Here is a 265,464-nt window from a genome sequence, read left to right on the forward strand (position 1 = left end):
TCCTGGTTTGCTTGTCATAGTTGCTTGGAGCAGTTTCAGCTGCATTGCCTGATAGTGGGAATAGAATGCTCAGAGAAGTGTAAATTACTGCACTTCTGACCCCTATGCAGACACTACTAGCAAAAACTAGCTCGAGAATATGGCCCTGGACCTGAGCGCTATTATAAATAAATAGCTTGCTACAAAGTGATTATTTTCTGTTGCTCTGAAGGAGGTGTTATAGTTGAAAGCATTCATGGGATCTTGGAAAATTGTTCATTTCAAGCATGCAGTTATTGGCCAAATTAACGAGAGGTTGCTTACCATTCATAGAATCATAGAGTTGGCAGGGACCCCGAGGGTTATCTAGTCCAACCCTCTGCAATGCGGGAATCCTAACTAAATCATCCATGACAGATGACCATCTAACCTCTGTTTATGAGTTGTATTTCTTAGCTCAATTCCCATTAGGCTGAAGTCACAGCGTGTTTCCTGAACTCAGTAGGCAAACCAGAAACTATACCTCAGTAGTTTTTGAGCTCTAAGCAGCTTTAAACAATATTCATCATAACAAACCTAGTGCAAATTTATTAAAGCACACCAGGATTCACTTTTGAGCTACGCAGTAGAGGAAGGGATTTGCAGAAAATTGTAACTCTTTTTCTACTGGAATATAGAGCTGGACAGAAACAGGTAAGCCACACGGAGTTTAAGTGATAGGTGCTGTAAAGCGGACAAGAATTTAGTGGAAAACTTTATTTTTTTAAAAAAAAAACATGTTTAAAAACACAGTGTCATTTGTAAAGTCATAATCAATACAAAAATAAGACACAATGCTGCTTTCAACAGCCAAAGTGCAGTAGTGTAAGTTGCATGATAACATACAAAATTACTTTATTTAAAATTACAAGCACCTCCATTTCCTACAAAATAGTCTGTGTACAACAACAAAAAAGAACCCGTCATTCAATAATTTAGTTGTGAATTCATCGCGTACTGAAAACAGTAGCTCTTTAAACTACTATTCCGCCAAACCCACACCAATGAGCTGAATGGTAAGAGTGCCACTTTTGTCTGTCTCTACCATCAATAAGCCTTTGAAAGTGCCTGCTGATACTGGCTTGAACTGTACTGGTAAGTTGCAGTAGTGGTGACATCTGCAAGAGACAAGTTTACAACAGTTAGACAATTCCTTAACAGGCTGCTTCAGTTTGAGATTTCTAGAGAAAAGTCTGTCAAGTACTGTAGCTCTTTACCATCTTTTTGGGAGCTCTGTAGGTCTGCAAGAGCCAGCAGAAAGTTCACTTGCTAACTGGCCAGAATACTGCAGTCAGTGGCATAATATTGTGTGTGGAGTTCAAACTGGTTTATCAATCATTATGGATTATTAACTGTTATCAGTAATTACATTTCTATCCCACTTACCTCCCAAAGGAGGCCAAGGCAGCAAATAACAAAGCAGCAAAACAATACAACTAAAATAAAAAAAATATTTAAGTATTTACAAACTTTTTGAATATGTAAGAACATTTAAAAGTCTCTTTGTGTCTTTGATCTTTGACTACAGCATAACCAAGAAACTTAAGCCATTCTAGAAAATGTGTGTACAGGACATAACACAGGCATTTACTTTGAGTGTCTCCAGTGCCACAACCACATGGGCTATGCAGCGGTATCAAGACAAATGTTCTAGAGCAGCCTTTCTCAACCTGTGGGTCCCCAGATGTTGTTGAACTACAACTCCCATCACCCCTAGCTAGCAAGGCCAGAGCTCAGGGATGATGAGAGTTGTAGTCCAACAACATCTGGGGACCCATATTCATCATAACAAACCTAGTGCAAATTTATTAAAGCACACCAGGAGAACCACTGTCCTAGAGACAGTCAACATGGTGCTCCCCAGATGTTGTTTAATGACAACTCCCATTCACACCAGCACGGCCAATACTCATCCTCCTAATCCAGGTAAAAGTTGAAGCTTCAGAACATTTCAGTTCACTTACCTCAAAGTATAATGGGAATGTTTGATGTAAAAAGGCTCTCTGGGACATCTGAACTTCAGCTGCAATTTAACAAGAAATGGTTAAGACAATTCAGGTTGCTATATTCATTAAAAACTAAGCACATAGTTCCCCAGAGTTCAGCAATAAGATAAACCTGCATCCCAGTATATCTTTTAACAAAAAGGTCTGCATCCAAAACAGTTAAGCTTGCTTAAGCCCACTCCCAACTTTGTTGGATTTAGACCAGAAAAGGGTTGTAGTGTTTAAGCTATTAATATTTGGTCAACAATCAATCCACAGCACAGGTTCCAAGATTGGGATTTACATTCAATATAGTGTACAATTTTAAAATGAAAGGTAATTGGTGTTCAGCTGAAAATGAGATGAATGCTGGGAAGTGAATGACCAGAAAACAAACATTGGTAGAAAGAAATTTAGCCCGAAATCTACTATCAGGAATTAGATGCTAAGGAGTAAGAGTTATTATATAAACACATCTTGAAACAATACTATTAATTCTATATATACCTTGTTTGAAAAGGAAGAATAATTCCTCACAGTAATTTTCAGTGTACTGGATTCACCAATTCTAGTTGGAGGAAATTTATAAATGTCTTCCTGGGCATGTACCCCCTTCCTGTTTTTGAAAGAGAAAGGTAAAAGTACAGTCGAACAATCCTGTATATTATTATATCTGTGTTAGTAATATTCTTATAATGTATTTCTTTGAAAGCAAAGAATCAACATTTGGCACATTGTTGGAACCACAACTGGATTGTATCTTTCATAGAGAGTCCCACCAAACCCACTTTACTGTTTAGTTTTAGGAATCCTACGAAAATGCATTTTGCAAACATTCTGTAATATTGTTGGGTGCGGGTTCTCTGATAACCCATTGTTGCTATAATTTTTTGTCTGAAGCTATTAACTGTAAAAATAAGCGAACCATCTGCTAGTCATCTAAGCCAGCTGGAGTTCCTTGGAAGAGGGTGGGATAAAAAGGAAATAAAATGGATTACACTTCAGCATAGGAAAGAATATCACTCTCAGTTCCTCCTTTGAAGCTGAATCACCTTATGTCACGTAAGCAACAATGATCAAGTTTTACTTTGTTGATGATGAAAGAGTAGACATATGGCTTATAAAAAAAAATCATTTTCACGTACCACATTTTGTGTTCAGAGCTATTAGGGTAATCTCTTCTTAGGGTCACATCTCGAACACTGACTTTTACTAAAGCAGCTGTGGAATCTTCATTTTTAAAATCTTCATTTCCTAAGATACCCTGATGCAAGAAACATCTGAAGTTATACATTAATATTAGCTCCCTGAACTACGCTGAACATCTTTACATGGATGTGAAAAATTAAATCCATTACTTTGAGAGGGACTACTTTTGTTGTCAAAAACAATTCCAGTGTTGAGGCAGATACACTACTAAGTGAAGATTTCACTTACTACATATGTCACTTGTAGGCTGACAATATTACAAAACTCTTCAGGCCATTGTACTGAGTAGGAAAAATGTACCACTGAAGAATCACGAGTGCAGAAGCAGGTTCAAAGTAGCACAGTTCAGCACTTATTATTGTTATTTTGTTGTTTTTCCTTCTCTGTCTGACTTGTAAGGGAGGACTTGCTCAAACAGAATGGAAGTAGCAGAATAAAGAACAGGAACCTGTGACCATTCGCTAACTAGGCAGAAGCAAGACTTACTTTTAGGAGGTATTTTCTAACTCAACATCTAGCTGAATTATCTAATGCAGAGGGGGAGAAAGCTGACATCCTCCAGATGTTACATTTCAACTATCATCAACTACTGGATGGGGATGAGGTAATCCAACAACATTTGAAGGACCACAGATTCTCCAATCCTGTTCTTGGACCTGCCCATAAAAAGCAAGTCTAGAGTGAGAGACTAGGGTGTTGTCCACTGTTTCAAGGAACTCTTCTCGTGAGACTTTTGCGGGTGTACTGAGAGTTTGTTTAGACCCTGAGTGAGAATCCAGAAGCTAAAGGGAGGGTGTGTCAGAAGGAAAATGTGCATAAATAGATAGACAGATAAAACTTTATATTAATGTAACATTTTAATATGTAACTGTATTTTTGTAATATTTGCTTAAGATGTCTGTTGTTACTTCTTTTTTGTCTACCGCTTAGATATATATTTAATATATTAAGTGATCCAGAAATTAAATAATCAATCTAATCTAACCTAGTGGCTGGAGACAAAAGCACCTAGTGCTCTGAGACCTTTTTGCTATGTGTATATCTCCTCAGAGATACCTTGTCTGGAAACAGGTACAAAGTATCTAGCATAAAGCTACAAAAGTTGTTTAAATCCTGTATGCTTTAAGTATTTAGATTAGACAAGAATATTATTATTATTATGAGGGTTCTTTTGTATGGAGGAGGCTAGCCAAATGATGAGACTACACAAATGATGAAATGACAATGTTTCACATTACATCTCAACAGGGAATGAAACCTTGTTGAGTTTTAATCTCTAATAAATAAAATAATGATCTCATTCATATACTCACCATTCCACAAAACTGAAGTCTGTGTTTGTCTTTCAAGTGAGATTCGTGAAGTGGGTGACACTCGAGATCCCAGAACTGAGAATAGTGTCCTCTGTCTCTAGGTAAAAAGGTGACTACAACCTATGAAGAAAGTAAATTAGAGAATATATTCTTTTCCAAATTTGACTGAATCGATAGCCATTTCTTTTGTGTCTGTCAGAGATGGCGAAAGTGCCATTCCAATCTATGTAATGTCACTGACACTACCTGGACTGCTGCTATAAGACCAACCCCCGGGGCCAGTATTAACAAGTTCTTTATCCAATTTATGTAGGTTCCCCAATGTGACAAGATTTTCTGAAGCACAGTGACTGTCCTCACTCAGAGAAAAGAAGTTTGCCATGCAAAATATAAGGGGAGAAAGGAGGCACAATTTACCCTTCACCTTTCTATTAAAAAAATTCCAAACTAAGGATAACAATAAGATCAGATAAACACATGAGACAAAAGCTGATTAAAATGTCAGCTAGTTACAAACATCAATTAGAAATACGTATTAAAACACAGAACAGCTGAGCAAAACAATTCAGCCCAGAATGCCAATTGCCTGTTTAAATAAAAAGGCGTTTGCCTGTTGATGGCAGGCCATCAACCAGTGTGGGGAGGGAAAAGACAGACAAGCATTCTTATTAGTGTTTTATGAATGATTTTCAAGGTAAAAAGAGAGAGAAGATTGAATGTTAACTTTTGCTTTGTAAATAAGCAGCTTTTTAATTTTTATTTCACTGTATTTAGTAACTGGTTCATCAGGTGACACAGGAAATAATGTGAGAGACACCATGTTCTTGGCATGCCAGCAATGGGGTGTGTGTGAGGGGGAGCAAAGGCAATGGAATAGCAACACAAAGTAAAGTAAAAGTTAGATTGATCAGAGAATCAACTTTCTATTCAGCAAATGCCTTGAGATTACAGCTATAGGACAATGCAGCCTTCAACATCCATCTGACACCCATTCTTGTTACTGGAGTTTGTAGTTTACCTGCTTTCACAACCATTCCCACAAGCAGTATGAGTCACTAGTATGTCCCTTTCCCTATGAAAAGTGTCACTTTCTAGCTCAGGAAGTAATTCACAATTGTGAGGGGAGTGTGGAAGAGATGCTCTATGCCGCATGGGGATCCTGAATGATCTGATAAGCCCCGCCCCCCGCCTTGTATGACTACAAATTCAAATGAACTAGGTCTACGAATTTATGTCATGTGACACTGCACATGCAGAGTAGGTGAAGTCAACCCATATCTCAAAGTTAATTCTTCACAGTATACTCTGAGAAAAGCAAGTTTCTTCACGCAGAACTGAACAGTATTGTGTAATCTTGATGCTACTTTTTCAATTTCTTTAGATTTTTCAAGATGGATTCTTGAGTAGAAGCCTGACTTCATTTCACAAAAATGCTGTTGTTATAGCCTAGAACTTTTGAAGCATTAACTGATTTTTCTTTGATGGAAGACAAACAGAAGTGCAGTGTATTAAGATGAAAACACAGCCAATGTGACTTACCTTATCTTCCCCATGAGCTTTAAGAATACCAGAAAGCAATGAACATCGAAAAGCAGTATATGTGGCCCTGTAAACCTCTCCACTGTCATCTAAGCCCTGAAAGGAAATTATTAAACAGAAACACTAGTTTTACAAAGCAGCCTTGGAACATGTGCAAGTGAAGTGGGTTTTGATTGGAAATTGGGTGGTGTTCAATTAGGTTTTTCTCAGAGTAGACCCATTTGAATTAATGATCATGACTCAGTTAGGTCCCTTAACTCAGCAGGGCTACTCCAAGTAAAACTTAGATGAATGCCACCCATTAACATGGAAGTTGTAAATTTCAGTATCTAATGATTTCATAAAAATGATTTTCCAGTTTGTTCTCTAACACCTCCATTGTGAATCTAAAGTTGAGACCACTCAAAATTTTAAGTGTTTACCTATGTCCAGCGCTTGTCTATCTATACAATCTGAATAAAAACCAGAGTATGCACATTTGTCTATCTACTACAAGTTGAGGGTAAGCAAACCAGATCAGAAAGAATTTTTTTTTTAATGTTTGAATTTTCAGTGTTGCTTTTGAAACCTATTTTCTAATATTTTTCTTCCGTCAGAAGATCTCTATTTGCATGTTCATGTCAGGCCAGGTCTGTTTAGATGCAAAGATTACAGAATATATAACCTGATCTTTTAAAGACAGTGTGTGTTTGTTTTTCCAGATTTTTTACTCACCTTGATATAAGGCGGTGCAAAAGATGACAATAGCCACTTCACATTTGCATCTCCATTATTTTCAATCTCTATGTACTTTTCTGGAAGAAGAAGTGCAGGCAAGTAATGTAAGTAACAGTTATTCATCATCATCATCATCATCATCAAACCTTTTATTGGCACCACATACAAACATCCATAGCAAGTAACAGTTATTCTTATAAGGGCCTGTGAAGGATTTGGACCTTGTTTGCACGGACTGTGAGATAGTATATGGGAATGATTATCTTCCTTGTCTATTCATTTGGGGGTTATAGAATTAACTTGTGAAGGGGGGCTTAGCTAGGAAGAGAGAATTTCGTTACAGACAAGGAGTGTGGCAGGTCTCTTGGCTGAGAGGCTCCATGAGGTCCTATAGCCTGGAATGGAAGAAGCTGTGACTGGTAGTCAGGCTAGAGGTTTCTTAGATCAAGGAGATCTCTGTTGACGAGGCAAAGACTTTTTAACCTGGGAAAGACATGCTACTCAAGAGTAACATTCTTCTGAGAGTCCAGTGAGTTGAGGAGCTTCTTAAGTTCAGAGACAGTGGAAGACATATTAATCTACTTTATTTTGCTCCAAAAGGAACATATTAATTAGCAACATTTGGTCAGGAGTGATCATATTTATAGTCTTCTATAAAAAGGACTTTAAAGTGCTGCAAGATTGAGATGAATTGCATGGAAAATAATGAAATTAATACAACTTCAGTTTGGAAACCTGCACACTTTCCAATTTGTTATTGGCTTAGTGTTATGTGTGAACTGTGTGAATGTGAATTTCAAGACTGTGAGTAGCTTCCATGCATGGCCAGCCATGCTTGTGTCACTGAAGTATTACATGTTTCGTTTTCACCATTAGAAAACATTTTACTCAAAAAGATACTAGTCATACGCAAGACCGACGTTACCTGAGCTTTCCCCAGACTTTGTTTCAGGAAAAAACACAGTCCGATTCTTTACTTCAAGTTTTGTCGAAGATGGCTTTTGAAGTGGCCTTATGTGCATAATAGGAAGCTCAGGCTGTTGATGATGAACACCTACTTTGGCAACTGGTGAAACCGTTTCAGATTGCTTCTCAGAGATATTTTCCCGAATTTGGACCCTAACAAGCTATGCACAAGAAAGAAACGAAATCATAGTATTTTGCAGTTACTGGTCTCAAGTATATCCTACAGTTATCTCCCAGACTGGCTGGCCAGTGCATATGCAGAAACCTGTTTTGTAACCAAGGACTCAAAAGCAAGGTGAAAATATTAAATGTAACAAAGAAAATGTAACACATACATCTCTTAAAGTTTTAAAACAACTTCCATACAAGAGCATAAGTTGTCCAACACTTGAAGAAATGCATTTCCCACTTTTCAACACATTTCCAAGACAACTTACAGTTATTAAACAGATATATTAGCACACACAATTTAAAAGAGCAAAAGTGACCAGAGATAAAATAAACATTTAACTGGACACGCCTTCAACAGAAACGACCAATGGATTTGAGTTCTGCTGGCAAATATAGTTGGACAAATACAATAAGGGAGCAGACTACTATTATATTAAGGTATTTTGCTATTTTATGCAATTAAAAAATAAGAAATAAAAATTAACCAACCAATCAACAAAAGAGAAAGAGATGGAACACACACTTATGCCTGCCTAATATCATATATGGGAGGCACAAAGAGAAAACCCTCTGAGGCCAGGCACAATCCTATAGAAGCAGGTTATTCCTCAGGTAAACTGACCCCAAGCAATTGTTCATTTACTCCCATAACTGCAAACTTCATCTAGGAAATGCAAACTACTCCCTTTAAAGCAATAGATGAAAGCTTAACTGACAACATGAAATTACTTTTCTAAAACCAAGGCATTTGGCAGAATTTTCATAACCATAGACACTTATTTAAGCCACTTACTTTTTGTCCATTATCACAATGTACATAAATAAGGCCACTCCATGGAAAGATGGATTTCTTTTCTGCGAGTGATGGATTTGGACTCACATAAATTGAAATGTTGCTTCTAGAAATAAGACGTCCAGTGCATTAATTTTAATGTGCTAAATGAAATCAATGTTTCATTATTAGATTTGGTTACTGTTCTTCTTGACATTTTTGTACACAATAGATGAAATTTTAGTATTTTATTAATTTAATCTGAGGAATTGCAAACCCACGCCTATCTACAAGTCTAGCTTCATAAGGACAAGGGAAAACTCACAGAGTGATGTTTCAATCACCAGTGCACCTGTCATGTACACGGGGCTAGAATTATTAGGTCCATGATACAACACTATCAGAAACAAAATATCAAGTGGGGTGACAATATCCTTGTCAACTGTATAACTATTATTGTGATAGGTGCAATATATCAGCTTCAGATCATATGGTTGCAGCATTTTTCATAGAAGACTATGAAATCATATGTGAGAGAGGCTCTAACTTTAAGTTATTTAAATGTATCATAGTATTGTCAGCTCATAAAAAAAACTGAAATACACTGCTAACTCAATCTGAATCATATATCTTGTATACGTACAGTATTAATTTTTTCTGTGCTAACCACAAATACTTTAGGTTATCCCTAAGAATTAAAGGTTTTTCTCAGCATAAATAAAAACAAGGCTTTTTATTCTTTTAGGAAAGAAAAGCTTGACACTATGGACATAGCCAGAAGCTCTTTTCACAACTGTACAAAGATTCCTTCCCTTTCACCTTCAAGCTATCTCAAGAGCTGGATGTAATCAGACTGACAGTGCAATCCTATACAATGGCACTGAGATGTAAGTCCCACTGAATTCTACAGAAACTAGTTGTGCATAAGTGGATATAGGATTGCAACCTTAGTTACTGCAAAGCATGGTTTTCAAATATATGGAGTCATGTGGAAAAGTAATGAACAATGGAAGTACTTACCCTGGTTCAATAGTTCCATGCTGAGGTGTTACTGTCAGACAGTGAGCAGGCCACGATAGCTCAAATGTCAATGACCTGTTTGAGTTGTTACTTATTTGTGCATGTTTAGTAATCGCAGCTCCACCTTTTGAGATAAGAACTGCATGAATTCTCAGTTATCTTATAATACATTTAAGTGCTATTTACAAAGCATTAACAACCGTATCAATTATGCAAATGTTACTTCCAAACTTACACATGCAGTAATGAATCAGAGGCTTCTACATAATACAGCTATAGGAAAAAAAGCATGTATTACTTTATTGATATCTAAATAGTGGGTTGGGAGTTACTTTGGAAAGTGGAAACTTTACAACCACTGACTAGGCTGCCAGCAACTGATTTGTTACCAACATTGAAACAAGGAATCTTTTACTTCCTTGTAACAAATTAGAACTACAGCTGTACCTTGGTTCTTGAACGGAATTGGTTCCCGAATTCCGATCAACTTCCAAAAACATTCAAAAACCAAAACGTGGCTTCTGATTGGCTGCAGGAGCTTCCTGCACTCAATCAGAAACTGCGTCGGACGTTTGGCTTCCAAAATATGTTCACAAACCGAAACACTCACTTCCAGGTTTGTGGCATTCAGGAGCCAAAACGTTCAAGTCACAAGGCATTCCAGAACCAAGGTATGACTGTACCTTCTGCACACAGAAAATTCCACTGAAAGTTTCTAGGTAAGCTTTTGAAGTCATCTCTGCTACAGAAATAAATTCTCTTAATTCCAGAATTTATGCATCATGATTAATTTAACAACAGAGTTCTATATACATGGAGAAATATTCCCAATCCCAAACAAATTCAGTTTATTATTGTGTCTCACAGTAATACTATCTATCACATAACAATCCTAAGCAATGTATAGGTACAAATATCATGGTGAATATTTTTAACAGCTCTTGAAACGTGTGGAAATAACATACTTTGAGTAGGAGCAGTGAGAATTAGAAATTCAGGCTGAAGAGTCCAGTTTTCCTTAGAAACAAGCTTATTTTCATCAATGCTATTAGCATTTGATGACAATGCACAACCATGAGGTCCTTTAACTGGTAGTACATCCAAAGTCATATTGGATTTCTCAGGAACACCAGGTCTATGAAACAGAGAAAGAGCAGTTCAACACCAAAAACTGGGAAACAAGACAAGAGAAGCAAATATCAGAGTATACAACTTGCTTTCTAAAAGAAAATAAAAAACCCTTGCTTTACTTAGCCTTAGCCAGAGATGAAAACTGATAAAAAGCAATTAAAAGTTAGCAGATGAATTTAGTATTCTGAAAATGATTTTCAGTTCCAACATAACCTTTCCCCTATGTATTACTCCACAGGAATCATATCAACACCCACAACAACCAAGAAAGATTATATACAGACCCCAGTCACTGAAGTAGTCCAGTCAGGTAACTACACATTATGACCTAATTTCAGAGTCTTTTAATTCTCATTTTTATTGAAATATTCAAAGTTTACCAAGGAGAGGAACTGCTTACCAGTATTTCAGAAAATACTAAAAAATGACAAATAAAATTACCTCTCTAGTGCTACACAATCCACTGAAGATGGCTTGATACTACTGAAGGCATTAACCGCCGAAACAATAATCCTTCTCATGTTCATGAAAAAGTACTGGATATCAAACGAATGTTGTGGAAGATCATATACTAGAGAAGACATTTAAAAATCAAAAGCAAAGTTGGATTAATGAAACAAACTGCAGTATTTACTGAAGATTGGTGACTAATGACAGAATAATCAACTGGGTTATTACTGTCTTTACATACAGTAATTGCATTCCTGGACCTTTTCAAATTCTTTAGAAGTTAAAAGAGAAAATGGACATAGTCCATCACCAGCCTCCCAGCAGATACACAAGGTAAGTAATTCCCACTGATTTCAAATGGAACTTCCAAATATGTACACTTAGGATAAAAGCTAATGTTGTAAAGGTGACATGAATGATGCAAGCTTCAGAAAAGTATTAAAAAGTTATAGCTAGAATTAGAGCAAGATCAAGCAACTACTGCTGCCAAAGGCAGATGAAAAGGGAATCCTAAATAGCATTGGAGGAATGACAATGGGAGATGGGAGGGAGGAGAGATTTGCTATGGAGAGGACAGAGATGGCTGCATGGTTGATTTCTCAACAAGTACTGGACAGTGAGATGGGCTGCTCACTTGACTTCCAGCAGGTCACATAGGTATTGCTTCCTGGGAGGGTAAGGAGGCTGTGAGGTCTGGGGATGTAAACGGCAGCAACGTGATGGACTAGAGGTCAGGTGAGAAGCACTGCCCCACCACAATATCACCTACTATATACCATGTTAAAAACAACCCAGCTGCACTAGCACCTGCATTATGATAACCAGATTGCAAGAATATAATCATAGGAATAAGGGAATGTGGTAAAGGTACAGGCATGTTCCCTCAGCAGGGCAAGAGAGCAGCAGGGCAGCTGTAGCAGCACGGGCACTAGCCTTCACATCGCTTCATCTCATACTCTTTAAAGTTTTGGTAGCTCAGTTTTCACAGAGGCACAAATCCTGACCCTGCGGAAAAAGGGCAGGTGAGCTGAACACAGAGCCAGGCTAGACCACCTCCCTCAGGAAAGAAACAAACCTGCCAACTAAATACACAATGCAGGAAAAGGATGTCAACAGCTAAAAGCAAAGTTAAAAAGGTGAAGGGACCCCTGACCGTTAGGTCCAGTTGCGGACGACTCTGGGGTTGCGGAGCTCATCTCGCTTTACTGACCGAGGAAGCCGGCGTACAGCTTCCAGGTCATGTGGCCAGCATGACTAAGCCACTTCTGGTGAACCAGAGCAGGGCACGGAAACACCATTTACCTTCCCGCTGAAGTGGTACCTATTTATCTAGTTGCACTTTGACGTGCTTTCGAACTGCTAGGTTGGCAGGAGCAGGGACCGAGCAACGGGAGCTCACCCCGTCGCGGGGATTTGAACCGCCGACCTTCTGATCAGCAGGGAAAGTGGTAGTGAAAGCTAAATTTGAAATACATCTAAAGAATGGTGAGAAATCAAATATACAAACAAGTAGATATTCTCAGGGTGGTCAAGCTTACCTTCAGTCACCAGCTCTTCCCCAGGGAATTCTTCATCAAACTTTACATTTATCACAGGATTATTAGCAGGAAGCATTTTTTGCACTTGCTCTGGATTTTGCTGTACAGCTCTGAGTAGACAATTGAGAGTTTTCGGGTCTCATTAATGTTATGAAGAAGCATTTAACAAAGACACAAATAATCTGTAAAGCATTCAATCCAATTACCCCACTTTAAAAGCATTTATGCACTGCAGTGTGCTTAGCAACTACATCTGATCAGCTTCTTATTCCCATAGCAATTTGTCAGGACTCAATCATGCTTCCAAAAATGTGTCCAAAAGTTTCCTTCCAGCAATCATCTGCCCCAGATGTCCAGTATGCTGGTTAAAGAACCACACAGAGTTAGAACTCTGGAAGTAGAACCTTGCCTTCCACTGGTCTGTGGAGAGTCCAACTACTACTGATTTGTCTGCACATAAATAAGGACAAAGGGGAGGGGAGAAGCAGCACTGACAATGAGCACATATAATGGCCTGCTACTAACAACAGAGAAAGTTTATTGGCCCACAAACATTGTGCCCAGCAAGCCCAAATTAGGCCAGATAATAGGAACTACTTTGGTTATGTTGCAGGGAAGAGGGAAACACCTACATATGTCTGTTTCCTAGATGTACTGCTCTTACATGTTCATTGTGGGATTGTTGGAAGTTAGCAACTTGTTACAAAGCATTTGACTACCATGCACAAGGGGGGAGGGAGCAGGACAAAAAGCAAAGGCATTCTAACACCCTCAAGTGCTAACCTGCCATAGCCAGAAAATGAAGCAAATCTGAGTGCTGAATACAGCTGCATATTCCAGTCTTCCCCAAACCTTTTGCAAACAACGTATTTTACAATAGGGGATTTTATAATTAAAAAAAAGTGAACTTGTTCTTGTTCTTGATACCAGTGACTGTTGATCTTTGAACACAGACAGAGTTGGCTGTGTTATTTACCCTATTTTTCGCTCTAGAAGACGCACCCGACCATAAGACGCACCTAGTTTTAGAGGAGAACAAGGAAAAAAATGTTCTCTCCCTCTCTGCTCAACGCCTCTCCAGCAAAGCGGGGGGAGAAACAGAAGGGGCTCCGCTTCTCCTCCCGCTTCCCTGAAGGGGCGCTGAGCAGCTTTCCCTCTCTGCGCAGTGCACCTCCAGCAACGCGGCAGTATAAGCGGAGTCCCTTCCATTTCTCCTCCCACTTCGCTGAAGGGGCGCTGCACAGAGAGGGAAAGCTGCAAAGCGGCTCTCCAGCAAAGCGAAGCCAGGAGAGCAAGAGGGATTGATCCCTCTTGCTCTCCTGGCTTCAGTGAAAGCAACGCAAAGCTTCCAGAGCACAGCGGGAGCACTCCTGCTCTGCTCAGGAGGCTTCGGGCAGCTATCCCTGAAGCCAGGAGAGCAAGAGGGATCGGTGCACACCAATCCCTCTTGCTCTCCTGGCTTCAACGAAAGCTGCGCAGCCTGCATTCGCTCCATAAGACGCATACACATTTCCCCTTACTTTTTAGGAGGGGAAAAGTGTGTCTTATAGAGTGAAAAATGCGGTAATAACCACTAATACAGAGTTTTCCAAACTTTTCATGTTGGTGACACCCATTTTAGACATGCATCCTTTTACGACACAGTAAATGAGTTTTACTAGCAACTGGAGGTTAAATTAACCCCTTTCCAACCCCGGGAGGAGTTTGGGGTGCGTTTGCGTGACACAGCCGACACACCAATGTGTCATGACACACAGTTTGAAAAGCTCTGTATTAATATTTAACAGCCAATATCAAAACAAACTTTTATTCTTTAAATATCCATTCTAACCATCTGCTTCTTATTTCTTAAGAACAGATAGTAATGAATATACTTGTTATTTCTCAAAAAACATTTAGCCTTACCTGCGATACTGCTGTCTCAAAATTTCATCTCCATAGACAAAACAAATTGTAGACAACACTGGCGAATTACTTTGATCTTCAGTTGAATTAAATGTTACTGTAACTTTCTGTAAGAGTCAAATTTTGGTAAATTAATTTGTGGCACAATTGTTTGAATTATATGTAAGATTCACAAACACAAAGCAAGATTTTACGGCACCTTTTTGGGTGGGGGAATGTTAGCAGCTTACACATTTTATAGGTTTTGCATAATATATATATTGTGGCTTTCACATTACCTGCTGTGAACTTTCCTGAAGAACAAACTTTTCTGGGGAAACTCTCATCACATTTGGATCCATAACAATTATTTCACTTGAGTTCTTAAAGCACAGTGCTTTCACGTACGCAGCCCGACTCCCTGTATTTTGTACAGAAAAAGAAGCCTGTCTTGTTTTACCATTCAGCCCCGCTATATCATTCAGCCCCACTATGTATCTATTATAGTGTTTTTTAACATCTTCTAATCTCAGATTGCTATTTCCTCCATATCCATACAATGGTATCTGAAAGAAAGAAAAACGTACATTTAGAAAAACAGGAATTGAAATAACCTTGCTCCCAGTTTCATTATCCCCAACTTTAATATTCAAAACAATCAAAGGATTCTAAAATTCTTTAAAATGTTCATATGTTATGTAGCACACCCTAAAGACCAAATGATGGAAAAGCAGGGTAAAAGTAGCTTAAGTAAGCAGAATAATGACTGGTTTCTGATGTGTACGAGCAACAGGATCTTTACAGGCAGGAAGATGCAAGTTGAAGGAAGTTGGCTGTGTTGGGAACAGCTATTTCATGGTGCCCTGAAATGGTTCTTCACAAAGGTGCCCCTCACCTTCACCACTGAGAAAAGTGAGGAAAGCAAGCTTCTTTGGGAGCTACTGACGTGCTTTTGAACTGCTAGGTTGGCAGGAGCTGGGATAGAGCAACGGGCGTTTACTCCGTCACAGGGATTCAAACTGCCGACCTTCTGATTGGCAAGCCCAATGGTTTAGACCGCAGCGCCATGCGCAGAATACAACAAAATCAGGGGGGGGGCACCAGGTTGGTTACCCCTGACTTAAGACACTGAAAGGCCCAGAACACGAAGAAAAAGATATCCAAAGTGCAAGGCAAGGGAGTTACTGAGATGTGGAGAGACTCTGTACCACTCTTAATATCAAGAAAACTGGAGTGCAAAAAATAAAATCCAAGGAGGTTATAGTGGTCAATTTCTTGTCTGGCTTACAGTCAGAAAGTGTGAAGATGTTTCAAAACATCCTGAAGGACTTACTGCAAAAATGAACATAATAAATTCAGAAACATCCCATGAAATAGGATCAGTGTAAAAAGTAACTTACAGTGAACTTGATTCCTAGTTGAGACAGAAGACCAAGCTGTTTCATTTCAAGCTTTGCATACATACAAGTTAATCGAGTTGGTGTAAACATTAGACAGACAGAATAATCATGTTTTGGACGGATCTTGATTTCACAATTATTGTACACATGTTCTCCAAGTTTCAACTGCAAATACACAAGAAAATCCACACAGCAAATTAATTTAATTCAGAAAATTATTTTAGAAGAGTTAAGATTTTAATGAACAGTTTAAACCCAAATAATTTGCTCCCATAATTCTATGACCTCTGAAGTATGCCACTCTAAGGAAATGCTGACACAGTAAGAAGAAGTGTTTTTTATTCATTACTATTTTGCAACGTTTTCCATGCACAGAGATAAATCTCAGTACAGGAAAAATGTGTAAATGGCTGAACTGATGGCTCCATTCAAACTGGCATCCTCTCTAACTTTCTTTGCACTTCCTTCTCTCCCTTTGGGATCCCCCACCCACCCACATGAAATCAGGATGATCACCTCATCCTGTTCTCCATCCCTAGCTATAAGAATCTTAAGTTTGTTTCAAATTTGTGGTTTTAAAAGCCACTGAATATAATAATAATAATAATAATAATAATAATAATAATATATTATTTATTATTTATACCTCGCCCATCTGGCTGCGTCTCCCCAGCCACTCTGGGCGGCTTCCAATCAAGTGTTAAAAACAATACAGCATTAAATATTAAAAACGGCCCCAAACAAGGCTGCCTTCAGATGTCTTTTATTTTCTACTATAACATTGCTCTGTGAAATGCAGAGTATGTTAAAGAAAAATTCAAGATTCTTAAGTCTGATACAACAAAACTAGCAGCAAGCACTCCTGTAAGAGGGACATTGGCATAACAAAACCAACATTTCAGAAATTTAAAATTTGAAATCATGTCCACTGTACTATCCTATATGTGCTGATAAAGTCCCACTGAATTTGATGAGATTTACTCTGAGGTAACTGTGTATAGGATGGCAGACTAAGAATATACCATTTGAAGGCTTATTTCAGTGAGAAGATTAAAATAAAACCTAGCTTCAGTTTCAAATACCAAGTATATTTGAATCTAAATTTATATAAACAGTTTCAGTTTTGCATTACTTACTTGAAAACAGTCCTGATCTTGACCCCTTATCAGCAATCTTAACTGCTGAGTAATAGATGGAGAGTTATTTCTCAGGATTAGTTTCTGTTGGCTGAAAAAATATAGAAATCTTTAACGTTTCATAGTAATTTGCTTATATTTATGAACAGCTGGCCTGATAATCCACCAAGAATTACAGCATGGTAAATCCAAGGTGATCTAGTGAAGAATTAGTTAGTCTAGCTGTACACCTGTGATTTTACTCAGTTATAGGAGTGTTATTTTTCATCATAAGACATATTTAGAACCTTATTGACAGCCTAAAGTTTTGGCTATCTATGTACAGCATGTGCTTGCTTCTAAATGTACAGCAAAGGGTACAATACTGAGAAGGCAGGCATATCCAACAGTAAATTTTGTGTGCCATTAAGGGGTCGCTTTTTTCTTTCTTTTAAAAAGGGTTGCCAGCTGCCAGGTATTTTATCTGTTTACCGTGGTACTTGCCCACAGGAATATACTGGATGAAGACCAATATACTGAAGCTCGGTAAGAACAAGACAGTGACACTGTAGTCTCTCACACATCCCTAAATGCTGCTTCTGATGGTCATTTGGAATAGTGAGGGATATCAGCAAACCTGACTGTGGACATGGCAAAGACAGTTCTGCTTATGCAGGGACTTCCTGGATCCAAGCATCACCATGTTTGAACAATACATTGCCGGCAACCCTGATTTGAATGGGGGTTGCATTCTAGGTCATCGAGTATGTTGGCAGAGCGTGCATAAGCACACCCCGCTCTCTTCCGGGTCTGAAAATGGCGCATGCTTTCAATGCACACAAAATGGGAGTTGCCTGTTTTTTATACTCCTGAATGAAAAATTGATTCACGCTTTATGTACCACCAGCAATCATGAACAGCATAACTTTTTTTCTTGGTACTTACACTGTTCTGCCAAGCTGTATACCTCCCCATGTCAGAAACTGCTTGTTAGCTAGGATGGGGGGAACTTCTGAACTGGGGTATTTCTGTACCAAAGGTTTGCTCTCCACCGCGGTCACTTCGCCTTTTACAGTCACTTTATATTCTGGCCCAGATGGCAGTACCAAGATTTTTAAAACACTATTAAAATAAAGCATCAAGTTAGAAGTTCTGTAAAAAGAAATTCTACTTAATATCATTGGGCCAATTAGGTTGCATTACCTTTCAGCATTTCCATAGTCCTTTGGAGAAAACACAACTGTCACTTCTTGTTCTTCCCCAGGTATAAGAACCAGGTCCTCTGGATTGACAGATATGCCGCTATCTGGCTCAAGTGCCTGGAAATGAATAGTGTTATTTCAAGGTGTCATCCTTTGATGCTCAGGTGACAATGGTAGCCAGGAATACTCTTCGTCTCCACTGGCTGCTACACAAGATATGATATTTCCTAGAGAAACTGAATTTTGTCCCATACAACAATGCCCTAGTTGTATCCAAATTACAACATATAAGTTACCCTTCACGGAGCTGCCTTTGAAGAAAATTTAGAAGCTCCAAGTGGTGCAAATGTGAATTACAGCGTTGTAACCAACGTCCTTAGTTAGATCAAATTATATGACAATTACAGTATTCTGTTCTGATCAGTTATAGTTTCTGAGCTCAATTCAAAATGCTGACTTTAAACCACTTCATAGATATCAGTTAAGATACATGCATAGTTACCATGATTTCCTAAGCTGTACCTCACAGGGAGGATCTTAGCAGGAATGCTGATATTTTCACCAGGAAGTGTGGAGGGTTAAGTAGCATCTGCATAGTGCCATAGCTTCCTAGTGGCCAACCATGTGGCTTTAGAAATAAAATCACATTACTAACCCAGCCCCCTACACACATAAGTAGATAATGCTATTCCAGAACACCTTGAGCAGCTGTCTTCCTTCTGCCCAACATAGCAGCAACATGGAAACAGTGTCTACTATTTCTCTTGTCTCAGAAGCAGGCACCAGGGGATTAGGCCCTATACTCCACTTTCCACTGTGGGTGAGTCCAGTTGACTAAACACTGACAAAAGCAAGATGGAAACAATGACCCCCTTTGAAATTGTTGATAAGACTGCAATATCATTTTGTACTTTAAAATTTTTGCCGGGAAAGAGTGAATTGGACTCTCTTTCTATTATGTACTGATTAAGTTAGACTGATTTGGTTGACCGTAATTTCAGAACTATTCCTTGGAAAAGTAAGGTAACCTACCAGGATTTTCAAGTCAACTTTAATATTCCCAGCATTCTTTAATGGCAACTGCTGCCTTGTTGATAATCCCATCCTCGCAGACATATATAAAGTCTAGAAAAAATAGGTTTCAAGTGATAGTTAGAAGTGAGATATATAAAGAAATAAGCTGTATCACAGAAGATGGTTTTGGGAAATGTACCTGTAGGCCTTTTGGAGCATATATCCTAGGAGTTCCAGATCTTGCATGCAGAGGTATACTTAAAATTTTAGCAGGCTCTGGACAATCAACCTCCACATCAATTCTTGCAAAATACTCATCTGCAGGGCCCAAAGAATCTGAATAAAGTAAGTGCAAAGAATAAGATTGATCAAGTGTAAAATGTTACGATTTGTTCTAGAATGAGCTTTGACACCAAGTATTATCAACATTTAATCACCCAACTGTGATGTCAAATTAGAATGTATCTGGTGCTATGGTAGTATTTTACATCAATATTGGTCTGTTTAAGCAAGGCTCTTCATTTTGAAATCTTTTAGTGTTATAACTGGCCTTCAAAGCAGCAAATGAATAGAAACAGCAATAATGAAGTGCATCCTAAAAGATATGTCGAAGCAGGGCTTCTGCATACTTCAAAGGTGTTTCAGCATGCAGAGTACATCGTACAACTGGTTGAAGTGATACATTTTTGGCTTCCAGCCTCAACAAAAGATAGTGACTCAAGGTAAAATGGACCAGCCTTTCTACAAAGCTTAATGCATGCTTGACATGCCTCACATTGAAAGGCACGCATTACAATGAATGCAAGGGACAGCACAGCTTATGGCACATGCTTATATACATTTCATAAGTGCTTGCCCATTACTGCCTGGCCCAGAACGTCCATGAAACTTGAAATCCTAGCACATTGCCTTCTTTAACCTAGATATGACGCAAGTCAGCACTTGTAGACCTAAGTATGCAAATCTGCAAACAGAGATTTGGTATGTTAACATTTATGCACAGGTTCAAACATTTTAATGCTTCTTGAATATCTAATGTGAGAGCTATTCATCACATGGCATGATATCAAATATCACAGACCTTAATTTGCTAAGCAGGTGTAACTCTGTTACTAAAAGCAAACTTTCAGCTAAGCATTTAATGATAAATACTATTTTGGCTCTTTTCTTCCTGGGTCTCCAAACACATGAGCCTTATTCACATGATACTTTGTTCATTTACATCTAGAAAAAATCAAACTGTGAAGAGGATTGAAAGTTCTGAGTAGCAAAAGCTCTGCATACTAGATTTTGAATATAGGTTGGAATCATGAATATTATTTCAAGCAGAATTCGGGTCTGCTGGACTAACACAGATTCCTAATACAGTGGTACCTTGGTTGTCAAACGGCATGGCTGCCGAACGCTGCAAACCCAGAAGTAAGTGTTCCAGTTTGTGAACGTGTTTTGGAAGCCGAACTTCCGACGCAGCTTCTGCGGCATCCGATTGAGTGCAGGAATCTCCTGCAGCCAATTGGAAGCCGCGCCTTGGTTTTTGAATGATTCCAGGACTCCGGAACAGATTATGTTTGACAACCAAGGTACCACTGTACATCGATTTCATAAGATAGCAGATCTATACCTGAAGTGATGCATTTGCTCGGTGCATGGAACTGAACCCACACTACTAGAACATCAGGCTCCTGGAAAGAAAGACATTTGTGTAGAATGAAACATTTTTTAACTTTAAGAATTGATTATGGTTGAAACATTGATCAGCTACTATCTTAAAGCAGAATCATATTTTAAAAGACCATGGCTTTAAGTCTTTACTACCCTAAACTACAGATACAGTAGGAAGAGAGAAGGGCTCTTTTGTGGTGTAAATGGTTCTGTGCTCACCTGAACACAACTGATCATGACTGGCAAAGAAAAGCACACCACCAATTTAAGTGAAAGACGGATGTCCCCAATACTAGGGCTGCCATACGTCCAGATTTTCCCAGAAACTACCAGGATTTCAAAGGCAGAATTGACATACAGGGGAATTTTTGAAAGGTGGTGCTTTGTCCTGGATCTTAGGCAAATGCTTCCCAAATAAAAACTCTGTTACTAAAAGCAAACTTTTGGCTAAGCATTTAGGGATAAATACTATTTTGGTTAATTCAACTATATTCATTTGGTTTATAGTGACTTACTTGCCCATCAGTTCTTGCATTCATTACATGGGATATCACCGATGGAGCTGCTCGCTGGGAAATGTCACAAGTAGGGAGCAAACTAACAGAAGCGTTAACTGGTTCCTTAGAAAATGTGAAACACCGCCATGCTACAGCATTCTGTAATAAAGATGTTTTTTACATTTTAAAAGCAGAACATTACTGCCATCCCCTAAATTACCCAGCATTTCAGGTTGTTGACTGTTGTCAGGATATGCTAAATAGAGCCCTACTGTTTTGCCAACTGAATAAAATTTTCAAGCAAGAGGTGGTACCACACGGGTTCTGGGAAAGCATTCCAAGCATATGGGGCACTGAGCAGAATAGATGCCTTTTAGAAGCCAGATTAGGGACACGGGTGGCGCTGTGGGTAAAACCTCAGCGCCTAGGGCTTGCCGATCGCATGGTCGGCGGTTCGAATCCCCGGGGCGGGGTGAGCTCCCGTCTTTCGGTCCCAGTTCCTGCCCACCTAGCAGTTCGAAAGCACTCCTAAGTGCAAGTAGATAAATAGGTACCGCTTTATAGCGGAAAGGTAAATGGAGTTTACATTAAGGGGCAGAAAATAAGCGTGCTGTGTTTAGCAAAGTTAGACAAGGGGTAGCAACATGACATGGAGATGAAGAGTAGAAAGAGGAATCCAAGAAAGTCAAGACTTTCCTTGGTCAAGAAGGTAAATAACTATGTTACATTATGTACATACACTTAGAAAGCCAGGAGGAAGGGAGGATGAATATAGTAGGGAACCAAAAATAGATAATTGAGGGTGCTGATCTGGGAGAAGTATTGGAAAAGTTTTCCTTGCCAGAAACATTGAATGAGTGATTGGTCAGGTAGGAAGAAAGTGACCTGGTCAACGGTTTCACAGGCAGAAGAGACAAGGGCAGAAGTGAATATTTCAACCTCTTTAATGAAACACTTGCAGTTGAAGTAGACCTCCAGAAATAGAGCGAGGATCTACTTTACTAAATCAGTGGAAGTCAAAACTACAGCGCAGTCAGCCTCACAACTGTATTGCCACGCAATAAGGTTCATCAGCTGCAATCCCTCTGCTTCAGCTTTTTAGAACATCTGCTTCTGATAGCTGTTGTGGGAATAGCATAATGAAATCCTGCTACACAACCAACATTCCCATTGTAGAGAAACACGTCAGGATGCAAAGAAAATATCTCAAGTGATATCAACACACTGCAACAAGGGTAATCCGTTACCATTCGCTCTCTGCTTATCTGGGAGTAAAACCAAGCTGCTGGTTACCCATACTGTGGAACCAATGTAGCAGTCACTTAGAAGTTGTTGCTTCTCAAGAGATCACTATACAAGTTGCTATACTGGGAGGGGGTTGTTGATTTGTGCATTTTTTGTTCTTGTTTTTGTAATGTATTTCATGTTTTGTGTTGCAAACTATGGATAAAAGCTTGGATACAAGTTTAAATAAATGAATGAATACTTACTGCATAAATAACAAGTCTGACTGGCACTCTAGCACATGTCTTGTTTGTTAGTTTCAGTGGAAGAGCTTTCCAGCTGCCAGATGGCATATCACCAAAGTCAAGATGGTTTGTCGTTCCTGCTTCCACCTAATATTAGAAAATGGGGGAGGGAAATAATACCTTTAAGAATTGAGGCACACAAAGTTATATTTATTTGTATGAAGAAGCAAACAGGTGTCACTAAAAGATAACTAGACAAGAGATTCTAGCTGTGCCCCCTCCTGGAGCAGCATTCTGACCACAACCTCTTACTGTTGCTATTACAGATTAGCCAGAACGAAGAAACAAAAGTTTCACCAACATCTGAAGTTATTAAAAATTGCTCATTGTGTACATTGGGATGGGGAAACCTTGGACCTAGGTGCCAAATGTGGCCCCCACCTCTCTCTGTCTGGCCCTCAGGACTCTCCCCAAGTCACACCACCTCTTTGGCCCAACTTTATACCCTTCTTAAATATTTTTTCCCTGGCTGGAATGTGCTCTTGAATTCTGATAATGCCTCTTGCTTGCCTGGATGGAGAATATAAAGGAGTGTGTGACTGTGGACAGAAACGTACCTACTGTACAGAGGTCCATCCATACTTCAGCCTCTGGAAGACTGCAGCCCTCAGGATGAACATGTACATCCTGATATACATGGGTAACTAACAAATTTTGGTAGATTTGGAGAGACCGTATTGTATAGTAAAATTATTGAATTATTTTTTTTATAGTGTAGTGAATTATGAAGTTTCAAGACTCAGTATTGTCGTTTGGAATTCAGGAAACGATTTGTGGAATGATACAGCCGATAACAAACATAGCAGTGGGGGGGCAGTTAGGGCCCCCCAGTTACAGAACACCATCTGTAGGGATGTTTATTTGGTGCAAACTTTATACTGTAGATGACTGGCAAAAACGTTTATTGAATCAGGCACTGAGTATTTACAACACTACTGTGTTTTTATTTCCTGCTTATTTCTGTATTTTGTGTTTTTAATTTTTAGAAACAATTAAACCTTTTGGATATTGCATTGGCGCCCCACTTATGGATTGTCCTCCCTCAGGGAGTGTGCCTAGCATGGAATCTGTTGACAATCTGGAATCTAATTTGGTTAAGACTCCTGTTTTCCCAGGCGTCTTCAGGTTGCTGGCATTAGTTTCTGTATGCTGCTGTAATGAGCTTATAAAATTATAAGAACTTATAAAATTATTTGTCTTCAGTTGATTTAAGGTACCTTTTTACCTGCTCTGTCTTTTTTAGATTGTTTGTACTTTGCTATATTTGTAGTTTATTATGAGATTGTAAGATGAAGGGCAAGATAAATGTACCAAATACATTAATAAAAGAGAGCTAGGATACCTTATAGCAAGTCAGACTATTAGCCCATCTAGCTCAGTACTGTTCACAATGACTGGCAATGGCACTCAGGGTTTCAGATAGGGATCTCCTCAGCCCTGCCTGGGCTACACCCCTTCCCTCACCATGTATTTATCAGAACCATGCATTACGCACTCCTCTGGATTTTTACCTCAATATCGGGAATCTCAGCAACTGCATTCACAATCACTCTAGCTGCTAAGGCCTGTGCCTGGACTATTGTATCTGCATCTGCAGTAAATGGCCAAGAGGCAATACTAAGCACACACTGAAAGACTCCTGCTTGACAGGGTAGAAACAGCATTTTTAGATCTTCTGTAGTACGAGGTCCTATGACAGTTTTGTTTTTAAACAGGAAGCACCTGTGCTTCAGAGGGTCCATCTGCAAAAAAAGAAGCACACACACAATCAGAGGTTCAGGGCAAAGCAAGGCATTCTCAATAGAGAGGTGTAAAATAGATGCAAAGAATTAGGATGGCATTTAAAGGTCCTGCGTTGACCATATCCTAATCCTTTCTACTGCTGTGCTGCCCCCCTTCCCCATGGTACATTGGTGAATACTTTTGAAATGGAACATAGATGTGAAAGTTTCATCACAATGACTTTTGTGTTTGATAAACAGGGATTGCTATCAATAGGAGGAAGAGTGTTGAAGTCCATCATAGTTTATGGTCGAATGATATTAAAAAGTACAGAGCTTCAACCAAATTTCAAGTTAATAATTTTCTAGCCCTTTTGTAGGGGGGCTGGCAAGCAGGCCACCATCTCTAGTTTAAAACACGGTTTACTTCTCTAGAGAAAAAAAGTAAAATATTAAAAGATGCATAATACATAGCAAGATTTGGTACATACCTTTTCGCCATCAAGCATAATACTAAGAAGGCTGATGCTGACCTGTAGCCACCGTTCAGATGGGTTAAGAATACTAAGGACTGTGTGTGATGTCAGCCCTACACAACAAGCATTAGGGAATGTTACTTCTTCTGGGACTTTTACACGTTCTAGGAAAGAGAAAACAACCAATAAATTGTTTCAACTGCAAATTTTGGACAACATAAAACAGGGCTAAAATGTATTTTATCCAACTGTTGGATAAAATGGATTTTATGCAACAGCCTGCAGGCAGATTTCTACTCATGCAACAGGATTTCTCCCTTCAAATCTGCTCTGGAGGGTTCATCAACCTCTTGGAGCAGACAAAGGGAGCAGGAGAAAAAATTGTTCACTGGCTGCTTTACATATAATGAACAAATAAAGATGGCAAATGATGCTCATTTAAAAATTAAATATATAAAAGAATGACCAAGAGTCCAAGTAAATGTCGTCTTGACCACAAAGGGCATTAGGTAAGGTTGCTGGAAGAAAAACAAATAACTTACCAAGTCCAAATGGAACAGATTCCTCCAGCTGTCTAGGTCCACCAGCATCAGTTACTTGTACTGTATGTGGAGTGTTACTAAAGACATTCTGGCTGGATATGAAGTTGCACTGTGGAGCTGCACCCAACATTCCAGATCCAACTTCTGAACCTGGTGTCATTCCAGCAGTGAGTGAGCTTGGAACATGACCCACGGGGATGGTAGAATAAATCAGTCCTGGTGGAACACCAAAAACTGGAGGACATCCAACTTGATACTGAGGCAGAGCCATATTTGATTGAGATGGCAAGCTTCTCAGATATTGTTGGGCAAATGGTGTTGTTCTAAGGGAACACCCTGTTAGCAGTGTTGGAACTTGAGAAGATATGGCTGGAATTTCTGAAGCAGGAACATGTGATTTAAAGTTTGCTCTATTTTGACTTAATGAAATACAGTCACCTAAACCATCATGAGCAGGCACATCTTTTTGAGAGTCTAAGCCTGGTCCATGTGCTGTGGTTGTATACCCATGCTCTGCTACTGGTACTTCAACATTTCCCAGTTCATTACTATTTGAACATTTCTGTGTAGACTGATCTTTGCTCTTTGATGGTTGCTCTCCAGTTGATTTCTGGTGCTCTGGTAGGCTGGAAGCATCTGCAGATTTGTTTATTTCTAGCTTCTTATTATGGTTTCTCGCACTAGTGCTTGCACTGCTTAGTGATGGGTGTTTGTTATTTTGCAAATCAATGTTTTTTTTAGTTTCTTCTTCCAATGCTGAAGTTGGGCTGGTCCAAACTATTGTTGTGCCCCAGCCACTAGCACGATTATTCTGAATAGAAGATATTAAAATTTTGATTAGCATTTATAATTTGTAATAAGCTTATGATTAGTACATATTAAAAGCCTCTACACACAGAAAGTGAGCCTACTATACTTGCCTACCAAGTAGACAAAACACCACAATTAATTCACAAAATAAATTAATATTATAGCCTAAACTGATTATCCTCTTCAATGGAAAAAAACAAGGCTTTTAAATGCAGAAACAATACTTACTGGCCCTGTTCGCATGTTATACTAAACCACAGTTAGAAACAAACTATGGCTCACTGTGAATGAACAGCGTGCTCCTCAAATTGCACCTACTCTGCTCCTCCATTTCCTGAGCCAAAGGTAAAACCACAGTGAAAGCTTAGCATGGTGTGCAAGGCTCAATGTGTGGTTTCTCTCCAGGCAGGTGCAGTTTGAGCAGCATTCATCAGCACACCATAGCATGGGCTTAACGTGATGTGTGAAACAGACGTCTATGTTAAATAAATTCATCATAGCTAATTTTTAAAAGCCACACAACGCTGGTACAAGGTGAGTATTTACTGCAAGCTTTTCATATAAAGTCAGCAATCTCATGATGCTTCCAGGCGGCTGCTTCCCCAGGAATGAAGCAAAAAGTAATTCTTAAGAAGAATCAAGGTGTATTAAGTGAGCAAGTGTGTATGTGCAACTAAAGGTTAGGTGCAATATTTGCCGTGTCACCAGTACTCGCCCTGCTGGTACAGCATAGTAGTTGGCATGAGGCAAGGCAGGGATGGGAAACATTTTTGACCCAGCAGAGCAGATCTTTATCTTCTTCCACTCCCCACAGTCAACTTTGATAGGTGGGGCCACCTACCTGTGACTCACCTGATGTCATAATGATGTCAGGTGTCTGGCAGGTGGCTTGTCCCACCCACCTGCCAAATTGGTCCATGGACGTGGGAAATACAGCCCAAGCAGGACAGAACTCCTTGTGTATCAGTGTTCAACCCTACTTTCTAGAGGTTTGGGATGTACTAGACAATTCCCTGTGGGAACTTGCTGGAATGCCTAAATTAGGATTAGAGCTAATGCGTGGAGGATTAATCCTGCTTCCTCCATGTTTGTCTACACCTGCCCCACACCTGACATCACAGACTATGCCAGTTAAGTGGCAGGTGGGCATACTTTTGGGAAAAACATTCTGGCATGCCATATGGGGAGGCCTGGCAGGTCAAGTTTGGTCCACAGGCCAGAGGTTCTCCTCTCCTGTGGCACTGCACAAATGAGTTTTCATAGTCCACTGTGTTATTAATTCATATTAGCTCATGTTTGCAAGTGTCCTAAGAATATTTGCTATGATTTTGCCATTTTGTTTTTCATATCACGGATCTGAATTCCAGAGCAGCAGGTTCATGAACATGGTAAGTTTACAATGTGGCAGTGGGGGAGGTTAACTCTACCACTTACAGTGCATTTTGACCAGAACATTAAATTAGTTCTCCTTACTCATCCAATCCCTTGTATGTATGTTCCACTGTACTTAAGGGGACAAGAAACATTAGCGAAAGAGCACCTCAGGATAAGAGCAGTTTCAGCTTAAGAACGGACCTCCGGAACAAATTAAGTTCGTAACCAAAGGTACCACTGTACAGAGTAAGTCAGAGTCCTGGCTAAAGTGTAACAATGCCAGCTTGGGCAATACAAGTCAAAATCTAGTACACCATCCACTATACTACACTGATCCTTGACTAATATTTTATACTTCTGGGAAGGTAGTTCTTCATAAAATGTACCTAAGATCAAACTACAACTTGAAACTTGGTGTATAAAAATATTTTGCATCTAACAAGCTACTTACCTGACATCTCTCTGGACTAGACAGAGTTAGATTCTGAAGTGTTTTTTCAGTGGCAGAGACAAAGGTCAATCGTCCCAAGCTATGATCAGTATACAGCACCTGAGGTAAGCTATCATTACAAGATGATTCCTTAGAATTTGATGTTGTATCAGGACAGTCAGCATCAGCTCTAAAACACAAAGAATGCCTTTAAAAAATGTACCCACATACAAACTGCCTCCATAACCATTTAATAATATCCGGCTTTTTACTCCATCAGTAATGTGATTTGCCCCTCATCTGTTTCCATGGTAAGAGTAATGGTTGCCACCAGACCAGCACTGTGTTTCCAATGTTCCACCTCCCACCTTCTGGTCTTAAGTGTGACCTAGCAGATCCATCGCTGCTACCAGCTTAGTGCTACTAGCCTTTAACAGAGGCCACATCTGAGCCAATCCTTTAAAAAGTGTTTCTGGATCTCAGCTGCATGAAGCAAAATGACATAGTAACTGCTAAAACTACATGATCTAGTAAGAGGCTAGATGCAGCTTTTGAGTTTGCTTTTGCTCATTTCACTCCACAGGCCAGTAACAGACATAGTATAGACCCTGACACAGCCTTGGCTTAATAATCAAGTGATGGAACACTTATGCTTTTTCACCTTTCTTTTATTATCCAATTGCTCTGCCTCCCCACTCTATCACCTTAGCTGTCCTTCAGTGTCATGTCTGACCATGCTAAATCTCAAAAAACATAGTTCGGGGGTAGCCTCCTGATGCTGGTAAGACTAACATTCCCATCGTCCATGACACTGGTTAGTGCTGGCTTAAGCCAATGGAAATGTAGTCTAAAAGCATCTGGAGGGCACCATGTTGGCTACTTGTTCAACAGTCGGTGAACTTGGATTTAGGAGCACCATGGTTAATTTGTTTGTGTAGCATCACATCTGCATGAGGCTTGCCTTTCATTTTTCCTGTATCACCACAGTATTTCATAAACAAATGTATACCGCTTAATAAAAATAAGCAGTTTACATAGATAATGGAATATTGATAATAACATTTAACAAAATTCCTAAAAGTGAAGAGAAACAATAACACAAAGTGATGCACCACAGGTAACACTGAGCAGCGTACTAAACAGATAATTAAAAATTAAGACCCAGAGTCTAGGAAAGCTTGGGAAAAAGTATGTTTTAAGAGGCATTACCCAGGAGAATGGGTGACAATGCAGGAAGCAGGCCTTCTTGGTGATGTCACAAAGTGACAACTGTGTGGTTGTGGAACGGCCAGCAGTGTCTCTGTGGAAGATCTTAAAGATCAGTTTGGATCCTGGTGCAAGGTTGTGTAGGGTTTGAATTCCAGCAACGAAAGCCTGAATGTAGCTGAGTAGCTAACAGGAAGCTACATTAATTTCTGGAGTATCCTTACTACTTGGGCGAGTCACATAATTTATAAGAATAAATTAATGATGCTGGCTCTTTGATTTGACACTGAATACTGCAATATTGTTCACTTGGCAAGAATGCTAAGCAGCAGCAGTATCCTCATTTCTAGTTCACATTTAATATGTAAAATTGACTGCCATTTTATATTATGACAATTGTCTTGAAAAGGTTTATATTGATTGAAGAGTGTTTAAAAATTAGGGCCTCATGTACAGAGGTCAAAAGTAATATTTGCCAATGATTAGTTAATGTGTATATTCAACTGAGAGATTATCTCTCAAAGACAGAGAGCATGCTTTGCACAAAGGAAATCCCAGGAATCTCATTTTAAAAAGGGCTGTCAGGTAATGGGGAAGACAGACTGTGACCTGAGGGAGCTGTACCAATACAGTAGGCAATAATGGATTGTATGGCTCAGACCATGCAATCTAACCATCTAACCATATTCAACTACTAACTCCCACCCACATTTGGGCTTTTCATGTTCCCACACAATAGTTACCCTAAAAGAGCAGTTCCAGAAGCTTCATTTGGAGATGAATGAATAAGTGGAGACGTTGAAGGTCTGAAACTGTATTGTTCATCATCTGAAATCTGTATACAAGGCATAGGAGTTGTAGTTGTCTGTTCTGTTAATACAACAGCATTACCTGAATATTTTAAAAAAGAGATGTTGAAATTAATCCTCCTAGCCATCGAAAGAATGACTTCAGATTATCAGTGACTATCCACCTCAGGAGGCAATACTTCTCAACAGAAATTTGCAAAGCCTATGTTTAGGGATTTCATATTTAGCTATGAAATACCTAGACATAAAAATGGTAAAACAGTGAAGTATATGATAGAAGGATATCCTTGAGATGTAACATTCTGACTGTGCACAGCCCCACCTTTTTACTATACATAAAATGCAGGTGTCAGCCCAGATGCCAACATCTTAATGATCAGAAAGAACTATGGCAGTTTACGTCCCATGTTTGTCATGAGATGACATCCTATAAAGATATATTTAGCAATTGTGCTCAAATTCTTCAGATGGGCATTTCTTCAACAGTGAAGCGGTTGCTGAAGCTTGCCTCCTTTCAAGTGCTAGTAGAAAGGGCAGAAAGTATAATAAATAATAAATTTATTTTAGAATAAATTTATTATTTAGAATAAATAAGAAATTATTATTATTAGCCCTGTTTAGGGAAGTTTTTAATATTTAATGCTGTATTGTTTTTAACACTCGATTGGCAGCTGCCCAGAGAGGCTGGGGAGACGCAGCCAGATGGGTGGGGTATAAATAATAAATTATTATTATTATATAAATTATAGAATGTGGCAACCAAAATCACTTGGATTCTTTCCAGGCATTGCTTTCAAAACAATGGCAAACATGAGAAATACATAGAAGAGGTGTCTTGGCTACTAACAAACCAAGTTGTGGCCAGCTCAAAATCTGTCCCCTTTGTCTGAAACAATCACTTCCTTATCCCAGGGGAAATTGGTAGAGTTTTCTGGCCATGCCTGAAATACCCTTACCTGATTCTAGACAACCCAATTCAATGAAATCTGCAGGAAATGAGAATGTTTATAAATGGAAGGTCTAGCCCTGAAGCTAGTCACGCTGATACCCTTCTGCTTAGACTTAGTTATCAAAAGAACACGTTTTTAACCACAATACTTAGAGAGTCTTACTCAGAGAGACAAAATATTCTGTGTGAATCAATCTATGGCTGCTCGAAAACAGCTATGCACCAAAGGCTACCATGGCCACTTTACTGCATGACCACTATTAGATTGATGCTCCATGAGCCACAAGTTATGAGAACTAGGTGAAAAGAATAAAGTCATACAGAATACCCATGAGGCTAGTACTCCCACTTTCAGAGTGGCTGCAACTCCAAGTAATAAGGGCCAGTGAACATTTGGGTGAGATTTCTGCAGAGCTTGAACATGTTAGAGAGCGACTCAGTAAGATGCTTAAGACACCTGTATTTTGCCACATTTTAGTCCAGATTGAAATTGCTTCTGCTGAAAATCACATGCAAACACTACAATAAATTGGGGAAAAATATGGTTTCAAATCTTACTATCAAGCAATGTAAGAGTTGATGGAGAGAAGTGTGCTCCTTTTGTCCTTTACAATTACATTTAAATCCAGGGGGTATAGATCTTAACGAAATTTTGGGGCAAGCCAACATAATGTTGAACTAGGTCCTGGTCTGTTAGAGTAAGTGAGATCATTTCAGAAATCCAAATAATGCCAACTGGGTGCACTTAGTACCTGGTTTCAGGCCTAGAAAAAGAACAAATGACCTAGATTCCTGCGAACAATTTGGAGACATAATACCTCTTCTTACCTTGTTCTGAAGACTAGGGTTCTCTGCCCAGAAGCCCAAAACCAAGCCCACCTAACTAAACTAAAACTAAGGAAGAAATAATGTTCTGTAAAAGCAACTATGCCTCAGAGGAAAGCAGCTCTCTTCCAATGGAGGCCAAGAAACAGCCTCCAGAAGTAGATGAGGGCAGTTATCAAGCACAGGAATGAAGAATAAACTTTATAAACCTATAAATAACAAACTATTTCAGCTTACTTTCAAAGCAGGCTTCGGCAGAAATCAATATACCTATACTCTACTCACCAACATCTTTCTGGTTATCAGCAGATATATTTTCAAAAGCTATACGTTTTTCATTGTTGCAGGCAGCATTCTCTTCCATTATCTTCTCATCTTGTTTCTCTTGGTATTTAATATTGGATGTAGGTTTTTCCTTATTAGGGTGTACAGGAAGAGGGGAAAGCAATATTGGAACAGATTTTAAACTGAGGGGCAGAGTGTTCTTGCTGGTTCTTCCTTCCAATTCAGAGTAAGCTGGATAAAGAAAAAAGTGTTCACAATCCAATTATATATTTTTGACTGTACACCAGAGATGCAGGGTTTTCCACTTTTATAAATGCGTTACAAACTTCCTCCCACACAGACCAATGGAAATCTTGGCAGACCACATAATTATTTTTCTGCCTATTGTAGCATTTACAACACAATGTGATAGAAGCTGTATGAATGTTAATTGTATTCTTATTGCATCTTTAATTGCTTATATTGTATTTTATTGTACCATAATTTGCATCCCATAGCATTCAAACCGTAATGCAACATAAAACAATGTAATATGTGTGAATGCAGACACACTGTAGGCCACCTGAATGCAGCTCACAGACCAGAGTTTGGGAACCTTGTTGTATACAAAAGAAATAATTTAGATAAACATATATGGGCATCAAAAGCTGATATGTGAGCTTTCTGGCTGCACATGCAGTACCTTCATGCAAGCCAGCAAACAAACAAACAAACAAACAAACAAACCACAAACTCTTCCATTAATTAGAGTTTGCATTTCATCTAAACTGGAAAATTATGGTTAGCAGCTTTCAAACACACCAGGGTATTATGGCATGGCTGGAAGTTGGATTTGTATCCTGATTTGTTCTGAAACTATTAAGCACAGCTGCCCAACGCAAACAAAAATAAGAAACCACAGTGCAGATTTCCTGGATTGTTTGCAGGCCCACGTGAAGAGCAGTGCAAAGGGTTATGTGTGTGGTCAAAAGATCTATTCCACTGCAAAAGAGCATTTCTCTCATTACAAGCCATACTGACCCAAAGTTTTCATTAAGCTGCATTGAAATAATTGCCATTTTGTGAATGTCAGTTGTAAATGTTCTTTTTAAAATTGCACAGCTACCAAACAGTTTAGAAGACATGTTAAAGACTTACTGGGAAGTGTTTTTCCACTATCCTCCAAAGATATGGTAGTAGTTTCTGATGGTCTCTTTTCTGAATCTGGTACAGAAGTAGTCAGGTTTTTTGGAAGAAAGTCTTCACCTATGTTAGATGCTGCTTTTAAACATTCCATTTCCTTTTTCTCAAAACTTGTTTTACAAGATGAGTCTCTGTAACTGTTTTCCTCATGTATTATGCTTAGATTAAGCTTCTCTTCTCCATGCCTGATAGACAAATTACTTTTGGACAAGTCTCTTGGAGAAGGCAATTCAGATTCCTGTTTGTACAAAGCTGTATGCAAGTCCCTGGCAGTTGCTACATCTTTAATTATGCTTTCGGGTTCACCGTCATTCTCAACTTCATCAGTTTTTCTGAGATATTTCTCTATGTCAAATGTGCTATTTTCTACATTGTTGACATATGACTGACTTGCGGCAGAAAAGTCTGTCGGTTTGACACCTCCAGGGATGCTTGTTACTTCTCTATTTTTATTTGAGGCTTTCGTCATCAAAGCAGCGAGTTGTGCTGGATCAGTACTAACAGAAGCATTTGCAATAGCAGATGCAATTGTGCTTATACTTAATATAGATGGCTCATGCTGCTTACATTCAACTTTTCTGTCTTCACATTTCTCCTAGAAGTTGGAAAAATGAAAAGTTGACATTTTTAACATCTTGTAGCAAAGCTGAACTCGTGTCATAACGGTTATATTGCCTCCAATATCAGAGGCAGTATAGTTCTGAATACCAGTTATTGAGCATTTTAAACAGGAACTGCATCATTGCGCTCATGTCCTGCTTGTGGCCTTCCCATTGTCATTTTGGCTGGCTACTGAGAATAGAATGTGGGAATAGACAGACCTTTGGTCTGATCCAGTAGTAGTTCTGCTACTCAGACAATTTATTCAGAAAAAATTGACCAGGTCTTCCACTTGTGAGACAGTGTTTTAACTTCCAGCTTCAGGTTTAACTGTACCATATTTTTCCATGTATAAGACAATGCTTTTTGCTAAAAAAAAAAATAAGGCAAAAATTGGGTGTCGTCTTATACACAGATAGTGAATATAGAGGGGGGACATGTGATTAATGGCAGCAGCAAGCAGGAGATTGGCAGCAGCGATTAGGCGGGTGATTGGTGGCTGTGGCAAGGCCTGCTGGTGATTGGCTGCGGCTGCAGCAATTGGGCAGGCGATTGGCGCTGTGGCAAGGCAGGCAGGTGGGTGGGTGGGCTGTCGGTGGCAGCAAGCGGGCAGACAATTGGTGGCTGGGGCGTGGTGTGTAATTAGCAATGGCTGTGGCAAGCAATCGGCAGTGGCAGGCAGGCGAGTGAGCAGTTGGTGGAAGTGACCTCCCCCACCCGCCAAAAAGCTAAACAACTTAATTTCTGGTTAAAAAAATAGGGGTCGTCTTACACATGGGGGCATCTTATACATGGAAAAATACAGTATGTTAGACACACTGAAATATTTGTTTCAGAATTCTTATAAGAAATGAAATACTTTTTAACAGATATCTATTTTGCTTTTGATATCTAAATACTTACCCTTCCTCCCTCTCTGTCTTTTGCACTCACTTCACAAAGGGTAAATGTATAAGATGCAAAGTGCGAGTCTTCCTTAATGCTTTCTTCTACATCCCCTAAGACAAGAAAAGTTAGCTTGTGTTCGCTAGAATACTGCTTACAATAAGCCAATAAAAGAAATGTATATTGCAAAGAACAAATTGCAAAGGTTAATGTTGCGCCTAGCCATATTCAGATCATTATCCATGTTTTCATGCTGATGTCCCTCCTCTTACTGTTGTATACTTGCTTTGGCACAGATACTTCTATTAACCTGATCTGTTAACTCACATTAATGTAGAGTTCCATGGCTTGGATGCAATGGGGAATTCTGGATTAATGCAAGGCAGGAGATCCAAGTCATTGGCCAATGTGAAAAGGGGAGAGAAATGTGTTTTACGACACTAGGAATGATTGTCTGAACACGGCCATTTTATGTGTAAACACCACACAAATGTAATTAAGCACACATCTAAGATCTATTTGGAATAACGAAAATCCTATGTGAAAGCAATTTAATTCTATCTGTACTCTTAACTGCTTATTTTCATACCAAGCACAGTGTGTGAGAATAATACTTAGCTGCATAAGGAAAAATATGATTTCTAAGCCATCCTTCATGAAAAGATTCCAGGGTAATTTACATATCTGTACCATTAAATACCACACATAATAAAGCACTAAAACAAACATTTTAAAATCTGTTAAAAAAAAACTCTTGGCCTGCATATAGCTCCAACATGGTTTTTGACACACAGCCCAAAATGACTTTTTAAAGTTCCTATGCACCCCCAGTGTTACGATACGAAAAGCTTTTTGCGATACCCATGTGTCTTTTTTTAAAAAAAATAAAAATAAAATTAGCTATCCTCACTTTCAGACTTCAGCAATACCCACTTTGACATGTTGTCCCTGGAGGGGTTGGCCATGAGTCAATCCTGCCCTCTGCATGAAAAATATGAGCTGCTCCTTACATTAATATGAAACAGCATGAAACCCTGCAGCATAGTTGCCAGGGGGCAGAGCAGTCCTCTTAATGCCATTCTGGAATATGCTCAATATAAAACACAGACCCCAATTTCTTGCCCTCACTTAAACTCTGTTGGCAGGCTAGCAGCATAGTCTGCAACTGTATGCTATATAGTGTTATCAGACTTGGCCCAATACATAAGCAGATTTTGGAAATGAAATGAACAATTGACTAACATCATGTGTGGCCAGCGTGATGCCCTTCAGGTGTTGTGAACAGTCCATTAGCCATGCTGGTGGAAAGTATGAGAACTGTAGTTCACAATCTTTGCAGGCCACTAGGTTGGCTTCGCCTGATAAACAGCTACTTGCACAGAATTCTTAGGTTTACGAGAAATTATTAGGTTTACAAGAAATTACCTTGAAGAGTAGATGTCTGAGAATTCTGTTCATCAGAGTGTGTTCTAGATACATCAGATTGCCTCCACAAAGGAAGAGGTTGTCTCTTTTCCGGTGAAGTAATGTGATAACCAAAAGATGGCTGTAAGAGGAAATAACGTTCATGATAAACCCTTTGAGAAACATGTAGTAATAGAAGCTGGCCAACACAGAGTCTAGATCTGGAAGATGTCAAACTTGCCTTCAAAAATTTGCTTGTCTGCTCTGTGTTTCACAGTCTGTTGTAGAAAATAACTCAACAGGTGTTTACAGGGACATGAGACTACCTCATGGACAAGTCAGTAATGGGCTACATAACATGCAGTAGTTTTCCGGGGTCTCAGGCATATATCTCTTTCAGTCCTTCTAGCAGAGATATTTTAATGAATTTGGAAAGCACTAAACCTGCATTTTCTGTATGCAAAGCATCTGCTCTGTTTTGTAGTCTGAGAGCAATCTTGTAAAAAACCAAGTATGCACGTATAGTGGTAAAAGTATGTGGACAATTAAAATGTTAAAAGTTAAATAAACCTTGTGGAAGGAGGAGTGTTAAGGTATATAGAAGTGTACATATGTTTAATTTGAATATGTTATTATTGAATATTATTGAATGTGTATATTATTGGATATGTATATGATTGAATATTGTATACCCACTGTATCAGCCACCTGGGGGGTTTCACTGTTTGTGTTTTGGTGGTTGGTAAAAAATATTTTTTTAAAAAAAATGTATGTGGACAAGACAGCTACGTACCCGTTTCACATCACCTCCTCCTCCGAGACAACCAAGAGCCTCAGACCTCTGACCAAAGAACTCTCCTAGAGAGAGCCGTAGGTAACTAGCATCTTTGCTAAAGTCAGTTTGTGAACCTCTTAGTGGGTTGCCGTTATTAACACATTTCCATGAAGAGTCCTCTAATCCAGAGGTATTTTGCAGTTCCATTTTCTCTTCCTGAAAATGTAGCAAACAAAAACGTCAAGAATTATCATTACCTATAGACAAAAGGATCAGAATAGCCTCTTTGCAATGTTTCCTACCTGAATAAATCTGTGTTCCCTTTCAAATTCTTCTTGATCTTGGTCAATCACAGCAATTGCTTCAGCTTTTCAAAGAGTAAGAGGAAGAAAGGGAAACGATTAACCTCTTAGCATATCCCACATTCCCTAGGCAGAATGGATGAATGAGTGAAAGGTAAAGTAATCGTGAAGTAAAAATTACATTAAAAATTAGGCATATTTTATGTACTGAGCTTAGTTTCCTGTAAGGTCATGTAATGTTAATATGCAATTTGTTTAGCTCCATCAGCTGAATGTTTTAAGTCGGCTAAAAGCATATCTGCTTACTCAGGCTTCTTGAGATGTTTAAGGTGGTTATTCTGTTCAGCTACTGACTGTGATGTTTTTAATTGATGGATTTTTAAAAATAATTTAGTTATTATTTTCTGATTTCTATTTGTAATTTCATGATACTTGTAGCTACTTAAAGAGATTTTTTCCTAAAAATGTCACCAGTATATAAATCCAAATAAATAAAATTTAAAAGTTTTGTGTGGTTTTATGATATTATGGTAATACCAACTGTAAGAAAAGACAGATATTTACCATTCAAGGAAAACCACTTTGAATAAAAACAAGCTTTTGTATCATCTGAAGCCCTGGTATTCTGTGCTGCTGTCTTTGTAAGGAGCAGAGCTATCAGCTAGGAAATCTGAAAGCCATGCCAGCCCTTTTCCTCTACCATTATTTAATTTCAGCAGTTTTGTAAGTAATACTACAATTGAAGTCTATCACAACTAATATCCTAAGTTTAAAGAAGTCAGGTTACTTATGCTATTAATTGTCAATTGCTTTAACACTGAAGTTTCAGTTACCCAAAGAAGTATTTTTGTTTCACTGTCATCCAATTGGCATCTGCATTACATTACCTACAAATATGTGGAGAATCTTGGTGACCCATGTCCTAACATATAATTAATTTGTAGTACAAACTTACTCAAGCCAGGTCGAAGGAAAGCTTTGCAAGACCCCTGCTATGTTTCCTACTTATCTTTGTGGAAAGGGGTAATTTAAAACCGAAGTAAAAAAAATAATCTCGCGAAATCAAGGGAGCTCTGACAAAACTCCTTCTGATACTGACATATTTTGTAAATGTAGGTGTCTGTTCTTTTAAGATTAGGAAGTGAAATGCAACCAAGACATTTCCAAAGATTTAAAGGTATAGTAAGGCTTACATCCAGCTACGAAGTCTCCACTTAAGTTTGAGAAATTGGATACTTCTTCTTTATTAAATGACGTGTAGTAAGCAAGATCTGTCACCCATCTACCATCTTCATTTTGATACACAACATCATGTGGTGGGTCCTCTAAAAAAGGAATCACATATTGTCTTTAGCTTTCTCCACTTTCAGTCATGACACACATGTACATGGATGAGTACATTACAATATAGCACAAATAAGGTTCCTATCCAAAGGATGTTACTACCTAGACTTTGACAATTGGGGGAAGGAAAGGAAAGCTAACAATGAGTTGATTTAACAAAACAACAATAAGCAATACATGCATGCTTTAACTTAGTGGTTAAATCAAAACTGAACCGGGATATTCAAAAGCTACTTTTGTTCCACTCTCATTTTCAAGTAAGCTACAGTATTTCATCAGTAAGGCAATGTGCTGTTTACATCAGGCATAACACAAAAGCATTCACAGCAGCCACCCACCAACTCAGCAACATCTCAAAATCAATCTAGAAGCTGAAAGCACACAGGAGCTAGCATTTAACTAACCTTCTGCTGTACATTCATATTGCTCTGAACCTTTGTAAGCACTTGGCGACAGGTATGCATCAGCCAGAGGAACATAATTTTCATTAGCAAGCTGCGACAGATCAGGAAATTGGGTTTGCTGTTCTGTGTGCCATATCTCAGAAGCAGCATTACTGTCAGCAATGCATTTAAAGTAGAGAGAATCTAGCTTTAATTCACAGTTGGTTATGTTTGTGGCATCCTTTTATAAAAAGCAAAAGGAAAGAGAGAGAGTTGCTTTATTAACTGGACAAAAATGTTCATTTTCTTTTTAATGTCAATTAAGAGATACTTTCCCAGACCAATTTTAAATAACCTCATGTAGTAAGGTTTTCTATAATTGCTCAAGGACTTTCATTGAGTATGGTTTTAGAAAGCAATTTAAAGTGTTTATTGCTGTTAAGTAGTGTATGCCATTTGGGCAATTTTACCAGGAAAGCTCCCTCCAGCTTGCATATAGGATCATCAGCTAGGTACTGTTAACTATAGTGCTCACTGTGGTGATGGGGAGAGGAGGAAGGGACAAAAGGAACAAGTTAATGTTGCCTACTCAAGGTCTTGGCATGAGACAGATGACTACTGGTTGGAAAAAAATAATAGGGATTTGCATGTGTGATTGATTCATAAACTCTTGAGAAGCTTTGGAAATTCAGACTACTCAGAATGTTTTCCTTAAAAAACAGAAACAAAAAGTATCTCCAACACTTGCTCAAAAAGAAGTCTGGTTTATTTAAAAAAAGAGATGATCCCCTGTTAAAAGAAACTGGTGATATCCAACTCATACTCAGAGTAGACCCATGAACAAGTTACTTAAGATTATTTATTTCAATGGGTCTACTCTAGGACATACCCAACATTAGGTCAAACTCAGTATCTTGAGCCAGAATACATGGATTCTGATTTTCAGTCCTCTACTTACATTTCTGCTGCTGCTGACTGTTTTCGTCTTTACAGATATTCCATCTTCCTCACTACAGTCATGACAACCTGCAGTGATACAGTTATTTAGCATTGAAATGTTGTAATAGAAAAAACCATTTAATAGGTAACACATCTTGGCATCAACATGTTATTCCCACAGTACTTTGGGCATCATTACTATACCGTATTTTCCTCATTATATTCATTTTTACTCAATATGCATTTTTTAAAAGATGCTTAAAATTTGTCATGACAACATTGTGCCTTTTAATAATAAACTAAGTTGTACCAAACTGATATGCACATTCAGTACATTAAAATGTCACCATCAATAACAGAGCTGCTACCTAGGGCATCTGAAGAAGCGTGTTGATAATCTGTTGTTCTACTGCATACTTCAGATGTGTAAACTACCATTTCAGCAGGAAACTTTTCAGAACTATCACTGTGTCCGGAGTTTAGACTAGGTTTACTGCATTCTACCTGTTGCAAATAAAAAAGAAAAGATAAGCAAATGCATTGCAATTTAAAGGGGAAAAAAATTCTTAAAATGTATTCGAGTATAAGCAACCCATGTTCAGCAACCCCCAAACTATATTGGTTAAAGGTTTGTGTCTTCTCTAGAAATTTAGCCAAGCTTAATTATGACGCACCTCTTGCCTTGCTGTCATGGGCAACATAAATTGCTCGTCTTTCTCATTCTGCCCAGCTTCCTTAAAATCATACAGTTCTTCGTCGCTTGCAACAGGAGAATCAGTTCTTGCTGCCTGGCAAACGTTGGGTATCTGGAACTTTTCCTGAAGAATTTTAAGTGTTAGTTTTCAGCCAAAATGCCTTCAATGTGCTCTAGAGTTGGGGAGGCCTGTGGCTTTGCAAGGAACATCATACAATGTGTCAGGATGAGCCCTGCTCACCGCTACAGCTTCAAAATTGGGAGGTTGGCTAGCTACTCATCACGCTCAGAGCAGGTGAAGCTCAAGTACCCAAGAACTCTTGAGCAACGGCAGAAGATTATTTATGTATTTTGTTAGAGCATGATCCACTTGCACCGCAAGTGTAGTGCTTATGAAGCATCCCAGAAAGACCGAACAGAACCATTTCTTTTCACCAACCAACAAGGGTGTACAAGCACAATACACAACATTAGAGAGAATGTCTAGTCTCTGTGTGCTGCCTTATCTCCATCTATTGCTCATTCTGTATTCTTTTGTAGCTCTTGTGTAGAAGGTGAGGAAAGAAAAGGGAAATGGGGCATTATTGCTATTAGGATCCTCTGCAGGAGATGCAGCTTTGGGGCAAGTGAACTGTGCCTCATTTTAGCTCCCTTAAGTTACCAACATTATCTACCCCCCAACCACCTTTTACAAAATTGTTCACGCAGACTGAACAATGTCATAGTGTGCCTACAAACCCCCAATACTAGAATAACTGAATTTTCACTTACAGTTTTCCTATTTGAAGGCAGTTCCATGGCTTTAACATGTTCTCCAAGTTCATGTTCTTCAACATCTTCCATCTGCATTTCTGGTAGTACCAGCTGCTCAAAATAGGTCTCCAGTTGGCCATCACAGAACTCTTCATCTCCAATTTCATATTCTAATTCAGCAAAAAGCGGCTTGCCATTAGTTCAGATATTGAGTATGAACCACGTGCATTCTTCCACAGTTCCCCAGATATATGCACACAGGTGTTTTAAGGACATTTGTATATCATCTGCACTTCACATGTTCACTGCAGGAAGCATATGCATCGCATGAAACACCAGTGCACAAATAATCTGGCTTGCTGGTGGCAGTGTGGAGCCATCCTTAGCAAAAATAAACTGGAAGTATACCAAACAATTCGAATTTTAAAGCAATACCTGTAGAATGTCCTTCTAAGCTTGCAAAGCTCAGTGGCTGCTCATTTTCTATAAATCTGGAAAAGCCAATCCTAGCGTTGTTGTCTATTTCATTTGTTATCCTCTTCTGACCATGTTGTAATGAAACAGCCTACAAACCAAAGTCAATACAGGAATTTGAATTACTTATTGTTGAGTCTCCTCCATAACTTCACTTTTTACTGGCTGAATAAATCAAAGTCTCTAGTGTTCATCAAATGCCCCCAAGGAAAGCAGAACATGATGTTATATTATCCCACGTTTAAGTCGCATAGGTTTAAAAAAATAGAAGGGATTCAAGAAATTACAATCAAGTTAACTTAATGTTTGTTCCAGTTAAATTGGTGGAAAGCTTTAAAGATAAAATGTTAAAATATAAAAGAGAAGAAGTCTTGCTGATGAAAGAACAGCATGGCTTCTGCAAAGATAAAGCCTGCCTCGGTACTGCTTTGGATTCTTTGAGAGTGTGGCCAAGCATGTGGAGAGTGATGCTTCAGAAGACATTATCTACTTAAGACTTTTTGCTAGAAAAAAGTACATTAGTTCTTTGTAAAGTCTACATCAATCATACTGCAGAAAAGTTACCTTGTAGTCTTCATTGTCTTTTTCAAATGAAGCAAATATTCTAGCTGTCAAATCTGAAAGGGAAAAAAAAAAGTTTTTTTCTACTGCATTAGCAGTCCTCTTTACAAAGGCAGAGCAAAGAATTTGCCAGGAATTTCTTAACCACAGTGGTACATGGATTATATTGCTTGCAAATTTTATGCAAATGCTCTTGCTCTGCAAATATCACAAGTTTATTTTTTTTGGAGGGGTCACTGTCTCCCACTTAGCATTGTGCTTAAAAATTGAACACTATCAAGAACCTTTAGCAAATGTAAACTAATCAAGTATGGAATCATTCAAGAATATTATTTTTTAATTAAATGCACCCTTCAAGTACATTCACATATGAGCTCAGGTGCAGAGAAATATGGGTTTGGTTTGCCCAAAATTACTTTAAACCATTTTGAGGTTTTTTACAATCAAGTGGTGTATAAATTTTATGAAATAAAAGTAAAGAAATAAAATTGTCTGGCAGGCCTAATTAGGTCTGTAGATCAACAGCTCCCCACTGCTGCTCTACTCCATTCTCCCCCATCATCCAAGTCTGTCTATTCCCACCAAGTCAGCCAGCCAAATTATGCAGATGCCAGCTACTACCTTATTTTTGGTAGCTCCAGTTCATTTCCAAACTGATGGGAAACTCAGGTGACTATTAGAGGGAAAGCTATATTACACTTGAGGTATCACAAATGAGGATACCACACTTAGCAGAACTTCAGAATACATTGTAGAATGCTTAATAGTATTCCTACAGACACTGTGAAAACTGCCTACCTTCCAAGTGTTGAAGTGAAAGCCTCTCATGCAAAGAATGCCACTGGTTCCCAGAGCTTTCATTAGAAAAATGCTGGTGCTTTTGCTGCAAAACATTAGATCCTTGCTGGTTTGACTCCAACTGATTGTCTGCAGCTTTATTACAGCATTCCCTGAGAAAGTAAAAATGAAGGTTTTAATCTTAATTTTACAACTGCTTAGTAGTAGTTTAATATACTTAATGTCAGACAGCTCCACCTGCATTGTTTAGCTGAACCACACTAAGCTATATATTCCAGAATAACTTCCCTAGTGGTATCTTGTAGATTGGATCACACCCTGGATATTGTAGGCAGGAAGCTGCAACCTGCTGCATTTTATTTAAAAATATAATATAATAAAAGGCATGTTTATAAAACACATACAGTCATTGTCAATTCTTAATAAGAGGTTTCCAACTCAAATTTAATTTGTATTTAACATGTATAAATATTTTTATAGTTAAGTTTGCATATTAGCCTATAGCTTGCTGTTCCAAAATTTTACAAACTAAGTACATCTTTCCATAAACCAATTCTCATGTGTTTTCCTTCTAGCTCCAACATAGTAGGTGTATTTGAATAAAAGTTTTATTTCTCATGATCATTCTGAAATGGGAGGCAAGTTTAGCTTTCCAGCAACATATAAAGATTTTCTAGTGCTTCTCAACTGGTAATATCAATATTAGACTAACTTAAATGAAAAAGTTAACTGAGGCTAAAATCTGAAAAATATATTAGGATCTTACAGGTACTTTTTAACAAGCTAAGCTAGGAAGTAGTTATCTACTTCAACACTTAAAAAAAAAACCAACTACACCCAAGTTAGGTTTATTAGCAGCATCTACCCAAACATTTTTAACAGGGAACTTATGTTCCTTCAACAGGTCATAATTTGGAAAAAATGATATACACCATGCAAGCAAAAGATAGAACTTAATAGGGAGTACATAAGATTTGCTTCTAGAGTCATAAGTGGCCTTGAGTGGGTGAGTTTGCTAGATACAATCTGACCACAGGTTCTCTTGTGAGACAACTCCACACGCCACAGAAATTAGTCTAAGGAACAACCGAGTTGGGCTTTCATTACTATCCGTAGGTTAATCTTAACATACATTTTAGGATTTAAAACATAAGGAGTATATTTCATGGTCTTAGCAGTCTAGAACAGGAATGAACTTTTGGACCTTCAGATGTTGGACTGCAATTCTCATCAGCATGACCAACAGTCAGGTATTATGAAAGCTTAGGTCCAACATCTGGGGGACTATAATATTATTATATTTATTAAATTTATATACCACTTTTCACAGGGCAGTTTACAGTATAAAAGCAGAAAAATACATAACAAATAACAAACAAAACAATAAAAAACAGAGTTTAAAAGACCATAGGTTCTTTAATTAGCTGAAGGCTGGAAGAAGAGGAATGTTGTTTTTTCTGTTGGCAAAAGATATATAATGAAATTACACCCCCATCTCTGCTGTTAAAAGTGATAAGACATGCAGCAACATTTAAATCAGGCATTCATGAAACCTATTTGTCAGAGAATATCTCTTGAAAGTTAATTTTAAAGTTGAATCAAAAAGTTCTAATCTATAAGCAGAAGGGAGTCTTCTGTGAGCAGAAATGTATCTTTGGATCCAACACAAGATATAACATTAAATTATGTAATCTACTTCTTACACAGTATCCTGAAAGTTAAGATTCTTTCTTGGATCAGAATCAGATTCACCACTACAGGAAGATGCTAATGGAGCAGGGAATCTATTGTCCATGTAAGACACTTCATCATATTGTCTGCAATACAGAGAAAACAAAACCATTATTTTGCAAGTTCTCAGCTCTGTTGTTTAGAAGACCATTTCACTGATCAGGAATGTCTTATGAAGTGGCACTACCTCCTCACATTAACCACATGATAAATTTGTCTCCAGTAGGAATCCAAGCTAAAATCAAATGAGGAAGGTACTCCAATCCTTAGTGTCTCATAGTCAGAGCACTCTTCTTCTTTTGAAAAAGGAACATATTTGCTTCCCCTCCCCCCCACCATGGTCTTCAGCTTTCAGCATCTTGCCTAATAATAGCAGCTTATGAGGTGGCTCACTAAATGATACTGATGTCAATGGCCATTGCTACGAACAACTATAAGTCTTCATGGTGCTAAGCCAGCAGCCCCCAAGCTGCTTCACAACTCCACCTGGAAAGGGTTCTGGAGTCTTCTTCCCCATAAAGCAGTGGTCAGCAGCAGTTACTAGTAGCCTCCAGCTAACTGCCTCAAGAGCAGCTACTGTTACTCAACCCTGTATATTACAGTTACTAGCAAAAATGGCTTTAATATCTAGGGATTCAGGTATTCACCTCTAACACACAAGAGGGTGACCGGGATAATATGCTAATATGTCTGGGACCTGCTCCAGATCTCACCACTTGGGAGGAGAGGAGGTAGTCTTCAAACAACCCCTTGTCGGTACCTGCTTTACTTGCATCCAAGTTACTACACAACGTGTGACAGTTCAGCACATAATTATGAGCTTGCTGAATTCCGTTTCAACAAATTTTATGTAAGATTTCCAATGATCTAGATTCTATTTTTATCATGAATCATACACTGATGGAAGTAGAAAGCCATGCCTGGAAACAGTTTGAGATTTAGAAATTACCAGCCATGAGCAATCCTTCAGTCAATACATTTTTCCCTACACTCACCTACGAATTTCTAGTCATGAACGAACAAATGTCTTACCCATCGTGAGAGCCAGTTTTCCGTCTGGCTTCAGTTGAAGCAGCAACCGGTATACCAAGAGTTGATGAAATTGTGATATTGTCAAAAATGTCACTGGTGCAGCCAGTTACAGAGTTGAGCAAAACACTTGGAAACGTTTCATCTGCAATACATTTGAAGTCTTCCATTATACTGTCTTCTCATAGCTGCCCTAAAGGGTAAGAGAGAGAGGTTACACATAGGCAGCAAGATAATATTCAAGAAATGTTCTATTTTATCAGTACTTTTAAATCACATTGTCTAGTCTTTGTTTCCTAGATGGCAAGTGTACAGTCAGAGACTGTTTGACCTGTCATCAAGCTCCTAAATTGCTACAGGAGCTCAATAACTGAGAAACAAAACTGAAAAGCTGTGCAGTTGTTTGACTTTGCTATGACTGCCAACACAAGCGTAGCACAGTATCCCTAGATCTTCCACAAAGACAGACACTGAGTAAATTCTTTCACAATACGCTCAAGAAATTCCAAACGTAAAAGGAACACACATTTGAAGGACTGGAACAGGTACAAGCTCTTTGAAAGCAAAATGCCAGAGCAGTCCAAGATTAGAGTTACATCAATCACAATAGCAAAACGCAACTTTTACTGTATTTTTATTTTCAAAATCAAGTTATACAAAGCACCAAAACACACATGCAGGTTGTCAATCATTTAACAAAATAAATTCTTTTCAGGAACACAGCTCATTAGATTGCTGACTACACACAGTGCAGGTGCTATATTTAGCTGTTTAAGCTGATTGGCATGAGTTTATTGCTGTTTCTAGAGGCTGCCAGCACCTGAAGTGGGGTACAGCAGAGAGAATGGTGTACGTACTCAATTTTTCATTAATGCTCTTTCAACCAAAACCTTTACTATGGGAGTGGGGGAATGTGAGAAGCGCCATCAACTTTCTTGCGTACAAAATAATTCTGAATCACAACTAAGTTTTGGTCAGCTCCAAATATATTTTTTCACACCGAGGCAAGTACTTCACAAATCTGCAAGATAAATTAAGACTATTTCTTTTGCGACAAAAGTAGCAATTAACTGCCTTGTTGAATTTACAGGAATTACTTTTTAAAAGAAAAGGGCTCTTTTCTGCAACTGTTCCGGAGCCGTGTGGGTCAGTGTTGCTAGCTTCAAAGTAGTCTTCCATAGCACATTAGCAGGGCACGGTGCCGGAGCAGCCCTCTACACATGCTCAGAAACACTCCCTGACACCAGCATCGTCCAACAAAGTTTGCTGCGGAGCCGAGATGTGGCTCAGCTTTGTCCCCGTTTTCGACCTTCTTATGGGCAACTTATAGGAAAGGAGTGTGGACACTTCCAAGGCACACAGAGCAGGAGGAGGAAAGGAAGAGGAACTCTGTCCCCACCGCAGAATATAAATAACTGCGCCAGGCACACGTGGAGGGCGCCGATTTCTAGCGTTTTTCCTGCTAAGGACGGCGCTGGGCTGAAGCGAAGCGCCGCGAGGGAAGCAAAGGGGCGCGCCTTTTTCCCCCGGTTCCCCCTGAAATGGGCTCCCGCCCCTCCGTCCTCTCTTCTCGGGACACCCGCCAAAAAAAGCTTCCCCGACACTCGCTTTAGGCGCCGACACAGGAGGGAGGGGAAGCGGGAAGCAAGAGAGAATGGAAACCGCCCCTAAAACGGCCGCTTCATGCCCCCCTCAAAAAAACACACCACCCAACCTCCTCCCCCCCCCCCACCACACTAAACCGCTCACCCAAAGCAAAAGCGAGAGCTGGAACGGCAGATCTCGGGCGCCTCCGGGCACGCGCATTGATGCGCGAGGACACCGTTCGGAAACGTCACGGCAACCCCAAGAAGCGTCGAACTCTGGAAGAAGGAGGGAGGGAGGGGAAAAGAGAGAGAAACGCCCCCCTCCTCTATTTTCTTGTAAGTGCGCACGCGCACGCCCCTTACCTGGCGCCTAGGAAACTCGCTTTAGGATTTCGGCGGGCAGGGTGGGGTGGGGGCAGGCGGAGGGCGGGATCGGGGAGGAAACACATGCGAATTCTATTGGCTTACGAGAACGGAACGAAGGAAAAGCGCAGCGCTTCTCTGATTGGACGAAAGGGCGGTGACACGCTGCTTTCAAACAGTCCGGGAAAGAGCGCGGGTGGGGTTTGCGGAGGTGACCGATAACGATCTCGCTGCGAGTCTGCTTGTTATTTTATTTACAAAAGCACCCAGGAGTTTCCCAGTCCTGTAGTTATTGTTTTTTTAATACACTATATCATATACATAAGGTCACAAAGCGTAAAATCAAAGGCGACAGACTTACTCTCAATTTATCCTGCCAATAGGAAGGGGCGTATTGATTTGCTGTTTTATTTGTTTTATCCTTTATTTTAGTCTGTCAACGGCCCCGAGATCTTATGATGAAGGGTGGTATATAAATCTAATAAATTAAAATGATAGGTGATGCTGAGATTTGTTCAAGACCACCCCCTGAAATGTCTCCTGCAGTTCCGTTTTAATGAATTAATTGGAATAGTTCAGTAAGGATTGCCACATGACAGAAAGTGTGGCATGGGAACAGAATCAGCTGCTTAAACTAATTATTTTTATAAAAAATCACTGAGGTCATATGAAGCCTTTTGGGATTACTCAAGACAGCTCTTTGGACACACCAACCCTATCCAAGAAAGGGCAGAGGATTTAAGGCAATTATACTGGATGTTCTTTGATGACCATGGTATTGGAAGCATAATTTTATGCAGATTTATGTAGAACTCAAACAAGATTTTTCCCACAGCACACAGTGGGACTTTTGAGTGATCACCAAAACAGCAGCAGAAGCATAGGGTTTTGCTGCATGTTAATATTTCTGCTTAGCTGCACCCAAAGCTGCAATCCTTACCCTTTACTTCAGACTTACTTCTGGACAGACATTCTGAAGACTGCAGGACGAGTTGTATTTTTGCATCAAGGCATATTGGAGAATTCTTTCATTTTTCTACTTTACCTGAAAACATTTCTACAAGAAACATTCAATATTGTCAGCCTAGAGAAAAGTCTGCAGTGCACTATTGTTTACTGCCCACTGTAGGGTTCAAACCCATGACCCTGATATTAAGAGTCTCATGCTCTACAAATTATGCTACCTCTCTCTGTGGATGATGTTATTTCAGATGCCACATGCTATACCAAAGGTGGCTAAGGCTAGAAACAGAACAGGTCAAGGTGCACAGCATAAGCCTATGGTCATAGGTGAAGTCTGACAGCTCCCTCTCCCCAATATTCACTTTTATACATTTAGAAATAAGTACAACTTAAATAAAACCACCACACGACATAATTTTCATTTTTTTTTTATTAACCTACAATTATAAAACGTAGTGTAAATATTTTTATGCAAGAAAGTGAAAATGTTTGCAAGTGACTAAACACACTACCAATTCTATATTGCTGCAGAATGCACAAATACTGCATTTTTACTTTAGCATTCCATTTCAGTACCAATGTCCAGGGCTGGAAAAAGCCTCAAGAATCTGGTCACTTAGAAGTTTGATGCTGGAGATTAAGATTCGCCCCCCTCCACACAGTAGAACAGTTTTATTCAAGTTCTATTTAGTTTTAAGGACACATTTCCAAAAACAATGCAGGATACAAACAAAATCTATTAAAATGAAAATAGCACAGTAGATTGAATACAAAAAATAAAAAATAAAATAAATGGTGGAACAAGCACTTTGAACTTATCTGTTGTGTATGACCCACACCTAATACTGCTTATTTGTTTCATCATGGTTGAAAATGGATTGGATAGCAGAGCTAGCATTTGGTGCATAAGCGCTAGCACAGTGAATTCTGGCGGGAGAAAGTATGCAAAATAATAATAAGCGACAGAAACGCAAGCATTTTACAAGCATCTGATTGAGGCCCTTAATACAGTTTTAAATGTGCATTAAACCCCTTCATGTTCCCGTAATAGGTTAAGAGGTCGAGAGATATATCGTCTGCGAGGGTGAGGATACTGGAGATTGGCAGTGGCAGCATCGCAAGAGTGCTCTATCAGAGGAGCAGGAGGTAGGAGCTGGGCATAACTGGACCATCTTGATCCAGCCCGTGGGGAATCCAGAGGGGGAAAGAAATACCTGAAAACAATGAAGACAGGAACACCAAAAAAGAAAAAAGGAAAAACAAGAAAAAAGAGAATAGTAGTAAATATGAGGAGAACCAAAGGGGAAGAGAAAAGACATGCTGGGGGGAGGGGGTGAAGGCTTTAGTAAATCCATGCCAAAAATAAAATATAATGGCCAAAATCATGTTCGCAATCAAAACAAAAATGGTTATGGCAGTCTGGAAACTATTTGGTTCGAATACAATATCTCTAAATTAAGATATGCCTTATGTGCATTTTGCAAAATAATAAATTATCTGTAAATTAAATGAGTTCCTATCAACATGTTTTCTCTCTCCTTAAAACCATGTACTGTAACTCAATGTTTTTAGTAAACACTTGCAGAAAAACAGGCACACATTAATTATGCAGATATATTTATGCTGTATTTGCATCCACATTAACTTTAATGCAGATTTTATAGGACAGATGTGAAAAAACCCTGTTTTTACAGTGCTTAGATTTCCACAATATACAATAAGTGACTCCTTTTCCACTGAAATACAGTCTGGGTGCATATATACATAATTCTGGAGAAAATGTAGGATAAAACCAAATACATCTGGTAAATTAAAGGCTTAAAGAACTATTACATGTCACTTTTTATGACTTACCCGTAATATTAAAGACACCACTTTGTAATCTTTACAATCTTTGGAAATGTAGACAAATTTACAGAACAGAATGGCAAAGTTAGTAGAATCTGGAGACAGGACATATTTAGAGCTACATTGACATGCCACTATATAAAACAAGGCATTTTCTTGCCATGTCCTGATGAATGTTTGCAATAGGACACTGCTTCAGTCTGTTCCAGAGCAGTAACTCAATTGCACAGAAGCAGTGTGTGTCCTCACTATGTAATGCATGAAGCATCTTAAAGGCAATGGACAATAATTCCAGAGCAACTTGTCAATGCCACATGACAAACATTCATATGGATATGGTTCTCCACTACAATATTGTGACCAAAGGAAGTCTTGCTAATTATTCCATGGAATCATGCCACAGGAACATGCAACTATCAGGCAAGATCATTCTCACTAAAAGTATGACATTAATTAGTGTTGGGGCTTCTGGTGATTTTTTTGTTTGTTTACTCTGAAATAGTATTTAATTAATTGTGAAGCAATTCCAAATTAAGATACTAACTGTACAACTGTCAAGGTACAACAATGCTTAGTTAAGTTTGCACATTGCAAATCCATTAACAAAAATGTAATGGTTAAGACTCATCTGAACAAAATGTAGAACAAAATCAATTATTCAAAGCAATTTAAATGAAAACCAACTGATTACCAAGGCTTCACACTAATACTTTCCCCACCCAACACCTCAAATATAAAGGATGGTAATCCTTGTTACTTGGGTGAACTTCCCCCACTCTGATTTATATATAAAAAAATCTTTTTCTGAAGAGAAAGAGGAGAAGTGTCTCCACAAGAAAACTCTCCATGTTACTGTTTTTTTCCCACAGATTCCAACAAGGTCATACTGTGCTGGCTAGCAAAGTACGCATACAGTGTTTTTTAATAGAGCCTTTTGATTTGCTTTTAGTAGTAGGCAGACTGCTGGTGTCTTGGGAAGAGGTCAAACGGCGCTGGGGAGGGGGGAAAGGAGTTCGCTTTCCATTCCTGTGTGCATGCAACAAGCAGCAAAACAGCAAAGTTACTCCAGTTAGCTTGGGTTCAGCTGTGCTTTCTGTTAAAAAGGACATAATACAAATGGAGAAGGGAAAATGCATCACAATTTTAGACACATATGGTTATAAGCACAATAAGAATACTGTGGAACAGTATTTGGTAGGTTTATTAAATTTTAATCTTTTCAATCACTTCTCAAAACAATTTTAATTATTTCCTTGTTAAGCATAGGGTGTTTGTGACGTTGATCTCCAAAAGTGTTAGTAGTGTTACTAACAAAAGTACCAGAATGCTGAGCCATAATAACAATATTCTATTGTATCAGCCTGCTTCTAAAACTCAGCATTTACATTTCTGTTTATATAGAATCATCAGGGCAATACAATATGTCTGAGTTCAGCCCCATTTTCAAATATGATATGCTTCAAAAGGGTTTTTCCACCCCACAACAGCAAGTATATCTCATTATTAAAGCTGTACTATTTCTGACTTCAAATTTGTGCCCTGGAATACAAAAATTTCCTCTGAAATGTAACTCTGAGATTATAAGGGAGAAATGGAAACACAAGAACCCTGTTTAACTGAACAGATTTGAAGACATGACCACTTTAATTTTATAGATTGCTGTCTTTCTAGCACTCGTATTTGTGGGCACAAGTGTGGAAAACATAAATCTACAGCATATACAGTGGTGCCCCGCAAGACGAATGCCTTGCAAGACGAAAAACCCGCTAGACGAAAGGGTTTTCCGTTTTGGAGGTGCTTCGCAAAACGAATTTCCTATGGGCTTGCTTCGCAAGACGAAAATGTCTTGCGAGTTTTTCCGACTCCCCCCCCCCTTTTCTAAGCCGCTTATCTGCTTATCCACTAAGCCGCTAATAGTCTGAATTGTGTCCATCAAATGGTTGCGGCTGTATGAAGCTGCCCGAGGCAATCCTACACAAAAAGTTGATCCCTCAACAATGGTTCCTTTCAGAATCAAGTTTGTATGGACAGGCCAAAAATAGACTCTTGTGTTGAAAGCTACTTTTAAAAAGTGGTTGCCTAGAGATACTGCAGAACAGGATTGGAAGAGGGTCATGTTCCCAAGGAGTCTCAGGAAGTAGGAGAGCAGCACAGGAGGCTGAAGTCAAAGAGACCTTAGTTGAGAGACAGTAGGATAATGAGTGGTCAAGGTATTATAGAGCAACAAAAGGCAGATACAGTACTGCGAGTAGGAAAATAAAAGAGCTAATGACATGGTCTTCAAAATACTCAAGTGAACTCAGCATTTGAAGTATGTGAACAGTAACTAGAAGAAAGTTTTTCTTTATAATATTTTATCTGTTGCATACAGGACACTGCAGATAAGACTAGGACAACTGAATCTGCAAGCTATTGATTTAAAGTTACTAATAATTATGCAAAATGATGCTTAAGATTTTAGGGAGATTAATGGTGGGTGTTGACAAAACAAAGAGTTCTTAAATTGCAGAATTTACATACGAAGTGGCATACCTGCCAGCAGATGTTCCATTTACTGAATTCTGGAGGCTTGAATTGGCTGTGCCTAAAGGAGCATTAAAAGCTCCCTGCTGAGTGGAACTAGCATTGACTGGACTCCCATTACCTTTCAAAATTCCAGTACACTTCCAGTTGTCCATGTAGTTAGCTGCATGGGAATGAACAAGAAAATAATGCAATTGTGACTTGAGAAATATATTTTTATGACAGTTATAATAGTATAACTAATGATATAGCTCCTAAAACACATTATATTTTAAAAAATCTAACTCTAGCCAGTCCTAAGCAGGTTACTACTATGTATGCTTAAGACTGAAGCCATAGTCTTCTAATAATTCAACATTTAATCACACAGAGAATTCTGAAGGAACACTTACCTTTCCAAAGCCTTACACACCCATCGTCTCCTGAAGATGCAAGCACTGTGCCTGTAATGTTCCAACTTACACGCCAGACCTGAGAATTGTGGTTATCAAACTGAGCCACTAACTGGACCTCAAATTTTGTCAGGCCTGATGAAGAAGTCAGTTCCTTTCTGTTGAAAGCAAAATTGTATATTGGAGTTTGATCTGCTTAAAATACATCCATTCTTTTAATTACAGAAAGTAAAACAATGTTTTGCCCTTTTTTGTGTGCTGCTTTAAAAAAAGGATTACTGTACTGAATATTGAATAAACTTACAAGGTTCTTAACCATGAGGACAATTAGTTCCATAGTTGAGAGAAAGAAAATACCAAATATCTGCTTCCACATTATAGGATATGTATGTCAAAAACTCACCTTAGTGGTTTTAATGTGAAAATTCGCACATCTTTGGTAGCTACAGCCAATATATGGAAGGACCTTCCCAGGTTTGGAGCAAATGCAATATCATGCACAGGGTCTGTGACTGTCATAAGTGTTTCTGCTTTTGCATACTTCCTGAAAAGTGAGACAGACAGTGTATTAATTTCTAAACATAGAAACATATTAAAGCCCCCCCCAACTGTTTTTATAACAACATTATTGGTAAATTCTCCCATGAAAGTATTCTTTAAAAAGTATTCTCTAGATAACAATCCTTTTTTTCTAGAATGTATGTGAACTATAATTTGTACTATTTGATGTCTGGGATGTACAATTTGTTACAAAATTATTGCCATGTTATGAAGTGTTCAAGTGACAACTGATTGTTGTTCTGAACAACAAGAGGATGGGACCAGGTCACTCAACAATGACACTGGCTTGAATCAGAAACATTAAATACACAAGTTGTCTTTTTACTTCAATGAATTTAATAGGCAGTGCTATGGAAATTATTTCTGAGGTACTGAAGTTCAGAATGGCAAGTCTGTTGATTCGTAACAGAAAAAACAGACTGTACTCAGATTCCAAAAAAATTAAAACCATAGGAAGGGGAAAACTTTCCACAGATCATATGTTTCTCATTACTTCAACATCACTCACTATTCCCAATTAGTCAAATCAAGCTTATTATAGAGAGTTTGGATCTTTGAGTAGAATAAGCTGCTTTGTTTTGGCAACAGACTCTGTATTTGGAGGAAAGTACACAGGATAGGATTTTAATGGTTGGCATTCATTAATTAAATGTAGCTTTGCAAAACTTTTAAGGAAAATAATAGCATATTATTAGGAAAGCTAAAATATTCAATATTCTCTACAGATTGTTGTTCAAGCCCAACGTCTGTCATTAAATTATCATGGGGCATTGGCAAGTTACTTCTCCCTCCGCCTCAACTTGAACATTAGCTATACAGCAGACATGGGGAACCTCCTGCAGCAAGAAGGTCATGTCCCCTTGCAGCCAACTTTCTGAAGGTCAAATGCCTGCAGTGGCAGAACCAGAACAGAACTGGGTGTGGCCAGAACAGGCAGAGAGCAAATGCACATACAAACACCACCCACAGAGAGAGGCGGGGAATACTCGGCCTCACCCACTACCAGAATCAGGCTTGGATAAATGTTGGGGTTTTTCTTTCCTAGTCACAATGCTGAGGAAGGGGCAATCTTACAGAACACAGGTAGGTTAAAATCTTCTTTCCCGACTTCCGGGTTAGCGCGATCGGCTTATGGCGGATTCCCTCCGAGCTCCGGAGGGAATCGGCTCTACTGAAGACGGGTCCTACCGCGCCGGCGACACGGAGACCCTCAGAAACCGCAGGCGCGGAAGCCTGCGGACTTGGTGACTCAGTGGGCACCTTTAAGCGCCCTCCCTGACCCACGAAGAGCCTTTTTAAAGGCTACGGAGAGGGTACGGGGAGTGGCGTGGTGCTGAGAGTAGACCGCTACTTCAGTGGAGCGAAGCCGCGAGCCATGGCCGGACAGCGCTGACTTTTTCCCCAAAATTCGGACTGGAAACAAATAACCCGTGAGTAGAATGGAATTTGGACTTTAAAATCTATACCTTTGAATTTGGGACAATCGGGGGATGTGCTAAAGGGAAGTCCGCACCCCCCCCTATCTACAAACGATCTAAAGCAAGGATCGGTGGACTAAGGTGGAGAGTATTGTTTTTGGTGTTAGATAAAAAATATTTCCATGAGTTTGACAGAAGAAGTCTTTGTGCTGGAGAGAAAGTGAGGAGTTTTGGAAGCTTTTGTGTAACCCCCCCCCCTGAACCCGGGAGCGTCCTGTGTGTGAGCCGGAGGAAAAAGAACAAGGAGTTTGACAGCTGTCAAAGGAGCTGTCAAACGGGTGGCTAAAACTTAAGAACTTTGTTATTTAATAACTCTCTGAACTAAAAGTGTTGCTTTTGAACTGAGGTGGCTGGAAACAACGTAGTCATAAACAACAAAGTAACGGGCTGTTGGAAAAGGACTATCAAGCAACTGTAATCTCCCTAGGGGGAACAAGAGACATTACAATGGCTGCAGAGGGAAAATTACTGGCAGAAATAGAAAGAATGTTTTTTCTCGTGGGAATCCTGCAAGAGCAGAGTACGGCTATGAACAAAGAACTTATGACCTTGAATCCCAAAACAAACGACTCTGCTGAATGCATAAAGGATTTGTCTGATAAGGAATCTGCAGCTGAACCAGAAAAGACTTTTTTGGAACCGGTGGAGAGAAAAGAAGGAATGGAAAAAGTACAGGAAAATATCAATCAGAAGCCCATATTGCCAGGAAATAAAGAAGAAGATCCTTGGATTACAAATCTGCGAAAGATGAGAAAGATGAAGGAGGAAGTCCCGGGAGCACTTGGAATATTGGAATTCAAAAGAGTAAAGAAATATGATTGGGACTTCCTCTTTGAGTATGGGAGATCAATTGACTTTTTGCAGCAACTGCTATTAAATATCTTGGATGGAAGAAAATATGATGTGACTGTGACAGAATTCCTTCGAGACCTGAGGACCAACAAAAAGGGCTACCAACAAAATCGGCAGAGAGAGTCTGACAGTGACTTGAAGGCCTCTGATGTGAGGAATCCGGGCTAGGATAATTGTTTGGGAAGGGATGGAAACTGGGGTAGGGAGGGAGGAGAGAACAGAATTTCAAAATTTTATGATTTTTGTATTTGGCCATTATGACATATAATTAACAAAATTACAAAGGGAGAAATTCGTGGAAGGGTAATTAGGTCGACCTTAGAAAAAAATATTTAATGTTTAAAAGAGAATTGGATAAATTAAATTTGGATAAGTAAAAAGGATTAAGTTTAAAAATAACAATAATATGTTAAAGATGTGAGATAAGAACTTGCTGAACTAATTATTGGAATTGGGATGTATGAAGAGGGGGTGGGGGGAAGTCAAGGAAAGGGGGTAATGAAAATAAGAGTCTAAAAATATACATGTTTTGTTTTTGTTTTTGTTTTATAAAATGTGAAAACCTAATAAATTTTTTTATAAAAAATAAAAATAAAATCTTCTTTCCCTGCTGTGATTTCCCCCTCCCATGCACTCCCAGCATTGAAATAAATCGGTTTTTAGCAGGAACGGAGAACCACTTTCAGCCTAAGGGCCAGATTCAAACCTGGTCAACGTTCTGGAGGCCACATGCCAGAAGCGGATAGGATCATCTTTAACTGTATTTCACATATACTTTGGAGGGAACTTTAGTAAAAGCAGCAAGGCAGATTAGAATGAAGACAGGTGACAGTAAATAGCATTGTATGATTGGCAGGTGGGTGGAATTTGCTATAAATGGTCACACAGGCCATTTGGAGGGACCACTGGTGATCCATAGTATAAACTTAAAATCAGTACCAAATTAGGGTTTCAGCGATCCATTTTAACATGTTCAAGTCTCAGAAGAACAAATGATGTTGTGAAGCAATATTATGAAGTGTTGAAAAATGAAAGTTGCTTTGTTTTCTTCCTCTTACCTGGTATTTTCATTGTATTCATAAATCTGAACTTTTGCCAGTACATTTGGGCTGCTGTCATCACTTCCTACAGCTATCATAGGTGCATGAGCGCGAGAGCTGCAAATGCAAAATGGAATATTTTTACAGAGGACTTCTGATGATGAAAATAAATTCCTCAATATCTTTTCTCTTAAAAGACAGCATGCACAGCGGACACCTGATGGAACATAGGATCCCAGGATCTCAGACAGAAAGTTTTTTTTGCATCACCTACTTGCTGATCCTTCTAACTCAGGAGTAGCTAACACAGTGTCCTCTAGACATTGACTCCAACTCTCTTTAACCTAAGTCAGCTTAGCTAATGGTCAGGGATGATAGGAGTTGCAGCCCAACAACATCTGGATGGCCTCACATTGGCTACCCCTGGATTATAAATATTCAACTGTCTTGGTTTCCTTTTAGACCCAGCACCACTATTTTACAGTCAAGAATTTAAATAAATATTACACAAGAAGGAAACAAGCCAATTACCCTTAGGGTTTCCCTCCCTCTTTACTTTCTGATTCAAGGGAATTGATATCTTACCTTGAAGGATTCCAAGAAATACAACTGCAGCTTAGTTTACATGAGATTTCATGCTGAAGTGACCACTGACTGAGATTCATAACATCTGGTGCTTCATATATCCTAACAACTCCATCTGCTGAACATGTTGCCAGCATGAGGCCCATATGCTTAGGAGCAAACTTTACATCTGTAACTGATGTCCTACTGTCAACCAGAGTAGTCCTCTTCACCTAAAGATAATCAATGGAACAGTCATTAGAAGAAGGAAAACAGATTTTTAGACGCACCATCACTTATTTATTTAGGTAAATAAACTTTAGAATAGAAAGCTAAATTTTTATCTGTAAACAAGATACTACACGTTTGATAAATTTTATGAAAAACATAACCATGAAACATAACTGTATTAGAAATCTTACAAGCTCCAAAGTTAAGGAGAGCAAGTATGTTCATTTGATATTATGAAAAGTTCAATTGAAATACATTCTAGCTGTAAGCATAAAGAATGCTCTTGTATACTGTGATGGGCAGATCATTGTTAATACTAAAGGTAAGAGCCAAGCAAATAGTAGAAGCTAATCAGAATTAAAACTAATAGATACTTGAATTTGAGTAAGACAATTCATTTATTGCCAGGTCAGATTGGCTAGTAGTGCCAAAGGGCTGCATTAGGCAGTCTCTGCTATAGGGTCCAGGCCTAGGGGCGCCCCCAACCTTGGAGGAGGGCTTTTCAGGAGGCAGTAAAGGCAGCTGCTGGAAGGAGAGCTAAAATGTTTCTGTGCATACGCAGAACACTGTCAGTGGTATTTGAATCATGGCCTTTGCCCTTCCATACTCTTCAACCCCAACCTCACCCCAATCATATGGATTAACAGGATAATCAACATCCCACCAGAGCTACGGCTTGGATCTTAACTTTTATTACACAAAAGACATGGAGTTCTGTTCACATAATGGGGCTTTGTCACCTCCTCTCTGCAACTCCCTACACCTCCCAAAAATCTGCTCCTGAGAGTTGAGGAACTCTTGAGATTGGTGTAGGATATGTGATGAGGGACTGCAGATGGAGAGAAGTTGGTAGAAATCACACATCTCCTTGTCTGAATAGAAGAAAAATGTAGGGTCCAAGCTTATGATTCGTCAAAAGCCATGTATAGTAAACAAATCAAACTAAATATATCTATATATATTCAAATATGTAGCTTTGTGAATATATAACATTTCTTTAAAAACATTTATAATAAATCTCTTAACTGTGAAATTTAGCAAAGTAAATCCTTGAGGCAGCAACAATTTTATAAATTATATGTGAGAAATGAGTGCATTAGAACTGTCACTCTTCAAAACTTACCCAATGACTTTGCCCTCGAAGTTTATCATTGGATTCTCCTACTATTTCTTCCCATACAGCAGCTGTTCTGTCAAAAGAGCAGGAAGCCAAGACCTGTCCAAACTCTGGATGTGCCCATGTAACACGCCACACAGATCCACTATGTGTCTGGAAAGGTAAGAAGAACTGGAACTTGAAAACCAAAGACTAAACCTGAAGAAGTTTTAATGTATGCAGGCTGGGAGAAAAAATAATAACAGCAATATAAATTAAGTATCAAACATCAAAGCCCCTTTACAGTCCTCCCCTTGACTGATCCATTTCCAAAACACAAACTAAAATGTCTGGGACAGATGAATATTCCTGTATTGCAGGGAGTTGTATTAGATGATCCTCAGGGTCCCTTCCAACCCTACAATTCTAGGATTCCATGATTCTATGTTGTATACCACCTACCCAGTTAACTGAAGTAATAGGGTCAAAGTTCATGCACACATAATATTCCAAGTGGACCCTGGAGGCAATTTCCCACATGGATACATGTTGGCCACATTTGCATGCCACACAAAACCATGGTTTGAAGCAGGCAAACCATGTGCTCCTTTTGCCTGATCCACAGTTTTGTGTCACAAGTATTTTTCCGTTTATAAGACCATGTTTTTTCCTTAGAAACAATAGGCAAAAATTGTGGGTCATCTTATACACGGATAGCGCGGGGGGATTGGGGGATTGGTGGCAGCAGCCAGCAGGAGATTGGCAGCGGCGACTGGGTGTGTGATCGGTTGCTGAGGCTTGCTAACGATTGGCTGTGGCAATTGGGCAGCCGATTCATGGCAGCAGCGAGTCATGCGTGCAATTGGCTATGGTTGTGTCGAGTGGGCAGGTGGGCTTTTGGCAGCGAGCGTGCAGACGTTTGGTGGTCATGGTGATGCGTGTGATTTGCAGTGGTGGGCAGGCTGTAAAGTGATTGGTGGCTGTGATGCCCCCCCCCAAAGCTCAACAACTCTTGGCAATCTCCCCCACAAAAAGCTCAAGAACTTTGGACAATTCCCCCCCCAAATTTCTGTTGCAGCCCCCCAAAATAGGGGTCGTCTTATACATGGGAGTGTCTTATACACGTAAAAATATGGCACTTCCCAAGTGGCATATACAAAAGGACTTGATGAGATGGATGTAAGGAATAACTCATACGACACTGAGCTTTGGGATAGGTAGGAGTTTCTACCATATCCAAAAGTCAGCACAACATGAGAGACCGCCATCAAATTTCTTTTAATAAGAAGAAGGATGTTTTTGTGATTCATATACTGCTAGGCATCTTGGAAAAGGACCTGCATATTGAAGAAACAGACTGGAAATATGGAAAGTGTGAATGGAAAATTCAAGGAAAACATTTTTGCAAATCTGAACAGAAACATGAACATCTGTATACATGAGCATCTTTATAGATTCAACAGAGAGGAAACAAAATTCCATCACAGGAGTTTTGTGTAGTTAAACATTCATAGGGACTGACTTAGCAGTTAAAAGTAAAGTAATTTACACCGAATTATAGCTGCAGACCATTATTGGGTTACACATTCAGGCTGCAATCCTTAAGAAACTGCAAGGGAGTAAGCCCCGTTGAACAAAGATAAATTTCCTGCTGAGTGAACATGCATAGGACTGCACTGTTTGGAATTAATCTTTCCCTACATTGTGGCTTCTCATGCCAAAAACTGTTGCATGCAACTGATTTTCCCAGGTTACAGCCCTTACCTTCCAGCTGGCAGTACAGTGCCATTCTCCATTTTCACCTTTGTCCCAAACCTATTAAGAAAACCAAACAATATCTAAATCTTTTATTCAAAAGTTAGAGAAGGTACAGTGATCCCACAAACAAGTCCACAGATCAAGGTTTGTGGAGAGTCCCAGAAGGATGTTAAACCACAAATGCTCTTCTATAATATCAACTCATACGTGAGTCAAATAAAAATTGTGCATAGATTTCTCTATAAAAAGGACAGTGAGTGTGTGTGCTATTCCAATTTGGAATTACCTCTGTTCACTAGAACCACAAGAGTATCTGACCCCAACATTGGATCACTTGGAATCCTTGAGGCTACTTATATCATTTTCTAACACAGATATAATTTCTGTGCAGGATTCGAAATTAGCAGGGTGCCAAGCACATTTTCTGCTAAAAGATTCTCCATTTGTGAGCACTCTCAAGGATTACTGAAATGTTTCTAACACCACTTCTGTGTATGAAAAGGTTATATGGCATAGCACATAAGTATTTGCTGAATACACATTGGGAAGTTACAGCTGGGAAGTTACAGCATCACACTACATGCAGACATCTACATGTGCAGGATGACACAGTGCATATAAATTTCTACATGGGGGCAATATTTATGCAGGAAAATTGTCATGTACAAAATGGTTCTTAGAAGTAATGGTTAGTCTCTCCAATACATCGTCCTATATAAAGCAAGATACATCAATTTTATCATTAAAACTCTGCATTTTTACCTGGGAATGAAATTCATTTACCACAGTGGGAATTACTTCCAAGTGAACACATAATTACTGACGTGCAAACTTTACACGTCAGCTAGACATGCGTAATTATAATTATTATATATAGAATATATAGAATATATAGAATATACATACACACCCCTAATGAATATTACTCTGAATTGCATCCAACAGTAGTCCCACTGAAACAACTGAGATCCATTAATTTTAGTAGGTTTACTCTAGGTAAAGGTCAGTATAATGCACACCCCTAGTCTGTGTCCTTTCTCAACTGCAAAACTAGTATCCTTACTTGAAAGTCCCATTGAGCTCAGTTCAACTTACTTCTGAGTAAACAAAGAGGATCAATCTATATCTCAGCTAGTACACACTTACACAGCATTCTGACTATGTCTGCTCAAAAGTTTTAATTCAATGGGGTTTACTCCCAGGTTAAGAGGGGTGAACACTGAAGAATGATTTACAATCCTAACCCACCTACTTGGGAGTAAACTCCATTAAATTCAATAGGACTGGCTTCTGAGTAAACATGGTTAGGATTGCAGCCTAAATCGTTATTAATCCCAAATCACTAATTCCCATTAAGGAAAATAAATCCAAATTGTCTACACCTATTGCAAACCTGTACTGCAAAACTCTGTCTGGAAAATAATCTCAAACCACTTTTTAAAAGCAAACAACTTATTACGTACATATGTTACAAGGCCACACAAATCCTCTGATGGACCCATGGGTATTAACACAAAACAAAAATCAGAAAAATTACAGTCGTACTAATGCATGTTTAATGAAAAAGCCTCTGAACATGTCCATCATCCCACATTATTACTTGCTTTCTCCATTAATAAGTTGTGACTCTTCCATCTACCATGACTTGCCCAACATTGCCTTTGAGAACCCTTTAAGTATAATTGCATTGCACTGGTCCAAAATACAGAAAGATGATTAAAGACAGAGGCGTGTGCACCCTTGCTATCTGGAAGCAAGCCCCGTCGAATTCCGTGGAACGTTTGCCAAAGAGTGTAGGAGACAAGACATGCTGCTAGAGAAGTTCCCGACTTAACCATTTCATTCATACCACAGCATCCTGCCTTTTTTATTATTAGTTCAAGTACTGTAACTTGAAGTTGCCACCCAAATCAGTCCATAGGCCTGTTTTGGGTGCGTTGGGTTTTCTCCCGCGCTACAAAAACAAAACAAAACAGGGACTCTCTCGTGTCCTACAATTTGTTATTTCTTCCGTTGCAAAAGGCTGCTATAAAACGTGGTCCTCCTACATGCCCCCCCCATGACCACCTGTTACCCAGCGCAGGCAGAAGTGCCCAAGCCACTGCAGTAGCCCTCCTTGAGGCCTGGCCGAAGGAGCCGGCCAGCCACCAGTGGAGGGGCAGCGCGTGGTCCCCGAGAGAGGAGGGCGAGCAAGGGCGTCAACGGGCCCCGCGCGGGTATAGCCCGATTCACGAGGGGAGACAGGCCGGGGCCCGCGGCCTTCGCGCGCTCTCCGCATCCCCGCACCTTGACACTCTGGTCGCTGGAGCAGGTCGCCATGCGCCGCCCGTGGAAGTCGAAGGAAACGTCGTGGATGAGGTCGCGGTGGTCGGCCGCGATGCTGCGCGCCACGAACATCTCGGCGGCCTCGCTCCGTCAGCCGAGCTCGCTGCTGCTGCTGCTGCTGCGATTAAGGCGGCGGCGGAGGAGGCGAAGCAGCGGCTTCCCCTGACCAGCAGCTGCACTGACGGCGCGAGCAAACTCTTTTCCCTTCTCTCTCTCGCTCGCCTCGAAAAGGCGCGCCTGGCTCAGTCTAATTGCGTGGAGCGCCGGGCCTTAGCGGGGAGGAGGCGGCCAATGGAGCGTCTCCCCGGCGCTTGCGCTTTTGCGCTTTTGCGCCTTCCCCTCAGGCAGAAGCCGAGGCAGCCCCGGCAGGGGAGGAGGGGAGGGAACCGACGAGCCGCTCCATTGTCCTTCTCGAGCGAGAAAGAAGTTGCCAATTTCCAAACCCAACAGGCGGAAGCTTTAACCCGCCCTGAACATGCTTGGGTTTGGGTTTTTTGCAGAGACGCACGCCGAGGAGGAGGAATCAATTTCGCCTCTGGCAAGAAGCACCGGTCGGGGACGAAACAATTAGGGATCCGGTGGCTTTGCTCTGCCCTAGTAAACGCCCTGTTTGGGGCCCTGAGCGTGATCCCACTGGCGGAACCACCGCTGGCTAATAAACTGCTGCAGAGCACCCCCCCCCCGTCCCCAGGTCAGGAAATGTCCCCCGCCAGCATATCCTAACCTCCATCAGCAAACATGATTATGGCTGAGAATTCAGCTGTTAGACTCCAGACCTTTACACACTTACCTGGATATACCGGTAAGTTTCATTGAAATCAATGGGACTTCTAAAATAGTTGCATTTATGCAAGACATATGTCAACATTGCTGCAATTCTAGTTTATATTAAAACACTCAGTTTAACATGGGGATGGGATTTTGTCCCATTAACATTAAATTGGTCCAATCTAAGTACTTTCTCTTAAATCAGGAGTGGCTAACCTTTGGCCCAAAGGTAAACAGTTAGACAGGGATGCCAGTGATGAATGTGGTCAAAAGCTGGTTATAGCCAAACTTGCACGTAAACATTTACCACAACATACACCCCAGCATTGTGTTTGCTTTTTTCCTTTGCCACCACCCAAGTTGGTGTGGTGGAAGCGGAGAAATTGCTTTGGTGGACAGATCACCCTTGCTTTTTGGACTGAATCCTTATACAGTAGACAGCTTTCACTGTAACAATAACCAGCAATACATGCTATAGAACAGGGGCTGTCTCCACAGTGCCTGTAGGCACCAGTGTGCTCACCAGTACTTGTTAGGAAAGGCTTCAAAAATCCACAATGCACACAATACTGTTTGATCTTATTGCTCCATTCCCTTTTACACTGGTTTGGCATCTTGAACAACTAACACCATTAAACATGCCCGCATTTCATTGGATACCAAGGTCATATACACTGTCTTCAATTCTGAAAGAGAAGTGTGAAGTTTCCCTCTGTAAGTGTGGTGGTGACAATTTTGTGCTATACAATACACCAGAAGTTCCCATTAGCTAAATACTGTGGACCCATGTTGTTCAAAAGCCAAGCCATGGATGCCCTATTTTTGAAAAATTTGATATCTCTATGGTAGTTTTTGTTATGTGAATGATGTCATGGACTCCCTGGGTGGGTTATGAGAACCTGGATGCTTAAGTCCAGTCAAAGGTGACTATGGGGTACGGCGCTCATCTTGCTTCAGGCCAAGGGAGCCAGCGTTTGTCCACAGACAGCTTTCCAGGTCATGTGGCCAGCATGACTAAACAGCTTCTGGTGCAATGGAACACCATGACGGAAACCAGAGCACATGGAAATACCATTTAGCTTCCCACCACAGTGGTACCTATTTATCTACTTGCACTGGTGTTGCTTTTGAACTGCTAGGTTGGCAGAAGCTGGGACAGAGCAATGGGAGCTCACCCTGTTGCTCAAATTTGAAGTGCTGACCTTCCAACCAGCAAGCCCAAGAGGGTCAGTGGTTCAGACCACAGTGCCACCCACTTCCTTGAACCACTGCAATACACCCATTGCAGTCATTTTGTGACTGGTGTTTGCAGCACTTTTGTCAAAATTCAAAATGTACCCACTGCCCAAAAACGTTGGTAACTTCTGCATTGGTACAATCTAGTTGTATGGCTTTTGTGCATTTTAGTTTTTCATTATTTACCTTTGACAGAAAGTTTTTACAGAAAGGCTAGATTGTTCAGCAGTACAGAAATATTAGCAAATGTGTAAGTAAGTAAGTAAGTAAGTAAACGCTAGTGACTACAGCTGGGATCCTTTGCGTGTAAAGTATCTGTTCTATAGCTGAACTATGTTCCTCTCAGCATTCCTTCTTTGTGACCAAGAAACAGAATAAGTGTGGGACTAAGCAGATGAGGCACAGGGCCTGAGCAGGTAGGAACGAACTTGATTGCTCATTACTGAACTCAACACTGGAAGGAGCAGGCTTAACACAAAGTTGATGCCAAGTTTGCCCCTTTATTTTCTTCTATGTAAATAAAGCAAAAAGAAAATGCTGCACGCAGGCAGCTTCCGCGTTAACAGCCAAACGGGATTTCTTCCATTTTCCTGGCACTGAGTAATCGGCCTCACTGACAGGTACAGTATCAAACTTCCTTTACAATCGCGTCCTTTACATGCTTTTTTCAGGCCCCTTCAGCTTGACGGGCATTTTGCAAGTATACATAGGGAACTCCCTCGGGATCTTGAGAAGCACCCGCTTCCCCCAATCCTCCAGCGCCTTAACACACAAGGAAAGAAAATAATCCCACTTCCTCCACCTGCCGAGCTCCCTCACGAAACTCGATCCACTCCCTTCCCGCCCAAAGGGAACAGCGGAGTGATCTCCCCCGCCCATCCTCCTTCGCGGCTAATGGGCGGAGCTTCCGCAATTCTGGGCAGGCGGTCATGGTGGCCTGCCGCGCATGCGCTTGCCGAGAATGCCGCCGAAGAGCCGCTGAGGCTGCGTGCGCGGTGTGGAAGGTAGTCGAGGGTAACACGGTCGGTGAAGTGGACGGGTTGTCGTCCGCGCCCTGTCAAGTAGCGCGGAGTAGGTGATGAACTTGTCGGCTCCCAGCGGCCTTCCTTCCTCCGGCTGTCGCCGCCATTATGTCCGTCACCGCCACTATAGAACAGGAGTTCCAGGAGATCGACGCTGCTAACGGCTGGCAGCCCCGGTACCTGGTGAGTGAGGGAGGGAAGGAGGGGACGGCGTGTAGCGGGGGGAGAGAATTGGGGGCCGACGCGGGTGGTGAGGGTGCAGGAAGTCGTCGGGCCACGGCCAGCTTCCCCCCCTCCCCCAGGTAACCATTGAGGTTGGGAGAAGTAATGCGCATGTTCCAGTTTTAAGAAGGGGCGGTGGTGAGCGAGTAGGAATAATAAAAGAGGGCTGAGGGGAAAACGCATGCGCCTCGGGGGTCGGGCAAGAGGAGAAGGGGGCATTTGGGCAGGTTAGTGCTGCGCATGCTCCGGTGGGGGTAGGTTTAAGTTGCTTCGCACGGGTGGTGACGGGAGGGTTAAGTTCGTCAAGCGAAGTGTCGCAAGTTCCAGCCTGCGTCTCTCCGGGTTCCTGTCTCACACTTCTGTGTTTGCTCCGCGCGCAGCTGTGTCGTTCAGGCTGTCGCAAGTCGTGTAGGTTGACTTGAGCCGAATATTCCTTCGGAGTGAAATGTCCTATCGACGTACAGGGAAAAGAGCTGCCCTTACTGTACCAAGCGGGGCCACGCTTCCTCGTTAATGCGCGTTGTGTGTTACAACGTCACTCTACGTGTATGTGCGCTGCTATCAGTCGCCCTGCAGAATTAATAACTTCCTAGCTACAGTTTAAACATAGTGTCATGGTGCCAGGAACAAAGGAAATCCCGGGTTCTGCTGGAAACTCTTGGGAATGCCTAACACATTACAGTTAAGTCTAAATGTGACACAAGCACAGGAACAGTACCATGGAACCATAATTTGTTGCAGCTCCCTGATGTGTGTTTGCTTGGTGGCAAATCCAGGTCTGTTGGCACATAATGTGTGAACTTGCCCTTAGTTGAGAACTGGAGATAATTTTAACTTTTCCAAAGTTTATAGGTGGGAAAGACTCATTTGAGCTAGTTGTATTTACACACAAAAGGTTTTAGAGTTCAGTCTGGATCTTGATAGAATGTGGCCTATAAGTGTTGGTTCAGTCTTGAGCCATTTAGTTTCTTATGTAAATTTTTTGAATCATCATTGTGGAGTCCATTAAAAAACATATGAATACACATGCTTAATACTCAAAACGATGCTAAGTCTCTTTAGATTCAGCGTGACCTAAAGTGATGGTGGTTTTAAAAGCCCAAGCTCATTACATTACTGTTGCTTTGTTACTTGTGTAAGTCTATGAGAGCTGTTTGGCATATATATTTCACGGCAGGTTACAATACAATAAAACTGTAAAACCACACTACAGTGAAACCAATTCATCACTGCTTATAAAACATAGCTTATCCTTAAAATGCCCAGGCAGGCACAACCCTGGAACCTCACTTGCAGCAGTGACAGAATTCATAATAACCCCTCCCCCCAAAAAGCTGTGCAAATAGATGAATTTTCACCTGACACTGAAATGTCAAAAAACACTTTACCTGTCATGCCTCTAGGGAAGAGAGTATAGGTGGGGCACCACGACCACAGAAGAGGCCTTATTCTGTGTCACAAGAATGGCTTTCTCTCAGATCTAATAGCATAGGCAGACTGATACAAAAGAACTGTTCATTTGGGTATTAGAGCTTAAAGTTGTTTAGGGTTTTACAGATCAGCACTAGCACCATTAATTCTGCTCACAAGCATATAGATAGCAAGTATTGGCTTTTCAGGTCAGTGACTGTGTGATTCCAGCTAGATACACTGGTTATAATTCCAATCCCACATTCTGAACTATTTATGGTTTCTTGACTGCCTTCAAGGGCAGCCCAACATTGCAGTAGTCCAACTGAGAATTTACCAGAGCATGAGCAACTGTCACCAGGCTTTCCTGGTCCAGGAACAGATGTAGCTGATAAACCAGAATATAAGAAAAGTCCAGGTGGATCAGGCCAAGGCTTATGTGGTTCAGCATCCTGTTCTCACAGTGGCCAACCAGATATTTTAGGAAGGACCTGAGTGCAATAGCACTCTCCCTACATGAGTTTCCCCAGTTCAGTCTCCCTGCAACTGGTATTCAGAGGAATGTTACTTCCAACAGTGGCAGTAGAACATAGTCATTGTGGATGTTAGTCATTGATAGCCCTATTCTCAGTGAACTGGTCAAAGGCTGCCCCACTGAAGTTACCTGAACCTTAAGCGACAATTCTGAATCAAAGAGTACCTGAGACTACACACAAGCATCTTAAATGGGAGTGGAACCCTGCCCAGAATAAATTATCAAACCAGTTCCAAGACCCTCAGGGCCTCCACCTGTCAGGATTGTCTCTTGTTTATTGACCCTTATTCATCTACACTGATGATTAGAATTATAGAGCCAGAAGGGACACTGCAGGTCATCTAGTCCAATCCCCTGCAATGCAGGAATCCTTCCCACAGCCATCCCCGGGTGGGATCGAACCACCAACCTTGATTAATAGCCAGATGCACTGACTGATCGAGCCACAGGATTAGCTATAAACATGTGCAGAGTTCATTTCAAATGCCCTTCAATTGGGAGGCATTATCTAACTTTTGTGATGGCTGCTATCCACATAGTGTTTGGGAATGGGCTGCAAGTACATGGAATGTCAGTCATGTCTCCTCAGAAGTAAGTCCTTATTCCCAGGTAATTATCACAGCCTTAGTGTTCTTTTGCATGCTGCCCTGAATCTTTGCTCCAATCTGCTTCTTGTATTGGTATATTAGATTAGAGCCCATGACAAATCAATAAGATTGAAACCAATTCACAAATATCTCTTGGATAACTATATGTGTCTGTTCTGTTTGGAGCAATAGCTCAAGTTCTGTGTTACAAGGAAGCAGTAAGGTTATTGAGCAGGGGTCAGCAAGGTTTATCTTGCCTGGGCCGGATCGGTCCTTTGGAGATCCCTCTGTGGGCTGGATCACATGTGCATGTGAGTGTCTGCACAGATAAGATTGTTGGTGTCTGCGCAGACACAATTTCTGATGGTGCGGAAGTGAGTCCCTGTGCTGCGCTGGTTTAGTGCAGTGCGCGAGCGGGCAACTCAGTTCAGGGGCGGCCCATGGGCCAGTCAAACAACCCTCTGCGGGCTGCTTCTGGCCCATGGGCCTTAGGTTGCTGACCCCTGTTATTGAAGGTAGAAAGAGGTGGTCAACGTGGTACTTGTTTGCCCTCATGAGGCAGTTCAGTGATTGAGTGAATTTCTCCATCAGAAGAGCAGTGGGTAGCCAATATATTCATAATATCAATATTTCTTGTTATCACAGTAGGGTTTGCCTGTGATGTGGCTTTCCTGGTTTCCATTTACTTTGGGCCTTTGAATCCCTAGACTTCATGTCACACTGATGGTATCTTCTAATTTTTGCAACCACTGTCAGAGCATGTGTTGCCACGTGCTTAAGCATAGTGGTGTGGTTAACTCCATCAGTAATTTCTCACATGACTGTACTGCTGCTGGATACTTTGTGAATAATGGGTTCCTCTCTGCAGGGTGGTGGTTGATCTGGTGATACGATGCCATGGGCTTATAAAGTCCCTTCTGTCCTTGTCTGCTGGTTGCGTTTCCCTAGTATTTTCTGAGCTGCGAATTAGGGACTCTGTTTCTTTTCCTAACTTTGTGTGGAATATGTTGACTGTTGGTTGGCTTCATTTATTTTTTGAGTTTGGGCTATTTTTTCTGTAAGTTTTGTACTGGGTAGTGAACACTTGTGTATTTCCACTGACACAAGGGCCAATGATCTGTTTTCTGATGGTGGTATTTTCTTTGTCGAAAGAGGGAAAATTTTAATATATTGTTCAAAGTGATTATTTTCAGTAATCCTTACTTGCTTATTGTAAGGTGGACCAGTGTTGTATAAAAGAGGTAAGGCTGCTGAACCTGAGAGTAGTTTTGCTAATACTTCAGAGTGAGCCCATGGTTAAAGTGAGATATCAGACTAAGAAACTGGTGGCTCACAGTTGATACACCTAGCTGTCATGTTAAATAACTCTGTACCCTCTGTACCCAGGATAGGATGTGACTAACATTTCCATTTCTTTGTTGTTCTTGTGCTACATCCTTCTCTGGCCCCTTGAGAGATGCAGAGTCTGTGCAGCGTACTCAGTTTTCTTTTGTTGGGCCAGCTAACTGTAGGAGGGAGAGATTTGTCCTAACTAGTATCCAATTTGCCTATTTTCTCTGTGGGTCCTTGAGTTGTTTCCTGCTATGTGATGTGCTCACTACTGAAGCTCAGACTAAATGAAGGATTTTGCAATACTTACTTAATAGCCTTGTTCAGCTTAAGTGAAAAAGCCTTGGGCTCGTTGTCCCCCCCACCCCCCTGCTTCCAGTGTGGCTGTAAGGCGGTGTTTAAAATAATTCACTGCCATTTTAAAATAACTGCTGTTTGGCCAGACTTTCAAATCCAGACAAACTGGTTAGTCTTACCTTTGGTTTAGGGAAACAAGCCAGTTTGAAATCATGATTAAAATTAATCAATTTTAGATTCAGGCATAATGATAAACTGAAGTTAATTGAAAATCCCCTCACTGCTATGTCAGGGAAGGAAGATGTACATAGGCTAAAGTTCAATGATATAATGTTAAACCATAGTTTGACATTATATCTGAACTAGGTCAGTGACTAGGACATTGGTGGTCAACCTGTGGTCCTGTAGATGTTGCTGGACTCCAACCTGCATCAGCCCCATCCAACATGGCTAATAGTCTGGAATGATGGGAGTTGTAGTCCAACAACATCTAGAGGGCCCCAGGTTCCACCCCCTGCACTGATTGATAGAAACTGAGTTTTCAGTAAGCTCTATATCCCAGTAGTGGTACTTAATACCACCCTGGTGGATTTCTGTTTTATTTTATTTTGCTTCAGATGCAAGTTTAAGCTTATGCTAAGTCCGCAAGGAATGTTGCAAAAATGACTTTAAAAATAAATTAAAATATATCTTAACATTTGCCTCATAAGCACAATAATGGGGCTGTCATACTGGATGTAGTAGAGCACTTGGCCATGAAGTTCTTTCTCCAAATCTTACTATCAAGCTGTACCAACTAAGTTACTTTTAAACTCCTTAAAGTATCAGGATACAAATTGTTCCCAACAGAAGTTACATAAATGGAAATTTTGAAAGCATGTTGGCATTCTAGAACCTCAGTCCTGAACATTTTGTTACACAAATAAATGCATGCTTTCACTATAATGCAATTAGTGCCATGTGTGTATTAATATATATATTCCATTTTTAAAAACCCCATTAGGGTCTTGAAGCAGTGGAGCAATTGTGGTGTGGAGTGGTGATGGAACTAGTTTATTTCGTATTAACAGCCAGTTCAGACACCCCCAGTGTGCATCTGGCATTCTGTTAGCTAGTTTACAGTTTATAGTAAGAGGTTCTCTAAATATCTGATCACTGACTTGGATTAACACCATTGCCCAAACTTGTTACTGCATATCCAGGTTGGTTCTCTTCAGAACTTCCTTTCAGTTAATAGATAGACCAAGGCTATCTCTATTTTACAGCTGTTAAATTTGACTAGAAGTTTGTAGAAGTCTACTAATTTAGAAACTTGTAGAAGTCTACTAATTTAGAAACTTGGGTTGTAATAATTTTAATCACTGCATAAAATACTGTCCTTGTTGAATTGTGATCACAGTAGTCATTGAATTTTCAGTTGACAAAGAAATAAGGATTACAGCAAATTGAGTAAGATAAATTTCTACTGTGCCTTTAAATATAATATTTGTTTTTATTTCTTCAGTATCTTTTGTTTGTACTGCCAGGAAATAATCATAACATAATCAACTATCTTTGTTTCTTCCAGGATATTCGGCACCAGTCCAGTGATTATTCACATAGAGTTGCAAAGTATGCAGAAAATCGAAATCGTAATAGGTACAGAGATGTTAGCCCATGTAAGTAAACTTTTTTTTTTGTAATCTAGTGCATGACAAAGTAGGTTTGACATTACCAATGCTAATACTTTAAATAGTTTTGGGCTAGTGTTGTAGAGTTTGATATGTGAAGCTCCACTGCAGTCATTGAGATGAAAGTGCATACAATCAATGAAGTCATGTAGAAATTATTGTACTTTATATAGAGAGACTTCTATAGAAGCCTTCTATTCATGCAGCATTATATTTATATCTCACTTTTCTTCTGTGGAACTCAAAGTAGTGTATAGAGGCCTCCCAGGCAGTCCTCTAGTCAGGTGCCAGAACTGGCTACCCAGAACTACATATGCACAACTTCTGCAAGGTTGCTGTGCCTTCAGGAACCCTGGATAATCATTATTATCTAGACTTCTAAAAAATTGTTAAGACTGATGTTGCAGTAAGTATGTGTCACTTAAGAAGCTCCTTCATTTTTCTCTTATGCGGTTTCAGATAAAGATAGGTCATCTGAACTCGACTTTGTTATGCTGTTGAAATAAAAGATGTGACAGTTCTGGTATCTTTCAGAAGGAATACTACTTGTGGTAAATATGTACCAGACATGGTTTGGGACAATTCCTTTTTTTTTTTTTTTATAAGATTTTTATTGGGTTTTCACATTTTATAAACACAGACACACACACACGGACAAAGACAACACATATAAAATTTCATATCCTTACTTTCCTAACCCCAGTTCTTGACCTCCCCCCACCCCCCCTTCATACATCCTAATTCAATTAAATTAGCTCAGCAAGTTCATATCTCTCATCCTCTACATATTATTATTATATATATATATATTTTTAAAGAAATACTTAATTTTTATTACTTGGCCAAATTTTACTTATCCAGTTTCCTTATAAACATTAAATCCTTTTCTAAGGTCGACTCGAATTCCTTCCACGAATTTCCCTTTTATCTTAAAAATAGGTCATAATAATCAAACACAAAGGTCATAAACATATTTTTAAAAATTCTTCCTCCCCCCCCGCCCCGGTTTCTGTCCCTTCCCAATGTCCCCATGTCCACAAAAACAGTCTTTAGCCTGGATTCCTCACATCTGAGGCCTTTAAATCTCTGTCAGTCTCTCTCTGCCGATTTTGTTGGTAGCCCTCTTTGTTGGTCCTCAGGTCTCGAAGGAGTTCTAGCTCAGTTTCATCAGATTTTCTTCCATCCAAAGTACTTGACACCAGCTGCTGCGAAAGGTCAGCCAATCCATGCTCAAAGAGGAAGCCCCAATCATATTTCTTATTTCTTTTAAATTCAAATATTCCAAGTGTTCCAGGGGCTTCCTCCCTCCTCTTTCGCATCTCTCGCAAGTTTGTAATCCAAAGGTCTTCTTCTTTGTGTTTTGACAATGTAGGCTTGTGGTTGGTACTCTCCATCTGTACTGGCCCTTGTTCCCTCTCCTCCTGTTCCGAAGTTATCTCTTCTAATTCAGCTGCAGATTTTTTCCCGGTCAAGTCCATTGTGCATTCAGCAGAGTCAATTATTTTAGAGTTCAAGGTTATAAGTTGTTTACTCATAGCCGTAGTCTGCTCCTGCAACTTTCCCACAAGAAAAAACATTCTTTCTATTTCTGCCTGTAATTTTCCATCTGCACCCATTGTAGTGTTTCAATGTTTCCCCTAGGGGGATTCTGGTTACTTAATAGTCTTTTCCCAACAGTCCGTTACTTTGTTATTTCACTGCTTTGTTCCCAACCATTTTAATTCAAATATAACAAATTTAGTCCAGAAAGGTGTTAAATAATAAGATTTTTAACTTTCACTGCCCGTTTGACAGCTCCTTTGACAGCTGTCAAACTCCTTGTTCCTTTTTCTCCAGCTCACATACAGGACACTCCCGGGTCTGGGGGGGGGTTTAAACAAAAACTTCTAAAATTCCAGTCTTACTCTCCAGCACAAATCTTCTTGTGACAAATTCATGAAAATATTATCTTTTAAAGAACACCAAAAAGAAAAAACTCTCCACCTTAGTTCTCCGATCCTCGCTTTAAATCTTCTGTAAGCAGGGGGGTGCGGACTTCCCTTTAGCACATCCCCCGATTGTACCGAATTTAAGGATAGAAATTTTAAAGTCCAAATTCCATTCTACTCACGGATTAATTAAAGTCCAAATTTCAGGGAAGAAAGTCAGCGGTCTCCGGCCATGGCTCGCGGCTTCGCTCCACTGCAGTAGCGGTCCACTCACAGCACCACGCCGCTCCCCGTACCCTCTCCGCAGCCTTTAAAAAGGCTCTTCGTGGGTTGGGGGGGCGCTTTAGGTGCCCGCCGAGTCACCAAGTCCGCAGGCTTCCGCGCCTGCGGTTTCTGAGGGTCCCCGCGTCGCCGTCGCGGTAGAACCCTTCTCCAGCGGAGCCGATTCCCTCCGGAGCTCGGAGGGAATCCGCCATTAACCAGATCGCGCTAACCCGGAAGTGGCGGTTTGGGACAATTCCATGTCACTCAGTTAACCATCAGGCTGTAGACAGTACCGTATTTGGAAGAGAAAAGCTGAGCAACTGCAAATTTATTGTGATAAGCATATTCAGACAGTCAGAATGGGAACATTGTTTGTTTCAAGATTCTACTCCCATAAACTAGCAAATTTTGTCAAATTAAATATATTTAATGTAGATTCTTTTTAAACGTTGGTTTTGCAGAAGTGGTAATTTGTATGAATTCCATACAGTCTGTGTTGTTTTGATTGTTATTCAGTTCCATGGCAATTGTCAATTTAAAAGATTAAATGAGTGCTTTATAAGAAGCAAGGTAGAATTATTGTCAACTTTTGCTGGATTACTGAACTGCTATGGAAAAGTGAAGATTCCAGGTCACAGTGACCTCCAGGAATTACTTTGCTGGCAGTAGAGTAATTTCTGTCTTGAGCATTTCCAGCAAACTAGGCTTATATAAACATGCCTGAAAAGTCTTTTAAAAATCCTGTTGATGTCTGTGGGACTCTTCCAAGATAAATGGCTTATTGACTGGAGTTCTTGTCTGCCAGATTATGAGCTGGTATATTCAGTACTGTACTTTATTTTAATCACATTCAGAAGGGCATGTTGAAAATTTGAATAAGTCTTAATTTTCCATATTTGTCACCACCAGTGGTCCAGAATACTGGGATACTCTCTACTCTATCCACTAAGAGGCAGACTTTTAAAAAGCCCTCTACTTTTGTCTCAAGGCAGGGGTGGGTAACAGTTAAAAGTGGGCTGGATCCAGCCTGCAGAATCTTTTTATCTGGCCTGTGGCCTCTCCTCAGACCTACCTTGTCCTTCAGTTGGGTGACACTGAACAGAGGCACCTCTGACCAGAGTCATACAACACCCCCTCCTCACTAGCATTTCCCAGAAATGTAGCAGTGTCTTCTTATTCAGTGGTATACTTAAAGTAAGTAAATCTGCAGTCTCTACAAGTATACACTGCAGAGATGTGGGTTGTTCAACAAGCTCAGAGTCCATTTATCCCTTCATAATCTGCATAGAGCCATTTTGCTCTTTTTGATGAAATTAGAGCTGAATAATAATTTGAAAAACTAGACCAAATGCTTGCTTTTTGTCATTGATGGACTGAAGCACAGAAGTGGGGTAAGACTGTTGTCCTCTGTTTGAAATTCAGCAGCACAGCTTGGTGATTCAGTGGTTAAAATAGTACTTGCTGACATCATCTTTCCGAGAACACTAGCACCAGTATGTGTGATTTACTATAACAAGATCTTAAGTTTTTCCTGTTGGCAAATGGTATGTAGTATTTACAAAGGTTTTGGTTTCTGTCCAGCAGAAACATTTGAGTTCCAATAAATTGATAATGAAAAAAGAAACTTAACGCTTTCATTTCCAAGCAAGGTAAACAGTTCCCCTTCAAGGAAACAATATTTGAAGCATTTGTATAGTATAGATAGATAGATTGGTTCAGACTCTGTAGATTTTAAATCCTCTCTGGAAAATATGTGAACCAAAAGTGATTGCGCTTGGTATCATATTTTCTGGAAAACAGCATCTATCTCTGAGTCCAAGTTTTCGTTGACTTTTTAAGGCTTGGAAAAACATGCTTGTTTCATTCATTTTGAAAAGTCATATATTGTAAAAACTTTTGTACACTTGAAGTAAATTTTCCTCTACAGTCTTCTTGCATGGTGTTGGTTTGTGCTTGCTTCTTTATTGTGCAATTAGATTTACTTTCAGTCTGACAGGGACTCAAGGTTGTAGGTCTTCATTCTTAATTTCCAGTCACACATATTTTGGTTGTGTCTCTAGATGGTGTCAGAGATCCCTCCCCAACCCCTATACTTTCAGTATCGATCATATATCTCTAGGTGCTCCATGAGTGTACAAACCCTGGCTGTAATTTAAATTAGATGTCTACACACATAAAGGTGTGCACAGCCAGGACACTATCTGCATATTTGCTTCTTCATCTCCAACATGCAGCAAGGCAAGCCATTGTGCAGATTGAAAAGTGGGTTGCATCTGTTATTCAGCTACTGATCGCAAAACAGTAAGTTGCGCCATACACAGTTTATTGGCTTGTAGCCCCAGATCTTCATCAAGCATAATAGAATATTTGTGTTCGCTTTCCATCTCAGTGTAACACCGTGTATGCAGTTTGCAAACCCTAGCCTTTCACCTAGAAATGATGAAGAAACATTATTACAGATGATTGCCATGGGCAAGATATGTGTTGGTGGGAATTGTGAGAAGCCCAGTCTTGAGGGAAATTCTAATTACAAACATTTAAGAGGAGAGCTGGTGCAGTGACATGGCTTCAGGCATATGTTAGGAAGTCTGGTTAGAATTGGAGGCCTTAAATAGGCCAATGCTATATCCTCCTTACCTCCGATCTGTGATTTAAAGATTATAATGCTGGTCCATATTATATAAATTACTGAGATATTGAGTGAAACACTTATTCAAGTACAGCTGTATTAATATTACAACTAAAGGTTTAAATGCTACCCATAGAGAATGCCAGGATTCTTCACCCCTGAAGAATCTGACACCTATTGTATATGCCGAATGGGTGCAGGTGTAGGTGTAAAAATATCTAAACTACATATGATAGATAATCTGGTAATGGAATTGTTTCCTGAAGTGGTGATGTCCTGAAGCAATCCGGCAGTAACTTCAGTAAAATACTTACTAGTCAGAGTTTTTATGCCCAGGTGGATGCAAGGTGTCCTACCCATGTTTAGAGTGCTTCATGGTCTAGAGAGCAAGACTGGAAACCTCTGGCTGCCACACCAGTCTTGGCCTCCAGAGTGTCTAATTTGGCCTCTGAGGGCACCTTTCTCAAACCTAGGGTTGTCATATTTTGAAGAGCAAAAAAGAGGACACATATTTTCCAACTTCTACATTTAACTATGGATTGGACTTTTAACCCCACATAGGGCAACCCTAGTATGTGTCTGTATTTGTGCATGTATATGCACTCATATATGGGGGGCGGGTGCATGGATGTGGGTGTAGAAGAAATAATAGAATGAAAGGGAAGATTAAAAGAAAAGGAAGGGGAGGATTAAATGATTGAATGAGGGTAAAGAGTAGGAGTAGGGGTTTGGGGGATAAAAGTCAGCTTTCAAGACAAGGAATCAAGTTTAAAATGGGAGGTGAAGTTTAAAAATCAAAATGTAAAGATTTCCCCCTGTCTTTCTTTGGGTTAAAAATGCAAAATCAAAATGGAGGTGTAAATTAAGATTTGAAGGAATAAACCAAAAATTGACAGAATTTCACCAGCTGGTGTGAGGTTCTCACTAGCTCTTGAGTCCTGGTATACTCAGCTGAGAGTTAATGCATCTCTCTCCCACCTCCTCAAATTGACTGGGAGGGAGAGAGGGGCCAGAATTTAGATAAAATAAAATGATAACAAAGCAAAAATAAAAGAGGGGTAATAAAAAAAAATTGAAATGTGTGTGAGAGAGGGGGGGAAATTCCCTTTAAAAAAGCGAAAGAAGAAGGAAGGAGGAGAGAAAAAAATATATAATGGGGGAGAACAAAAATTTTAAGTCTTTCTCTTAACATGGAGCACACTAAACTGGAGGTGGCCTGGTAGCACATGGGGCTGCAGAGTCAGGGTGGGCAGGTGTCCTCAGGGGGAAGTTGCTATCATTTTGGGTTTCCTGATGGGTCACTGCTGTTTTCCGCCCTCCTCTGCTTATCCCTTGTGAAGCCCACACCCGCCACCAGCACCCCTCTGCTGGCAGGAGAAGGGCCTCCACAGCGTCTGCCTCACCACCAAGTGCGCCTTGCCACACAGTCCCCCAGGGGCTCACGTGTTCCTCCTCAGCCAGTTGGTCCCAGGCTTGAGTCTATTCCTGGTAGCACGCCTCCATGTGGCTTCCTCTGCCCTTCTGATTCCTCTCGACCTCTCTTTTGCAGAGGTGGCAGTAGCGGCAGCTCGGGCCACTCAGCACAAGGGAGAGGCTCCCACGGTGCCTGTCCTGCCACATTGTTCCTCTGGGCCATTGGGCGGGTTGGTCTCCATCCCGGGGCAAGAGGCCTTTCTCCGTGACCTCTCCTATTCTCCTGCCCATTGGGAGTAGGAGAGGGGAAATCAGGAGTCCAGTCCAGAGGGAGCCACTGCCTCAGTCCTGGGCCTTGCCTTGCTTCGCTCCCCTTCGCTGAGTCTGTACCCTGCCCAGCCCAGCCCCAGCTGCCCAGCAAGAGGCTCCAGCAGAGGAGACAGGGTGGAGGAAAGTGCTAGGAAGCAGGAGATGTGGAGTCAGAGAGAGACGCAAGGCAGGCAGGCCAGACAAAGTGGGAGCTTCACCGCCTCACATTGCACGGAGGCAGGATGGGGCGGGGAGCAGACCGAACAAAAAACCCCAGACATTTTGGCAAATTGGACAAATCCACCCAGACAGAATTTTTAAGTCTGAAAAGGAAGATGTCTCTGGGAAAATCTGGACGTATGGCAACCCTTCCACAGTCACCCACAGCTGATGTCACTGGGAATGTCAGCTGATGTGCAGGAGGACAGCATTTAATCTTGCATTGGCTGTGTGCCCTCTTTACAGCAGGGAACAGGATTGCTCAACAATGGCAGCAGGATGTGAAGCCTTCTCAAAAGTTCTCCTGTGCATCTGCAGGCGAGCAACAGCAGGGAAACACTTCTTCCCCACCAGACTTCTGCTGCTACCGCCACTTGCACAAAAAGTGCACAAGTTTTGCTCTTAAAGGGGAGGGTGCTTACAAATGCCTTTGCGAGCCTCCCTCCTTAACATCAGCACCTGTCAGATTTGGCCTATGAGGCAGATCCTGATATGGATCCTGTTAAGGATCTGGCCCTTGGAGCCAAGAAGGTTACACACCCCTGGTATAGAGAATGGCCAGTAAGAAGATTAAAAAAGAGCCAACTCCAATAAATCTTTTCTGGCTAAAGGCGGTTTAGCTAGAACATTAAATAATTGATGTTTTGAAAATGCTTAGTATGAGGATCGAAAATCTATTGCTCTTCAACTGATGCTTGTCTTATAAGACTTCTTCAATTGAAGTTTCTGCTTCCTAGTATTTCTTCCCCAACCCAAATGCATATCCTTAATTTGTTTCCAATTTGCTTTGGGAAGTGGGGTGTGAAAAAGTGTATGATAGTGTATTAGACTATTTAGTCACAATATATGTAGAGAGAGCTATATACAGAATGTTTAAGAGTAGATCATAAATAGTTTAAATAACATAGTTTGTACCAAATAAAAAAATTCCTTCCAGTAGCACCTTAAAGACCAACTAAGTTAGTTCTTGGTATGAGCTTTCATGTGCATGCACACTTCTTCAGATACACTGAAACAGAAGTCACCAGACCCTTCTATATAGTGAGAAGGTGGGGAGGGGTATTACTCAGAAGGGTGGTGGGATTGGGTGATTGGCAGATAGCTGTGATGAGCCTGTTGACGACTCTTAACGACTGCAACCTATCTGAGTAATACCCCTCCCTACCTTCTCACTATATAGAAGGGCCTGGTGACTTCTGTTTCAGTGTATCTGAAGAAGTGTGCATGCACACGAAAGCTCATACCAAGAACTAACTTAGTTGGTCTTTAAGGTGCTACTGGAAGGATTTTTTTTATTTTGTTTTGACTATGGCAGACCAACACGGCTACCTATCTATAGTTTGTACCACAATATCTTGGCTTTAAGTTTAGTGCACTGAGCAAAGTTATCCATAAAAATCTTAATACTTGATACTTAATACTCTACTAATTATATTTATTTCAAGATGATCACAGTCGTGTAATACTCCAGAATACGGACAATGATTACATCAATGCAAGCTTGGTGGTTAATGAAGAAGCTCAGAGAAATTATATATTAACGCAGGTGAGTAGTATTCAACTTTTAGGTGTTATATGCTTAGTGACTTAATTCTAATTAGGGGCTGGCTCTTCAGATGATTATTCCAGGTTTAAGTGCTTCTCCTTTGCTCCATCCCACCCTACTTCCTGCCACACACTGGCTTGTTCTCTTGGTTTGTTAGCAAACGTTAAGTCAGAGTTTCCCCAGTTTGGATATAACAAGAAACTCTGGCTTAATGCATGTTAGGGTATTTGTGCTCAAGCCAGCATGCAATAGGAAAGGAGAGTGCTCATATCTAATGTTCAGTCCTGATTTGGTAAACCAGGCCACAATCACAGTTGCATCCATGTCACAGTAAAATGCTGTAGGGCAGGTTTTCAACCTTTATGAGTCCACAGCTCCCTTGACCAGCTACATTCTTTCTGTGGCATCCCTGTGGAACTCAGGAGCCCAGCTATGTCACCCCTTCCCTGCAGAGCTGGCAACCTCTCACACTTTGTCAGTACACCTTTCCTTGTGGAGTGTTCCCTCAGCCTCATCTTCTCTCCCCTCTCCTTGGGAGTGCTCTGGGCAGCCACAGCTGCCGCCCCTGGTCTCTGAGCTGCCACCCCTGCCCCAAAGAGAGGTGCCTCCTCACACTGCCCCCCAGGGGCCTGGGAAACACCTCCTGGCCAACCCCAGAGGCACTGTTCACTTGAGGTGCTTGTGGCCAGGGCTGCTGCAACAAACAGCTGTGCAAGCCTTTGGGAGGCAGAGACACAGGAGGCCAGTGTTGCCCGCAGCACCCCTGACCACCATTCAAGGCCCCCCAGGGTGCCATGGCACACTGGTTGAAAACCACTGGTGTAGAGAGATTGTGCTTTCCTTGGATGTCTAACCTCATGGTGAACTTGGTAAAGTGAAGCTGTTCTTTTGCAGCAAAGGCAAGGCAATGCACTTGGCTTTTGCTGATAGCTGAATAGTGGGGACAGGTACTCACAGCCCAACCTCTGTGTGGGAATCCAAATGGGATTACTGCTATCATCGTAAGGCTTAGAACAAGATAGGTGATGTGGAAATAACCTTGCCTGAGGCAAATACTGCTCCATGCCTGAGGCAAATAAAAAAAAAATCTTATGAAAGGAAACTCCAACCTGGAACTTCAGATTTGAAGCAAGTTTTCAACTCAAATCCCTGCTTGGAACATTGGCCCTGCAGTGTTTATGTGGGAATAAAGTGTCACAGTAGCTTTTTTATTTCATGAAAGACCTTTGTTCTGTCTTACCCACCTAATGGAGATCCAGTTAAGTACAACAACTCAGTAATGTTGGCTATTGAAAAGGAATCTTACATAGTTTCTTTTGTTATCTTATATGTTCTGTGACTGAGGCATGTCGAAGAGAACAGACTTTGCTGGAAGAACACTAGTAAGCCATTATGGGCAAAGTGCTGCTGTTAACAGTTAAATAGACCTCAATTTAGGCTTTTTGGAAAATGTGTCTGGCCAAATTGAACATGAAAACTGTTACTGAAACAAGCCAGCTGCTTTCCGGTGTGTTATTTACCCTAAAGATGTCAGTTGTTTCCTCTTTTTGGCGGAGGAGAGAGGTCATGATTGCCTTTTTGAAAAATGCCACACAAGCATGCCCAAAGCAGCTGTTTATTTTTTGTTTTAAGCAACTGAGATCTGAATATCTACTTGGATTTTGAAAAGTATTTTAAAATCCACGTAGATGTGGACAGATTGATTGACTAATAAGAAGAATCTGCTGGATCAGGCCAGCTTGTCATCTAGTCCAGCATCCTGTTCTCACTGTGGCCAAATAAATGTCTGTAGGAAACCTGCAAGCAGGACCTGAGCACAAGAGCACTTGTCCATTCCTGTGGTTTCCAGCAGCTGGAATTCAGAAGAATACTGCCTTTGACAGTGGACATAGAACATAAGAACATGAGAACATAGCCACAAGGTTTAGTAGGCTTGTGGGCCAGCGATTCTTACAACATCCTTTGAAAGACTAGGGCTAGACCTATTCATATTTCCAAAAATGAGGTGCACGTCTGACCACTAAACCATGTTAATGGAAGGGACTGTCGTTGAGTAGTAGAACACCTACAGAAGATTATAGGTTCAAGCCCCAGGATCTTTTGGTAAATCTGGGAATGACCCTTATAGGAACCCCTTGCTGCTAGTCAGTGTAGACAATGTGGACTAGTGGTCTGGCTTACTATAAGGCAGCTTCCTGTGTTTTTAATTTACAACTAGATTATTGGGTGATAGTCAACTTTGCTTCCAAGATTTAGGTTCTGAGTTATGTTAGACAGCTGACTGAATGCCTCCTTTCCCTTACTTTTACAGGGTCCACTTCCTAATACATGTTGCCATTTCTGGCTAATGGTATGGCAACAAAAGACCAAAGCTGTTGTCATGCTAAACAGAATTGTTGAGAAAGATTCGGTGAGTTGCCATAACTGCATTAAAATTGGTTTTATTGAGATGAACATGCAATTAGTGAAGTGTTATATGGTTTATTTTCTACTTGCGCTCTATTATGTGGATTTTTTTAATCTTATAACTTAGGTGAAATGTGCACAGTACTGGCCAACAAGAGAGGAGGAACAAATGATGTTTGAAGAAACAGGATTTTGTGTCAGGTTAAAATCTGAAGATGTCAAATCCTACTATACAGTACGCCAACTTCAACTAGAAAACCTCGATGTAAGTTTTCATCAAAACCTGTCTCCAAAACCCTTGTGAAAAGTATATGTCATTGTTGCCATGGCATATTTCATGTGACAAGTTATCTGCAGGTGCAGGAGCATGTTTGTCCCTTGGTGCACAGAGAACTGCTGATTATAACAATTAGCAGCTAGGCACAGGCTTAAGCCCTGTTCACACTTAACTGCCATTTGCTACTCAATATACTTGACTTCAGCAGCCTTGGCCTTCAGGGTTGGGGAAGAGTTCATTTTGAGAGCGAGACATTATATGAATTTCAGAATGAGAGTATATCTTAAGTGTACACAGAATAAAAATAAATAAATAAATAAATGTTTGCCTTTTAATGAAACATGATATTCAAACAACAGCTGATAGAGAGCAAACTTTTGCATTGAACAGGAACCATTCTCTTTGTTGTGCCAATACACACACACACACACACACACACACACACACACACACTCTTCCTGAAAGCTTTGGAATTATTTTCATAATTATGAATTGTTACATTTGGATCAGCCATCTTACTGCATGCTGTTTTGCCTGGATGCAAAACAAATTTATTTCAATAAGTTGCTCTTAAACCCATTTCTTTTTATTAGACTCATGAGACCAGGATGATATTCCATTTTCATTATACTACATGGCCAGACTTTGGAGTTCCTGAATCCCCAGCTTCATTCCTCAACTTCTTGTTTAAAGTCAGAGAGTCTGGATCCCTGAGTCCTGAACATGGGCCAGCAGTCATTCACTGTAGTGCTGGAATTGGGCGCTCTGGTACATTTTCATTGGTAGACACATGCCTTATCTTGGTAAGTTTGTCTTAAATGTTCCTCTAAGAACTGCTGCTCAGTTTCTTTGTGGTGGCATGGAAAAAATCCTAATTTACAATGCCTGAATAACAATTGAAAAACTGAATTCTGCCATTAAATGAAAAATAGTGTTTGCTCTGACAATTTAGACCAGGGGTAGTCAACCTTTTGATACCCACCACCCACTAATGCATCTTTCTTGATGGTAAAATTTCCTTACCGCCCACCAGTGCTCGATGGAAGGAGGATTCAGCTTGTGCCGTAGAACCCCCTACCCACTAGTGGGCGTTTCAGGATTCTAGGTGGGCAGTAGGGGGTTCTACGGCACAAGCTGAATCCTCCTTCCATCGAGCACGGGTGGGTGGTAAGGAAATTTTACCATCCAGAAAGATGCATTAGTGGGCATCTACCGCCCACCTAGAATCCTGAAATGCCCACTAGTGGGCGGTAGGGACCAGGTTGACAACCCCTGATTTAGACCAAACATCTTTGAACGAGCAAAATAAATACATCTGGTTTGTTAAATTACTTTCTTGTGATGTATGAACTGAGTGGTCTTGTGGTTGGTAGTCCTGGTTTGAGCAGTCTTTAGAAAGCAGGACTGAAAACTAATTTGAATGTGATTTGCAGAGATCACTCAAACTCTGATTTCCCAGTTAAGACATTAAAGAAGCTGGTTTAACAAATGAAGCTGGATGCACAAGGAGAGAGGAAGTTATTTGCTTGTTCTCATTCCAGCAAGCCATGGTTTAGACAGAATGTAATGTCTTAAACAGGTTTAAGTCTTCCTCTGATTTCCATGACAAAAAGTAAGAAGAACTGTGGTCAGGGATGCAGTTGAGGTGGGAGTAAGACCTACAGTATGCATTACAGTGGTACCTCGGGTTATATACGCTTCAGGTTACATATGCTTCAGGTTACAGACTCTGCTAACCCAGAAATAGTACCTCGGGTTAAGAACTTTGTTTCAGGATGAGAACAGAAATCGCGCTGCAGCAGCGGGAGGCCCCATTAGCTAAAGTGGTGCTTCAGGTTAAGAACAGTTTCAGGTTAAGAACAGACCTCCAGAACGAATTAAGTACATAACCAGGGTACCACTGTACTGTAATTTTTATATACCCTTGTGCCTAGCCTCTTGACAAATTTAGGCATGTTAAGACAGTAAGGGCAGAACTCACATGTTCAATATTTTCTCTTTCTGCACAGGCTACTGTTGTCAAGCAAACAACGTGTTACATTTCAAGGGGGTAGGGAGAGAGATATCAAACGTTTTTCAAATTGTTGCATCAGGAGCTGTTTGAATACAGTGGTACCTCGGGTTAAAAACTTAATTCATTCTGGAGGTCTGTTCTTAACCTGAAACTGTTCTTAACCTGAAGCACCACTTTAGCTAATGGGGCCTCCTGCTGCTGCTGAAGCAAAGTTCTTAACCCGAGGTAATATTTCTGGGTTAGTGGAGTCTGTAACCTGAAGCGTATGTAACCCGAGGCACCACTGTATATGTATCATATACTAAACTTCAGCTTTCTGTTTCCTTTGATAATACTTCTGTTTTTTATCTTCAAATGAAAAGGCAAGTCAGTGAGTGAGCTGAAGTGTCTTATAAAATATCAGCATTCTGATAAGATGTGCACTCTCTTTGGGTGATAATTTTTATGCCTTGGAAATCTGGTGTGGAGGCTTTAGGGGCCCTCTGGTGCAATTTAGGGGTCTGCAGGGAATAGGAGAGGAAAGCTATGTGCTTTAGTATCTGCTGGTGCAAAGTTGGAGCGCTCCCCTTCTCTCTCTTGTTGCAGAGAGCAGTAATACTTGCATGAAAATCATTTTATTTTAAAACAGCTTTCCCCTGTTCCTGAACTGCCATAGTGCCACTAAAACGAGTTGTTATTTTTTCTTACACAGATGGAAAAAAGAGAAGACCCACTTTCTGTAGACATAAAGCAAGTTTTATTGAATATGAGAAAATATCGAATGGGACTTATTCAGACTCCAGATCAGCTAAGATTTTCATACATGGCTGTAATAGAAGGAGCAAAATACATAATGGGTGATTCTACTATACAGGTAAACATTTAGCATAAATTGACTGCTTTTTAAATCATTTGCTCAAGAGTTTGTAATGAAATTATTAATAATGCCAGATCCAGCTGTTCAGGGTTTATGTCACTTGTGGGCAACTTCCTTCCTGTGGTCTAGTTTTGGCCCATGAGACCATTTCCCCCAGACCTGTCAGGTGCAGTCGCAAGCTATATCGACTGATGGATGCCTGTTGCTGGCAGGAAGCAAGGGTGATTGACCAAATCAGCAGGATTAATCATGTGCTCATTACATTGATTCCCCTGCTAAAATGAATGGGGAAACCTTAGTTTTTGTAGCATCATGCACCTGATGTCATTGTGGTATTGGTCAAATTTAGCCCATAAGCCTGATCCTGATAAGGATCTGGCCTGTAGATCCAAAAAAGGTTCTGAGTAAAATTTATATACTGTTTTGATGAATATAGCAATTTTGTAAAACAGCCTTATGTGCTGAAGTTTTACTTATTTTGTGATTTACTTTATTTTATTTATAAATATACAGTTGTTTATAGCAATATAAAACCATAAAAACCATGCAGTAAAATCATAAAAAGTTAAAACCAAGTTAAAACCAAAGGAATTAAAAGCAGACATCAGTAGACAATTGTTGGGGTGTACTTTTAATTGCCTGCACAGGCCTGGTGAAATCGAAAAGTTTTCAAGTGTTTAAAAGTTAGATCCAAAGAACAAGAAACAGACAGCCACTAGCAGTGGGGGGTTTTCAGCCAGAACTCACCAGAGCTCAGTTCTGGCACCTCTTAGGTGGGCGCAACTGCCATTATAAGAGAACAAGGGAGGAGTTCACGGTGAATTCAGGCACCTCTTTTTCTAGAAAAATAGCACTGGCCACTAGTACTATCCCACAAACACTAGAGGAAAAAATTGTACAGTGGTATATAACATATCTTTCCATGTATAAGACTAGGTTTTTTGCTTTAAAATAATGTCAAAAATTAGGAGGCTTCTTATACACAGATACATTTTCCCCAATTTTCTTAAATCTGAGTCCCCAAAAATGGGGACATCTTATAGACGGAAAAATACGGTAAGTATGTTTCATAGCAGTTTTCGTGTTTCTTCAAGCACAGTGTCTTTGGATTTGGTTTTCTTTTTGTTGTGGAGTGTTATAGTGCAAGCTTTAAAACAGTCCTGTAAATGTATGTATGACATAGTATTTCACATATGGAAAGGAACCATTGAACCCAACTTGCCGTTCTTATCCAAGGATGTTGTAGCTCCCCTTTGAAAATAACTGTACCTGTGACTTTTCAGGTAGTTAAAAAAAAAACTTCAAAACTCTAACAAGCTGTCCTCCATTCAGAATCGGTGGAAGGAACTCTCAAAAGAGGACCAGGCACCAAGTTCTGAACGCTCCCCTCCACACCCAACCAGACTAACTACAGGGAGGCACAATGGGAACAGAGTGGGATTAGAAAACCAGGAGCAAAGTGATAACATTATAAATACTGACATGTCTTCTTCAATACAAAATACTGCAGATCCTAGTGCTGACACGTGAGTATCATTTTTATATAATAGCTTGAAAAGAGGCCACTAGCCAAGGCCATATTTAAAAACCAATGCCATAGGATTTGAAGAAAGTACCCCTTGTTACAAAATCCATACTATTGATTGTAATTCATATCACTTAATCTTGATGTTACATTCTTGTACTGAACTCTGGAAAGTGTTTGAAAGCTGAATGTGGTGGTATGTATATGGACTGAGACCACAATGGAGCTAGTAGAACTTCGTTATATAAATCCAGCAGTTGTTTCAGGATCTTCAACTTGTTCTGTTCTGTTTGTGCACCCATTGGAATATCATTGAAGGGCATAATAGACGTAGGCATAATAAAGAATTTGAACTACTATTTAAAAAGGAAGCTTATAACCCTTAAAGCTCCAGTGTTTTGAAAATATTCAGGAAGTGTTAAAACACTTGCTGTGTTGTATGCTGATGCAAACATGCTCAGTAGTAATTGCAGTGAACTGGGTCCAAACTTCACCTAACAGAAGTCAACTCTGGATTCAATTCAGTAACTTCTAGGTCTTAATCATGATCTGATGTGTGTAGTAGTGTAATCTGAAACCATGACAGTGTTTGTCAAGTTAAGCCCTTGCTCCAGATCACGTGTACAGAAGAAGCAAGGAAAAAAGTGAGAAGGGTACCTTGACTGTGTTCTGCTTGGTGCAGATGGAACACTAAGCGATGGAGTATATGCATATATACATCGCATTCCTTCCTCCTCAAGGAGTGTAGAAAGTGGGTGTATATATATATATATATATATATATATATATGTGTGTGTGTGTGTGTGTGTGTATATGTATATGTATATATATATATATGTATATATATGTATATATATATATATATGTGTGTGTGTGTGTGTGTGTGTGTGTGTGTATATATATATATATATATATATATATGTGTGTGTGTGTGTGTGTGTGTGTGTGTGTATATATATATATATATATATAGGACATCACCTGTTTCATGGTGTTAGTGATGTACATGTCCCAATGCATCTATTCACCAGCTATGTGAATTAGTATGAAAGCATAAAGGCTTGCATCCTTAACATTCCTTCTTTGAATATCAGGTTAATGGAGAAGGCCTGCCCGTCTCCTTTTCCCTCTGCAATCCCCTCCGTGTCTTGATAATCTGTCCATCATGATTGGTGGACCCTTGGAATAAGTTATGACAGGGAGCCACAAATGGAAGGAGGAATTGGTAGAGATCACGTTGCATGCAGAAGAAATACTAGATCCATATTATCTACGTGCAGAACATAGTACTTATGCAACTGCAGTATATTACCTTGAATATCAAAACCCAGCTCAACAGTTCAAAATGCATTTTCTCTCTTTCTCCCTCTCCCTTTCCACCTTTGTAGCATAACTTGATACATAAGCTGATTTTTTCCCCTCCCATGATTTACTGTCAGTCACTGGGGGCACTTTCTATTTTCTATACTGGGTTTCATTTCCAGATAAATTCCAGAAACAGGATTCAATCTATACACTAGATCAACAGCTGCAGTGATCAGCCCTTCAGGGGCTGAAGCATAAAAGTGGACATAAGCTCTTTTTTATTTTTTAAAAATGACAGATTTGGAGGTTTCTTCAGAAGCTTGGCCATTTATCTTTTGGAGTGCTTCCTCAACAGTGGACACCCTTTAAAAGAGCCACATCATTAAATCATATATTTTACTTGTAAATGATGCACACAGGTATCAATGGAGGGTGGGAATCATACATTTGTTCAGTATGTGTGTGCATGTGTAATGTACCTACATCTTGATGGGTTTCCTCTTGCCCATTTACAGAACTCTTCCCTTGGAAGCTTGTCAGCCTGATGATCTTCCAAGAATACCTTCTTAATAGGATTAGATATTTGTGGCCAGGTTTAAGCTGCCGTAGTTCAATTTTGTATTTAACAAACATAAGCAATACTGTTTCTTCTGGGGTTTTTTAATTGATGTGTTTTAAATGTTGCTACCTATCATGCACTCTTAAATCAAAGTGGATTAAAAATCTGTGACTATACCTGATCATTTTTTGTTTTCCTTTCTAGGGCTGTTCGGAAACGGCTAAGAGATGACAGGAAAGCTAACACAGCACAGATGGTGCAGCAGATGAAGCATAAGCTGAGTGAGGCTGAACGAAAAAGGAAAAGGTGGTTATATTGGAAACCTATTCTCACTAAGATTGGGTTTGGTTCAGCCATTTTCATTGGAGTTTATTCTTGCTGGAAATTGTACTTCCAAGGTGCTCTCATGTAAGTGAGTGCTTCTGCAATCATGCATCTAGTAATATAAAGCTTAAAGCGGTCCCACTGATTTGAGGGGAACATAGCAACTATTTCTAGGTGCAAGACTGCTGCTGCAGTTGACAGAACAAGTGAGAATATAACTGCAATCGATGCAGTAATCTTGTAACGCATAACACATGAAGTAACCTGATCACTAGTCACTGTGGCTGGACTCTTTGCTTTAGGTACTTATGGAACCAAATTGCTACCTGACACAAATTTTATTTATTTATTTATTGGATTTCTTACCTGCCCTTTACCTTAAGACCCCGCAGCGGGGTGGGTTACATCAACAAAATACGCAAATATAAACAAAGCAGTTACAACTGTAAAATAAGAAAAATAGTTCCATAGCAAATGCAACTCCTTATATAAAACTGCCCACATTTTAAAACAATTTTATATATAAAATAGTAAGAAATAGTACTGTACTCAGAGGCAGACTGGGAAAGGGTCTCCACTTGTTGAAAGAGACCAGGGGAATGGGGGCGGGTTCAGTAGGGGCTAAAAGACAGGATAGCACCTGTCTAATAGGGAATTCCGAAGGGTGTCACCATCCTAAAGACCCAATTCGTATATTGTATGGAAAAAACCTCCTGAAAAAGGTGGTTTCTGCAACAGGCTCTTTTACAGTTCTTGTCTGGGTATATAAGGAGTTAGACGATCCTTTAGGCATCCTGATGCCTAAAGGATCGTCTAAATCCTTATATACCCAAACTGTGTAGGGCTTTGCACACCAGTACCAGTGCCTTCAACTTAGCCTGGTACCTAATTTGTAGCCATTGCAATTTTCAGCAGTGGCACGACTATGATAATCTGCGCCAGAAAGCAGTCAAGCTGCCACATTTTGCACTTCCTGCAGCTTCCGGGCGAGCGTCATGTAATCCAGTCAGGAGGTTAGCAGCTCATTGATGACAGTGGTCAGATTATCCCAATCTAGAAACAGCCATAAATGTCTTACCAGCCAAAGCTGATAAAAGGCACTCCTAGCCACTGAAGTCACCTAGGTCTTTAGTGACCAAAATGGATCCAGGAGAAACCTGCTTCTTCAGGGAGGGCGTGGCTGTGCCTGAAGTAGGCATTTGGACAATTATTCTGAGTCCAGAGCCACACCCATCCACACTCATGAGGCAAACTAATGCATACTTTCAGCAACCATGTATATATTGCATAAAATGATAGTCCACTAGATGTAGTAGACTCAATTGCCAAGGCTTTATCAACTCTCATAACTGGATAGAAGCAATAAACAGTGTGGTGTCATACTCTGAATGCAAAAGTTACATTTGTGTGCGTGTGTGTGTGTATAATATACCATCAACCATTTATACTATCCAGACTTAGAATAAATTTTGTAACTCTTATTTAATCTTTTTTTGTAGATAACTGTATTTTTAAAAAACTACATTTGTACAAACTTCTCTGACAGAAAGAGTATGCATTAGTTATCGGTCACCCATCCCCAACATTTCAAGAGTGGTTTGGAAATTTACTGATATCACCACCCCAACTTAGTGATTTAGTGAATTGCCCTTTTTGAGGTATTTGGTGTTAAGCAAATAGGGGCTGCTTCTCAGTTTCTACTCTGTAAGTTGCATTCATGTATTTATGCTTGTAGTTACCTTTTATTTAAAACTTGAAAATGTTTCATTTTTATAAGACTACTGGGAGCTTCAATATCTCAAACAGACTCTTTTTGAAGGGAAGTTTGTGTTAAGACTGCAGCTACTGTTGGAAGCCATAGCTTGTGTTTAAAGTTCAAACATTCCATTAAATGTGAAAACTTTTTTGTGTGTCTCACTTGATTTGACTCCTATTCCTTGAAATATTTTAGTATCTTTTATAGTGGTTGTAAACAGCATGTGACAAACTTGGTCATATTTTCTGAAAAGAAAAAATGTAGGCCATATTAAGTGTTGCAGCTGGAAACAAATAAATAGCCCATAATATGAATGTTTTCTCCAAGAAAGGAAATGGAAATACTCTTTTTCTTATATGTTGGCCTATGGATAGTGGGTATATATATGAGATAGCGAAAATAACAGTAGAGCTACTTTTTGACAGTGAAATGGCACGTTTATGAATCTCAGCACCAACAGAATACTTAAGACAATTGAACTACAATACTCTGATATGGACACAATATTATCCAACATTTTTACAGTTTAGGACACAGGATTTTAAGGAAATGTCAAGCTTATTCCGCCCACCATTCTCATAGATGTATTAGAGACATAAATCAGGGCCAAAAAAATACAAAACTCTTAATCCCAGGTCTTTTGTTTTTCATTGTGGGGAGAGGAATTATGCAATTTTAGGATTACTGAGTTACTATAAGTCTGCTAAGGATTTTATAAATTCTAATCCTGAACAAATGGGTGGCACCATATGTTTGGAGAGTTTTGAAGTGTAGTAAGCTTTTTGATCCAGTACAGCATAAAAGGAAACTCAAGATTAAACAAAATCAAACTCAGGGTAGAACTAAATCAAGGAACTCTTGAAATACATTTTTCTCCATTCTTACTGTTATTTCCCTTATGGATTATTAAATGTTAATAGAGGGAGTATTTTGGAATTGTGAAGCTTGAACATCAAAAAGGTACTGATCAGAATGTCAGGATTTCTATATAAATGGACTTTTCCTTTTCCAAGAAACCAAATGCACAATAGAAGATGGAAATGTATTTCATTTCTGGATTAAATTGCCAGTTTCAAACTCACATTTAGGCACTCTTGAAAGCTTGTGTGCATGTAAAGAATGGTGGTACTTTTTCCATCTTACTGTTCAATACATACCCAGGTCTTATAGGCATCTGCCTCAGTGAGTCGAATTATTGGTCTATCCAGCTTAGTAGTACTATTGGGGTTTGGGACATAAGTCTTTCCAAGCCCTACCTGGATATGCCAAGGAGATGTCTGTTACAACACTTACATTAAACTATTGAGCTGTGCCCTCCCTTTCCCTCAGAAGTAACTTCATTTTTTGCTCTTGGCAGCATTTTATGAAGCATATTATATTGTCCTTGCTCCTTAATATCTTCACCATATTCATTTATAAGCAATTTTATTCATGATCAAAATAGTTGTTGCAACTGGTTCTATCATATTTTAATAAATATTTCAGAATATTTTCTGTGCAGTTTTCATTATAGATGAATACATGCAAATCCATACACATACACACTATATATATTATAAAACTATTCATATATATAACTTTATTTATATAACTATATGTCTACATATATCCAGTGCTTTTTTTCTAAAAAATGTTTAGGGGTACTCTCATTTTCCTACTCATATTGAAATACTGCCCCTCAATGAGGCCAAACTTAGATTCACAAAATGCGCACCCCTGCATACCCCCAGAAAAAAAAGCATTGCACATGTCTATATAATGTTACAGTGGTTTGTGTGGAGAAAATGAGCAAAGCCTTAAAAGTGAGTACCACACAAGTCACTTTTGTAGTTGATAGGTGTTGGGTTATAATAAAGACAATATATTATTCAGGAAAGAGTAAGCCTGACTAGTATTTGAGAGGGTGGCCACCTTGCTGGAGAGGGAAAGGATGTCAGTTCTTTCTTGATATGGGAAGCAACCCAACAAAACTGGAATTCCTGACTCACTTGCCCTCTTTCCTGTGTTTTTTGGGTTTGTGTCTTCCACTGCTTTTTCAGTTTGTACCTGAGTTGTCCTGGGTCTGTCTCAATACCACTTTGGTGCAATCATCTTTGATGTTCATCTGCCCAAACATTTGTTTTACTTTGTTGGCAGTTCCCATATGATAAAAGGACTGAGAACCTTGTGCAAATAGAAAGCTAGATTTTGGGTTAACTTTTTTGCCCATCAAACTGATTATTAGACACATAATGGAAGGTTTGCATTTCTAACTAAAGCAAGCTTGTTCAAAATACTCTAAAAACCTTTGTCAGTTCCTAGTTTATCCAACATATTAAACTTTTTTTCCCCAATAATATTGCACTCAGTTGAAATGCAGTGGTTACCATCTTGATTCTCCATGTTTTCTCTTGTATCTTCACTTAACATTAGTTTTAAGCTTTTTGTTTTAGTTCTAAAGGTAGTGAAATTTTCAGGAGAGTCAAATGCAACAAAATTGCATTCCCTTTTAATCAAAGTGCATTTTTGTGTTTTTTTCCTCCTAATTCAAAAGGTCCTTAATTGGAGCATGAATGTTCCCAGTGCCTTTCTCATAACTAGCTCAAAGACATTTTATCCATGGTAGGAAGGATACACCTGTTGCAGTAACCACTCAGTATCACATAAGGCCTTCATGACTTTCAAAAAATATTTCAACTTACAATTGCAGTAAAACTGTAATACCTCTTAGCAGTATACTTCTGTTTGTACTGAATCTGTGACTCTTTTACGTTGTGTGTCTTTAGGCCGAGAGTGACCGACACCTAGATCTCCAAGACTTGTGAATATTCTGCAGCTAAAAATTATATACTTTTGGCATGCAAAGCAGGACATGACCCCTCTTCAGGAACAAAACTGAGGTCTGAGCAATACACAAGTGGCCTCATAACTATCTGTTTACAACGTAAACAACCAGGGAATGAAGTACATCACCAGCAAAAGACTTTGCAAAATGAAATTTGTCTTAAGTGTTTTATGCTTGTATTAACTGTAGAGAGATGTAAGAGATCACATTAGAAAATACTTTGTACTGCCATTCTTATTGTATTTTTTATACTTTTGGCAGCATTAAATATTTTTTTTAATTGACATACTGTTGTGTGTGTATTATTCCCCATCCCACAAAAGGGCTATTTCATTTCACAGAAATTCAAGTGTCATCCCTAATTTTTATCACCTTCAGCTACCATTATGGCCACCTGAAATATTAATCAGAATACGTATATAAAAAAGCTAAGGAAGCTATGTTGAGCCCTTAAAAAAACTCCAAAATCCAGTTGGGCAATACTTTTATGTGACTAACCAGGCTTCTGTTTTTCATTAGGCAAGAAGTTATTAAAAGGGGGTGAGAAAATAAACTAATACATACAATTCTGGAATAAAGAAGCAATGGTTGCTCCTGGGTGAGGGAGAAACATGATAGTCTTTAGCCATTTAAATTTTTTATTAAATTACTTGTATGATACCTTGCCTGACGAGAACATTTGGAAGTTTCACGCTTTTGTGATACTTAAGCTGGTCCCCAATAAAGGTCTTTTATCTTCATTTTTAAAACTAGAGTTCATTTTATATACCTACAATTTAGGTAACTAATCTGTTACTTTTGTCAGCATACTATTAAGAGTTTTTTAAAAAGCAAAAGAACACCACCCGCCAATAACAATAGCAAAATGAAAGGGAAAAAAAGTAATGGAGGTTTTTAAGCAGATGTTGGATGGCCATCTGTCACGGATGCTTTAGCTGAGATTCCTGCATCACAGAGGGTTGCACTAGATCAGTGTTTCCCAACCTTTGGTCTCCACCTGTTTAGGGACTACAATTCCCATCATCCCTGACCACTGCACTAGATGACCCTCAGAATCCCTTCCACCTCTACAATTCTGATTCTATGAAAAGGTTGATGAGCCCACTCACAAGTTCTTGTAAAGAACTAGTTTCTTAAAATTAGTTTCTAATGGAACTTAATCCCATTGTGATACAGTTTTCAAAAGGAAGATGGTAAATTTAAATAGCATGTTCTGCAGGGGAAATCTGCACTAAGCTGGGCTTCATTAGAAAGCAATCGAGTTCAATGGGTCTACTCTTGAGTATGACCAATACTGGCTGTCGCACAACATAAGGAAGTTAGTATGACTGGCTAAAAATGATGCAGTTCTGAACACAAGGTAGTATCTTGATATGTCATGCTGTATTAAGAAATGAAATTGCACTGAAGGCTTCCCTTCAGTTGTGTTTCTTGGGCTGCCCACAGAGGCCATGGCCCAGCTAATTGGTTTATTTTGGGTTTTTTTGCTGAAGAAGTGCCTGACATGTGGCTGTAGACTCCCCTTAGACAAGACCTCTGCCTATTTTGTTTGAGCCCATTTTGCCCATTCTATGTTCCTAGTATTTGGGGCAGATCTACACATAAAATATCAGTAATAACACATCTATAGGCACAGTGGAAACTGGTTTCCTACACAGATTTGTTTTTAAGGTTTGAGTATTCTGAAAATAAAGCATGCTTACGGAAAACAAACTGAAAATTGGCATCAGTATTAACCCTATCCTTGTTATATCCCATCTTCCAAAGACTGGGTAAAATGTCTACCCATCAACAAAGGAAACATATTCACACTTAAATATACAAACGGAACTGAGGCATCACACACAGTCTTGAGCTGTTTTTCTGTTTCCCAGTTAATTTTGCTTGTTTCTGTAAGCCTTGAATTTTCCCTAGCCTACCTTTCTCTTGCAGGTGGGTGACACTGTTTTGATACATAAGGCATGGTACTTACCTCTGAAAGCTGGAAATAGAAGGAATAACAACTTTGGTCTAAGACTGAAAAATACAGTCTTGTTGATCATCATCTACATAATGTAGTAAGAACTAAATGTTCATTGAAGTTACTGTTCTTCTGAAGACTTTAAAGCAGGCTTCCTCAACCTCAGCCCTCCAGATGTTTTGGCCTACAGCTCCCATGATCCCTAGTTAGCAGGACCAGTGGTCAGGGATGATAGGAATTGTAGTCAAAACATCTGGAGGGCTGAGGTTGAGGAAGCTTACCTTAAGGTGTCAAAAAGCAGCTAGCTTTGGGAATATAAATGCTGGATATTATACATGTTATGTCACTGCAGATATCTGAGCATTTCCACAGTTTTAGGCTGCTCAGCATTGTACCTGTGTGTTGTGTGTATGTGAATGTGGGTTGTGTGTATGTGAATGTGTACATATGTTTTCATTCAAAAGATTCATATTTCAAATCTCAATTCAGCAGGATTGATTTTTGTATCAAAGTTGAATATAGTAAGTTGTGATCTTTTGTGCCAGAATTCTTGACAGTCTTTATAAGATGACCACACAAAGTTTGATGACTTTCACCACCTCCATTTCCAACAAGCCCATAATCCTTTTTGGGTGTGTTACATATCACATGGAATATGTTTTCAGACTCTGTTTGCATATCAACTACCTGGATTTTTCCAACTGCATGAATTAAGGCAGAAGTAATTAAGCATCTGAATAAGAATGAGAAAAGGCCTGGAATGTTTCAAAAGTTAAGCTAAACTAAAAGCTTACAGATAATGAATTTATTATGGGGAAAGTATTTTCATTCTGTATAGTTGTATGTTACAATTTTCTTTAGGTAGCCTCAGCATTTTAAAATATCTCTGGCAGTAAGATCTGCTCATTCAGTTTCACACAAGGTTATGCACAGCTATTATTCATATTAGAACCCAAAGTGTAAAACTTAAATTTTAAATAAGTGGTCCATAAACAAAAGAAGAAGAGAATTTAAAACAACGCAGGTGGAAGTCCACTGCCATAGAGTAATTTCCAGGAACTTGGTATTTTCCATCTGGAAGATTTAGCTGGAGAACTGCAGCTTTCCTAATTTCAGAAAACAAAAGTCACAACACAGTTTTATTCTCAAGTAGCAAAAGCACATTGTCTCAAACACATGTATTTATATACACTCTAGCATTCAATTATATGACTTTTAAGTAAAAGTGTTCTAATGCATCCTGCAGCTCCCCGTCTATTGTCAACAATTTCAAACCATTCTAAGGAAATAGTCTGAATGAAGGAACTTCCCTGAATTTTTCTTCCAGATGTGCAGCCATGATGTGTCCCCAAGCATACAAATTGTTTCAAGGCACCCCCATGACAAATGCCAGGTGAGAACGAAGCATGCACCCTATAATATGCCTCAGGGCAGGGGCTCTGAGGCAATTTTTTGTCAATTCCTCCATCCTCCCATAGCCCTGTGAAAAGCCGATCCAAAGGTTGCAGAAGGAGCCCTTCTGTTCACTAAACAGCAACTCTGGATCCAACCCATTGCCCCTGAAGACCAAAGGGCAAAGGTTACAGTACAACAATATTCATATGTTGCAAGAGTATTCGTAATTTCACTTTAGAAACACCTTTCTAAGGCCTAGAATTCCAAAACTAAAAAACCTACCATGTTTACCGTGGGCTGGCATACTTTTACTTGGTTTGCAGTTAGCTGGAGCCATTCATTAAGGTAGTCAGCAAGAGCCAGGGCATCAGGGATATTGTCTCCCTCTGAGCAAAATTTCAGCAAAACTATCATTGGAATACCTTTTGAACAACTGGAATAAAAGCAAAGCCAATTAAATAACTGGACAGAAAAATTCTCTGCTGGCCCTCTTGCTCATGTTTGGGTTGTAAGCCTGAAATGGATTAATGCGGACCTCCAGATGTTGAACTACAACTCACACTGTCTCTAGCCATTGGCAAGCCTGCTGGGAGTTGTAGTCTTGGAATATCTGGAGGGCCACAGGTTCCCTCTCCCTCCTACAAGCCATAGAATCACACACACGTAAACACAAAGTAAACAAGTAAAACAATCCAGCTAATCCAGCATTTTTCTTTCTTAAAGTAAGCTGAGGTGACATAAAAACCAAGCTTAATGAAGCAAGAATTCCATGCCGTTTGCTACAGCACAATGACTGTCTGAGAATCACCAAGATACTCCCTGAAATTTTAAGACCTTAAAAGGACCAAGAGGAATGGAGTGGAGAACAGTAGGACAGGTACATTAACAACAGAGCTCTGCTTTGAGCTTGAATAAGTGTGAACGCAGGTGGCGCTGTGGGTTAAAGCCTCAGCGCCTAGGACTTGCCGATCGAAAGGTCGGCGGCTCGAATCCCTGCGGCGGGGTGCGCTCCCGCTGCTCGGTCCCAGCGCCTGCCAACCTAGCAGTTCGAAAGCACCTCCGGGTGCAAGTAGATAAATAGGGACCGCTTACCAGCGGGAAGGTAAACGGCGCTTCCGTGTGCGGCTCTGGCTTGCCAGAGCAGCGATGTCACGCTGGCCACGTGACCCGGAAGTGTCTCCGGACAGCGCTGGCCCCTGGCCTCTTAAGTGAGATGGGCGCACAACCCCAGAGTCTGTCAAGACTGGCCCGTACGGGCAGGGGTACCTTTACCTTTTTAAGGGATTGGCTCTTCTTGACAGAATCCAGAAGGGATTAATTAGACACAACTAAACAGAAACACCAACTTTTCCTCTTGGTATCCACTCTTGAGAACAGAGAATTTTAGAGCTAGTTATCTGACCAAGCTCTGGTGATTAGTTTCTTAAATTATCCTTTGATAACATGTTGCACTCCAACTTCAGAGTAATTTGAGGTGCTAATTTTAACTTTGGTGCTACTTGATAAGGTATTTGTGTCCTCTTTCAGTGCAAAGTGCCTTTCACTGGCACTTTATAATGGTAATTTTCAATATTATTTTTTTTTTACTGTCTCACCAACCTTTCAGTGAACAATAGTTTTGTGATACCACCTCCTGGAATGTGGAACACTTTCTCATCTGTTACTTCAGGGAAAGCAGCTGTTTGCTCCAGTTCTCTCCTGTTCAGTCTCTGCATTTGATCTCCAACTGCTTTCTCAACAGCAGACGAAAGCAAATATCGCAATGAGGTACTGTCAATAAACCATGAGATATACACATAAGCTGCCACAAATTACAGTTGGGAACTTTGAAAAAGCAGGTTTATTTGATTTGTAATGCATGCTGAATTACACCTTTGTCATGAAACACATTTTTGCATATGCACATGAAAAAGGAAAAAAATTACTCTAGCCTGCTAGAATAACAGGACTTTGTGGATGACAAAAACGTTGTAGGTAACTTTAGATCAAAGACGGAAAATAAGAAAAAGGAAGTTTTTCTTGGGCATGGATAACTGGAGTGTGGTGAGGCTGGAGCTGGTTTAAACAGTATTTATAACCTGTCCTATTCTCAAGTACCTAATGATTTCTAGTATAAGAGGATGTATTAAAATATAACACTAAAACACACCTTTGATCCAACACCAGCCCAAATAGAGAGATTCTCATGTTGCCTCTGTTTCTCTGCTGTAGCATTTTACCTTTTATGGTTTTATGAGTTATTTAATTATTTTCTAACATGCTTTTTACGTCAAGCAGATCAGAAAATTTCTAAATAAATAAAAATTGGGCAGTATCCAACACATCTGTTCCAGGATTTTCACAACAGAATTCCCCCCACATCCCAATGCATATCCTGCAACCTCCTCAGATCAGCTCTGGAGAGCCATTGGTACAGGAAAAGGAAGGGCAGCCCTGTTGAGCAGCCAAAAGTCCTTGCGTTAATGGAATAAGTGCATTGAACACCAACTGCCATCTCTGAAAAACACTCAGGCCTGAGACTGACCTATCTTACGGGGTTCATGCAGCTACTGATAGAAAGACTGAACATGTATTTATGACACACTGCACTTATGGCTTCTTTCGGGGTACTGAAAGATGCTCTGGGAAGCTAAGGTGATTGTAGATCAAAGCACAAAATTAAATTAAAACATCAGGTTGTATTCAAAGCTGTCTGGGCACCAAACAGACCTGCTCATAAGAAGCATTCATGCAGCCCCCACACCCAAAGCTGCCCCAAGTGGACCCGCAACCCTTCAGAGCAGATTTTGAGGGTGGATAGGGCAGTGCTGCGGGAAGCAGAGGAAGGTAAATTTCAGCTACATGAATAGAACTCCACTCATACGACGATGGATTCCGCCCTTAAAAAAACATTTCTAACAGTTGGCACAGACATACCCATGAAGCTGTTGGTCATTACGCTGGTAAGCATGGCTGCTGGACAGAAGAACAATTTTGGCAAAACTGCAACTTTTCACCCAGGATAGTAGCGTCTGACAAAAGGACCTATATTTATTCTTTACATCAAGGAGGGGGGGAAGAAGAGGTTAGAAAGTTGTTTCAAATTGCCATGTTAAGTCTTCAGGACTTCAAACGTTTTTGAATTGTTAATTATGCAGTGGTATGTTTTCTTAGCTGTTTGTTTCTTGTGACCTTTAAAAAGTAAGACCATCTTGACTGGCAAAGTTGTATTTTAGAGCCGTAACAACATATAACAGCTCAAAGGATTTATTGGAAAGCCATATACTGAAATGATGCCAATTTACCACCTATTTTGCCATTTCCAGTGAATAATTACCCTATTGAATTCAGCAATTGATGACTGATTATTTGTTAACTTACATCTTAAACGTCTGTCAGATTCTTGGTGGTGTTTTTTTTTTAATTCATCCTCTGTTGTTTCAATGTATTTGGCACCTTTCTAGAAATGGATTTGAATTAAAAGGTGCCTTCCACAAGCAGGAAAAAATATTTCTATTTCTACATCCTGGAATTGGATGCCCAATTCCCTCATAAGAGTCTGGAGTGGCTTGGGATTCTGACAGTGAACTCCAGCAGACAGGAGCCAGGACAACTGCATTACTTTACCCAAGTTTCACTCCACATCTAACCCACAGTTAATTATACATCTCATAGGACAATTTTAATCACTCACCGTCAGGACTTGAAGATTTTTCATTATCTGTTTTTACTTTTGAAGTCTAATAACATGACTACTTGCAATGGACACACATACCTTTATGAACAGTGATCTGATTTGTAGAACAGCCAACTGTTTAGAAGGTGCTGCATACACTACAGGAAGAAGTAGCATAAACAATCTATCAAGACCCACATTAAATTACATTTAGTTCCCCTCTCCTCCTGCCCTGTGCTGGTTTGAGGGTTCTCTCAATCCTCTGGAACAGATCTGGAGGAGGAGAGGGGTAAATGTCCCTTTGTGAATTTTTTTTGCTGGCTTTCGCAAATGCAACAATTTAGTTAAGTAAGTCCCAATGAAATGAACCTGTTTCAGAACTTACAAACAATACCCATTAGAACAGAAGGCAATATTACTTTATATGCTTTCACATAGCTATCAAGATTTCTGAACCCATCCCAATTTCATTTATGATATTGAACCTTTAGAATCATTCATATCAGGGATCTCGTAGCAATTCTTTAGAAGATTAATTTTTTGGGGGTGGGGACACACATATGTCCCAGCAAACGAGTAACTGTCTCGATTAAGCACGTTTGCAAGAGACTGTAAACACATAAACATAAGAACAATTAACAGTTATTTATACACAACCCACTTGTCAGCTGGGCTGACTATCAATTTAGATGCTAGAGTGATAACTACAACAAGCTTCCCACAAGGGAAAACTTCAGTGCTCACACTCTAAAAGCAAAGTAAGATGTTTGAAACTGTCTTCACATGGAATAGTTTGAGCAGTCTCATGATGCAGCTACCTAAGTACATCCCTAGTTGCGTGTGCTGCTTCCTGGTGGCAATTTGAAAGTGTATTATGAACAAAAACTTCAGTGCTCATCTCATATGACTTGCTGCTAGAAGGCAGCAACTACAAGCTATGAAGTCTTCTGATGGGGCACATTTGATGGTCCTACATGCACCTGAGGTTCATCTGGCCTTTCCCAGGGACCAAGCCTTTAGTGTGGCAGGCCTTACCCTGTGGAATTCCTTGCCAACAAAGGTTAGGCAGGAGCCATCCCTGCTCATTTTAGGTGCTTTCTAAAAATGGTATTATTCAAACAGGCCTTTCAAACCTGAGATTATTTAGCAATCAGCTCTTACTGATGTATTACTATTTACTGTTTTTAGTTTGAATACCACCTTGAGATATTTTCTATGAAAAGTATGTATAAGTAAATAAATAAAGCAAGCAAACTCCAAGTCAGAAGCTCTCTCCCTCTCTCCCTGTGGTTGCTCTGCACAGATTTTCAAATGCCTGTACTGACCCTAAGGACTGAAGAAGTGTGGTTGCTTTCTAGGGTGTCTTGACAAGATTTGTGTTTACAGCACATACCTTCAGCATTTGTACAAAGTTCTGTTGCATTCTCTTCTGTCGTTGCATATGGATTATTTCCAACCATCGGCACAAGACAATCAGTGTAAAAGTAACCAACTTTGGACATGCCAACTGTGGAAATGACTAAATCTACAGCTAGCTGGCCAACATTCCCCACTGATACAGCAGGCTGAAATGGGAAAAAATGTAGATGAAATGAAATGATGGACACATATGAGCTACATAATCCATAACAGCTTACTTTTTCTAGTTTTAACTATCAAGATGCCCACGTTTACAGTTAGTTGATCAGATGCGCAAAGCATCATCCTAGGATTTGGGAGAAGGGCGTTGTGAAAAGTGAGGTCGGAGGGACATGAAATGCAGCAAAAGGACAGACACAGAGAATCTCTGTACAGTGGTACCTATGGTTAAGTACTTAATTTGTTTCGGAGGTCTGTTCTTAACCTGAAACTGTTCTTAACCCAAAGCACCACTTTAGCTAATAGGGCCTCCTGCTGCCGCCGGGCCGCCGGAGCACGATTTCTGTTCTCATCCTGAAGCAAAGTTCTTAACCTGAGGTAGTATTTCTGGGTTAGCGGAGTCTGTAACCTGAAGCGTATGTAACCCGAAGCGTATGTAACCCAAGGTACCACTGTACAGTGCTTAGAAAATTTATTAGTTTAACAATAGCAGGAATTTAGTTTTGTAGAGTCGGTTTTGCAGTTGTAGGGATTACCATTCTCAGGCTAACATGCTTCACGTGAGAGGCTTTTTTTTTTTTTAGCTCCTCCTTCAGGAGATCCACTCTGCTCCTTCTATGCCCTCCTCGTCCCTTTTACATTTAGTGCAACCTCCATCAAAGGGCAAGTGGCCCCGCGATTCTTGTCTGGCGGGTGCCCCAATCTCCCCCCCCCCCTCCGCACCTATTTTTAATCCCCGCTCTCCCTCCAGCCCACCGAGGTTGCGAAGGAGGAGGAGGAGGAGGCGGAACCTCTCCCCCTGACTCCCCGCTTCTCGACTGACTGACAGCCGCCCGGCTGCCCGGGCAACAACAGCAGCGCGCGCAACCCCCGAGAAGCGATCTCCGTTACCATAAGGAGCATGAAGCCTTTGAAGTCCGGGCACGCGGAGCCATCGCAGGAAACGAACATCTTGTCAACGGGAAGATAGACGCAAACGCGTAGGCTGGGGTGGTTGGGGGGCGTGATTTCTTTCCTCCTTGAGGGGGCCTTTATCTCTCAGCGGCACGGCGTGCTGTTTAACCAAGCGCCTGTCACAATCTCCCCTTCCCACGCCGCGGCCTTATCCAAAGCCACCTACTGCGCCGAGATAGCAACTTCGAGAAAAGCACGAGCTGTGTTTGCAGTGGTGGGGTTTAGATGGGAGCCCGGGAGTAAAGGCTCCGTTTAGCCAGCAGGCGATTGCCGAGGGCAGCCTCTGAGGCGGGGCTGTTTCGAAAGGCGGTTGAGCTAGAAGGCCCCGTTCCCGGCTGCGGGTGAGGCTTCCGTTTCTGGTTGGCTGAAGACTGAGCCAATGGGAGCTCTGCAAAAGCTGGTCTGGACACAGGCGGGTGAGTGCGCGGGAGGGTTCGCGTCTCCCTGGTGTCAAAGCCGCTCTTTCCTTTTCGGGAGATCCCCTTAAAGTTAACGCCCAGCTCGTTTTCGTTTCCCTCCCCAAGAAATTGTAGCAGCTGCCCAGCCATGGCTCTGCCTCCGGAGAAAGCCTCGGAGCTCAAACAGATTATTCACCAGCAGTTAACTAAGGTAAGGGCTCTCCGCGTTGAAAGCACCGCTGGGAAAGGAGGAGGAACCTATCTTTAAATATCCTCCAAAGCGGTTTTCCCATATGTTATCTGAGGCTTGTAGCAGAGGAAGCCTGTATCTGTATCTAGCTGTCTACATCCCACTGATTTTAATAGGGCTTCCTTCCAGGTAAGTGTTGATATTGCAACCTGATGATTGAGATTGGGGCTGCAACCTTAAAAAGCAGTTGTGATAATTCTTTGTTTTTTTATATGATGAAAGGAGCTTCATTTATTCAGTAAGCATACAAAAGAACTGGCTTGATTTATAAGAAGTCTATTAATGATGCAATGAATGACAAACAGGTTTCCTAGGTTGCTCTCTGATGACTGGAACAAAGCCAGAACATGTCCAAAATGTGCACATATAACTAAGAGAACATTCATCTGAATGCTATGAGAGCATTAAAAACTGTTCTCTTTCTTGGAATTATCTTTTAAAATCATATAAAGGTTGTATTGAATTTCATTCAGAGCCTGTATCACATGTTAACAGAAATGTTTCTGTTTAGATGGATGTTCACAGCAGGATTCGAGAAGTGCTTGCTGAGACCATACGTGAAGAACTGCCACCTCAACATCAGCAACTATCCCAAGAAGATCTAATGAAAGCCCTCACACGGCGAGGAATCATTGATGATGTTATGAAAGAACTAAATTTTGTAACAGTGAGTATAATTTGAAGAAAAACTCTCCTGGTGTGATACAGGAAGTGCATGGCATAGTTAAATACAGCTGTATTTATACAAAATCACTTTTGAATTATTTCAGTGTGATGCAGAATTAAAAAGGAGGTTGTGTGATTGTAGTCCTTTATGAGTAAGTTTAATCTATTTTTCATTGCATGGCTTGGAAGTACTGGATGCATTGAGAGCCTGTAAACTACAGAAACCCTATGAGTCACTTCATTGTTTTAATGAGCTCCTGCATTGTTCTAGCTAAAAAAAAAGTGATATTTACAAACCTGTATTTTGATGCAAGTGAGCCTTACCCAGAGCTCCTAACTGTATGTAGCTCCCTGTGATGTGTCTCCTAGTATCTTTGGATTTGTGTCATGTGAAGTGTCCCCTGGATGAATATTTTGGTAGAGCATAATGTATTTCTGGGGTTTTTAATTATGTTGGAAGGATTGTAGGAGACTGACTTGAAGGTGTCCTTAATGATATCTTTATGTACTTCTAGGATATAAATGACAAAGAAATTACTTCAACTCCAAAACCCTCTACTCATTTTGTTGACCGACAGGCAGCAGTGCTGAAGAAAAGTATGTTCTATATTACCTTGAGTATTTGATGTACTGATTTTGTATTTTAAATGTATGTATATTTTAAAACTAGTATTGTAAGGCTTTTGGAGTGGAATCAAATGTTGTTCAAGTGGACTTCCACTCATGCAGTGGAGCTTCAGCTTCCTCTTCTGCCCCAAGCAGCTCCTGCCACCCCCACCCCCCATATCTGCTTCAGAGGGTTTCCCATAACTTTCATAGCAGATTTTTGGAATGGATGGGCTGAAAGGAGGAAGGAGAGGAAAGTGAAGTCACATTGTGCAAGCAGAATCCTGCTCAGTTCACGAGGAGACATATTAGTTATAAAGTCTGGGTTGTATTCAACTTAATTATGATCAGGTTGGTATGTACATATACTGTACATGTTACCAAGTATCTGCTAAGACTAGTTTGATGTAGCAAATTAGAAAATGTAGATGTATGAGAACAATATGATCATAAGTCAGGAAGGAATTTTGGAGAATAATTCTCAGATAAGTGACCAGGCAGGATTATTTTGGACTATCCCTAGATAACCTTCTTGGTTGGGGAATTACAAGATGGGGCACTCTGTGGATGAATGGATTGTGGTTGTTTGCCATGATTGTTGTTGTAACCCTACATCTTGGCTAACTACTTTTTTAAACCTACTTTCTAGTGTTTCCTATTTATGTTAAATACATTTTTTATGATCTGCTTGCAACCCTTTTATATTTATTGTTACACTTCACAGCAAATATTGACCCAACACGAAGGTATCTTTATCTTCAGGTTTTGGGTGGAAAAGCTTTTCTGGAACATCTGCAGGAATCAGAACCTTTACCTGGTCAAATTTGTTCTACTTTGACACTTTGCTTGCATTTCCGAAACCAACGTTTCCGCTCTAAACCTGTCCCATGTGCCTGTGAACCAGATTTCAGTGATGGTTTTCTACTTGAAGTATATAAGGAAAGCTTAGGTAAGGAAGCCTGCAGTCTAAAAATGAATAATGTGTTGGGTTGCGCTTCAGAAATAGTCCAAGAGTAATTGTTCCATAAACAGTAATATAGCCTGCATTCTTTTTTTAACATTCAGCATTTCATTAAGAGGCCCCACAATTCCAAACATTTGCCTTTATGTCCCTTTTCCTACTTGTTTTGAAACAAAGGATCAAAGAAACAGAGTTCCTTTTTAAGGATCCTGATCTTCCCTTTGCAGCTACATCTTTGCCTGTCTCATACCTGTCATATATCTAGGCAGTGGGCATACTTTTGGAGGAACTGCCTTGTCAGGCTAGATGTTCACCACTGCTGTTATTCCTTGGCTTCTTCTAGTTCTCTTTCATATCTTGATAATTTAAATATATTTGAAAATGTTTTAAAATTCTATTAGATCTTGTACTCAATTATCTGCTCTAATGAGAAAGTTGGCAAGCTTGAGTGAGTTGCTGTTTCACTTCAAGTGCCTTGGTAATAGCTTTCTAAGTAATGATCAGCAATCAAAACTCATTATGCTATTCTATATTGGGGAACCTCTGGCCCTCCAGATGATCATCTACTCAAACTTTCAGCAGCCCCAGCCAGCATGACCAATGACCTGGGATTTATAGGAGTTGGAGTCCAGCATCATCTGGAAGACACAAGTTCCCCACCCTCATTCTGCGTATTTTTATACAGGTCAATTGTGTTCTGCTGTCATATGCAATGCTCCAGAATGCAATCCCTGCAAATCAGGGGTTGCCTGTGTGGATGGGAAATGCTTTTAACAGAAATGAGTTCTTAACTTCATTTTGGTGTCCCGCTGACAGGTGAAGCAAGTAAAATGGCAGATGCAACCACTATGCTATCAATTTGTGATCCAGTGCATATTGTCTTGATCAAAACAGACACATCTGGTGAGACCACATTAGTAGCATCCTATTTCTTAGAGTGGCGGTCTGTCCTTTGTGCAGAGAACAGGATTACAAATGTTGCTATTGAACTTCTGGGTGTAGGTAAGTTTTAAGACTACCGTACTTCAACAGTGGAAAACAATATTGTCTGAGTGTGACAGACTACTCAAAATGAGACAGGAGCAGTAAGGGTTTAATTTAGTTGACAAAACTTGTGTTGTGTAGTATGATTTAGTGGCATATCACCTAATGAGCTTAAACACTTTTTTTTGCTATTTGAATACCTGCTCTATTAAAATATATATTTGTTTTTGTTAACAAAGAGAGAAAATGTGATATTTACCCAGTCTGGTAAAGGAACCTTAGCCATTTGGTATAACATTTCAGTCAACATGGAGCAAAAGCCTTCTACTAGATTAAGTGGCAATGGGGTGTAGGTAATATATTTTACAGTGATGAATAGAATTGGATATATAAACATATTTAAAATGTGATGTTAATAACAATGGAAAAAACCCATTGCAAAATGCAGTACAGATGGTATCTGACACCACCTATTAAAAAAGAATTTATACCCTCCAGCAAGATACATGTTAGAGATGTCAGAATCTGATATGCACATTTTGGAATTGTTTGCAAAGAAGGCCCTTTTGATAGAAATTCTTTTATGTAATTACATATATAATTGAGTGTGATGTGGCTTTGAATCCCAAGTATATGCTCCTTGGTTACATAAAAACGAGTTATACTTAGAATTTTATAAATATTATTAATAGTAACAAAGCAAGTAATACCAGGAAATGCAAAAACCTCAACTGCTCCAAATATAATGAAATGCCACACACAAAATCAGGAATATAGTTGTTGTTTTAACAAAGTTACTTTATAAGCTGTAAAAAATAATTGTCATTATTGTTTGATGACTTTTTAATGTACACTGTAGAGTTGTTGTTCATTAAAAAAAAAATTATTTGTTTTCTTATCAAGCCATGTATTTTGGTCCAAAGGTACAGAATCAAAAGTTTCTGTTGGAGTACTTAATATCAGACTTGAAATGTATCCAAAGCTAAATAAGACACTTTCTCAGGAAATAGTTACTACTCAGGTAAGTCTGAACTTATATAAGCACTCTTTTAAGCATTACTATTTTAATGCAATTCAGATTGATTTAATGTTATTCTAAATAAAGGAACTCTGAATATATGTTTCATTGCAATCAGTCACAAATGTTCTGCAGATGTCCCTCTCCTGATTAATCAAGACTGATGTCATGCTACAAACTTAAATCTTTATTACTTCTGCAGTACATTAAAGAGTAAAACACAATTTAAAATGAAAATCAAGCAAACTAACAGCATAATCTGCTACAAAATTCAGTAACTTTTGCTATCGTAATAAAACTATAACACTCATTACTTTAAAAAACACCCTCCAGTATCCTACTCATTTAGAGATTAAGCATTTTAACAAGAGAGTTGAAAGTCTCCAGCCATCTGACAACTTTCATATGCCTTCATTATTCTAAATCAGGCATAGGCAAACTATGTTTTGGGACTACAACTCCCATCCTCCCTAGCTAACAGGACCAGTGGTCAGGGATGATGGGAATTGTAGTCTCAAAAACATCTGGAGGGCCAAGTTTGCCTATGCCTGTAATCTAAATCATGCTGTCAGATTTAGCCCATTCCTTTTCAACAGACATGTCATATTACAATTAATATTGAACACGGAATAAAAAGGCAATCCTGTGGTTATGGATCTGTTTGCCTTGGGCTTGGAGAATTAGCAAAGCAAGCTTACATACAGTATTCTTAAAAGAGATTTTTTTTTTGCTCATATTTCCTCCCATTTTTTGTTCTGACCATCAAGACTGACACAAGAGGGCACTGTCCATCAGCTGTTTTATATATATATATATATATATCCACTAGTTAAACCAGACAGCATGAATTTATTACTGTAGTTTGCCCAAACAACCACTTTTCTGTCTTTTTCTACATATGCATGTAGATCAGACTGGGCAATAAATTTCTCCCTTCTCCTTAGTATCATGGTTTACTGATGTTCCCTAGAATTATTTCTTCAGTTTTACTTTATCTGCTTCTGATCTTTGTAGCACACAAGCCCTGCAGGTAAAGAAGTCCTCGCGTGATTACTAGAGAATTGGGTTGCGTTGCTGGTCCCACTCCCAAGGTTGTGTGGCTTTGCCTCATCTGCAGCATCCACGTCTTAAGCTTTTCCTCTGCAAATGTAAACTTACGTGCATAGATATGTGTGCTCTGCAAAAATCCACACCTAATATATGGATATTGGTGTGGGAAGCAGGGAAGCCCCACTCTCCAGTAATTCTTTGAGGATCCCTTCATCTGTATGAAGGAGCCCATAGTATTCTGGATTAAACAGATTAGTCCTTGTGTATCTGGTGGAAACTACATTTGAGTAATGTGGAACTTGATAAATCATCTCTTGATGTGTATCAACAATGTACATAGAAAACAAATCATAGTTCCTTGTCCTAAGTGTTTGAAATCAATGTACATTCTTTTAATAAAAATGTCCAGGGTGAATTATATGATTCTGTGACTCCTGCATATTATTGCTTCAAAGCAAGTTTTGGAATACTCTGCTAGGAGAAAAAAATGTCCAAACCTATTTCTGTTTCCTTTATTGACATTTTATTCAAAGCCAATGACAGCATTGGAATAGGCACAACCAGTCTATATATGTTCTTCTGAAAAGCAGCAGTCAGAATCCAAGGCACTTTTGTACATGTTCTGGGAAATAGGGCTTAAAATGTATGTACATACATATATCACATAGTGTTCGTTTCTGAATTTCAGTTTTCTTTAGAACGCCAGAAAACAGCAGAAAAAGAACGCCTGTTTCTTGTTTATGCTAAGCAGTGGTGGAGAGAATATCTGCAGATTAGGACTTCACACAACACAAGACTGGTGAAAATTTTTGCACAGGTCTGTCAACTTATTTTTTCCAAAATTTACTAGTTTTTCCAAATTTACAGGTCCAAATTTACTGGTTTTTCCAGTACAACCCTGTATTGTATTCATTGTTGAGAACTGGAATATTTAACAGTTAATTTGTCAGAGTGTAAACTATTCTACCCCATAAGTCTTGGCTGCCTTATGTTTTACTGATTCAAAACACTTGTTTTCCTGCAGTAGAGGAGGAGCTCCTTAGACTGGTTGGCCCTTCCACTCATTCCACTAGACAGGCCTATGCAATTAAATAAGTTTATCTCCGAGTGACAATGAATCTCCCTATCAGTTCCTTCCTGCTTAGCTCTCAGTGTAGGTTGTTGATGGAATTGCTCATGCACCTTGGCAGGAGCAGGATTTTGAAAGTAAGATGACAATCTTTCCCTTCTCATCACCCTTGCACTCTAATAAGAATGAAACATTTGTAGTTCTTTTATAGAAGTAACCTTGAAATGGAGTAAAGCAGGACATTGTGTAGCTATAACCGTAAAACCTGCTATCTTCCAAACCACAATAAAAAAACCTAAGCGTTCTTGCTTTTGTTGGAGGCACAAATGGGAAAGGAAGTTCTAGAGCAGCTGTGGTAGAGAATCCCATTTTTTATATGGAAGATAATTGTTTCCATATTTTCTTTCGGTTAAACTTCATTTGATAGCCTTTTGTATATTTTTATATGCAGGATGAAAATGGGATAAACAGGCCAGTCTGTTCATACGTCAAGCCTCTTCGAGCAGGCAGACTTCTAGACACGCCCAGGCAAGCGGCGAGATTTGTCAGTGTGCTTGGTTATGAAAGAGCCCCTATCATTGGTGGAGGAAATAGTAAACAAGAACAGTGGTGTACTCTTCTGGCTTTTCTATGTAGAAATAAGGTACCTGACACTCCTTAAGATACTATACAGTCATACCTCGGGTTAAATATGCTTCGAGTTGAACGCGTTCGAGTTGCGCTCCTCGACAACCCGGAAGTAACGGAGCGCGTTACTTCTGGGTTTCATCGCATGCACAGACGCTCAAAATGACGTCATGCGCAGAAGTGGCAAAAAGTGACGCACGCGCAGACACGCTGTCACTAGTTACGTTTACCTCTAGATGCGAACGGGGCTCCAGAACGGATCCCGTTCGTATCTAGAGGTACCATTGTAATTCAAAATTTTATTGTGTAATATCAATTCATTGTATAAATCTGTTTTAAGTTGTGGCTTCTTCCAACTCTATAGTTCTATGATTCTTTGAATCTATCCAGAAATCTTGCACTTTGGTATTCATGCAAACTTTTGTCCCATCTTAGCTTCAGCACCCAAATTGCATGCTGCATTTCCTAATGTTCTGCAGCAGCAGGCCTGAAGCAGGGAGAGTGAAATGGCCAGTAAACACACCCACATGCACATGCATTGCAATACTGTTCAGTACTTCTGTTGCAGACAATTTTCCATATTTTATTTCATAAACTTGGCTAGATGAACTTAGTATGAGCTTATTTATTTAAAAGCATTTATAAACCACTTAATATTTAAAAAACCCACATGGTAGATGTGTTACAGCAGCATTTGGAAGATTAAGAAGTGTTTAATTGCTTATTGAATTTCTTCTGTAAATATGCAGAAAGTGTTGCACATATAATGCCTGGACTACAGTGGATGCTATACCACTCTAGTATGACCAGCTAGAAAGTACACAGTTTCATTGACAACAGTTGTGGGTGTCCCAATACACATCCTCCTATGAAAGCTTTTCCATGCCATGTAAGGGAGAAATGGCTGTGGGCATGAGCAGAGAAGGAAGCTTACCACCAGTAGCAGCCAGCATGATGGGGGTGGGCAGGGCAAGGTAGCGGTGAGGTTGTGGCTCTTCACATCCACTGGTGGAGCCAATCTGACACTCCTGTTGATGTGTCCTAGTAACCCTAACCTTACCATTGCTCTTCCCCATCCTGATAAACTGTGGTGACATCCGTGTTAGGAAGGCAACTTGGCATCTCTGGCCCATCATGCTGGCTGCTACAGTATTGTTAAACTATAGAAGCTAATTATACTTTCCAGAATGTTGCTCAAGTAGAATTTGGCATATGGCTTTCTCTAGTAGTGCTAGTAAGACCAGGAATAAGTCCTAGTGTACAGTTTCTGTATAAGGCTGTGAAATTCTTGATTCTAGGTTAATGATTGCCTGTGCTCTTAATCTTGCATATACTAACTGTGGGTTGTATTGAATTAAATTTTATTCAGTGTAGATACATTGAAATTAATGGACCTAAGTAATGTTCATTCATTTAATCAGGCCTCATCTGAGTAGGACTAGCATTGGAGTCAACCCTTTTTTTTAATAACATCTATGTTAACATGATGGCAACATTTTTGTCCCTAACCTAAACAAAGCAATTCACTCTTCCTCATTGCTTTTATTTTTAATCTGTAAATCGAGAATTCTTGCCATTATCTGCTAAATTTTCATTAGATGTCAATTTAAGACACCTTACTTTTTTTTGGTATGAACTCATGTTATATGTTTTAATATATCCTCCCCTCTTCAGGGAGACTGTGAGGATCATGCTAACCTTTTGTGCAGTCTTCTACTGGGATTTGGACTAGAAGCTTTTGTCTGTGTAGGAACAAAGGCCAAAGGAGCTCCTCACACTTGGGTAATGACTTACGGGATTGATGGAATAATCACTTTCTGGGAGAGTTTAACAGGACATAGGTAAGTAAATCGATTATGCTGTAAAATTGAAGGCAAATTCAAGGAATCTTCAGACATAATACCAATCCACAGTTTAGTGTTGCATCTGAACAGTCTGCATGTGTGTCATTTGCTACAGAAATTTTATTAACCAACTCCCAGTTATGCCTAATGTGCTTTAATGTGTTTTTGCTTCTTTTTGGGGGCTTCTTTATTTGCTTGTTTTATTGCAGGAACATGTCTGGCATCCTGAATGCATGGCTCCACTAAAATGGCAAATACTGGGCATGCTGGAAAATATTCTGTGCTCAGTCTGTAGCTACTCAGGAACATATGAATAACACAAGACTAAAAGAACATGGCACCACTTGGAGTCAGCTGGCCTGTGACTTTGGAAAAACTAATTGAAGCTCTCAGTCAGCTCTCCTAGCAATTACATAATGATGGCACTAATCATGGGCAGCAAATGTCACAATAGCCAGACTGACAACACTTAACCTATTCCTTCTCTAGGATATGGCTAGGGAGTATTTCAGGCAGGAATTGACAGATAGCCCAGTAGGGAGAAATGCCACAATAAGAAGTGGACAATACATACAAAACATGTGTATTTTCATTCAACTCTTGTCTGCAATCAATATTTTTAATACAATGCCCAATCATTACATTTAAGGGTAGTTGTACAATGGAAGATACCTGGTTTGGAATAGAAAGGTACAGCGACATGAGGAGCAGCTACAAGAGTGAGGGCAAAGTGTGTAGCCTCTACTCTGATGAAGTGTTGCATTAAGAAATGAGGGAAATGGATTCAAATTTTGGTTTTGGACATGCACTGTTAGGCCTGGGTGAATGGGGTTCATGCTTTAAAGGGGAGTGTACATTTCTGAGACTCGCTCCCAACTTCTTAAACATAGCTGATCAATGAAAACAGACAGTATTTTCTGTGCACCAGCCAAATGTCTATGTAAACTGAGAAGCACTTTGGGAACTTCCTAATTCTGGCTTTAAACTACTTTACTTTGTAGGTTAACTTATTAAATCATACCTATTAATTTTCAGATATATCCACAATCCTATAAAACCTGATGATCCTCCAATTGTTGAACAACCCAAGCCACTGTATCCTTACCGAACAATAGGATGTGTCTTCAATCATCACAAGTTTTTGGCAAACTGCCAGCCTACTGATGCCGTAGAAGTCTGTTCCTTTGACTTGCATGATGAATCCAAATGGAAACCAATGAGTGGCGAAGCAATCAAATCTGTATGTTCTCCAGGAGCCACAACTGCACTTCCTCCTTTTCCTCCTCTCTGTGCTTCGTCAGTAGATGCTGCAGTGACAAGCAACGAACTGGAGTTGCAACTGAGAATGTTAGTGGTAGAACACAGGAAGGTACATACCATTATTTGTGTGCAAATTGGTGTTTGGCTGCTTCTGCATTTCAGTAGGTTAAAAGTTATTTTCAAAATGTATTTGAGTCAACACAGTTCCTTTCTTACATTTGATACTCATGGTATGAACAGTTGGCTTTATCCCAACATATGTAGAAAGCAAGTACATAGGCACTATCCACACCTTGCGGAAATTCCGGATTTATGTAGATGCATCTGTGCATAAACTGAAAGCAATTTGCTTTTACTCAGTCTGGTTTACCAGTAAAACAATTTACTTTATGTAAAATATACTTAAAGGTAAAGGTAAAGGTACCCCTGCCCGTACAGGCCAGTCGTGTCCGACTCTAGGGTTGTGCGCCCATCTCACTTAAGAGGCCGGGGGCCAGCACTGTCCGAAGACACTTCCGGGTCACGTGACCAGCGTGACAAGCTGCATCTGGCGAGCCAGCACAGCACACGGAACGCCGTTTACCTTCCCGCTAGTAAGCGGTCCCTATTTATCTACTTGCACCCGGGGGTGCTTTCGAACTGCTAGGTTGGCAGGCGCTGGGACCGAGCAACGGGAGCGCACCCCGCCGCGGGGATTTGAACCGCCGACCTAGCAATCGGCAAGTCCTAGGCGCTGAGGTTTTACCCACAGCGCCACCCACGTCCCTATAAAATATACTTAAGACTTAGCAAATATGTTTGAAGCTTGTTTTAAAGGAACATAGGAAGCTGCCCTCTAGTTAGCCATATCACTGGTATATCTAGCTCACTATTGTTAACACTGACTTCAATTTTTCTCAGCCCTATCTGGAGACACTTGGCATTTCAGCTAGGACCTTTTGCATGCAAATTCAAATCCCCGCAACTGGGTGAGCTCCCATTGTTCAGTCCCAGCTCCTGCCCACCCTTTGCGCTGCTCTGGTTCGCCAGAAGCGGCCACATGACCCGGAAGCTGAACGCCAGCTCCCTTGGCCAGTAAAGCGAGATGAGCACCGCAACCCCAGAGTCATTCGCGACTGGACTTAGCTATCAGGGGTCCTTTACCTTTACCTATGTTCAGGGTGAGTCCTTTAAAAGAGAGCCCTGTGGATACAGAGTACACATGTTCCACGGGGCCTCTTTTAAAATACTCACCCTGTAGTAATTACATTCTGACCAAAAATGGAATTTTGAAATAATTGTGCTCAATTATTATTATTGCTAACTAAATATACTCTTGGACCTTTTAACCTGAGGTGGGCAGCCTCTGGCCCGCTGGCCTCATTAGCCCTGCCATTATATGCCAGGTATGGGACAGGTAAAAGCCTGGCTCAGCCAAAAGTGCAGTGCCTGTTCAAAGTGCTGCACAATACAGTATAGCATTTTGAAAGGGACTTCTGAAGACCTGTGGACAAAAAAAATCAGCTGACATAACAATAACATCTCCCCCCCCCCCATAAATTGGTCTGAAAGTGGTGGGAGAGAAAACATTCTGGACCACTGAGCTAAAAAAAGGTTCCCCCACTCCTATTTTACTCTATTAAGTAGGTGAACTAAGCATTGCTATGTACCTACTAGTCCTAATTCCCTTCTTTATTTGATTCAACATACAGGACCTTGGTCTTTCAACAGTTTGGGACGACCAACTTTCCTACCTCTTGTCACCAGCCTTGGCAGCCTATGAACTTGAACGTACCACAGGTGTTTCTTCAGGTAATGAAGAATTTCAAGATGCCATCAGGAGAGCAGTACCCGATGGACACACATTCAAAGGATTTCCCATTCATTTTGTACACAGAAATGCAAGGAGAGCATTTGCTGCGTGCCTTCGGTAAACTTCCTTCTGCTCTTTTTACGTTGTAGTGTTGCATACAATCAGTGCTTTTTTTGTTAAAAAATAAGGTGCCAATACTGGTATCTTGATAAAAATGTTGTGGGTGCAAACACTAAAGGGCTGCCATGGGTAGCATAGATAGAGGTGACAGTACTGGTGAGGACCATCACAACAAGAGTGTTGCATAACATAATCAGAATATAATATCAGATACAAGTATTTATAGCTAATCATATAAGGCTGAACATATAAGATTCAATATTAGTTACAATAAAACAGAAAAAAGTTAAAATTACTGACCTACGAAAGAAAAATAATATGACATAGCATAAGGGAATAATATATATTCATGTAAGTTAAGAAAACGGAAACAAAGGAGATATAATTTAATAATATCTTGCATGAAAAATTGAGGCTAAATTTTTAATAATTCTCATATGGACCTTGAAGTATACAGCTGGTTATTTTATACATGTAGCTAGGTAAAGGTAAAGGGACCCCTGACTGTTAAGTCATTGTGGACGACTCAGGGGTTGCAGCGCTCATCTCGCTTTACTGGCCAAGGGACCCGGCGTTTGTCTGCAGACAGCTTCCAGGTCATGTGGCCAGGATGACTAAGCCAATTCTGGCAAACCAGAGCAGCACATGGGAACACCATTTACCTTCCTGTCGGAGCGGTACCTATTTATCTACTTGCACTTTGATGTGCTTTCGAACTGCTAGGTTGGCAGGAGCAGGGACTGAACAACGGGAGCTCACCCCATCGCGGGGATTCGAACTGCCGACCTTCTGGCTCTGTGGTTTAGACCACAGCGCCACCCACGTCCTATACATGTAGCTAGAGATGAACAAATATTGGTTGTGTAGTCCTGCTCACTCATATTTTAGTTTTATATTCATTTCTGGTCAGTGGACACCTGTTAAGTGTTCTGGATGAAGATGGGTCATCTGTTAGTCAACATTTGTGACAAAATGTATCAGTCAGCATGATATCATTCAGGCCATAGAAATAACTCGTGGAGTAAGCTGTGCTTGGTATGGCTAAATTCATAGCAAAGGCTTTGTACAATTGGATGGTTAATTGCTATGTCAAACTTCAGGTATGCAGATTTGCAGATTAAGACAATGGCTGCAGTTAACCACTTCTGTAATGATCACTATCCTTACAATTTTAAAAAATGTATGAAATTCAACAGTTGTGACTGGTTTTTGTGTTTCCATTTCCCGAAATAGGTCTCCTTTTTGTGATGAAATACTGTGCTGTAGAGGGGACCAAGTGCGACTTGCAGTTCGTGTCAGAGTTTTCACATATCCTGAATCTGCATGTGCCGTATGGATCATGTTTGCTTGCAAATACCGTTCCGTCCTCTAAGAAACACTTGCACTTTGAACTGAAATCCCCCACAGTTATGTCAAAGTCCCATTGAGGTCAAATGCTTCTCACTATTAATGATGTCAGGCTTGCATTCTGATCCTGAACACATTTACTTGGAAGTAAATCCCATTGGTTTGTACTCAGCACTGCTGTTCCAGTTGCTCAGACTTACACTTGCGCAACTGAACTTGCCCATCATCTCTTCCACCCTGCACCCCCTGTCTGCTCCAGTGGGTTGGAGGACCCTCCAGAGCAGATTTTGAGGGTGTGTATGGAAGGAGGTGAAGAAGGAAAAGTCCCATTGTGCAATTGGAACTCTACTCAGTGTTGGATACATCCCACTGATTTCAGTGCAGCATTTATCTAAGTGTGCTTAGGATCACAGCCTTAAAGAGACAAGATTGAATATTATTGTATTTAATGGTATGCCTTTAGTAAAGGCTTCTGCCACAATATAATGTTATGAGTTTTGGCTGTGTGATTGTGTTCAGAGTATCATGACAGAAAATCTTTGTATAAAGTGTAATTAAAGTATTATAAATGAAATGTACATTTTTATGTAATAAAAGTTATATTTCTTAACAAAAGGGAAGACTGCACTAATTGTCAGTTGGTGTCCAAATATTCTGTAGTTCACCTCTCTCTCTTTGTGTGTGTGTGTGTGTATCCGTGTATCCTGTTAAATTGCAGTGAAATTATAAAACTGAAAGACCAATGCATTTTGCTTTCACTTTGAACACACCATAACATAATGGAAAAAGAGTGTTGATTGTGTGTGTGATCATAATTTAAGAAAGTGTCGCTAAGGGAGGAGTCCTGTGCACAAGAATTTGGCATAAAGCAAGCTGATGTCAAGTTATACAAGATCTAAACCCAATTCTGTACCTAAGCCTGGCAAAGGGAAAACAAGCCTTTAAAATAGTGCTGTATGCTGGGCTGCGATGTGACCACATTGAGGCTTAGGATCCAGTCTAAGTCTCCCCTCTCTGGACCCACCCCTAGAACAGAAAGAATGGTAAAGGCCATGCTTTGAGCCAATGTGGATCTATCTACCCTGCTTGGGTCTTTGTCACAAGGCTGAAGGTGACCATCTTGCATACAAAACTTGTCCTGGACCTCTGAGCAAAGGGTCCGTTTCTCCCAAATTAATTCTGAAATACCACTCCGGAATTCACGGGTTTAGCTGGGGGGAGGAATGGCAGGCTCCTTATTAATTTAGTACTGAAGCACTGCGGCCAAGTTAGTCATATCCTGACGCTTGGCAAATCCCCATGCGGAAGGCTTTGGCGCCTAATTAATTTTCTTCCCTGGGGGAGGCCGGCCCTCGTGGCTGGCGCTATTCCTCCCAACCCGGACACATGATATACCGGTATGTACACTTCTCCCCCTGGTTCATTCCCCCCCCCGCTTCTTGCTGTCCTTGTTTCCCGCAGGCAGGCGGCAGTGTAACCCAGCAGAGCCCGAGGCGAGGAGGGACGCCATTGCGTTGCTATGAGGTGACTCCCGCCCTCCATACTCTCCTCCCCCTCCAGCCACGGACTGACTCGCTCTGTGGTGGCGGTGGCGGCGCTGCTGCTGCCTGCCTTCCTCGCCGGTGACTGGGGCGGCTCACGCGCTTTCTTATTTATTGAGGGAAGCGGGGGAGGGGTGCGGGGAGAAGAACATGAAGGCGGCGGGCAACGGGCGGCCGCGGCGGCAGCAGCAGCAGCAGCAGCAGCAGCAGCAGCTGAGGTGAAGCGAAGCGAGGCGGCGAAGGCAGAGGACGAAGAGGGCAGCGAGCGCGGCCGGTCATCTCCTCCTTTCCGTTGTTACTATTATCATTCGGCTCCCCGCAGAGGGAATGGCTCACGGCGGGGCCGCGGGAAGCGACGAGCCCTTGCCGGGCACCTCCGGCCGCAGAGACGGCGGCGGCGGCGGCGACGACGACGAAGGCCGGTCTCTGGCGGCGGCGCTGGCGATGCGGGACGCGCTGTCTCTGGAGGAGATCCTGCGGCTCTACAACCAGCCCATCAACGAGGAGCAGGCGTGGGCCGTCTGCTACCAGTGCTGTGGTTCCCTCCGCTCCCGAGGCCGCCGCGGGGAGTCTCCCAGCCGCAGGGTGGAGAGCCCCGCCGACATCCGCATCTGGAAGGACGGAGCCGTCACGCTGGGCCACCGTGCTCGGAGCCCGCCGGCAGCAGGTAAAGCTCCGGGGCGAGGGCCGCCGCTGAGCCCCGCGCTCTTGAGGCTCCCTTGGGCCCCAGAAGGGTACTGGGGGTGCCCTTCGCGCGCTGTTTGCAGCCTTGTTTTCTTTCTGTGGGGGGTGAATCTTTCCCCCTAGCAACGCCTCCCCCGCCCCACACACTTTCCCCCCTTCCGTTGTCTGCCGCTCCCGGGAGGCTGCATACATCCCCCAGTAATGCAATTGCACGGTGAGGATTTCCTCCACCATTTCTCCATCACTTAGCACTGCTTCTTCCCCATGGATTTCAGTGCTGCCTCCTCCTCCTCCTCTTCTTAGCTGCCTCAGGTCGGCGACATTCTCGCGCGCGCTCCTCCCGCACCCACAGCAACAAAAACGCCTCTGTTTCGTCTTGTTTATACAACTGCCCCATCTTCCCCAGAAACGACGGCGTTTGTATGAAGAGCTTGCTAGTTACCATTTTCTGATAATCCCTTCCCTCTCCCCCACCCCTCCCGCTTCGCTGCGAATGTTTTTCTTCTCTCTGTTGTGCTGAAATCTAGAGTTCTTATATGATCAGTAATATTTTCTGTCTTTTAAATGCTGCATTATGGCTGGTGTATAGGCAAGCAGTTGGGAGACTGCAGGGTAGCTTAATTGTACCTGAAAGGATGTCTTGGTTTGGGCATGAGACGTTTCATTTTTGGATAGAGCACCTAACAAAAACATCCTTCCTGTTTCATTGCCCTTGTTTGGCACTGCAGCATGGGTGACTATATTAAATACAGATACACGGTTTCTGAAATACCGAGGCTGTGTGCCTGTTTATTTACTAGAGCTCCTCCAGCACCTTTTTTCCTTTGCTCCTGCTTGGAGAAAGCCTGTGGAAAATAAAATGATGCAAAGCTACTCATATAGGTCAGCATGAGGGATTGGGGGAGGGCACTGCAAAGCAAAACAAAGAAAGCAGCTGTCAGAACCTAGGCATGTTGCTACCAGGAGGTTTAATGTCTGTTGGCTTTGTGCCTTTGTTTTGTGTTCCTTTTTAATTCCAAAACAAGGCTGCAATCTTATGCTAACTTATTTGGGAGTAAATTCCAGTGATACCAGTGTGTTCTATACACATCCATGTGAAAAATGTATAGGAAACAAGCAAGTGGAAATACATACTTTTTATAACATTGGTTTGATGTTCCCGTTTACTGAAGACTGCAACTAATAAATCATATGATTAACACAGGAAATAAAATGTGACGTTATGAATTCCTCTTATGTACTTAGGAAAAATATGTTAAACAGATTAAGCAGTTATATATAATACACACTTTATGTCCATGACTAATGTAACACCATATTATCTTTGCCTTACATGTCTTAGCACGTGCCTTCAAAATCTCTGATTATACTAGTTACCTCAAACATACTTTAAAAAAAACCCAAATTAACGCAGTAAACCACTTTTCAAAGTCAGCTCTATAAACTCATTCTAGCAGCAAACAGATTGTACCTGTCATTTGACTGTGCAGTCAAAGAAACAATACATATGAAAAGTGACACATAGCATGCATTGTACAGATCCTGCATTTACTGTGTATTGTTTAGTGAACATAATAAAACAAGAGTTGAAGTAATAAGACTTCAAATGGTGGTAATTTGATTTTAAAAATAGGACATCATATGAAATTTGTTTATTTTGTTGTTGTAAGAAGAACAATAGGATAACCTATTGTAGAGTTTAATGTTGGCATGACGCTCATTGTTGAGTACTCCATAATCTCCTTCAGAACACAGTAATGAATTCTTGAATTCTACAGCAAATACTAGACAGACTTTTTATACTAGCTGAGGAATAGGAAACCTTTATGTGCAGAATTATTTTATGTCACTGTCGAAGGATATTTTGTACTCCCATATGCCAGGACACAGAGTTAGTTCCATGTCAGAATGCAGTTCCTAGACAGGTTTTAACCTCAACATAACAAACAACAAGCATGAGTGGTATTTTGCAAAATGTTTTTTTGTTTGTTTGCCTGCAGACAGAAACATTCTGTATTTGAACACTCTTAATACTGGCTATGATTTGTGAAATAAAGATAATGGATGAAATCCAATGCTAGTAATACTCAGAGTACACTCATTTAAACTAATGGATGAGTAAATTAATTTCAGTAGGTTTACTCTTGAGTAGTATTACTATTATTATATTTATTTTCATCCTGCCTTTTTCCCTGACAGAGACTCAAGGCAGCTTACAGCTAAAACAGAAACAGCTAAAAATGGGGGAAAGCAATAATTAAAAAACATTTAAATATTAATATATTTATCTATATATGATCTATTAAAGATACAGATCATAATGAAAACACCACAGTACCAGCCCTCCCCCTAAAAGGAGTCAGTTCCCAAATACTATTGGAACAAGAAAGTCTTCACCTGGCTGCAATAAGAAGGAAGTTCCAAAGTCTGGGAGCAACCACTGAGAAGGCCCTTGACTATGACTTCGATAGATATCACTCAATGTCTTTTACCTCTTTATCCCTTTATCTTATTGTCAGAACTGCCTCCAGGTCCCAGCTCACAGAGGACCAACGCTAGGCTGTAGTTATGTACAAAAGTCTTTATTGAGGTTCAGTTTCCATTTTAAAGCCGCAGCGCGCAGCTCTACGTCTCGACCTTAGACCGGCAAAGTCCCGTCTGAGTCTCCGCCCCTTCCACACCAGTTTAACACTCTCGCTTTGCTCCACCTCTTCCTAAGTTCCTTTCTCCTCTGGGCCCTCCTGCCCGCTAGGGTTTCATCCTTTCTGGACTCCTCTGACGCTGACCCTGATGATTCTTCCCCCTCCTTCCGGCGGGCTTTAGGACCTGGTTCCCTATCCGGGCTACCTTCTGTGCCGCTCGCCTGTACATTTGAACTTGGCGCGCGCGCCCAGCCTGCAACTTTCCTCTTGACCGTTCCCTCGCTCTCCGATGGAGGCGTGGCCAACCCTGACATCTTCTCTCGCTGGTGGTGCATATGTGGGCTCTGATACCTGGGACTCCTCCCCCCCACTATGCTCTGGTGGGGAAGCTGGTCCTGATTTCCAACTGCTGCTCTGGGAGTCCCCGCTGGCCCCTTGCTTCTGGGGTGTCCCCCTTGGGTCCCCCCTTGCCCTGCCCATCGGCGCCCCCTTCTGTGAATCTTCCGATTCGCTGGAGAGGCTCATGGAATCTATCGGGCTGCTGTCATCTTCTCCTACGCTGCCCTCGGATTGCTCCCTCTCGCTCTCCATCTCCTCTCCTCCCTGCGCTCCCGCTGAGTCCCTGACACTTATATTATTTTAACACTTCTTATTCCCCAAATGAGGGCAAGGGCACAGCATATGACATACTCTCAGCTGAATATTAGGTTTTGTACTTGCAAATAGCATAGCTTTTTCACACTGCTGTAGGGAGGAAGGGTTTATAATAACAGAGATGTGGTATGTTTAGGTTTTCAGCTGAGACCGTCAGAGCAGCTACCTGCTCTGAGTCCACACACAGCAACATGACTCATCTGTCATGGCATTGTTAAGTTGACTTTTACTGTTTATTGTAGCATTTCCTACTTGTGGGTTCCTAAGACGGTGGTGAGAAGGGTTCCAAAGGAGGTGACAAGAAGCATATAGAAGTGAGGAGTGCAGAACCTTCCCCTGCCAGCTGCCTATCTTCAGGAAAACATAAACTACTTTCTAGAACAGCATAAGTAGTCTTAGTGCCATACTTTGTTGTCAGCCCTCATCACACACTGTGTCTGCCCAGTGGTGTAGCATGTACAAAGCTGCTGCCACCATGAAGTGGCTTGGGCTAATTATCTGGATAATAACCTCTCAGTTGATGTGGGGCAAAACAATAGCCATGTTTGCACTTACAGAGCATGTTGGCTGTCATAATTTATCTCTTGGAAACATTCCAATGTTGCTGAGAGGAAAAAACCTCTCTGATGGTTTCCTTTGATCTGTTAATCCCACATATTTTAGACTATGACAGATTATTTTTAAGTGCATGAGTAAGGGTTAACACTGACAGGTAGATCATTTAAAATTATACCTTATATCCATTAGAATAAACATCTCTAAGGTCCCTATTTCAGTACAGTCATACCTCGGGTTAAATATGCTTCGAGTTGAGCACGTTCGAGTTGCGCTCCGCAGCGCGTTACTTCCGGGTTTCATCACTTGCGCATGCGCGGGCGCTCAAAATGACGTCACGCGCATGCGCAGAAGCTGCGAAAAGCGATGCGCGTGTGCGCAGATGTGCCGTCACTAGTTACGTTTACCTCCAGATGCGAACAGGGCTCCGGAACGGATCTCCTTTCATATCTAGAGGTACCACTGTACATAAATGTTTTCATTTGTTAAACTAACATTAGAAATGTATCATGATCTTGTAAAGGAGATGTATGTGCAGAAGCAAGTGCGTATTCATACCATGCTGATTATCTGGGCCTCATAAAGCTGCATCTTTTTTTCTCCACTGGAGATGTACAACCCTGTCAAGGGACAGTAGTTGCCTGTAACTGCAACTTGATCATGGCCTTTGTTAACAAGAAAGGAAGCAGACACAAACTCTTGGGTATTAACTCTTTTATGAGAATTTGACAACTTTTGGTAGGGAAAGTTCAAGTTTTGTTTAAGACTGTGAAAGAGGATACAATCTGCCATTATGTCATCTAAGCTAAGGAAACAGCAAATGCCATAGACTTTGATTTAGGTTGCATTCCTGTGCTCATTTTCCTGTATGAATACAATGGTACTTACTTTTGAGTAAGCATATGTAAGACAGCTCTTATATGGATGTCTAACTGCCATGACTGGGCTCATTTGGTAGAGCATGAGACCCTTAATCTCAGGGTTGTGAGTTTGAGCCCTATGTTGGGCAAAAGATACCTGCAATGCAGAGGGTTGGACTAGATGACCCTCGTGGTCCCTTCCAACTCTACAATTCTATGGTTTTGCTTAACCTGATGTAAAAGTGGAGCATGTTATTACTGGAAGGAATTTGAAGATCAGATAGATTTAATCTTCTTTAGTGAATGGCTGTCAGTTGGGTCATAACATTCCGCAAACGAAGTGGGTGGATGAAGGCAAACGCTATTAAGTAAATAAATTAAATGCAGCATACAAGCAAGCTATGCTATAATGCAAACTGCAAGATAATGTAATAAAACTCAGAATTATTAGAAACTGTGATCTGAAATAACATTGCCCTTTAAATATGGTAAAGAAATTGGACCCAGTTTACTTCTCTTTCTCATGTTTACTTGTCTTTATCATGCCCACCCTGCTTAAAAGCTTATATCCAGTTCCAACTGTCTTTGAACCTCCAAGGGAAGGAATTTCTCCATCTCATCTTTCAAACCTATGTTTGCAAGTGTATATAAAATTCATTACTCTAGTAAACTACCAATGAGGTTCAAATCAAAATGTGCTAGATTAAATTATGCTAAAATACAAATCAGTTAACTAATAATAAAGTGCAAACCTCGGTATTCTTCACTGCCTCTAACAGAATTTGAACGGAAAGCACTGAGAGGCTTGGAGCCATTGAGAAAGAGATGAAACATACCTGGAGGAACCCTGAAGTTTGCAGAAGAAAAATACTGAAGGGGCCAACCCTCCAAAGTAGACCAATGAGGACTGAGCATTCTCAGTAGCTGCAGGACATTGAGTGTCAGTTAGAAAAGAAAAATGAGAAACGGGGGGGTGGAATGTAATGTGCTGCAAGCCCCCTGTGAGCAGCTTCTTGGAGGTTAGGGCATGATTGGTTGGAAGGACTCTTTAATAAGAACACTTTTGATAGGAAAGGGTGGGCTAGATACATTCTCAAGGCTGAGGGCCACATTGCTGCTTGGGCAGCTTGCCAGAGGCCACATGACTGTGATCGAACAGAGTTACAAAGTGGGTAGGGAATTGGATGTGCTCCTTACTTTGATATAGCAAGCTACACTCTAGAAATGCAAAGTCAGAAGTTTCTATACATACCCTTCTCTATCCATGCAAGCAAGAGTCACTAGCACAATTTAAAAACTCATTTGAGACAGACAATAGCACTTGAAGAGGGTGTGGAGACTTGACGAATGTGGCTGGGGTAAATCCTAGAAGGCCTCATTTAGCTCTCCTTGTTGTGCAGCTCCGTACCTTGTGTGAGGGGGTCTACCCATTCCCCACAACAGCGAATTCAGGTGGTGACTGCTGATAGGACTGGTGCCAAAAAGGGATACTGAGAAATAAGGGTGTTCTCAACATGCTCCAAGAAACAAGGGGTATGCAGAAGTACAGAAGGATTAAAATGTTCAGGTACAGTACACATTGTTTGGTAATCTCCAGGAGCCACAGAATGAGTAGCAAAGAAAAATGGAAAATCAGATTGAGTGAATTGGCCTACTTGAATGCTTTAGTACGGAGGATAATATGCCTGGGTGACACTCCTATTAGGAGCTTCAGATACATTGAAAATATTCGTTTAAAGTTGTGTTCATAGAATAAAAGAATTGAAACTTCCCAAGGTAACATTAATGACATTGCCCTGCCCTATATATGGGGAAACCCAGCCAGATGGGTGAGGTATAAATAAAATTATTATTATTCTTATTATTATTATTATTAATCATATCAGTATACCCGAAGAACAGAATTGTTCCAGTGACTTGAATTAGAGTGCTAGTCCAGTTGTAAATAATGACCTTGCATTAAATACTAAAGTCTAAAAATAATGTGGATAAAACTGCAGTGTCTCAAGATGGAGAATGGACCTATTGATTGCTAGAAAGTAATTATACAGGAAAATAAACTAGCATTTTAAAGACTGTTTGACATGCTAGTTTTTCTATAAATATTATTAACCATTTGATACCTTAATACATTTTTTTAAAAAAATCTACAACTCATAACAATTATGTGGATGAAATTACAACTTGATAGTTCTTACAGTGTGTTTAGGAGCGATTATCATTTAGTAAATGAAGGCTTTTTATAGAGCAATAATATTTGTTTATTCAGCAGTAAGCTCAATATAGATTTCAATGAGACTTACTTCTGATGTGTAAGGGATTGCAGCTTTAATTGAGTGACACTTCGCTAAGTCACTAGATTTGTTTTAAGGAGGCATGGGCTTCTCAGTGACATTTATTGGCTCAGTTTCTATCTTGATTGGCACAGAATTGGAATACTGATTCAGTATGGTGTATATGGTTAAGTGACTATGTGCTTGTATTTTGCTGCTGGATAGTGCTTTTTCTGGAGAAACCTCAAGCGTGTCATAAGGCACATATGTGTAGTCCTTCCCTTTTTATTGAATCTACTTATGTCTGTTATTGGTTCAAGAGTGAGGTACAAAGTCTTCTAGACTAGTTGGCTGAATGAAGCAGAATGTGCTATGTAACCTACTAGGCTTAAGATGAAGTTCAAGAACTCTTGCTCTAAACTTAATAACAATTAAAATCACAGTGGAACAAATACCAGTCAAAACTTTTCCTTTCACTTACTTCTATGAAGGCTGATCTTATGCCTGTTGTTTTGGGCACTAGAAACATGTAGTTTTATAGTCAACACAAAAGCTGGCATTTCCATAATTCTTTTTTACGTGATCTCTTTTTTCAGTTGAGATCAGATTCTTAAAGCAGCCAAAATGCTTTCCTTCTCCAAGTACGACTTTAAAGATAAATTGTTTGCTAGGATAAGAGGAGCACCTGTATATGAGGCTACATGTTGTGATTTTTCAAGGGCTTAATACTGTATTATTATTCTCTTGAAAGTTTAGAAAATACATTAGAGACAGAAATCAAGAAATTTCAGGGTTCTAAGGTTTACTAATTTAGTAGGGGTTTTATTCCTTTACCGAACGTTTGATGAAAAAGTTATAAGATTAACAGTGGTTGTCATTCATATGTGGTACACCCTGTAGTTCGTTGTTCAAATATACTAATTATTTTATTGTTAATATCTTAGGGCACAGTAAGAACATATTATGCAGTCTTCTTACAGGGAAAATATATATGCAAGGCTGGTTTCTCTTAATTCTCTCTTCTAGCCTGCTTTTCTATCTGTCATTAATGAGCAAAAAGCCATCTATTGTTGAGTTTTGTTTATAATGAAATATGATTTTATTTCCTTAACAAGGTACACACCCAGTTGAGCACTGAGATGTAAAGTGATTTTTTTGGGTTGATTTAACATTACTTTGAATATTAGCCCTAGTTCTCACTGAGGTGGCAAAGGTGTGCCAGGGTTTTGCTGCTTTAGGTTTCAATGGGAGGCTTACAGGATTGAACATGCCCCCATATAATATAAATAAAAATATATATCCACATAATCAGGTAGCATGTCAGGCTACAGCCTTTCCTCCTGAAATCTAGTTTTCTGTGTGCAGAGAATTTGTATGAAGGAGCAATCAGTCATGTCAGTTACCATCCACAGGCTGAAGTACCACTGTTCAGATAGAGCTTTACAAACTCATGAGTACTAGACTTCAATTGTTGAGTCTCTTTTTATGTAATGGAGTTTGAAAGGGTAGACTGCAGCACTCTCAGATAACATTACAGAGCTAAATCTAAAGCCCGTAATTATAACTAAAAGCTGGCCAGAGCTTCTGGAGCTACAGTCTGAATGGTTTTTATTGCTTCAGGGTGCTTTGTGGGGAGGCAGTGATAATTGAGTTTTATGTCTTAAGTTTTATCCTGGCATTTTGTGTATTTTTATTTTATCTAGAATATTGTAACACATTTGAAGTAGATGACCTCTTTTCTCAAACAGCAAAGAGTCTTGTGACACCTTAACACCTAACAAATTCATGTATCAAACTTTGGTTAATTCAAATCCACTTCATCAGATTCAGAAAGTGTAATCTTCAATTGGCAGCTGAGGATTATACATGTATTTATTAAATTTATATCCTGCCTTTCCGAAGGAGTCTGGGGCAAAAAACACACAAGTGATAAAACATCTTAAAAATATCTTTGAAACAATTTATCTTTAAAACATCTTTAAATGCATTTGGTAAAATAGACTTTAGCCTATGAAAGCTTATGCAAAAATAAATTGGTTAGTATTTAATGTGCCACAGGAACCTTTGAATAGAAAAGGAGTTGAATGTCTAAAGGAGGATAAGGAGATTGTTCCAAGCATGGCTAGAATTGCCTGGTCAATCCAGAGAGCTTGCTAATACCATTTCTCTACCCTCAGATAAATTACAGCAGCTCTTAAGCGCTTCCCTGCTTGACAATAAAAAGGGAAGTGGTGGCAGTTTAATGAATATAAGAGGAATGCACCTTATACCCTGTTTATCTCATAAGGGAGATGTGGGAGTGATTGCCCCATGGTTAAAGAAATCAGTGAATGTGTGATTCCAGTTAATGCATGTTTTCAATATATAGAGAGGAGCCTTGGAAAGTGTGAATGAGGAAGGAAAGTGGGAGAGGCCAGTGTCTGTATTCTTTACAAGAACTTCTGTTGAAATTGAGTCATAGATTTGTATGACTCAGTTAAGTGTCAAGTCTTCAAAGTCAGCAGGGCAAAATGTTAGACATATACTGTCATAACTTCCTGAAAAGTGGGGGAAATAAAAGCATGGCTAGAATTGCAGCATGCTGAAGAACTTGACAAGCCAGACTTTAAAGTTGTATTTTAAAAACATTTTTTAATATCTGGATTTAATGAAGTCTGCAAATCTGTTCATCATGAAGATAGCCCCTTCTTGTGCACAAAGTATGCTCACTTCCCATCCACCTAAGTGGATTTTTGTGACTCCTAATTTGTCATCCTCCTTTTAGACCAGCAGCTGGTGCTGAACATATGAACCTCCTCCCTTCACAGTTCCTTTCAGCCTTGATAATGAGGTGTTGCTGTCATCCACCACTGCATCCCATCCCAACATGAATAGAGTGGTGAACCTTGACAAGCTCTCTGACTTCTGGCAAATCATTTCTTAGCCTAACCTACCTCACATGGTTTTGTGCAAATACACTGTCCATCTTCAGATTGTATAAATCTTTAATCTTTTAATAAAAATATCCAAGGAGAATAACATTTAGAATATTTTAGTACGTACTTTTTTGTGAGAATAAAAGGAGGAATCATTCATACATGGCATCCTGAATGCATTGCAGTAAGAGATGACTAAAAGTTTCATAGTCAGTAAAAGTGGGGAGGTGGCTATTGCAGAGACAGGCAGAGGAAGAAGCAACGAGACCCTAACCTAGCTTCAGCTTGGGGATGACAGTGCGAGTTCATGATCTTACATATGGTGCAACACTTCAGAGAGTGGTTTGTAGCATGATATAGACTGTCTGCCGTACTTCTTCTCAGCATGGAGCTGCGGAGGCTGTGAGGCGAAGGTTGTTGCTAGTTTTGTGCTGAGCTTTGGAGATCCTTGCTTCAGACGTTCAGCATGGCATCAGATACCAGACTCCACCTCTCTGAGGCCAGGGCCAGCATGTATTTTAGCTGGCTACTAAGGCCAATCAAAATTTGTCTATCCCTTTTTAAGGCTGATTTTTTTGGTAACAATTTTGTTAATATTTATTTATTCAAAAGCAGAATAAAATGAAGGTTGTGAAATACTGGCTAACTTGTCAATCAAATTGTGCACAGCTTATTGCTTCCAGGGTTATTTGCTTGTGTCAGGTTAAGTTATGCATGTGCAGGATGGAGGAGGTATAAATATGCATCACATTATCTGATTCAGTAGAAGACATTTTCATAATGTTATTTTCTCTCCCAATGAGTTTGTGAGAACATTTTTTTCTGAGTTACTGGGAAACTCAGACAATGAGAGGGGAACACCTTTGTTGTTTGTTAAGATGCTTATCTTAAGAAAGAGAAACTTTCTTGGGGGATTGTATATATTTCATGGAACAGACAAATACTTGTTCAGATTTCATTGAGTGGCAGATTTAAGATTTAAAAAATGTATATAGCAGTGCACCAGTAGCAATTAAGCCTCACCATGAACAGTGCATGTACAACCAGGGCCCAGATCCTTGCTCCATCTTCCTCCAGCAGTGGATTAGAAGAAGAAAGTACAGATGCGTAAAATGATCAATTCACATAGGCCATCTGAGAAAGGAAGAGTCCTGGAGACTCAACTATACAGCGCTGAATAAAACATTTTAAGTGTGTTTTAAATGCAGTATACAATGTGATACTAGATGGTAATGGTGAGCGTTTTTATATGTGTGTATATGTGTACGTTTTTAATATATGTGTACATTCCACCCCAGTGCAGTTCCTCGCTTCCATGTAGCACCTGTATGGAGTGAAAGGAATAGTATTCCCATTTACCACAATCCCTGAAGATTTTTGCTTTGCACAGAGTTCACAGGAAGAAAGAAGCAACACAGCTTCTTCTCTTCCTAAGTACCTGTACAAAGTGAAAGGATCACCTCCTTCTCTGGTCATCTGCAATATGCAATGAACAGGGAAATGTAATAGTCCATGGATGATGGGAGTTGTAGTCTACACGGGGAAAGAGGATGCATCAGATTTTTTTCTAATCTTTTCTAATCTTGTTTTTGGAATTGATTGTTTATTTTTAAAAGGTGAAAATAACTCTTTTTTGTTTTTAATTTCAGGTAAATCAGAACATTTACGCTGTCCAGAAGCAGAGGTAAGAACTTGTAAAAGTGTTTGTTCTGTTTGATACACTAGTGTATCTTAGGGCATTTATATATAGCTCTCCCAGGTATCTGTACTGATATGCTGAGAGAGCACTGCCACAGGGGAGAGAAATGTGTGCAGTCTGTCTCTGAATACTGCTTCAAGCAGTGGAGCTTTCAAAATGCAAATGCTAAGCAGGGAAAGGACTTCTTTTGGCTAGGCAGATGCTGCAGTGGAGGGAAGAGCAAAAGGGTCAAGCAATCCACAATCAGAGCAGCCCTTCCTCTTTTTCTGCTTTCCCAACTTTCCCAGCTTTTTGCTGTCCTTGATCAGCACCATCAACTGTGTCTGTGATGGTCTATGTGAAAGCCCCATGCAAGCAGCTTCACACTAGTGTTAGAAACTGAGATATGAAAGCTAGGAGCTAAATGGCACCTTAAACCTAGGTTATGGGCGCAAGAACGGAATGTCTAGGTGTGCTTTTTTTATAACAAGAATACAAAGCTGAAAATGAATGAACTGCAGCTAAAATATTATGTTCATTTTTCACATGGTCTAGTCCTTCCCCTGCCCACCCTCCTAATATTCAAGAGGGTCTCTTCTCCAGTCTTCAGAAAGTAGCTAGAAGTGGGGAACCAGAAAAAGGTCCTCCTTTTCTTCCACTCTGCAGTTTTAATCTGAAATTTTAGGTGCAGTACTGCGCCCAGAGCTCAGAAACTGCTCACATGAATGAAATTCCATGTTGCAAAATGCACTTAGAACAATGGGAGTTTCGAACAGTGCTTCGCACTGCTCCTTACACCCCCAAAAACTAAGGGTACAACGAGCAGCGTTTCAAAATGTTTCCCACTCCTCCTGAAAGCTCTGAAAGTCAGGTTTAATTCACACATGCTGATTTCACAGCTCTGTCGGTTATTTTCTCATAGGAAAAACTTGAGCTCTTTAAAGAATATGAGGGCTGTGTTTGACCCATGTTTATTTCTTTTTAGCGCTGAGAGAAATCTGTATGATTCCGCTTAGTGTCTTAACAGCTGTACCCAATGCTAGGGAAATTTCCCAGGAGCACTTACATATTATTTGATACAGTTGTATCCTGCCCTTGCTCCATAGAGCTTAAAGTGGTATTTTAACCTCAAAATACCCCTGGAAGAGAGGTTGGTTGAGTGATGGTAACTTGCTCGAACAATGTGGTGAGTTTTGCAAGAATTTGGACATAGGATTTCCACCACATTAAAAACCATTTTACCCACTGTGTGGGAATATAAAGTTTCTATAAAGAACAAGATCCAACCTCTTTCCAGGCAGAGTTTTTGTAGCTTTTGCCCTCACCTGTCGGTCAGGGTAAACTGGAAGTCTTGTGTGGCTGATCTGTATCTCTACCACCTTGCCTCAAGGGCTCTCTCACATGACAATGCTACTGTTGACTGAGTTCTCTCTTTTGGTGAAAAGGGTATTTGATAGTAATCAGTTTTCTTTGGAGGCATTGATTTGGCTACTGAGTTTCTAGGATTTAGGGACTTGGATAGTTATTGTTTCTGACTCATATGCTGGCTTCTGTATCTCAATGGCCCTGTGCTTGCTATGCTGCTGCTGAGATTTAATATGCAACTGCCCCCTGGTTTTTGTCACCATTTTTAATACACTAGAAATACACTGAATTACTAATAGTGGTGGGAAGATCTTTGTACTTTCTGGAAATAAAGATCAGCTGTGTTTTACCAGAGCTTGGAAAAGATAGAAAATCATTCATTGTGACCTTAAAACATACTATTCACTGCTGCAGCTCCTGTCATATGACATCATGCATAAAATTCAAGATAGTTCTTTTTTAGAAACAAAAATAAGCTTGCCATGTGAGTGGAATAGAAATACTTTTTTTTTTATAGAAATAGCATGATGTGGAGAAAGTGGGTATAGATGTTTTTCTCCCTCTCTCATAACAGTAGGACTCAGGGACATCCAATGAAACTGAGTCTTGGAAGATGCAGGATAGACAAAATACGTGCTACTTCACACTACGGAATTAACTATGGAATTCTCTCCCACAAGATGGGGCTATCAACTTAGTTGGCTTTAAAAGATTAGATGAATTTATGAAAGATAAGGCTATTGCCATGATGGGTATGTGCCAGGGACTGACTAGAAACTGAGGAGTGGTGGCTGGATTTGGGTGAGTGGGCACCGGAAGAAGGGGGGTTGGAGACTGACTTGGAGGAAGGGATCAGTGATCTGGGGGAGCCAGTAACAGCCAGGAGATGAGAGGCAGGGGAAGCTGCGAGATTGGAGAGTGAAGAACAGGTGCAGGAGGAGAGAGAGAGAGGTCAAGCTGGTGTAAAGGGCTTCCACACCTCCTCCTTCTGCCTCCACCTCCTGCTCTACTGTCTCCCAAGACCAGAAGAGGATTGAAGCAGGAAGAGCAAAAGGTTACACGCAGGTGGAGTCATTATCTGCTTGCAAGCAGCTGGGGGGGGGCAAGAACGACATAAATGGAGGTTGAGGGCAGGGCTTCTTTGTTCAGCAACTCCCTCATCGGGTGCACACCTGGAAGTAGCTGATACACGTAGGCCTGATAGACATGCCTTTTGCTAACGTGTAAGTGTACTTTTGACAATAAAGTGTTAGCTGTTTACTCAGGATGTCCATTCCTCCAGCACTGTGACAGTATGTTGTAACTCCACTGTCAGAAGCAGTATGGCTCTGAACACCAGTTTCTGGGAATTGTGGGTTATGCCCATGTTCTGTTTGCATGCTTCTCATAGGTGTTTGGGTGGCCACTGTGAGAACATTGTGCTGGACTAGGTGGGCCTCTGTCCTGATCCATCAAGCTTTTCTTATATTCTTATATCATGCTCAAAAGCAAAATAGGTATAGTCTGTCAATGACACCTGCAGCAAATGTTTTGAATAGTCATTTCAGATTACTAAGTTATATTCTTCCTTCTGGTTTCTTCGTCAGTCTTATCACTCTTGACCGCTCTTGACTTCTGTTAGCCTTTTCAGGACTTTGCCTGCCATTTTGTGGGCTTCAGCTTCTGTCCCTTACCCACTTCTGTCCTGCACCTTTTTAAGATCAGAGAAATGCAACTTAGTATTTGTGGGTGGCAATTATTATTATTATTATTATTATTACTACTACTACTACTACTAATAATAATAATAATAATAATAATAATAACAATAATAATAATAATAAACATATTGTAGGATTAATAGATACAATTATTAATCATCATCTATGGCCTGTACAATGTAATAGTAAAATAGAACAATTCAGTTTTGAGATTTTTTTTCTTGGGAGTTTGCAAAAAATGCTTGGGCTTGCCTCGTGTTCCTTATTTCAAGGAATACTTCACTGTTTAATAAGGAACCTCCATGGAAGGCAAAACAAACTTTTAGGCCAGTAACATACATTAAATTAAAGATTCAGTTTAATAAAATGGCAGTGTACAATACAAGTTTTTGTTCTTTACTTCAGCATTTATAGCACAAACATTCTGCTTGGCCTTTGAAAATATGTACAGTAGGACAGAATGTGACAAATAACTGAGGTAGCCCAGCCAAAGTACTTTCATGGTTCAGTTGGAAAGGCAGCTCTAGTATGCTCAAGGGCAAAGAGAACCTTCAATCATTATTTCCAAAACTGTTTGAGAAATCTTAATACAAAAGCTGTTTACTATGCAATATTACTAGGGTAGTATTTTTATCATCATATGCAGGACTGAAGCTAGTAAGTGGTAAAGTTTATAAAAGGTTATGTACATAATTATAGGCTAAAAATAGAAAATATATTGTGAACTACAGTGTAGGGTAAAAAAAGGCTTGCATAAGAATTGTTCTGGGTCCCTAAATAATGGGTGTAGAAACCTATAATGTGCACTATTTGGGATATTACAATTTTGTGTATATTCATGAACTTTGTGTTTAAAAAGTTGGTTGCAGCATAGTTTGGTAGACACAATTTCAGAGACAATGATGTCTCTGAAGTGGTAGCTGCAGAAGGTACAGTGGTGCTTCGCAAGACGAAATTAATTGGTTCTGTGAGGCTCTTCGTATAGCGGTTTTTTCGTCTTGCGAAGCAAGCCCATTGACAGCTTAGCGGATTAGCGCTATTAGCGGTTTAGCGGCTTTTAGCGATCAGCTGTTAAGCGGCTTATCAGCGGATCAGCTGATAAGCGGCTTAGCGGCTTAGGAAAGGGGGGGGAAGGGAAAAAAACCCGCAGGAACTCGCAAGACATTTTCGTCTTGCGAAGCAAGCCCATTGGGAAATTCGTTTTGCGAAGCACCTCCAAAACGGAAAACCCTTTCGTCTAGCGGGTTTTCCGTCTTGCGAGGCGTTCGTCTTGCGGGGCACCACTGTACAGTGATCAGCCACTCTTTCCCTCTGTGGAATGCTCCTGAATACTAGTTGCTGGCAATCACAAATGAGGTGTGTGTCTGGTTGGTCATTGTGATAAAAGAACTCTGGACTAGATGGACCTTTGGCAAGGGTCTTCTTACAGCTCAGCAGCCCATTTGTCCCTGAACCCACTTGACTTGACCTACTCCATGCTTATTAAATAACATATTTTAAGTTCTCATGTAGTTAGATAAACAAACCCAAGTGTGGAGTACTTATCTGTTCGATCAAGTGTGGACGTGTATAGAGAAAGATGTATCCTTCAAAATAAAATCCTAAATTGAACAAGTTAATATATTTTTCCCCACCTTAGCTGAAGGACAATTATTTGCTTTGAAAGTTTGAATAATTGAAATTGGATAATATAAATTGTAGGCATGATCCAATCCATTGCTTAAGAAGCAGGCATTCTGTGATAGAAGTGGGAGTTGCTGGCATTTAATTGTGCTTGTGTACTGACACAGTAGATTACTAAATTTCATATTTAACCAGCTCTATCATCTCCACTATTTTTTATGTACAATCAGATGTAACTTTTGCAAAAGTTGAAATTAAAAGAGGGAAAGCTTCCCAAGTTCAACATGTTGTTTTTTTTATAGAATTTTTATTAAGGTTTTTGCATTACAAAAAAGAAAAACAAAAAGAAGAAAAAAGAAAGAAAAAATACAAAGTAAAAATTGTTAAAAACAGTCGATCTTTCCACCACATTATTTTTCATTAACTTGTTTCTTGGACCTCCTCATACCTCCCTTTTTTGTATTCCAAATCAAATTATTAATTCAACAATTTCTTTCCCTCTTTACGCTACCCAAATCTTATTTTAAAATTATTACAATCTTGAATTTTTACTTATATAAACCCATTTTTTCATATTCTTTTAACCCATTACAGCTAGAAACCACTTAGTTCCAATCCAACATTATTCTAACATTCATTAATTTTGCAGTGTCTCTGTAAGTAGTCTTTAAATTTCTTCCAGTCTTCTTCCACTGACTCTTCTCCCTGATCTCGTATCCTGCCAGTCATTTCTGCTAGTTCCATGTAGTCCATCACCTTCATCTGCCATTCTTCCAAAGTGGGTAGATCTTGTGTCTTCCAATATTTTGCGATAAGTATTCTTGCTTCAGTAGTGGCATACATAAAGAAAGTTCTATCCTTCTTTAACACCGATTGGTCAACTATGCCCAGAAGAAAGGCCTCTGGTTTCTTCAAAGGGGTATATTTAAATACCTTTTTCAGTTCATTATATATCATCTCCCAGAAAGCCTTAATCCTTGGGCATGTCCACCAAAGATGAAAAAAAGTGCCTTCATTTTCTCTACATTTCCAACATTTATTATCGGGCAAATGATAAATTTTTGCAAGCTTGACTGGGGTCATGTACCACCTATAAATCATTTTCATAATATTCTCTCTTAGGGCATTACATGCCGTAAATTTCATACCGGTGTTCCACAACTGTTCCCAGTCAGCAAACATGATATTATGTCCAACATCCTGTGCCCATTTAATCATAGCGGATTTAACCGTTTCATCCTGAGTGTTCCATTTCAACAGCAAGTTATACATCCTTGACAAATTCTTAGTTTTGGGTTCTAACAATTCTGTTTCTAATTTTGATTTTTCCACCTGGAAGCCAATTTTCTTGTCCAAATTATATGCCTCCATTATCTGATAATAATGAAACCAGTCTCGCACTTTATCTTTTAATTTCTCGAAACTCTGCAATTTCAATTTATCTCCTTCTTGTTCCAAAATTTCCCAATATTTCGGCCCCAAGTTCACCATGTTTATTTGATACATGAACTTCCACAGTTACATGGTAAAAGACATTATGTTTATATGAAAGCATTTTGGAGATGAAGAATCTTGATGATTTGGGTGGGGATGGGGGCCTCATGGCAGAAGAGAGGAAGGGGAAGTTCCATTTGCTTGGGCAGAAATCCATTATACCGGCAGGCTGACACTATTAGAGGTGACCCTATATTATATATGCATTATTGTATTTCATTTAGTTTCGTTTGGAAATGAAATAGTAAGGGTGTTGGGCAGGAGGGCATTCTCCCCTGTGTAGTTAGCTGAATGCTGTTGGATTCATGTTGCAACCAGCCTAAGAGACATATGAGCTTGTCAGATCAAAATCCTGAAGAACAGGTGTAGATCTCCTGAGATTGTATCTCATAGGCTAGTCATTGTGCATTAATTACAATTGGCTATTTGTACAGCAGACTTTTACTTCAGTGCTGCACTTCTAGCTATGTCTGTGGTAGAGTGCTCTTTCTCGTTGTTTGCCAAAGCATTTTTGTATGGTGCAAATGCTGCTGATGTGTCAGAAGTATGCTTTATCTGAGATCTTAAAAAGTATGTGCTTTGTGACTGCAAATGCTATTTTAATTAGTTTTTGTAACGATATAATTAGCTGTGCCATGCATTGGATTTTAAAAATACTATTTTAATTCATCACTACTGGATTTTCAGTTATAAAGAATAATTTTATTTGTTTCAGGTTTGATTCTTTGCACAAATGACTATTGTTTATTTTATTTACTTAAAACTATGAGGCTGCTAATTTGTTTCTGAATAAAACACAGGTTTGCCCAGAAATCAAAGACTATGTTATTTGCAGGCCACAAGCAAACATTCTGTTTTAGCAGGCATTTTATGTAAGTTTTCTTTTTGTATGATTAATTTTTATTGTTTTATCCACTGTATGCTTTTTGAAATCTTATTGCACATGGCTTAGAAACTTTGTTGATTCAGTGATATATAAATAGCTGAAATAAATAATAAATAAGGTGTTCAGGTATATTATAATCTTCATGCCTAGACTAACAAAGAATTGACAGTTTCAAGTGAATTGTTCAAACATTCAACACCAGTGATTCAGAAATGGTATTTTCTTGTGAAAAAGGCATGGGGACTTGTTTTCTCTAACCATCTAATATCCAATTGCAAGGGCTGCAAAGGCAATAGAGCGTATTATCTATTGCCTCCTTCCATTATTCTTCAATTTAATTAGGGCAGTCAGCTACTTATCTTTAGCAATCATGAAGTGTTGCACTTTCAGCTTCATCCTGCAAGGAGATTATTCATCCATCTGACTTGTTAGGCACCCATTCATCCTGTTTACTAGGCACCCATTCATCCTTATGCCTCCAGTGCCTTTGCTTACTATTCAGATACTATCATTCCTCGGGATGTTGGGGATAAAGTGAAAGACTGGATTAATGCTGGGAACAGACAACTGCTGTTTAAAATCCATGATTATACTGTTAAAATAGAGTTGATGGCTACTCTGATCAGGGTTTTTTCTATGACCTTGAATACCCTTCGGCTGGCCATCCATTCAAGCTGTAGGGGTGAAAGTTTATATCTCACTAAACATCCTACAACAATATTTAATAGTCAAAACTGGTTCACAGAAAAGTCAAATCTTATATGTAACTCTTATGATGCGTTTCATTAAAAACTCACACAAAACCATGGGGGTTACTTTGTTTGAAATGCTGTATATATAAAGCTTCCTTTATATTTTTTTACTTGCAATAATCCACTTGCCCAACATAAGAAGTAATTCATTTAGGGCCTTTTCAAATGTGAGAGACTTGTTCAGTTTATGCACTTAGTACAGATCCAGCACCAGTAGGCTGCAAAGTAATGGTAACCTATATGGGGAATAGCAATGGTGACATAATGCTTTCTTCCAAGAGACTGAGAACATGACATTACATCACATTTATAATATAGTCATAATTTATAATATAACCATAAGCTTCAAAATATTTGTTGTGGCTTTGGATGCCATTCATGATATGACAGAAATAAAATATTCTGTTCTAATAATTTCTCAAGATTCAGGGTCGTTTCATATGTTCTTGGATATAGCTGACACTGTGAACTTTTCTAATGTTTACACTGTTAGGACACAGTTCAGTTTTAATTAGCTTTTTACATCACTAACATATTTTAGGAAAACAAACTCCCACTATATTTTTTACATTGTTGTAGTGGGGAAAGTTTCAGGAAATTATCCAACTCTTATGCAATACTTAGCAACTATGAGATTTAAAATGAAACTACTGCAGTGGCCTGATACTAGAAATGATGTGTCACATCCTATCTAGTTACAGTGAATATTATAACAGTGTATTAAGTATCCAGTCACTAATGTAAAATTTATAATGCAAAACATACCCTTAGTAGTTGAATGTTTAGTATTGTAATGATAAAATTAATTGTTAATGTTGTTTGTAAGCAACAAAGTGTTGGCTATGATTGCACAAACCAAGAAATAATAATCTGGTTCTCTGAATTATCTGAAATTACAACTTGATCCCCTACTTGATTTAGGACAGTTAAGTAATATAACATCATGTCATAGCATTAAGCAGATTCCCTAGCAGCATTAAGGATTTTCCAGGGGTTTTTTATCAGCACAGAGCAAAATCCTCATTCAGTTAAATTATGTAATGTATTATAAATACAGTTTTATTAATGAATGCCATGCAGATGATGGAAGCTGTTTGGGACAGCCTTTTTAAATGAAAGTTTGTAGAACACATTTTGCTTTCTATTTTGAACATTATTACACAGGATGAATCATCTATAGCTAGTGTTCACTGCAGTGGCCAACCAGGTGCCACTGGCAAGCCCTCAAATAGGACCTGAATGGTGCTCTCCCGACTTGTAATTCCCAGCATCTGCTCATAGCTGTCAACTTTTCCCTTTTTTTAAGGGAAATTCACTTATTCCAAATAGGATTCCTTGCAAGAAAAGGGAAAAGTTGACAGCTATGCATCTGCTTCAGCAAACTTGTACTTCTGCATGCTTGGTAGTTCTGTATCTAGCAATGCTTTCAGCCAGTTCCCCCAGAACAATGTTAAGCAAACAAGCCTGTAATTTCAATGATCTCCCCTGGATATCTTTTTGAAAGTTTGTGTTATATTGGCCTCCTCAGTCCTCTGGTATGGAGGCTAATCTTAAGGACAAATTACATAATTTTGTTAGAAGAACAGCAATTTCACATTTGAGTTCTTTAAATACTCTCAGGTGGATGCTGTCCAGACCATATGATTTGTCTGTTTTTATTTTGTTAGGAAGACCTAAAATTGCATCTTTTGTCGTCACTATTTGCCTTTTTTCCTGTGAAAGTCAGTTCAGGCACTGGGAGCTGCCCTATATATTCTGCTGTGAAGACTGCACCTTCATTCAGCTTCTTTGCCATCTCTTTTCGTCTGTTAGCACACCTCTGCCTCACTTGTCATCCAAAGATCCTAACACATCCCTGCGGGACTCCCTAAAATTTTATAGTTTAACTGTGTGCTCCTTAAATTCTTTTTCTAGCACCCCCTATTGTCTGATTGAATTTGTTTGCCAGCATTTGTATTACTTTTCCCCTCCTTGTTTGAACAATACTTCCATTTTCTAAAGGGAACCTTCTTGTCCTTAATAGCTTCTTTGACTCTGCTCATTAACTAACCACACCGGCAGCTTCTTGACTCAGGTGGTACCTTTTCTGATCTGTGGTTTACATTCTGGCTGAGCTTCTAATATTATGGTTTTAAACAACTTCCAAGCTTTTTGGAGAGATTTGATCCTCTTAACTTTGCCTTTCAACTTCCTTTTTACCAATCCCCTCAGTTTGGGGAAATTTCCACTTTCGAAGTGAAACGAGGCTGTTGGATATTTTTTTGCAATTGACCATGTACATATATATTAAATTTGATAGAACTATGGTCACTGCCTTCAATCAGTACAGCAACTTAAACCTCTCACCTTAAGGAACTTGCTTCATGCTACTACTAGCCTCACCTTAAATCTCTTTATATTTGTTTTAAAATACCGTATTGCGCTTGTTGCTGTATTTATTTCTTTTACACTGCCTCTCACTATAGTTGTGCAGGGAGGTATTCTTAATTCTATTCATACTTAACAAAGGGATGTCTCTTATCCTAGCTGGCTAACTAAAAAAATGAAGGGAAAATCTGTTCTAGAAAGACCAAATAAATTTTATTTTAAGCTTATCATTTATTTACTGTTTCAGAGCCATTACTAGATTTCAGTCAAAGTCATCCCCAAAATGGAAGTAATGGAGTGTTGTGTGTTCATCTGTAAATTCAGGGTAATTCTAGCTTCAGTGAATGCAGATAATTCCATGGAATGTTTTGTCATAGCTTTTTGCAGAAAACAGCTAAGCATACTGACTAGTATTTTATGTGAATGTTCGTAATTGGCCAATTATGTAGAGGAGCAATTCTCAAGTGAATATGTCCAGCAGGTGGATTATTGGACATTACAATGTTATTTTGATTTCAGTTCAACCTTAGCAGTAACCTATTTTTGTAAAATAGAAATCGTGACTTGTCCAACAAAATTGTTAAGAAGGTGAGTGACATATTGATAAAATGATGTGGCCTGATATATTAGGTATTCAGTGAGTTGGTGCATAGAGACAAACATTTCTCAAGAATAGAAGCAGAGAACAGAAAGCAAGAAAAGCAGCCATTTTGAGGAGTACACACAGTGTTAAATATAATTTCCCCACATTTTGGTCTGCTATGGCATCATTTACAGAGCTTGTACTAGGACCACATTACAGGAGCAATAAGTTGGAAGTAGAGCATCTGTTTTATATTCACAAGTTTTAGATTTAATCCTAGCACTGCCAGTTAACGGATTTCTGGTTGAGAAAGACCTCTGTCTGAGAACTAAAAATTGAGAAGTCGTACTACTGTGTTATTCTGCAGTCACTTTTAGACCACCACAATGGAAGACAGCTCCTTATCATCTTAGAAAATAATTCACACAGAAGGATTAGTGAAATGAAATGAAACAAAAAAACAAAACAAAAACTGTTCTGTGTTCTATAATTCAGGAGCTGGAATTATTCATTGATATTTAAAATATCAAACGAGTTGAGGCCCCAGAGGCAGCTTAGTTAATTGACTTGTTTTGACATCCTTTGGTGCTTTCATATTAATTGATGTTTCTTTTTTAAGAAGTTTGTTTTTTGTAGTCCTTACTATTTATATGACATTCAATGAAAGCTGCCTCTATTCTATCTAGTGCCCAGTTCTGCTGGTCTTTATATGACTTTTGTGTTCTGCTGGTCTTTATATGACTTTATATGACGTTACACTGCTTAATGGCTGCTACTTTTTATGATCTCTCATTGTACCATTTTAAATAACAAAATGTGTACTTTTAATTTTAAATAAAAGGATTAGCTCTTTCTGCTCACACACCATAAAGGAGATTAAGTAGAGTTGTAAAGTTCACTAGGAAGTTGTGAGGAGAAATTTAGATGCAAGGTAGGTTTAAGTCTGCTTGTTAAGTGTAACTGTTCAACAAATACCTGCTGTGCATACCAGAAGCTGTGTGCCTTCTGCTTGGTATTCCCATTTACCGGTACTTTCTCATTCCTGTATCACTTCCTCACTTTCCCAAGTAGACAGATCATGTTTTTTAAACTCTTTTGGACTTAAAATTGCTTGTTGTTCAGCAGAACAAGGAGCAAATTTATGTTCTGCCTTACCACTGAATAAGATCTTATCCCATCACTTGTGGATTTTTAGGAGACATTGAAATGGTATATTTGCAACTACATATTTACTAATCTGCTTTTAAAAACTGTAAAGGTTGTTTTTCCGGGAGACAAGATTATGCCAGTGTCCATATTCTTCATTGCCTGTTAAAGGATACAGACACACTAGTTTATGAATAATGTGACTTTGTGCATTTGAGTGTAAATAGCACTGGTAACATTACTACTTTTTTGTAATCCAGTACAGATAGATTCCTGTGCCTGTCAACAATCTGAATATCCTTGTTTGGTTGTACCGCAGCTTGTTGCATTTGCTCAGCTAATCCATGATATGATGACCGATATGTCAGCTCATTGCACTCAGTTTGGACTAACTCACAGTAATACTAGGAATTTTAATCACTGCAGACATACCTTAAAAAGAGGTACAAGATATGTTTATCTCCCAAAATGTTCGCTTTCTGTCGTAGTTAGTGTTAGCATAGATATATATTGCACAGAAACTGAAAAAATATGTCAGTGAACTTTGCACTAGATGAAACACTCTAATTATCTGACTGCATTAAAAAGGTAGTAAGATTAAACAGGTAATAAACCAAGAAAGTAATGCACTTTAAATATTTTCATAACTCCTCCTTTCTAATAAAACTTGTTTCTTGGTTTACTGAGGGAGTTCACATGAATACTTTCCAAACAGAAAGATTAACAGTCCTTCAGCCGAAGAGTTTAAACAAAGATTAATTCCCCCTGTGCATACTGTTCTCAAGGATGTTGAAGAAAAGTGATGTGCCAACAAAGAGAATAATGTCTGTGCTACTGGAATTGCTGTTTTGATTATTTTGGCTTTGGAATAAACTAAATGTATTTATTTTATTTACTTATTAAATTTCTACACCGCCCTTCATCCAAGGATCACAGGGCGGTTTACAATATAGAAATACAAAAATACATACCATAGTAACAAACAAAAACAATGCTCCCCCCAAATACATAAACAGTTTTAAAAGGCCATTGTTGTTGTTGTTTAGTCGTTTAGTCGTGTCCGACTCTTCGTGACCCCATGGACCAGAGAACGCCAGGCACTCCTGTCCTCCACTGCCCCCCGCAGCTTGGTCAGACTCATGCTGGTAACCTCGAAAACACTATCCAACCATCTCGTCCTCTGTCATCCCCTTCTCCTTGTGCCCTCCATCTTTCCCAACATCAGGGTCTTCTCCAGGGAGTCTTCTCTTCTCATGAGGTGGCCAAAGTATTGGAGCCTCAGCTTCAGGATCTGTCCTTCCAGTGAGCACTCAGGGCTGATTTCCTTCAGAATGGAGAGGTTTGATCTTCTTGCAGTCCATGGGACTCTCAAGAGTCTCCTCCAGCACCATAATTCAAAAGCATCAATTCTTCGGCGATCAGCCTTCTTTATGGTCCAGCTCTCACTTCCATACATCACTACTGGGAAAACCATAGCTTTAACTATACGGACCTTTGTTGGCAAGGTGATGTCTCTACTTCTCAAGATGCTGTCTAGGCCTGTCATTGCCCTTCTCCCAAGAAGCAGGCGTCTTTTAATTTCGTGGCTGCTCTCACCATCTGCAGTGATCATGGAGCCCAAGAAAGTAAAATCTCTCACTGCCTCCATTTCTTCCCCTTCTATTTGCCAGGAGGTGATGGGACCAGTAGCCATGATCTTCGTTTTTTTGATGTTGAGCTTCAGACCATATTTTGCACTCTCCTCTTTCACCCTCAATAAAAGGTTCTTTAATTCCTCCTCACTTTCTGCCATCAAGGTTGTGTCATCTGCATATCTGAGGTTGTTGATATTTCTTCCGGCAATCTTAATTCCGGCTAGGGATTCATCCAGCCCAGCCTTTCGCATGATGAATTCTGCATATAAGTTAAATAAGCAGGGAGACAAAATGCAGCCTTGTCGTACTCCTTTCCCAATTTTGAACCAGTTTAATTAGCCCAAGGTATGGGATAAGAAGAACGTTTTTGCTTGGTACCTAACAGTATGTAACAAAGGTGTCAGGTGAGTCTCCCCAAGGAGAATATTCCACAAATGGGGAGCCAGTGCAGAAAAGGCCCCTTCTCAATTTGCTGCCCTCTGGACCCCTCATGGAGGAGGCACAAGAAGAATGGCCTCAAATGATGATCTCAGGGTCTGGTTCAGTTCATATGGGGAGGGGTAAATTGTTATCTCAGTGATGCATTAAATAAGTCTTTTAATATAGAATCATAGAATTGTAGAGTTGGAAGGAACCCCAAGGGTCATCTAGACCAACCCCCTGCATTACAGGAATCTGAATGCAGTCTCCCATCCAATTTGAAACTGTACCGGCTTGGCTTAGCTTTACAAATATGCTAGCAGTTTTATTGATGCACCACTGCTTAGCAATGTCATGGACATTCAAAATGACATTGTAATCCTATACATATCTGCTCTACTTCTAAATAGATATATATATAGGATTACATTGTCAATCAGCCTCATTGAATTCAGTGGGACTAACTCTCAAGTACATAGGACCACAACCTGAAAAATCTGACTCTTTAGATTGTGTGACTTGCTCCTCTGTAGTGTTTTATCACACACCTGTGAATGCATGAAAACACTCCTAAATGGAAGTTAATTCTGTTATTAAACAACAACAATTCATCTGTAGGGCTGCTGTGTTACATTATCAATGTTAGGACAATACCCTTATTAGGCCATCCAAAACACCACAAAATAATGTGCAACCTTTCAAGTTCTCCAGTAGTTTTCATTAGACCAGATGATAAATAGACCATTAGTGTGTGGAGGAATACAAGTTACTTTTATTGATGTTGAAGCCTTGGAAACTGTACCTGGTCACAGTCTTAAGATGAAAGTTCTTAACCTGAAGCACTATTTCTGGGTTAGCGGAGTCTGTAACCTGAAGCGTATGTAACCCGAGGTACCACTGTATCATAAAAGAGAAATTATTTGCTTATACAGTGGTACCTTGGGTTACATACGCTTCAGGTTACAGACTCCGCTAACCCAGAAATAGTACCTCGGGTTAAGAACTTCGCTTCAGGATGAGAACAGAAATCGTGCTCTGGCGGTGTGGCAGCAGTGGGAGGCCCCATTAGCGAAAGTGGTGCTTCAGGTTAAGAACAGTTTCGGGTTAAGAACGGACCTCTGGAACAAATTAAGTACTTAACCCGAGGTACCACTGTACTCTCATTTCTGATAGTCTGCTGAATGCACAAACATAGTAAGTGGGACTGGCCTGCCTGCTACCTCCTTTGACATGTATAACAGATAAATGGAGGGCTAGGCAGAAGAATGATTTGATTGGTTTTAATAGAATGTTTGTGACTGCTTTTGCTGTGGTATAATTTTTCTGCAACTTAAGCAGTGTGCACACCATACATTAACCACCACCCCATCCTAAGAAGTGTAGTTTACCCCTCACAGAGCTATAATTCCCAGCACCCTTAACAAGCTACAGTTCCTTTTATTCCGTTGGGTGTGATGTGCTTATATGTATGGCACATACACAGCCTTAGTTTTCAAACAACGTAAGAATCAAGTGTAGGTGAATCAACTTGGCAGGTCCTTTAACACAGCAGGGTGAAGGGTACTTGGTATTACAGATTATATCCCACTCCTTAGAAACTTACACAAATATATTTGGAGCTACTCTGACTCTTCTTGACCGCAGACTTATTTGGGCCTCAGACTTATAAAGAGATTACCAGCTCCAAGGAAAAGTCAGATAATTACAAGTGTGGCAGAAAAACAGCCTTTGAAATGTTTATAAGTACAGCTATGCCTTGGAGTTTTGTCACTTTAATTATGAACATGGACAAGCTCAGGAAGAGGGCAAGCACACAGACAATGCCCTATTATATGTAATAAGTGAGGGAGAATGGCATGCATTATAAACATTAACACGTGTTTCAAAATGACTGAAAAATAAAAATAGTTTTTAAAAGTTCATTTTAGAAAGCATATACTGTCTGTGATATGACTGGAAATCACATAAATGCATCAGCTATAGGGTGGCACTGTTTGCACTAGTGGCAAGAAAAATAAGGGCAACCTTTCTGGATAGTGCAAGTGCCAAACCCCTGGGATGCTGACTAGAAGGAATGTTTTTAAATTTTAGATATTGTAGAATTTGTCCTGGTCTGGTGCATGAAATGTCTTTTGTTTTATAGTTGTGTGATTTGTGCTCATGCTGTATTGTGATGTCCATTGGCTATAAACAATAAAATTTACTGGAACAGACTGGCAAAAAGTAAAAGTTCTCAGGAGAATTAAATCACCAATATTACTCATATTCTTCTCCTAAAAATAATTCATTTAGTCTATGGCCTTTATTAAACCAAACAGAAAAATGTGCCAACTAGATGTTTCCAGACCAAGCCTGCCATTAAGCAAGTCAGTTGTAGCAAAAGAAGGTGTGGTTTGGGGCACGTCCATCCCTCAGCTGGAAGAATGCAACTGAAGCAGAGAGAGTGAAATATCAGTGCCAGCTGTCCATAAAATAGTGGTTACAAAGGAATCAAGCACAATCTCTCTTCTTGGCTTGAACAGAAGGGCTGCAATGGTAGATATTCAGCACCTGCAATGATTTTGTTTCAACCTTGAAGCCATTGCAGGTGCTTGTCTTGGGCTCAGGAGAGGGTCCTAGGAAGCCATCTTCATAGCTGAGATAAAGTTGCTCAAGTCTGGAACATGTGGGCTTGTTCACCCCTTCAGCCCATGATGCCATTTCCTATTATGGGAGGAAAACTGGACTTGGAAGTTGTTCAACTGAGAGTACATGTCTTCCAAATCCAATTCGTCACGACCCCATCACTTTCAGATCCTAGCTGGAGAACAGAAAGTTAGAGAAATCATGTTCTTCTTTAGGCTAATTATTGCTAAAAGCTTGCTTCTGCATGCTACTTTCTGCTACCCATGTTTGTTTCCTGACCACCCCTTAATCCTGTAGGTTTGGGGCAGTGTGCTTTTGCAAGTGAGTCTGGAATTCTAATAATAATGGTAATAAACAGTGTTTTTTATGTATGCCTCTGGGTGTCCCCACTTGGCTGTAGGGACCCATTCTAGAACTTTCCCCTCTTCCGTTTGGGGCTCACAGGTTCAGGGCCGGCCCAATACATTTTGGCACCTGAGACGAACCACAAAATGGTGCCCCCCTTCCCACCAGAGTGGAAGGGGTGAGTGAACATCTTCATCAGGAACAAGGGGAAGAATAAAGCCCTAGATTGGGATCTGGTGCCCCTGTGGATTCTGCCACCTGAGGCGGTCACCACACCTTGCCTCATGAGTGGACTGGCCCTACACAGGGGAAATCCCATAGAAAGAGTGCTGCTGAAATGGCACAAAGGCTGTTACTCCAGTGAAAGTCATACTACATTTTAATATTAAAGTATGTTTGCTGAACATGCTATATAAAAAAGTAACCATTTGTTTTCTGTGAATTATAGTGTACATCTTATTTCTTATTACCGTAATAAGCTCAACATCGTTACATTGTCTTAGTTTTCAAGGTGTAAACATTAAATGCATACACTAACATACCTCATTCTTTTCTTGTGGTTTCAAAACAACCCTCACAAGGAGCAGGATTTAGAGAGTTTGAATATTGGCATCTCATTAATACTGATATTTCCATTTTTGTGCTATATTTGATATCTTCCTGTTTAACAGTGATATAACAGAAAATGTATTTCATGGTTGATATTGTAGCAGTTAATAGTAGCAAAATATTAGTACCAATATATCTAATATGATGTAATCCTTCTTTTCAGGTAATAGAATCATTGGGAATTATTATTTATAAAGCACTGGACTATGGCTTGAAAGAGAATGAAGAGCGAGAGCTAAGCCCCCCCTTGGAACAGCTTATTGATCATATGACCAACACAGTAGAAGCAGATGGGAGCAAAGATGAAGGTTATGAGGCTCTGGATGAAGGAGTAGAAGAAGGAAATGACAAGGGAGACGTTGAAGTTATACATTCTTATCGAGATGTCATGAAGGTACAGACTGGTTATCTTATATTGTTATTTATATTGTTTAGTACCTTTTAACTGCAATACTGACAGTTGTAGTTCAAACACTGGTCACATTATCTCCAACACACATAATGTTTGCTTAACCCTTTTGATTTCAACAGACTTCAGTGCACACTTTAGTACTTCATTGGGTTGTAGCTACCTTGCATATATTTATTTCTCACATGAAATTTTCTGATAATTCTATACTTTTGCACATATTAAAACTGCATAAGGACACAGTATAGATTCCTATGACATACTATGGTTGTATTATGGATCATCATCAGAGGCTCTTCTTCGTGGGTCTCCTCTGTGACTTGAAAATGGGCCTTTCCTGCAGTGGCTCCCCACTTGTGGAGGGAGACTTGCTTGACGCCTTGGTTACATGTTTTTGTCTGGCACCTGAATATATGTACTTATGTATTTCTGTGGTTTTTTTAACTGATTGTGCCAGTTCCCTATGGAACAGGAATGAAGTAGATGGCTTAAAATGTTAAAGGAACATATGAAAGGAGGTTCTCTTTAACTCACTGGTGAGAGTTTCTTCCAGTCTCAGAGTGCTTCCAGACTGTTGCTATATTCAGGTGTGATTCAGTCACTTAGTGGCAAATTCAGTCCATGCATTTAAAGTTGATTTGGAGAACTTTTACAGCATACCCAATTCCTTCCAAAATTGGACTTTTTACCACAAGGGAAAGTGATGGAGAGATACACTGGAAAATGTGGGGAAGTATTTGCTTGATGCAACATTGTCTAATCTCCCTTCAAACAACTGCTTTGAGATTTTATCTAAAGTCAAGCGGCTAACAACAGTAAAATAATACAACATTCTAAAATCATTCTAAAGTCCACTTGTAACTTATGTGCAAAATATATAAATTGTAATATATAAAAATTTATATATAATTTATATATAGTATGTCATAGGAATCTATACTGTGTCCTTATGCAGTTTTAATATGTGCAAAATATATAAATTTTATATATTACAATTTTTATATATAAATTTTTATATATTACAATTATATATAAATATATATTACAAAATATATAAATTGTAATATATAAATTTTACGAAATAATAGATTAGAATGAATGTTCAATTAATAGCCACATTGTCTAATCTCCCCACAAACAAACTAGGATGAATGATTCAAGAAACAGGTGGTCTGGAAGTAACCACAGGGAGAAAAATGGCTCTGGAAAAGAGGTTCCAGGGAAAGGGGAAAGTGAGGGAAGGTGTTCAGCAACCTCTTCTTACCTGTGCCTTCTGCTCTTTGAATTTCCCCCAGTCAGACTTCTCACTTTTATAGGGATTTCACTGCAACCCAGTTTTAATTTGTGGGTCTGTTACTAGTGTGTCTTGTTTGAACTTTATTGGCCTTCAGGCATTTTATTGATATTTGTAGTATATTTGAGTGCATTGCTAATGCTGCACATAAAAAGACAATTTGTCCACAGTTTTTTCATACAAGTAGATCTGTGGAATTAGTTTTGTGGTATTATTTTTGCTACACCCTTTATAGGGATAGTGTGCTGCTAAAGCATATTTATAGCTGGTTATAGATTATGTAACAGTGACACGGGTGGCACTGTAGGTTAAACCACTGAGCCTAGGGCTTGCCAATTAGAAGGTCGGCGGTTCGAATCCCCACGATGGGGTGAGTTCCCGATGCTCGGTCCCTGCTCCTGCCAACCTAGCAGTTCGAAAGCACGTCAAAGTTCAAGTAGATAAATAGGTACCACTCCTGCGGGAAGGTAAACGGCGTTTCCGTGCACTGCTCTGGTTCGCCAGAAGCGGCTTAGTCATGCTGGCCACATGACCCGGAAGCTGTACGCCGGCTCCCTCGGCCAGTAAAGCAAGATGAGCGCCGCAACCCCAGAGTCGTCCGCGACTGGACCTAAAAGTCAGGGGTCCCTTTACCTTTTATAGATTATGTACCTGTGACACGCTCTCTTAGGGAGTAGTCCTAAATATGGGAAGCCAGTGTAATTAAGCCACTTTAAATTAAGTCAGCATAAAGTGCACCTGATCCAAACTCCATCCTGAAGCCTGGCACAGGGAAAACAAGCCTTTAAAATAGCATCTGATTTGCACCACTCTTTTTTGCTGATGTATGTTCCGGTGGTTGCCAGGTCACGTAACCAAGCTGAACGGCGTTAGGATCCAGCATAAGTCTTCCCTTGCCTGGTCTTGCCTTCGCTACTCACCTGGAATGCCCATTTTTCAGGGCATGTGCTGGCATTAGTTCAGCCAGTCTCAGGTCAGTCGGCTTAGCCCCAGCTGGACTACAATGAGAAAGTTATACTGGAGTATCTCAGTCTGAGCCAGGATTGGTTACTTATGCCAGCGTAGTATGACAGAGCTGTGAACCTGCTGGCTGAGCTGGAGATCTACTATATCTTAACTCAGTCTTCCCAGTGAATCTATTGTTAGGCTTGCACCCTTACTCATAGCAGATCATTCTCATTTGCTGGTAGAAGTTCCATAAGCTATTTGCTTGCTGATTTGAACCTACCATTCTTCAAATATCTGTCTTTAAAGGGACAGAGAATGTTATTTTGGCTCTGTTCTGTTTTTTATTCAGCAGCTTGCCTAGAGTACAGATGCGATAACTGCAATGCAAATCCTTTTAGGAATTTCACCACTGCATTGATGTAATTTTCTCTCCAACCCACACACCTTCATCACATTCCACTTTCCTACAAACTCCTAACAGAGAAGTCTGCATATCTGAACCAGATTAACATCTTAATGCATGTATTGTGTGGCAACAATTGAGTAGCACTATGCAGCATTGCACTGTAGTAGTATCTGATGGCATTTTTTGTGTTGTGATATTTGTGTCAGTTCTATTTTATTAACACATTCATTACTGAGGGTGTATGCAACAAATTTAGTACCACTGTAAGGAAGATAGTTGGAGGCATGTGGGCTACTTTACTGCCCTTTCACTCATCCATGCCCTTTTCTCTCTCTTTTTTAGTTCTAGGTAGGGACGCAGGTGGCGGTGAGGGACGCAGGTGGCGCTGTGGGTTAAAGCCTCAGCGCCTAGGGCTTGCTGATCGAAAGGTCGGCGGTTCGAATCCCTGCGGCGGGGTGCGCTCCCGCTGCTCGGTCCCAGCGCCTGCCAACCTAGCAGTTTGAAAGCACCTCCGGGTGCAAGTAGATAAATAGGGACCGCTTACCAGCGGGAAGGTAAACGGCGTTTCCGTGTGCGACTCTGGCTCGCCAGAGCAGCGATGTCATGCTGGCCACGTGACCCGGAAGTGTCTCCGGACAGCGCTGGCCCCTGGCCTCTTAAGTGAGATGGGCGCACAACCCCAGAGTCTGGCAAGACTGGCCCGTACGGGCAGGGGTACCTTTACCTTTACTTTAGCCTCTTTACAGTCAGTCTCAGGAAGGAGTAAAGCCTACCACATATGTATGGGCTATGAACTGTGAGTGAGCTGGAGTAGTGGGGAAGAGAGTTGGCTCTTTAGTCCTGAACTCAGACCAATCTTCTTTACCACCAAAATATGTTGATACTACATATTTTAGCTATGACAGATACAATCGAAGCAAGATACAGAACAGTTGAAGAGGGAGTAGCAGCTTTGTGGATATGAATTGTTCTACTGTATTTATTTAGTGTTGTCAGTTTACCTTCTCTCAGTCAGGCATGGATAATTCCTTCAGTGATGGGGGAAAAAGATTAATACATCAATCTGTATGTTCATGTTAGCATTTACTTTGCATTAAAGAAATGCATGTGGCTGTATGTACTTTTCTAACAGGTTCATATGGGTGATAGCTACTGAAATACGCCAGTTACCTATACCTTTCCCAGTTGTGCAGATAACCATGGATCTGCCCTAGAACTGGGCCTCTGAGGATGGTCTCATGTCTGGGATATATGATGAAGCAAAGAATAACATGAGCATATGCGCAATGCCATGTTACTGAGTAACCATAAAAAGCTCCACCTGAAGGTGAAGAGATCTTGGGTATCTGCAATTCCTGCATGACAAATTGAGCACGACTCTGGTGGTAGTGTGTTGGATTAAGCTTTGACTATCTTTTCTGTTTCTGGATATGTAGTATACATCCACAGTGTTTGATATAAAACTTCAGATACTTAAAACCTCAATACAAATTTATGTAATACTCTTTACACAGACTTTTAGAACTGAAAGTATTCAGGTCATCCATGAATTTGAATTATATTTCTAGTCCTGCTAATCTAACTCAAACCTCTTGACACATTGATCTTAAAGCTTTACAGTATTGCAGTATAAATCTTCAGTAGTCTGAAGAAGTTGCTGTATATTTATTTAACAATTTCCAGACCCCCCTTTCCCCCTGCTGATATTCAAAAGTGCTTTCAGAATCTGTTGCTGACAGAAGCAAGTGTTTTATAAAAGTTTGAGTGCATTACTGTTCATTGATGTCAAAAAGGGATTCATTTCTCATTAAAAAATGCATTTCCTAAGCCTTTGGGTACTTGGAACATATAACCTTGTCATATCCTAAACATGGTTTCACTTTAATGAACCATAATGGGTACTATGCATTGTTATGTTAAGAAAACTCCTGAAATTATGCTATGCAATTTTCTTGCTTCATTGTTCAAAGGGGAAATTCTGTGTTCTCTATCAACTGTGTCAAACTGCAGTTTCTGTGACCCACCATTAGTTTTGGTTGTTAACTGTTAACTTTAAGAGATATATTTCGTAAAGCAAGGTCAGGTTGAAAGTTAGATGGCTCATAAATTTTAAAAGAGTTCAAGCTCATAGGTGATATTTTCAATGGATACGAGTTGAGAGGAAATACTATTCCTTATGGATTTTCTAACTTTATATTAGATTTTATCATTCTTGTTTAATAACAATGTTTATCTCTCGTGTGTCTGTATGTGTAGGGTTATAGCCAATTAAATCATACTCAGAGTAGACCATTGGAATCAATGCACTTGGTTGACTTTCCCATTGATTTTGCTTTGTCTATACTAAATAAGACTTGATTAGCTACCATCCCATGAGCTTGTATTCTGTCCACTTTGTTCAGAACACAGGGCCAGTACAAGACATTTTGCTGCCTGAGGCGAAGGACAAAGTAGTGCCCTCCCTCAAGGCACATAAGAAGCCAATTAGATTGGAAGTTGAATCTTGATGCAATATTGGTGAAAGGACAGTGTCCTGAACTGCGCTTGAGGGCAGCAGACTAGCATAGGGAGTACAGGGTAGGTCACGTGGCACTCATAGCTCTGGTCACTCCCTGCATCTCAGCATCTGCTGCCAGAGGCAGCTGCCTCACACTGCCTCATCTTAGGGCTGGCCCTGTCAGAACAGTGCAGATTCATGGGTTTTGTTGATTTAGATTATTTCTCAAATCATGTTTCTTATACTGGGAAATTTTGCAGGTAGCATTTTAGATACATCAGGGAAAGTTGTTTAATAACTACCAAATCATACATGTTAATTAAAAAAACAACTGACTGCAGATGCAAATCAAAGAGGCCTGTTCAGTCACTTTGTACCACTGCAGCTACAGCAGCTGATATGGCAAATTTGCTTTTCAAACTGAAATGCAGTGTAGCTCCTTTGGGAGTTTGAGTTGCCAAATTGGATATTCAAGCTTACTTTCTCAAGTTTTTGTTTGGCAGGACATTAACTAGGAGCTCTGCACTGCTGTCTTGCTGCCAGCATGCTTTTCATGCAGATGCTGACAGAGAAGAGGCAAGTTGCAGCATAAATCCTTGGCCTGAAAATATGCACTGAATTTTGGGGTTGTTTGAGGGGAGAAATCTCGGTCAGCCTCTTATTGAGAGAAATTGAGGCCAGGAACTCAATAAAAAGTATTTTAGAGAACTGAGGGCTAAATAGATTTGGCTGCAACACCTTCTCTGTTTATATCTCAAACAATATATGGAGAACTAAACCACCTCTCCTTCCTGATTTTAAAGTAAAAAGGGATATTCTGCTGAGAGTAATGTAGCTAGTACTGAAAAATATGATCAGTAAAGGGAATTGATTGCTATTGCAAAATTATTCTCACATCTGAACACTTGTTTGTTTGTTTGTTTTTTTGTTTATCCCTTCCTCCCAAAGGTGCCTAGGGTGGCAATAAAACATCCCAGTCTCAAGATTGTTTTAAAACCTAAGAGTCCAACTGGATTGGGTCAAGATGCCATCTAGTCTAGTACTGTTCTCACAGTGGCCAACCAGATGCCTATGGGAGGCCCACAAAAAGGCCCTGAGCAACTGATATTAAGAGGTATATTTCCTATGACAGCAGAGGAAGAACATAACCATCATGGCTAGTAGCCACTGATAGCCCTTATTCTCTTTGAATTTGTCTTATCCCCTTTTAAAGCCATCCAAGTTGGAGGCCATCTTGTGGGAGCAATTTCCATGTGCACTGTGTGAGGAAATACTTTCTTATATCTGTCCTGAATCTTCCAGCATTCAGCTTTCTTGGTTGTGAAGTAGATAAGAACATTTCTTTATGATGTATTTGAAAGGTATTGAGATTGGGAACTAATATTTGTGGTTGTCTTTTTATGATGTGCTGATATGTTCCTGTGCAGGGAGATGGCAGCTTTTTTAAATAGAGGGGGAAGTTAAGCCTCCACACCACTGTTTTTAATGTAAAAAAATGTGAGAGGTGACATCAGATAGACCTCATTGTTTTACCTAGTTTGGCCCTTAGTGACATAGCAGTGTTATAGCCACTTGTCAAAACAAACCTAATTGCTAAAGCAGAATGAAGTGCCTGACTTTCAGACAGACAAGTTGTACTGATCGGTTCCAAAGCTGATCTGATCTGTCTGTGAGTTCATCTCATGGTACAAACACCTTTGCTGTCCAGACTTTAACACTGATAAGTACACTGTGGAGTGGGTTGCATCTTTCAGTTTCACTATCAGCATGATGGTGTTAAATCCACCCAGGCAAATTGGATAAGACAGCAAATAATCTGAACTGAGGATCAGCAAGTCAATCTCTTCTTTTCATCCCTGAGCATAGACTTTACTGTCCTTAAAGTTTTAGCTGTGCTGATTAAAGAGCGGCTCTAGAGAAAATCACAGAAATTGGAAAAGTAACACAATTAATAGTCTTCTGATGTTCGCCACTATGCGATGAACATTTTATTTGAAATAGGTCTATTAATTTTCCTATTTCAGTAAATAAGGACAAAATGTATTATTCAGCTGTACTTGAAAAGCTTGTGTTATGCAAAGTCATAGCTGCTGTATATATTGCAATAAAAACAGCTAACAGCAAAGAATGACAAAGCAAACAGAAATTTATACATCCATCAGCAATACATTATCAACCATAATGTCAGCAGGAGCGTGGCAGTGTTATGGAACTTCTACTTTTCACACTTTCAGTTGGAAAGTCTCCAGAAGCCAGGCATGATGTTCAGATAATATGGGAATAAAATACATTCTTGTGAAAGTAATGATTGATCATGAAATATTGACTTTCCATCTTAAGTAACTGTCCATCACAGAATGGTCAACAATAATTGTCCATGGAAATGTCATCCATGGAAATGTCAACCATCTGCATTTAAGATGCCTCTTGTTTCTGGCTTAAATCTTTAGGTATGCTTTAAATTTGCAGCTTCACTGGAAGCATAGTATCTGATATGCTTTCACAATTGTTAGTAACCACAGAAATAAAACTTATCAAAATAAGCTGTTCAGACTTATTTCTCAGAATTACTTCACCTTTTAGGTATTACATTTGCTGACTGTGTAGTCTGGGGGTTTTTTTGGACTGGAAACTATAGTTGTGTGTTTTGTGGAAAGGAAATATTATACACCAGATATTGTTTTTGAAGCACAATTATAGCATTAGTTACCTTTGAATTATGATTTTGAGACTTGGAACTAGCAAGTTCTTGTTCTAAATTCTAGTTCTAAATTCTAGTTCTTGTTGTTCACCTCCACCTGTTGTTCACCTTCCATCCTGCATTTTGTTGATTGATTCATATTATCTGCTTGATAGTTTAAATCTTGATTTCTGTTTGTAATGGCATTCTATGCAAACATGACTTTGAATCACTGTGCTGTGGAAGTACATAGAAAACTGTACCTCTTAGCATAGAATTTGTGTTCTAGTGCTCTTTGTTCCTTTGGTTACAGTAGACAATAGTCCAATTGATTCTGCTATAGTTCTGAGGTTGGAGATCCAAGTTTTCATTCACATTGTGGAAAGTTCCACCTATTAGTCTGTCAGTGCAGACCTGTTTTGCTTCTGTTATCCTTATTTCTTAAGTAAATTTGAGAAGAATGGAGCCCTCATGATTCCAGTTAATACCTCAGAATCCTTGCAGTATTAAGCTCATCTCTGCTGAGAACACATGCCTTATTGTCTAAAAAATTTAGGGGGAACTAAGCATGACATTAAATGCATATTGTTTCTTGGAAGCTGCTCTTTCCTTTGGGAAGAAATCCCCATTTGGTGCTAACAGGAATAATAATTTCAGAGGAAGGATTTTCTTCAGACTGCAGTAAAGGAGGAAAGGGCTACATTCTCCTTTGTATGTTAGAGGGATATGCTAGGGGAAAGCAGTTTACAGTGGTCTTGCAATGTAGTCTACTGTTAATATTGCAGGTTGGAGATGAAGCTGAGGCTGCTTTGGATTCACAGTAAAAATGTCCTTGTGTTCCAGCAAAAATCAATCTACTAAAATTGCTCCTTCAGACATTCTCCAAGGCCAAATCAAGTACACAATTGCATGCAGAAACTTCATGCTCCATTGACTTGGATGCAGACTGACTGCAGTATTAAATGTTCAGAAACCTTTTTTTAAAACAGAAAAAATGGGCACCACATAGATTCATAGAGTTGGAAGTGACCCAATAACACACAAATTACAGCAGTGGCATGCTGATTTGGGGTTTGTTCTTTTAGCCCCTCAGGCTCACATAACACATGCATACTTACATGCCATGGTTTTAAGGTGTAAAAATGTCGTCAGGGGGGAATATTGCTGAATTGGCAAAATGTCATGGAAAACCCAGGTGAATGGCAACTCTAAAAGCACTGTTTTTGGTTTGTTCCAAAGAAAAAGAAAGAAAAAGCTTAGGCTCTTCCTAAAAAAAGCCTAAACAACTTTTACTTTTTGGCAACCCTAATAAATGTCGTTGTGACTTTGCTTAATTTTTAACCTTGAAATCTTTGCCTTTCAGTTCAAATTTTAACAATAAACCATATTATTCATTCTTTCATTTCATTTATTATTTGCTTCCTGTGAAGCAATTAACAATAAAACACCCATAAAAAACACCCACAACATAACAGGTAACAGTTTCATAGGGCTGGATCCAAAGTGTACTGCCTGTGAGCAGAAGGGGTCATTATCCATCAGTGGTTTCCTCACCAATGGTGTGAGGAGGCAAGCTTTATTGATTCTTCCTTGTCCTTGCAGTGCCTCACACTATTCCACTTCCTGTCCTCCCTCCTCCAGCACAAGCAGAACTCAGCTGAATGCAAGTCTGAATCCAGCACTTAGGACTCACCCACACTTCTTTTCTACTGCACTTTCTAGGCACAGGTCTGAGATTTTTAGGTCCCTGTCTGAACAGTTTTGTTTTGTATTTTTGTCCCACCACGTTATCAGGGAAAACCCACTGTTCGTTCTGATTCAACAGTAAACAGCTGACTTTCCCGGGGAAAAACAACACAACACAAACAAAAACGTGGACACAGAAATCCAAGTCCTGTGCCTAGAAAGTGTGGGTGAGCCCTTAGTGTCTCTTTTTTTGGGGGGGGGGGGAGGGTTCCCTAGGACTTTCCAAACCTTCTCAGACTCAAAGCTTCTCGATTTAACCTATGCTGTGCTTTTAGTTGTAGTAGTAGATGACGTATAGGAAATGATTATCAGTATGTTTATGCACAGTAATGCAACCAGAGACTTCAGTGTAGTAATAATAATAATAATAATAATAATAATAATAATAATAATAATATTTTATTATTTATACCCCGCCCTCCCCAGCCAAGGCCGGGCTCAGAGCGGCTTACAAGCAATAATAAAAACAAGTTGAATGATTACAACTAAAAAACAACATTAAAATACAACATTAAAATATTGAAACATTAAAATATTAAAATGTAGCCTCATCGCAGGAGGAGAAGGAAAGAAAAAAAGAAAGAGAGGGAGGGAATCAAATTGGTTCCAAGCCAAAGGCCAGGCGGAACAACTCTGTCTTACAGGCCCAGCGGAAAGAAATCAGATCCTGCAGGGCCCTGGTCTCATGAGGCAAAGCGTTCCACCAGGCCGGAGCCAGAGTTGAAAAGGCCCTGGCTCTGGTTGAAGCCAATCTAACTTCCTTAGGGCCCGGGACCACTAGGGTGTTGCTATTTATGGACCTTGAGGCTCTCCGTGGGGCATACCGGGAGAGGCGGTCCCGTAGGTACGAGGGTCCTAGGCCGTGAAGGGCTTTAAAGGTCAAAAGCAGCACCTTAAATCTGACCCTGTACTCTACTGGGAGCCAGTGCAGTTTGAAAAGCACTGGGTGAATATGCTCTCATGGCAGAGACCCCGTGAGGAGCTTCGCTGCAGCATTCTGCACCCTCTGGAGTTTCTGGGTCAGCTTCAAGGGCAGGCCCGCGTAGAGCGAATTACAGTAGTCAAGCCTGGAGATGACCGTCGCATGGATCACTGTGGCCAGGACGGGGCAGGAAAGGTAAGGGACCAATTGCTTCATGCAGCGAAGGTGGAAAAATGTCACCTTGGCTGTTACTGTAACAGGATTACACCCAAACTCTTAACGGAAGGCAATGGCACTAATTGGGCCCCCGCAAGAGAAGGGAGTTGGTCTCTCATCCCCATGCTATCCCGACCCAGCCATAGGACATCTGTCTTCGAAGGATTTAGTTTCAATCGGCTCCCATGAAACCATCCAGCCACAGCTTCCAAGCATCTAGTCAGTGTGTTCGGGGCCGAGTCGGTGTGGCCATCCATCAGCAGATAGAGCTGAATGTCATCAGCATATTGGGAAGCCCAAAGCTCCGGATAATCTGGGCAAGGGGGCGAATAAAGATGTTAAAAAGCATCGGGGAGAGAATTGCGCCCTGCGGCACTCCACACACCAAGGAATGGCGCGACAACATTTCCCTCCCCAGTGCCACCCTCTGGGCCATGTTAGTTCTTGGATCAAGTTAGTAATCTCAGCCCCTAACCACAGTGTTACTGTACATTTCCTACCATTGCAGTTTCTACGCAACTGTGTCCTTGAGGTAATGCTAGGCTCGGCTTCTTTTGGATCCTCTTAAGAGGGTCCATACACCATCTGCTATCTCCCAGGTGGTTACGGTAATCCCTTCCCCCACACGGAGAATGCATTATCCCTGCGGAGTGCTACACTGAGCTACAATCTGAAACAAAATGTCATGTTATTTGATTCCACTGTTCTCTACCTTTTCTCCAGGACCGACTTTGTTTTAGTCACTGTTTAAAGCCATTCAATCTACAAAGTATATTTAGGGCACTGAATCTCAAAGGAAGTCTGGAGATTTCATGTCATTCCTGGACAATACATTGTTTATAAGTACCAACACAGTATTAATTATGGTTACAATATGGGAAGCCAATAACAGATTCCCCCCCTCCTTTGAAGTTTCCTCCCCAAAACTTTGGTATTTTCTTCTAGACCCTATTAATTGAATCGGAGAGAATAAATTAACTCCCGAGACAAAAGGTTTACAAGTAAGGCGTTATCCCATGCATACACAAGTAGATGTCCGTTGTTCTGATGTCTTATAAAAAGCAAAATAACAACTTGCATCTGGTCATGCAATTCGAAATCTGTCTTTTGGCTGAGAAAACAATCTAGCGAAGGACAAAACAAGTCCTACATACTGAGCAGCATTTTAATGCCTTACATAAGGATACATAAACTGAAGGTCTGAATTCTAAAACAATAGAATATAGCTGCACATTTTGCTTGCTCAATATTGTGTTGGTAGATTCATTTTATATGGCATTCTAATAATAACCACCTTGCTCTGAAAATACGCCTCTCCTCTGGAGTAAATTATTGTATATTTATTTATGAAATTTGTGGGCGTTTTGGAAGTATATTTTTATTCTGCTCTTATTCTTTACCAAGTATGAAACATATGCAGCCAGAAGATATGCCTCTTTAAAAACACAGAGTACATGTTAGATGCAATAGTATGTAGTAATAATATATGTTTAAAATAATTTTTCATACAAGTCCTTACAAGACTTGTTCCTTTTGATTATATTGAAAAAACTTTTTAAAATAGAAAAGAAAATTACAGCTCATGTGATTTTATTTTAATTTTAAAACACTCATATATTTCTTTTCTAGTTTAAAATGTAAAGAGTTATGCAAAAATGATCACTTTTAAAATGTTTTTCATATTGAATTTTAAATTGCTGTAACCCACCCCCTTGGGATCTTATGGTGAAGGGTGGTAAAAAAATCCAAAAATAAGAAGAAGAATGACAATAATCCAGACTACGCATGTATACTATAACTAGTTGCCACAAGGTACCTGTATATTTTCCCTTGTGGGGCAAAACACAGCTTTGTGTGGTAGGCAATTCAGACTGGCGCGTGCGCACACACACACATACCCAACCCTGTGCCATGGTCCCAATTTAAGCTGGTAGCTGTTTTTAACTTATTATTATTATTATTATTATTATTATTATTATTAATTGATTAATCTTCTATTCAAGCATCTCAAGGTGATGCACAATAACAAAACCACCAAAAAGTAGATGTATTTTAAAAAACCAAACAATATAAAACCAATCCCTGTGCCAGAGTTTTCTTCATCCAACTGTGAAGAACAAAAGTGTCTTCAGTTGTTTCCAGAAAGTGCAGATAGTGGACACCTGTCATACCTCGACAAGAATGCTGTTCCTTAAGTGGGCAACCATACCAAAAGTCCTGCTCTGAGTCACTGTGGAGCAGGCTTCTGGTAGTTTTTGGAGTTTGCAGCAGAAGCTCGCCCACATATTGCAGTGACCTGCTGGGTATATAAGTGATAAAGCAGTTTCTCAAATATATATATATTTAATTAATTACAGGAGATCAGTGATGGTTCTCCTGTCTAGTTTGGCCCTGACTGTCTAACAACATTTCTGGAGACCAGGTTATTCTCCCCCACTGCACTGCTGCCTTCTCTCACACAGAGGAAGCACAGGAGTTGTTTCAAGCAGTGCTTTTGAGAAGCGCTTTAATTACTGCTCATCAGCTAATGAGTGGAGATTAAATCCTACTGCTTGGAACAGGGCATACAGCCAATTCAGGATTAAACCCTCTCCTCTCACCCATCAGCTGATATCACCAGTGACGTCAGCTGATGGGTGAGCATACATGGCTTGGAGAAAGTTGCCTTGTGGGCCAAATTGGACCTCCTGGCAGCCCAAGGTTGGCCTGGAGCCAGAGATTCCCCACCCCTGATGTAGAAGGAGAGAAATGATTTAGGTACAGCTGCCTGATTTCCTTATCACAAATGCATGTGTGGCTGAAAGGATGTGAAGATGGCAGGTATTAGTATCAGAGAGGAAAGGCAAGAACCAGTAAATAGATTTTGACTGTGTGAATAAAAATACACAGCATGGAGAGTGTATGGTATGTTTCCATCTCCCAGGATTGAAGTGAGGGGCTCACATAAGCCCTTTGCTTTGCCTCTGAAATGAAGATTTGGTGAAATGTGTTTTATCTTTCAGTTCTACAGCAAATGCATGATGTTATTCAGGCTATATTTTTGCTGCTTAATCAGAGAATTGTCATTAGTTGGTCTTTTTGGTCCCATGGGAAAGAATTTTTTTCACTCTCTAGAGAAAAGAGAACAGTAATACAGCTCTTTTCAAATGATGATTAGAAGTGGAAGCAAGCGTGTATCTTTTGAACTCTGATCCCAGACAGACTGAGTTGTTGTGGTGCAGATTTCAAGGCTTTATCTGAAAATGCTTATATAGAAGCCAAGTGAGCTCTGAGAAGTCAGTCAGTTGTGAATATTTTGTTGTAATTTGGTTTCACTCTTGATGAAGTACATTCAAATGGAGCCAGAAGTTTTGTTTGATCTTTCCTGATAGTTGTGATTTCTGTTAGCACCAGGCTGGCTGGGAGAGTTGTGCTCCCTACTCAAATGAGAATGAACCCAGAGAGAGAAGCTGGCAAGACTCCCCTGTTTACATAATGTGACCTCTGAATGTAGATGGAAATGCTCTAATCTTCTTAGTGATCTAAGCAAAAACTGAATGCCGCAACCCAGTTTCTAGGCATCCCAGAAGCTGTTTGAAAATAAAAGCTTCCCATAGAAATTTAGTTAAGCAGCACTTCCACTTCTATTTTTTGCTCCTGTTGTAATGTATTCCAGCTTATGCACAGACCTTATTGCATTCCAGTCTTATTCCATGTCTACCAACTGATAGAATAATCAAAATACACAATAAGCATGCAAATGGTGGGTGCGTGGGTGCATTTGTATATTTGATAATATTTTAAGTGCAGGCATTTAGGTTCTCTTTCTAAATGGCTCAGGACCACAATACCTCAAGGACCACACATGAACCAACCTGGACCCTGCAATCATAATCTGAGGCCCTTTTTTGTGTGCCAATTCCACCAGAGCCCCAGAGGTCAGCAACACAAGAATAAGCCTTTTCTGTGGTGGTTCCCTATTTATGGAATGCTCTCCCCAGGGAGGGTTGCCTGGCTCCTTCCTTATATATCTTCAGACGCCCTGGCAAAAATATTTCTCCGTATTTATGCCTTTGGCTGATTGAACATTCTATAGCCCTTAAATGTGTTTGTAGGAAGGGCATTATTGGTTTGTTTTTGTTTTTTGCCTTGTTATGTATTTTTTGAACTTTGTGGTCTTTAGATGAAGGGCAGTATACAAATATAATAATAATAATAATAATAATAATAATAATAATAATAATAATAATAATAATAGAGCAAGAACAATGATGCTTATATCATTAAAACATTTGTTTCCCCCTAGCTCTGTGCTGCTCATCTACCAACTCGATCAGATGCACCAAATCACTATCAAGCAGTGTGCCGGGCACTATTTGCAGAAACAATGGAGCTGTATACATTCTTGGCCAGAATTAAAAGTGCAAGAGAGGTAAGCATGGTAAAAGTCATGAGTGTTTGCTTTACTCATTTTTGAGACTTGTTTCGTTCTGTACACTAATATGTACACATACTATGTCAAAAAAGGTAATTTTTGCCAGAATAGGTTGGAGGACATTCTGTTGTAAGGATGATGCTTCCCACTGGACTTGTTAGGTAGGATTTTTAGAGCCTTTCCTCATCCTCTTCCAGACCTAGCCTGCCTATGGCTTTTACTCTCTCTTGAAATATTCCGATACAGTGGTGCCCCGCAAGACGAATGCCTCGCAAGACGGAAAACTCGCTAGACGAAAGAGTTTTCCGTTTTGGAGGTGCTTCACAAAACGAATTTCCTATGGGCTTGCTTCGCAAGACGAAAATGTCTTGCGAGTTCCTGCGGGTTTTTTTTCCTCCCCCCCCCTTTTTCTAAGCCGCTAAGCCGCTTATCCGCTTATCTGCTAAGCCGATAAGCCGCTAAAAGCCGCTAAACCACTAATAGCGCTAAGCCGCTAAGCCGTCAATCGGCTTGCTTCGCAAGACGAAAAAACCGCTAGACGAAGAGAATCACGGAACGGACTCTTTTCGTCTTGCAAGGCACCACTGTATTTGAACCTTTCTAGTGATATGAAAGATTCTTATGCAGTACATCATTTGTGTGTCCCAGTCTGAGCAGTTTGTGTGTGGTTTTGCCCTCCCTTTTCCTCTGTCTCCTCCTGAGAGGCAGGGGGAGGGGCACAACTGGAGCTGGTTCCCCAGTGGCTCGTTCAGAATGGTCCTATTTCTTTTTGTTATTCCTCTTCAACAATATTTCTATTCTTCAGTTTCAACAGATTTCTTCTCTTGTCTGTTTCTTTTCATTCATACTCTTACAGTTTCAAGTTTGTTCAGTATGGTGCTGCATATAATAAACTCTCAGCTAAATAAAAATAAAGGGTGGTATTCAATGCTAGTTCTACTCAGAGTTAATTCATTGAAGTTAATAACTTAGGTTCATTAATTTCATCAGATTTACTCTATAACACAAATTAATTATGCAGGCATTGTGATAAAATTAAATATTTAAGGGTGAAATACAACACTAAATAGATTGTTCAATCATTACAAGCATTTCTGCTTGCCCAGCAGAATTATCTCCCCTCTCCTCCCACTGTGTGCTGTTCAGGGGTTTTTTGGGAAGAGGGGAAAGCCTCATTGCACTAACAGGAATCCTTGTGCTGGCTTCCACTAGAGGAGCCAGCCCTAAGAGTTAATAAAATATGTAATGGTATCAAATGTAATGCTGCACATACTTAAATATGAGACAGATGCTGAGCTTTCACACATTTGCAAATTTTGAATGAAAGTTTGATATTAAAATGGCAACCTGATTTTGGCAACTTTAGCCTGTTAGTATTAACAATTCCTTTTGACGACAGAGATTTGACAGTGACTTGCAGTACAATCCTAACCTTCTTTACTCAGAAGTACAGTCCTACTGAATTCAGTGGGGCTTACTTCCAGGTAAATGAAGTTAATATTGCAGCTTTTAGCATTTAGGTGGTATATTAAAAACATTGATAGACTTAAATTTGTGGTGACCAGAAAGCTCTTAAAATAACTGCTCTCTGGAGAGGTTTAGAGTGTGCACTCTGATTTAATGCTGCAGTGACCTTTGGTTCAATAAAGAATGAGCCATTTCCTGTCAATTCAACAAATCTCATTTGAGGATTCGACTTACGTTCAATGTCATCCACAGGGTCTATTTTTTCATGCTGATATGATAAAACTAGAATGTGTACAGATGTATATAATTTGTGTGGTGAGCCTGCTGTGGAAGTGCACTCATTGCATTTTGTTCAGAATTACAGCCTTTCCCCCAGATTGAGTTCAGTAGAAACTTGTTCTGCATAATTTTTGCAGAAGCTGACTGTGCACATGACTAATTTGCTGGAAGTAGTGATGTCATTAAACCTCTTGCCATGAAACTTAGTGCCCTAATGTTCATTTTCATTAGTTTTTCATCGTAATAGAGCAGTCAGGGTGAATTGGTTTTACAATTCTATAATACAAACAACAACAATATGCTTACTCAATTGAGTTTACACATCAAGCATCCAAACTGTCTATTACCTGTCCTTTTGTATAGAAAGCAGTAACACTTGTTATTTAAAATAAAGAAGGAAATGCAATCTCTCTCAATGGCTCAAGCTTTCAAATGATCTCTCAGGGGAGATTTCCCTGTATTATCTTTCCCAACAGATGTCAACCTTTTCTGGGATCATTAAATTTTCAGCAGCTTTTTACAACATGTTCTTAGCAAAAAGTTACCGGTAGTTTATTTACCTGAAACAACAATGAGTGAAATTCAGGTTTCAGTTAGGTGAAATTATAATGGAATGTGTCACATTATTTATAGAAAACTTTCAATTGGCAGTGGTGCAGAGATTTCTAGTGTTAAGCAGAGCAGTGTATAATCAAATCTCCTTGGTGGAAAGATTTATATACAGATGCAGGAAATAATAAGAAAACAATAGAAGGGAAACATATACGCATGGCTTCATCTGACACAAACTGTGACAAATATGACACTATTACATCAAGTTAAATAAAGTACCTTTAAAAAGGTCAGGTCTAGAAATCTAGCAATAAACCAATTTAAACAACAGATGAACAGATTTCATTCCTTATATTACAAGTTTATAAGGTTGATTATAAGGTTGTTGTAAATATTAAAACTAGTTAATGTATGTGAAGTGCTTTTAACACCTGAAAATGTTATACAAATGTCAGCTATTTATTATTATTATTATTAGTGGTGGTGGTGGTAGTACGGTGAATAGCTTGGAGATAGGGCAGGATGTTGAAATACATTTCATATTAGGTATATGGGTACCCCACCAAAGAGGACCTCCTTCTCAACCTATAGACTTCACTTTTTGAGGAAACAGAAACCAATGCATCTACTCACAGATATTAATGGGCCCCCAGTGTTAGACCATATAGACCTTCTAAAGGTAATAATCTGCAAATCTAACTGCCTAGCTTCAAGGCTGATACCACCCTCTTAGATCTCAGGTCAGCAGTGTCATTCTGAATCAAGTCATGGATAACAACTTTTTTAAGCAACCACTGATCCAACACTGATAAGCCAGAGTCCATTCTTGAAGTCCTGCGTTGACATCAAACCCAGACTAACAAGGGTTGAAGGAAGAACTGAAACAACTGGAACCCCTTTCATTAACCTTGTGTTGTTTTCTTGCCTGTGTCCCTCCTTTCTCTGTCTCTACCATTTTGATTCTGGACCCCACTTCATCCCCACTCTATTCACCATCTGTTGCCCACATTGCAAATATATTGGCTGAGATTCAAAGATGCCGTTCCACTAGTGTACAGCCTCTTTTGGTTATGAAAGGGCTGGTTCTGATCTATTCTGACCATACTGCTGCTGTTTCATTGCAACATATCTACCTTCTATTTTAACCTTCAGAATTTGAAGAAGATGCAGGAAATGGACAGAGAAGGAACTGATGACTCCAGCGCTGATCTTGATGATTTAAAAACTGCTGATTGGGTAATACTGCCTTGTAAATAATACACTAAATATTGTGGCCAAATATTGTGTACGATTGTGGAGTGTTTTTTGTTTTTGTTTTACTGTTCATGTGTTTTTATTTATTGATAAGCATATTTCCAAACCTCCAACTCTTTAAACATATTGTGGTAGTGTACAATAAAAACATCAGAATATCATAAATTTATAAACATTATCTATACAATTTATATAATACCTATAAAAGCTTATAAAATTTTATATTTAAAACCATAACTAAGAAAAGTTATAAAAGTTAATTTAAACTAGTGATCATTATGTTTTGGATCAGCTTAGTTATTTTTCTTAGTGGGCTAACATTTGATTATGGATTCTGAAAAATATTAATGTTCTTGATTCTTCAGGCTCAGTTTTGGGTGCAGGTCATGCGAGACTTGCGAGATGGTGTGAAACTGAAGAAAGTTAAAGAACGTCAGTTCAATCCTCTTCCCATAGAGTATCAGCTCACTCCGTATGAGATGCTGATGGATGATATTCGATCCAAACGCTATACTTTAAGGAAAGTTATGGTAAGCTGTGACAACACAAGTTAAAAAAGAAATGACCACCTTTCACTGTGTCTTTTGGTGAAAGTCAGGTTTATGATTCCACACATATCCATAGAATAGTGGTGGAAACCCTGCAGCTTGTATAGATGGCATTATGCAGACCTCTGGACATCGCAGGCCCGCTCTTGTTCTGTAGACCACTCCTCTGGAAATTGCTTCCTCTTCCATGGTGTGTGCAGAGGCAGTTTGAAAGGCGGTGCGACTGGTTTGTCCGCACTGGGTCCTGGTGCCACAAGGGATGCTTCAACAATGGTGTAGAACAGAGCACGAAAGGTGCTGAATTTTAGCAGTGCATGGGGCACCGCTGAAATTTGAGAGCCCAAAGAGAGAGAGAGAGAGAGAGAGAGAGAGAGAGAGAGAGAGAAAGTAAGTAAAAGAGAGAAAGAAACAGACAGTGGGAGACACAGAGAGAGAGCCCAGGCGGAAAAAGCCTTATGGGCATATAACATCTTTGTTGCTGGGAATCACAAGTGGGGAAAGTGCTCTTGCACTCATATTCTGTTTGTGGCCTTCAGGCCTATGTAAGAATAAAATGCTGGACCAGCAGCTGCTGTTATGATCATTTTGGCAATTTGGGTGGGTGGGTGAAATGGAGGCAATATGTAGGTGGAGGTTGCCAATGGCTGCAGCAAGCAGAATTCGTCCCATTGTGCCTTGCTTCCTTTTGGCTGTTGTGATAGTTCTGGATTTTTGGTCTGATTCATCAAAGATAATTCTTATTGTCAAACAACATGTTATTATCTTCAGCACCCCTTAGCTGATTGAAGACTGTTGATGCGTTTCAGTGATTATGATGGTTTTAGGATGCATTGCCCTGTTTCCATTTTCAGATAAAACATTAGTTTTCTCTCTTTCAGGTCAATGGGGATATCCCTCCACGATTAAAAAAGAGTGCTCATGATATTATCTTGGACTTTATCCGATCTCGACCTCCATTAAATCCAGTATGTAATCTGATATGTGCCTTTTCCCAGTTAAGATGTAGCTTTTAAATATATTTTGTTTGCAATAATTATTTTTATTGATGCTCCTACCACTCTCACCTGAAAAATGCTGTAGAATAGAAAACACAAACATTTTCCATATAATCTATCCCCTTTCAGCTTTATAATGCTTGCATAGAAAGTTAAAGCAAGTAACAGGAATTCTTTTAAAATAAAACTCTCTGGTATTTTCACTTTCCTTCTCCCTGCTCACAGTATATTGCTCTCAGTAGGTTTTCTCACCTTGATTCTTGTACTCTTCCTCCCTTCTGTGGCCAATTCCTGCCCAGACATTGCCTCTCTTAATTCCTCAGACAATCACTAACTTTATTGCTGCCAGACTCACTGTTGAATTAATACGCATTCCTTACAAACCTATTTCAGCTAGCCTTGTTGTTTGCTTTCTGGGGTTTTTCATTCCTGACTCTGTCCACACAATTTCCAATATCAATTTTTATTTACACCTGTATTTCTTGATTCAAGGAGGGAGAGGTTTTAATTCACTATAAATCATATTTCCTATTTAACATGTAGCCTCCTAGTTGTTTTTTTCCCCCTATCATCCCCAGTTCCTGATGAGTATACCCTTTTTATTTGAAAAGGGGTGGGGGAATACTTTAATTTCTAAATGGGCAAGTACAATTACTACCAAAAAAATAGCTGCCTTTGCATTGAGCACTGAGGAGAAAGAACATGAAGAAACAAAGTCTATCAGACCTGCTATCTTGAATTTGATCTAGTTCAGAACCAGTAAGGTTTATTATATAAGCCTGTCTGGATCAATGCCTGAATCCATCCCATAACCCTCTGTGTGTTTTAGTTTACGAAAGACTTCACCATGATAATAATTTGCTGTACACATCTCTTGTGAAGTGTTTGGCATCAATTCTTTACTTTTGTATTAATGTTCACAAGGCCTCTGCAAGAAAACTAAAACCAACCCCACCAAGACCACGTAGCCTCCATGAAAGAATACTGGAAGAAATCAAGTCTGAAAGAAAACTGAGACCCGTCTCTCCTGATGAGATCAGGCGCAGCAGGCTAGGTATTTTGATTTTGATTATATTAGTCCTGGGTGGTACTCTGCTGATGAAATTATTGCATATTGCTAATGGCTTGTATCCAACTGGTGTCATTCCACTTACTGAAGGCTCATTGATGAAGCAGAGCCTTCTATCGCGAGAACAGGGAATGAGACATTCTCCAGTGATTCCCCACATACCTGCACACTTTTGTGCTGATTTGGGGGTGTGGGGAATAAGGGGCTAAAGAGGGAAGGAAATTGCTAAACAAAACCCACCTGCTGATTTTGATAGGTGGTGATTGTACCTAAGTTGCTTGATTCTTGCAGGAGTGAAAAAACCAGTATGTTCACTGAGCTCTCTTCATAAGAATAGTCATTAAAGTGAAATGGAATGTCTGCAAGCTCAGGAGCTCTGATTGCTTATTAAAAGGCACACTGGCTCTATATTTATTAAAGTAATAATAATGATCAGTGATTTAGACCAGCTATTTCAATTTTCAGTTATTTCATTTTTCTTATGTTGGTCTAGGAAAATAATAATTGCCACAGTGATCTTTGCTGGACACATGGAGTAGTTTTCCACTAATTTATTGACAAGTAGCAGTGGTTGCTTTCCTTTTGTACAAAGCAACATGTCACTTATTCTTTTGGTGTATGGGGTGTGTGTTTTTAACTTCTCTTCCAGTTTCTGTACCGTAGTCTTACAAGATTCCATTTAAATGCAATAGTGTGATATCTAGTCCACATGTAACAGCTTGGAGAAGAGTGATACCCATACCACTTTCTACATTAATAAAAATCAAGGTAGATATATGCTGCAGCATTGGACACAAGAACACACATCCTCTGAAAAACTAAATAAAAACAAGTCAATGAAATTATAGGGCATTGATGCAACTGGAAAGAGATATTTGTTGTCTGTAACTTAAAAATAAATAAATGCTGAAACTCTCACATATTAAAACTTTTATTTAAAAGTCATAAAACAGCACCACCATGAAAGGACTTGTGTATCTACTATTAATGTCACAGGCAATAAAGAAGGGAATGCCTATAAATGGGGAGGGAACCATCTTCGTCCCCATCAGGGCACTAGGCTCCACCTATACCAGCACAGTGTTTCTTTAATTTTTGTTGTTTTCACTGCTGCTACCAGAAGGCAGAAAAATTTGCTTAGGGAGGATGGATCTTTTCTTCCAAAGTGGAGTTTAGCAACCCCTAAATTATAGTGTCAGAATATTCAGTGTGAATACTATTGCTGTTCAAGTTATCTATTTACACATCCAGCTTTACAGTATATAATTATGCACCAGCAGTGCATACTCTGATTATCAGCAGTTGCCTATTTTCAGTTTTCATGAGAGCATAGTCAAGTGGTTAAAAGCATGAGTTGTAAACCAATTTTAGTTCAAATTTTAGCATATTGGGCAGCTTTAGGCAGACCACCATTTTTCAATCTTAATTCCGCATCTGTAATTTGTGGATAATACAGGCCTACATTCCATGGTTGTTGTAAGGATTACTGAGTGAAGTATGTGAAGCACTTTAAGCATTTAGAGAAAACACTATAATCACCACTAACTGCTCTTTTTACAGCCAAGAGGACCTTATTCTCATCAAAAAAATGATAGATATCTTTGAAGAATAGTTATTTTGTGCATATGGCAATTTACAGTTGGGAGTAGAGTCAGGGATTTTATGCCAGTACTGAGATTAATTGACCAAACTATTTTGAGTACCTCTGCAATTGCATGTGCCTACCTCCTTGAAATGTAGTGCCATAATGTTTGCCACCCTCCCTCACCCTCCTTATGTATTTATGCATGTATTTCTATTACAGAATAACTTTTTCAGCAGCATCTTTGTGACAGGATTCATTTTTTTTTTTTTTACTTTACCAGTGATCCTAAGTACATTCATAGCCATTTCTAACATGACAAATTCCCTATACCAAAATAATTTTGAAATATAAAATAGAATTTACAAAATCAAAGCTGAAAAATTGCAGATCTGTTTTTCCATGTGTATATGCCACAGAAACCTGCTAGCAGTCAGAACTTCCTTGCAATTAAACATGTGAAGCAACAAAAATGTGTATTTTTTGTATGCGACAGTGTACACAAAGATTTATATGCAATTTTCTACACTCATTTAAGTAATTTGTCATGTGTCAAGTGGCCCTTACTGAAATCGATGTGACTTCGGGCCAAATTAGAAGGTATTAATCCTGCATGCAGGCTTCAGGAAAGCCTTTACTTATGGCTATGTAATGTGAAAGCAGTGTAATGTTTAAAAGATTATCACCACATGTGCAGCCCAGTTATGCAGAGTATCTGTACACCAGCATCATCCCTGATGAGAATGTGCAACAATGATAGGTATATTATAGACGTGCAAATGCAGTAAAGATCTTTTAAATATCATACTCACTGTGCTCTGCATGTGGAGTTAATATTAGCTAAACTGGCCCTTCCAGGGAAATACATGTTTAGGATCCAGGTGTTTATGTATTTCCAACCTCCCATGAATCTGTTGCAGTGTTTACACTTACACCTTTACTGCTGTAAAGAAAAAGTGTCTTGACTCATTTCAGATTTAGATTGGCCTGTATAATACAATTTGAAATGTCTCTCATTTAAACTAACCTTCTGTTTTCTTTGTGTTCCCTTAAAAACAGATTGTTTTTCTTTTGTCATTTTGATTTCTTTTCTTTTTCCAGCAATCCGGCCTCTTAGCATGTCTTACAGTTTTGACTTGTCAGGTAAAAAGTGTTACAGCACCTGACGTGGTTATTGTGATAACTGTAAATCGTGTTCCATTCCATTTCTTTGTTTAATGTAAGAAAAACATCTGAAGGATGTTTTTCCAAATCCTAGTCTGCAGATTTTAAGATTAATTTAAATATCATCTGAGATACACACTAAAATCATTAGCATTTGTGTAAACATTTATTTAAAAAAATACTGTAGTTATAGAAGAGTGCAGAGCTAGTATAATATATTTGAGTAAATACCCATTACTCTGACTGGGCACCCAAAGGGAAGGAATAACTCCTCTATGAAGAAAGGTTGCGGCATTTGGGACTTTTAGTTTAGAGAAAAAGTGAGTAAGCGGTGACATGATAGACAAGTATAAAATTATGCATGGCATGGAATAAGTTTTTCAGAAAAGTTTTTCTGCCTCTCTAATAACACTAGTACATGTGGACATTCCATGAAGCTGAATCTTGAAAGATTCAGGACAGGTAAAAGAAAGTACTTTTTCATGCAGCACAAAGTTATATGGCACTCGCACCCATGGCAGGCAGTGATGGCCACTAACTTAGACAGCTTTAAAATAGAATTAGATACAGTCACGGAGGAAAGGGCTATCAAATGATGGCTCTTATCTGCCTCCACAGTTGGAGGCAATAATGCTTCTGGATACCAGTTGCTGGAAAAACAGGGTGGGAGAATCATCTTGTGCTCAAATCCTTCTTGCGGATTTACCACAAGCATCTGGTTGGCCACTGTGATAATGGGATGCTGGACTATATGGGCCATTGGCCTGATCTAGTAGACTCTTCTTGGGTTCTTATAAATTTATTCACAAACCGTTTATAGAAGATTGGTTCTGTTGGTTCACTGTACCAGTGCAATGCTCCACAACAGTGTTGGTCCAGAACTCCCTTCATACATGAGCCAATGACAGGCATGATCTTCTAACCATGATTAGCAGTGGCCTCTAGGCTCATGCAATTTTCCTCCACTTCCACATGTGAATTTTCCTTCCCTTTTATTTTCATATGGCAAGATCAGAGCTAGGTTTGAAGGAGTCCAGGAGAAAATCCCCTCCTAGGACCTCCCATATCACTTTGCATCAAGTAAGCTTAACAAGTAGCTTTGTCACTTCTTACCATGTTTTCTCAATGTGGCAGGTACACTGCAAAGTGAAGCACTTTCTGAGGGTATTGCCACCTGCCATTTTCATTTCCCAGAATACCTCTTGGCATCAGGTTCCAGAAGCATTCTGAGGAAAAGCAGATGGTGGGTGGATGCAGCCTTGGCAGCCACTTTGCAGCATGGACACCACTTTGGTAAAAAAAAATTAAAAAAAAAATTAACAAAGACAGTGAAAAGTTATTTCAGAGTCTAGCATTAGCCCTGAATGGCCTTCCTGGGGCCTATGAGTCCCAGCATTTACCTGACCATTGCAGGTGCTCACAGTGGGCCTGAACCATGATGTAGTGTAATAGCACATGTGTACTAGTATTTCATCTAACCATGGTAAGCACCAAATAAGAGTTTGCAACTATCATTAAAAGTAGCTTTCAGAACTCTGGGGAGAGCTAAGCAGGGCTAGCAAAGATTCTCGTGCAGGCATAACATTAGCCATGACTAGTTCTGAAAATCTAAGAGAGAGAGAATTCACATGGAATAGGGGAGGAGGAAGGGTGATAAAACGAGAACTTAGTATTCTTTTTTGAACTCATAACCTTATGAGGTTGTTTCAATAGATACAGTGGTACCTTGAGTTACAAACACTTCGGGTTACAGACTCCACTAACCCGGAAGTAGTACCTCAGGTTAAGAACTTTACCTCAGGATGAGAACAGAAATTGTGCACTGGCGGCACAGCAGCAGCAGGAGGCCCCATTAGCTAAAGTGGTACCACAGGTTAAGAACGGACCTCCAGAATGAATTAAGTTCGTAACCAGAGGTACCACTGTACTCTCTTTTTTCTATTACTAAAATTATATGTGCTACATTAAACAGGGTGACATCCAGTGATCTCTGCCTGCTTGCGCAACAATGCTTTGTGTTTCTCTTCTCCCCATTTCAGCCCCCCTGCATGCCCCCAAAATCTGCTCCAGAGGGGCTGCTGTGGGGAGGAATGGGGGGTGAAATCCTGTTGCACAAATGGACACCCACTTGTAATATGTTGGATCTGACCCATAACCTTTCACACTAATACATTAATATGCTGTAGATTTACTATTTAACATGTTACAGATTTTAACCATGCTTTGGATTTGAATATTATCTAAAGAGCTTTTGCTTTTCTGTTTCTGTTTAAAAAGTTTTATACAGGCAGGCATGTGCCTCACACAGAAATGTGATGTTGGTACTTTATCGTCTGAATTCTGAACCTTCCTCTGAGTTGTGCTTTTGGGGAGCAAATTGAGGAGTTTGTGGATAGAAGCGGGCTAGCACCTGATCAGCACAAGCTTCAGTTATGATGATTTTGGATTAAGGAAGAATAGGCTGTATTCAGGAGTTTTCTTTAACTGTGTTGCTGTATGTGTGTGTTTTATTCAATTGTTTAAAAATGGATATTTCCATTTGCTTCCATGTTAATTGGTGCTTTCATCATCATCAACTTCCCTGCTTGTTTTGTCTGATGATTTGATGTTTACAAATAGGGAATCCCTCAAAAAGGAGAGCAGTAGTCTTATTTGTATTATTTTTTACAATGTTTGTCCAAATAGTTTAAGTATAGTTTTTGTTTTTGAATTAGGCTCTGTTATTTTCATCACTATCATTATTAATCGCTTATGCCGGTGGTTTTCAACCTGTGTGCCATGGCAACCTGGGGTGCCTTGAATGATAATCAGGGGTGCCATGGGCAACACTGGTCTCTGTTTTTCTTTCCCTCCCTCCTACCTCTGATGCCCGCTCATGTTTCTGCCTCCCAAAGGCTTGCACAGCTGTTTGTTGTAGCAGCCCTGGCTACAATCTCTCCAGGCAAATGGTGCCTCTGGGGCTGGCCAGGGGGTGCTTCTCAGGCCCCTGTGGGGCAGTGAGAGGAGGCATCTCTCTTTGAGGCAGGAGGAGCAGCTCATAGACCAGTGATGGTAGCTGCAGCTGCCCAGAGGACTCCCAAGGAGACGGGAGAAGCTGATGAACACTCCACAAGGGGGGTGTTCAAAAAATGGTGAGTGGCTGCAGGAGCCATGGACCCAAAATGGTTGCACACCTCTGGTTTATGCAGTACCATTGCTATACGTGACACCTTAGAGTTTCATTTGTAAAGAACAGCCAAGTCTCTACCCACAAGGAGCTTACTGTCTTAAAACTGAGAGTAGGGGGCAAGAAAGGAAGGGAAGGAAATAAAGTGCAGAAGATTGGTAGAACTGGAGGAAGGGTTGTAACAGGAAACAAGGGCCTAAAGTCAGAGTGGACATGTGGATGAAGAAGCATTTTGAGATGGTCTGAGCAGCAGTAGAGGTCAGTGTTTTGAGTAAAGAGGACTGAGTAAATAAGGAGGCTGTAAGTAATGGAAGGTCTCATCTCTATCAAGAGCTGAAAAGAGTTGCAGCTGCTCTTCATAATCCTGTTGTTGAAGGTGACACCAAAGTGTGTCACTATCAGATAGACTCTTGGGAAGATCAAGGGCATGAAGATTAGTCTGCACATGCAGATGGAACAACGACCTTTGGTTTAAAAAGGCCCCTGTTTTATTTATACTTCCAACAGGTTGCCACAGAACCACAACTCTACATTAGTCCTTCAACAGTGGACAAGCCACTAGCCAAAAACATATGTGGCTGTGTAATTTTCACAGCCTGGTTATACTTCACAGCCTGGTTATACTGGTTATACTGATTTTTATTATGAAATCTCCCTTGTATAAATTGGAATGTTTTTTGGGGAGGAAGCACTATGGATAGGGAGTCAAATCTCATGGCCCATCAAACCTTCCATTAGAAGCCTGTTCCATGAGGCTGCCTTTGTCACCAGAAAGGGGAGGCGGTGCATGCTAGCCACCTTTTATTGAATTTGTGTGAACTAGTGAGTGGGTGCAACAGGAAGGAAAGTGAGTCCATCCAGTTCTCCCATCTGAGAGTTGTCTCCCACCCTGTAACCTCTACAGTTCCCTCAGGTTTCTGACATTTACCCTCCAGGAAGGTGTTGCTTTAAGCCTTTGCTGCCATACTTGGTTTCCTCCAGACCACCTGTTCCATCTCTTGGTGTGTGCCAATGTGTGTTAGACGAACATAGGGATGCCTATGGAGCCACTGACTTTAATCATAATATGTTACTACATTGGTCATGCTTGCTGTTCACATTTTCCTCGCCTCTTAAATTTCGACATTCCTTCTAATTGATATTTCTGGTCAGTTTTAGCAGCTGGCTAGACAGAAGTGTTGGGAGAGGAAGGTTTTTTGTTTGTTTCTGTTTTTAGCTTAAAAATGCTGCTTTCTTATTTTAAAGATGTGCATTTCAGTGGTTTTATGTAAAAGAGGGTGACAGGGAGTGTATTTCATATTATATGCAATTTTATTTATGTATGTATGTGAAGTGCTGCCCATTTTATTTTGGTTTGAATTCAGGTTCTAACTAGAAGATAGAAGAGCTGAGGTACAAGAAAGGGAGAGATGGATTTTTCCCCTAACCCAGCTATTCTTGGATTATCCGATCCCCCAAAATGTAACTGGAAATCCACTTCCATAGAGCTTGTAAATTAAATACTTTTTAAGTCTGAAGCTGAAGCAGTTATTCAATTGATCTTGAAATGGTTCAAATAAATTACTTGATGTTTCGACCAGCTGTGCAAAGAGGATTCAGTAATTAATAATTTAACAAAGATCCCACCAGGGAACTATTTTCAGAGGAAACGATAACTCTTATTCTCTGAACCCACTGTATACTAACAGGGAGGTTACAGAGGAAGCTGTTTATGGAAATTAAGAAGATTAGGAACAGATTCTTTAATATCAGTGCACAATTCCTGGTATTCAGCTACTTAATTGAATCAGGAATTTTATCTTTAAATGAAAAGGCCTGAACTAGGATTTCTCCTAAGAAAGTGGATTTGATCAAAGACATAATGTTAACTAAGAAATAGATGGTGCTCCCTACTTCTGCCCTGCTCACCGTCTAGTGCAGTTTATTGCAATTGAAAGAGGAGACTTCTAATTTCCTTGATAATCAATTACTTGGTCATCAAGGAGAATGACAAAAGAAACCAGGACAAAGGTTTTTATGACTAGGATTATGAACATAGTTATGCTAGGGAGACATGTCAAACATCATTTCCACAGATTAATTTGTGTGTTTTTTATTTTGCTTTTTATTTGTTTTCTTACTTGATGAACAAACACAGGCAATAAAATAACCAAAATAATAAAATGACAACATCAAGCAAAAAATGAAAAAAAAAATGAAAAAAACCATACAAAAAGCATACATACAACCATAAATCCATATGTTCTTATATACAGATTTATGTCACCCTATTCTTTAATCCCAATTCCTTTTCTTCTCTAATAGACTTCCGTCCTCCACAGATTAATTTGGTAAGGTGTAGAAGCTCTGGGCTACAACTATCCATAACACTTTCCTTTTCAAGAAGAAGGAATTCCAGCAGGTTTAGCTATAATGAAATCCTCTCTTCTAGAAGTGCTGGTGCCCTGTCCTCTTTTCCACCCAGCCACCCTACTGCTACTCCAGCATAGCCACACAGAGGACATCAGTTGTTTTTAATTTTGATTTTGATTAGCATCATCTGGAGTTACATTGATGTGGTTAATCATAAATCATGGTTTATTGAAACAAGTCAAATTCATAACCCTAGCTTTGAAGTTGTCCTTTTCAAGTTATAACTAGCAACATGTTTAAGTATGGACTAGCCACACAATCATTCCTATCTAAGGGCTCATCCACAATTCCTTTTGTGCCACATTTCTAGGCACAGGTCAGCACTTTAAAGCTCTGTGTCCAAACCTGCATTTTACCACTGAATCGGGGCAAACAACAATAGGTTTTCTGCACACATAGCGCTTTAAAGTCCAGAGCTGTGCCTGGAAGAGGAAGTCTGGATAATCCCTAAGTCACCTTGTGACTTATTTTTATTTTTCTGTCATCTCCAGATTGTACCCATATCTAGGCAAACAGCATATTAAAAATCCTAAGCATCTGTTCTAATTGTCTTTTCCAATGAAAGCTGCTCTTGAACACAAACAGCATATGGGTACATGATTGCTCATGTTCATATATAATTTATGTTCTCTTTGATTCATTTGGTAAGCACAGTAATCTGTACCTAGAAAGAAAAGGTGAATTCCATTTTGGTTTTGTATTATCTTGCTTTACACATTAGTAGTAGACACTGATACAAAATGTCATAGCATTAAGGCTCTTGCATACCTATCTAGGAATAAGCCCCAGTGAAAACAAATGGACTTACTTTTGAGAAGATATGTATAGGATTGCACTATAAAAAGATCCAACTCAGCCGTTTTCCAAAAAGGATTGCATCCTGTGATATTTGATAGCTATTTTTCCATCTTGGCAAGATGAGAAATGTCTATTTTGCAGCCAGGCTACTGCTTGTCTTGGAATTGCTAACAGTGGAAGTAACTGCTATTGCTTCCCATTTGTCTGACTAAATTAATCTGCATTGAATTAATTAATTATCATTTCAGAGTTTATACTGACAAAAAACAGCCTTTAAAAGACCTGTATTTACAGTAATTTTGTGGTGTGTGAGAGATCTAATAGCTAGCTGTATTTTTTGCTGTAAATTTAAGTTAGTTGCCCTTTACCGTCTGTTTGAATTATTTTCAGTCTGAATATTGGTTATAAGCAGTTGCTTCCAATATTTTATTCTATTTTTCACTGGTCTGAAGACATTGTGGCCTTGATTCTCTTGAGATAACTAAAAGCTGGGAAACGGTAGGGATATATATCAAATGACAGAGGGATACCAGTGTCTGTTGCAGCAAAAACAATAGAGTGTTTTGTGGCACCTTAAATACTTAACAAATTCATTTTGATGTTTGTTTGTTTGATGCTCTTTGTCGGAAGCTCTCTGGGCAGTTCACAGCATTAAAATACAAAATAAAAACACAAAACACATAATAAAAACAAGAACAAGAACAAAACTAACCCATAGCAATCCCCCATAAACTTCCATAGACTAGTCCTCTTCATCAAATGTTACCTGCAGTTGTGTCTGTATGTTTATCTATACACACACACACACACACGTATGCGCACACATACGGTACATACACACATTTGGCAGGGAAGAGGAATGTAAAGAGTGAAGTTGAAGGAAAGCAAAGGATGGTGGAAATAGCATAACTATCACAGTCTGCACTTACCTGCATATCATTTTCCTTGCACTTCACTGTTTAGAATCCTCCTCCCTTAGCTCCCTTTGTACATCTGTTGGCTGTTGTCCACAAAAATGTGTTAGGTGCCACAAGACTCCTGGTTTTTTAAAATCTATATCTTAAGTGGTAATAGAATTATTTAAAGGTAAAAAACAAATGTTTTTTCCCAACTACATATCAGTTGGAAAATACTTACAAGTGTGACCAAAAAATAGTCTGGTAAAATGCATTTCAAGCTATCCTTGAGCTTTATTCTTTTCTTTTAGTTATATTTTCTGTTTGCGTGTATGTTTCCTTGTGAATTTCCTTTGGGTTCTGCAAGGTGTAAGTAGCTGGCTGCTGATATGCTAAAACTATTTTTAGCAATATTGGATGGATGATTTGTTTATCCACAGAATCATAGAATTGGACAGGACCATGAGGGTCATATAATCCAACCCCCTCACAGGAATCTTTTGCCCAACATTGGGCTGAGACCCACAACCCTGGAATTAAGAGTCTTGGGCTCTACTGACAGATGTACCTTTCTGCACAACTGGGGGTGGGGAACTGCTTTGTAGTCTAGTAGAGGTACAGGAGGGTTCACATGGGCAAAAGTGCTCCCCAAGTTTTAACATTTTATTGGTTTTATTTAACTTTGAGCAAAGGGTTATCTGCTAGAAACACAAATAAGTTTATAATTTGAATGAGATCAGGTTTTTGAAAGTACATTTGTGAAAGTCACATGCTTCCCTTCCTCCTCAGATCCACTAATGCTTTTCTGTCGCATCACATCCACATTGCACTCCAGTGTCTGTATCTTTATAGAAAAAAGAGATAAATTTCACAGTTGTGAAACTTCGGTATTAATTGCGCTGTGAGAAACAAGTATAAGTGGAGTTTACTTTTCTACTGTGCCACCACAATAATTTTTCTCTTTCCCCCCTAGATGTATCAACACCAGAGGCCTCCAAAAATCTTTCAGAAAGCTGTCAGAATGGCAGCTTCTCATCAGAAGCAAAGGTGAATGGCATCGGTGCTACTAAGTTGACAGTACAACGGAAGAGACTTTTGAAAGCTCCCACTTTGGCTGAACTGGATAGCTCAGATTCAGAGGTAAGGTGCTGGTTAGTCTGAACCTCTTTTCAGGATTTACATTTTTGTTGATTAATTTCTATTTTGTCAGAATTTTTTGTTCAGGGTATTATATATTTGTTTTTTGATTAATTTTAAATCTTACCTTAAGCCAGAAAAGGTTTTCAGAGCAATTACAGATCAATACAAGCAAGTTCCTGCCCCCAGGCTTAAAATCTAAAAAGACACGACACAAAAAGGAAAAGGACTAAGGGAGAAGGAAATAAGCAAACTTAGGTTTATGTTACAAGTTACTCTAATAATCATTGGGGGGGCGGTGTAGAAGAAGTTAAAGAAGAGGCAGAGCCAAAGTTATTGGTCTCTCAGTTCTGCCAATGAACTGGTCTATATCCCTTCTCTTCCCTTCTGCCTTGTGGAATGGCCGCTGTCAGACGATGATCATATGGAGGTGTCTGGCTTCTCAGCAAAGCTGGTGGCCCTGCATCCCTTGAAGGTTGGTGGCTCAGGAACTAGAGTGGAGACGAGAGAGACTTTGGGCTGTGCAAGATCTTTCAATAAGTTGCATGTGATTCCTGTGCCCAGCACTGCACATTCTTTAAACTCCTGAGTGAAGAGGAGGCACTGCAGTATTTGCCTGTCCATGTTTGGTTTCTTTGGGAGTGCTGGCATGGTTTTGTCTGATTGTTCTAGTCCCAGGGAACTTTATGGCCCTTCCAAATTCTGGAAGCTCAGGCTGAATAACAGCACATAGCATTTCTTGTAGAATAACAGTTTCTGTCATAGACTGTCACAAGTCTATCAGAGTTCAACCTTCTTTTTGCTTTTGTCTGTATTCAGTAATAGCTTACAGTTGGGTTATAGTGCTGCATTCACTCCCCTAAATAAAACAAGTAATGAATCAGTCTTGACAAAATGTGAGGTTTTCCACATTTTCTTTTAAGATTAACAACCCAGTTCTAAAATTTAGTGAACAAAACCTAAGTAGGTTTCCGTGAACCTTTGCTAGGACTCAAGGTCAAAGCAATACTTGAACAGGCGACTTAAGGGATGTTCTGTGGGGATTCAGTTTGTTTGGCTAACAAGGCAATTGCAAGGAGACACGCCATCAAGCAGGTAAACTTCCATGCACCAGTCAGCCAGGTAGCATTCCTGATGCCTATAAAAATTTCCAGGTCAGGCATGCTTGTAACAGAAGCATTCACCTCTTTCTCACCCCACCCTCAGCTACTGAGGAGTTGGAACAGACAAACTTACAATACCAGAATTTTTTTATTATAAAATGCATTGTGATAAAAATCATCAAGGTTTTAACGCTGTTTATAATGCTAACAAGTGTCTCAATTAAAGTTAACTCTTATTTCACTTAAACAGAAACTGAATTAATTACAGCTCTCTCCTCTAAAGTCCTGACATAGAAGTCTTGATTACAGATGGATAGATAGTTCAAATTTGGTTTATGCCAATTTCACTTTTAAAAAATAAAAAGTCTGTTTCAGCCCTTAGGGACAATCATGTCATCCCCACCCCCTGCCATATAATTTTCTTCAGTGACGACACATAATCACAAACTATTGTTCCAGGGGCCTTTGCAGCTCCATTTTTAATCCATGCAACAGGAGCTGTACTTTGTAGCTGCTCAGAATGGCTTGTACCTTTTTTTAAAAAGTTAAAAATGAAGCTCTTGAACCACCTTGTAGTATTTGTTGTGGATCTGGATTCCAAAGAGAACCACGTTATGACCTGCACAGAAATCTTTGTTTGTGTATCAAGTGAGTTTGCTTTGGAATATGGACGTGCAAATTTCCACCATGCCATATCATGATTTGTTGATAAAGGACTTAAACAATAGCAGCAATCAGTGAAAGGGCTTGAGTGTAATTTCTGAGCTACAGCTTATTTAACTTGAAATTCCATTTTTGAAAGAAGATGCCATAAAAGAAAAATGTGAAGCTCCTGTTACTGGCCGGGGACAGTGATTTATTCAATGCTTATAGCCAGGAGAATACAGCTTGGATTGTATATAATGTAAATACGACCTTAGGTTGAATTTCATGTTATAATAAATTGAAAGTAAATTACCAATACAATTTAAAGAAATAGGAAAAATGCTATATTGAGTAGAAATACCAGCTAAGTAATCATGTTATACTTTATAAGTATGTAAGCTGCAAACTCTATTCTAAATTCAAATGAATAAAAGTAATATTTGTTGAGTATATACATAAGAAAATTTATGGAAACAGAGCAAAGAGGTACATGAGCAAAGGTGTTGGGGGGGGGACAACCACAAGATTTTGTAATCTGTTGTCTTCTAGCAATATTTTTATTAATGTGATCCAATGTTTATATATACTAGTGTTTTTCAGTACCTTGTGTTGATAAAAACTCTGATCATGGCACATGAAAAGTTTGCTAATAACTAGAAAGTAGAAATGCTAAAGCATTTCTTTTAATTGGAACTTGTTAAATAAAGTATTGCAGATGTTGTCTGCTTTTTAAAGTGGAAGCAATTGATCAACAAGAACATCAAAAGGACCTATTTTCTTTTTTCTAGGAGGAGTATGTACAGAAATCACCCAGCAGCAGTAGTATTTCTCCCTCCCAAATGGAAGATACATTTCCAGAGACCATATCTGGGAAAAAGGGTAAGAATCCAACCTTTGAAAAAGTGTGCAGTACAGTAGGAACTTCTAGGAGCAGATGACCCAATTCACTAAGTTAAAGGAAACTTACACAGCAACATGGGTCTATCTTAGACATATCTCATAAGGAGAGCAGGAAACCAGTTGTAGAAAATTCTTTTAAGTTGAATTAATTTGGTAATGATTTGTAATAATTTGTAAAATAAATAACAATAATTGGCAAAAAAAGGAAAGTCCTGGTGTCCAGGGAGTCTGATCTGGAACAGTCTAAAGGAAAATGCAGGTGTGATACTTCAGGATCTATTGACAACCTTTGCTGTGCCGTTGGGGGTGGCGACGAGATCATACTGGCCTATCACTTATCAAACCTTTATTAGGCATTATGCAGGTAAAACCATAAAAGGAAAATAACATATAAAAGCCTTGAGATATATATAAAAAAGGCAGGAGTTGGCTACATACAAATATAAATATATACATATAGAATCAGTGGTTTTCCTTGTTAACCTGCTCCTTGGAGGACTGCTGCCAAAAACTCGGCTACCCCCGCCGTTACCCTTTGGTCAGCGTCGGATAGGTAGAGTCCCACACATTCAGCTTGCTGGGGTTCCAGACCACCCGAAAGGGGGGACAGCACGCGTTGACGGAGCGTACTGTACAATGGGCAATGAAAGAGGATATGCTCTACAGTGTCCGGGACATTCATAGAACATCTGCAGAATCTCTTACTTCTGGGAATGTTTTGATATCTTCCCCAGACAAATGCTGAGGGAAAAACATTCAAACGGGCCAGCATAAAAGCCCTACGTTGGGCTGGGATTATTAATTTAGAGACGTAATTGGCTCTGCAATCTAAGATATTTAAATCGTAGAAACTGGGGGAGCAAATTTTGTTTACAGCTGCCATAATATTTTGTCTCTCGACATCCTTTAGTCTAGTTAGGATATTATGGAGAATATATTGCTCATTAGAATTGTACAGGAGCTCCAGCTCGATGCCTAAAGATTCATTTTTTTTTTCAAGGTGCTATTTTGAATGTATTCTGAATGTTCTTACGTGATGCCAATAAAGGTTACTTGATTTGACTTGACAACCTTTGCATCAACCTTTAAGTCTTGAACATCTGAAATCCTCATGGCCTCCTGTGATTCTATAGATTTGTACCGGCCATATGAGGAGTGTTTGAGCAACACACTTGTGTATCACCTCTATCAAAACAGCGTAAGAGTGATGCCTGCGGAGAGGGGAGGATTATGCTTTTGTAATTCCATGGTCTTTTTAAAAAAAAGCTCTTCACACTTTCAGATGAGGTTGTGATTACTAGGGAGCAATGCCGAATATTTCTACTCAGTTGTAGAATCCTGCTGTAGCAAAATCCACTGGTAGTCATGTGAATCTGTAGGGATGGGGTATAACGAAGCAAGAAATCATTTTAGCCATATTAGAAAATGCAGCTAACAGTCTGTACAATTGTACATATGTTAATTATTTGAAGTTGTATCTTTATAGCAACCACCGATGTAGTGAAGAAATGTTGCAATGTAGTGGTTTAGATGTGGATTGAGTAAGGGAGTTAAATCATTAGGTCAGCTAAGCTCCTGAATTGTTGGGGAAATAGTTTAGCCTCACTCTGGGTTGATTTCACACAAAGGTATGTGGTTTATAAAGAAACCTTAGCTCACATTTTTGTTATCTTCCTGTAAAGGTGTTAAAATAAATATAGAAGAATTTTATTAGATTTTGGCTTGGAAGCTGACTTGGAATCATTTTTATAAATTTACCACCATAATAAATACACTGAAAATTGTGTTCAACACTTGATGCAGTTCCACTTATTAAAGCATCACCACAGTCTGAGTAGAACAATAGGATTGGGTTCCTTTGATGTAATTGGTCCTGTTCTTAAAAGAAAATGTCTGATTATTAGCAAAGTAAACTGTTACTTAGAACTAATTGATGCTGATTGAATTTATAGTGCCTCCGAAATTCTTGCCAATATCATCCACACCACAGCCAGAGAGGAGACAGCCACCTCAGAGGCGACATTCCATTGAAAAGGAAACACCAACCAATGTTCGACAGTTCCTGCCACCTACAAAGCAGAGCTCCAGATCACTTGTAAGTAGCGTGGTAGATAATTTTCGACACTGGTTGATGGGTAAAGACACAACAGCTGCACAACAATGAGAGGATAATGAAATGCTGTGTTGAAACCCAGATGTAATACTACCTTGAACTGTGTGAGAATTTGAATCAGCACTTGAGCTTCATCCACTGTAAACTGATTGGAAACTCCAGGAGAAAACTTTCTGATTCAAGTTTTGAATGTTGTGCTTAAGCGTTGATGACATTTTTATTTAAATATGCTGACAAAATTATTATGTTTCTAAATAACAAGAAGGTTGATATTTTCCCCTCTCTCACATTAGTTTGATTTTAAAAGCCTAGAGCAGATGTGATCGCATGGCAATATAAGAATCCATTGAGGACAATTTTTTAATTTTTTCTTGAAAACGAGTACAACAGATTAGCCAATTGGCTTTAATTGAAAGCAGTTTTCCGACAGCACGTAAATGTGATGGGGGAACAAAATGCCTGCTTTGGGGCTGGCACTGTGCCTTAAATAACTTGGATTTCATATGAGAGTTCCGAGTTCACTTTTTAGTCTCTTGTCCCTTGCCAGAAGGGCCCAAGAGTGTCCCTTAGAACTGAGGCAGACTGAAAGAAGTTTTTGAGATAGCAGGGGGCACTTGGCAAGCTCTTCAAGTCAATTTATTTGCATTGCTTAACTTGAAGAGAGTCCTTCTTATTCCTCCTTGGCTCAAGAGGCCATGATTGGGATGCCAACTGTTCAAGGTGCTGAGGTTAACTTGTATTAAATAATATACTTCATGTACTAATGTAGAGGGCACAGTCTATTCCCCAAGAAGAAATCAAATGGTTTGTTGTCATATGATTCTAACTTGAGTACATCTTATGATCCTAGGTAAATGGCATTTCAGTAACCTTAAGCTTATTTGTTAGTGCAGCGTGCAGAGTACAACACAAAAAGAATTGTTTTTGAAAAGTTAGCTAAAGAAAGTAATTGTTTTACACATGAGAGAGAGTTTGTTTGAAGTATGACTGAGGGAAGTAATCAACATACAGAAAATCTAGCTTTTTTATGTGGTACAAAGATGTTTGTTTCCACTGAGGCCAATCACAGCCACATATCTACACGGGGGGGGGGGGGTGTTGTTTGGGAGTATTTAATTGGTTGCCGTTTCTGATTAACATTATTCTGATCCTGTACAAAATTGGAGTTTCTTTTTTGTGCTTTTGAAAAACATCCCAGCTCATCCATCCTTTTATAAAATAATCTGAAAACTTTATTGATTGTCTTCTTTAAGTATTTTTACTATTCATTTATAGGGACCTCTTATGCTCTCTTTTTTCAATAAAAAGGCACAAAAGAATCAAATTTATTGCCTTTTTACATTACTGTCAGCTGATATTGGGTACTAGCTGGGTTTCACTTTTAGAGCTCTGTCTGTGGAAGAAAGATGTTCTTTGGCAGCTGTGTTTAGTTCTTGAGATCTAAGGTAAGATGGGAGCAAGAAATGTGAATATAATATCTGTTGATAAAATTACAGCAGATACGAAATGGATGGAGAACTTTACATCTACAAATATTTCTGAATAACAATCTAATATTTTATATCTTGTACTATCAAAAGGAGCACCCCCTATTTCTGTTCTTGTTTGGCCTTATGAGAATGAGAAGGCTTCTTGTAAGTATTCATCATTATTTTTTTATTTTAAAATTTTGTATTCCGCCTTACTTGTAAAACTACCAAAGGCGGCTACAACATACCATTAAAACAACAACATAGCAGAATAAAATGAAAAATGAAAAAGCCAAAGTAGCAGAAGCAAACCCCCCCCCCCCCAAAAAAAAAAATATCGATAAAAAGTATAAATTGATAGCAGTTGGCCAAATCAAAGAAAACAAAATAAAAATCCAAATTTCAGTTTAGCTCAGAATCTTATTTAGAGTGGCCTTTACCCATTTAAGTTCTTGGCTTGATGGAATTTCTTAAAAGAGAACATTTCACAGTGTGCCACAACAGAAAGCACTCTGTTCTGAGGAAATGTTTGTGTGGCACAGATATTGAAAAGAGTGCATGGAAGTGATACATACAGAGAAGGCAGTTCCTTTAGATTTGCAGAGTGTATGTCTCTGGTGCATCTGCATCCCAGTGTTTCAACCATTAACTAATCCAGAAAATGTATAGTTTACTTAATCAAACCAAAGAAAAAAATTCAAAGAAATTCCTTGGTGGAACTGGATTTGAAGTAGTACGCACAAATGTTATAAGGTTTATTCATGCCATAGAATAGTTTTCTCCTTGGTTCATCATTTTGCTGAGAGAGAATTTGAAAGTTCATGTCCATTTAATATGCCTAACATAACATAAGAATGGCTGCAATAATTTCTGTAGTATCAGAAAGCAGCACATATATTGGCAATGAAATATAGTTCTGTGTTCATACTTGTAGCCTTATGCACACTTCATACATTTTTGTAAACAAATGTGGCCCAGTCATGCTATTTTAAAAGATGATGTGAGAAAAGGGATATTATTATGGTGTTTTGTTCGTGATAAATGTATTTGTATTGTGTAATAGTGCCTCCTAGGGGTGATACCTGACATTTCATAACCATTTTTTCAATTTAAAAACTGTAGAAATTTAAGCAGCTACTTCAAATTATCATTGAAGACTTTCAGTGTTAGACTTCCTTGCCTAGTTCTAACATATGGCTTTAGGGATGCAATTCCATTACTGGACAGGCTCAAAATATGAAGGAAGTGACATAAGTAAGCTCAAAATGTTACCTACTTTAATGGCAAACTTCTTCATCCCTTCCCCTAGGATTGATGAAATTTCATGGCTTATCTTCTGCTCCAATGATGGCAGTTGGTCTCCCAAGGTGAAAGAAACCCCATCATTTCCAGTGAACAGAAAATTGCCTGTTTTTTCAGCAGGATTAGAAGGGCACTCGTCCTATTTCACATACTAGCTACACTTTCATTAAACTGGCTTGCTAGTATGCTAAGGAAATTAATACTTGAGCTAGAGTTACATGATCAGAAGCACGGGTAAAATTGTTGCTTGTGTTCAGCATTCCCTTTTCTCCTTCCTGTCTGTTGTTCAGGTTCCCAGGATAACAGGTTTATTTCCAAGGATGACGCTCAAAACACTTTTCCCAGCCATACATACAGCCTCTCAGCTTAGCTCCCATCCCTTTGAAGCAGCCTTATTTGGGGTGGCAAGGACTATATATTATCTTTGTGAGAGAGCTTTTAACAACAAGTGGACACTCTCAAAGGTTTGCCTTGCACTGCTGCCTATATACTTTCTTAGTCATCTTTTTCTCCCCTCAAAAAGGGGAGAGCTTTCAAAGCTATGGCAAGAATTAACAGCCTAGATTGTCACTGGATTCTGATTCAAGTTGATTTCAACATCTGTAGTCTTTTCTGTGCATGTGTAGATTCTCTAATCAATTTGCTGGGGAACAGAAATCACTTATGAAAGGACAGCAAACTAAAAATGCAACATCACAAGATTATTAGGGAAGGAATTGTCATAATCTGAAATCAGTGGAATTTTAAATAATAAAAATAAAAAGCAGTGGAAAGCCAGTTGAGAAGAATTAAAAAATTATTTTAAAACCACTTATCTGAAACAACAGATGTCCAGTTTTGCCCAAATTCTGATATTTATACATTATTTCTCTCTTTGTGTGTGCCAACTCAGCAAGCAAATATAATCACTAACCAGTGTTTATAAATCAAGTAGGTTTAAGAAGCATATTGAATTCTGAGGATTTGTGTAAGGACATCTGAGGGAAATTTTAATATATTTGTTACAATAACATTGAATTGCAGAATATATACAATGTAGGTTTTCTTTCTCTACCAGTCTATCAATATTTACTATATTTTACCTGATTAAAGTTACTCCTTTATTAGTTTTTGATAAGTAGCAATATAAGAGCGCAAGATATATATGGGACACTTTCAGTCCAGTCAAATGAGCCATTTCCACCATGAAAGCAGTGCTATTAGCTTCAAGGCTCCATCCTGCTAGTAAAACCCCAAAGCTAGTTAAATTGTTTCTGGTGCAGGAAGAACTATAAAGAGAACGGAAGACTAGCAGCAGCCTGTGGGTCTGCACACATTAGTGGCTTGAAACACAGCAAGTTCATTTTTCTCTGCTGTGTTTCAAGTCTTAGTTGCACAGAGTTTTCCACATTAGGGAGGGGCCAGGGATGACTTCAACCGATGCACATGGCATTTTTGGTCTCCTTCCCCTGCAACCCCCCTGGAACCCTTGTTCATGAAGCTGTCATCTGCACCTGAAAAACCACTGTTAGGCTATGTTCATGTTCCTGCCTACTCAGCATGCAGTTTTCTAATCAGATTGAATCTGGTTTGAGGAGGGAAAAGCCTCATGAAACCTCAGCAATTCTTGTCAAGAAACCACAGGATTGGTAAGGATTGTAGCTAACAACATGTGAATGTGATTTCAAAAATTAGCAGTGTGGGCGCGCTGGATGCAAAGTAAGTGGTAGTATGAACACACCCCAGATTAGAATATAGAGTGGAACTGAATGGATTTTCCTCACTTTGGATTCTGAGATACCTCTAACAGCTCCATGAGGCTGGGTTATGAGCCGCCACCCCTAAAAAAATCCCTGATCATAAAAGGTGCTTCCAGATGGGTGTTTATTAGGAGATTGCAAGTTTTTTCTGCAGTGACCACACAGTGTCATAAGCATCAAAACGCCAGCCTTTGTTTTTTGCCATGTAATTAGACCCTTTCCACAGAAAATCCAATAAATTAATTTTTAAAAAACACCCATTGCCAGTGAAGCCATTTATGAAATCTGAAATCTGAATGCCTCATTTACAACGCTAAGCCCCGTTGGAAGCACTCTTAAACTATTCCATACTCAGACTGTTTGTCATGTTCAATAAAAATTGGATTCAGTACATATTTAGAAACGAAAGTTAAACTCTCATAAAAACAACAGTATTATAGATATTAAATTATTTGTGGGGAAGAGTTGCTAGGCACAAACCAGAGAAATTTCTCCTTAGGAAAAATGAAAAGGCATGACAATTCTCAATGCGTCTCCCATGCATTTTAATGAGGATTGTGGAAAAGGCATTACAAGTATATTTTAGCAACTATTTTAAATACATGGTGATGAATCACAGTCACGTTTTACAGCCTGTTGGGTACAATTAACATAAGATGGAAATTAAATTGCTTGGATCTAAATAGATCTTTTGTCCATCATTCCCTGCCCCACCCCCATATCTGACCTCCCATGTCCTATCATGATTTTGAAGCTCCTTTCAGTTTCAAAAACAGTTTGCCATACAAAAAAGGGGGGGGCAACTGTTGGGGCGGGGACACAAGTCCAGTAGAGTTTTTGAGATCATGGGAGTAATTCCCTTGTTGTTTGGATCCTGGCCAATATTATTAGAGACACGCAGAGTGATACAGTCAAGACATACTGAGACTCACATGATGAAAAACCTCCTTCAAGCACTAAAGACTTTGTGGTCCTTTTCAGATAAACATCAGAATTTACATAACTGACCTTCTGGTTCCCAGGTTCTGGGAATGCAGTCAGACATGCTTGTCATTTTGAACTCATGATTGCTTGTGCTTCTGCTATATCAAGTTTATTCAATATTAACATGTGTTCAAATCCAACAAATAGTGGATTTTCATTATTTTCATTTTTAAAATCTTAGAAATAAAAAGATATTAGACAATGTTGTACACTCATTTACATGTACTCATGATAGTGGAATGGATTTTGTATGGAACTGGAAACGCCAAATGCCTCTTTCAATAAACTTCAATTGGACTGCTCAATGACTTGCTTTCATTAAAAGGATATTAGCTGATACGTAATCTCATTGCAACATCTCAAAATATATTTCCATAAGAACTCAGTATCTCTATCATTTGTTTTAATGTTGCATTGCAGTTTGGTTGTCCTTGTGTTAACTTCTTGAAAATGAAAAAAAAAAAAGCATTTAGACCAAAATTATTATTTTTTTGCTCATGTCTGTAGTTGTACATAGATTATTTTTTTAACAGACATAATATTTTCTTTATCTACTGTAGTGGAGAACAATAGAGCATATTCAAGAAAAAAAACCTAAGAGACACAATAAAGCTATTACAAATAAATAAAGACAAATAAAGCTATTACAGAACTCCAGTGTAGCTGGTAGTAATGGGTCCTAAAGTATTCATTAAGTGCTATTTTAAATGGTTGCAGTCAGTAAAGACAGCTAAGGGAAGAATTTAAGCAAATACTATTAGAATTGAAATCTTTTAAAAGGCTATTCCATGTATTACAAAGCAGAAAAGGTTGAGGTTGTGGTCTATACTGGCTCTCTAGTGAGTGTGTCTGTATGGTGCACACATTTCCAAACTTTAATTTTTCTCTTTCATTCTCTGAAATGGTATATCACTTTGGTGTAATCCTAAGTATACTTAAATGGAAGAAATTATAGCACAATAAATAGTGTTGTGCTAATAGTAGTAAACTAGGAGACTTGGACAAAAGTCCACTTAACCCTGACACTCACTGGCTATCCTTGGACTGGGCACATGCTCTCAGCCTAAGCTGCCTTGTGATGATAAAGTATGAGGGGGTGGCAAAGATAAATATAATAATGATGATATAGTATAGAAATTCTCATTGAATATGGTGGACTAGCTTTCAAAAGCCATCCAGTTCTGCATGTCCAATTAGATTCAGTTCTGCATGTCCAATTAGATTTTGGCTTTGTGTTCCTCATCCCAATGCAGCATCATGGACTGCTTTTGAAACATTGGGGTATAGTCAGTATATTGATATGGTGTTAGTCTGCTGTTAAAAGGAGGGAGATAGATATGCTCAGAAGAAATGTTCTTGGGGGTAGGGGACATAACTACTGCATGGAGGTCAACCACAGGTAGGAGGGGGTTTAGTACCACCACGCATGCATCCATTTGCATTAAAAACTGAACCACTTTCCCCTACTTGATATTTTATGAATTGTATCCAGTTGTGCCTCTCTGCTGATGGAAGGTGGGGAGGTGGTTTTGGCAAATTCTCCCTTTCTCCTGCTGGTCCATACACTCATCTGCCAAAAGGTCTCCAAACCCTCTTGATCAGATTTGGAGGGGGCTGCAGACTGCCCACTGTTCAGGTAATGAGGCCTTTGCTGGATCAAAGTGCCTTCTGTCAGCAGGGAGACACAACTGGATACACCTTTCAGTCCTGAAAGGTACACTCAAGGCAATTTACAACATTGATATCAGTTAGACAATGTTATGAAAGCCAAGAGTCTTAAAACAAGTTAACAGAACAAATCCACAGGCAGGAATGAATTAAAAACTAATCAAAAACCTGCTGAAATAAAGTAAATCTTAACCACCTACCTAACAATCATCGCTGAATAGGCTAATCAAATCTCTTTGGGAGGAGGCAGTTGCACAATCTGGTACCCCAACTGAAAAGCCCTGCCACAATCACAACAAAATGTGTCTCTCCTGGTGTTGGAACATGAAGCGAGGCCTTGGGTCAGCCTCCATCACTATTTTGATAGATTCCCTGCCAATCAGATACAATGGCTTTGATCCAGAGTTCTGAAGAACAGAACTCCACTCACTTAAAGAAATGGAAATAAGTATTTTTTGTTTATTCTCCCTTAGCCCTACATCCCTCCTGGGGGGTTGAAGGCCTCAAAGGCAGCGTGGTAAGGGATTGAAAGGGGAAGCAGGCAAAAGCCACCTATTCTTACTTGCTCTTTTTGGATTGCAACCCATTCTGTGAATAGAAGGAGTCTTTCTATTCACTGAAAGCAACTCAGGATCCAACCCAAGACCTTATAATAAAACTAGAAACAGAAACTCTTTAAAAACAAAATAAAACAGATCAATAAAAGTTTTTTTTTTTAATTTAAAAAGCTTGGGAAATCTTTACCTGGCATTGGAAACACATTAGAAAGCATAATTGTTTTCTGAAATGTGATGTTTATGAAACACATTTGGCTTTGCTTTGAAGCAAAGTATCCTTCAAAGCAAGCTGTATTAAATTTTGGCTCTTCAGAAAAATAGCATCTTCAACAATACCAAGAAAGTAATTATTACAAAGGCAAATTTCACTCAGTTTATAGACCTTTGTGGGCACCTTAAGCAAGATGAAGTTTCTGTGTGTATTCCATTTCTAGATTGGTAAGACTGCAGTTTTTAAAATATATATGGTGGCTCCTAAATGCACATTTTTATCTGGTATACATCATAATTGATTTTTTTCTTCCTAAAAGACAGAAAATCTTTAGACTGTAAAATTAAATAACTTGCAGCGGATCTTAACTGCATATTTGGTTTGCAAATTGGATTTCCAAATGTGCAGTATTATGCTTCTTTGCTTATGGAAATTTGCTGCCATTGTTTCTGACAGCTGATAATGTTGGACTTGGATCTAGGCTAAAGTCCTAGCTCCACACCATAGACGACTGGTTGCCCTTGTACAAGCCAGTAGGGTCAACATACCATGCTGCAAGACTTACTGTGCCCTGTTAGAAAGCACAACATAGTGGGATGTGCAAATAATTTCTGTCTTTTAGCTAGATTTATTTAATCAATTACAAATAATTGGGAATTGGTGTTTTATCCTGTGGTACCATCAGTGCTGAATGTGTATTCAGCTTAGCATCAATTTGCTAGGGAGTTTTAGCGTCAGAAAGCAATTCTATATTTGTGTCACAAATATCACTGTATGTAACTGTATGAAGTTTAAACTGATTGTGTAACATTATACAGGAACAATATAACCTGTGTGTAATGTTAACTGTACTGGATATTTAGAATACTAAGTTACCTACATATGATACCACAGAATAAAGTTTTCTTTGGGATTGGGCTACTAACCATTTCTCGGTCTGTTCTAGGCATCACAGAGTGTCAGGCATTTCAGTGAAAATAAGCGCCTGTGTTTTCAGTGGCAGGCAACATTATTTTGCATTTTTCTGCATCAGAACACACATCTATAATGTGAGGTTCATAATACAGTGATTGGCTTAATAAATGACTATGTTTTTAGTGAGCATTAGACCCCTTTGGTTGCAAATTCTAAACTCTTAGCCTTCTGGAAACATGTGATGCCTCTGGACCAGATATACACTTCTGGTTTGGGTGATGAAATCTTTTCTCTCCTCAACTTACTAACCAGGTGACTGGCTCTCTAGGCTGGTGGCTATGAAATTATGTGAGATACATATTTAAAATAGAACCTTTTGGCTTTCAGGAGGAGTTTTGTTACCCAGTGGAATGCCTGGCTCTTACAGTGGAAGAAGTAATGCACATCCGTCAAGTGTTAGTGAAGGCCGAGCTAGAGAAGTACCAGCAGTATAAAGATGTCTATACTGCCCTCAAGAAAGGAAAGGTAAGGATGCTCATGCTGATTTTCCCAGAGAACCGGGATTGAATGATGAAGAAAAAATTCAGCTAAATGTTATTAGAGCTCCTGAAATTAACAAATTAAGGCCTGCATCCATCATGTTAAGTAATCTTCCCCCACCCTCAGCTCAAGGATTTATTCTTTTGCAATAGGATTTTCTCACCTTCTTTTTCCCTTGCACATCCCCTAAATCTGTTATGGGTTTCCCCCCAACCCTCCAAAGCAGATTTAGGAAGGAAGGAAAGTCCCATTACCTAAGCATATGTTTTTGAGCTGACAGTACAGTTACTTGATGCTATATTGGATAAAGTCAAGAATAGCACCATAAAGCCATACATTTCTTTGAGTTGTTGAGTTGCATGTAATTCTAGTCATTTGAGAATGGTGGAAATGCTTCAGTCAGTTCTTACTGAACTCTTTGAAACTTCTTTCTGAGTAAGAATGCTTTTAAGATTGTGTTGTCAGATGACTAATTCGAGTGCTTTCTTCTAGATTAAGTAAAGGGCTATGAAACATTTCACAAATTTAATTGCACTGGTTTAATCTATAAGGCGGCTGGTTAACTTTACAGTTTGGATGTATTGGGTTGCAAACTACTTCTTCTCCTTGCCTGACCCCCAAATCTGTTCCAGAAGCTTTCCCAACCCTCTGAAGCACATTTTGATGTTGAACAGCTGGTTGCAAGGGAGAGGAAAAGTGGGGGGAGTTGTGCTGCTCATCATAAACTCCATAAGCAGAAGTCCTGTGCAAAGGCTTCTGCTTGTGCAGTTGGGTTTCCCCCACTGCATGCTCCCTGAAATGGGCTCTGATTGTTCCATTTGCCAAGCTGATATACTTGTGCAGACAGAACATTCGTAATAGTATGACATCAATTTCTACCCTTTATCTTTACTGATAATTTTTTTTAGATGTTAGTAAATTGATTTTCTAGAAAGACCTACTAATGCTATGGGCTCTTCTCAATTTTTATAGCTCTGTTTTTGTTGCCGAACAAGGAGGTTTTCTTTCTTCACCTGGTCCTATACCTGTCAGTTTTGTAAAAGGTAAGCCTTTGGTTTTCATAGTAACCAGTAACTAGTGAAGGCACTGGAGCAGAATTCTGTTTGTTTTATTTTTAACTTTTTGTGTTACATTTTGTATGTAATTGAAGGAGAAAAGGTGATATTTGTACTGTATTTAGGAGTAAAGGAGAATTTGAACAGGGAGTTTTTGTGTTTTCCTAGATAATGAGTAGGGATGATTAGCAAATGCTCATTATGGGATAGGACATAAGACAGAATAAAAGCACTTTCAGATTTAGTGTTAATATTTGAAGTTGGTAGAATGACATAAAAAGAACAAGTTGCCAAAGAAGGGAGTAGATGCTACAACAACATATCTCAAATGCCTTGGTTGCGGAAGTTTCTCAGAATCAATATCTTAAGAGCAGGAAATGGATGAATGATATTTAGTCCCCTTGGTCTGCACATACATGCTCACTAATACAAACTGCTTGCATGAAATTATAAGAAAACATTGCCACTCAAGTTTAATGCTCCTGCGAGTTTCCCATAAGAGCCATTTAAAATTTGCCATCTAATCTTCTAGGATGTGATTAAATAAAAAGAAGAGTGCTGACTTCGAGTCTGAATGGGGCTCTTGGGTTTTTCACACATTCCATTCCTAATTTCCTGATAATGGTTAAGATCTATAGGTCTATGGAAACATGCCAATCGTGGCTTGTGAGGTCCCTAAACTTCTCATCTAAGCTACAGTATGCCCTAACATTAGGCAACACTTTTGTAGCTCAGGACTGCAGTTGAAACATGAAGATGGGCAAGACCCAGGCCATATGCTCAATATTCTTTGGATGACAATCCTTTGTTTTTATTTTTTGCCACCTCCTGAGTTCTGGTATTTAAGCTAAAGCCAGTGAAATTCAAAAATAGTTCGTAGCTCGTAAAACATTTTTACTAGGAAAGAACAATACAACTTTTGAAGAGACACGTCCAGTGCTGTCCTACAAAAGTATTATACAATTAGCTGAGTAAGTTATATATTTTCTTTTTCTTTTATAGGCCTGTATGCTCACAGTGTTGCAAGAAGGTAAGTTCAGAAACCTATAAATCCTTCATCTTCTTAAAATCTGTGGTGTGATTCATCACTATCTTCATCTTCAACTATAAAGTACAACAGGAAAAAATTTCAGCAGAACCCCCCAAAAAATCAGTTTACAGCATCCCCTGCTTTGAATATACTTGCCATATATACACAGTAGTGTTCATGCACTCATATTTCTTTTCTTACAACATCTGCAATATATGTATTTGCAACATTTTTAAAAATGGGACTCCTGTAGAAGTCTGCAGGGAATGTATTGCTTTGGTATCTCTATGGTTAACAAATTCTGGGTCATTGCCACTGGGAATATGCTTGTGAAAGTTGTACAAGCCCACATAACGGCACTGTCTCTAGGTAGCTCAATCTATAATTGTTATTCTTTCCTTTGTAACAGATGCGCCTGCCATCAAAGCCATATTCTACACTTCCCATCTTTTCTCTGGGACCTTCGGCTTTACAGAAAGGAGAGAGTTTTATGAGGCCAGATAAACCTTCCACTAGCCATCACCGGTCCCTTAGGGGCATGCCAAGGTAAGTGATACTTCTGATTAAGATTAGACTGCTTATCTACTACCAGCTACTTTCATGGACTATATTCCATAGTTCATTTTATTTGTGGGCAATTAATTGTTACATATATTTATTTCTAAGATGCTCTGCACCCAATCTTGCATGCTGAAGTAACTTTAGAGAAATATTCATTTAATTATCTATTCTTCAAGCCACAATAACCCACTGTTAAAATCCAGTGTTGCTCCAACAGACGCATCATAATTTCCTTTCATCACCACCCTCCTAATTCTCCCAATCAGCTCTACATTGTCCCAATTCTTTAGAGCAGATTTTGGAGGTGTACAAAGGGCTGCAAGATTATAGCAGAAGGGCAAGTTTCATTTGCATGAACAGGATGCTGCAATCGGACATAATGTTTAGTTTTTAAGGTTTTGCTGCAAGAAAAGAACTTGCTTAGCTTTTTAAAATTAAAATTTGAATTTGCATTTGTCTTTTTTGGTACTCACTAGTCATAAAATTTGTTTCATTATTTGCTAGAGAAACATAACTAGTTTTTCAACTTAAGGTTGCCGTTAAAGTTATAGAAACAATGTGCAAAATCATATATGAATCTAATTTGCAAAGGTTTATTTTTCTCTTGCTTGTATATAACCATTTTCTAAGATAAACGCCTTCATAACTGTTAGCCAAATAGCACAATTTTGCTATGATTAATCTGTGTTTTGCATTAATCATAACTGGCCACAAGAAACACCTCTCTCCCCTGACACAATATGTTAGGAAGTAAAAAGACCTGTGAGAGACAGATTTGTTATTTTAGAGTGCACAGAGTTCACCTCTCTGGTACAATTGGAAAGCTGACTAACCCTAATAAGAATAGAATTGTTGCTTTGTTTTCAGGTTATCCTCAAAGTCCAAGTCTGTAGATAAATCAGATGAAGAAGCACTGTTTCCAAAAGAGCTAATGGAGGACTGGAGCACCATGGAAGTGTGTGTGGACTGCAAAAAGTTCATTTCGGAAATCATCAATTCAAGCCGCCGCAGCCTCTCCCTGGCTAACAAGCGAGCCAGATTAAAAAGGAAAACCCAGTCATTCTACATGTCCTCCCCAGGCACCTCGGAGTATTGCCCTTCTGAGAGGACTATCAATGAGATCTGAGCTGTGTGCCTTTCTCTTTGCTTTGTATTCATGAAGTCTTGAGAGAACTCGGTGAAACCAGAATGTCTTTTTTCCGTTGTTCCACCCGACAGCTTACATTTACATTAGATCACTGGTTTTGCCACTCCATAATTTATACACAGAGAGAAAGTAAGAAATTGGGCTATGCAGCAGGTCAGTAGATAAAACTGTTTGCACAGGAAGAAAATGTCCGTTTGAAATTGTTGCCTTTTTGTATGTGGCACAGTGTACAAAGAGAGCCTTTACTTGCATTATTTTTTCTAGTGTTCATTCCTTCGATAATTTTCAAGAAAAGAGTCAAAATATAGTTACGGAACTACACAATGGTGTTAGCACAGTTGTAATTATTGAACTATGCTGGCATTTACTACCAACTAACATATACATTTCAGTCTTTGTAGCACACAAGCCCATGCTTGTACAGAAAATTGACGGGGGCCATGGCTCTTAATGCCTTATGGTATAGCACAAAGCTTTAAAGGATGTGCTCAGCATGGTCGATCAATCTAAACTAGATAGTTTATACTGTCTGGGTTCTAGAATAAAATATTGAATAAGCTAAGAAGCCTGGATTGGGTAACTATTTCCTGCAGCTGCTACTTGTTCCAGTATAATGATAAGTGTGTTATGTCTAAAGTAATAGCAGTTTCTTCCCTATCTTGAATGTATTCTGAATGTTAGTTGCAGTAGTTGTTAGTTGTAGCTTTTAGACAGAAGCAAAATACTCTCTATGGAGGGGATGCAAGATAAGTGCAACTTTTTAATATTAATGAGTTTTTTGTAAAATTAAGAACATTCTCTGGGTGACAATCCTGAGAAAATAGATCATATGTATATTTGTATTATAGTAGAACACCTAAGTACTGCTATAATTAAGGGTCTGGAAGCATATCCATTATAAGCCCCATTTTTACAGGGGTTTGTATCTTGGCTGTAAAGAAATTTTATACCCTGCAAAAATTTGAGGCAGGCGTGTCTCAGATTGAGAGGTAGGTTTTTTTTAAGGTTTGGAGAAACACTGTCTAGCTGTTTTGAAGTTCCAGGAATATTACCAAACATTACATTTTTGCACTCTTTTATATTCTGATTTTTAAATGTAAACAAACTGGGGCTTAGTGTAGAGTGTGCAGCTAGGTTGTTTTTATATTTATAACAGCACAGTTATAAATATTTGCAAATCATCCAGTGGACAGGAACAATAATCCTTTCACGTTTTTAATGGCTAGGTCCATATTTAATATCAGCATTCAGTATATGATAAGAAGGATTCAAATATTTGAATTTTCATTTTCACATTTTAGGTTGATGAGATACATCTCAGTTCACTTCCAAAATAAGCAGAATCTGCTTTAATGCAACCTCTATCCAGACATTTTTTTTCAATGAAAATGAATCTTATCTTCCAAGAAAACCAAAACATTAGAGGCCAAGAAATAGAGCTACTATGTAAAGACTAGAAGCCTGATATTGCTGCTCTAATATCTGAAATTCAACTAACTGCACAAGCACTAATGTTTGGGGTCTTAGGATGCAATGGGGTCTCTGGTCCAACTCAGCCAAGACAGTGGGACTACTCTATTTTCATTGGATAAACCAATGTAGGCCATGTCTACACTACAGACAAAACTGGGACTGTTGGCACAATTGAGGAATTCTCACTGGCAAAATAAAACACTCCTACAGGGAAAGCCACAAGAGTTCCACCAATGGACATAACCCATGGTCAATAACAGCAGAAGTTAAATTTCACTTTGTTAATTGACATGATAAAATTGCATTGTGATGACATCAGACCGAGAAGTATTGTTAGACTATCGTCTTTTTTCCATTAATCAGCTTGGAAAAAATGGACTGAGAGCACCTGTTCCTTTTATATTTTGCTACATTTTATTAATAAATGCCACAAATTGTGTGGAAGCAAAGGGGTCACCTCACAGCTCACAAAGGCATCAGCAATGGCTCCCAGTAAGATGAGGCATCAGCTAGGAGATTCTCACCCTTCCAGGTTTTCTATGTCATCTCTTCTTCCATGTAGCTAACCTGCTCTATTTCCTCAGTCTGGGGTCTTTATCAAGAACTGGTTGTCTAGCTACTTTTCTAGAGAAATAAGGTGTATCTGATATGTGCCTGGACACACAAATACTTCTAGGGATTGAAAGCCTGCTCCCAACGACCCCATCTATATCAGCTCACACGCTCAGTCTCCAGCCTTCCCCAGGTTGATCAGGGTACCCAATCATGCATGATGCTCTACTCACGTTTAAGGGAATGCAAGTACTATGCCCTTATAGACCTATCCTGCTCAACATGGGGAAGTTTTGGAACAAATGTGTGGGGCAGGGCTTGCATGTGCTATCTCCTGCCTACAGATACAGAGTTCACGTGTTCAGACAAATGCCCGAATTCTCTTTGTGAAATGTGTCTGGGACTCATATCGTCGCCTCGTTCTATTAAATATTCTTTAGATTTTCTAGGCTCTTTATTAGTATTGCACACATGAACTTTGGTGCTCCTATGGGTCCAGTCAAATTACAGGGAGTGAAGTGGGGATCTTTCTGGTAGAGGGCCCCTCAAATTCTAAGGTGAGGGGTTTGAAGTTGAGGTGCTGACAGTGTGAGTCACCTTGAATGCCAGCGATATAAGCGGAGGCCGCTTACTTGTCTCAATAATTTTATCCCTGCACACAGACAACACAATTCCTTCTTTCTTTCCCTTTGCCAATGCACTTACAGCCACATGCAGCATTCGATCTTAATAGAAACTGCCACTAGCAAGCTCGATATTTTTCAGTCATCACTTTCCAAGTGCCCTTTGCCTTTCTCATTTCCTCTTTGACTCTTTCTGTCAGGATGAAGGAAATATGCCAGCCTTTAATTTGGGGGAGGAAGTTCCACAAAGTTGTTGTTTGAAGCCTGGGGAGAAATTTGGTTCCTTGAGTGTTGTGTTATGTGACATAACATTCTTGTCACCTTGCCATTAATATTCCGACTGTGGTCCAAGTAGTAAGGATATTCACTCTGTTTCTCCATATCACAGGAAGCTGCCTGTAACGTGAAGCTTTTTGGTGCCCTACTCTGTTTCAACATAGTCATATCAACTTGTAAATATGTGTAAAATATATTAACTTTGGAGAACCACCACTCTTTGTAGTGAGAATCAACCTTCTCATGAAGAGTGAAGAGGAAATTTAAAATAAGCTAAATGAGCCAACTTCTGTGTTATCAGAAATCACACCAATGTTTAAATGAGTTTTAAAGAGAAAGGCTATCTAGAACAGCAAACTTGGCACCATAAGACCTTTAAAGCATTTATTTTTCTAATTACTAATAAATCTAGGAAGTACCCCAAGTGTATTGTAGAAAACCTGCATCCAGTAAAATGATTGTGTGTTTTGTACATGAAAATATTTTGTGGGAAATTCCAAGCTAGCTCCGCTCTGCAGAAGGTGGCGACAAAGCCTTTGCAATGCCTTGGTGTGCAGACAGAACTTTTATGCATCCCTGGTGACAATGTTACTCTATTATTATTTTGGTTGAAATCCTTTATTTAAATATGAAATATGAGGAAAATAAAAACACCTTTCTGTCATAGCTTTTGTCTGTGTTAATAATTTGTTATAACTCTGTACAATATTTGAAATGAATATTTTAGTACTTGCTTGGGCTGCATGAAAGGAAGAAAATCTGTCAGATGTATCTGAAGAACAGCAATAAAGCAATTTTGATGGGCTATTTTTTTAAGCATTTAATTGGCACAAGATTCACAAACCGAAGTTTAAAAAACTTTCCCAAAAACATTTCTGTACCTCAAGCTGCATTTCTAATTACATGTCATTTGTGCTGAATCCTTAGTCTCTGCAACTACTACATTTACATTAATTGTGTAAATTCTGTCAGAAAATAAATTAATTTGGCCTTTCTACCAAAGGAAGCATATTCAATAACACATTAATTCAAACTTATTACCCCTCTTCCCCAACCCCTTTTGTTCTGCCTATCCCTATTAATAAAAAGTTCTGTGATTACTGCACGTGAAGCGAGTCAAACGAGGTTCCCTTTTAATAACGCATGGTTTCACATTTTCATTTGTGAAATGCTGACACACCAAGCAGGTATTCGGCAAGCGATGGCATCACGTGTGGGTACTTGTTAGCACAATTTTGGAATTCTAACAGCACAAGTATTTTAATTGTGGACCATCTTTCCCTCCCTCACCTCCGCAATTTCCACAACTCTTTCTCTGCCTTGAAGAGTAAGAACAAGTGCTCTCCCCCCTCCCCTCACCAGTAAAAGATTGCAGTTGCACTGGAAACCAAATGCAAGATTTTTAGAATATCAGGCAACTTATTGACTGTGTCCGTTGCTGTGGAAAAGCAGAAGCTACTGTGGCTTATAGAATAAGAAATTTTAAATACTCTAGATGCAAACTGCACAGCACAATCTTCTGCATATTCACATGGTGCATCCTACTGTGTTTATTCTCTCATGCTTACGATTGCACTCTTAATCTTTTGTTTATGAGATAATCAAGAATACCCTTGCATATTATTTATGCATTCAGGATTACTTCCGAAAAATAACTTTAGTTCACGTTCAAATACTTGGTGGTTGTTTTTGTTTTGTTTTTTGTTTTAGTAATTTGAAGGTTACATGTTAGCAAATTCAAACGACATTCTGTCATTTGCAATATATATGTAACTCTACTCCAAATTACCTGGTATTTGTATTGCGTATTTTTTTGAAGAATTTTTTATCTGTGACACCAATTTGACTCCTGAAGGATTGAATTTGCATATTGTTTTGTACATGGTGGATGTTTTTCCCCCAAGATGGCATTGACCACACTTGGACCCAAAGGACCATGCAACTAATTTTACATTGCTGGTATGTATGTATATATGTATGTATGTATTTATTTGGTTGGTTGGGGGGGTTGATCACCTGATTTATAGTACCCATTTAAAAAGTGTATCTTGGCTTAAGCTAACACAAAGTGATATTCTGGAATGAGCATGATGTAATGCCATGCTAAGGAAAATTCTAAGCAGGGGGAAAATACCCATTATAATGTGTTACAACTTGCATGCAAATCTAGCCATCACTTCTAAAAGCACCAGCTTAAGTACTTTTCAGTTTTTAGAATACAATTGATCGGTAGGTCTTACAAAATTGGATATAAAATTTATCATGCAGGTAAAAGTAGCTTGTAATTAATATTGCCACAATCTGATGTGTGCCAAAGAAGAACATACCTGGCAGTTTAGTTTACTGTTTTTAAATGACATCTTTCTGAATTATAATATGGAGAACCCATTTATCTTTTTGCTATTAAAAAGACTAAATAAATAAATATTGTTCAAAAGCCACTAAGAGTATAATGACTATACAAACACCCTTGTGGAATTCCAGCTAGATTTGCACTTACAAAGACTTAAAATGCTGAATGCTTCGTGGTAGAAAGGCTCTGTAGCAATAAGTTGCTATGGCTGACAGAATTTAGTATCGCAGTATTCTTGTGCTATGACTTTTCCCCTATTGGTTGGATTTCTGTTTCTAAACTAGTATCAGAGATCATCATTCTATACTAAGAGACACGGAATTAATGGAAAATGCGCATGTAGAGATCTGCACTTGCTAACAAAGTGTGTCCATAGAAGGGTACATATTAAAGATATGTGAAGTATCTCTGCTAAAGTAATATCAAATGTCTTGACAGGCTTTTTTTAGACAGCACTATCCATCAACAGAGGGACGCAGGTGGCGCTGTGGGTTAAAGCCTCAGCGCCTAGGACTTGCCGATCGAAAGGTCGGCGGTTCGAATCCCTGTGGCGGGGTGCGCTCCCGCTGCTCGGTCCCAGCGCCTGCCAACCTAGCAGTTCGAAAGCACCTCCGGGTGCAAGTAGATAAATAGGGACCGCTTACCAGCGGGAAGGTAAACGGCGTTTCCGTGTGCGGCTCTGGCTCGCCAGAGCAGCGATGTCACACTGGCCACGTGACCCGGAAGTGTCTCCGGACAGCGCTGGCCCCTGGCCTCTTAAGTGAGATGGGCGCACAACCCCAGAGTCTGTCAAGACTGGCCCGTACGGGCAGGGGTACCTTTACCTTTACCTATCCATCAACAGAGCACCTACAGAACAAAGTATATACAATAAAGTTGGTGTGGCTGCTATAATCGGTACTTTGAAATTTATTTAAAACTGCTGGTTTAAAAATCTAAGCAGCAGACAAAAAGAAACCACAGACAACAAAAAAGTTAGTATAAAGAGATAAACATAAAAACATACTACCTCAACAATTAGTGTTTGGTTGGTTGTTGTTTTTACTGATCCTGCACTGCAAGTGTGAAAACAGTAGTTAAACCTAGATCTCCTTCCGTGTTAAGGACCAATTGCCCCAGGGAAGGAAGCGGAATGCTGCTTTCAATTCCCATGCCTGTCTTCAGCTATGTTGCCAACTCCTAGTTAGCTGGCTTTAGAAAGCAAGCAGAGAACTAAGGCTAGAGCTCTGCACCTGTGAGTTTATGGCAAAAAGCAGGGGTGGCAAAAGAAGCTCTATATGGCCTCTAAATCAACAAGCAACACATGCTCATTTTTGTGGTGTGTATGCAAGTGAATTAATTTACAAACATCATGTGAATGGATATTGTTATTAATGAATTAAATTAGTCACTATCTTGCCCAAGGCAACCCAAAGTAGCTTACAAGCTACCCACCAACCATAGGGAGATGCATGTTCAAATTCCTTCTCCAACATAATGTGTGACCCTGGGTACACCACTCTTTTAAAAAGTCTTACCTGCTTACAGGGCTGTCATCGGGATAAATTGAGCCACCCAGCCCTCCAGCTTGAGCTCCTTGAGAGAAGAGTGGGAGTAAAGATAGTGAAAGGTAAAACTAAGCTGAAATATATTTGGCAGGAGAAATAACTCGCAGATTCATCTCTAAAAACAAAGTCTTATTGCTTTGTTAAATAACTTACTTCTAGCAGCATACTAGGCTAAGAAAACTCAATATCCTTTTTATCCCATTTTATAACTTCCTTTAGGCATAAGTTTCAAATCCCAGCTGTGTAACCTTATATATCAGAAAGCAAAATCCTCAGTCAAATTTGCATCCATCAAAATCCTCTTAATTATGTATAGTTGCAGGGTTGAGGAACAGCATACCTTTAAGAAAAACAACTGGAAGCACAAGATATAGTTCTTCAATTCCTCCTATGTGATGTCACTGTGCATGTTTTTGTATGGCTTCTGATGCACCAGGGTAGCCATTTGTAAATGAAAAGGGCAATAGAATTCTTCTGCTTGTTTTCCTGTTATGTAATACTGATATGCAGTTTATGCATTACAAATTAAAACAAAAACCTATTCTAAAAGTTGTACTGATGTCTTCATTGCTTCATCAGATCAATACGTTTTCTAATATTGCAGAGAGTAAGTTGTGTGTACCACTGCATACTTTTCCGCTACAGGCAGGTAACCGTGTTGGTCTGCCGTAGTCGAAACAAAATAAAAAAATTCCTTCCAGTAGCACCTTAGAGACCAACTTAAGTTTGTTATTGGTATGAGCTTTCATGTACATGCACACTTCTTCAGAGGACTTTTCCCCTTTTATTGTAAACACATGAGAATGGGACTTCCCCCAAAGGTTAGAATTAAGTTTCATTGATTGTTTTCACAAGGTTTACAATCACCACCTTGATGGCTGCACAATTAAGATGGGTCCCTCACCTTATTTTGCTAAATCGTACTTCCAGTTAGTCCATGTCTCCATGCACTAACAACTCTTTAAAGAAGCTAATGTATGAGCTCCGCTTTCTCAATAGATACCATAGTACAATCCTTTGCATGTTTATGCAAAATAATACCTCTTGTATTTAGTAGGGCTTACTCATAGGTAAGTGGCTTCCAACATCTGGGAGAAAAGGAAGACTGAGGTTTTGTTTTTTTAAAAGGGTACATCTTAGCAGTACCAAAATAACAATGTAAGTTAAATTTTCTGTGTGCCCTAGCTGTAGTAATAACATAAAAGCATTGTATTAATAGTTCAACCACAATTAATGACTGCCAAGGTAATCTCCCAACACCTCCTAACTGTGATGATGGGCTGGTTAATTCCAGGGCGGCACCTACCGGTCTCCCTTGTGCTATTTTTAGTGTTTGTGACTCAGTTGTGTACTGCATGATCATCCCATTTGGCAGTTAACACAAAAGCAGTCTTTTGTTTTACTATATAGAAAAAAGAAAAGACAGTTTGCTATTTTTAAGTAGGTCATGTTATTTATAGCCCCAGATGTCCATAGCATTTAACATTTCAGATAGATTCTCTGCTCAGAAGAGCTTACAGTCTAAACGCAGGTGGGAAAATGCAAGAGATACAGGAAGAGAAACATTTCTGCATGCAATTATCCTTCAAGTCACAGCTGATTAAGCATTCGCTCCCCTCCCCACAAGCACACCTTCACATTAATGGCACCTACATGAAAGCAGTGTTAATCAAGGTTGTTTACATAATGAAAAGCAGTGGTTTTTGAACAATCAAGGTAGTTCGGATTAAACAAAGGATTGTGACCAAATGCCAAGAAAGACAGGACTACTATACCGTTTCAACAATTGCAGTTTTCTCCTCGTCTGTGCGTGACCTGCTTCAGCTCCCTGTGCTACGTAACTCTTAGAAGTACAGAAGCTTTGCCTTTATTTGCACATAGGAACAAAAAGTGCAGCAGGAGACAGTGTACTGTCTAACACCCAGTTCTCCAAACGAATATCAGTATTTGTTACTGAAACTGGCCAATAGAACTTTAGGTATCAGTTAAGTTTACTGCTATCTGTTGAAAACTATTGTCTTTCCTTTAAATAACCATGAGACAGGAAGAGATTTAGTAGCTAGAGACTCTCCTTACCCTGGAATGATACATGGCATGCATGGCAATCTTCTCACTGAATGTAACAGTTGTGAGACAGAGCCTGGAAAAAAGTTTTAAAATGCTCTCTTCAGAGTCCTATTCAGAAAGGTGCTGTCACTGGAAGAATAACTTCTTTCTAAAGTAAAGCAAATCCTGACCATGCAGGGTAAAGGAAAAGGCTGAATGGGCAAAGTCCTAAATTATTGCACCACCATCCCTTTGTGTACTGTCCCACTAAACCAATACTTGTGTGGGAAGCGATGCAGATTCTCTCAGCTCATGTATTTTTGATTTTATAAAGCTTCAAGGGTGGGTTATTTGGAATGTTCAGGGGCAAAAGATGGTACAGAACAAAAGAAGAACCCCCTACAGGTGAGGTTTTGGTAAGTTTCAGGAAGGTAGATAAGCTACTAGATATAAAAAGATTTGATTTCCAGTCACCTAGAACAGAGAATGCCAGGGCCTTCAAGGACAAAGGAAAAGCATGGAGTGCTTTTACTGAAGATGTGAAGGGGCAAGAAGCAAGGGTAGTGGCAGCCATGATCGAAAGAGCGCATGTTCTATTTTCACATGCTAAGGAGTGAAAATGCAACGTATTTTTATTTTCCATGATTTTATTATTAAATTCTATCCTGCTCTTCCTCCCAAAGAAGCCCATATTCCTGTGCCATGTTAAATATCTAATAAATATGTGCTAGCCAGGAAAATGTAAGACTGTGGTCATTATTTGGTAAGTAAACAGTATAAAAGCAATAGTACCGCGCTTGCCTGCCCGGGGGTTTGTGAGCTCTAAGATCCACTAGGGAACTAAGAGAACAGCCTTAAGAGACAATATCGCACCAAGCAAGACACCAAGTGACAGTCTGTGGAGCAGCAGTCATATGGGAGTTCCATCAGCCAAGATCAGTGGAAGGAACAAGAAAGAGCAAACGTAAAAAAGAGTGTGGCTAATCGCCTTTAGGAGACAGGAGTAGGACTATTAAAGGAAACTCAACCACGATTGTATAGAAGACAGAAGGAAGAAGTGCACATGAATAAACATGGACAAGTTTACCTTCACACAAAATAAAGGAAGTGGGGTGAAGGATTCCATATGAAAGCTGGTGATTTTGGTTAACTGGTCCACTTCTTGCAATGAACACACATATGGGCTAGAATGCTGAACTTCTCTGCCCCAGCCACACCACCTCTTCCATGACAGGCCCAATACCCTTCACAGAAGGCAGGCTCTTTGTAATCCAACTATTCTTTGTACAAAGTATATTGAAATGGAAGAAAAATGCTTTGGTCATATTAAAAAAGCTCTTTTTCTGCCTTAAAAATTGTTAATGCCTTGGGTTATTCAGGCTGGTGGGGGCGGGGGAGGGCAGGCAGGGAGCAAAAAAGGCTCCAATAACAATTCATCGCCATTCCACTTAGATGTGCATGCAGCTTAGCTACATCCTAAGTTTTCTTGGCATGTTGTTATGCTTCCATGTAAGAGTTCTAGTATGCTGAATTTTGGCATCTTTCTTATTCCACAGTTTTTTCTTATTCTTCAGTTTTTTCTTTCGTCTTTTTGCAAAATATTCAGAAGAGATAACTGCAAGCAGAGTTTGAAGAGAGAAAGGAATTGTTTTCATTATACTGGATTGTAGGCAGACATTTTGTGTTCAAGCCCAAGACATTTGCCGCTCTCTGTGAATCAGGAGCTTTCCAACTTTTCCTCTTGCACAGTTTTAAACTACAGTTTTGAACTCAACAATGCTCGGAAGTGCATTAATTTATAGATGTCTGCAGCTTTCCGTTCCATGGAGATTGGCTTTCATCAATGAATGAACTGTTAACAAAACTTTGAATCACACAAAATGTAACACCATGAACTACTTATGAAGTTAGATGGACCTGCATGCTTCCAAAATAATTCCACTGAAAAGCCTGCTATTCACTCTTCTTTTTCTCTAATCTCCTGTGTGGAACATCTAGGGCTACTGCCATCATAACCTAGTTTTAAGCAAGTGATCTGTCCGTACCGGCTTCAGTAAAACTACTTCTAGATGTTGTACAGAAGAAAATTCCATTGAAATCAGAGGTCAGAAATGGAGTTTGAACTTGCTCAATGATGAAAGCTGTTGGCTTGGTGGGAGAGGTGGTTGTGCTTCACAACATCACATTCCCCCTACCGCTATGAAACAGTCTCCTCCCCGGAACTGCTAAACAGAGTGCCAGAAGATGGGTGTGAAATGTGGGGTGGGCCATAAATATCCTTTATGGTCGTGTATCCATTGCTAAAAGTAAGAAATGAATTACACAACTAAGTACTCCAAACATATGCCCATTACATATAGAAAATAAGTTTCCTAGTACTTCCCACTGAGGTATCAATTGTCTTCACATAATAAGTGACCAGAGTGTATATTCACATATATGGAAATAAATTAGCTACTGAAGAATCAAAACAAAAATGGACAAGAGAGGATTCAAGCCATTTTTACCACAACAAAATGGCTGCTCTCAGTGGTTTCAGTATAAATACTAGGAGGTAACGTGCTAGAACACCTTGTTCAGAATCTGCATTTGAACAGTGCAAGGAAGAATTAATATCCACAAAGACAAAGTCTCAGGAGGAGATCTCCAGCCTCCAACAAAGGGCACAATCCACCATGGAACTTTGTTGCACACCAACCTTCATTTCAGGGAAGGTTTTTCAGATCTTCTTTCAGGCTCCACTAAGTAAAAGGAAGGTTGTGGTGCAGAACTACATAGACGATCACATCAGGTGTCAGTCAACATCCTGTGCCATCATATTTCACCTCCCCACTATACTTATCTAGCCTGTAGAGAGAGAGAGAGAAGATCTCCAGTGCTTTCTGTACCTATTTGTTGTTTACAGAATAAGAACGGCAGCTGCACTTTTAAAGAAATAAATAAATAAATTTCAAGTACAAGAAAATGGTTATATAAGATGGGAAGTCTATTCTCTCAGCTCTGATCAAGGCACAGTTTGGTGCTTATGTAGATGTCAATCTTCAATCTGCTCTGCCAGTTCCATTTAACTTCAGTAGGACTTAAGGTCACTATACTCTATCAAATTTGAGCACTTGTAACTAGAGGCCATGGGAAAGCAAAAAAAAAAAAAATTGTTAACTTACACTGTGGACAAATAGAGGGCCCTAGAAAGGCTTAAAAATTGGGGGGGGGGGTTGCTTCTGACCTGTAAAATTTCAATATATAAACATATATATTTCTAAATAAAAAACAATGGAATATCCATCCTGGCAAGGAGAAAATATAATGGAAAAATAAAGTTCTGCCACAGTTCCATCAGTCCTCTGCTGAAGCTGCTGCCATTGCGGACTTCATGCTCTCTCGCGTCGAAGTTAGTTCGCCAATCACCCATTCCAAGGCTTCTCGACCCTGTTAAAGAAGGAACAAGAGCTAAGTGGATTGACCAGATACATTGATGTTAAACTTCTAAATCTTTCCTCTGTCAGACACCAAAAGATCTCCCAAAGCAAACTGCTTTGTTGTCTTCTGAATTATGAATGTATCATAATGAATTGTGCCATTGGATTTGTACGACGAGATTATTTCATTCTAGTCCACCTTTGCTTCTGTAACAAGGAAAACCTTAAATTGAAGGATGATCTGCTTAGACAATACATTTTTCTTAGTAATAATAGGCCAACAAAGTTACAAGACTACAAGCTAACTCTTTTGCAGAGTACAAATGTTAGATCTGTCTAGCAAGGCACAATTACATGAGACTGTTGCACTTGGATCAGTGCTAGAGAGAGTTTTGACTACCCACTTTTTCCAAAGTGCAAAGCAAATTGCTTCTTATCCCAGGCATGCCTCTGAACAACCTGATTTTTTTTCTATCAGATTTCTGTGGCTTCCTCCATTACCATGGTAAGATTGCAACAGAACAGACATGAGGCCTAATACTAGCCCTTCTCCCATCAATAATATTTTCCCCCTTCAATTTCTTCCGCTTCATCCTAGCAGTGGAAAAGTTGTTACAAGTCCTAATGAACGTTATTAATGAACTTATAGTTTATGGTTTCTTTCCCATCCTGTTTACTCTCTATCATGAAACACTAAATTACCATCACTGATGCTCAGTACAGAGCAATGTAGGAAGCAAGAGCACTGCTTTTGCAAGAATTCAGTTTAACTGGGCCTAAAGACCAGCTACACCCCAGCTACAGAAGGCAAACCTAAATAAGAAGAACTTGAAACACATGTTGGGCAGTATTCAACTCAACAGTTGCACCAGTGCAAGCACTCTTGGCTGCACAATGGAACTGCTTCAACCTGCGCACCCTCTAAATATTTTTTGAGTTTGCCCTCAACCCTTTGGGGCAGATTTAGAGGGTGTGCAGGTAGGGTAAGTTCTCGTGCATAGTTAAAAGTGCTTGCACTAGTGGAACTGAGGAGAAAACCTCAGTAAACTCAAGTAGAGAAACTCAACAAAAAAGTGAGAGCCTCCATAAGTTTTCAGGCTAGGAGCCTAATCACCTGACCAGATGCAAAAGGCCACCTGAAGGTGAAGGGGATCCCTGACCATTAGGTCCAGTCGTGACCGACTCTGGGGTTGCGGCGCTCATCTCGGTTTACTGGCCGAGGGAGCCGGTGTACAGCTTCCGGGTCATGTGGCCAGCATGACTAAGCCGCTTCTGGCGAACCAGAGCAGCGCACGGAAACGCTGTTTACCTTCCCGCCAGAGTGGTACCTATTTATCTACTTTCACTTTGACATGCTTTCACACATATTTCTATAGAATACTAAATACCTTAAAGCTTAACATTTCGAGCCAAATTACTGTTAGTTTTAAGCCTGTACTACACCATGACTACCAACTTAATTTTTTTATAGATGCTTGTTTTAATTCAAACAGAACACTACTGGATTAAATGACAGTTACAAAATCTTTCTGGATACAAATGTGCTCAGTTGAAATCTGTAAACTTAACAGCTCAGGTCAACACTCCTGGAAGAGAGAGAGAGATGGCTATATTATTTGAATTGTTGTTTCTAAATTGTGAAAAAGCAACTAGCTTGCTCTGTCAGTGTGCAGATTTCCATCTGCACAACAGAACTAACCCCCTCTCCTTTCCCGGGCACCCCACTAAATCTGTTCTGCTGTACCCCCAACCCTATAAAGCAGATTTGGGGAGGGCATGGGGCATGCACAGTGAAAGAAGAGGGATGTTAAGTTTCCTTCTGCAAGTGAAAATCCTTGTGCTGATGGAACAAGTTAACTGGAAGCCACCCTTAGTTTTGAAATAGAAAGTGTAATGAACCAATAGATTGAAGAAACAGCCTTTGGACTTATCTACACTGTAACCTTATACTGGGCTTCTAAGAATATCACAATATCACATTTTTCTCCAAACAATTCTAGTAATTCTAGATTCAGGTAGGTAGCCGTCTTGGTCTGACGCAGTAGAAATATATATTAAAAATAAAAAAAAATGTCCAGTAGCACCTTAGAGACCAACTAAATTTGTTCTTGGTATGAGCTTTCGTGTGCATGCACACGAAAGCTCATACCAAGAACAAACTTAGTTGGTCTCTAACTCTAAGGTGCTACTGGACAAATATATATATATATATATATATATATATATATATATATAGTAATTGTTACTGGATGATGGTATTGCAGTGCCCAGAATTTCCTGTAGAAAAGACTGTAGTGTGCATATGACCCAAAACACTTGGCCAGAATGATCTGAATTTCTTCAATTATTTGTTGCTTTTGAAAACACCATTCAGTTTGAAGTGATTACCATTCCTGGCCTCGGGTCAGAACTAACCACCTTTAACCCAATCCTTCAACTGAATGAAGTTCTGAGCATTAGAAACTGAACAAGTTGGATTTAAAAATCAAAGCATCAGATAAGAATAAAAAAGGCCCCATTAACAACAGACATATGACATGTCAAATTAATAAATTCTCAGGATTGCTATGGGAAATAGAACAGGAAATATTGCATTGTTATAGCACCAAGTGCTTTTGATCAAAAAACCTCCATGCTATAACACTAAATACAAGTTTTGTGGCTTAAAGCGTAGCACACGTACATCATAACATATTCTAAGAAATGAAATGACAAGCTTGGTTAGAGTAGATTCTAAGCACATTGGTGGGGTGAACTAGGTTGCAGCTTTTTTTTAAGGAGAGGGCGGAACTCTGTGGATTTTTTAGGACCAAACTAGACATTTGCCTAATATGTAGTATGCATCTTAAATAATTACATTCACAGGGAGACAGATTCTTACTGGGAAGAAAACCAGTAGGGAGAGGAGGCTTATCTTTTCACCCACTCACCATGATCTGAATGGAAAAAGTCCCCATCAGACTCCCCCATGCCAGTAATTATTTCAGGAACAATGATATATACAGCTGCATGTGACACAATTGAGCAGATGTCAAGTTTGATCCAGTCTGGCCGGCGTTCCTTGGGAGGGCTGGTCATTCGTTTACGTAGTAACTGAGCATGTTGAACGATTTTGTTGAGTTTGAAATGACCTTAGTTAGAGTGGTCTATTGGGGTGATGACTTACTTATTTGCTTCCCATAGACATCTGGCAAGACTTTAAAAACAAAATGCTGAACCAATAAGACCGGGGTTCTTTTTAGCATGCACGGAACTAGCAAAAACAATCTGACAGAGGATTGGTTTACTGAGTTTCTGTTGTACCATAAAACAGCATATTAGTATATGACTTGAGCAAGCATATTTCCAATTAAAGCATGCACCTTTTAATATATTTACGTACATAGTGGAAGCACACCGAACATACAGAATGAGAGTTAAGAACTGGACATAATTTCAGTGGTTAATACTTAACAAACGATTGAGAGCATAAAATTTTAAACTCTGAAACATTTCACAGGCTTAATGGTAAAACTGAAAACATACAGTGAGAGTTTACTATTTTTTTTGTAATATATACACACACTCCAAAATTGGGAGTAGTTAAGTATTACACAACACTAAGGCATGTTTGGTAACTGTATTCTGCAAATGAAAATTGAGGGTTTTAAGGGCAGGATCAACAGTCAAATAATCTGTTTCCAAGCTTGGCAGTCAAGCTCAAGGAACGAAAAAGGTGGTCACTGAAGTTCCCCGCAAGTCAAACAGATGCTAGCAATGCCTCTTAAAACAATGCATTTAGACAAAAACATCTGTTTTGTTTTAGCAAAACTATTTATATATTAGTGTATGTTTAGATAAAAGCCTGGATTTTAGATGTGAAAAAAGGAATCATGGTTTGTTGTTCATATATTTCCCCGTGTTCCCTATTTACATGTGGAGGAAGAGAAGCTGTTTCAACTTCTAGTCTGCAACAAATCGTAGTTTGCCATAACAGGATGAGAAAACAAACTGATATGTTCAATTCATCTTCCCCCACATCCAGGATCCAATCCTGGTTTTGCAAACAAGCAAACCACAGTTGGCCATGTTGGGGCAAAACTGCAAGTGAACACTTCTAATCTCCCCTCACAAAATGCAGGAAGAAGAGAGTGAGGCTCGTGCTCATAACAAAAATGTGCAGCCAAAAGGTTTTGCATGATTCCTGCCTAATTAAAATAAAGTAAGACAGGGGTGCCTGGCGTGCTCTGGTCCATGGGGTCACGAAGAGTCGGACACGACTAAACGACTAACAAAGGGAGGCCCAGACACTAGAAATATTGCAAAGAAGAGAAAAAGCAGAACCTAATTCTCCCAAGTGCCAACTGCTGAAGTTTATGATAGTACAATGTGTTTCAGAACAGAAGTTCCTTCCTCAGGATCAATTTTGGACTTTCTGAAGCAACTTACATAAATGCTGCTGCCTCTCAGGCACCATGAGGGAGGAATGACAGTTCCAAAATGGGCTGAGCGACAATAAAGCTTAATAGCTGGCACTTTTGAAAACCAATTTCTTCTTTTTGCATTCTTTTTGCACAGATTTTAAGCTGCCTCAAAAGCAAAAACCAACAAGCACCAAGTAAACAGGTGCAAATGTTCTAATTGTGACTTCATAAACTGCTTTCTTTTAAACGAGAACCCTTATGTCCAAGCAGTGATGGGACTGTATTTCTACACTGATAGGCAAGAACTGCCATACTGTAGGCTAAGTCCAGCAGTAACATGAACTAGTTAACAACCTCAAGTATTTCACCCCAAAGCATTCCATGCATTGGATCAAGAGGACTGGTTGTACAGAGCTTCACCTACTTCCAAAATACTCTGGGGCCAAGGTGCAGCTGTTCTTCTAACAGTATTCCACTTACTCAAAAGAGATTTACCAAAGAACAGAAGGTGGGCCTTATTAGTGGCCCACACATGCAGGTTCTTAAGAACCTTTTCCTGTGTTAGAATAAGGGTGCTGTTCCTCTATATGCAATGTGTGTATATATACGAGGCATGCAGGCTTTCAAGTAACATGACAACAACATGCACAGATTTGCTAGAAGCTGAAATGCTGTACCAAGGTAACAAATGCTGGTATTACCACTAATTAGTACAAAATGCAGCTGTAGAAAGAGACTGCTATCTTAGAACACTGTCAGAATGTTGAATTGTCCACTCAATAGCATCCCACCCCTGGAGTAACACAGAAAAGATGTACAACTTATGACAAAAAGTTATTCCACCATCACAGTCTTGTAAATCTCAAGAGCCTACAGGAAAATCAAGCATTGTAAACTGAGAGTGATATCCAACTAAGTCCAAGTAAACCTACTGAAAGTGAATGGATGTAACAGTTATGACTAGCCTACCTTGAGTTTGACTTAGTTGAGCAGCACGCTTATCAAATATTGGTAACAAGCAATTATATCATGTAAAGGTTTAACTGAATGCCAAAGCAGGATGCATCCCAGTAGAATAAGTTAGGTAAAAGCAAGTTGAGCTCAAATGAGCATGCATGCTTCTGACAGATGCATCTCATCCTAGACTTGGATCACTTGACGTGCTACCAGATCCCTATAGAGCAACTTCTGCCTAGAAATCTGGTAGTACGCAAGTGTGAAGTGGCCCTAAGTTGAAAAAGTAAAGAGAGAGGGATCACCTGTAAGGAAACTTAGTTAAAACAGGCTGCTTTATATAGCATTAAAAGAGAATGAAGAAGAAACAGTAAAGCACCTGAATGAGACCTGTAATGTATTGGTAAACTATTGTTGTACAAGTGCAGAAGTCATGGAGGACTGAGAATATTTGTTTAGGATTACAATACTTGAAATGCTCATTTCCCCCCTAATAATAGTCTTTATAAGGCTGAGTTATTCATTTGCTGTTTTATAGTCAATGTATAGTCAAATCCCAATGTACCCACGGAAGTCCCACGGAACTTAATAAAGGGTTTATTGTGTGGCATGCTGAATTGTTGCAGGCTGAGAACAGGGATGGGCCTGTCACGTTCTCTCGTAGCCCACTTCTGAGGGCCCTGTGTCAGCAGTGGGCATGGCCATGCCATGCTCTCTCTCACACCACACACAACACTCCCCCCGCCTGCCACGATTAGGTCGGAGTCACTAGGAACCTTTTTACAAACCTAACCACAGCACAGGGAGGGTGCTTTGGAGCATGGTGATGAAACAACATATGTGGAGGCAGGGTTGACCATCCCCATCCCAGCTGCATCTAGGCAAGGGGGGAAATAATCTTTACTCCAACAGGATAGTTGTTTTCTAGCTGCAGAAAAGGCAAGGAGGGAGGTGAGGGCCAGATAAAGAGGTCAGGAGTTCAGCTTCCTGTATCTTTTAATGCATGGAGTGCTTGCATATGAAATATACTTTGGAGGGTTGAGGGAATTCCCAGAACAGGTTAATGCTGTGAACCGCCCTGAGATCTATGCATGAAGAACAGTATACAAATTTGATTGATTGATTGATTGATTGATTGATTGATTGATTGGAGAGCCCACAGGGAAAGGAATGGAAAGTTCCACTGCACAGCCAGAAGTCTGTGTACTAGCAGAACTTCTTCACCCATAGCATTTAGGGGAACAGTTCCTTTTCATTTATCCCCTATTCTGCTACTAACAGCCTATATATGCATTTGGTTTATTGTCCATCGGAAGTGGAATAAGTTCCCTTTCCAACACTACAAATAGGACAACTAGAACATGTGCTCACACCCACCATTTCGTACACAGTGGAAAACAAGAGACATCTGTACATAATAAGTGTCTGGGTTATGAGGGAAAGTTCAGATATGACATCTCCTTAGTTCTCTCCTCTGCTTTCAGCACTAAAAAGAGTAAGGAAACGATTTGCCTGCTTTCCATATAAACCTATTTGTCTCAAGCAACCCACTGCGGAATCCAATAGCTAAACTGAGAAGGTATTCTGTGAACTGCAAGCTGAAAGACAGACTAATCTGATCACACAACCAGACACTATCTCCCCTACCCCCATTCTAGCTGTAAGCTGCTGTTGTCTCAGTGAGAGACAACAATCACTTTTCCTGACTTCATACCTTACATGGTTTCGAATCTTAAAAGGAAATACATGTGGACTGAGAATACACAACTGCCTCTACAGACCATCACAAGTACAAGAAAAGTCATTATCTGACCTGAAGTCTTACAGTGAATTGTGTATAATTGAGAGTACCCTGGGCTTATGGGATACCAATGCTAGCATAATGCACTTAAACATTTGAGTTTTAGGTTTTAAATGAACCACCTTAAAGTTAGCAACTGTGACCCAGTAAAAGTATGCCACACACCTACCTTTCTAGCATTAGAAGATATTGTGCTTGCCATTAAAGTTTCCAAGTAACTACTGAGGCTAACACCTTTTACTGTAATAATTGCTTCTTGCGTTAACAAAGTCCTGTAAGGGGAAAGACAGAAACTATCAGTACAAAATGGCTTCCCCCTCATCATATTTTTTTACTGAAAGTCAAAGACATTCCAACTTACTTTTCCGGGTTCTCAGGGTGTGGCGTATATACCAACCTTTCATCAACTGATATAAGATTTGTAAGTGTTATCTTAAAGGGAAAAAGAAGCAAAGATTAGTTTAACTAATCTTAGTATTATCTAGCATAATACATAATAAAAAAGATTGTCTACTTTACTTAAAGAAAATGATAGACTGCATTTTTAAAAACAACTAAGGCTGGATCCTAAGCAAACTTTCTAGGAATTAAAGTCACATTTTAAAGCAGGAGTAAGGAATTTCAGGCCCATAGGCCTAGTTAGGTCACAAACCATACCCACTCCCCCACATGTGTGATGCCAGGTTTGGGACAGATAAATATGTGGCTGGCATTGGCTACCCTAGGGAGCGCCCCACCAGTGAACTCCATGTGCAATTGGGTATAGCTCACTGTCAGCCCCAATCAGCTGATGGACAGAGAGAGCAAGACCCCTTGAAGTTCCAATCTCCACACTCATAAGCTGAGGGACATTGAGAGAAAGCTGCTTTGAAGTTTGGTTGCAGCTGTGGTTTGGATACAAAGCATGCCTGAATCCATACCACAGCTGCAACCAGATTTCAAAGGGGATCTCTCAGCACCCATCAGTTGATCAGTGCTGAGAGGGAACTCCTTTGAAGCCCTCACCTGATGATATGATGATGAGGATGGTGCCAGGTGACTAACTGGTGGGCAGCCCCACCCAGCTGCCAGAATTGACCTATGGGGAGTATGGGAGAGATGGATTTGGCCTGCTGGCCTGCTTCAATTCCCTGACCTTGTACTACAAGCCTCAAATAGCATAGAGCCAGCCAAATTACACACATTTATACCCAAAGCTGCCTGTGTGTGGGAAGGACTCGCCTTTCCCTGCTCTCCCCCCAGCAGCCCTCCCACCCTCAAATTTTGCTCCAGAGAGTTGGGGGCCCAATGGAGCAGACTTTGGGACTGCACAGAGCGAGGAAAAGGAGGAGATGGTGAAGTCCCACTGCATGAATGGAAGTCCACTTGTGCAAAGTTGGATTCTGCCCATAAAGAACTTTCGGATCCTCTAGAAATAATTTCATCAGAGAAAGTAAAGCTAGCAATCCCAGTTTCTTTAAAAAATAATAATCTAAAGTTATCTAGCATACACAGAGAATGCTAGCCTTGGTTCCTGCTATGCCCTTACAGCAACGTTTTCCCAACATAAGCAAGGACTGCCTCAAACAGGCAGTATGTAAAAAAACATAGCCAGCAACTCCCTGGTCCTGCCAGCAAATACAATACAGAATACTTTATTACTCACATTTGTGGAGCTCAGTACCATTTTCTTTTCCACTGGATCAACTACAGAATGTTCTTTAATGTATGTTATAGTTCTACTTGTTCCCAGAATCTTTTAAAAAAAGGAAATAAAAGCAAATACTAACACAGTAACCCAAAACGAGCCATCAAGCAAAATATCAAAAAGGTGGGTGATAAATGTATTTCTGTAAAGCATGCAGTGATAGCCCCTGTCCAAACAAAGAGTCTCATTGAACCAGGTTCTCTAGGTGTGTTGCAACTCTTGAGGAAATTTAGCCTAAGCATTTACTATGAAAGTCATTATGTGCAATACAGTCAAGAATAGAACACGTGTTTTTATTTCATAAAAAGATTCAGCCTACCACTAGCCACCGTGGTTAAAACAAACTTACCGCTTTTACAATACTTGGTAGGCCCCATTCAGTGCTAAGTAGCCGGTGACTGTGCAACCTTCCTTGATTGTCAAGGCTTCGGTCCAAGACATCAACTCCTACCACTGAGGGGTTCATAGGATTGGGATATTTTCTCATGGCAGCTTTTATTACAGTATCCCATGGATGCCTAGGGAAAATGAAATGAAAGAGAAACAGGCAATGCATTAAGAATTCTCTGTATGAAATGCAATTTAATTAAAACTGAACATTTTGGTTTGCATTTATGGTATACAAAGCATACATTCAAAAACACAGTATTTAATATCATGTAAGAGTTGGTACCTGAATTTGCTTATTTTTCTCTTCCTCCACTGTCACTTGCTTCATATTTGGTCTATTAGGCTGTTAACTACTGTAAGTACATTGGCATAAGGGTACTATACATATAAGGTGGTATCCAATACTGAAATTGCAAGAGCAGAACAGATTTCTGCTTGAAAAATGAGACTTCCCCTTTGTCCCCCTGCAGCAACTCTCCATCCTTAAAATCTACTCCAAAGAGTTGGGAAATCCTCCAGTGCCGACGTCTGGAGAGCAAGACCTTTGAACCATAATAATAATAATAATAATAATAATAATAATAATTTATTAAATTTATATACCACTCTTCAGGCAAAGATCTCAGGACAGTTCACAAACCTGTCAAGCACCTACAGTTTAAGTGACACCCCCAAATGACCAGCACAATTAGTAAGTTTCAGAATATAGTGCTATATAGAATATAGTGCTATATAAACTTTGGTCAGGGGACGCAGGTGGCGCTGTGGGTTAAAGCCTCAGCGCCTAGGGCTTGCCGATCGAAAGGTCGGCGGTTCGAATCCCTGCGGCGGGGTGCACTCCCGCTGCTCGGTCCCAGCGCCTGCCAACCTAGCAGTTCGAAAGCACCTCCGGGTGCAAGTAGATAAATAGGGACCGCTTACCAGCGGGAAGGTAAACGGCGTTTCCGTGTGCGGCTCTGGCTCGCCAGAGCAGCGATGTCACGCTGGCCACATGACCCGGAAGTGTCTCCGGACAGCGCTGGCCCCTGGCCTCTTAAGTGAGATGGGAGCACAACCCCAGAGTCTGTCAAGACTGGCCCGTACGGGCAGGGGTACCTTTACCTTTACCTTTAAACTTTGGTCAGATCAGAGATTTGCCGATCTAGCCCTCTTCAAAGGCTGCTGTCCTGAAACCCCCACCAGTCCCAACCATTTTGGCCAATGGTCAGGGAAGGTGGGAGTGACAGTCCAACAATATCTGGAGGGCACAACGTTGACTACTTCTAGTTTAGATGGCAGCTCTTCCTAGGCACAAGAGAGTGAGGCAAGAAACACCACTTTCAATTTTCAGCACTTATTTAGCACAAGTTCTCCTCTGGAGAGGAAGCATTTGACACAGCAATAGGAAATCAATTCTTACAGCTGGATCCTAGCCATGCTTACTCAGAACTGGGTCCCACTGATTTCAATAGGACACACTCAAGCATGCTTAGAGCCGTGGTAGAAGTATTATGCACAAGAACAAAATAAGAGGAAGAATTATAGGTTAACGTTATAGAACACGCTTTGCATGAAAATGCTCCAAGGTTCAAGAAGCACGCGGAAAGACTCCCATTTGAAATGATGGAGAGACACTTCCATTCAGTGTTGAAAAAGCTGAGCTAGATGGACAAATGGTCTAGCTTGGTATAAACCAGCTTTCTACATTCTATGTTCCTATGTAGCATATATCTTTCATTTCCAGAAAACATTCATTGCTTAAGTAACATTAACTCAGTGGTGAAATATTTTCAGTAAGCTAATAAGAACTTATGAAACCCAGTGACTAAGTAAAGGAAGTTAACATTGGGCTGTCCTTGTTCACAAAGATAAGGACTGAGGGAGAGAGAAAGTCATGCTTAAATTCAGAGATTATCACACTTATTCAATATCAGCCTGCGTAGCTCCACTGCTATCTCACACTTTTGAGAAACACACTTTTACATTAGGTTTTTTTTAAAGAGTGTGGTGTTGCAATTTAAGCATTTCCTTCATTACTGGGAAAGTGTTTTATGGCACTTTGGCTATTTACAAGTAGCTTATGCCAACAACATCATCAGTGATCTGGTAATGCACTTAACTGCTAGATAGTCTCAGGAGCCCTTCAAAGCCATACTGCTAATTCAGTATACTCATGCCATAGGGTCTCAACCCCTCTTTCTTTGGAAGAATATGCCTTTTTTTATGGCAATGCAAAAAAACAGAACCCACTGAACACATCATAACCTACTTTCCACCCATTTAATTACAAGCTATTACAGGTAGTGTCTCAGCTTGTTTTATTGCAAAATTCCAGGAAGCCACTGTCATGATGTTATTTCCTATGCATCTGTACAGAGGCAAGATGTGGCAACCTCTCCTCCCATTTTCAACCACCCTTTCCTGGAGTACTAAAGAAAATTCCCTCTTAAATTGCTAGACAGAACAATTGCACCATTGCCTCCATGTCCCTCATGTCCTACAGCTCAATTTCTTAGAAGAACAAAAAGGTACAGTTCACAGTGGTCCACAATTATGCACCCCACTAGTATACCATCATTCCTGGAAAGAGTGACAAGAAAAGTCCCATCCTTCTGCTCCAGCTTCTAGATGAGGAGTCAGAGATCATTAACCAGAGGTCAACTGAGTTTCAGAGGGCAGAATAAATCAAAGAGGAAGATCCCATACCCTCATCTCAGCTCCAAGCTGAAAAGAAAGATTGGGGCTTCCCATTTTGGTGCTCAGGTCTCTTCAGCCACTTTAAAAAAAAAACCAAAGAAAACCCAGCCATTCTCTCTAGCTCCAGAGCAGGAGAGTGAAGATCGCTATTTGAACCACTGGCAGCATTAATGTCCCAAGTGATCAGAAAACAGATTGTCCACACAGTTGAGGTCTTCTGAACTTCAGCACTGTAACCAGTGCAATTACTGTTATTACTGTAAGCACTGTAATAGGGACTGTAACCACACAGGGGATTGCTGATGTCCTTGCGCACAGATGCAGGGGAAGGTCAGGGACCAGCAGCCCAATCCTAATATACTGAAAGGGAGGCAAGGAGTCCTGGCAATCACCAGCTTAGCTTTGGTAACCATGACCAGCCAAAAAGTCTGAGGGCCTCTGACACTCAAACATATTCCAAGTGCCATTAAAATGATGGAAAGCAGAACTGAGGTCTCAAGAGTAACATCTTCTGGGTAGCAGTTCTAACCCTTGAAGGAGTGGCAAAGGCCTACCAAGTTTCTGTCCGCAACATTCATGGCAATAGCAACATACTTTAGTTACACTGAGGTATTTTTAGAAACCAGTTCTACTCAGCAGTTTATGCAGCGAAGGCGTATTACCATGACACGACCTTGAAGAAAGGAAGTTGTCACCTTTGCCCCAGATATCACAGGCATTTGCAGGGCAGCTCAGTGCATGGAGAAACACTTACTGCTTCCCTTTCTAATAAAAAGACAGCAACAGACAGAGCGCAGGGGCCAGCCGTCCCCAACCTGGAGTCCACCATTTGTTTCAAACTGCATCAACCCAACAGTCCTCAGCCCACGGTCAAGGAAGATGTGTGTATCTGAAGAAGTGTGCATGCACACAAAAGCTCATACCAAGAACTGACTTAGTTGGTCTTTAAGGTGCTACTGGAAGGAATTTTTTTGTTTTAAGGAAGATGTGAGTCACACAACATCACTTAAGAGACCTCAAAGGGCAGCTAAGACAACATTTTTAAAGGTCTTTCATAAGGCAGGCATTTGGGAGCAAGCGCAAACGCACGACAGACCATGTTTAAAGCCCTTGGTGAGGGAGCAAGCGCGCCGGGGCAGGATGCTACCGATGTCCTCTCCCGGTGACCCAAAAGCACGAGTTGTATACCAAGCGGAAACGGAGAAGGGAAGAGGAGAGTTTTATTCGTTTTCCCTTCCAAAGGAAGCTCCATAGCTCAGCTAGAGAAGGGCTGTAGCTCACCGCCAAAGCATCTCCTTTGCACAGGCTCAACCCCCAGCATCTCCCGATGGGACGGGAAGAGAACCCTGGAGAGCCGCTGCCAGCCAGTGTAGGCAACACTGAGCTCGGAAGAACCAGTGCTGTTTCTGTCCCTCCGCCAGCGCGGGCTGCTGCTGTCAAGGACGGAACGCGCGCCACTCCCGTCCTCGCCTTACCCAAACTCGTGCTCCGAGCTCCAGATCTTCATCCTGTCTGTAAAAGCAGCGGCGCTAATGGCGGCTCAATGGAAAGAACCGGCTTCTCTGCCCCAAAGGAAAGGGCGGCGCTTTTCCCCGGAGGAGGGTGGGCGATGACGTCAGCCGTCTCCCACCCGCCCTTCTTCCCCGCGCCAGCCAATCGCCGCTCCTGTCCGCTGGAAAGACACCCGGCTCGCTCCCGCCTCCCTGCACCCTTCGATGCCCGGGGAAAGGACGCTTGTCAAGTCCGTGTGAAGACCTTGAACAGGGGACGCCCAGCTCACATTCCTCGCCAGTGACGTCAGGGCTTCGGCTCTGGAAACGCGCCGCTTCTTGCCAATTGCGTGACTCCTCGGTGGATCCAGTCGCTTTGCCTCGCGCGTTTGCAGATCCGTAGCGCCTCTGCGCCGGCTGCATCCGTCGTGAGCCGAGCGTGGGATTCTAAGGCTGCCCTTGGCATGGGGTGTGTTTTGATCTTTGCCCCCACAGAAAGCAGAAGAGTAGTATCTTGTGTCGCCGTGGCCTCTGACTCTTACTGACTTCAGTCTCACTGGGTTTAGGGTGCGAATTAAGTCAGGTCACACATTTTCACGGAATAAAATCTTCCACGTTTTCTGCAGCGCGTATTTATTAAAGGGGAAAAGGTTCGGTCCTATGCACGCATATTTAGAATGAATGATTGTCAATGTATATACATGAGATTGTACAAAGCCGCTGGCAAATGCATTGTAAAATCATTCTTAAAACAAGACTAAATTCAAGTTGACTTAAGGCAGGCCTGTTACATTAGAGAAAATTAAGCAAACAAGGCCTTCACGACTGGCCTTGATTTCTAGGGCCATCGCTAGAATACCTACCAGAGCGCGGGAAAACCTGCCTATGGATTGTCACAGAATTAACATTTACCGATGTTAGTTCTTACACACACATAATTGGGGAGAAAATGTTACTGTATTCTATGCGATTTAAGCCCAACTACTTGACAGTAAAAAAAACAGAGTCCTCGAAAATACCGAACATAGGATTATGTAACTTTATGTAACTTTGTTCAGTTTCTGCTCCCCAATAAATGTGTTTAGGCTTGCAATTTACACCGAACTGTCTCATCACAGAGTTTCTGCGCGGGTAACGTAATGAGAGATGCAATCCGAAATCAGTAGGCAGCGACCGTGGTACTGGGACAATTTAAAATCAAATAGGATTAAAATTATTGCAGCTTCCGGCACCTTTTATTGGTGAACTCTCTTCCACTTTCCTGGGTCGAGGTTATACCGGAGCCACGTGTCTCCGTCCGACTGACCTTGCAAATAAATTCCAAGGCATCACTCTTTCCCCCTTCTACATATATGTAACTAATTAATACCGTCGGGGCCTACGTAAGTGTCCCAGACGCCATGTGATTTCGGCGCTCACCGACTCCTGATCCACAGGTGCCAACCTGCCTCAGCAGGCACAACCATCACCCTGTAGGCGTGTTTGCCTTGGGTACAAATACAGTGGTACCTCGGGTTAAGTACTTAATTCATTCCGGAGGTCCATTCTTAACCTGAAACTGTTCTTAACCTGAAGCACCACTTTAGCTAATGGGGCCTCCTGCTGCTGCTGCGCCGCCGGAGTCCGATTTCTGTTCTTATCCTGAAGCAAAGATCTTAACCTGAAGCACTATTTCTGGGTTAGCGGAGTGTGTAACCTGAAGCGTATGTAACCCGAGGTACCACTGTACCAAGCAGGGATCGCCTTTCAGCTAGCATGCAAGTCTTCAATAGGGTCGTCTCGTTGTTGCACCAGGCTGGCGGAGAGCAACACGCAACGCCTCCAAAAGAGGCGGGGCTTACGAAAAAAGGCGGAGCATGGCGAAGGCTGCGCGCACGCGCGGGAGGGGTCATGGGGCGCCGTGATGGCGTCACGCGCGGCGCCGGGGGCGTGGCCAAGGTCCCCCAACCACCCGTTCGCCTGTTTGTGTAACTGAGTGAGTGAAGAGAGCGGTGCTTTGGGGCCGCTGGCCTGTTTCGGCGACTATGGCTCACCGCTGCCTGTGGCTGTCGCGGGGCTGCTGCCGGCGTTCCCCCGGCGGGATCCCCGGGGCCGCCCAGCGGCTGCTTTGGGGCCGAGGCCCCGCGGCGCCTTCGCGCTACCTGAGATTGGTGAGTCACGTGCGTGCCGGGCAAGGGCAGGGCGCAAGGGGAGTGGGGTGCGCCTCCCGGGCACCGCCGCCCTTCCTGGCAGCGCCTGCCGGAGGTGGACCGGGGCCGCCGCTGCCGCGAGGGAGTCCCGTCCCCGTGGAGTCACTTGGCAGCTGACGTTTCTTATCCCCCCGAAGGTTAAAAGAGAGAACCGGCTTGTGTCGTGGCTGTTTCAGCACCCTAATGGTGACGGCGAGAAATGCTTAGCATCTCACCTTTGCTAGCCTGAATCACGGATACTCGGTTTAGGCATATGCGGGTTTTGCTTTTTACAGAGTCACAGTCCCTTGGTCCAAGAAGACCACAGTGGGCTTCGCTGACTGACTGACTGACTGACTGACAGAGGTTCTTGACGGTTTTGAGAAATATTTTTTTAAAAAGCAAATCTTGACCGCTCTTGCCTGGCGATGTCAGAGAGTGAATCTGGAACTTTTTGCAGATGAAGAAAATGGGTTCTACCACTGAACTGCACTTCTCGTATTCAAAAGGATTTGTATAGTGCTTTTGAGTGTTCCAAGAGTTTCCTGTACATTCTCTTGTAATTTTATAATTACAGTGGCACCTCGGGTTACATACGCTTCAGGTTACATATGCTTCAGGTTACAGACTTCGCTAACCCAGAAATAGTGCTTCAGGTTAAGAACTTTGCTTCAGGATGAGAACAGAAATCGTGCTCCGGTGGTGCGGCAGCAGCAGGAGGCCCCATTAGCTAAAGTGGTGCTTCAGGTTAAGAACAGTTTCAGGTTAAGAACGGACCTCCAGAATGAATTAAGTACTTAACCCGAGGTACCACTGTATTATCTTTCAGCAACCCTGTAAAGCATATCATCATTATCCCCCTGTTGTATATTGGGTTGAGGGCAAAGTGTGAGTTTGAGAGACAGTGGTTTATTTAACATCACCTGCTAAATTCATAACAGAAGTGATATGTGAGCTAGTTTCTAGCTCAGGTGAGTTGAGGGTTGCTTTTATCTGTTCTTTGTAAACTTGCTTCAGCATCTCATTTGGAAAAGTAAGAGGATGAATGATGGAGTAAACTGCTTTTACTCACACTGTGGAGGGAACTTTCACTCTCTTTGCTTATCCCCCTTACCCTGTTATTTTGTGATATTTCATCCCCAGGCAACATTCCAAATGTACCTATCCAGACATCTTTTACATCAGGGGTGGTGCAGGAGAACCTCCGATGATGTAAAAAAATGTGCCAGGATATTTGTGAAACTGGGAGAGTGGCTGCTTTTAAATGAATAACCATTATTTCATATTGCAAAAACAGGCCTTCAAGTGGAACCTACTCGCATGTATGAATGTATACAACTGCAGTCTAAGGCTGCAATTCAAACACCCTTTTCCAGAAAGGGTGCTTATATTGGGCAGAGATGGTGCTGTGTCCAGCCCTGTACCCATATCAGTTTGTATCCACTGGCACAAACATGCAGACAGATAGCTCTCAAAACGTGTGTTCTGGGGGCAGGGAAGGTCTGAGTCAGCCTGGGATCCAGTAGATCCCAAGCTGGTCCTGCAGCAGTCACATAACGATATTAATCCCATTATGGGCCTGATCTCTGGCATAGCTCCAGGCTTGGGCAGCTGTTTGCCTGCCATCTCCCCTTTCTGGGCTAGCATGAGCAACTGGGCTGTGGATACCTTGGTGGTCCCACTGCTCTCCAGCTAGGGTTTGGGTTGCAACCTAAGGCAGCAATTCTGTGCATGCTTACTAGAAAGTAAGCCCCATTGAAATCTCTGGTATTTATTTGCAATTAAGCATGCATAGGATTGTGCTGAAAAGATGCTGTGGATCTGTCTTGGTTTTTTAGTGACAATTCTCATTTTTTCAGCTTCATGACCATGTGGCCACACAAGTTCCTACAAACAGAAGCAATGTCCTTGCAAGTGTAATTGCTGTTTACAGGAAGCTCTTCTCCCAACCTCCAAAAGGTAATTTTTTGCTGTAAAATAATAATGTGTAGCTTATTATTATTGACTACTACGCTTATTCATCTTATGTGTTTAAAACTGCTTAGGCACAATTTTATGGGAAGCAGCATAGAAATAAACATGGGTTTTTTCCAATACCAGAGCTGCACTAGAATGTTTGAACGAGCATAGTTCTGAGAATGTGCAGAGACCTATTGCCTTGCTGCAGAACAATTACACCTTAATTGCATTGCTTCCTCACTCAGAATGAAAGATGTGGCCTGAGCCCTAGCACTTTACTCTTTAGAAGTTAAGCACAGCTGTCCTGGTGTCTTTCCAGCATAATGTGCAGTCAGAGAGCAATCTCCCACAAAACTCCCCCCTCATATTGTTGCACAATCTTGGACCATCACTGAGAAGGGCCTTTCCTTCATGCCCACCAACCTAAATGATCACACTGGTGGGTACATGAGTATGGGTTCCTGACAGATTGATACATACGTAGACAGTCTTTCAAGTAACCTAATCACAAACCATTTAGTTCAGGAGTCCCACAGCCTCCCTGAGATGAGTAGATGGAAACAAGGGGTAGAGCTAAAGTCATCTGCATATGGCAGCTGAAACCTTTGAATGACTTCTCCCAGCAATTTCATGCAGATGTTGAAAAGCATGGGAGACAGAACACAAAACAAAGCCAAAACTCAAGGGGTAAAACAGAAGGTCCCCTCATCACAACCATCTGGAATCAACTATCCAGGAGGCACCAGAGCCAGCAGAACACTCTGCCTTCCAAGTCCAACCCAGTCAAGTAGCTCAAAGGATAGTGTTGATTGATGGTGTTGAAAGCCACTAAGAGATCCAGGACAGCCAGTAGGATTGTGCTCAGTTCCATCCCCAATCTAAGTCAACCACCAAGGCCAGTCAAGGTGTTTTTCAAGCTAAACCCAGGCCTGAAGCTGGACAGGAATATTATTCTTTCTTTGTCCCTATCTCAAGCTACATATGTTCTGTGACTCACCTGTTTCAGTCCAAGGGCTGACTGAGCTCTCAGAATAGTCCTCCTTTCTCTCCACAAAAAAGTCTGCTTCCAGTTTTCCACCTTCCTACCTTTTTCTTGTTTCAGCAGTGTAGTTCTTCTAGAAACTAGAGGGTAGGCACTTTTGATAGGCACTTGGGCAGTTACTATTCTTTATCAGAAATATTTTTAAATGACACACATGCTTTTATCTCCTCCTTTTCCCACCCACCCACCCTCCTGTTTAGCTTTATCAGATATGTGAAACTCTTTTCCTGTTCCCTGAAACACATGGTGAGGCTATTTTTGATGAGACTTCACTGCCTCAAGCATGATATAATATACTCAATTTTTATTGCTGCTTTTTTCCTTATTAGGTTTTGAAAAATATTTCCCTGATGAAAAGAAACCTAATGAAACAAAGGGCTCAGAAGGAGAAGCTAAAGGTACCAGTCTGCTTTTTCACTTGAGGCTCATATGTAGAATAAATGTCACTTTGGTTATTATTAATTTTGACTGCTCTTATATACAAGCCCCATGTTGCTGTGTCCTAGTTTTGACAATGGCCATGAAAGTGGTCACTATTTCCTACAGTTTACTTCTGTCTTGTGACTTCTATTGTCACATTTTATGTGCCAGGTCTTCACATTGTAGAATTGATATGTTTCTTCTCCAGCATCACCATATTCAATTTCTGAATTCTCTGTTAGATGTTTGTGGTGGTGTTATTTTTTCCTTGAGCATTTTGATTAACGATCTACGTTAACTGGGCCTGTTTATATCCCTGGTTTGTGTGCCTTTAATGTTTGTTAAAGAATTGAGTACTTTGTATCAGTTAAGAAAGAGGGCCAAAGCTACAGTGACATGGGTACTGTATTTAAACATAGTAAAGAAGGGAGCTGGAAGCTGGAAATGGATTGGGAAAACTGAGCTTGCACTATCGTTCCACTAAAAACTGGATTCTATCTAATCAAAAAGCATTATCTGGATGTACCATGATACGTTGCTTGAGACACCCGAACAATAACCAGTTTACACCAGGTTTTCTCCCTAATAGGCTCTCACTGTGTTGTGAGTTATTACATAATCATTACTGTTCCCCACCTAAACACATGGCCTGGCGTGATGCATCATAATAATCTTTATATACTGCCTTTACTGAATCCTCAAAGGACATCATTTACATGATATAAGTAGTCTTTGTAACATCTCTGTAACTTAGTCCAGATTCTGAGTGTTAAAAACAAATTGCACATTAAATATGTGACTTCTGTTGTAAACAGCTGCCACACATTTAGGCCCACCCAACCCCCTGATGCTTTCTGGTAGAGCTTTGCTATGCTGTGACATCATGATGTTCTGTGTTCCCTGCACCATGCCATCAGCAGTCAGTGATACAGGGTGGGGAGGCGCAGAATGTTTTGCTGTCACAGCATAAAGTAAGATCTGTTCCATGGTACGGAGTAAGGGTTGGGATTAGATGAGTGAACGCTATTTTTGTAGACAGCCGTATGTGTGTGTTGTAACATCTAATCTAGCTGTTAATCTTGTAAGAATCAGTGTTGTGTAAAGATTACAGAAGTAACAAAACAAAGAACTACAGGGACATAGGCTTGCTTGCTTTCTATTTTTTGTAGAAACATGCGTGTGAACTTTTTTTGTAGATGTAAAGCAAGCCAACTCCCAGCGCCCTTCCAGAACCAACAGTGGAGGAGGAGGAGGAAGCAGTGGAGGAGGAGGGAAAAAAGGTGGCAAGAAAGAAGATACTAACTGGTGGTCCAGAATACAAAAGGTCCCAATTCATATTTTTTGTGACACTGCTTTTATCAACCTGCTTTATTGTGTTTTGCAGTTCTGTAAAATATTATTACTTCTCTAAATGTTATTCAGATTATTTTCACCATGGGAATGCTGTTGACTTATGGTTTTTTAAACTCAGTTACTTACGTGTTTCTTAAATTTCTCTGAAAGATTATATGAATCTAAGATTTATAGTGGCCCTGACTCAAGGCCCAGTATGCAGTGCAGTAGATTTTGTGAGCTTTTGCAAAGGAAGCATTCCCATTCACCTCAGAAAAGCTCAGCACATTTCATATGTGAATCTGCCTCTCCACCAAGTTAGTAGAAAAGGGTTTGTAGGTGGGAATGAAGGCATGACTGTAATTCCGGACACTTTTTCATGTTTTTATGAATAAATCTTCTGTAAAAAAAATCTTTTACAAATTGGTGCTTACATAGGGCTGCTTTTGTGACAGCAGATCAGAAAACCCACCATTTTCACATACAAAAGTCAATCTCAATCCAGTATTCCTTCTTCCTCTTCCCCTTTAGGGTGACTTTCCCTGGGATGACAAAGAGTTCCGTTTTTATTTCATGGGCACTGCAATTTTCTGGGCTTTTGCTACATACTATGTTTTCTTCAGGAATGCTGGGAGAGAAATCACATGGAAGGACTTTGCCAACAACTACCTTTCCAAAGGAGTGGTAAGTAGCACTGAGGCACCTTCAGCTGAAATGTACATTTCACAGAATAAGTTATCCATTGTGACTGAATGTAAACCAAGGTGGGCTATAATTTAATTGAAGCTGGAAAGGCTGAATTTGTATTAAAGAAAGAAGAAGAAAATTACTGCATGTGGTCAGAACTTCTATTCCAGAAACAAAAGGCAAAAAGTAGAGGTTAGCCATATTGTTAGAAAATGGCCTAAGACATTTTGAGCTCCACGGCTCTTTTTAAGGGCATATTATTTATTTGAAAGTTTTCCTGCCTTTGCTTCAAAAAACTCAAGGAAAATAATTTAAAATATAAAAATAACAAGCTAAAAAAACACAACAAGCAGCTATTAAAACTCTTGAAGAGAGTTCAAGAATAAGTTTAGTGTAGTGGGCTAAAAGAGAGATCATAAGTTTGCATTTTCTTCAATGGACAGGTTATTTACTTTGAGAACCTGCTTTCTCAGGACTTGCTTGCTCACTGAGGCAAGAGAGGGCAGAACTCTCACTCACATAGTTTGGATAAGAAAAGCAACAGCAGGCTGATCTCCTGTTTTCTTTGTGTCTGACACAAGCTGAGTCAAGACCCCACTGACACATTCTTATTTCCTGTTGTGTTCTTATCCAAGCCTTGGGCAGCAATATGAAACAGCACTCCACCTTACCCTGTGTCCCTGCATGCTTGCTAGAAGGATCAGAGGAGAAGCAATGTTTTGTCCCACTTGCAGGGAGCTTTGACAAAGTGGAAAGGAACAGCAGAATCAGCATAGTTTCTTTATTCAAGCCCTGAGTGCAAGTGAAGGCAAGGCTCTTCCTGCAACCTTCTGTGCTTCATGGTAGGGTCAAAGAATTGGTACCTTGCCAAGGAATCAGTTTTATATTTGGGGGCCTCTGCTTTTGGAAGAAAGATTTTGAACTTATAATGTATTGGGCCAGACTTTTTTTAGCAGATTTTGGATGCTTTTGATTTTGAAACAGTCCTCAGCAGTTTCAGTACACTTACATCTCACAGGGTCATGTTCATACAGCATAAGGGAAGGTCTCTAGCTCAGGGGCAGAGACGATGCTTTACATGCAGAAGGTCTGTGGTTCAATCTCTGGCTTCTCCCAGGAGGAAAAAGTTACTGTCTGAAATGTATTTTGTGCTTTCACAGGTGGACAAGCTAGAAGTGGTGAACAAGCGCTTTGTTAGAGTGGTTTTTACCCCAGGGAAGTCGCCAATTGATGGGGTAAATCAATTTTTTCAATTCACCAAATGCATTAAGGGGTTGAATCATTTATGTTTGTAAATGTTTCTGTATAGCGTATTAAATATGGATCTGACAGTTTGTTATTTTGATGTATCAGGGCTGTGCTCTGTGCCCTTGCAAGTAAATGACAAAATGTGTTGAGCATGTGCAGAATCTGATGTCTAGTGCACCCTACATACTGTAGGAATCTCCACATGCTTTTTGCTTAAAGGTGCAGAACATGATGTGCAAGTGTGGTTTCTCTGCACCATACCTATTAGGGATTTCACCTGTTATATAGTATTGTATAACACTATAATAGAAATACTTTTGCCATCAATGGGAGACATGGCAGAAGTCCTATACAGTGGTACCTGAGGTTAAGTACTTAATTCGTTCCAGAGGTCTGTTCTTAACCTGAAACTGTTCTTAACCTGAAGCACCACTTTAACTAATGGGGCCTCCTGCTGCCGCCGCACCGCCGGAGCACAATTTCTGTTCTCATCCTGAAGCAAAGTACTTAACCTGAAGCACTATTTCTGGGTTAGCAGAGTCTGTAACCTGAAACGTATGTAACTTGAAGCGTATGTAACCCGAGGTACCACTGTAAATATTTTGCCAGTCTAGCATTCAGAAATGCACATTCAGTGGAGGTGTTTTCTTCAGCAAATAGAAACGATGCAACTAAAACCAGCATATTAAATTTCTGCCTCTAGTTGATACGTATGTATTGTAACTTTTTGGATATTCAGTTAAGCTGCTTCTTTATATTAAAATAAGCTTTATAATCTTGTCTCTCTCAGATTAATTTAAAATGCTAAAACTGAGACACCATGAATTATTGTATTTGTTTTTACAGCAATATGTTTGGTTTAATATTGGAAGTGTGGACACATTTGAGCGGAACTTGGAAACTGCACAGCTTGAGATGGGGATAGAAGGGGAGAGCCGGATACCTGTAGTGTATGCAGCAGAGAGTGATGGGTAAGTGTTTAAAATGATTGAAATTGTAATGGAATATATGATATTACCTTTTAGAATTGGCTTGCTGACAAGCCTGTCTCTGGTTGCGCTTGTTGGTAACCCCTATCATCCACCACTCTCAAATGATTTGGCATATGCATGGCAGAAGAAGAAGGGTTTTCTCTCATTTGCAGTAGGCTATGGAATGTCAAAGAAAGTTGGGGCGAGAACACAGCCCTGTTTCACACTGCTCTTTATAGGGAAGGAGTCCTAGGATGAGCTGTCATATTGGACGGTGCCATGCATGTTCTCGTGGAAGGACACTATCATCTTGTAAAGCTTAGGTGGACATCCTACCTTGTTGAGACAGGAGTTTGTTCAGCCTGGCACGTCTCTGCACCTAAACTTAAGTGCAAAACGGGTCTTACCTGAGAGATGTTGTTTGCAGATGACACAGCATTTACAGAGCACTCAGAGGAAGCTCTACAGAGACTCGTCAACCGTTTTGCCCAAGCCTGCAAGGAATTTGGCCTTACCATCAGCCTGACGGAGATGAGCATCCTGAGCCATTATCAGCATTCCACGCATCAGCATTGGTGACCACACACTTGGGGTGGTAGACAAGTCTACCTGGGTTCCACCATAACCAGCAATCTCTCCATCGACGCTGAGCTGGACAAGTGAATTGGCAAGGCAGCTCCAACAATGGCTTTTCACTCCAAAGGGTATGGGAGGATGTGATGCTAATACTAAGATGAAGGTCTACCAGGCTTGCGTATTGAGGATTCTGCTTCATGGTAGTGAGACGTGGGCAACTTAGACCTGCCAGGAATGACACTTCAATGCCTTCCACATATACAGAGTCCTGCCCACGTTCCCACAAAGTTCAGACTCCTGTCTCTGCGACTTCTACGTAGTCTTGGTCCTGTCCACAGAATGGAAGATTGCAGAATCCCCAAGGATGTGCTCTATTGGGAGCTGGCATCAGGCCCATTTGCAAACCAACTCTGTGTTACATACATGTCTGCAAATGGGATGAAGGGTGGCAGCATCAACCCTGCCATGTGGGGATCCCTTGCAGATGATCGCAGTGCCTGGATACAGGAAATCAGGCTATGCCTCCACAGCATTGACTAGAGGAGGAGCGACAGTTGGGAGGAAGGCAGAGAGAAGAAACGCCATGGTGCATCTGCAGCAGCACAATTGGACGCCTTCATCTGCCCTAGCTGCAGCAAAACATGTCCCGTATCGGTTTCTACAACCACAGCAGGTGCTGCAACTCTCCCAAGGGTTTGACTTCATCTCCAAAAGTGCACTCCTCCATTTTCTCCTGAGATAGATGGATGCCAACTAATGGGGAATGTAAGAAAGAGCAAGAGATAAAGTTAGCCTGATCTAGGAATTCATTAGCTTTAGCGCACATTTGTATTATGAATCAGAAAGGTGCTATGAACTGTGCATGATTTGTTGTAGCCCAGCATATTTTAACTGAAATTGCACCTTATTGAGTAAAGTTGTTCATAATGTACAAATGAAATTGCTCTTATGTGTCTCCTCCCCACCCCATATTTTGTTATGAAACAATGAATTAATATCTCCCAACTTTTATTTTTAGTTCCTTTCTTCTGAGTATGTTGCCAACGGTCCTTATAGTTGGCTTTCTGCTCTACACGTTAAGAAGAGGACCTTCTGGAATGGGCCGAACAGGACGGGGAATGGGAGGGCTCTTCAGTGTGGGTGAAACAACAGCCAAAGTCTTGAAGGATGAAATAGATGTGAAGTTCAAAGATGTAGCTGGCTGTGAGGAGGCTAAATTAGAAATAATGGAGTTTGTCAACTTTCTGAAAAACCCAAAACAGTACGAGAATCTTGGAGCAAAGATCCCAAAGGTAAAGAGTTACAAGAATAAAAATGTTATTGTGCCAACTTCATTACTTTATTGTGCTCTTTTAGCTGGGGATTATTTTTTTGAATTTAGTGACAATTTGCATTATTCCTATATTCTGACCTAACATCAGAATTTTAAAAATATGATCACAAGAGTTTGTGGAATCAAAAGAACTCATTTCACATAGCCTCTGAATCTTCATTTAGTGACATTATGAAATTCTTTTGTTTTCTGTGCTTCCCTTTCAGTAAAATGAGGACACTGTTCTTTCTTACTCAAATTTACCTGCAAGCAAATACTATTGTCCAACTTGATTTTTTAAAATCTGAATTAGCATAGGGCCAAAAATTAGGTTAGAGTATCATTTCCTCATGGATCTTAATAAATAGTGGGTGAATCTTGTGAAGACTTATTAAATTGACCATCTGGTGTGATCATGATCAAATATTGGTTAATTTAGCTTTATTGCGGCTTGCACTCCCATTCAAAATACAGTGGTACCTCGGGTTAAGTACTTAATTCATTCCAGAGGTCCGTTCTTAACCTGAAACTGTTCTTAACCTGAAGCACCACTGCTGACGCTGCACCGCTGGAGCACAATTTCTGTTCTCATCCTGAACAAAGTTCTTAACCCGAGGTACTATTTCTGGGTTAGCGGAGTCTGTAACCTGAAGCGCATGTAACCCGAGGTACCACTGTACAGTTATGTGAAATTCAAATTACCTTTTCAAGGACTAGAACATTTCAGGAAAAAGAGAAAATTTTGAGTTATTTGTGGAACTAGGACACGTGTTATACTTCCCTGAAACAGAGTTCTAAATACCGTATTTTTCGCTCTATAGGACACACTTTTTCCCCTCCAAAAATGAAGGGGAAATGTGTGTGCGTCCTATGGAGCGAATGCAGGGGGGGAGGCAGGCAGGAAAAGCCCCCAAAAGCCGCACACAAGCTCCGCGCGGCTCTTGCGGGCTTTTCCTCAGGAGGGACAAGGGACTGACGCAGCCAGTCAGTCCCTTCTCCCTCCTCATAGAAAAGTCCACAGGAGCCGCGTGCTCCTTAAAGGGTGTGCGGCTCCTGTGGGCTTTTACGGGAGGTGGGGGAATTGCCATAGCCCCGCGACCCTCTCCCGGCTGGGAGAGGTGACGCACGGCTATGGCAGCAGCCTCTTTAACCGCGCACCGCCTCACCAGCCGGGAGAGCGTGCGAGGGGCTAAAGAAGCCCTGCGTACCCTCTCCCAGCTAGAGAGGTGACACGCGGCTATGGCAGCAGCCTCTCCGCTGCGCGCCTTTCTGCTGCTCTCCGACCTGCTCTTTGGGGCTGGCGGTGGGCTTCCTCCCCCCAGCCCCAAAAAGCAGGTCGAAAGGAACCTGAAGCTTGGAGAGCAAGAGGGGTCAGTGCGCACCGACCCCTCTCGCTCTCCAGGCTTCCAAGGTAGCCGCCTGAAACTACTGAACGCACCTTGAACGGCACCTTGTTTTAGAGGGGGGAAACAAGGGGGGGGAATTCTCCCCCTCTTTGCGCAGTGCCTCCTGCTGCTTCGCTGAAGGGGCGCTGGGCAGAGAGGGGGAGAATTTTTTTTCTTGTTCTTCCCCCTCTAAAACAAGGTGGGTCCTATAGAGCGAAAAATACGGTATATTGACTCATATTGAAGAAAATTTAAGGTGAATATTTGCACTGCTTTTATTTCTTAGTAATATTTACCCTTTCTCACACCTTGCAGGGAGCTATTCTGACAGGGCCTCCAGGCACAGGGAAAACTCTTCTAGCAAAAGCAACAGCCGGAGAGGCCAACGTCCCTTTCATTACAGTCAATGGGTCTGAGTTCTTAGAGATGTTTGTCGGCGTGGGTCCTGCTAGAGTAAGTCTTTGGCCTTGCTCTATTATTGCAGTGTCGGTTGTTAAAAGGACGCAGTCAAGGTTGGTAGGCCAAAAGCTTGATAATTCACTAAATTTCAGTAATGATCAAGATAGCTGTTCATCTTAAATAGCTGGCTGCAAGCTATTTTAATTAATAACTCTGATATCTCACTCAGTTTCTAGGAAATCTTATTGCTTCAGAGCTGTAGCCCTCTGACTGCATTTTGCCACTGCCGTCTTCTTTTTCCTAACAGTTGATAAGGACAAGCGAATGGTATTCTAAACTTGATGGCTGTTGCAGGAAGGCTAGATTTATCATCCGTGTACACAAAGGTTCTCCACACTTCTCTACGGAGTTGTGTAGGAAGTTTATGCTATTTTAAGAAGTGCCGGCTCTGAGGGAAAGATGCAATTTTAACCAAGGTCTCCTTCATCCAAGTCTAGCTCTTGTACTTTGGACACTGCTGGCTCTTCCAGCATAAAGCATTTGTTTCAAGTACTTATGTAGAAATAAAAACATTGGGCAGAATTCTTTGTTCACTAAGTCTCATTCTGTCAGCACAGGGATTTCTGCTTGTGCAACAGAATGTCCTCTCCCTATGCACCTCCAAATTTGTTCTAAGGGTTTTCCCAATCTTCTGGAGCAGATTTGGGGAGGGCACACACAGTGAGGGGGGGCAGTCCCTTTGCACAAGTAGAAATCCTTGCGCTGACAGGATGTAGTAGTTGAATACCACCCATGGTTCCAAACACTTTTCCAGAGTTTGATTTCTACAGCTTTCAAATTACAGTCATACCTTGCAAGTCGAGCAGAATCTGTTCCAGAAGTCTGTTCAAATTCTAAAACGTTCGTAAACCAAAGTATGGCTTCTAATTGGCTGCAGGAAGCTCCTGCAGCCAATCGGAAGCCCCGTTGGACATTTGGCTTCCTAAAATAGTTCACAAACTGGAACAGTCACTTCTGGGTTTGCGGTGTTCAGAAGCCAAAATGTTCGAGAACTAAGCTGTTCAAAAACAAAGGTACGACTGTAAAAGCATTCAATTTATTTCATAACCTAACATGTTAGCTGCAAAATAATTTCCTGATAGACGGACAAATGAGGCTAATGTTGTATACCTATTTCAATGACATGAATGCTAACTCTGTGGTGTATTCTGTAGTGTTGATGGACAACTAGCTGTGTGGCAATACATGATTTTGAAAGTACCTTCTTTCTCTTGCAAAGGTTCGTGATTTATTTGTTCTGGCTCGTAAAAATGCCCCTTGCATTCTCTTCATTGACGAAATAGATGCAGTGGGAAGGAAGAGAGGACGGGGTAACTTTGGAGGGCAAAGTGAACAAGAAAACACATTGAATCAGCTGCTAGTAGAAATGGATGGTAACTATTTCTTTTGTTAAATTTTTATTATTCCTACTGCCACTTACATATAGAGTAACACTTCATTCTTAAACAAATTACCTGGAAACAGCTCCTACTGGTATGAAACAAGCTGCATGGGGACACAACCAAACGTTGTGATGAAAACCTATGTCAAAAATCAACTGGTTGTTAAAAAGCAGTAGGGAATGTAGGCAGGTGCTGGTTAGAGCCAGCGTCGCCAGCCTGGTGTCCTCCACAAAATACATACCAAGTAATAAAACAAAAACAAACCAATAACCCCCTCAGGGGTTGGATGGCTTTATTAGTAACAACATATTTGAAGATGAAAATGATGTGTTTTATGTTAATAACCAGAAAAAGGTAGAATAATATCTACATAATCACAACCTGATTATGCCCATTGAAATAAATGGAGTTAACTTTTTTGATCAATTTCAGCGGCCTATTTCCAGTATGACTGACATTGGATATAACCTAGACTTTATAATCTCTTTTAGGAAGAGTGGGTTGTTGTTTTTTCATGATACTGAATGAACATAGCAGAAAGCATCTTTCTGTTCTTTTTGTTTTGTAACCTTATTGCTAATTGTATGGGATTGTACATTAAGGTTTGTATCCAACTCTGCCAGTGTGCAAGTGAAACAGACTTCTGTTTGCACAATGGGACGTCTCCCCACTACAGCCCCCTTGGCACATTCAAATCTGCTCAAGATGGTTGGGGGACATAACCCATAATCTCTGTGGGTGATATCATGACTAACTTAAGCCTATTGATTTCACTTGTTCTACTCTGAGTATAACTTAGTTGGATCCTTCTCTTTGACTTGTTTCCCATTTCATAAGCTATTGCCTGCCATATAAGGCCACCTGGAAAACAATGTCCCCACTGTGAAAGGACGTGTGGATCCAGAATTGGCCTCCACAGTCACTTACGGACTCATTGTTAAAACCATGTTTATGGAAGACAATCTTACGCGGCTACAAGTGATCGCCAAAGAAGAAGTAGTTGTAGGCTGTAGTAGCAGTGGTTCAGAATTTTGAAAGTACCTTGTCCTGTGAATTGTAAGCACTCATATTACATAGTATGCAATAGTTTTGCATCTTTTCCTCATTCTTTAACATGGTGTAGTTCTCTTCACCTGCTCAGTCGTTAAGTCCTTGACGGAAGGCAGAATCGCCAATACTCTGGTCACTTCAGAATTTACAAAATAGCATTCTTAAGATTCACAATAGCCTTTTGGAAAAACCATTTTTGCTACTGAATATTTAATACTTTGGTTTTTATTTTCTTCACAGGTTTTAATACCACAACAAACGTAGTTATTTTGGCAGGCACGAACAGGCCAGATATCCTGGACCCTGCACTTATGAGGCCAGGACGTTTTGATAGACAGATCTTCATTGGTAAGTTATCTTGGTAGACAACTTTGACCTCATAAAGATGTCAACTCAAAACTATGAGAACAGAGAGGAGATGTTAGCTAAAGCTGGTTAGTGGGACTATTAGAAAGCAGAAATGTTTGCAATTGTAAAGTTAATTGCTTTTTCTTTAAACTCTTCAAGGGCCGCCAGATATAAAGGGAAGAGCATCTATTTTCAAAGTTCATCTTAGACCCCTGAAGTTGGATAGTAGCTTGAATAGAGATAATTTAGCACGAAAACTTGCATCACTTACTCCTGGATTTTCAGGTAGGTGATATTTTACTCCTGTGCAATTGGTACGTTTCTAGAAGTATTATTTTCTCATTTTTATGAGGAAATTGTGATGACAGATTGGAGGTGGAATGAGGTTAGCTCTATATCTACTGCAGAATTTGCATGATTCGTAATAGATCAGCAAGGGTTTCTGATTCCCCATTATTTAATAATAGCAACAACTAGACTACTCTCCCCCACCCTAAAATGTGTAGCTTTGCGGGAACTTTACTTACTGTGCTTGATTGCATATCTGGTTATCTCATTGTGTTAAGTGATGGATGTTATGTTTGGAAACGGCTCTGATTATTGTCTCCTCACTCTTTTCCTCTAGGTGCAGACATAGCTAATGTATGCAATGAAGCTGCCTTAATTGCTGCACGACATCTTTCAGATGCCATAAACCAAAAACACTTTGAGCAAGCAATTGAACGAGTGATAGGAGGTGAGAGGGTATCTCTTTGTGATTACATTTCTTGCAGTGTTGTGGGTCAGTTCTTTTGTTCATCTCTTAATTTAATTACTGTATAACAACAATAATCTTCTTTCTTGATTATGGTGGGAGGGGAGAATAATTTTAAGGAGCTAGTGCTCCATTATATCAAACAGTAAATATTTCTCCCTTATTTGGAATAGTCTGTTGAGTGTGAGGCCTAACTATCTCAAGTTGAGGAGGGGATGGAGGAAACCCCAAATCTGTTGGTTCTAGGGGGCTATCTTATCACCAATTTTGAAATCTGCACCTCAGTAGTAAAGTTTTGGGTTTTTTAAATCAAAGGTTTGGAAAAGAAGACACAAGTATTGCAACCAGAGGAGAAAAAGACAGTAGCGTATCATGAAGCTGGCCACGCAGTTGCTGGGTGGTTTTTGGAACATGCTGATCCACTTTTGAAGGTATGTTGACTTAGCAAGACGCTTGCTGTACAATGATCACATTTGGATCATCAGAATTTGGCTTAGTAAGTTTAGATATGAACTAGCCTTTTGCCTTCACACACAGACCCTTCATTCTTTGCTTTGCAGCATGAGTAATCAAGTCTCTTAACCTCAGTTTCCCATTTTATCCAAACCAGGAAGCTATGGTAACTAGCTATCTCACTTCCTCTCTGAGCAGCTGCTGAGGAAGCAGTAGAAAGTGTGGCAGCTTCACTCACTTCATTGCCAGTTGTTGCCACTGCTTTGAACTATGGGAAACAGTTCTGTGCTTCCTACTTATCTGTCTGGAAAAAGTAAAATTATTATTATTTATTGAATTTCCTAGCGGCGGAGTTCTGTTAGCTTCATACCCTCCCCAACCCCCTCTGTGATACTTGCACATTGATGATAATTCTATGCCATCAACCTTGGCTTGGTTCATGGAGCATTTTGGGATCTGCTGTAACAGGAATGGTTTAGACAAACCCTTTTCCCCAGGTCAGTCAAGTTTGCATGTGTTCCAGCTGGAATAAGCTGGATTGTTTAAGTTAAGTATGTTTTTTTTCTTCCCTTGCAAAAGGTATCTATCATTCCTCGTGGCAAAGGACTGGGCTATGCTCAGTACTTGCCGAAAGAGCAGTATCTTTACACCAAAGAGCAGCTGCTTGACAGGATGTGCATGACTCTGGGTGGGCGTGTGTCAGAACAAATCTTCTTTGGAAGAATTACAACAGGGGCCCAAGATGATCTAAGGAAAGTTACTCAGAGTGCATATGCTCAGGTTTGTACGCCTCTCAACAACTCTATATTTTTTGAATTAAAAATTACTATAAAGATTATTGTTTGTACTTTTTGGTATTGTTTTGATATGCTTTATACACCACTCATGCCACAAAAATACTTCTGATATCTGGTATATATTAATGATTTGTTATGGAGGCTTACTCCCCACCCCCTAAAGTCTAGCACTGTTTCTTCCTGGGGGGGAAATAATTTGTATGCTGGTGGTACATGTTAATATTTATATTTTTGTAGTATACAATGCTTTACAATTTGTAGTGCATTTTGATGCCTGGATGCTACTATTGGTTGTCTAATATTTTATGAATACTTCAAGAGCCAGATTATTGATGCAATAAATTTCTAACAGTTTTGTAATTAGTAATGACCATACTCAAACACTAACATTAACCTTTCCCAGTAAGCGTACATGGACTATTAAAGGAATAAATACGATTGCCAAGAGCTGGTTTTTACTTCAGGGTTAAAATCCTGACAGTAATGTAGAGCAGGGTTGGAGAACCTGGGACCCTCCAGGTGTTTTACTCCATTTCAGCCACAGCCAACATAGCCAGCGGTCAAGGCTGATGGGAGCTGGAGTCCAAGAACATCTGGAGGGCCACAGATTCCTCATCTCTGGTACAGAGTTTGGTTAGTTGCAACTGCGAATACTAAAGTATTATAGCTAGAATAAAGACTCTTAATATTTTTCATAGCATTCGTGACTAAGGCACTTAAAAATGTGTGTCATTCAATCCTCAGATTGTTCAGTTTGGAATGAATGAAAAAGTTGGGCAAATTTCATTTGAGCTTCCTCGGCAAGGAGACATGGTATTAGAAAAACCATATAGTGAGGCAACTGCAAGACTGATAGATGAAGAGGTGCGAGTGCTTATTAATTCAGCTTACGATCGGACATTGTCTCTCCTAACTGAGAAGAAGGCAGAGGTGGAAAAGGTGCGTATTCATTTGCCTACAGAAATGGTTACCAGGTTCTTTGATCAACATGCTGCTAAAACATTGCTGTTTTATACACAGCAGGACTCTACAAGTTATATTATGCCCTTATTTGCCCTTTATCAGATTTACACAAGAATAGCAGCTCTGCCTATTACTTGCTTAAGCAGTAATGAGGTATTGGTTCAGGACCACAATACCTCAAGGGCCTGCTCTCCATATGAACCTACCAGGACCCTGAGATCATCCACTGAGGCCCTTCTTTGTGTGCCTCCTTCACGAGAGGTCCAGAGGGTGGCAACACAAGAACAGGCCTTTTCTGCAGTGGCTTCCCATTTGCAGCATGCTCTCCCCAGGGAGGTTCAGCTGGCATCATCGTTATACACCTTTAAGCGCCATGTTCCTCTTTGACCTTCCGATGCCCTTTTAAATGTGTCGTGGAAGGGGGGAGTTATTGGTTTGTTTTTGCTCTCATTTTATTATGTATTATGTATTTTGTATTTTTGTATTGTGGGTATAGGGACCTGCAGGTATAGGGCAGTATACAAATTTAATAAATAATAATTTCCCTTTTCATGACATGAGGATGTATACGTGGCCCTTTCCCTAACACCAAAATGAATGGGGCAACTCTGCCTCAGAGAAAGCAAAATGTGTGCATTCCTTAGGAAGTTTGGAACCAGGATGCATTGATATAATCACATCCTGTAGGTACGTCATGGAAATACCTTGCAGCAGCTTCTTAATGGTTAGTTTTTAGAGTATGTTTGACTAATGCTAGAAACAATGTAGAGGAGGTTATAGTAGCTATTGGTAATATGCTACTTTTGATTCTGTTATACACAGTGAAAGGTTAAATCCTTGGTTATTATTTTGCATGCCGTGGAAGATAGCCAGTTTACATTCTTTACCTTCTATACAAATTGTATGATCTGTGTGCATATTGTTTCAGGTTGCTTTACAGCTCCTAGAAAAGGAGGTTTTGGATAAAAGTGATATGATTGAAATGCTTGGCCCCAGACCATTTGCTGAAAAATCTACTTACGAAGAGTTTGTTGAAGGCACAGGCAGCTTAGATGAAGACACATCACTTCCAGAAGGCCTTAAAGACTGGAACAAAGATCGTGAGAAGGAGAAAGAGGAGACGACAGATGAGCAGATTGCCAGACAGATTACAGGAGACATGCCTTTTTAGTGTTGAAATATGGTGTTGTATAAACTGGCACAGTACATGTATTGCACACTGAAAGAAAATGAGGGAACATGTCAGAGTCTAGTCTTCAAGAATCCTCGATTGGAAAGAAGCAAGCCTGCAGCAGTGGTGGAGCCAGGAAAGGGTTTGTTGCTGTATTTGACAGAGGAGGATTCAGATTCTAGTAGGTCCTGCTTCCTAAAAATCTGCACAAAAAATGTGGAAACCTTGCAGCTTATGGATCTAGACTGAGTCCCCTTCTTTCAACTTTTTAGATCCATATCCGAGTTATGCAACTCTTGTCCATCACCAGATACATTTAAGAGGACCTAGATTAATGTACTGTCATGGATAACGGGGGGAAATCATCTGCCTGTCTTTAAGTAGCCTCCATCAAATGCAAATTGTTAGCACACAATAAATGCGTTGCTGGTGCTTACCCGGAGTCAAAGTAATTTATGACAATACTTCTTCTGTTCTGCAGAAACATCTACTTATCACCCAACTCTATAAATTTATTTCTGCCTTGCCATTTGTAAAACAAAGCTGTGCTGGTGTCCATCGTGAAATTTGAAGCCTGCTAAAGAGCTTTTCCAATAGAATTTTGGGTCCGAGGCTGGAATAATGTGTAAAGTCTAAATTATATTATTGCTGTTTTAATAAAGGTTTCTTTTTTTACTGGCAGTTGTACAGTATTGAACATATGATTGTATTGTATTTTGTAAATACAGTTTGGAAACATTATTGGCACACTGGACTTCATGAAGAAATTCTCCAGTCATGAGAGGCTATGAATAAAAGCGTTCTGTGGTAAAATTGTATATTTATGTATAGATGATGCATCTATGGCTGTTGTTGGGTGGAAGGCCTAGAGGAAATAACTTTTCAGAATGTGATTGCCACACTAGTCATTGAATTTGGTATTCAGGATGAACCTGGCATCACCACAAACCAGGAAAAAGTGACACCAAGTTGTCTTGCTCTTAGCTGAAATGGAGTATTGGAGCAGAAGCCATTCATGAGAAGGTCTGTATCCATGAAGGACATGGATGCTTGTATTAACAGAGGGTAGAAGTTGAAGATTATTAGCACATATTACTAGCACTCCTATTTGTAAACCATTACTGTGTTCTTGAAACACAGGTGCCAGTTAGGTTTTGGGAAATAATTTGATCTACCTCAGAGGGGAAACTAGGCAGATTATCTTTAGTGGTGACTGGGAGTGCCACTGAGACTATATAACACCAGTCCTTAAAGACCTACATTGGCTCCCAGTACATTTCCGAGCACAATTCAAAGTGTTGGTGCTGACCTTTAAAGCCCTAAATGACCTCACCCCTGTGTACCTGAAGGAGCGTCTCCACCCCCATCATTCAGCCCAGACACTGAGGTCCAGTGCCGAGGGCCTTCTGGTGGTTCCCTCACTGTGAGAAGTGAGCTTACAGGGAACCGAGGGCCTTCTCAATAGTGGCGCTTGCCCTGTGGAACACCCTCCCATCAGATGCCAAGGAAATAATTATCTGACTTTTAGTAGACATCTGTTTAGGGAAGTTTTAAATGTTTGATGTTTTATCATGCTTTTAATATTCTTTTGGGAGCCACCCAGAGTGGCTGGGAAAACCCAGCCAGATGGGTGGGGTATAAATAATAAATTATTGATCTATCGATCGATCGATCGATCTATCTATCATTAGTGTTTTCCCAATGCTGGTTGGTGCCCATTGGTAGGGTAGAAGGCAGAGAGACCACTGTAGCTGGACCCAGAACCAGTAAAAGGCAGGAGCCACCTGACTGATTGCTAAGTAAGAAGGCAGGCAGGTAAGAGCTGGCTGAAGGCAGTCATATTTATGAGGAAGCGTCCTATTTGCCCTTAGTGACAGACCACCACTGTGTTTTCCAGTTCTTATATTTTCTAAAACCCAGAAGTAGCTCTCTGAAGAGCAGCAGCAAACGTGTATGTAATAACCCTCAGCTGTACCTGAGCATTCTAACCAGCTATTCAATTTACTTTTCATACGCTTCTCTGTATTACTGCAAGTTCTGAACCCTACATCTCTAGGCACTCCTGCCTGGAATAAGTCTCTATTGACCTCAGTTGGGCTTTTGAGTTGACATGCATAGGATTTTGCTATGAAATTCCTGACACTGCAGGTGGGATTTTTAAGGTTCATACTATACTTCCAAGTTTTAAACATTTTTAAATTGGAGAACAAGCTCAACAAATGGGAGGTCTGTTCATACACTTGTTTGCTCAACTGCTGTAGTTGGGGGAAGTGGATGAGGCTTGAGAATGTTGAAGAGAAGGAAATATCCAGACATGAAATAACATGATTCTGTGAGTAAATTTGTTGCAAGGCATACTTAAGTCTCTTAAGAGGGAAGGGGGAATTTGCATGTATATCTTGGCAACACAGTCAACAAAACAAAAATGGAGAATGAAAATGAAAGGGCAAATGCTTCCTACGCAGGAAAGTATCACGTTTGTTAGCTTGTCAATATGGAGGTCTCAAGCTTTATGTGATGACAAGTCTCTCATACAACCCCTGCCTCTGCCGCAGAGAATTCTGGCAAGTATTGGAAGGCTCACACTTGATTCACACAGAGCACTTGTTCAGCCTTTTGGTTCAGAATCACCCTGTGTGAACTGACAGTACTTGTGAAAGGCACAGGAGTGAGAAAAGTTATGAGGGGGCAAGTGCACTTGAATGAAAGATCTAACGGTTTAACTATGCCAACTCAATATTTTAAATGAATGGAGAAGCAGAACACTTCTGATTGATTCAACACAGAATGTGTGATGCAGATGCAAAGCTTTTTCAACCCCAGTGAAGCACACGGATTCTATCATAAAATTGTGTGAGGTTTGACATTCTCCCAGCTACTAGTGTAAGGAAATTGTGTGTTTTTTAGTCTTTAAATGTCTGTGCTTGAGCATTCATTTATATGCATTTAATATATGAAATATTAAGACTTTTTCCATTCCTTTTATTAACAGAGTTTGTTCCCAGCAACTCAATACTATATACTTAGTACAGAATAGCACTCAAAAGCCTCACTAACACTGCAAAACACATTTACTTTGATGATGCAAGTCCTGCTGGTATCAACACTCACTTTCAAGTAACTGTGCTTAAGATTGCAGCCTAGGGTGATTTTTCTGATTCACAGTTTGAGGAAAACAATATAGTCCTGAAAAATAAGTCTGTTATATCCTTTACTATCCTGGAAAAGATTAGAACTAGAGCTAGCTATTCAGACTTAATCATTTTTAGAACAGCATTTGATAGACTTCATTCATTAATTTCTTCCTCCTCGTCTTCAAAAATTTCCTCTCCATCATTTGCTGTAGCTTCTTGGTACTGCTGATATTCTGACACAAGGTCATTCATGTTGCTCTCTGCTTCTGTGAATTCCATCTCGTCCATTCCTTCTCCTGTAAACCAGTGAAGAAAAGCTTTTCTCCTGAACATGGCTGAGAATTGCTCTGAGATTCTTTTGAAGAGCTCTTGGATAGCTGTGCTGTTGCCGATGAAGGTAGAGGCCATCTTGAGGCCACGGGGTGCTATATCACAAACTGCCACTTTGACGTTATTTGGGATCCATTCCACAAAGTAGCTGCTGTTCTTGTTCTGGATGGCCAACATCTGCTCATCAACTTCTTTCATGGACATGGGACCTCGGAAGACTGTAGCTACTGTCAAATACCGTCCGTGTCTTGGGTCGCAAGCTGCCATCATATTTTTGGCATCAAACATCTGTTGCGTGAGTTCCGGGACTGTGAGAGCCCGGTATTGTTGGCTCCCTCGGGCAGTCAGTGGAGCAAATCCTGGCATAAAGAAGTGTAGGCGCGGGAATGGGACCATATTCACTGCCAGCTTGCGCAGATCTGCGTTTAGCTGACCAGGAAAACGCAATGATGTTGTTACCCCGCTCATTGTAGCGGACACCAAGTGGTTCAGATCTCCGTATGTTGGAGTGGTAAGCTTCAGAGTGCGGAAGCAAATATCATACAAGGCTTCATTATCAATACAGTAGGTTTCGTCGGTATTTTCAACCAGTTGGTGGACTGAGAGTGTGGCGTTATATGGTTCCACAACAGTGTCGGAGACTTTAGGAGATGGCATGACACTGAATGTATTCATTATCCGATCAGGATATTCCTCTCGGATTTTGCTGATCAGTAGTGTTCCCATCCCAGAACCTGTTCCTCCTCCGAGAGAATGAGTGAGCTGAAATCCCTGCAAGCAATCACAGTGTTCACATTCTTTCCTTACTATATCAAGCACTGAATCTACCAGCTCTGCTCCTTCCGTATAATGTCCTTTGGCCCAGTTATTTCCAGCTCCTGTTTGTCCTGAGGTAACACAACAAAAGGGGAAGAGGTGAATAGGTTTACAACTCATGAAATAATAATGAACTTCAAAATACTCATATTTATCCACTGTATGCATTTAAGCATAGAGTTTGTGGGAAACTTTTAAACAGAGTTACACCGAGAGCTCATTTAACTGCCAAATGTGTCCAAAATGTCCAAAACATTCCACATGTTCCTCAAGTACATAGTGACATGATGGTACCACAGAAATAACATAAAATGCTGCACTGTTCGTGTTATGGACAGGATCCAGTCCGGAGACCCATCTGTAACATGGAACTGACGTAAGCCTAAGCACATGCACAGGGCCCGATTTAGCACTTCTGTGCATGTGCGAGCAGCGAAACCCGGAAGTAACCTGTTTCAGTACTTCCAGCTTGCCGCAGGACGCAACATGAAAACACGCAGTGGCGTAGCGTGGGGGGTGCAGGGGGGGCCGGCCGCACCGGGCGCAACATCTGGGAGTTAGGGTTAGGGGGCGCAAATTACTTGCCTTGCCCCGGGTGCTGACAACCCACGCTACGCCACTAAAAACACGTAACCTGAAGCAGACACAACATGAGGTATGACTACATTTAAAACCAAGGTGTTGCTTTCAGCATGTCCAAAAGCACTCCATAAATCTGTAATCATTTACACAGACATTTTTAATAAAAAAATATTATTTACAAAAGAGATTACCTCATAGACCCACACTTTAACAGGACCACTTATTTTCCAATCACAGATAAACTTAGTCTGTGCATCCCTCGTTCTCCTTGCACTTTTTAAAGACCGACACATATGACTCTCTAGATTTATAATTTAGAGCCCACTACTTGATTTTTGTAAAAGATTCCAGTAAAGTCACATAGAAATGCACTGGCAATCTGCCTGTAAATTGTGGGTCACGTGCCCTTTTCTGACTTAGAGATAGACATTGGCCCAAACTGCCTGTAAACAAGGGTTACCTCCGAGTGGGGAACTGTGACACTCCAGATGTTTTGGGGCTTTAATTCCCATCAGCCTAAACCAGCATGGCCAATGAAGCAGGGATGATGAGTTCAACAACATCTGAGAAGTCACAGTTTTCCCACCCCGATTTACATTTTCCTTCCTGTTTTCATCATCTGTTAGAAGGAAAGCAGCAGCGCTTGCAATAGGTTACCTGACCCGATGGGGATGAGAGACAGAAAGGCAACATAGTCTTCCCTTGGTTATTCCTTCTTAAGTCACCACCTACAGATTGTTTTCCTCAGGCTTTACTTGCTTCCTCTCCCACCTCCCATCAGTTAGTATTAGACCTTTTTGTTAACCTCATGGCTCCATAAAGGCCATATGAGCTTGTACCCAGAACGGCTTGTTTGCCAGGAGTAATAAGTTTCTTTATTCTTTCAACCAGCAGTTGAAAGAAAGAAACAATTTATTTCTGCACTTTGCCAAACTCCAACATAATCTACTTGGTAAGTTTGGCCAGCATTTGTAACAGACAATCATATACATACCAAAGATGAAATTATCAGGCCGAAAGAGTTGTCCAAATGGACCAGACCGCACACTGTCCATGGTTCCAGGCTCCAAGTCCACCAAGATTGCTCTGGGCACATATTTCTGAGCTATAAGAAAAATGAAATGCATCTTGCTTTGGGATTTAATTTATTACAATTGCTTGCCACATATTTATCGCATACACATACATAAATATAATTATTTATCACTGTGTTTCTAGTAGCTCAGTTTAATGTATACCTCTACTTCCCAACAAATGTTTGGGAAAATACAACATAATGTCCCTTATTGTGACCATTGGCATGACCCTTTTCCTTTATTGTCAAAGTCTTTATTACCAGCTGATCTTGTTCACATTCGCCACATGGAATTTGCTTAGTTGTTTTGGTGACAGAGGATGCTCTTTCCATTCTGTACAATGCAGCAACTTTACAAGCCCCTGGATCACTTTCTTCACACACACACCCCACCCGTAATCTCTTGTTTGCATATCATATTAAAGTTCTTAGCAAGTTTATAGGTACCTGAATATAACTCTACAAGCTGGTGCTATTTTTAAAACAAAACAATAGAAAACATGAGCCCACAATCTAGAGAGGAAGAAGTACACATGCAGAGGAAACATGGAGATTAGTACTGGGACAACAATTTAAAAACTGAAATGAAAGGACATGTGATAAAGGACACTGGTTGTAAACATATCCTGAGGCAGGGATTGGGATCCACTGCCCCTACAGATGTTGTGGGATTCCTACTCCAATCGGCTCAACCAGAATAGCCAATAGTCAGGGGGTAACGGAAGCCATTATAAATACATTTGTTAGGAAATCAACATTAAAAGTATTTAATTTTGTTCTGCTAAGTAGAAAATTGTACATATGGGAACAGGAAAACACTATCATGTTTCCATTAGCAATGGGCAGTACTCAGAAGTATATCCCACTGTGTTCAATGGGGCTTGTTCCCAAATATATATGGTTGGGACTCACACTACAGAGAAGCGATGAAGAATCAGTAGCCCTCTAGATATTGCTGGACTACAACTACCCTTATCCCTGGCCACTGCCTATGCTTGCTAAGGCAAATAAGGAGCTATAGTTCAGTCATATCCGCGGGGCGAGGGGCGGGTCAAGGGTTTCCCTTGCCTGTATTAGCCCTTTGCTTCCCTACTTGTGTCAACCCCTAAAGTTACTCTAGCAAGCATAGCTGAGTTTCTGTGACTCTTTTAAACAACTACAGTGGTACCTCGGGTTACAGACGCTTTAGGTTATAGATGCCACTAACTCAGAAATAGTACCTCGGGTTAAGAACTTTGCTTCAGGATGAGAACAGAAATTGTGCAGCAGCGGCGCAGCGGCAGCGGGAGACCCCATTAGCTAAAGTGGTACCCTCAGGTTAAGAACAGTTTCAGGTTAAAAACGGACCTCTGGAACAAATTAAGTTCTTAACCAGAGGTACCACTGCAGATGTAAAGAGGAGGGATAGTCCCACTGTTATCTCTTATACCAGGCCCCACCATGACTGGAAAGTTGCTTTCTCCCTTCCTATCTGCTAACAATGCAGCGAACTGCAGGGGGATTAGAACAGATAAATATAACAGGCACTATGTAGCACTGATCAGCCAGAAATGGAAGGAGGGGAGGTGGCAGGCCTAACCCAACCAAAAGTGTTGGAAGTCTTTAGTCGAAAGAGAATGAACCACCCAGTCTGGAATGCATCCAGGACAAACGCTTAACATGCTCGTATTTGTAAAGAATGGCAGGATTTTATGCTATTGGGCTGGGACAATGGTTCCTGGCATTTAGGGAACTGCTGTTAGTGAATCACGGCTTAGCTGGTCTGCAAACTTTGTCCTCCATGAACTTTCCTGAATCAAAAGGCAAAAGTGCTTGGAACTCGTTAAATTAAAAGTTGGAGCTGAACAGGATCATGTGCTCACTATAACCCTTATAACAAGCAGTCTTTAAACTGAGCAAGGGCTCAGATGTTCAGTACCAAGGCTTATCCTTTGGAAGGTGAAGAAGAGTCAAGTTCTGCTTATATACATGTGGAAAAGAACTTTCATTTTATATGAGAAGGTGCTTCCACACCAGGCATTTGCGCTGGATTTTTTGCATTTCATTTATTTCTAACCTCATGGCTGCTTACGTTATTTTCCTCTACAGTTCTTTGTTTCTATACCTGCCAATGGATGCGTCTTACAAAATGAACTATAGTCAGTTAAGGCTTACACCATAGTAAATTCATTAGTTTTTGTTGCTTTTTACAGGGCATCTGTGTGATGTTATCATGAAATCATTGTCCTGTGTTTTCCCCATAGTTCTTCCACTATTTGTCAAATATCGAAAACCTACTTTAAAAAACATAAAACAGAACGGTACCACAATATCTGCAGGTGCAGATTGCCCTAGTGTTATGATTCTGTATTATTTTAAAAAGAGGTCTAGGTTTGACATGTGCAGTGTGCACATATCAGGCACTTGAGCCTGATATGCATCTATGCTTTAGCACATCTTCACTATTAAGCTTTCTAGTCAGCAGCATCAGTGCTTATATGAAAGAAGTGTTTTAGTGCAAATTGAGAAGTTCGTTTTTTAATATGCTGCCTTTCCCATCAACGCCATTTTAGAAGCATGTTCTGCTAAGTTAGTTGCACAAGTGTGCTTAAATTAAACAGTGTTACTGTATACTGAATAATTTCACATTTTTATTTTTAAAAGCCATGCTGCTAAAATGACATGCTCAATTGAACTTTCCATTCACCTCACCCATACAAGTTATGTTATGCCCAGTCGTGTAGATGGAACACAGCTGGATAGACCACTCAGAGCACCATATCCTCCAATTTGTAGAAAGTCATTAGCAATTCCACATGTAGGATTCAGCAGAAGAACAGGGAACTATAGTACTAAACACCACCAGTCTGAAAGCACCTTGAGTGACTAATCACCTCATCCTTCATATCTGGGACCGAAGTGGGAAGCAAAGTGTTTAAGTAATGGGCTCTTCTCTCTTTACAAATTAAGTATCGACAGCGAGACTTAGAACCAGATAATCTACACAGCAGCGGCGTAGCATGGGTTGTCAGCACCCGGGGCAAGGCAAGTAATTTGCACCCCCTAACCCGGGGCAAAGCAAGTAATTTGCGCCCCTAACCCCTAACCTGCCGCCACTGCCAGCTTCTTCTTGCTGCTGCCTGGGCTGGTCGGGTGTAGTTCTCTCCCGCGCTCAGCGCTGCGCTGGGCGGCTGCTGCACTGTCCCTCCCCCAGATAGACCCTCCCTCGCTCTCTCTCCACTCCGCACCGCAACGCACACCTGGCACCCTCCCCCTCCACAGTGGGCGGCGACCCGGCAGCTCGGATCGGATTCGCACAGCCAGCACTGCAGTGAGAGAGAGTGAGTGAGCCAGGTAGGGGCAGAGAGCTGCGAGTGCGAGCGCCCCCCCAAATGTTGCGCCCAGTGCGGCTGACCCCCCTGCACCCCCCACGCTACGCCACTGCTACACAGGTTTCTGTGGGACAGGGAAAAGCTTTCCCATGATTGTGGAAGCTGAAGGCCTCTAAAAAACAGAAGACTGCAATACTCTGAGCACAAATACAAAGCAATGAGGTCAGCCCTTCAGCATACAGCTAGCAAAGGGAGGATCATGGTGAAACTGATGTCTAAGTTGCTTGTGTTTCTGCTCTATGCAAGAAAATAAAAAGCCAGGAAATTAGCATATCTTTTATTCTACTTTTTTTTGGGGGGGGGGCAAAGTGCAGTACAGCACACTGAGACTGTCCTCCAGCCCACTAAAAATCTAATTCCCCTTTCCTCCTATTCCTTGTGGGATTCCACTCCAGTTTGCTCAAAGCACTTTCAAGTCAATCTTCGCAAATCTTCCATTTGTTTTTAAAGTTTCATTTCAAATTTTGAAATAAAATACGCTGAATTATGTGTCCAAGTACCAATTTTTTGTGTTTCTGTGCCACATGTGGGGAACCTCTGGCCTGCCAGATGTTAATGAATACAGTTCCAATCATCCCTGGCCATTGGTAAAGCTTGCTGAGGATGCTGGGAACTGTAGTTCACACACTCTTTCTAATTTACCTCCCTCCTATTGCCAACAAAGTAAGCAGTGAGCATAGAACTGTAACAGTTGAGGTTGAACAACACATACACACACACTTAATGAAGTACATAGAGGAAACTGAGCAACCTTTTTGCTTTCTTCATTGCTTCTCCTCCCATAAGATCACATTATGCTTAGCCCTTGGACAACAATGGTACACTTACAGGATGATTCATTGTAGTAGACATTGATCCTCTCCAGCTGCAGTGGTGAGTCACCAACATAGCCTCCAGCTGGGTCGATACCATGTTCATCACTGATCACTTCCCAAAACTTTTGAGTGGCAAAGGAAAATAAAAGTGAGACAAACTCTCTGAGAAGATGGTGATCATCATAGCTCTCCCCCCCCCCCAAAAAAAAAACACTGTATGAGTGTTTCCCTTACTCTTTATCTCTGCCACTAATTGCAAGTCATCAAAACCCACCCATCCTTGGCAGGGACAGAACAGGCCTCTGAGGCATGTGTTGAAGCAACAGCTGCCGAATTCTTGGCATGTTTGAAGGCTGCTCCTCTGAGCCCCTCCCTGCTGTAGGCTTGAACAGCAGAGAAAATACAGGGTGGGGTTGTGGGGGGGGGATAAGGTCAAAAGCTAGGCAGATTCACATCAAGATTTCAAACCACAGAGAAAAGGGATAAAATCTCCAGCAGCATTTCTAGCTTGGGTTAATTCCCCTCACTCCCCACCCCGCTGCTGCCTCAGGGGTTTTTTTCTCCCTTCGTTTCTGTTTTTTTCCAGAACCTTTTATGGTCAACGTGGAAGAGATGAGCTATTTAGTTCCCGTTTTGGTGGTTTCCCACTCTGTAGCCTATGTGAGCACACACAAAATTAGAATCCGAGTTTGCTCCAGAACAAGAAACTTCTCTCCAAAACAAGTGAAACTCTTAGGAGAAAAAAAATTGTTTATCACTTTCTTCCTAAATTCTTAAGGCACTATGAATTAAACATATTTTTCCAAAAGTATCTTTATTTGCAGGTGGGTGTCTGAAGAAAGAGGGTCCCAATAGCACAAAACAGAAAATCCTACTGTACCACAAGGATTTACAACTGGAACCACCTGGTACTAAATACAACTTAGTAATAATAATAATTCCCCTTACCTTGGTTCCAATTTGGTTTCCACACTGGCCTGCCTGGATATGAACTATTTCCCTCATGCTGATATTTTACAAGCTCCTGATCAGTCTGCTTCTGCTTCTCTGTTTCTCTCTCTCTCTCTCTTCCTGACTCTACTTTGTAGAGTTCAGCTATGCACAATGTCCTTGCCTCAGTTAACGTTTTATTGGCTCCCGGTCTGTGATTCACCCTCCCTGCTCTGCTCACTCTGCAACTTCACAGAAGAATGAGGAGGAAGGGAAAAAATGCAGCAGCAACTGGCTCTGCCCCCCTGCCCAGCCTTCTCTGGGACTGTGTCTATATATGAATGACATTTCACTTCATTCTTTCAAAGCACTTCAACATTTTGAGCAGACTGCAAGTCTCTGTACTTTTAAGTTGCCTCATGCATTATTATCCTCTAACTTTTGTAAGACTTATAACAAGCCAAAGGCCACTAGTTGTATCATGCTGTCTCCAAATAATTGACAGGGCTTCATTAATGGTTCCTGAAAATCCAAACAGAGGAGGAACAGATGAACATAAATTCAGGAATCAGCATCTAAGGTCACTAGTATGACCTTAGTGAAGTCTCTCAACCTGGATTAAGTACTTCCAAATAATCTGTAATGCATCTATTCCCCATCACCCCATTCCCTTTCTTCAGGTGCCACCACCATTCTAAGCAATACTGGTATATTTTGGGCGGGGGCACCTTGTTTATGAAATTGTCTCTCAAGGGACATTGGTGGAAAAAACAAAGTTAGCATCTGGCACCCTTAGGCAACTGTTGGGCCTCAGTGCCCCGGAATAGCTCATCGCTGACCTCTGCCCTAAGTCCCACTGCCCCTCGGTTTAAAATTAATTTGCCAACCCAGTGCATTAAACAGTACAAGATGGCTGGGTCTAGCTGCAGTTTTCATGTCTGTCTATGTTCCTGATGTAGCTTCAATCTGGGGCATTGTGGGAAATTCAAACAGCAGCTAGACGTAGCCACTCACTGCTGTTGTTACTGCAGCCCATTGTCCCAGAGCCTGTCAAGAGAGGTGAGGGCCTATCAGAGGGCACTTTGCTCTCAGACCAGGAGCTGGCCCTGGGTGACAGATCTATTCAAAACTCTTACTGTAGACTTTTTGGATTTAGGCTGTTGTGATATAGTTGGTGCTTACTCTTGTTTCTATGTGTCTTTTGTGAGCAATTTTTAAAGTGCTGTTATGTATAGCTAGTTTTATTTACTGTATTTACTGTTTTAATATTTTTTAATTCAAATTAGGCCTTTGGTGCTCCTGAAGGTGAAAAGGAAGAGTAATCAAGCAATAAAAATTTGGTAAACTTTTGCTGTGAGAGGAGAGAAACTCTGGTTGCCATTAGGGTTGACTTTACCTGTGTGGCCCCGCTGTGTGGCCTAGGACCTTTTGTATGGGAGCTGCTGCCAGAACAACAACTGTGAAGGTTGAGAGCCTTCAGAAATGAATTGTTTCCAAAGGAAGAGCTGGAGGGGGAGAGAAACTCTGTGGTTGCCAACAGAGGGTGGCTGGTTTCACCTGTGTGACCCTGCTATCCAGGCCTAAGAGCCTTTATAAGGGACTTATAAAGTCCACAGACAGAGCAGTGGGAAAATGAACAGGAGAATCAAGAAAAATCAGGCAGATGGGATATTTGATCATTAATTGTTGCTGGGACTGGCTAGATGTTTGTTTCTTCTAAACACAACAGCACTATTGCTCTCTGGCGTTGTCTCTTATGGATGATGCCACTGTAAAGCAGTGGGTAACCAAATACCGGCCTTCAGATATTTTTGAATTCTCACCCTTGGCTGTTCTCTATGCTAGCTGGGGTTGATGGGAGTTGGAGTCTAAGAACATTTGGCTACCCCTAATAAGCTATCCTCAAGAGAGAGTCCTTGTTTTCTCTTGCATGTTTAGCCCAAATTTCATTATGTCTCAAAGCACCAGGGAGTTATCGGCATAAGTGATTTTTAATGGATGTAAATCTCTGTCCTCGTCCCACCTGAGTTATTGCTACTAATGCTATAGAAATTACATAGCCACTGATATGGGATTTTAGACTCAGTTACTAAGAAATAGCTCCTGGCTACTCTGTTTCTAGTGGACAAGTGTCCACATCATAAAAAAATTTATGAGTCATGCTGCTATGTGAAATGGCCCTTACTTTACACTTTGGTATGGTCTAAGTGCAATGGACATTAACGGGCAGTTGGCTATTCCAAGCAGCTGGAATCCAAGTCATGCCCACCTGTTAGGGTGGGCCCGAAACAGCTTCGTCTAGGAGAGTATTGTGAGAAGAGCTGGAAGCAACAGTTTTGTATTTGGCTGGCAGAGAGATTAGTCAAATTTGGGAGAGAGGAGAATCAATGTTGAAGTCCTACCTATTTCAAAGTGAATTTTTAAGTCAATGAAACTTAACTTTGAATCGATGTCTCAGACAATCTCTACTCTAATATGAATGCCTTTTTAAAACTTCATATGATTAGGGAAGGACAAGCACTGAAAAATATACTGGTTGACACCCTTAATTTCAATAAGCTCATAGTCTTAAGATATAAGGATGTGCACTACAGGCTTTGTAAGATATAATTTAAACACTGAAGACTGAGGTATACATAACGAAGAAATGGAGGCAAATTGATGGTGCACTTGTACAGTACAGAAAAAAAGTTCAGTGGTAAATTTGTTCAGTACCCAAGACACAGTCACCTAATTCCAAGCAGCCTATGTATGATATTAAGAAGAAGAAATGGAAAATGCTACTTACTGCTCTGGAAAAACACTACTGCAGTACTTCCCCAATTTGTTTGTCATGAGATCTGTTTTGTTAAGCCTTTTCCTGCTTTTCAGGAAATATGTTAACATTCTGTGTAGGGTTTTTCTTTGGAGCATTTATATTAGCAGGCAGAGTCTGTCACGGCCTGTCAAGAAAGAAACTTAGATGGTGGGAAAGAGACAGGTCTAAGCAATCTCCACTAGCCCACCACAACTAATGGAGGAAATATATAAAAGGTAGCCATGCTGCTATCATTGCACAGAAATCACTGAGAAGGCAGCTGCACATTTTGTCCCATTATTCTCTTTCAATGGGCTTAGAGACTTACTTAAAAAATACAGCCAAATTCTTGCCCAAGGTCAGCATGGGAAGCCTTCATGGGTACCATAGTGCCTGTGGGCACCAAGTTAGTGACCTCTGATCTAATTGATCATCACTAGCTCATATGTATCTGGCACATGAACAGTGGTTCAGCCTACTACTCTGAGGCCTCTTGACGTTTTATTTGCTCAGATTCCACCCACAGAGGGAATGGTTCAATTCCGGACAATCCCAACTAGATTAAGGATAAACATGGCAACAGAAGCTATAGCTCCACAGCTCCAGCAGCCAATTACAACAAGAAGAAGTATCTGGTATTGTAAAAGCATAGTGGTAATACCCTGGCCCCACCACACAGTCCCTCTCTCAAACAAGACTGCTCTGTGTTGACCATGTATAAACATGGCCTTTCAGCAGACGACACAAAGAGTGTGGCAAAACTTGATACAGAGTGAAATTGTCACATAGATGCATGTGATTTATTTCTGAAACTTTTTCTTCAGCAAGCAAACCATTTGTTACACACAAATTAAAACTGTTAGCTATGTTACCATACCCATGATTTAAGAACTTATGAATGCTGAGAATGTAAAGAGGTCAGTATGGCCTCTGTTCATCCAGAGCCCACCCCACAGGCCGCCCACGTTGAAAAAAAATCTATCTATCTCAAGGCCCATTTGTTAAACAGTGTGTGCAAAACATGGGATTACATTACATATCATTTGCTCAACATAATGTATTGCATTGAGAAAGGAGAGTAAAGGCACTTTTGTAATCTCTGTGCTGGCAGAATTTAAAGACGTGCAGTTTGCACTGCAAAATCTCTACTGCCCTTACTCCAGCTTCATGTGAAATTTAACATGGAAAATAAAAAATTAAGCTACTTCTATAACTCTGATCTTCTGCAATATAAACAAAATACTTTGTTAGGCTTTAAACACCTATTGACACTGTTAAAGGATTGAAATAAATGTTTGCTTGTAAGTTTTAGTATGTAACTGGTTGTTTTTTTGTTGTGTAGGGAAACCAACAGGTCTCATCACCAGCTGACCATGTGAGTGAACTTGAAAACAGAGTTTATCCTTGGATCAGAAGGCAGTCAGAGCAATTGGGCCTACATAGTTTCCTCAGAGGCCAGACCAGTCCTGGGCATATAGGTAAGACTTCATTCTTGGGAAGCACCTGACGAACTGTTAAGGACTGCTCCTCCCATGTCTTATTAGGTAGAAAAATGCTAGGCAAATGTGAAAAATTAACGGCAAAACTATGACATCACAACATAGTATCAAGGGTCCCAGAGACAAGCATATAGAATAATGATGAAAATCCAGAGCAAATTCTCACACCAGCTAGAATTCATTAACAGAATCTCTGAAATATTGTATCAGTGCTCACACATTAGAGACATCGGAACACTGCTGTTCCTTGAATGGGATAACCATCCAGGGTTGTTGTTATTGTCATGCAACTATGGGTGACTAATGTGCAGGATGAGACTATGCTTTTTGGCAGTGGTCTGATTCCATAGATGTTTTTGTGTATAACTGACATCCAAAATGCATTTATCAACAATCTGATATTATTCAAGGAAGAAAGGGTAGCAGATTCATTCAGAAATGTTAATATTAGTAAAAAGTTAAGTAAATAAAAATAATAGTTACACATTTCAGGATTTTTTATTCTGCTTAACACTCAAAATTTATAAGCAGTGTGCATAACATGTTTCTTAAAAGTATGAAGAACAATTAAAAATTCACCATAGAAACAGAAACATACGGTACATAAAATGCCCATTGAAACAGGAAAGTCTTTGTCAAGTTCAGCAAGGGGGCAGGCTATCTAATCTCAGTTGAGAGGGAGTTCCACAGGATTAGAGCCACAATACTGACTGAATGGCTTCTGGAAGTTACAAACTGTGCATCTGAACCATGTTTTATTGTGTTTTAAATATTTTGTGTGGAGTGGCCCAGAGCGGCTGGGGCAGGGTTATAAGGAATCAGGCGTACCTTAAGTTATTACGGACCCAAGTTGTAAGGGCCTTGTTAATTAATACAAGAACCTTGAACCTAGTCTGTAAACAAACGAGTAACCATTGCAAGCTTTTAACCCCTAGTTTTAAGTGCCGGCAGTAGCCTGTCTCCATCAGCAGTCTAGCTGCAGTATTTGGCGCCAGCTGGAGCTTCTGAACCAGGCACAAAGGTTGCCTCTTGCACAGAACATTGCAATAATCCAGTCTAGAGGTTACCAGTGCATGAATCAACGTGGTCAGGCTGTCCCACTCCAAGAATGGCTGTAGTTGGCATACCAGCTGTAGCTGTAGAAGCGCACTCCTAGCCGCAGAGGCTGCCCAAACCTCAGTGAACTATGACATCTTCAATTCCTCACCCACCCCCATGAAATGTTGCAACATGGCACAAACATCAGAGACACAGAAACTCTCATTTACAGTCAAGGACGAAACATTTCTGCACCTTTTATTCAACACAACTATCAACAAATGGTCCCTCTAATTAGTTTTGCACCATGATGAAAGGTGTAATTTTTCACAGTTGCAAACATACCCAATGTGCAATGAGCGAGGGAGGGAGGAAGAAAGAACTATGTGCAAACGAAACTAACTTAACTAGCAATGTGGCCAACTAAACTGCCTCACCACAACCATCAAGAAACACATTTTTTAGCATGTAAAGCTAAGCAGATGCCAATAAAGCAGTTGAGAAGCACAAGGTGGCTAAAAGTGCCACTTTTTATTGGATAAAAGAGTCTGTCAGCTTTGAGGTTCCCAAAGCAGGTCTTAAGGCTGAATGAAGGAATTTTAAAGTATGGTACTATAATTTATAGCTTGCAAAAGCAGGCAAGCAAGCAGCAATCAAAATCCTATTAATAGTTTTCTTGGGCAGTTCTAACAGCTAAGCATATCCATGAGTATGGATCAATAGGTAAGAAAGGGTGCTTTCAGACAGGAGTTTATCATGGCATTGGTGCTGCTTATGCACGTGTTTTTCACAGAGTCCATATGATGTAGTTGTCATCAAAATGCCAGTCTACTTTGTTGACATGTAATCCAGATTTCTCCTTATTTCAGAAAACTTGGTAAGTAAAAATAACCTGCTATACCTCCACTGCCATGGCTGATGTGGAAGCACATTTTGGGGTGGGCTCAATTGTCATGGTTGTGGTGATGTTTCATGGGTGATATCTATCACCACACTCATTTCCTCTTCACCAAAGTGCAAACGAGCAATTTCGTTTCCAGCAGCCCAAATGATAGAAGTGTGCCTATTTCACGTGATGGATGAACTTTGGGTCTAATCACCTTCATCCCAGTGGGAAAATGTATCCAAAGTGGACGCTCCTCTGCTCCTCCCCCCCCCATCAGTTCAAAAGTTGCTCTGCTACCCTTTTAGTTTTAAGCACCAATAGAATGGTTCCACCCCAGTTCAAGTAGAGCCCACTCCATTTGTACAGCCCTGACTTGTCCCAAAATGTTCCCCAGTGCCTAATAAATCCAAACCCCTCCTTTCAACACCATTGCCTTATCCACACATTCAGACACTGAAAGTACAAAGCTGTCTAGTTGCTCCTTAATGTGGAACTGGTAGTATTTCAAAGAAGGCTACCATGGCTTTCAGCATTCTACCTAGCAACCTAATTGTTACTTATGTTGTTGTTGTTGTATGAACGCTTTTAGCATTATACATGTTTCCATTGATCTTTTCAATTCTTGGAAGTTGCTTTGAGACTCCTGCAAAAAGCAACAAACACATTTAATAAATAATAATAATATGCCAATATTTCAATAACACCAAACATATAATTTGAAGAGTTAAGGGGGATAGAGACGGTATATTTAGCAGAAATAGTTAAATGCGAGATCTCAATGTATACAACAACTGAAGATCTAATGCATGCTTGAGATTCCTTCCACTGCTGACAGGAGACCAATTATCTGCCCCTGCCAAAAGACAAGCAGTTAGCTTTTACTTACATAGCATCTTTCATCTGCATTATTTAAAAGAACTACAGAGACCTTTGCTAAGTCTCACCATAAAACTACAAGATTAGCAGTTACTGTGAAACTGAAGCTGAAACTAAAGCTTGTAGCCACTTTATTCTCACTGAAGTGGTCAAGCTGAACACACACAGGGACTCACATGAGTCCCTCCATGCAAAACATTCTCTTCATGTAGAAAAGAAGGATACTGGGGAGAAGGTTTGTAACTTAATG

The 265,464-nt window shown here is 40.2% G+C and overlaps 9 protein-coding genes and 1 long non-coding RNA gene across 28 annotated transcripts; 4 read left to right on the plus strand and 6 right to left on the minus strand.

Moving 5' to 3' along the window:
- Positions 1-718: 718 nt before the first annotated feature.
- On the minus strand, positions 719-48,402 carry CEP192 (centrosomal protein 192). 6 transcript variants are annotated; one of them, XM_079982837.1, is made up of 47 exons: positions 48,363-48,402; positions 46,417-46,606; positions 45,357-45,470; positions 43,654-43,805; positions 42,859-42,911; positions 42,256-42,385; positions 41,839-41,990; positions 41,048-41,191; positions 40,742-40,877; positions 40,393-40,460; positions 39,456-39,675; positions 38,901-39,032; positions 37,708-37,772; positions 37,424-37,621; positions 36,652-36,772; positions 35,245-35,339; positions 33,697-34,336; positions 32,560-32,790; positions 30,435-30,582; positions 28,507-28,675; positions 25,872-26,682; positions 25,345-25,493; positions 24,644-24,874; positions 23,094-23,219; positions 21,622-21,762; positions 21,066-21,126; positions 19,644-19,780; positions 19,463-19,555; positions 18,432-18,547; positions 18,174-18,350; positions 17,250-17,340; positions 16,114-16,278; positions 15,013-15,279; positions 14,735-14,841; positions 12,830-12,939; positions 11,283-11,412; positions 10,676-10,845; positions 9,711-9,834; positions 8,712-8,817; positions 7,707-7,908; positions 6,779-6,858; positions 6,065-6,160; positions 4,526-4,645; positions 3,149-3,267; positions 2,511-2,619; positions 1,983-2,041; positions 719-1,136 (listed from the first exon to the last, which is right to left on the minus strand). In XM_079982837.1, exons 2-47 carry the CDS (start codon positions 46,581-46,583, stop codon positions 1,001-1,003), a joined length of 7,368 nt encoding a protein of 2,455 aa, XP_079838963.1. In that variant the 5' UTR covers positions 46,584-46,606; positions 48,363-48,402; the 3' UTR covers positions 719-1,000. The 6 variants fall into 6 exon arrangements, with proteins under 6 accessions (XP_079838963.1, XP_079838966.1, XP_079838962.1 ...); XM_079982840.1 differs by lacking the exon at positions 48,363-48,402 and adding an exon at positions 48,163-48,303 and having other exon boundaries at positions 35,245-35,330; XM_079982836.1 differs by lacking the exon at positions 48,363-48,402 and adding an exon at positions 48,163-48,302.
- Positions 48,403-49,739: 1,337 nt separating this feature from the next.
- On the minus strand, positions 49,740-64,385 carry SEH1L (SEH1 like nucleoporin). Of its 4 annotated transcripts, none has more exons than XM_079982973.1 (9): positions 63,955-64,381; positions 61,675-61,725; positions 59,938-60,084; positions 58,605-58,816; positions 58,038-58,136; positions 54,492-54,632; positions 54,089-54,246; positions 53,706-53,859; positions 49,740-50,539 (listed from the first exon to the last, which is right to left on the minus strand). In XM_079982973.1, the coding sequence occupies exons 1-9, from the start codon at positions 64,063-64,065 to the stop codon at positions 50,350-50,352; spliced, it is 1,263 nt and encodes a 420-aa protein (XP_079839099.1). In that variant the 5' UTR covers positions 64,066-64,381; the 3' UTR covers positions 49,740-50,349. The 4 variants fall into 4 exon arrangements, with proteins under 4 accessions (XP_079839099.1, XP_079839101.1, XP_079839100.1 ...); XM_079982975.1 differs by lacking the exon at positions 49,740-50,539 and adding an exon at positions 50,699-52,266 and having other exon boundaries at positions 63,955-64,380; XM_079982974.1 differs by lacking the exon at positions 49,740-50,539 and adding an exon at positions 53,087-53,331 and having other exon boundaries at positions 63,955-64,385.
- Positions 64,386-66,905: 2,520 nt separating this feature from the next.
- PTPN2 (protein tyrosine phosphatase non-receptor type 2) lies at positions 66,906-95,507 on the plus strand. Of its 2 annotated transcripts, none has more exons than XM_079982970.1 (10): positions 66,906-67,202; positions 72,967-73,057; positions 81,277-81,377; positions 83,689-83,787; positions 83,911-84,048; positions 84,654-84,863; positions 86,766-86,927; positions 88,263-88,456; positions 90,524-90,727; positions 95,165-95,507. In XM_079982970.1, the coding sequence occupies exons 1-10, from the start codon at positions 67,128-67,130 to the stop codon at positions 95,184-95,186; spliced, it is 1,296 nt and encodes a 431-aa protein (XP_079839096.1). In that variant the 5' UTR covers positions 66,906-67,127; the 3' UTR covers positions 95,187-95,507. The 2 variants fall into 2 exon arrangements, with proteins under 2 accessions (XP_079839096.1, XP_079839097.1); XM_079982971.1 differs by having other exon boundaries at positions 66,910-67,202; positions 90,524-90,625.
- Positions 95,508-97,973: 2,466 nt separating this feature from the next.
- On the minus strand, positions 97,974-104,817 carry PSMG2 (proteasome assembly chaperone 2). Of its 2 annotated transcripts, none has more exons than XM_079983005.1 (7): positions 104,703-104,817; positions 103,627-103,798; positions 102,333-102,391; positions 101,495-101,613; positions 100,178-100,348; positions 98,861-99,011; positions 97,974-98,289 (listed from the first exon to the last, which is right to left on the minus strand). In XM_079983005.1, exons 1-7 carry the CDS (start codon positions 104,760-104,762, stop codon positions 98,194-98,196), a joined length of 828 nt encoding a protein of 275 aa, XP_079839131.1. In that variant the 5' UTR covers positions 104,763-104,817; the 3' UTR covers positions 97,974-98,193. The 2 variants fall into 2 exon arrangements, with proteins under 2 accessions (XP_079839131.1, XP_079839132.1); XM_079983006.1 differs by lacking the exon at positions 104,703-104,817 and adding an exon at positions 104,348-104,624.
- Positions 104,679-119,422, plus strand: CEP76 (centrosomal protein 76). Of its 3 annotated transcripts, none has more exons than XM_079982941.1 (13): positions 104,679-104,791; positions 105,290-105,374; positions 105,925-106,080; positions 106,595-106,676; positions 107,410-107,634; positions 108,463-108,648; positions 109,554-109,651; positions 111,387-111,515; positions 112,219-112,410; positions 114,069-114,235; positions 115,274-115,607; positions 117,190-117,407; positions 118,644-119,422. In XM_079982941.1, the coding sequence occupies exons 2-13, from the start codon at positions 105,312-105,314 to the stop codon at positions 118,780-118,782; spliced, it is 1,989 nt and encodes a 662-aa protein (XP_079839067.1). In that variant the 5' UTR covers positions 104,679-104,791; positions 105,290-105,311; the 3' UTR covers positions 118,783-119,422. The 3 variants fall into 3 exon arrangements, with proteins under 3 accessions (XP_079839067.1, XP_079839068.1, XP_079839069.1); XM_079982942.1 differs by having other exon boundaries at positions 104,700-104,791; positions 105,299-105,374; XM_079982943.1 differs by lacking the exons at positions 104,679-104,791; positions 111,387-111,515 and having other exon boundaries at positions 105,052-105,374.
- On the minus strand, positions 112,678-120,327 carry LOC307219652. Its single transcript, XR_013840482.1, has 3 exons — positions 120,153-120,327; positions 115,344-115,545; positions 112,678-112,881 (listed from the first exon to the last, which is right to left on the minus strand). It is a non-coding gene; the product is annotated as an uncharacterized lncRNA (long non-coding RNA).
- Positions 120,328-120,479: 152 nt separating this feature from the next.
- On the plus strand, positions 120,480-204,488 carry SPIRE1 (spire type actin nucleation factor 1). Of its 6 annotated transcripts, XM_079982922.1 has the most exons (19): positions 120,480-120,965; positions 132,531-132,565; positions 150,272-150,502; positions 165,512-165,637; positions 169,091-169,174; positions 169,558-169,722; positions 170,619-170,705; positions 171,660-171,789; positions 174,488-174,529; positions 182,796-182,962; positions 185,496-185,586; positions 187,560-187,702; positions 189,301-189,354; positions 190,782-190,955; positions 196,953-197,090; positions 198,078-198,148; positions 199,163-199,190; positions 199,600-199,736; positions 200,619-204,488. In XM_079982922.1, the coding sequence occupies exons 1-19, from the start codon at positions 120,626-120,628 to the stop codon at positions 200,875-200,877; spliced, it is 2,502 nt and encodes an 833-aa protein (XP_079839048.1). In that variant the 5' UTR covers positions 120,480-120,625; the 3' UTR covers positions 200,878-204,488. The 6 variants fall into 6 exon arrangements, with proteins under 6 accessions (XP_079839048.1, XP_079839052.1, XP_079839050.1 ...); XM_079982924.1 differs by lacking the exon at positions 189,301-189,354 and having other exon boundaries at positions 120,481-120,965; XM_079982923.1 differs by lacking the exon at positions 174,488-174,529 and having other exon boundaries at positions 120,482-120,965.
- Positions 204,489-209,148: 4,660 nt separating this feature from the next.
- On the minus strand, positions 209,149-226,700 carry PRELID3A (PRELI domain containing 3A). 2 transcript variants are annotated; one of them, XM_079983014.1, is made up of 7 exons: positions 226,574-226,700; positions 222,382-222,550; positions 221,991-222,080; positions 220,707-220,777; positions 220,515-220,617; positions 218,292-218,383; positions 213,054-213,197 (listed from the first exon to the last, which is right to left on the minus strand). In XM_079983014.1, the coding sequence occupies exons 1-6, from the start codon at positions 226,603-226,605 to the stop codon at positions 218,330-218,332; spliced, it is 519 nt and encodes a 172-aa protein (XP_079839140.1). In that variant the 5' UTR covers positions 226,606-226,700; the 3' UTR covers positions 213,054-213,197; positions 218,292-218,329. The 2 variants fall into 2 exon arrangements, with proteins under 2 accessions (XP_079839139.1, XP_079839140.1); XM_079983013.1 differs by lacking the exon at positions 218,292-218,383 and having other exon boundaries at positions 209,149-213,197; positions 226,574-226,698.
- Positions 226,701-228,519: 1,819 nt separating this feature from the next.
- AFG3L2 (AFG3 like matrix AAA peptidase subunit 2) lies at positions 228,520-247,762 on the plus strand. The gene is made up of 17 exons (XM_079982932.1): positions 228,520-228,738; positions 230,616-230,715; positions 232,087-232,155; positions 233,374-233,501; positions 234,041-234,193; positions 235,357-235,431; positions 236,291-236,415; positions 238,010-238,283; positions 240,004-240,141; positions 241,367-241,520; positions 242,820-242,927; positions 243,087-243,212; positions 243,553-243,663; positions 243,997-244,112; positions 244,714-244,914; positions 245,676-245,870; positions 246,823-247,762. The coding sequence occupies exons 1-17, from the start codon at positions 228,613-228,615 to the stop codon at positions 247,063-247,065; spliced, it is 2,442 nt and encodes an 813-aa protein (XP_079839058.1). The 5' UTR covers positions 228,520-228,612; the 3' UTR covers positions 247,066-247,762.
- Positions 247,763-250,026: 2,264 nt separating this feature from the next.
- On the minus strand, positions 250,027-258,382 carry TUBB6 (tubulin beta 6 class V). The gene is made up of 4 exons (XM_079983419.1): positions 258,137-258,382; positions 257,202-257,310; positions 252,922-253,032; positions 250,027-251,416 (listed from the first exon to the last, which is right to left on the minus strand). The coding sequence occupies exons 1-4, from the start codon at positions 258,191-258,193 to the stop codon at positions 250,353-250,355; spliced, it is 1,341 nt and encodes a 446-aa protein (XP_079839545.1). The 5' UTR covers positions 258,194-258,382; the 3' UTR covers positions 250,027-250,352.
- Positions 258,383-265,464: the final 7,082 nt, after the last annotated feature.

This window comes from Podarcis cretensis (assembly GCF_951804945.1).
Source record: "Podarcis cretensis genome assembly, chromosome: 7".
Lineage (NCBI taxonomy): Eukaryota > Metazoa > Chordata > Lepidosauria > Squamata > Lacertidae > Podarcis > Podarcis cretensis.

Excerpts from the sequence above, each read along its gene's own strand:
- CEP192 (XM_079982837.1), bottom strand. The coding sequence starts at position 46,583 with ATGGAAGACTTCAAATGTATTGCAGATGAAACGTTTCCAAGTGTTTTG. Across the intron at positions 26,683-28,506 it reads CTAGTCCAGAGAGATGTCAG|AATAATCGTGCTAGTGGCTG; the intron begins GTAAGTAGCTTG and ends TCTTCTATTCAG. Across the intron at positions 11,413-12,829 it reads GGAAGAGCTGGTGACTGAAG|TATATGATCTTCCACAACAT; the intron begins GTAAGCTTGACC and ends TGTCTTCTCTAG.
- SEH1L (XM_079982973.1), bottom strand. The coding sequence starts at position 64,065 with ATGTTCGTGGCGCGCAGCATCGCGGCCGACCACCGCGACCTCATCCAC. Across the intron at positions 61,726-63,954 it reads CCAGCGACCAGAGTGTCAAG|GTTTGGGACAAAGGTGAAAA; the intron begins GTGCGGGGATGC and ends TTTTCTTAATAG. Across the intron at positions 58,817-59,937 it reads TTCGAGGGCAAAGTCATTGG|GTGAAGAGGACTACTCTGGT; the intron begins GTAAGTTTTGAA and ends GATTATCTTTAG.
- PTPN2 (XM_079982970.1), top strand. The coding sequence starts at position 67,128 with ATGTCCGTCACCGCCACTATAGAACAGGAGTTCCAGGAGATCGACGCT. Across the intron at positions 83,788-83,910 it reads GAATTGTTGAGAAAGATTCG|GTGAAATGTGCACAGTACTG; the intron begins GTGAGTTGCCAT and ends CTTATAACTTAG. Across the intron at positions 84,049-84,653 it reads TTCAACTAGAAAACCTCGAT|ACTCATGAGACCAGGATGAT; the intron begins GTAAGTTTTCAT and ends TCTTTTTATTAG.
- PSMG2 (XM_079983005.1), bottom strand. The coding sequence starts at position 104,762 with ATGTTCGTTTCCTGCGATGGCTCCGCGTGCCCGGACTTCAAAGGCTTC. Across the intron at positions 101,614-102,332 it reads TCAGATCACTGTTCATAAAG|AATAAATATAGGTCCTTTTG; the intron begins GTATGTGTGTCC and ends CTTGATGTAAAG. Across the intron at positions 98,290-98,860 it reads GCCAGCCCACGGTAAACATG|GAAAGCTGCAGTTCTCCAGC; the intron begins GTAGGTTTTTTA and ends TTCTGAAATTAG.
- CEP76 (XM_079982941.1), top strand. The coding sequence starts at position 105,312 with ATGGCTCTGCCTCCGGAGAAAGCCTCGGAGCTCAAACAGATTATTCAC. Across the intron at positions 112,411-114,068 it reads CTTTTCTATGTAGAAATAAG|GGAGACTGTGAGGATCATGC; the intron begins GTACCTGACACT and ends TCCCCTCTTCAG. Across the intron at positions 114,236-115,273 it reads GAGAGTTTAACAGGACATAG|ATATATCCACAATCCTATAA; the intron begins GTAAGTAAATCG and ends ATTAATTTTCAG.
- SPIRE1 (XM_079982922.1), top strand. The coding sequence starts at position 120,626 with ATGGCTCACGGCGGGGCCGCGGGAAGCGACGAGCCCTTGCCGGGCACC. Across the intron at positions 120,966-132,530 it reads TCGGAGCCCGCCGGCAGCAG|GTAAATCAGAACATTTACGC; the intron begins GTAAAGCTCCGG and ends TTTTAATTTCAG. Across the intron at positions 199,191-199,599 it reads GCTCACAGTGTTGCAAGAAG|ATGCGCCTGCCATCAAAGCC; the intron begins GTAAGTTCAGAA and ends CCTTTGTAACAG.
- PRELID3A (XM_079983013.1), bottom strand. The coding sequence starts at position 226,605 with ATGAAGATCTGGAGCTCGGAGCACGAGTTTGG. Across the intron at positions 222,081-222,381 it reads TACCAAGTATTGTAAAAGCG|ATTCTGGGAACAAGTAGAAC; the intron begins GTAAGTTTGTTT and ends TTTTTTTAAAAG. Across the intron at positions 220,618-220,706 it reads CACCCTGAGAACCCGGAAAA|GACTTTGTTAACGCAAGAAG; the intron begins GTAAGTTGGAAT and ends TTCCCCTTACAG.
- AFG3L2 (XM_079982932.1), top strand. The coding sequence starts at position 228,613 with ATGGCTCACCGCTGCCTGTGGCTGTCGCGGGGCTGCTGCCGGCGTTCC. Across the intron at positions 232,156-233,373 it reads CTCAGAAGGAGAAGCTAAAG|ATGTAAAGCAAGCCAACTCC; the intron begins GTACCAGTCTGC and ends CTTTTTTTGTAG. Across the intron at positions 236,416-238,009 it reads TATGCAGCAGAGAGTGATGG|TTCCTTTCTTCTGAGTATGT; the intron begins GTAAGTGTTTAA and ends TTTTATTTTTAG.
- TUBB6 (XM_079983419.1), bottom strand. The coding sequence starts at position 258,193 with ATGAGGGAAATAGTTCATATCCAGGCAGGCCAGTGTGGAAACCAAATT. Across the intron at positions 257,311-258,136 it reads GAAACCAAATTGGAACCAAG|TTTTGGGAAGTGATCAGTGA; the intron begins GTAAGGGGAATT and ends GCCACTCAAAAG. Across the intron at positions 253,033-257,201 it reads CTACTACAATGAATCATCCT|CTCAGAAATATGTGCCCAGA; the intron begins GTAAGTGTACCA and ends TTTTTCTTATAG.